The sequence below is a fragment of the Stenella coeruleoalba genome, assembly GCF_951394435.1.
Source record: "Stenella coeruleoalba genome assembly, contig: scaffold_250, whole genome shotgun sequence".
In the NCBI taxonomy this organism is placed as follows: domain Eukaryota; kingdom Metazoa; phylum Chordata; class Mammalia; order Artiodactyla; family Delphinidae; genus Stenella; species Stenella coeruleoalba.
In genome coordinates this window covers 44832-333189 of record NW_027645997.1, presented here as the reverse complement: position 1 = coordinate 333189, position 288358 = coordinate 44832, and the positions used below count along the sequence as shown (strand labels likewise).

General features: G+C 44.0%; 1 long non-coding RNA gene across 4 annotated transcripts; it reads left to right on the top strand.

Annotated features, from left to right (window-relative positions):
- The first annotated feature begins 72617 nt into the window (after positions 1–72617).
- LOC307181405 lies at positions 72618–278443 on the top strand. Of its 4 annotated transcripts, none has more exons than XR_013826684.1 (3): positions 72618–72668; positions 97854–97939; positions 278278–278443. It is a non-coding gene; the product is annotated as an uncharacterized lncRNA (long non-coding RNA). The 4 variants fall into 4 exon arrangements; XR_013826685.1 differs by lacking the exon at positions 278278–278443 and adding an exon at positions 184003–184633; XR_013826686.1 differs by lacking the exon at positions 278278–278443 and adding an exon at positions 172951–173032.
- Positions 278444–288358: the final 9915 nt, after the last annotated feature.

The window sequence follows — 288358 nt, the reverse complement described above, 5'->3', positions numbered from 1 at the left end:
CTGCTACGGGCCTGATGACACAGATTTCATTGCTGAGTGATATTGCTTTCTAAGTAAATACCACAACTTCTTTATCCATTTTTCACTTTCTGCGATGTTGAACTTGTACTTTAAACGAGGTTCTTGTAAACAGAGGTGTCCCAAACTTTGGGGTGGCTGTGTCTTTTTGATTTTAATTTCCCTAAGCTATAGGACCATAAGTGGAAGTGCCCTAGGTTCTGTTGCTTTGTTTTTTAGATGTTTCAGGAAACACCATACACTTCTCCCGAGTGGTTGTTGGCAATTTACATCCCGCCCATCAGCATAACAAGGCTCCCAGTTCTCCATGGCCTGTCCTGCCTTTCTGGATTTTACACTTTTTTCAGATGGCCCTTTTGACCGGGGGGAAGTGAGACTTCATTGTAGTGCAGATTTCCTTTGCAAGCTTGCTTGGTTGGCCAAAAAGGGCGTATGCGTTTTTTCCTGAATATATTCAGGAAAAAACGCATACGCCCTTTTTGGCCAAGTGCATCATTGTGGACGTTCTGCCTCTTTTCCTATGCTTTCAATGCAATTCCAGTCTACCTCCTGAAATCGGTTTCCTGCAATTCTGCCCCGCTTTCAAGTCCTCTTGGCAGCCTTACTTCAGTCTATTTTTGGACGATAGCTGTCATTTATAACTCTGCAGGTTTGTGAATTACAGTGCCCCTGAGCTCCTTTGTTCAACTCGCTTTCTTTTGAGCTGGCCGCAACACCGCAGGATGGCTTCAGGCCCTAATCTGGTTCCGGTACGGCACGCTGAGCCTTTGGTTATTTCCTCTTCCTGGTGGGAAATGAGAGTTAAATTTGCCCGTCCAGACACCTCCAGCTAGCCTCTCATTGGTTCTCGCTATTCCTGTTCATCTTCCGCAGAAATTGCAAACTGGGCCAAACAGGAGGTTAAAGGCGCTGACTCTCCAAGTGGGGAGAGTGTTAGTAAAGCGTCTGGAATGTTGCACCCGAGTACCAGGGGAGGAAAACTGAGACATATTTGAACACGTCTCCCGATCACATGGTTGATCATACTCTAGGTTCCACATGCATGTTTTATCTGAAGGAAGAATACCTTAAACCTGGGTAGTTGAAACCCGTGGAATGGGTACCATGCAATATGACTTCAAAGGGTCTTCATTTGCTCACCGAACCTCTCCAATCCTATCGCTGCTGCGTTTATGCCCCTGTACACACGCTTGATTCTCTTTTGGAGACATAGCAATCCATAGGTTTTAAGATACTTACTAGTCAGGTACATTCTTAGGCGTTTAATATGGGGTGTTGAGTCCATTTCGTTGAGCAAGCCGTAGCTCTTGTCTATTCCATATTTGGCTTAAGGAACTTTATCTGTGCTCATTTCAATCTCTGGTTTTATGCAGCACCCCAACTCACCTTTCCCCTTAAGCAAGCATAAGTTGGTTTTCTAAATTTGAGACCCTGTTCTGTTCTGTAATTCAGTTCCTGTGTAGCCAAGTTTACATTCCGTGTATTACTGATATCTTATGATGTTTCTTTTCTGTGTGACTTACTTCAGTTAGAATCATCATACCTGAATCCACTCATTGTGCTGCTAAGGGCCTGATGACACAGATTTCATTGCTGAGTGATATTGCTTTGTAGGTAAATACCACAACTTCTTTATCCATTTTTCACTTTCTGCGATGTTGAACTTGTACTGTAAACGAGGTTTTTGTAAACAGAGCCGTTCCAAACTTTGGGGTGGCTGTGTCTTTTTGATTTTAATTTCCCTAAGCTATAGGACCATAAGTGGAAGTGCCCTAGGTTCTGTTGCTTTGTTTTTTAGATGTTTCAGGAAACACCATACACTTCTCCCGAGTGGTTGTTGGCAATTTACATCCCGCCCATCAGCATAACAAGGCTCCCAGTTCTCCATGGCCTGTCCTGCCTTTCTGGATTTTACACTTTTTTCAGATGGCCCTTTTGACCGGGGGGAAGTGAGACTTCATTGTAGTGCAGATTTCCTTTGCAAGCTTGCTTGGTTGGCCAAAATGGGCGTATGCGTTTTTTCCTGAATATATTCAGGAAAAAACGCATACGCCCTTTTTGGCCAAGTGCATCATTGTGGACGTTCTGCCTATTTTCCTGTGCTTTCAATGAAATTCCAGTCTACCTCCTGAAATCGGTTTCCTGCAATTCTGCCCCGCTTTCAAGTCCTCTTGGCAGCCTTACTTCAGTCTATTTTTGGACGATAGCTGTCATTTATAACTCTGCAGGTTTGTGAATTACAGTGCCCCTGAGCTCCTTTCTTCAACTCGCTTTCTTTTGAGCTGGCCGCAACACCGCAGGGTGGCTTCAGGCCCTAATCTGGTTCCGGTACGGCACGCTGAGCCTTTGGTTATTTCCTCTTCCTGGTGGGAAATGAGAGTTAAATTTGCCCGTCCAGACACCTCCAGCTAGCCTCTCATTGGTTCTCGCTATTCCTGTTCATCTTCCGCAGAAATTGCAAACTGGGCCAAACAGGAGGTTAAAGGCGCTGACTCTCCAAGTGGGGAGAGTGTTAGTAAAGCGTCTGGAATGTTGCACCCGAGTACCAGGGGAGGAAAACTGAGACATATTTGAACACGTCTCCCGTTCACATGGTTGATCATACTTGGGTTCCACATGCATGTTTTAGCTGAAGGAAGAATACCTTAAACCTGGAGAGTTGAGACCCGTGTAATGGGTACCATGCAATATGACTTCAAAGGGTCTTCATTTGCTCACCGAACCTCTCCAATCCTATCACTGCTGCGTTTATGCCCCTGTACACATGCTTGATTCTCTTTCGGAGACATAGCAATCCATAGGTTTTAAGATACTTACTAGTCAGGTACATTCTTAGGCGTTTAATATGCGGTGTTGAGTCCATTTCGTTGAGCAAGGAGTAGCTCTTGTCTATTCCATATTTGACTTAAGGAACTTTATCTGTGCTCATTTCAATCTCTGGTTTTATGCAGCACCCCAACTCACCTTTACCCTTAAGCAAGCATAAGTTGGTTTTCTAAATTTGAGACCCTGTTCTGTTCTGTAATTCAGTTCCTGTGTAGCCAAGTTTACATTCCGTGTATTACTGATATCTTATGATGTTTCTTTTTCTGTGTGACTTATTTCAGTTAGAATCATCATACCTGAATCCACTCATTGTGATGCTAAGGGCCTGATGACATAGATTTCATTGCTGAGTGATATTGCTTTGTAAGTAAATACCACAACTTCTTTATCCATTTTTCACTTTCTTCGATGTTGAACTTGTACTGTAAACGAGGTTCTTGTAAACAGAGCCGTTCCAAACTTTGGGGTGGCTGTGTCTTTTTGATTTTAATTTCCCTAAGCTATAGGACCATAAGTGGAAGTGCCCTAAGTTCTGTTGCTTTGTTTTTTAGATGTTTCAGGAAACACCATACACTTCTCCCAAGTGGTTGTTGGCAATTTACATCCCGCCCATCAGCATAACAAGGCTCCCAGTTCTCCATGGCCTGTCCTGCCTTTCTGGATTTTACACTTTTTTCAGATGGCCCTTTTGACCGGGGGGAAGTGAGACTTCATTGTAGTGCAGATTTCCTTTGCAAGCTTGCTTGGTTGGCCAAAAAGGGCGTATGCGTTTTTTCCTGAATATATTCAGGAAAAAACGCATACGCACTTTTTGGCCAAGTGCATCATTGTGGACGTTCTGCCTCTTTTCCTATGCTTTCAATGCAATTCCAGTCTACCTCCTGAAATCGGTTTCCTGCAATTCTGCCCCGCTTTCAAGTCCTCTTGGCAGCCTTACTTCAGTCTATTTTTGGACGATAGCTGTCATTTATAACTCTGCAGGTTTGTGAATTACAGTGCCCCTGAGCTCCTTTCTTCAACTCGCTTTCTTTTGAGCTGGCCGCAACACCGCAGGGTGGCTTCAGGCCCTAATCTGGTTCCGGTACGGCACGCTGAGCCTTTGGTTATTTCCTCTTCCTGGTGGGAAATGAGAGTTAAATTTGCCCGTCCAGACACCTCCAGCTAGCCTCTCATTGGTTCTCGCTATTCCTGTTCATCTTCCGCAGAAATTGCAAACTGGGCCAAACAGGAGGTTAAAGGCGCTGACTCTCCAAGTGGGGAGAGTGTTAGTAAAGCGTCTGGAATGTTGCACCCGAGTACCAGGGGAGGAAAACTGAGACATATTTGAACACGTCTCCCGTTCACATGGTTGATCATACTTGGGTTCCACATGCATGTTTTAGCTGAAGGAAGAATACCTTAAACCTGGAGAGTTGAGACCCGTGTAATGGGTACCATGCAATATGACTTCAAAGGGTCTTCATTTGCTCACCGAACCTCTCCAATCCTATCACTGCTGCGTTTATGCCCCTGTACACATGCTTGATTCTCTTTCGGAGACATAGCAATCCATAGGTTTTAAGATACTTACTAGTCAGGTACATTCTTAGGCGTTTAATATGCGGTGTTGAGTCCATTTCGTTGAGCAAGGAGTAGCTCTTGTCTATTCCATATTTGACTTAAGGAACTTTATCTGTGCTCATTTCAATCTCTGGTTTTATGCAGCACCCCAACTCACCTTTACCCTTAAGCAAGCATAAGTTGGTTTTCTAAATTTGAGACCCTGTTCTGTTCTGTAATTCAGTTCCTGTGTAGCCAAGTTTACATTCCGTGTATTACTGATATCTTATGATGTTTCTTTTTCTGTGTGACTTATTTCAGTTAGAATCATCATACCTGAATCCACTCATTGTGATGCTAAGGGCCTGATGACATAGATTTCATTGCTGAGTGATATTGCTTTGTAAGTAAATACCACAACTTCTTTATCCATTTTTCACTTTCTTCGATGTTGAACTTGTACTGTAAACGAGGTTCTTGTAAACAGAGCCGTTCCAAACTTCGGGGTGGCTGTGTCTTTTTGATTTTAATTTCCCTAAGCTATAGGACCATAAGTGGAAGTGCCCTAGGTTCTGTTGCTTTGTTTTTTAGATGTTTCAGGAAACACCATACACTTCTCCCAAGTGGTTGTTGGCAATTTACATCCCGCCCATCAGCATAACAAGGCTCCCAGTTCTCCATGGCCTGTCCTGCCTTTCTGGATTTTACACTTTTTTCAGATGGCCCTTTTGACCGGGGGGAAGTGAGACTTCATTGTAGTGCAGATTTCCTTTGCAAGCTTGCTTGGTTGGCCAAAAAGGGCGTATGCGTTTTTTCCTGAATATATTCAGGAAAAAACGCATACGCCCTTTTTGGCCAAGTGCATCATTGTGGACGTTCTGCCTCTTTTCCTATGCTTTCAATGCAATTCCAGTCTACCTCCTGAAATCGGTTTCCTGCAATTCTGCCCCGCTTTCAAGTCCTCTTGGCAGCCTTACTTCAGTCTATTTTTGGACGATAGCTGTCATTTATAACTCTGCAGGTTTGTGAATTACGGTGCCCCTGAGCTCCTTTCTTCAACTCGCTTTCTTTTGAGCTGGCCGCAACACCGCAGGATGGCTTCAGGCCCTAATCTGGTTCCGGCACGGCATGCTGAGCCTTTGGTTAATTCCTCTTCCTGGTGGGAAATGAGAGTTAAATTTGCCCGTCCAGACACCTCCAGCTAGCCTCTCATTGGTTCTCGCTATTCCTGTTCATCTTCCGCAGAAATTGCAAACTGGGCCAAACAGTAGGTTAAAGGGACTGACTCTCCAAGTGGGGAGAGTGTTAGTAAAGCGTCTGGAATGTTGCACCCGAGTACCAGGGGAGGAAAACTGAGACATATTTGAACACGTCTCCCGATCACATGGTTGATCATACTCTAGGTTCCACATGCATGTTTTATCTGAAGGAAGAATACCTTAAACCTGGGTAGTTGAAACCCGTGGAATGGGTACCATGCAATATGACTTCAAAGGGTCTTCATTTGCTCACCGAACCTCTCCAATCCTATCGCTGCTGCGTTTATGCCCCTGTACACACGCTTGATTCTCTTTTGGAGACATAGCAATCCATAGGTTTTAAGATACTTACTAGTCAGGTACATTCTTAGGCGTTTAATATGGGGTGTTGAGTCCATTTCGTTGAGCAAGCCGTAGCTCTTGTCTATTCCATATTTGGCTTAAGGAACTTTATCTGTGCTCATTTCAATCTCTGGTTTTATGCAGCACCCCAACTCACCTTTCCCCTTAAGCAAGCATAAGTTGGTTTTCTACATTTGAGACCCTGTTCTGTTCTGTAATTCAGTTCCTGTGTAGCCAAGTTTACATTCCGTGTATTACTGATATCTTATGATGTTTCTTTTCTGTGTGACTTACTTCAGTTAGAATCATCATACCTGAATCCACTCATTGTGCTGCTAAGGGCCTGATGACACAGATTTCATTGCTGAGTGATATTGCTTTGTAGGTAAATACCACAACTTCTTTATCCATTTTTCACTTTCTGCGATGTTGAACTTGTACTGTAAACGAGGTTTTTGTAAACAGAGCCGTTCCAAACTTTGGGGTGGCTGTGTCTTTTTGATTTTAATTTCCCTAAGCTATAGGACCATAAGTGGAAGTGCCCTAGGTTCTGTTGCTTTGTTTTTTAGATGTTTCAGGAAACACCATACACTTCTCCCGAGTGGTTGTTGGCAATTTACATCCCGCCCATCAGCATAACAAGGCTCCCAGTTCTCCATGGCCTGTCCTGCCTTTCTGGATTTTACACTTTTTTCAGATGGCCCTTTTGACCGGGGGGAAGTGAGACTTCATTGTAGTGCAGATTTCCTTTGCAAGCTTGCTTGGTTGGCCAAAATGGGCGTATGCGTTTTTTCCTGAATATATTCAGGAAAAAACGCATACGCCCTTTTTGGCCAAGTGCATCATTGTGGACGTTCTGCCTCTTTTCCTGTGCTTTCAATGAAATTCCAGTCTACCTCCTGAAATCGGTTTCCTGCAATTCTGCCCCGCTTTCAAGTCCTCTTGGCAGCCTTACTTCAGTCTATTTTTGGACGATAGCTGTCATTTATAACTCTGCAGGTTTGTGAATTACAGTGCCCCTGAGCTCCTTTCTTCAACTCGCTTTCTTTTGAGCTGGCCGCAACACCGCAGGGTGGCTTCAGGCCCTAATCTGGTTCCGGTACGGCACGCTGAGCCTTTGGTTATTTCCTCTTCCTGGTGGGAAATGAGAGTTAAATTTGCCCGTCCAGACACCTCCAGCTAGCCTGTCATTGGTTCTCGCTATTCCTGTTCATCTTCCGCAGAAATTGCAAACTGGGCCAAACAGGAGGTTAAAGGCGCTGACTCTCCAAGTGGGGAGAGTGTTAGTAAAGCGTCTGGAATGTTGCACCCGAGTACCAGGGGAGGAAAACTGAGACATATTTGAACACGTCTCCCGTTCACATGGTTGATCATACTTGGGTTCCACATGCATGTTTTAGCTGAAGGAAGAATACCTTAAACCTGGAGAGTTGAGACCCGTGTAATGGGTACCATGCAATATGACTTCAAAGGGTCTTCATTTGCTCACCGAACCTCTCCAATCCTATCACTGCTGCGTTTATGCCCCTGTACACATGCTTGATTCTCTTTCGGAGACATAGCAATCCATAGGTTTTAAGATACTTACTAGTCAGGTACATTCTTAGGCGTTTAATATGCGGTGTTGAGTCCATTTCGTTGAGCAAGGAGTAGCTCTTGTCTATTCCATATTTGACTTAAGGAACTTTATCTGTGCTCATTTCAATCTCTGGTTTTATGCAGCACCCCAACTCACCTTTACCCTTAAGCAAGCATAAGTTGGTTTTCTAAATTTGAGACCCTGTTCTGTTCTGTAATTCAGTTCCTGTGTAGCCAAGTTTACATTCCGTGTATTACTGATATCTTATGATGTTTCTTTTTCTGTGTGACTTATTTCAGTTAGAATCATCATACCTGAATCCACTCATTGTGATGCTAAGGGCCTGATGACATAGATTTCATTGCTGAGTGATATTGCTTTGTAAGTAAATACCACAACTTCTTTATCCATTTTTCACTTTCTTCGATGTTGAACTTGTACTGTAAACGAGGTTCTTGTAAACAGAGCCGTTCCAAACTTTGGGGTGGCTGTGTCTTTTTGATTTTAATTTCCCTAAGCTATAGGACCATAAGTGGAAGTGCCCTAGGTTCTGTTGCTTTGTTTTTTAGATGTTTCAGGAAACACCATACACTTCTCCCAAGTGGTTGTTGGCAATTTACATCCCGCCCATCAGCATAACAAGGCTCCCAGTTCTCCATGGCCTGTCCTGCCTTTCTGGATTTTACACTTTTTTCAGATGGCCCTTTTGACCGGGGGGAAGTGAGACTTCATTGTAGTGCAGATTTCCTTTGCAAGCTTGCTTGGTTGGCCAAAAAGGGCGTATGCGTTTTTTCCTGAATATATTCAGGAAAAAACGCATACGCCCTTTTTGGCCAAGTGCATCATTGTGGACGTTCTGCCTCTTTTCCTATGCTTTCAATGCAATTCCAGTCTACCTCCTGAAATCGGTTTCCTGCAATTCTGCCCCGCTTTCAAGTCCTCTTGGCAGCCTTACTTCAGTCTATTTTTGGACGATAGCTGTCATTTATAACTCTGCAGGTTTGTGAATTACAGTGCCCCTGAGCTCCTTTCTTCAACTCGCTTTCTTTTGAGCTGGCCGCAACACCGCAGGATGGCTTCAGGCCCTAATCTGGTTCCGGCACGGCATGCTGAGCCTTTGGTTAATTCCTCTTCCTGGTGGGAAATGAGAGTTAAATTTGCCCGTCCAGACACCTCCAGCTAGCCTCTCATTGGTTCTCGCTATTCCTGTTCATCTTCCGCAGAAATTGCAAACTGGGCCAAACAGTAGGTTAAAGGGACTGACTCTCCAAGTCGGGAGAGTGTTAGTAAAGCATCTGGAATGTTGCACCTAAGTACCAGGGGAGGAAAACTGAGACATATTTGAACACGTCTCCCGATCACATGGTTCATCATACTCTAGGTTCCACATGCATGTTTTAGCTGAAGGAAGAATACCTTAAACCTGGGTAGTTGAAACCCGTGGAATGGGTACCATGCAATATGACTTCAAAGGGTCTTCATTTGCTCACCGAACCTCTCCAATCCTATCACTGCTGCGTTTATGCCCCTGTACACATGCTTGATTCTCTTTCGGAGACATAGCAATCCATAGGTTTTAAGATACTTACTAGTCAGGTACATTCTTAGGCGTTTAATATGCGGTGTTGAGTCCATTTCATTGAGCAAGGAGTAGCTCTTGTCTATTCCATATTTGGCTTAAGGAACTTTAACTGTGCTCATTTCAATCTCTGGTTTTATGCAGCACCCCAACTCACCTTTCCCCTTAAGCAAGCATAAGTTGGTTTTCTAAATTTGAGACCCTGTTCTGTTCTGGAAAGCAGTTCCTGTGTAGCCAAGTTTACATTCCGTGTATTAGTGATATCTTATGATGTTTCTTTTTCTGTGTGACTTATTTCAGTTAGAATCATCGTACCTGAATCCACTCATTATGCTGCTACGGGCCTGATGACATAGATTTCATTGCTGAGTGATACTGCATTGTACGTAAGTACCACAAGTTCTTTATCCATTTTTCACTTTCTGCGATGTTGAACTTGTACTTTAAACGAGGTTCTTGTAAACAGAGGCGTCCCAAACTTTGGGGTGGCTGTGTCTTTTTGATTTTAATTTCCCTAAGCTATAGGACCATAAGTGGCAGTGCTCTAGGCTCTGTTGCTTTGTTTTTTATATGTTTCAAGAAACACCATACACTTCTCCCGAGTGTCTGTTGGCAATTTACATCCCGCCCATCAGCATAACAAGGCTCCCAGTTCTCCATGGCCTGTCCTGCCTTTCTGGATTTTACACTGTTTTCAGATGGCCCTTTTGACCGGGGGGAAGTGAGACTTCATTGTAGTGCAGATTTCCTTTGCAAGCTTGCTTGGTTGGCCAAAAAGGGCGTATGCGTTTTTTCCTGAATATATTCAGGAAAAAACGCATACGCCCTTTTTGGCCAAGTGCATCATTGTGGACGTTCTGCCTCTTTTCCTATGCTTTCAATGCAATTCCAGTCTACCTCCTGAAATCGGTTTCCTGCAATTCTGCCCCGCTTTCAAATCCTCTTGGCAGCCTTACTTCAGTCTATTTTTGGACGATAGCTGTCATTTATAACTCCGCAGGTTTGTGAATTACAGTGCCCCTGAGCTCCTTTGTTCAACTCGCTTTATTTTGAGCTGGCCGCAACACCGCAGGATGGCTTCAGGCCCTAATCTGGTTCCGGTACGGCACGCTGAGCCTTTGGTTATTTCCTCTTCCTGGTGGGAAATGAGAGTTAAATTTGCCCGTCCAGACACCTCCAGCTAGCCTCTCATTGGTTCTCGCTATTCCTGTTCATCTTCCGCAGAAATTGCAAACTGGGCCAAACAGGAGGTTAAAGGCGCTGACTCTCCAAGTGGGGAGAGTGTTAGTAAAGCGTCTGGAATGTTGCACCCGAGTACCAGGGGAGGAAAACTGAGACATATTTGAACACGTCTCCCGTTCACATGGTTGATCATACTTGGGTTCCACATGCATGTTTTAGCTGAAGGAAGAATACCTTAAACCTGGAGAGTTGAGACCCGTGTAATGGGTACCATGCAATATGACTTCAAAGGGTCTTCATTTGCTCACCGAACCTCTCCAATCCTATCACTGCTGCGTTTATGCCCCTGTACACATGCTTGATTCTCTTTTGGAGACATAGCAATCCATAGGTTTTAAGATACTTACTAGTCAGGTACATTCTTAGGCGTTTAATATGCGGTGTTGAGTCCATTTCGTTGAGCAAGGAGTAGCTCTTGTCTATTCCATATTTGACTTAAGGAACTTTATCTGTGCTCATTTCAATCTCTGGTTTTATGCAGCACCCCAACTCACCTTTACCCTTAAGCAAGCATAAGTTGGTTTTCTAAATTTGAGACCCTGTTCTGTTCTGTAATTCAGTTCCTGTGTAGCCAAGTTTACATTCCGTGTATTACTGATATCTTATGATGTTTCTTTTTCTGTGTGACTTATTTCAGTTAGAATCATCATACCTGAATCCACTCATTGTGATGCTAAGGGCCTGATGACATAGATTTCATTGCTGAGTGATATTGCTTTGTAAGTAAATACCACAACTTCTTTATCCATTTTTCACTTTCTTCGATGTTGAACTTGTACTGTAAACGAGGTTCTTGTAAACAGAGCCGTTCCAAACTTTGGGGTGGCTGTGTCTTTTTGATTTTAATTTCCCTAAGCTATAGGACCATAAGTGGAAGTGCCCTAGGTTCTGTTGCTTTGTTTTTTAGATGTTTCAGGAAACACCATACACTTCTCCCAAGTGGTTGTTGGCAATTTACATCCCGCCCATCAGCATAACAAGGCTCCCAGTTCTCCATGGCCTGTCCTGCCTTTCTGGATTTTACACTTTTTTCAGATGGCCCTTTTGACCGGGGGGAAGTGAGACTTCATTGTAGTGCAGATTTCCTTTCCAAGCTTGCTTGGTTGGCCAAAAAGGGCGTATGCGTTTTTTCCTGAATATATTCAGGAAAAAACGCATACGCCCTTTTTGGCCAAGTGCATCATTGTGGACGTTCTGCCTCTTTTCCTATGCTTTCAATGCAATTCCAGTCTACCTCCTGAAATCGGTTTCCTGCAATTCTGCCCCGCTTTCAAGTCCTCTTGGCAGCCTTACTTCAGTCTATTTTTGGACGATAGCTGTCATTTATAACTCTGCAGGTTTGTGAATTACAGTGCCCCTGAGCTCCTTTCTTCAACTCGCTTTCTTTTGAGCTGGCCGCAACACCGCAGGATGGCTTCAGGCCCTAATCTGGTTCCGGCACGGCATGCTGAGCCTTTGGTTAATTCCTCTTCCTGGTGGGAAATGAGAGTTAAATTTGCCCGTCCAGACACCTCCAGCTAGCCTCTCATTGGTTCTCGCTATTCCTGTTCATCTTCCGCAGAAATTGCAAACTGGGCCAAACAGTAGGTTAAAGGGACTGACTCTCCAAGTCGGGAGAGTGTTAGTAAAGCATCTGGAATGTTGCACCTAAGTACCAGGGGAGGAAAACTGAGACATATTTGAACACGTCTCCCGATCACATGGTTCATCATACTCTAGGTTCCACATGCATGTTTTAGCTGAAGGAAGAATACCTTAAACCTGGGTAGTTGAAACCCGTGGAATGGGTACCATGCAATATGACTTCAAAGGGTCTTCATTTGCTCACCGAACCTCTCCAATCCTATCACTGCTGCGTTTATGCCCCTGTACACATGCTTGATTCTCTTTCGGAGACATAGCAATCCATAGGTTTTAAGATACTTACTAGTCAGGTACATTCTTAGGCGTTTAATATGCGGTGTTGAGTCCATTTCATTGAGCAAGGAGTAGCTCTTGTCTATTCCATATTTGGCTTAAGGAACTTTAACTGTGCTCATTTCAATCTCTGGTTTTATGCAGCACCCCAACTCACCTTTCCCCTTAAGCAAGCATAAGTTGGTTTTCTAAATTTGAGACCCTGTTCTGTTCTGGAAAGCAGTTCCTGTGTAGCCAAGTTTACATTCCGTGTATTAGTGATATCTTATGATGTTTCTTTTTCTGTGTGACTTATTTCAGTTAGAATCATCGTACCTGAATCCACTCATTATGCTGCTACGGGCCTGATGACATAGATTTCATTGCTGAGTGATACTGCATTGTACGTAAGTACCACAAGTTCTTTATCCATTTTTCACTTTCTGCGATGTTGAACTTGTACTTTAAACGAGGTTCTTGTAAACAGAGGCGTCCCAAACTTTGGGGTGGCTGTGTCTTTTTGATTTTAATTTCCCTAAGCTATAGGACCATAAGTGGCAGTGCTCTAGGCTCTGTTGCTTTGTTTTTTATATGTTTCAAGAAACACCATACACTTCTCCCGAGTGTCTGTTGGCAATTTACATCCCGCCCATCAGCATAACAAGGCTCCCAGTTCTCCATGGCCTGTCCTGCCTTTCTGGATTTTACACTGTTTTCAGATGGCCCTTTTGACCGGGGGGAAGTGAGACTTCATTGTAGTGCAGATTTCCTTTGCAAGCTTGCTTGGTTGGCCAAAAAGGGCGTATGCGTTTTTTCCTGAATATATTCAGGAAAAAACGCATACGCCCTTTTTGGCCAAGTGCATCATTGTGGACGTTCTGCCTCTTTTCCTATGCTTTCAATGCAATTCCAGTCTACCTCCTGAAATCGGTTTCCTGCAATTCTGCCCCGCTTTCAAGTCCTCTTGGCAGCCTTACTTCAGTCTATTTTTGGACGATAGCTGTCATTTATAACTCTGCAGGTTTGTGAATTACAGTGCCCCTGAGCTCCTTTGTTCAACTCGCTTTCTTTTGAGCTGGCCGCAACACCGCAGGATGGCTTCAGGCCCTAATCTGGTTCCGGTACGGCACGCTGAGCCTTTGGTTATTTCCTCTTCCTGGTGGGAAATGAGAGTTAAATTTGCCCGTCCAGACACCTCCAGTTAGCCTCTCATTGGTTCTCGCTATTCCTGTTCATCTTCCGCAGAAATTGCAAACTGGGCCAAACAGGAGGTTAAAGGCGCTGACTCTCCAAGTGGGGAGAGTGTTAGTAAAGCGTCTGGAATGTTGCACCCGAGTACCAGGGGAGGAAAACTGAGACATATTTGAACACGTCTCCCGTTCACATGGTTGATCATACTTGGGTTCCACATGCATGTTTTAGCTGAAGGAAGAATACCTTAAACCTGGAGAGTTGAGACCCGTGTAATGGGTACCATGCAATATGACTTCAAAGGGTCTTCATTTGCTCACCGAACCTCTCCAATCCTATCACTGCTGCGTTTATGCCCCTGTACACATGCTTGATTCTCTTTTGGAGACATAGCAATCCATAGGTTTTAAGATACTTACTAGTCAGGTACATTCTTAGGCGTTTAATATGCGGTGTTGAGTCCATTTCGTTGAGCAAGGAGTAGCTCTTGTCTATTCCATATTTGACTTAAGGAACTTTATCTGTGCTCATTTCAATCTCTGGTTTTATGCAGCACCCCAACTCACCTTTACCCTTAAGCAAGCATAAGTTGGTTTTCTAAATTTGAGACCCTGTTCTGTTCTGTAATTCAGTTCCTGTGTAGCCAAGTTTACATTCCGTGTATTACTGATATCTTATGATGTTTCTTTTTCTGTGTGACTTATTTCAGTTAGAATCATCATACCTGAATCCACTCATTGTGATGCTAAGGGCCTGATGACATAGATTTCATTGCTGAGTGATATTGCTTTGTAAGTAAATACCACAACTTCTTTATCCATTTTTCACTTTCTTCGATGTTGAACTTGTACTGTAAACGAGGTTCTTGTAAACAGAGCCGTTCCAAACTTTGGGGTGGCTGTGTCTTTTTGATTTTAATTTCCCTAAGCTATAGGACCATAAGTGGAAGTGCCCTAGGTTCTGTTGCTTTGTTTTTTAGATGTTTCAGGAAACACCATACACTTCTCCCAAGTGGTTGTTGGCAATTTACATCCCGCCCATCAGCATAACAAGGCTCCCAGTTCTCCATGGCCTGTCCTGCCTTTCTGGATTTTACACTTTTTTCAGATGGCCCTTTTTACCGGGGGGAAGTGAGACTTCATTGTAGTGCAGATTTCCTTTGCAAGCTTGCTTGGTTGGCCAAAAAGGGCGTATGCGTTTTTTCCTGAATATATTCAGGAAAAAACGCATACGCCCTTTTTGGCCAAGTGCATCATTGTGGACGTTCTGCCTCTTTTCCTATGCTTTCAATGCAATTCCAGTCTACCTCCTGAAATCGGTTTCCTGCAATTCTGCCCCGCTTTCAAGTCCTCTTGGCAGCCTTACTTCAGTCTATTTTTGGACGATAGCTGTCATTTATAACTCTGCAGGTTTGTGAATTACAGTGCCCCTGAGCTCCTTTCTTCAACTCGCTTTCTTTTGAGCTGGCCGCAACACCGCAGGATGGCTTCAGGCCCTAATCTGGTTCCGGCACGGCATGCTGAGCCTTTGGTTAATTCCTCTTCCTGGTGGGAAATGAGAGTTAAATTTGCCCGTCCAGACACCTCCAGCTAGCCTCTCATTGGTTCTCGCTATTCCTGTTCATCTTCCGCAGAAATTGCAAACTGGGCCAAACAGGAGTTTAAAGGGACTGACTCTCCAAGTCGGGAGAGTGTTAGTAAAGCGTCTGGAATGTTGCACCTAAGTACCAGGGGAGGAAAACTGAGACATATTTGAACACGTCTCCCGATCACATGGTTGATCATACTCTAGGTTCCACATGCATGTTTTAGCTGAAGGAAGAATACCTTAAACCTGGGTAGTTGAAACCCGTGGAATGGGTACCGTGCAATATGACTTCAAAGGGTCTTCATTTGCTCACCGAACCTCTCCAATCCTATCACTGCTGCGTTTATGCCCCTGTACACATGCTTGATTCTCTTTCGGAGACATAGCAATCCATAGGTTTTAAGATACTTACTAGTCAGGTACATTCTTAGGCGTTTAATATGCGGTGTTGAGTCCATTTCATTGAGCAAGGAGTAGCTCTTGTCTATTCCATATTTGGCTTAAGGAACTTTAACTGTGCTCATTTCAATCTCTGGTTTTATGCAGCACCCCAACTCACCTTTCCCCTTAAGCAAGCATAAGTTGGTTTTCTAAATTTGAGACCCTGTTCTGTTCTGGAAAGCAGTTCCTGTGTAGCCAAGTTTACATTCCGTGTATTAGTGATATATTATGATGTTTCTTTTTCTGTGTGACTTATTTCAGTTAGAATCATCGTACCTGAATCCACTCATTATGCTGCTACGGGCCTGATGACATAGATTTCATTGCTGAGTGATACTGCATTGTACGTAAGTACCACAAGTTCTTTATCCATTTTTCACTTTCTGCGATGTTGAACTTGTACTTTAAACGAGGTTCTTGTAAACAGAGGCGTCCCAAACTTTGGGGTGGCTGTATCTTTTTGATTTTAATTTCCCTAAGCTATAGGACCATAAGTGGCAGTGCCCTAGGCTCTGTTGCTTTGTTTTTTAGATGTTTCAAGAAACACTATACACTTCTCCCGAGTGTCTATTGGCAATTTACATCCCGCTCATCAGCATAACAAGGCTCCCAGTTCTCCATGGCCTGTCCTGCCTTTCTGGATTTTACACTTTTTTCAGATGGCCCTTTTGACCGGGGGGAAGTGAGACTTCATTGTAGTGCAGATTTCCTTTGCAAGCTTGCTTGGTTGGCCAAAAAGGGCGTATGCGTTTTTTCCTGAATATATTCAGGAAAAAACGCATACGCCCTTTTTGGCCAAGTGCATCATTGTGGACGTTCTGCCTCTTTTCCTATGCTTTCAATGCAATTCCAGTCTACCTCCTGAAATCGGTTTCCTGCAATTCTGCCCCGCTTTCAAGTCCTCTTGGCAGCCTTACTTCAGTCTATTTTTGGACGATAGCTGTCATTTATAACTCTGCAGGTTTGTGAATTACAGTGCCCCTGAGCTCCTTTCTTCAACTCGCTTTCTTTTGAGCTGGCCGCAACACCGCAGGATGGCTTCAGGCCCTAATCTGGTTCCGGTACGGCACGCTGAGCCTTTGGTTATTTCCTCTTCCTGGTGGGAAATGAGAGTTAAATTTGCCCGTCCAGACACCTCCAGCTAGCCTCTCATTGGTTCTCGCTATTCCTGTTCATCTTCCGCAGAAATTGCAAACTGGGCCAAACAGGAGGTTAAAGGGACTGACTCTCCAAGTCGGGAGAGTGTTAGTAAAGCGTCTGGAATGTTGCACCCGAGTACCAGGGTACGAAAACTGACATATTTGAACACGTCTCCCGATCACATGGTTGATCATACTCTAGGTTCCACATGCATGTTTTAGCTGAAGGAAGAATACCTTAAACCTGGGTAGTTGAAACCCGTGGAATGGGTACCATGCAATATGACTTCAAAGGGTCTTCATTTGCTCACCGAACCTCTCCAGTCCTATCACTGCTGCGTTTATGCCCCTGTACACATGCTTGATTCTCTTTCGGAGACATAGCAATCCATAGGTTTGAAGATACTTACTAGTCAGGTACATTCTTAGGCGTTTAATATGCGGTGTTGAGTCCATTTCGTTGAGCAAGACGTAGCTCTTGTCTATTCCATATTTGGCTTAAGGAACTTTATCTGTGCTCATTTCAATCTCTGGTTTTATGCAGCACCCCAACTCACCTTTCCCCTTAAGCAAGCATAAGTTGGTTTTCTAAATTTGAGACCCTGTTCTGTTCTGTAATTCAGTTCCTGTGTAGCCAAGATTACATTCCGTGTATTACAGATATCTTATGATGTTTCTTTTTCTGTGTGACTTACTTCAGTTAGAATCATCATACCTGAATCCACTCATTGTGCTGCTAAGGGCCTGATGACACAGATTTCATTGCTGAGTGATATTGCTTTGTAAGAAAATACCACAACTTCTTTATCCATTTTTCACTTTCTGCGATGTTGAACTTGTACTGTAAACGAGGTTCTTGTAAACAGAGCCGTTCCAAACTTTGGGGTGGCTGTGTCTTTTTGATTTTAATTTCCCTAAGCTATAGGACCATAAGTGGCAGTGCCCTAGGCTCTGTTGCTTTGTTTTTTAGATGTTTCAGGAAACACCATACACTTCTCCCGAGTGTCTGTTGGCAATTTACATCCCGCCCATCAGCATAACAAGGCTCCCAGTTCTCCATGGCCTGTCCTGCCTTTCTGGATTTTACACTTTTTTCAGATGGCCCTTTTTACCGGGGGGAAGTGAGACTTCATTGTAGTGCAGATTTCCTTTGCAAGCTTGCTTGGTTGGCCAAAAAGGGCGTATGCGTTTTTTCCTGAATATATTCAGGAAAAAACGCATACGCCCTTTTTGGCCAAGTGCATCATTGTGGACGTTCTGCCTCTTTTCCTATGCTTGCAATGCAATTCCAGTCTACCTCCTGAAATCGGTTTCCTGCAATTCTGCCCCGCTTTCAAGTCCTCTTGGCAGCCTTACTTCAGTCTATTTTTGGACGATAGCTGTCATTTATAACTCTGCAGGTTTGTGAATTACAGTGCCCCTGAGCTCCTTTCTTCAACTCGCTTTCTTGTGACCTGGCCGCAACACCGCAGGATGGCTTCAGGCCCTAATCTGGTTCCGGCCCGGCACGCTGAGCCTTTTGTTAATTCCTCTTCCTGGTGGGAAATGAGAGTTAAATTTGCCCGTCCAGACACCTCCAGCTAGCCTCTCATTGGTTCTCGCTATTCCTGTTCATCTTCCGCAGAAATTGCAAACTGGGCCAAACAGGAGGTTAAAGGGACTGACTCTCCAAGTGGGGAGAGTGTTAGTAAAGCGTCTGGAATGTTGCACCCGAGTACCAGGGGAGGAAAACTGAGACATATTTGAACACGTCTCCCGATCACATGGTTGATCATACTCTAGGTTCCATATGCATGTTTTAGCTGAAGGAAGAATACCTTAAACCTGGGTAGTTGAAACCCGTGGAAAGGGTACCATGCAATATGACTTCAAAGGGTCTTCATTTGCTCACCGAACCTCTCCAATCCTATCACTGCTGCGTTTATGCCCCTGTACACATGCTTGATTCTCTTTCGGAGACATAGCAATCCATAGGTTTTAAGATACTTACTAGTCAGGTACATTCTTAGGCGTTTAATATGCGGTGTTGAGTCCATTTCGTTAAGCAAGGAGTAGCTCTTGTCTATTCCATATTTGACTTAAGGAACTTTATCTGTGCTCATTTCAATCTCTGGTTTTATGCAGCACCCCAACTCACCTTTACCCTTAAGCAAGCATAAGTTGGTTTTCTAAATTTGAGACCCTGTTCTGTTCTGTAATTCAGTTCCTGTGTAGCCAAGTTTACATTCCGTGTATTACTGATATCTTATGATGTTTCTTTTTCTATGTGACTTACTTCAGTTAGAATCATCATACCTGAATCCACTTATTGTGCTGCTAAGGGCCTGATGACACAGATTTAATTGCTGAGTGATATTGCTTTGTAAGTAAATACCACAACTTCTTTATCCATTTTTCACTTTCTGTGATGTTGAACTTGTACTGTAAACGAGGTTCTTGTAAACAGAGGCGTCCCAAACTTTGGGGTGGCTGTGTCTTTTTGATTTTAATTTCCCTAAGCTATAGGACCATAAGTAGCAGTGCCCTAGGCTCTGTTGCTTTGTTTTTTAGATGTTTCAGGAAACACCATACACTTCTCCCGAGTGTCTGTTGGCAATTTACATCCCGCCCATCAGCATAACAAGGCTCCCAGTTCTCCATGGCCTGTCCTGCCTTTCTGGATTTTACACTTTTTTCAGATGGCCCTTTTGACCGGGGGGAAGTGAGACTTCATTGTAGTGCAGATTTCCTTTGCAAGCTTGCTTGGTTGGCCAAAAAGGGCGTATGCGTTTTTTCCTGAATATATTCAGGAAAAAACGCATACGCCCTTTTTGGCCAAGTGCATCATTGTGGACGTTCTGCCTCTTTTCCTATGCTTTCAATGCAATTCCAGTCTACCTCCTGAAATCGGTTTCCTGCAATTCTGCCCCGCTTTCAAGTCCTCTTGGCAGCCTTACTTCAGTCTATTTTTGGACGATAGCTGTCATTTATAACTCTGCAGGTTTGTGAATTACAGTGCCCCTGAGCTCCTTTGTTCAACTCGCTTTCTTTTGAGCTGGCCGCAACACCGCAGGATGGCTTCAGGCCCTAATCTGGTTCCGGTACGGCACGCTGAGCCTTTGGTTATTTCCTCTTCCTGGTGGGAAATGAGAGTTAAATTTGCCCGTCCAGACACCTCCAGCTAGCCTCTCATTGGTTCTCGCTATTCCTGTTCATCTTCCGCAGAAATTGCAAACTGGGCCAAACAGGAGGTTAAAGGCGCTGACTCTCCAAGTGGGGAGAGTGTTAGTAAAGCGTCTGGAATGTTGCACCCGAGTACCAGGGGAGGAAAACTGAGACATATTTGAACACGTCTCCCGTTCACATGGTTGATCATACTTGGGTTCCACATGCATGTCTTAGCTGAAGGAAGAATACCTTAAACCTGGAGAGTTGAGACCCGTGTAATGGGTACCATGCAATATGACTTCAAAGGGTCTTCATTTGCTCACCGAACCTCTCCAATCCTATCACTGCTGCGTTTATGCCCCTGTACACATGCTTGATTCTCTTTCGGAGACATAGCAATCCATAGGTTTCAAGATACTTACTAGTCAGGTACATTCTTAGGCGTTTAATATGGGGTGTTGAGTCCATTTCGTTGAGCAAGGAGTAGCTCTTGTCTATTCCATATTTGGCTTAAGGAACTTTATCTGTGCTCATTTCAATCTCTGGTTTTATGCAGCACCCCAACTCACCTTTACCCTTAAGCAAGAATAAGTTGTTTTTCTAAATTTGAGACCCTGTTCTGTTCTGTAATTCAGTTCCTGTGTAGCCAAGTTTACATTCCGTGTATTACTGATATGTTATGATGTTTCTTTTTCTGTGTGACTTATTTCAGTTAGAATGATCGTACCTGAATCTACTCATTATGCTGCTACGGGCCTGATGACATAGATTTCATTGCTGAGTGATACTGCATTGTACGTAAGTACCACAAGTTCTTTATCCATTTTTCACTTTCTGCGATGTTGAACTTGTACTGTAAACGAGGTTCTTGTAAACAGAGCCGTTCCAAACTTTGGGGTGGCTGTGTCTTTTTGATTTTAATTTCCCTAAGCTATAGGACCATAAGTGGAAGTGCCCTAGGCTCTGTTGGTTTGTTTTTTAGATGTTTCAGGAAACACCATACACTTCTCCCGAGGTTCTGTTGGCAATTTACATCCCGCCCATCAGCTTAACAAGGCTCCCAGTTCTCAATGGACTGTTGCCTTTCTGGATTTTACACTTTTTTCAGATGGCCCTTTTGACCGGGGGGAAGTGAGACTTCATTGTAGTGCAGATTTCCTTTGCAAGCTTGCTTGGTTGGCCAAAAAGGGCGTATGCGTTTTTTCCTGAATATATTCAGGAAAAAACGCATACGCCCTTTTTGGCCAAGTGCATCATTGTGGACGTTCTGCCTCTTTTCCTATGCTTTCAGTGAAATTCCAGTCTGCCTCCTGAAATCGGTTTCCTGCAATTCTGCCCCGCTTTCAAGTCTTCTTGGCAGCCTTACTTCAGTGTATTTTTGGACGATAGCTGTCATTTATAACTCTGCAGGTTTGTGAATTACAGTGCCCCTGAGCTCCTTTCTTCAACTCGCTTTCTTGTGACCTGGCCGCAACACCGCAGCATGGCTTCAGGCCCTAATCTGGTTCTGGCCTGGCATGCTGAGCCTTTGGTTAATTCCTCTTCCTGGTGGGAAATGAGAGTTAAATTTGCCCGTTCAGACACCTCCAGCTAGTCTCTCATTGGTTCTCGCTATTCCTGTTCATCTTCCGCAGAAATTGCAAACTGGGCCAAACAGGAGGTTAAAGGGACTGACTCTCCAAGTCGGGAGAGTGTTAGTAAAGCATCTGGAATGTTGCACCCGAGTACCAGGGGAGGAAAACTGAGACATATTTGAACACGTCTCCCGTTCACATGGTTGATCATACTCTGGGTTCCACATGCATGTTTTAGCTGAAGGAAGAATACCTTAAACCTGGAGAGTTGAGACCCGTGGAATGGGTACCATGCAATATGACTTCAAAGGGTCTTCATTTGCTCACCGAACCTCTCCAATCCTATCACTGCTGCGTTTATGCCCCTGTACACATGCTTGATTCTCTTTTGGAGACATAGCAATCCATAGGTTTTACGATACTTACTAGTCAGGTACATTCTTAGGCGTTTAATATAGGGTGTTGAGTCCATTTCGTTGAGCAAGGAGTAGCTCTTGTCTATTCCATATTTGGCTTAAGGAACTTTATCTGTGCTCATTTCAATCTCTGGTTTTTTGCAGCACCCCAACTCACCTTTCCCCTTAAGCAAGAATAAGTTGTTTTTCTAAATTTGAGACCCTGTTCTGTTCTGTAATTCAGTTCCTGTGTAGCCAAGTTTACATTCCGTGTATTACTGATATCTTATGATGTTTCTTTTTCTGTGTGACTTATTTCAGTTAGAATCATCGTACCTGAATCCACTCATTGTGATGCTAAGGGCCTGATGACATAGATTTCATTGCTGAGTGATATTGCTTTGTAAGTAAATACCACAACTTCTTTATCCATTTTTCACTTTCTGCGATGTTGAACTTGTACTGTAAACGAGGTTCTTGTAAACAGAGCCGTTCCAAACTTTGGGGTGGCTGTGTCTTTTTGATTTTAATTTCCCTAAGCTATAGGACCATAAGTGGAAGTGCCCTAGGTTCTGTTGCTTTGTTTTTTAGATGTTTCAGGAAACACCATACACTTCTCCCGAGTGGTTGTTGGCAATTTACATCCCGCCCATCAGCATAACAAGGCTCCCAGTTCTCCATGGCCTGTCCTGCCTTTCTGGATTTTACACTTTTTTCAGATGGCCCTTTTGACCGGGGGGAAGTGAGACTTCATTGTAGTGCAGATTTCCTTTGCAAGCTTGCTTGGTTGGCCAAAAAGGGCGTATGCGTTTTTTCCTGAATATATTCAGGAAAAAACGCATACGCCCTTTTTGGCCAAGTGCATCATTGTGGACGTTCTGCCTCTTTTCCTATGCTTTCAATGCAATTCCAGTCTACCTCCTGAAATCGGTTTCCTGCAATTCTGCCCCGCTTTCAAGTCCTCTTGGCAGCCTTACTTCAGTCTATTTTTGGACGATAGCTGTCATTTATAACTCTGCAGGTTTGTGAATTACAGTGCCCCTGAGCTCCTTTCTTCAACTCGCTTTCTTTTGAGCTGGCCGCAACACCGCAGGATGGCTTCAGGCCCTAATCTGGTTCAGGCCCGGCATGCTGAGCCTTTGGTTAATTCCTCTTCCTGGTGGGAAATGAGAGTTAAATTTGCCCGTCCAGACACCTCCAGCTAGCCTGTCATTGGTTCTCGCTATTCCTGTTCATCTTCCGCAGAAATTGCAAACTGGGCCAAACAGGAGGTTAAAGGGACTGACTCTCCAAGTGAGGAGAGTGTTAGTAAAGCATCTGGAATGTTTCACCCGAGTACCAGGGGAGGAAAACTGAGACATATTTGAACACGTCTCCCGATCACATGGTTGATCATACTCTAGGTTCCACATGCATGTTTTAGCTGAAGGAAGAATACCTTAAACCTGGAGAGTTGAGACCCGTGGAATGGGTACCATGCAATATGACTTCAAAGGGTCTTCATTTGCTCACCGAACCTCTCCAATCCTATCACTGCTGCGTTTATGCCCCTGTACACATGCTTGATTCTCTTTTGGAGACATAGCAATCCATAGGTTTTAAGATACTTACTAGTCAGGTACATTCTTAGGCGTTTAATATGGGGTGTTGAGTCCATTTCGTTGAGCAAGGAGTAGCTCTTGTCTATTCCATATTTGACTTAAGGAACTTTATCTGTGCTCATTTCAATCTCTGGTTTTATGCAGCACCCCAACTCACCTTTCCCCTTAAGCAAGCATAAGTTGGTTTTCTAAATTTGAGACCCTGTTCTGTTCTGTAATTCAGTTCCTGTGTAGCCACGTTTACATTCCGTGTATTACTGATACCTTATGATGTTTCTTTTTCTGTGTGACTTAGTTCAGTTAGAATCATCATACCTGAATCCACTCATTGTGATGCTAAGGGCCTGATGACATAGATTTCATTGCTGAGTGATATTGCTTTGTAAGTAAATACCACAACTTCTTTATCCATTTTTCACTTTCTGCGATGTTGAACTTGTACTGTAAACGAGGTTCTTGTAAACAGAGGCGTCCCAAACTTTGGGGTGGCTGTGTCTTTTTGATTTTAATTTCCCTAAGCTATAGGACCATAAGTAGCAGTGCCCTAGGCTCTGTTGCTTTGTTTTTTAGATGTTTCAGGAAACACCATACACTTCTCCCGAGTGTCTGTTGGCAATTTACATCCCGCCCATCAGCATAACAAGGCTCCCAGTTCTCCATGGCCTGTCCTGCCTTTCTGGATTTTACACTTTTTTCAGATGGCCCTTTTGACCGGGGGGAAGTGAGACTTCATTGTAGTGCAGATTTCCTTTGCAAGCTTGCTTGGTTGGCCAAAAAGGGCGTATGCGTTTTTTCCTGAATATATTCAGGAAAAAACGCATACGCCCTTTTTGGCCAAGTGCATCATTGTGGACGTTCTGCCTCTTTTCCTATGCTTTCAATGCAATTCCAGTCTACCTCCTGAAATCGGTTTCCTGCAATTCTGCCCCGCTTTCAAGTCCTCTTGGCAGCCTTACTTCAGTCTATTTTTGGACGATAGCTGTCATTTATAACTCTGCAGGTTTGTGAATTACAGTGCCCCTGAGCTCCTTTCTTCAACTCGCTTTCTTTTGAGCTGGCCGCAACACCGCAGGATGGCTTCAGGCCCTAATCTGGTTCCGGCCCGGCATGCTGAGCCTTTGGTTAATTCCTCTTCCTGGTGGGAAATGAGAGTTAAATTTGCCCGTCCAGACACCTCCAGCTAGCCTCTCATTGGTTCTCGCTATTCCTGTTCATCTTCCGCAGAAATTGCAAACTGGGCCAAACAGGAGGTTAAAGGGACTGACTCTCCAAGTCGGGAGAGTGTTAGTAAAGCGTCTGGAATGTTGCACCCGAGTACCAGGGGAGGAAAACTGAGACATATTTGAACACGTCTCCCGATCACATGGTTGATCATACTCTAGGTTCCACATGCATGTTTTAGCTGAAGGAAGAATACCTTAAACCTGGGTAGTTGAAACCCGTGGAATGGGTACCATGCAATATGACTTCAAAGGGTCTTCATTTGCTCACCGAACTTCTCCAATCCTATCACTGCTGCGTTTATGCCCCTGTACACAGGCTTGATTCTCTTTTGGAGACATAGCAATCCATAGGTTTTAAGATACTTACTAGTCAGTTACATTCTTAGGCGTTTAATATGGGGTGTTGAGTCCATTTCGTTGAGCAAGGAGTAGCTCTTGTCTATTCCATATTTGGCTTAAGGAACTTTATCTGTGCTCATTTCAATCTCTGGTTTTATGCAGCACCCCAACTCACCTTTCCCCTTAAGCAAGCATAAGTTGGTTTTCTAAATTTGAGACCCTGTTCTGTTATGGAATGCAGTTCCTGTGTAGCCAAGTTTACATTCCGTGTATTAGTGATATCTTATGATGTTTCTTTTTCTGTGTGACTTATTTCAGTTAGAATCATCGTACCTGAATCCACTCATTATGCTGCTACGGGCCTGATGACATAGATTTCATTGCTGAGTGATACTGCATTGTACGTAAGTACCACAAGTTCTTTATCCATTTTTCACTTTCTGTGATATTGAACTTGTACGGTAAACGAGGTTCTTGTAAATGGAGGCGTCCCAAACTTTGGGGTGTCTGTGTCTTTTTGATTTTAATTTCCCTAAGCTATAGGACCATAAGTGGAAGTGCCCTAGGCTCTGTTGCTTTGTTTTTTAGATGTTTCAGGAAACACCATACACTTCTCCCGAGTGTCTGTTGGCAATTTACATCCCGCCCATCAGCATAACAAGGCTCCCAGTTCTCAATGGCCTGTTGCCTTTCTGGATTTTACACTTTTTTCAGATGGCCCTTTTGACCGGGGGGAAGTGAGACTTCATTGTAGTGCAGATTTCCTTTGCAAGCTTGCTTGGTTGGCCAAAAAGGGCGTATGCGTTTTTTCCTGAATATATTCAGGAAAAAACGCATACGCCCTTTTTGGCCAAGTGCATCATTGTGGACGTTCTGCCTCTTTTCCTATGCTTTCAATGCAATTCCAGTCTACCTCCTGAAATCGGTTTCCTGCAATTCTGCCCCGCTTTCAAGTCCTCTTGGCAGCCTTACTTCAGTCTATTTTTGGACGATAGCTGTCATTTATAACTCTGCAGGTTTGTGAATTACAGTGCCCCTGAGCTGCTTTCTTCAACTTGCTTTCTTTTGAGCTGGCCGCAACACCGCAGGATGGCTTCAGGCCCTAATCTGGTTCCGGTACGGCACGCTGAGCCTTTGGTTATTTCCTCTTCCTGGTGGGAAATGAGAGTTAAATTTGCCCGTCCAGACACCTCCAGCTAGCCTCTCATTGGTTCTCGCTATTCCTGTTCATCTTCCGCAGAAATTGCAAACTGGGCCAAACAGGAGGTTAAAGGCGCTGACTCTCCAAGTGGGGAGAGTGTTAGGAAAGCGTCTGAAATGTTGCACCCGAGTACCAGGGGAGGAAAACTGAGACATATTTGAACACATCTCCCGTTCACATGGTTGATCATACTTGGGTTCCACATGCATGTTTTAGCTGAAGGAAGAATACTTTAAACCTGGAGAGTTGAGACCCGTGTAATGGGTACCATGCAATATGAATTCAAAGGGTCTAAATTTGCTCACCGAACCTCTCCAATCCTATCACTGCTGCGTTTATGCCCCTGTACACATGCTTGATTCTCTTTTGGAGACATAGCAATCCATAGGTTTTAGGATACTTACTAGTCAGGTACATTCTTAGGCGTTTAATATGCGGTGTTGAGTCCATTTCGTTGAGCAAGGAGTAGCTCTTGTCTATTCCATATTTGACTTAAGGAACTTTATCTATGCTCATTTCAATCTCTGGTTTTATGCAGCACCCCAACTCACCTTTACCTTTAAGCAAGCATAAGTTGGTTTTCTAAATTTGAGACCCTGTTCTGTTCTGTAATTCAGTTCCTGTGTAGCCACGTTTACATTCCGTGTATTACTGATACCTTATGATGTTTCTTTTTCTGTGTGACTTAGTTCAGTTAGAATCATCATACCTGAATCCACTCATTGTGATGCTAAGGGCCTGATGACATAGATTTCATTGCTGAGTGATATTGCTTTGTAAGTAAATACCACAACTTCTTTATCCATTTTTCACTTTCTGCGATGTTGAACTTGTACTGTAAACGAGGTTCTTGTAAACAGAGGCGTCCCAAACTTTGGGGTGGCTGTGTCTTTTTGATTTTAATTTCCCTAAGCTATAGGACCATAAGTAGCAGTGCCCTAGGCTCTGTTGCTTTGTTTTTTAGATGTTTCAGGAAACACCATACACTTCTCCCGAGTGTCTGTTGGCAATTTACATCCCGCCCATCAGCATAACAAGGCTCCCAGTTCTCCATGGCCTGTCCTGCCTTTCTGGATTTTACACTTTTTTCAGATGGCCCTTTTGACCGGGGGGAAGTGAGACTTCATTGTAGTGCAGATTTCCTTTGCAAGCTTGCTTGGTTGGCCAAAAAGGGCGTATGCGTTTTTTCCTGAATATATTCAGGAAAAAACGCATACGCCCTTTTTGGCCAAGTGCATCATTGTGGACGTTCTGCCTCTTTTCCTATGCTTTCAATGCAATTCCAGTCTACCTCCTGAAATCGGTTTCCTGCAATTCTGCCCCGCTTTCAAGTCCTCTTGGCAGCCTTACTTCAGTCTATTTTTGGACGATAGCTGTCATTTATAACTCTGCAGGTTTGTGAATTACAGTGCCCCTGAGCTCCTTTCTTCAACTCGCTTTCTTGTGACCTGGCCGCAACACCGCAGGATGGCTTCAGGCCCTAATCTGGTTCCGGCCCGGCATGCTGAGCCTTTGGTTAATTCCTCTTCCTGGTGGGAAATGAGAGTTAAATTTGCCCGTCCAGACACCTCCAGCTAGCCTCTCATTGGTTCTCGCTATTCCTGTTCATCTTCCGCAGAAATTGCAAACTGGGCCAAACAGGAGGTTAAAGGGACTGACTCTCCAAGTGGGGAGAGTGTTAGTAAAGCGTCTGGAATGTTGCACCCGAGTACCAGGGGAGGAAAACTGAGACATATTTGAACACGTCTCCCGATCACATGGTTGATCATACTCTAGGTTCCACATGCATGTTTTAGCTGAAGGAAGAATACCTTAAACCTGGGTAGTTGAAACCCGTGGAATGGGTACCATGCAATATGACTTCAAAGGGTCTTCATTTGCTCACCGAACCTCTCCAATCCTATCACTGCTGCGTTTATGCCCCTGTACACACGCTTGATTCTCTTTTGGAGACATAGCAATCCATAGGTTTTAAGATACTTACTAGTCAGGTACATTCTTAGGCGTTTAATATGGGGTGTTGAGTCCATTTCGTTGAGCAAGGAGTAGCTCTTGTCTATTCCATATTTGGCTTAAGGAACTTTATCTGTGCTCATTTCAATCTCTGGTTTTATGCAGCACCCCAAGTCACCTTTCCCCTTAAGCAAGCATAAGTTGGTTTTCTAAATTTGAGACCCTGTTCTGTTATGGAATGCAGTTCCTGTGTAGCCAAGTTTACATTCCGTGTATTAGTGATATCTTATGGTGTTTCTTTTTCTGTGTGACTTATTTCAGTTAGAATCATCGTACCTGAATCCACTCATTATGCTGCTACGGGCCTGATGACATAGATTTCATTGCTGAGTGATACTGCATTGTACGTAAGTACCACAAGTTCTTTATCCATTTTTCACTTTCTGTGATATTGAACTTGTACGGTAAACGAGGTTCTTGTAAATGGAGGCGTCCCAAACTTTGGGGTGTCTGTGTCTTTTTGATTTTAATTTCCCTAAGCTATAGGACCATAAGTGGAAGTGCCCTAGGCTCTGTTGCTTTGTTTTTTAGATGTTTCAGGAAACACCATACACTTCTCCCGAGTGTCTGTTGGCAATTTACATCCCGCCCATCAGCATAACAAGGCTCCCAGTTCTCCATGGCCTGTCCTGCCTTTCTGGATTTTACACTTTTTTCAGATGGCCCTTTTGACCGGGGGGAAGTGAGACTTCATTGTAGTGCAGATTTCCTTTGCAAGCTTGCTTGGTTGGCCAAAAAGGGCGTATGCGTTTTTTCCTAAATATATTCAGGAAAAAACGCATACGCCCTTTTTGGCCAAGTGCATCATTGTGGACGTTCTGCCTCTTTTCCTATGCTTTCAATGCAATTGCAGTCTACCTCCTGAAATCGGTTTCCTGCAATTCTGCCCCGCTTTCAAGTCCTCTTGGCAGCCTTACTTCAGTCTATTTTTGGACGATAGCTGTCATTTATAACTCTGCAGGTTTGTGAATTACAGTACCCCTGAGCTCCTTTCTTCAACTTGCTTTCTTGTGACCTGGCCGCAACACCGCAGGATGGCTTCAGGCCCTAATCTGGTTCCGGCACGGCACGCTGAGCCTTTGGTTATTTCCTCTTCCTGGTGGGAAATGAGAGTTAAATTTGCCCGTCCAGACACCTCCAGCTAGTCTCTCATTGGTTCTCGCTATTCCTGTTCATCTTCCGCAGAAATTGCAAACTGGGCCAAACAGGAGGTTAAAGGCGCTGACTCTCCAAGTGGGGATAGTGTTAGTAAAGCGTCTGGAATGTTGCACCCGAGTACCAGGGGAGGAAAACTGAGACATATTTGAACACGTCTCCCGTTCACATGGTTGATCATACTTGGGTTCCACATGCATGTTTTAGCTGAAGGAAGAATACCTTAAACCTGGAGAGTTAAGACCCGTGTAATGCATACCATGCAATATGACTTCAAAGGGTCTTCATTTGCTCACCGAACCTCCAATCCTATCACTGCTGCGTTTATGCCCCTGTACACATGCTTGATTCTCTTTCGGAGACATAGCAATCCATAGGTTTTAAGATACTTACTAGTCAGGTACATTCTTAGGCGTTTAATATGCGGTGTTGAGTCCATTTCGTTGAGCAAGGAGTAGCTCTTGTCTATTCCATATTTGACTTAAGGAACTTTATCTGTGCTCATTTCAATCTCTGGTTTTATGCAGCACCCCAACTCACCTTTCCCCTTAAGCAAGCATAAGTTGGTTTTCTAAATTTGAGACCCTGTTCTGTTCTGTAATTCAGTTCCTGTGTAGCCAAGTTTACATTCCGTGTATTACTGATATCTTATGATGTTTCTTTTTCTGTGTGACTTATTTCAGTTAGAATCATCGTACCTGAATCTACTCATTATGCTGCTACGGGCCTGATGACATAGATTTCATTGCTGAGTGATACTGCATTGTACGTAAGTACCACAAGTTCTTTATCCATTTTTCACTTTCTGCGATGTTGAACTTGTACTGTAAACGAGGTTCTTGTAAACAGAGCCGTTCCAAACTTTGGGGTGGCTGTGTCTTTTTGATTTTAATTTCCCTAAGCTATAGGACCATAAGTGGAAGTGCCCTAGGCTCAGTTGGTTTGTTTTTTAGATGTTTCAGGAAACACCATACACTTCTCCCAAGTGTCTGTTGGCAATTTACATCCCGCCCATCAGCATAACAAGGCTCCCAGTTCTCAATGGCCTGTTGCCTTTCTGGATTTTACACTTTTTTCAGATGGCCCTTTTGACCGGGGGGAAGTGAGACTTCATTGTAGTGCAGATTTCCTTTGCAAGCTTGCTTGGTTGGCCAAAAAGGGCGTATGCGTTTTTTCCTGAATATATTCAGGAAAAAACGCATACGCCCTTTTTGGCCAAGTGCATCATTGTGGACGTTCTGCCTCTTTTCCTATGCTTTCAATGAAATTCCAGTCTGCCTCCTGAAATCGGTTTCCTGCAATTCTGCCCCACTTTCAAGTCCTCTTGGCAGCCTTACTTCAGTATATTTTTGGACGATAGCTGTCATTTATAACTCTGCAGGTTTGTGAATTACAGTGGCCCTGAGCTCCTTTCTTCAACTCGCTTTCTTGTGACCTGGCCGCAACACCGCAGCATGGCTTCAGGCCCTAATCTGGTTCTGGCCCGGCATGCTGAGCCTTTGGTTAATTCCTCTTCCTGGTGGGAAATGAGAGTTAAATTTGCCCGTTCAGAAACCTCCAGCTAGTCTCTCATTGGTTCTCGCTATTCCTGTTCATCTTCCGCAGAAATTGCAAACTGGGCCAAACAGGAGGTTAAAGGGACTGACTCTCCAAGTCGGGAGAGTGTTAGTAAAGCGTCTGGAATGTTGCACCCGAGTACCAGGGGAGGAAAACTGAGACATATTTGAACACGTCTCCCGTTCACATGGTTGATCATACTCTGGGTTCCACATGCATGTTTTAGCTGAAGGAAGAATACCTTAAACCTGGAGAGTTGAGACCCGTGGAATGGGTACCATGCAATATGACTTCAAAGGGTCTTCATTTGCTCACCGAACCTCTCCAATCCTATCACTGCTGCGTTTATGCCCCTGTACACACGCTTGATTCTCTTTTGGAGACATAGCAATCCATAGGTTTTACGATACTTACTAGTCAGGTACATTCTTAGGCGTTTAATATAGGGTGTTGAGTCCATTTCGTTGAGCAAGGAGTAGCTCTTGTCTATTCCATATTTGGCTTAAGGAACTTTATCTGTGCTCATTTCAATCTCTGGTTTTATGCAGCACCCCAACTCACCTTTCCCCTTAAGCAAGAATAAGTTGTTTTTCTAAATTTGAGACCCTGTTCTGTTCTATAATTCAGTTTCTGTGTAGCCAAGTTTACATTCCGTGTATTACTGATATCTTATGATGTTTCTTTTTCTGTGTGACTTATTTCAGTTAGAATCATCGTACCTGAATCTACTCATTATGCTGCTACGGGCCTGATGACATAGATTTCATTGCTGAGTGATACTGCATTGTACGTAAGTACCACAAGTTCTTTATCCATTTTTCACTTTCTTCGATGTTGAACTCGTACTGTAAAGGAGGTTCTTGTAAACAGAGGCGTCCCAAACTTTGGGGTGGCTGTGTCTTTTTGATTTTAATTTCCCTAAGCTATAGGATCATAAGTGGCAGTGCCCTAGGCTCTGTTGCTTTGTTTTTTAGATGTTTCAGGAAACACCATACACTTCTCCCGAGTGTCTGTTGGCAATTTACATCCCGCCCATCAGCATAACAAGGCTCCCAGTTCTCCATGGCCTGTTCTGCCTTTCTGGATTTTACACTTTTTTCAGATGGCCCTTTTGACCGGGGGGAAGTGAGACTTCATTGTAGTGCAGATTTCCTTTGCAAGCTTGCTTGGTTGGCCAAAAAGGGCGTATGCGTTTTTTCCTGAATATATTCAGGAAAAAACGCATACGCCCTTTTTGGCCAAGTGCATCATTGTGGACGTTCTGCCTCTTTTCCTATGCTTTCAATGCAATTCCAGTCTACCTCCTGAAATCGGTTTCCTGCAATTCTGCCCCGCTTTCAAGTCCTCTTGGCAGCCTTACTTCAGTCTATTTTTGGACGATAGCTGTCATTTATAACTCTGCAGGTTTGTGAATTACAGTGCCCCTGAGCTCCTTTCTTCAACTCGCTTTCTTGTGACCTGGCCGCAACACCGCAGGATGGCTTCAGGCCCTAATCTAGTTCCGGCCCGGCATCCTGAGCCTTTGGTTAATTCCTCTTCCTGGTGGGAAATGAGAGTTAAATTTGCCCGTCCAGACACCTCCAGCTAGCCTCTCATTGGTTCTCGCTATTCCTGTTCATCTTCCGCAGAAATTGCAAACTGGGCCAAACAGGAGGTTAAAGGGACTGACTCTCCAAGTGGGGAGAGTGTTAGGAAAGCGTCTGGAATGTTGCACCCGAGTACCAGGGGAGGAAAACTGAGACATATTTGAACACGTCTCCCGATCACATGGTTGATCATACTTGGGTTCCACATGCATGTTTTAGCTGAAGGAAGAATACCTTAAACCTGGGTAGTTGAAACCCGTGGAATGGGTACCATGCAATATGACTTCAAAGGGTCTTCATTTGCTTACCGAACCTCTCCAATCCTATCACTGCTGCGTTTACGCCCCTGTACACATGCTTGATTCTCTTTTGGAGACATAGCAATCCATAGGTTTTAAGATACTTACTAGTCAGGTACATTCTTAGGCGTTTAATATGGGGTGTTGAGTCCATTTCGTTGAGCAAGGAGTAGCTCTTGTCTATTCCATATTTGGCTTAAGGAACTTTATCTGTGCTCATTTCAATCTCTGGTTTTATGCAGCACCCCAACACACCTTTACCTTTAAGCAAGAATAAGTTGGTTTTCTAAATTTGAGACCCTGTTCTGTTCTGTAATTCAGTTCCTGTGTAGCCAAGTTTACATTCCGTGTATTACTGATATCTTATGATGTTTCTTTTTCTGTGTGACTTATTTCAGTTAGAATCATCATACCTGAATCCACTCATTGTGCTGCTAAGGGCCTGATGACACAAATTTCATTGCTGAGTGATATTCCTTTGTAAGTAAATACCACAACTTCTTTATCCATTTTTCACTTTCTGCGATGTTGAGCTTGTACTGTAAACGAGGTTCTTGTAAACAGAGGCGTCCCAAACTTTGGGGTGGCTGTGTCTTTTTGATTTTAATTTCCCTAAGCTATAGGACCATAAGTGGCAGTGCCCTAGGCTCTGTTGCTTTGTTTTTTAGATATTTCAGGAAACACCATACACTTCTCCCGAGTGTCTGTTGGCAATTTACATCCCGCCCATCAGCATAACAAGGCTCCCAGTTCTCCATGGCCTGTCCTGCCTTTCTGGATTTTACACTTTTTTCAGATGGCCCTTTTGACCGGGGGGAAGTGAGACTTCATTGTAGTGCAGATTTCCTTTGCAAGCTTGCTTGGTTGGCCAAAAAGGGCGTATGCGTTTTTTCCTGAATATATTCAGGAAAAAACGCATACGCCCTTTTTGGCCAAGTGCATCATTGTGGACGTTCTGCCTCTTTTCCTATGCTTTCAATGCAATTCCAGTCTACCTCCTGAAATCGGTTTCCTGCAATTCTGCCCCGCTTTCAAGTCCTCTTGGCAGCCTTACTTCAGTCTATTTTTGGACGATAGCTGTCATTTATAACTCTGCAGGTTTGTGAATTACAGTGCCCCTGAGCTCCTTTCTTCAACTCGCTTTCTTGTGAGCTGGCCGCAACACCGCAGGATGGCTTCAGGCCCTAATCTGGTACCGGCACGGCACGCTGAGCCTTTGGTTAATTCCTCTTCCTGGTGGGAAATGAGAGTTAAATTTGCCCGTCCAGACACCTCCAGCTAGCCTCTCATTGGTTCTCGCTATTCCTGTTCATCTTCCGCAGAAATTGCAAACTGGGCCAAACAGGAGGTTAAAGGCGCTGACTCTCCAAGTGGGGAGAGTGTCAGTAAAGCGTCTGGAATGTTGCACCCGAGTACCAGGGGAGGAAAACTGAGACATATTTGAACACGTCTCCCGATCACATGGTTGATCATACTCTAGGTTCCACATGCATGTTTTAGCTGAAGGAAGAATACCTTAAACCTGGGTAGTTGAAACCCGTGGAATGGGTACCATGCAATATGACTTCAAAGGGTCTTCATTTGCTCACCGAACCTCTCCAATCCTATCACTGCTGCGTTTATGCCCCTGTACACACGCTTGATTCTCTTTTGGAGACATAGCAATCCATAGGTTTTAAGATACTTACTAGTCAGGTACATTCTTAGGCGTTTGATATGGGGTGTTGAGTCCATTTCGTTGAGCAAGGAGTAGCTCTTGTCTATTCCATATTTGGCTTAAGGAACTTTATCTGTGCTCATTTCAATCTCTGGTTTTATGCAGCACCCCAAGTCACCTTTCCCCTTAAGCAAGCATAAGTTGGTTTTCTAAATTTGAGACCCTGTTCTGTTATGGAATGCAGTTCCTGTGTAGCCAAGTTTACATTCCGTGTATTAGTGATATCTAATGATGTTTCTTTTTCTGTGTGACTTATTTCAGTTAGAATCATCGTACCTGAATCCACTCATTATGCTGCTACGGGCCTGATGACATAGATTTCATTGCTGAGTGATACTGCATTGTACGTAAGTACCACAAGTTCTTTATCCATTTTTCACTTTCTGTGATATTGAACTTGTACGGTAAACGAGGTTCTTGTAAACAGAGGCGTCCCAAACTTTGGGGTGGCTGTGTCTTTTTGATTTTAATTTCCCTAAGCTATAGGACCATAAGTGGAAGTGCCCTAGGCTCTGTTGCTTTGTTTTTTAGATGTTTCAGGAAACACCATACACTTCTCCCGAGTGTCTGTTGGCAATTTACATCCCGCCCATCAGCATAACAAGGCTCCCAGTTCTCCATGGCCTGTCCTGCCTTTCTGGATTTTACACTTTTTTCAGATGGCCCTTTTGACCGGGGGGAAGTGAGACTTCATTGTAGTGCAGATTTCCTTTGCAAGCTTGCTTGGTTGGCCAAAAAGGGCGTATGCGTTTTTTCCTGAATATATTCAGGAAAAAACTCATACGCCCTTTTTGGCCAAGTGCATCATTGTGGACGTTCTGCCTCTTTTCCTATGCTTTCAATGCAATTGCAGTCTACCTCCTGAAATCGGTTTCCTGCAATTCTGCCCCGCTTTCAAGTCCTCTTGGCAGCCTTACTTCAGTCTATTTTTGGACGATAGCTGTCATTTATAACTCTGCAGGTTTGTGAATTACAGTGCCCCTGAGCTCCTTTCTTCAACTTGCTTTCTTGTGACCTGCCCGCAACACCGCAGGATGGCTTCAGGCCCTAATCTGGTTCTGGCACGGCACGCTGAGCCTTTGGTTATTTCCTCTTCCTGGTGGGAAATGAGAGTTAAATTTGCACGTCCAGACACCTCCAGCTAGTCTCTCATTGGTTCTCGCTATTCCTGTTCATCTTCCGCAGAAATTGCAAACTGGGCCAAACAGGAGGTTAAAGGCGCTGACTCTCCAAGTGGGGATAGTGTTAGTAAAGCGTCTGGAATGTTGCACCCGAGTACCAGGGGAGGAAAACTGAGACATATTTGAACACGTCTCCCGTTCACATGGTTGATCATACTTGGGTTCCACATGCATGTTTTAGCTGAAGGAAGAATACCTTAAACCTGGAGAGTTAAGACCCGTGTAATGCGTACCATGCAATATGACTTCAAAGGGTCTTCATTTGCTCACCGAACCTCCAATCCTATCACTGCTGCGTTTATGCCCCTGTACACATGCTTGATTCTCTTTCGGAGACATAGCAATCAATAGGTTTTAAGATACTTACTAGTCAGGTACATTCTTAGGCGTTTAATATGCGGTGTTGAGTCCATTTCGTTGAGCAAGGAGTAGCTCTTGTCTATTCCATATTTGACTTAAGGAACTTTATCTGTGCTCATTTCAATCTCTGGTTTTATGCAGCACCCCAACTCACCTTTCCCCTTAAGCAAGCATAAGTTGGTTTTCTAAATTTGAGACCCTGTTCTGTTCTGTAATTCAGTTCCTGTGTAACCAAGTTTACATTCCGTGTATTACTGATATCTTATGATGTTTCTTTTTCTGTGTGACTTACTTCAGTTAGAGTCATCATACCTGAATCCACTCATTGTGCTGCTAAGGGCCTGATGACACAGATTTCATTGCTGAGTGATACTGCATTGTACGTAAGTACCACAAGTTCTTTATCCATTTTTCACTTTCTGCGATGTTGAACTTGTACTGTAAACGAGGTTCTTGTAAACAGAGCCGTTCCAAACTTTGGGGTGGCTGTGTCTTTTTGATTTTAATTTCCCTAAGCTATAGGACCATAAGTGGAAGTGCCCTAGGCTCAGTTGGTTTGTTTTTTAGATGTTTCAGGAAACACCATACACTTCTCCCAAGTGTCTGTTGGCAATTTACATCCCGCCCATCAGCATAACAAGGCTCCCAGTTCTCAATGGCCTGTTGCCTTTCTGGATTTTACACTTTTTTCAGATGGCCCTTTTGACCGGGGGGAAGTGAGACTTCATTGTAGTGCAGATTTCCTTTGCAAGCTTGCTTGGTTGGCCAAAAAGGGCGTATGCGTTTTTTCCTGAATATATTCAGGAAAAAACGCATACGCCCTTTTTGGCCAAGTGCATCATTGTGGACGTTCTGCCTCTTTTCCTATGCTTTCAATGAAATTCCAGTCTGCCTCCTGAAATCGGTTTCCTGCAATTCTGCCCCACTTTCAAGTCCTCTTGGCAGCCTTACTTCAGTATATTTTTGGACGATAGCTGTCATTTATAACTCTGCAGGTTTGTGAATTACAGTGGCCCTGAGCTCCTTTCTTCAACTCGCTTTCTTGTGACCTGGCCGCAACACCGCAGCATGGCTTCAGGCCCTAATCTGGTTCTGGCCCGGCATGCTGAGCCTTTGGTTAATTCCTCTTCCTGGTGGGAAATGAGAGTTAAATTTGCCCGTTCAGAAACCTCCAGCTAGTCTCTCATTGGTTCTCGCTATTCCTGTTCATCTTCCGCAGAAATTGCAAACTGGGCCAAACAGGAGGTTAAAGGGACTGACTCTCCAAGTCGGGAGAGTGTTAGTAAAGCGTCTGGAATGTTGCACCCGAGTACCAGGGGAGGAAAACTGAGACATATTTGAACACGTCTCCCGTTCACATGGTTGATCATACTCTGGGTTCCACATGCATGTTTTAGCTGAAGGAAGAATACCTTAAACCTGGAGAGTTGAGACCCGTGGAATGGGTACCATGCAATATGACTTCAAAGGGTCTTCATTTGCTCACCGAACCTCTCCAATCCTATCACTGCTGCGTTTATGCCCCTGTACACACGCTTGATTCTCTTTTGGAGACATAGCAATCCATAGGTTTTACGATACTTACTAGTCAGGTACATTCTTAGGCGTTTAATATAGGGTGTTGAGTCCATTTCGTTGAGCAAGGAGTAGCTCTTGTCTATTCCATATTTGGCTTAAGGAACTTTATCTGTGCTCATTTCAATCTCTGGTTTTATGCAGCACCCCAACTCACCTTTCCCCTTAAGCAAGAATAAGTTGTTTTTCTAAATTTGAGACCCTGTTCTGTTCTATAATTCAGTTTCTGTGTAGCCAAGTTTACATTCCGTGTATTACTGATATCTTATGATGTTTCTTTTTCTGTGTGACTTATTTCAGTTAGAATCATCGTACCTGAATCTACTCATTATGCTGCTACGGGCCTGATGACATAGATTTCATTGCTGAGTGATACTGCATTGTACGTAAGTACCACAAGTTCTTTATCCATTTTTCACTTTCTTCGATGTTGAACTCGTACTGTAAAGGAGGTTCTTGTAAACAGAGGCGTCCCAAACTTTGGGGTGGCTGTGTCTTTTTGATTTTAATTTCCCTAAGCTATAGGATCATAAGTGGCAGTGCCCTAGGCTCTGTTGCTTTGTTTTTTAGATGTTTCAGGAAACACCATACACTTCTCCCGAGTGTCTGTTGGCAATTTACATCCCGCCCATCAGCATAACAAGGCTCCCAGTTCTCCATGGCCTGTTCTGCCTTTCTGGATTTTACACTTTTTTCAGATGGCCCTTTTGACCGGGGGGAAGTGAGACTTCATTGTAGTGCAGATTTCCTTTGCAAGCTTGCTTGGTTGGCCAAAAAGGGCGTATGCGTTTTTTCCTGAATATATTCAGGAAAAAACGCATACGCCCTTTTTGGCCAAGTGCATCATTGTGGACGTTCTGCCTCTTTTCCTATGCTTTCAATGCAATTCCAGTCTACCTCCTGAAATCGGTTTCCTGCAATTCTGCCCCGCTTTCAAGTCCTCTTGGCAGCCTTACTTCAGTCTATTTTTGGACGATAGCTGTCATTTATAACTCTGCAGGTTTGTGAATTACAGTGCCCCTGAGCTCCTTTCTTCAACTCGCTTTCTTGTGACCTGGCCGCAACACCGCAGGATGGCTTCAGGCCCTAATCTAGTTCCGGCCCGGCATCCTGAGCCTTTGGTTAATTCCTCTTCCTGGTGGGAAATGAGAGTTAAATTTGCCCGTCCAGACACCTCCAGCTAGCCTCTCATTGGTTCTCGCTATTCCTGTTCATCTTCCGCAGAAATTGCAAACTGGGCCAAACAGGAGGTTAAAGGGACTGACTCTCCAAGTGGGGAGAGTGTTAGGAAAGCGTCTGGAATGTTGCACCCGAGTACCAGGGGAGGAAAACTGAGACATATTTGAACACGTCTCCCGATCACATGGTTGATCATACTTGGGTTCCACATGCATGTTTTAGCTGAAGGAAGAATACCTTAAACCTGGGTAGTTGAAACCCGTGGAATGGGTACCATGCAATATGACTTCAAAGGGTCTTCATTTGCTTACCGAACCTCTCCAATCCTATCACTGCTGCGTTTACGCCCCTGTACACATGCTTGATTCTCTTTTGGAGACATAGCAATCCATAGGTTTTAAGATACTTACTAGTCAGGTACATTCTTAGGCGTTTAATATGGGGTGTTGAGTCCATTTCGTTGAGCAAGGAGTAGCTCTTGTCTATTCCATATTTGGCTTAAGGAACTTTATCTGTGCTCATTTCAATCTCTGGTTTTATGCAGCACCCCAACACACCTTTACCTTTAAGCAAGAATAAGTTGGTTTTCTAAATTTGAGACCCTGTTCTGTTCTGTAATTCAGTTCCTGTGTAGCCAAGTTTACATTCCGTGTATTACTGATATCTTATGATGTTTCTTTTTCTGTGTGACTTATTTCAGTTAGAATCATCATACCTGAATCCACTCATTGTGCTGCTAAGGGCCTGATGACACAAATTTCATTGCTGAGTGATATTCCTTTGTAAGTAAATACCACAACTTCTTTATCCATTTTTCACTTTCTGCGATGTTGAGCTTGTACTGTAAACGAGGTTCTTGTAAACAGAGGCGTCCCAAACTTTGGGGTGGCTGTGTCTTTTTGATTTTAATTTCCCTAAGCTATAGGACCATAAGTGGCAGTGCCCTAGGCTCTGTTGCTTTGTTTTTTAGATATTTCAGGAAACACCATACACTTCTCCCGAGTGTCTGTTGGCAATTTACATCCCGCCCATCAGCATAACAAGGCTCCCAGTTCTCCATGGCCTGTCCTGCCTTTCTGGATTTTACACTTTTTTCAGATGGCCCTTTTGACCGGGGGGAAGTGAGACTTCATTGTAGTGCAGATTTCCTTTGCAAGCTTGCTTGGTTGGCCAAAAAGGGCGTATGCGTTTTTTCCTGAATATATTCAGGAAAAAACGCATACGCCCTTTTTGGCCAAGTGCATCATTGTGGACGTTCTGCCTCTTTTCCTATGCTTTCAATGCAATTCCAGTCTACCTCCTGAAATCGGTTTCCTGCAATTCTGCCCCGCTTTCAAGTCCTCTTGGCAGCCTTACTTCAGTCTATTTTTGGACGATAGCTGTCATTTATAACTCTGCAGGTTTGTGAATTACAGTGCCCCTGAGCTCCTTTCTTCAACTCGCTTTCTTGTGAGCTGGCCGCAACACCGCAGGATGGCTTCAGGCCCTAATCTGGTACCGGCACGGCACGCTGAGCCTTTGGTTAATTCCTCTTCCTGGTGGGAAATGAGAGTTAAATTTGCCCGTCCAGACACCTCCAGCTAGCCTCTCATTGGTTCTCGCTATTCCTGTTCATCTTCCGCAGAAATTGCAAACTGGGCCAAACAGGAGGTTAAAGGCGCTGACTCTCCAAGTGGGGAGAGTGTCAGTAAAGCGTCTGGAATGTTGCACCCGAGTACCAGGGGAGGAAAACTGAGACATATTTGAACACGTCTCCCGATCACATGGTTGATCATACTCTAGGTTCCACATGCATGTTTTAGCTGAAGGAAGAATACCTTAAACCTGGGTAGTTGAAACCCGTGGAATGGGTACCATGCAATATGACTTCAAAGGGTCTTCATTTGCTCACCGAACCTCTCCAATCCTATCACTGCTGCGTTTATGCCCCTGTACACACGCTTGATTCTCTTTTGGAGACATAGCAATCCATAGGTTTTAAGATACTTACTAGTCAGGTACATTCTTAGGCGTTTGATATGGGGTGTTGAGTCCATTTCGTTGAGCAAGGAGTAGCTCTTGTCTATTCCATATTTGGCTTAAGGAACTTTATCTGTGCTCATTTCAATCTCTGGTTTTATGCAGCACCCCAAGTCACCTTTCCCCTTAAGCAAGCATAAGTTGGTTTTCTAAATTTGAGACCCTGTTCTGTTATGGAATGCAGTTCCTGTGTAGCCAAGTTTACATTCCGTGTATTAGTGATATCTAATGATGTTTCTTTTTCTGTGTGACTTATTTCAGTTAGAATCATCGTACCTGAATCCACTCATTATGCTGCTACGGGCCTGATGACATAGATTTCATTGCTGAGTGATACTGCATTGTACGTAAGTACCACAAGTTCTTTATCCATTTTTCACTTTCTGTGATATTGAACTTGTACGGTAAACGAGGTTCTTGTAAACAGAGGCGTCCCAAACTTTGGGGTGGCTGTGTCTTTTTGATTTTAATTTCCCTAAGCTATAGGACCATAAGTGGAAGTGCCCTAGGCTCTGTTGCTTTGTTTTTTAGATGTTTCAGGAAACACCATACACTTCTCCCGAGTGTCTGTTGGCAATTTACATCCCGCCCATCAGCATAACAAGGCTCCCAGTTCTCCATGGCCTGTCCTGCCTTTCTGGATTTTACACTTTTTTCAGATGGCCCTTTTGACCGGGGGGAAGTGAGACTTCATTGTAGTGCAGATTTCCTTTGCAAGCTTGCTTGGTTGGCCAAAAAGGGCGTATGCGTTTTTTCCTGAATATATTCAGGAAAAAACTCATACGCCCTTTTTGGCCAAGTGCATCATTGTGGACGTTCTGCCTCTTTTCCTATGCTTTCAATGCAATTGCAGTCTACCTCCTGAAATCGGTTTCCTGCAATTCTGCCCCGCTTTCAAGTCCTCTTGGCAGCCTTACTTCAGTCTATTTTTGGACGATAGCTGTCATTTATAACTCTGCAGGTTTGTGAATTACAGTGCCCCTGAGCTCCTTTCTTCAACTTGCTTTCTTGTGACCTGCCCGCAACACCGCAGGATGGCTTCAGGCCCTAATCTGGTTCTGGCACGGCACGCTGAGCCTTTGGTTATTTCCTCTTCCTGGTGGGAAATGAGAGTTAAATTTGCACGTCCAGACACCTCCAGCTAGTCTCTCATTGGTTCTCGCTATTCCTGTTCATCTTCCGCAGAAATTGCAAACTGGGCCAAACAGGAGGTTAAAGGCGCTGACTCTCCAAGTGGGGATAGTGTTAGTAAAGCGTCTGGAATGTTGCACCCGAGTACCAGGGGAGGAAAACTGAGACATATTTGAACACGTCTCCCGTTCACATGGTTGATCATACTTGGGTTCCACATGCATGTTTTAGCTGAAGGAAGAATACCTTAAACCTGGAGAGTTAAGACCCGTGTAATGCGTACCATGCAATATGACTTCAAAGGGTCTTCATTTGCTCACCGAACCTCCAATCCTATCACTGCTGCGTTTATGCCCCTGTACACATGCTTGATTCTCTTTCGGAGACATAGCAATCAATAGGTTTTAAGATACTTACTAGTCAGGTACATTCTTAGGCGTTTAATATGCGGTGTTGAGTCCATTTCGTTGAGCAAGGAGTAGCTCTTGTCTATTCCATATTTGACTTAAGGAACTTTATCTGTGCTCATTTCAATCTCTGGTTTTATGCAGCACCCCAACTCACCTTTCCCCTTAAGCAAGCATAAGTTGGTTTTCTAAATTTGAGACCCTGTTCTGTTCTGTAATTCAGTTCCTGTGTAACCAAGTTTACATTCCGTGTATTACTGATATCTTATGATGTTTCTTTTTCTGTGTGACTTACTTCAGTTAGAGTCATCATACCTGAATCCACTCATTGTGCTGCTAAGGGCCTGATGACACAGATTTCATTGCTGAGTGATATTGCTTTGTAAGTAAATACCACAACTTCTTTATCCATTTTTCACTTTCTGCGATGTTGAACTTGTACTGTAAACGAGGTTCTTGTAAACAGAGCCGTTCCAAACTTTGGGGTGGCTGTGTCTTTTTGATTTTAATTTCCCTAAGCTATAGGACCATAAGTGGAAGTGCCCTAGGTTCTGTTGCTTTGTTTTTTAGATGTTTCAGGAAACACCATACACTTCTCCCGAGTGGTTGTTCGCAATTTACATCCCGCCCATCAGCATAACAAGGCTCCCAGTTCTCCATGGCCTTTCCTGCCTTTCTGGATTTTACACTTTTTCAGATGGCCCTTTTGACCGGGGGGAAGTGAGACTTCATTGTAGTGCAGATTTCCTTTGCAAGCTTGCTTGGTTGGCCAAAAAGGGCGTATGCGTTTTTTCCTGAATATATTCAGGAAAAAACGCATACGCCCTTTTTGGCCAAGTGCATCATTGTGGACGTTCTGCCTCTTTTCCTATGCTTTCAATGCAATTCCAGTCTACCTCCTGAAATCGGTTTCCTGCAATTCTGCCCCGCTTTCAAGTCCTCTTGGCAGCCTTACTTCAGTCTATTTTTGGACGATAGCTGTCATTTATAACTCTGCAGGTTTGTGAATTACAGTGCCCCTGAGCTCCTTTGTTCAACTCGCTTTCTTGTGACCTGGCCGCAACACCGCAGGATGGCTTCAGGCCCTAATCTGGTTCTGGCATGGCACGCTGAGCCTTTGGTTAATTCCTCTTCCTGGTAGGAAATAAGAGTTAAATTTGCCCGTCCAGACACCTCCAGCTAGTCTCCGTTGGTTCTCGCTATTCCTGTTCATCTTCCGCAGAAATTGCAAACTGGGCCAAACAGGAGGTTAAAGGCGCTGACTCTCCAAGTGGGGAGAGTGTTAGTAAAGCGTCTGGAATGTTGCACCCGAGTACCAGGGGAGGAAAACTGAGACATATTTGAACACGTCTCCCGTTCACATGGTTGATCATACTTGGGTTCCACATGCATGTCTTAGCTGAAGGAAGAATACCTTAAACCTGGAGAGTTGAGACCCGTGTAATGGGTACCATGCAATATGACTTCAAAGGGTCTTCATTTGCTCACCGAACCTCTCCAATCCTATCACTGCTGCGTTTATGCCCCTGTACACATGCTTCATTCTCTTTCGGAGACATAGCAATCCATAGGTTTCAAGATACTTACTAGTCAGGTACATTCTTAGGCGTTTAATATGGGGTGTTGAGTCCATTTCGTTGAGCAAGGAGTAGCTCTTGTCTATTCCATATTTGGCTTAAGGAACTTTATCTGTGCTCATTTCAATCTCTGCTTTTATGCAGCACCCCAACTCACCTTTACCCTTAAGCAAGAATAAGTTGTTTTTCTTAATTTGAGACCCTGTTCTGTTCTGTAATTCAGTTCCTGTGTAGCCAAGTTTACATTCCGTGTATTACTGATATCTTATGATGTTTCTTTTTCTGTGTGACTTAATTCAGTTAGAATCATCGTACCTGAATCTACTCATTATGCTGCTACGGGCCTGATGACATAGATTTCATTGCTGAGTGATACTGCATTGTACGTAAGTACCACAAGTTCTTTATCCATTTTTCACTTTCTGCGATGTTGAACTTGTACTGTAAACGAGGTTCTTGTAAACAGAGCCGTTCCAAACTTTGGGGTGGCTGTGTCTTTTTGATTTTAATTTCCCTAAGCTATAGGACCATAAGTGGAAGTGCCCTAGGCTCTGTTGCTTTGTTTTTTAGATGTTTCAGGAAACACCATACACTTCTCCCGAGTGTCTGTTGGCAATTTACATCCCGCCCATCAGCATAACAAGGCTCCCAGTTCTCAATGGCCTGTTGCCTTTCTGGATTTTACACTTTTTTCAGATGGCCCTTTTGACCGGGGGGAAGTGAGACTTCATTGTAGTGCAGATTTCCTTTGCAAGCTTGCTTGGTTGGCCAAAAAGGGCGTATGTGTTTTTTCCTGAATATATTCAGGAAAAAACGCATACGCCCTTTTTGGCCAAGTGCATCATTGTGGACGTTCTGCCTCTTTTCCTATGCTTTCAATGAAATTCCAGTCTGCCTCCTGAAATCGGTTTCCTGCAATTCTGCCCCGCTTTCAAGTCCTCTTGGCAGCCTTACTTCAGTCTATTTTTGGACGATAGCTGTCATTTATAACTCTGCAGGTTTGTGAATTACAGTGCCCCTGAGCTCCTTTCTTCAACTCGCTTTCTTGTGACCTGGCCGCAACACCGCAGCATGGCTTCAGGCCCTAATCTGGTTCTGGCCCGGCATGCTGAGCCTTTGGTTAATTCCTCTTCCTGGTGGGAAATGAGAGTTAAATTTGCCCGTTCAGACACCTCCAGCTAGTCTCTCATTGGTTCTCGCTATTCCTGTTCATCTTCCGCAGAAATTGCAAACTGGGCCAAACAGGAGGTTAAAGGGACTGACTCTCCAAGTCGGGAGAGTGTTAGTAAAGCGTCTGGAATGTTGCACCCGAGTACCAGGGGAGGAAAACTGAGACATATTTGAACACGTCTCCCGTTCACATGGTTGATCATACTCTGGGTTCCACATGCATGTTTTAGCTGAAGGAAGAATACCTTAAACCTGGAGAGTTGAGACCCGTGGAATGGGTACCATGCAATATGACTTCAAAGGGTCTTCATTTGCTCACTGAACCTCTCCAATCCTATCACTGCTGCGTTTATGCCCCTGTACACACGCTTGATTCACTTTTGGAGACATAGCAATCCATAGGTTTTACGATACTTACTAGTCAGGTACATTCTTAGGCGTTTAATATAGGGTGTTGAGTCCATTTCGTTGAGCAAGGAGTAGCTCTTGTCTATTCCATATTTGGCTTAAGGAACTTTATCTGTGCTCATTTCAATCTCTGTTTTTATGCAGCACCCCAACTCACCTTTCCCCTTAAGCAAGAATAAGTTGTTTTTCTAAATTTGAGACCCTGTTCTGTTCTATAATTCAGTTTCTGTGTATCCAAGTTTACATTCCGTGTATTACTGATATCTTATGATGTTTCTTTTTCTGTGTGACTTATTGCAGTTAGAATCATCGTACCTGAATCTACTCATTATGCTGCTACGGGCCTGATGACATAGATTTCATTGCTGAGTGATACTGCATTGTACGTAAGTACCACAAGTTCTTTATCCATTTTTCACTTTCTTCGATGTTGAACTTGTACTGTAAACGAGGTTCTTGTAAACAGAGCCGTTCCAAACTTTGGGGTGGCTGTGTCTTTTTGATTTTAATTTCCCTAAGCTATAGGATCATAAGTGGAAGTGCCCTAGGCTCTGTTGCTTTGTTTTTTAGATGTTTCAGGAAACACCATACACTTCTCCCGAGTGTCTGTTGGCAATTTACATCCCGCCCATCAGCATAACAAGGCTCCCAGTTCTCAATGGCCTGTTGCCTTTCTGGATTTTACACTTTTTTCAGATGGCCCTTTTGACCGGGGGGAAGTGAGACTTCATTGTAGTGCAGATTTCCTTTGCAAGCTTGCTTGGTTGGCCAAAAAGGGCGTATGCGTTTTTTCCTGAATATATTCAAGAAAAAACGCATACGCCCTTTTTGGCCAAGTGCATCATTGTGGACGTTCTGCCTCTTTTCCTATGCTTTCAATGCAATTCCAGTCTACCTCCTGAAATCGGTTTCCTGCAATTCTGCCCCGCTTTCAAGTCCTCTTGGCAGCCTTACTTCAGTCTATTTTTGGACGATAGCTGTCATTTATAACTCTGCAGGTTTGTGAATTACAGTGCCCCTGAGCTGCTTTCTTCAACTTGCTTTCTTTTGAGCTGGCCGCAACACCACAGGATGGCTTCAGGCCCTAATCTGGTTCCGGTACGGCACGCTGAGCCTTTGGTTATTTCCTCTTCCTGGTGGGAAATGAGAGTTAAATTTGCCCGTCCAGACACCTCCAGCTAGCCTCTCATTGGTTCTCGCTATTCCTGTTCATCTTCCGCAGAAATTGCAAACTGGGCCAAACAGGAGGTTAAAGGCGCTGACTCTCCAAGTGGGGAGAGTGTTAGGAAAGCGTCTGAAATGTTGCACCCGAGTACCAGGGGAGGAAAACTGAGACATATTTGAACACGTCTCCCGTTCACATGGTTGATCATACTTGGGTTCCACATGCATGTTTTAGCTGAAGGAAGAATACCTTAAACCTGGGTAGTTGAAACCCGTGCAATGGGTACCATGCAATATGAATTCAAAGGGTCTTCATTTGCTCACCGAACCTCTCCAATCCTATCACTGCTGCGTTTATGCCCCTGTACACATGCTTGATTCTCTTTTGGAGACATACCAATCCATAGGTTTTAGGATACTTACTAGTCAGGTACATTCTTAGGCGTTTAATATGCGGTGTTGAGTCCATTTCGTTGAGCAAGGAGTAGCTCTTGTCTATTCCATATTTGACTTAAGGAACTTTATCTATGCTCATTTCAATCTCTGGTTTTATGCAGCACCCCAACTCACCTTTACCTTTAAGCAAGCATAAGTTGGTTTTCTAAATTTGAGACCCTGTTCTGTTCTGTAATTCAGTTCCTGTGTAGCCAAGTTTACATTCCGTGTATTACTGATATCTTATGATGTTTCTTTTTCTGTGTGACTTATTTCAGTTAGAATCATCGTACCTGAATCCACTCATTGTGATGCTAAGGGCCTGATGACATAGATTTCATTGCTGAGTGATATTGCTTTGTAAGTAAATACCACAACTTCTTTATCCATTTTTCACTTTCTGCGATGTTGAACTCGTACTGTAAAGGAGGTTCTTGTAAACAGAGGCGTCCCAAACTTTGGGGTGGCTGTGTCTTTTTGATTTTAATTTCCCTAAGCTATAGGACCATAAGTGGCAGTGCCCTAGGCTCTGTTGCTTTGTTTTTTAGATGTTTCAGGAAACACCATACACTTCTCCCGAGTGTCTGTTGGCAATTTACATCCCGCCCATCAGCATAACAAGGCTCCCAGTTCTCAATGGCCTGTTGCCTTTCTGGATTTTACACTTTTTTCAGATGGCCCTTTTGGCCGGGGGGAAGTGAGACTTCATTGTAGTGCAGATTTCCTTTGCAAGCTTGCTTGGTTGGCCAAAAAGGGCGTATGCATTTTTTCCTGAATATATTCAGGAAAAAACGCATACGCCCTTTTTGGCCAAGTGCATCATTGTGGACGTTCTGCCTCTTTTCCTATGCTTTCAATGCAATTCCAGTCTACCTCCTGAAATCGGTTTCCTGCAATTCTGCCCCGCTTTCAAGTCCTCTTGGCAGCCTTACTTCAGTCTATTTTTGGACGATAGCTGTCATTTATAACTCTGCAGGTTTGTGAATTACAGTGCCCCTGAGCTCCTTTCTTCAACTCGCTTTCTTGTGACCTAGCCGCAACACCGCAGGATGGCTTCAGGCCCTAATCTGGGTCTGGCACGGCACGCTGAACCTTTGGTTATTTCCTCTTCCTGGTGGGAAATGAGAGTTAAATTTGCCAGTCCAGACACCTCCAGCTAGCCTCTCATTGGTTCTCGCTATTCCTGTTCATCTTCTGCAGAAATTGCAAACTGGGCCAAACAGGAGGTTAAAGGCGCTGACTCTCCAAGTGGGGAGAGTGTTAGTAAAGCGTCTGGAATGTTGCACCCGAGTACCAGGGGAGGAAAACTGAGACATATTTGAACACGTCTCCCGATCACATGGTTGATCATACTCTAGGTTCCACATGCAAGTTTTAGCTGAAGGAAGAATACCTTAAACCTGGGTAGTTGAAACCCGTGCAATGGGTACCATGCAATATGACTTCAAAGGGTCTTCATTTGCTCACTGAACCTCTCCAATCCTATCACTGCTGCGTTTATGCCCCTGTACACATGCTTGATTCTCTTTCGGAGACATAGCAATCCATAGGTTTTAAGATACTTACTAGTCAGGTACATTCTTAGGCGTTTAATATGGGGTGTTGAGTCCATTTCGTTGAGCAAGGAGTAGCTCTTGTCTATTCCATATTTGGCTTAAGGAACTTTATCTGTGCTCATTTCAATCTCTGGTTTTATGCAGCACCCCAACTCACCTTTACCCTTAAGCAAGAATAAGTTGGTTTTCTAAATTTGAGACCCTGTTCTGTTCTGTAATTCAGTTCCTGTGTAGCCAAGTTTACATTCCGTGTATTACTGATATCTTATGATGTTTCTTTTTCTGTGTGACTTATTTCAGTTAGAATCATCATACCTGAATCCACTCATTGTGCTGCTAAGGGCCTGATGACACAGATTTCATTGCTGAGTGATATTGCTTTGTAAGTAAATACCACAACTTCTTTATCCATTTTTCACTTTCTGCAATGTTGAACTTGTACTGTAAACGAGGTTCTTGTAAACAGAGGCGTCCCAAACTTTGGGGTGGCTGTGTCTTTTTGATTTTAATTTCCCTAAGCTATAGGACCATAAGTGGCAGTGCCCTAGGCTCTGTTGCTTTGTTTTTTAGATGTTTCAGGAAACACCATACACTTCTCCCGAGTGTCTGTTGGCAATTTACATCCCGCCCATCAGCATAACAAGGCTCCCAGTTCTCCATGGCCTGTCCTGCCTTTCTGGATTTTACACTTTTTTCAGATGGCCCTTTTGACCGGGGGGAAGTGAGACTTCATTGTAGTGCAGATTTCCTTTGCAAGCTTGCTTGGTTGGCCAAAAAGGGCGTATGCGTTTTTTCCTGAATATATTCAGGAAAAAACGCATACGCCCTTTTTGGCCAAGTGCATCATTGTGGACGTTCTGCCTCTTTTCCTATGCTTTCAATGCAATTCCAGTCTACCTCCTGAAATCGGTTTCCTGCAATTCTGCCCCGCTTTCAAGTCCTCTTGGCAGCCTTACTTCAGTCTATTTTTGGACGATAGCTGTCATTTATAACTCTGCAGGTTTGTGAATTACAGTGCCCCTGAGCTCCTTTCTTCAACTCGCTTTCTTGTGACCTGGCCGCAACACCGCAGGATGGCTTCAGGCCCTAATCTGGTTCCGGCCCGGCACGCTGAGCCTTTGGTTAATTCCTCTTCCTGGTGGGAAATGAGAGTTAAATTTGCCCATCCAGACACCTCCAGCTAGCCTCTCATTGGTTCTCGCTATTCCTGTTCATCTTCCGCAGAAATTGCAAACTGGGCCAAACAGGAGGTTAAAGGCGCTGACTCTCCAAGTGGGGAGAGTGTTAGTAAAGCGTCTGGAATGTTGCACCCGAGTACCAGGGGAAGAAAACTGAGACATATTTGAACACGTCTCCCGTTCACATGGTTGATCATACTTGGGTTCCACATGCATGTTTTAGCTGAAGGAAGAATACCTTAAACCTGGAGATTTAAGACCCGTGTAATGGGTACCATGCAATATGACTTCAAAGGGTCTTCATTTGCTCACCGAACCTCTCCAATCCTATCACTGCTGCGTTTATGCCCCTGTACACATGCTTGATTCTCTTTCGGAGACATGGCCATCCATAGGTTTTAAGATACTTACTAGTCAGGTACATTCTTAGGAGTTTAATATGCGGTGTTGAGTCCATTTCGTTGAGCAAGGAGTAGCTCTTGTCTATTCCATATTTGACTTAAGGAACTTTATCTGTGCTCATTTCAATCTCTGGTTTTATGCAGCACCCCAACTCACCTTTACCCTTAAGCAAGCATAAGTTGGTTTTCTAAATTTGAGACCCTGTTCTGTTCTGTAATTCAGTTCCTGTGTAGCCAAGTTTACATTCCGTGTATTACTGATATCTTATGATGTTTCTTTTTCTGTGTGACTTACTTCAGTTAGAATCATCATACCTGAATCCACTCATTGTGCTGCTAAGGGCCTGATGACACAGATTTCATTGCTGAGTGATATTGCTTTGTAAGTAAATACCACAACTTCTTTATCCATTTTTCACTTTCTGCGATGTTGAACTTGTACTGTAAACGAGGTTCTTGTAAACAGAGCCGTTCCAAACTTTGGGGTGGCTGTGTCTTTTTGATTTTAATTTCCCTAAGCTATAGGACCATAAGTGGAAGTGCCCTAGGTTCTGTTGCTTTGTTTTTTAGATGTTTCAGGAAACACCATACACTTCTCCCGAGTGTCTGTTGGCAATTTACATCCCGCCCATCAGCATAACAAGGCTCCCAGTTCTCCATGACCTGTCCTGCCTTTCTGGATTTTACACTTTTTTCAGATGGCCCTTTTGACCGGGGGGAAGTGAGACTTCATTGTAGTGCAGATTTCCTTTGCAAGCTTGCTTGGTTGGCCAAAAAGGGCGTATGCGTTTTTTCCTGAATATATTCAGGAAAAAACGCATACGCCCTTTTTGGCCAAGTGCATCATTGTGGACGTTCTGCCTCTTTTCCTATGCTTTCAATGCAATTCCAGTCTACCTCCTGAAATCGGTTTCCTGCAATTCTGCCCCGCTTTCAAGTCCTCTTGGCAGCCTTACTTCAGTCTATTTTTGGGCGATAGCTGTCATTTATAACTCTGCAGGTTTGTGAATTACAGTGCCCCTGAGCTCCTTTCTTCAACTCGCTTTCTTGTGACCTGGCCGCAACACCGCAGGATGGCTTCAGGCCCTAATCTGGTTCTGGCACGGCTCGCTGAGCCTTTGGTTATTTCCTCTTCCTGGTGGGAAATGAGAGTTAAATTTGCCCGTCCAGACACCTCCAGCTAGTCTCTCATTGGTTCTCGCTATTCCTGTTCATCTTCCGCAGAAATTGCAAACTGGGCCAAACAGGAGGTTAAAGGCGCTGACTCTCCAAGTGGGGAGAGTGTTAGTAAAGCGTCTGGAATGTTGCACCCGAGTACCAGGGGAAGAAAACTGAGACATATTTGAACACGTCTCCCGTTCACATGGTTGATCATACTTGGGTTCCACATGCATGTTTTAGCTGAAGGAAGAATACCTTAAACCTGGAGAGTTAAGACCCGTGTAATGGGTACCATGCAATATGACTTCAAAGGGTCTTCATTTGCTCACCGAACCTCTCCAATCCTATCACTGCTGCGTTTATGCCCCTGTACACATGCTTGATTCTCTTTCGGAGACATAGCAATCCATAGGTTTTAAGATACTTACTAGTCAGGTACATTCTTAGGCGTTTAATATGCGGTGTTGAGTCCATTTCGTTGAGCAAGGAGTAGCTCTTGTCTATTCCATATTTGACTTAAGGAACTTTATCTGTGCTCATTTCAATCTCTGGTTTTATGCAGCACCCCAACTCACCTTTACCCTTAAGCAAGCATAAGTTGGTTTTCTAAATTTGAGACCCTGTTCTGTTCTGTAATTCAGTTCCTGTGTAGCCAAGTTTACATTCCGTGTATTACTGATATCTTATGATGTTTCTTTTTCTGTGTGACTTACTTCAGTTAGAATCATCATACCTGAATCCACTCATTGTGCTGCTAAGGACCTGATGACACAGATTTCATTGCTGAGTGATATTGCTTTGTAAGTAAATACCACAACTTCTTTATCCATTTTTCACTTTCTGCGATGTTGAACTTGTACTGTAAACGAGGTTCTTGTAAACAGAGCCGTTCCAAACTTTGGGGTGGCTGTGTCTTTTTGATTTTAATTTCCCTAAGCTATAGGACCATAAGTGGAAGTGCCCTAGGTTCTGTTGCTTTGTTTTTTAGATGTTTCAGGAAACACCATACACTTCTCCCGAGTGGTTGTTGGCAATTTACATCCCGCCCATCAGCATAACAAGGCTCCCAGTTCTCCATGACCTGTCCTGCCTTTCTGGATTTTACACTTTTTTCAGATGGCCCTTTTGACCGGGGGGAAGTGAGACTTCATTGTAGTGCAGATTTCCTTTGCAAGCTTGCTTGGTTGGCCAAAAAGGGCGTATGCGTTTTTTCCTGAATATATTCAGGAAAAAACGCATACGCCCTTTTTGGCCAAGTGCATCATTGTGTACGTTCTGCCTCTTTTCCTATGCTTTCAATGCAATTCCAGTCTACCTCCTGAAATCGGTTTCCTGCAATTCTGCCCCGCTTTCAAGTCCTCTTGGCAGCCTTACTTCAGTCTATTTTTGGACGATAGCTGTCATTTATAACTCTGCAGGTTTGTGAATTACAGTGCCCCTGAGCTCCTTTCTTCAACTCGCTTTCTTGTGACCTGGCCGCAACACCGCAGGATGGCTTCAGGCCCTAATCTGGTTCTGGCACGGCACGCTGAGCCTTTGGTTATTTCCTCTTCCTGGTGGGAAATGAGAGTTAAATTTGCCCGTCCAGACACCTCCAGCTAGCCTCTCATTGGTTCTCGCTATTCCTGTTCATCTTCCGCAGAAATTGCAAACTGGGCCAAACAGGAGGTTAAAGGGACTGACTCTCCAAGTGGGGAGAGTGTTAGTAAAGCGTCTGGAATGTTGCACCCGAGTACCAGGGGAGGAAAACTGAGACATATTTGAACACGTCTCCCGATCACATGGTTGATCATACTCTAGGTTCCACATGCATGTTTTAGCTGAAGGAAGAATACCTTAAACCTGGGTAGTTGAAACCCGTGGAATGGGTACCATGCAATATGACTTCAAAGGGTCTTCATTTGCTCACCGAACCTCTCCAATCCTATCACTGCTGCGTTTATGCCCCTGTACACCTGCTTGATTCTCTTTCGGAGACATAGCAATCCATAGCTTTTAAGATACTTACTACTCAGGTACATTCTTAGGCGTTTAATATGCGGTGTTGAGTCCATTTCGTTGAGCAAGGAGTAGCTCTTGTCTATTCCATATTTGGCTTAAGGAACTTTATCTGTGCTCATTTCAATCTCTGTTTTTATGCAGCACCCCAACTCACCTTTACCCTTAAGCAAGAATAAGTTGGTTTTCTAAATTTGAGACCCTGTTCTGTTCTGTAATTCAGTTCCTGTGTAGCCAAGTTTACATTCCGTGTATTACTGATATCTTATGATGTTTCTTTTTCTGTGTGACTTATTTCAGTTAGAATCATCATACCTGAATCCACTCATTGTGCTGCTAAGGGCCTGATGACACAGATTTCATTGCTGAGAGATACTGCTTTGTAAGTAAATACCACAACTTCTTTATCCATTTTTCACTTTCTGCGATGTTGAACTTGTACTGTAAACGAGGTTCTTGTAAACAGAGGCGTCCCAAACTTTGGGGTGGCTGTGTCTTTTTGATTTTAATTTCCCTAAGCTATAGGACCATAAGTGGCAGTGCCCTAGGCTCTGTTGCTTTGTTTTTTAGATGTTTCAGGAAACACCATACACTTCTCCCGAGTGTCTGTTGGCAATTTACATCCCGCCCATCAGCATAACAAGGCTCCCAGTTCTCCATGGCCTGTCCTGCCTTTCTGGATTTTACACTTTTTTCAGATGGCCCTTTTGACCGGGGGGAAGTGAGACTTCATTGTAGTGCAGATTTCCTTTGCAAGCTTGCTTGGTTGGCCAAAAAGGGCGTATGCGTTTTTTCCTGAATATATTCAGGAAAAAACGCATACGCCCTTTTTGGCCAAGTGCATCATTGTGGACGTTCTGCCTCTTTTCCTATGCTTTCAATGCAATTCCAGTCTACCTCCTGAAATCGGTTTCCTGCAATTCTGCCCCGCTTTCAAGTCCTCTTGGCAGCCTTACTTCAGTCTATTTTTGGACGATAGCTGTCATTTATAACTCTGCAGGTTTGTGAATTACAGTGCCCCTGAGCTCCTTTCTTCTACTCGCTTTCTTGTGACCTGGCCGCAACACCGCAGGATGGCTTCAGGCCCTAATCTGGGTCCGGCCCGGCACGCTGAGCCTTTGGTTAATTCCTCTTCCTGGTGGGAAATGAGAGTTAAATTTGCCCGTCCAGACACCTCCAGCTAGCCTCTCATTGGTTCTCGCTATTCCTGTTCATCTTCCGCAGAAATTGCAAACTGGGCCAAACAGGAGGTTAAAGGCGCTGACTCTCCAAGTGGGGAGAGTGTTAGTAAAGCGTCTGGAATGTTGCACCCGAGTACCAGGGGAAGAAAACTGAGACATATTTGAACACGTCTCCCGTTCACATGGTTGATCATACTTGGGTTCCACATGCATGTTTTAGCTGAAGGAAGAATACCTTAAACCTGGAGAGTTGAGACCCGTGTAATGGGTACCATGCAATATGACTTCAAAGGGTCTTCATTTGCTCACCGAACCTCTCCAATCCTATCACTGCTGCGTTTATGCCCCTGTACACATGCTTGATTCTCTTTCGGAGACATAGCAATCCATAGGTTTTAAGATACTTACTAGTCAGGTACATTCTTAGGCGTTTAATATGCGGTGTTGAGTCCATTTCGTTGAGCAAGGAGTAGCTCTTGTCTATTCCATATTTGACTTAAGGAACTTTATCTGTGCTCATTTCAATCTCTGGTTTTATGCAGCACCCCAACTCACCTTTACCCTTAAGCAAGCATAAGTTGGTTTTCTAAATTTGAGACCCTGTTCTGTTCTGTAATTCAGTTCCTGTGTAGCCAAGTTTACATTCCGTGTATTACTGATATCTTATGATGTTTCTTTTTCTGTGTGACTTACTTCAGTTAGAATCATCATACCTGAATCCACTCATTGTGCTGCTAAGGGCCTGATGACACAGATTTCATTGCTGAGTGATATTGCTTTGTAAGTAAATACCACAACTTCTTTATCCATTTTTCACTTTCTGCGATGTTGAACTTGTACTGTAAACGAGGTTCTTGTAAACAGAGGCGTCCCAAACTTTGGGGTGGCTGTGTCTTTTTGATTTTAATTTCCCTAAGCTATAGGACCATAAGTGGCAGTGCCCTAGGTTCTGTTGCTTTGTTTTTTAGATGTTTCAGGAAACACCATACACTTCTCCCGAGTGGTTGTTGGCAATTTACATCCCGCCCATCAGCATAACAAGGCTCCCAGTTCTCCATGACCTGTCCTGCCTTTCTGGATTTTACACTTTTTTCAGATGGCCCTTTTGACCGGGGGGAAGTGAGACTTCATTGTAGTGCAGATTTCCTTTGCAAGCTTGCTTGGTTGGCCAAAAAGGGCGTATGCGTTTTTTCCTGAATATATTCAGGAAAAAACGCATACGCCCTTTTTGGCCAAGTGCATCATTGTGGACGTTCTGCCTCTTTTCCTATGCTTTCAATGCAATTCCAGTCTACCTCCTGAAATCGGTTTCCTGCAATTCTGCCCCGCTTTCAAGTCCTCTTGGCAGCCTTACTTCAGTCTATTTTTGGACGATAGCTGTCATTTATAACTCTGCAGGTTTGTGAATTACAGTGCCCCTGAGCTCCTTTCTTCAACTCGCTTTCTTGTGACCTGGCCGCAACACCACAGGATGGTTCAGGCCGTAATCTGGGTCTGGCACGGCACGCTGAACCTTTGGTTATTTCCTCTTCCTGGTGGGAAATGAGAGTTAAATTTGCCAGTCCAGACACCTCCAGCTAGTCTCTCATTGGTTCTCGCTATTCCTGTTCATCTTCCGCAGAAATTGCAAACTGGGCCAAACAGGAGGTTAAAGGCGCTGACTCTCCAAGTGGGGAGAGTGTTAGTAAAGCATCTGGAATGTTGCACCCGAGTACCAGGGGAGGAAAACTGAGACATATTTGAACACGTCTCCCGATCACATGGTTGATCATACTCTAGGTTCCACATGCATGTTTTAGCTGAAGGAAGAATACCTTAAACCTGGGTAGTTGAAACCCGTGCAATGGGTACCATGCAATATGACTTCAAAGGGTCTTCATTTGCTCACTGAACCTCTCCAATCCTATCACTGCTGCGTTTATGCCCCTGTACACATGCTTGATTCTCTTTCGGAGACATAGCAATCCATAGGTTTTAAGATACTTACTAGTCAGGTACATTCTTAGGCGTTTAATATGGGGTGTTGAGTCCATTTCGTTGAGCAAGGAGTAGCTCTTGTCTATTCCATATTTGGCTTAAGGAACTTTATCTGTGCTCATTTCAATCTCTGGTTTTATGCAGCACCCCAACTCACCTTTACCCTTAAGCAAGAATAAGTTGGTTTTCTAAATTTGAGACCCTGTTCTGTTCTGTAATTCAGTTCCTGTGTAGCCAAGTTTACATTCCGTGTATTACTGATATCTTATGATGTTTCTTTTTCTGTGTGACTTATTTCAGTTAGAATCATCATACCTGAATCCACTCATTGTGCTGCTAAGGGCCTGATGACACAGATTTCATTGCTGAGTGATATTGCTTTGTAAGTAAATACCACAACTTCTTTATCCATTTTTCACTTTCTGCGATGTTGAACTTGTACTGTAAACGAGGTTCTTGTAAACAGAGGCGTCCCAAACTTTGGGGTGGCTGTGTCTTTTTGATTTTAATTTCCCTAAGCTATAGGACCATAAGTGGCAGTGCCCTAGGCTCTGTTGCTTTGTTTTTTAGATGTTTCAGGAAACACCATACACTTCTCCCGAGTGTCTGTTGGCAATTTACATCCCGCCCATCAGCATAACAAGGCTCCCAGTTCTCCATGGCCTGTCCTGCCTTTCTGGATTTTACACTTTTTTCAGATGGCCCTTTTGGCCGGGGGGAAGTGAGACTTCATTGTAGTGCAGATTTCCTTTGCAAGCTTGCTTGGTTGGCCAAAAAGGGCGTATGCGTTTTTTCCTGAATATATTCAGGAAAAAACGCATACGCCCTTTTTGGCCAAGTGCATCATTGTGGACGTTCTGCCTCTTTTCCTATGCTTTCAATGCAATTCCAGTCTACCTCCTGAAATCGGTTTCCTGCAATTCTGCCCCGCATTCAAGTCCTCTTGGCAGCCTTACTTCAGTCTATTTTTGGACGATAGCTGTCATTTATAACTCTGCAGGTTTGTAAATTACAGTGCCCCTGAGCTCCTTTCTTCAACTCGCTTTCTTGTGACCTGGCCGCAACACCGCAGGATGGTTCAGGCCGTAATCTAGGTCTGGCACGGCACGCTGAACCTTTGGTTATTTCCTCTTCCTGGTGGGAAATGAGAGTTAAATTTGCCAGTCCAGACACCTCCAGCTAGTCTCTCATTGGTTCTCGCTATTCCTGTTCATCTTCCGCAGAAATTGCAAACTGGGCCAAACAGGAGGTTAAAGGCGCTGACTCTCCAAGTGGGGAGAGTGTTAGTAAAGCGTCTGGAATGTTGCACCCGAGTACCAGGGGAGGAAAACTGAGACATATTTGAACACGTCTCCCGATCACATGGTTGATCATACTCTAGGTTCCACATGCATGTTTTAGCTGAAGGAAGAATACCTTAAACCTGGGTAGTTGAAACCCGTGCAATGGGTACCATGCAATATGACTTCAAAGGGTCTTCATTTGCTCACTGAACCTCTCCAATCCTATCACTGCTGCGTTTATGCCCCTGTACACATGCTTGATTCTCTTTCGGAGACATAGCAATCCATAGGTTTTAAGATACTTACTAGTCAGGTACATTCTTAGGCGTTTAATATGGGGTGTTGAGTCCATTTCGTTGAGCAAGGAGTAGCTCTTGTCTATTCCATATTTGGCTTAAGGAACTTTATCTGTGCTCATTTCAATCTCTGGTTTTATGCAGCACCCCAACTCACCTTTACCCTTAAGCAAGAATAAGTTGGTTTTCTAAATTTGAGACCCTGTTCTGTTCTGTAATTCAGTTCCTGTGTAGCCAAGTTTACATTCCGTGTATTACTGATATCTTATGATGTTTCTTTTTCTGTGTGACTTATTTCAGTTAGAATCATCATACCTGAATCCACTCATTGTGCTGCTAAGGGCCTGATGACACAGATTTCATTGCTGAGTGATATTGCTTTGTAAGTAAATACCACAACTTCTTTATCCATTTTTCACTTTCTGCGATGTTGAACTTGTACTGTAAACGAGGTTCTTGTAAACAGAGGCGTCCCAAACTTTGGGGTGGCTGTGTCTTTTTGATTTTAATTTCCCTAAGCTATAGGACCATAAGTGGCAGTGCCCTAGGCTCTGTTGCTTTGTTTTTTAGATGTTTCAGGAAACACCATACACTTCTCCCGAGTGTCTGTTGGCAATTTACATCCTGCCCATCAGCATAACAAGGCTCCCAGTTCTCCATGGCCTGTCCTGCCTTTCTGGATTTTACACTTTTTTCAGATGGCCCTTTTGACCGGGGGGAAGTGAGACTTCATTGTAGTGCAGATTTCCTTTGCAAGCTTGCTTGGTTGGCCAAAAAGGGCGTATGCGTTTTTTCCTGAATATATTCAGGAAAAAACGCATACGCCCTTTTTGGCCAAGTGCATCATTGTGGACGTTCTGCCTCTTTTCCTATGCTTTCAATGCAATTCCAGTCTACCTCCTGAAATCGGTTTCCTGCAATTCTGCCCCGCTTTCAAGTCCTCTTGGCAGCCTTACTTCAGTCTATTTTTGGACGATAGCTGTCATTTATAACTCTGCAGGTTTGTGAATTACAGTGCCCCTGAGCTCCTTTCTTCAACTCGCTTTCTTGTGACCTGGCCGCAACACCGCAGGATGGCTTCAGGCCCTAATCTGGTTCCGGCCCGGCACGCTGAGCCTTTGGTTAATTCCTCTTCCTGGTGGGAAATGAGAGTTAAATTTGCCCGTCCAGACACCTCCAGCTAGCCTCTCATTGGTTCTCGCTATTCCTGTTCATCTTCCGCAGAAATTGCAAACTGGGCCAAACAGGAGGTTAAAGGGACTGACTCTCCAAGTCGGGAGAGTGTTAGTAAAGCGTCTGGAATGTTGCACCCGAGTACCAGGGGAGGAAAACTGAGACATATTTGAACACATCTCCCGATCACATGGTTGATCATACTCTAGGTTCCACATGCATGTTTTAGCTGAAGGAAGAATACCTTAAACCTGGGTAGTTGAAACCCGTGGAATGGGTACCATGCAATATGACTTCAAAGGGTCTTCATTTGCTCACCGAACCTCTCCAATCCTATCACTGCTGCGTTTATGCCCCTGTACACATGCTTGATTCTCTTTCGGAGACATAGCAATCCATAGGTTTTAAGATACTTACTAGTCAGGTACATTCTTAGGCGTTTAATATGGGGTGTTGAGTCCATTTCGTTGAGCAAGGAGTAGCTCTTGTCTATTCCATATTTGGCTTAAGGAACTTTATCTGTGCTCATTTCAATCTCTGGTTTTATGCAGCACCCCAACTCACCTTTACCCTTAAGCAAGCATAAGTTGGTTTTCTAAATTTGAGACCCTGTTCTGTTCTGTAATTCAGTTCCTGTGTAGCCAAGTTTACATTCCGTGTATTACTGATATCTTATGATGTTTCTTTTTCTGTGTGACTTATTTCAGTTAGAATCATCCTACCTGAATCCACTCATTGTGCTGCTAAGGGCCTGATGACACAGATTTCATTGCTGAGTGATATTGCTTTGTAAGTAAATACCACAACTTCTTTATCCATTTTTCACTTTCTGCGATGTTGAACTTGTACTGTAAACGAGGTTCTTGTAAACAGAGCCGTTCCAAACTTTGGGGTGGCTGTGTCTTTTTGATTTTAATTTCCCTAAGCTATAGGACCATAAGTGGAAGTGCCCTAGGCTCTGTTGCTTTGTTTTTTAGATGTTTCAGGAAACACCATACACTTCTCCCGAGTGGTTGTTGGCAATTTACATCCCGCCCATCAGCATAACAAGGCTCCCAGTTCTCCATGGCCTGTCCTGCCTTTCTGGATTTTACACTTTTTTCAGATGGCCCTTTTGACCGGGGGGAAGTGAGACTTCATTGTAGTGCAGATTTCCTTTGCAAGCTTGCTTGGTTGGCCAAAAAGGGCGTATGCGTTTTTTCCTGAATATATTCAGGAAAAAACGCATACGTCCTTTTTGGCCAAGTGCATCATTGTGGACGTTCTGCCTCTTTTCCTATGCTTTCAATGCAATTCCAGTCTACCTCCTGAAATCGGTTTCCTGCAATTCTGCCCCGCTTTCAAGTCCTCTTGGCAGCCTTACTTCAGTCTATTTTTGGACGATAGCTGTCATTTATAACTCTGCAGGTTTGTGAATTACAGTGCCCCTGAGCTCCTTTCTTCAACTCGCTTTCTTTTGAGCTGGCCGCAACACTGCAGGATGGCTTCAGGCCCTAATCTGGTTCTGGCACGGCACGCTGAGCCTTTGGTTAATTCCTCTTCCTGGTGGGAAATGAGAGTTACATTTGCCCGTCCAGACACCTCCAGCTAGTCTCTCATTGGTTCTCGCTATTCCTGTTCATCTTCCGCAGAAATTGCAAACTGGGCCAAACAGGAGGTTAAAGGCGCTGACTCTCCAAGTGGGGAGAGTGTTAGTAAAGCGTCTGGAATGTTGCACCCGGGTACCAGGGGAGGAAAACTGAGACATATTTGAACACGTCTCCCGTTCACATGGTTGATCATACTTGGGTTCCACATGCATGTTTTAGCTGAAGGAAGAATACCTTAAACCTGGAGAGTTGAGACCCGTGTAATGGGTACCATGCAATATGACTTCAAAGGGTCTTCATTTGCTCACCGAACCTCTCCAATCCTATCACTGCTGCGTTTATGCCCCTGTACACATGCTTGATTCTCTTTCGGAGACATAGCAATCCATAGGTTTTAAGATACTTACTAGTCAGGTACATTCTTAGGCGTTTAATATGCGGTGTTGAGTCCATTTCGTTGAGCAAGGAGTAGCTCTTGTCTATTCCATATTTGGCTTAAGGAACTTTATCTGTGCTCATTTCAATCTCTGGTTTTATGCAGCACCCCAACTCACCTTTCCCCTTAAGCAAGCATAAGTTGGTTTTCTAAATTTGAGACCCTGTTCTGTTCTGTAATTCAGTTCCTGTGTAGCCAAGTTTCCATTCCGTGTATTACTGATATCTTATGATGTTTCTTTTTCTGTGTGACTTATTTCAGTTAGAATCATCATACCTGAATCCACTCATTGTGCTGCTAAGGGCCTGATGACACAGATTTCATTGCTGAGTGATATTGCTTTGTAAGTAAATACCACAACTTCTTTATCCATTTTTCACTTTCTGCGATGTTGAACTTGTACTGTAAACGAGGTTCTTGTAAACAGAGCCGTTCCAAACTTTGGGGTGGCTGTGTCTTTTTGATTTTAATTTCCCTAAGCTATAGGACCATAAGTGGAAGTGCCCTAGGTTCTGTTGCTTTGTTTTTTAGATGTTTCAGGAAACACCATACACTTCTCCCGAGTGGTTGTTGGCAATTTACATCCCGCCCATCAGCATAACAAGGCTCCCAGTTCTCCATGGCCTGTCCTGCCTTTCTGGATTTTACACTTTTTTCAGATGGCCCTTTTGACCGGGGGGAAGTGAGACTTCATTGTAGTGCAGATTTCCTTTGCAAGCTTGCTTGGTTGGCCAAAAAGGGCGTATGCGTTTTTTCCTGAATATATTCAGGAAAAAACGCATACGCCCTTTTTGGCCAAGTGCATCATTGTGGACGTTCTGCCTCTTTTCCTATGCTTTCAATGCAATTCCAGTCTACCTCCTGAAATCGGTTTCCTGCAATTCTGCCCCGCTTTCAAGTCCTCTTGGCAGCCTTACTTCAGTCTATTTTTGGACGATAGCTGTCATTTATAACTCTGCAGGTTTGTGAATTACAGTGCCCCTGAGCTCCTTTCTTCAACTCGCTTTCTTGTGACCTGGCCGCAACACCGCAGGATGGCTTCAGGCCCTAATCTGGTTCCGGTACCGCACGCTGAGCCTTTGGTTATTTCCTCTTCCTGGTGGGAAATGAGAGTTAAATTTGCCCGTCCAGACACCTCCAGCTAGCCTCTCATTGGTTCTCGCTATTCCTGTTCATCTTCCGCAGAAATTGCAAACTGGGCCAAACAGGAGGTTAAAGGCGCTGACTCTCCAAGTGGGGAGAGTGTTAGTAAAGCGTCTGGAATGTTGCACCCGAGTACTAGGGGAGGAAAACTGAGACATATTTGAACACGTCTCCCGTTCACATGGTTGATCATACTTGGGTTCCACATGCATGTTTTAGCTGAAGGAAGAATACCTTAAACCTGGAGAGTTGAGACCCGTGGAATGGGTACCATGCAATATGACTTCAAACGGTCTTCATTTGCTCACCGAACCTCTCCAATCCTATCACTGCTGCATTTATGCCCCTGTACACATGCTTGATTCTCTTTCGGAGACATAGCAATCCATAGGTTTTACGATACTAGTCAGGTACATTCTTAGGCGTTTAATATGCGGTGTTGAGTCCATTTCGTTGAGCAAGGAGTAGCTCTTGTCTATTCCATATTTGACTTAAGGAACTTTATCTGTGCTCATTTCAATCTCTGGTTTTATGCAGCACCCCACCTCACCTTTACCCTTAAGCAAGCATAAGTTGGTTTTCTAAATTTGAGACCCTGTTCTGTTCTGTAATTCAGTTCCTGTGTAGCCAAGTTTACATTCCGTGTATTACTGATATCTTATGATGTTTCTTTTTCTGTGTGACTTATTTCAGTTACAATCATCATACCTGTATCCACTCATTGTGATGCTAAGGGCCTGATGACATAGATTTCATTGCTGAGTGATATTGCTTTGTAAGTAAATACCACAACTTCTTTATCCATTTTTCACTTTCTGCGATGTTGAACTTGTACTGTAAACGAGGTTCTTGTAAACAGAGGTGTCCCAAACTTTGGGGTGGCTGTGTCTTTTTGATTTTAATTTCCCTAAGCTATAGGACCATAAGTGGAAGTGCCCTAGGCTCTGTTGCTTTGTTTTTTAGATGTTTCAGGAAACACCATACACTTCTCCCGAGTGTCTGTTGGCAATTTACATCCCGCCCATCAGCATAACAAGGCTCCCAGTTCTCCATGGCCTGTCCTGCCTTTCTGGATTTTACACATTTTTCAGATGGCCCTTTTGACTGGGGGGGAAGTGAGACTTCATTGTAGTGCAGATTTCCTTTGCAAGCTTGCTTGGTTGGCCAAAAAGGGTGTATGCGTTTTTTCCTGAATATATTCAGGAAAAAACGCATACGCCCTTTTTGGCCAAGTGCATCATTGTGGACGTTCTGCCTCTTTTCTTATGCTTTCAATGCAATTTCAGTCTACCTCCTGAAATCGGTTTCCTGCAATTCTGCCCCACTTTCAAGTCCTCTTGGCAGCCTTACTTCAGTCTATTTTTGGACGATAGCTGTCATTTATAACTCTGCAGGTTTGTGAATTACAGTGCCCCTGAGCTCCTTTCTTCAACTCGCTTTCTTGTGACCTGGCCGCAACACCGCAGGATGGCTTCTGGCCCTAATCTGGTTCTGGCACGGCAGGCTGAGCCTTTGGTTATTTCCTCCTCCTGGTGGGAAATGAGAGTTAAATTTGCCCGTCCAGACACCTCCAGCTAGCCTCTCATTGGTTCTCGCTATTCCTGTTCATCTTCCGCAGAAATTGCAAACTGTGCCAAACAGGAGGTTAAAGGCGCTGACTCTCCAAGTGGGGAGAGTGTTAGTAAAGCGTCTGGAATGTTGCACCCGAGTACCAGGGGAGGAAAACTGAGACATATTTGAACACGTCTCCCGATCACATGGTTGATCATACTCTGGGTTCCACATGCATGTTTTAGCTGAAGGAAGAATACCTAAAACCTGGGTAGTTGAAACCCGTGGAATGGGTACCATGCAATATGACTTCAAAGGGTCTTCATTTGCTCACCGAACCTCTGCAATCCTATCACTGCTGCGTTTATGCCCCTGTACACATGCTTGATTCTCTTTTGGAGACATAGCAATCCATAGGTTTTAAGATACTTACTAGTCAGGTACATTCTTAGGCGTTTAATATGCGGTGTTGAGTCCATTTCGTTGAGCAAGGAGTAGCTCTTGTCTATTCCATATTTGGCTTAAGGAACTTTATCTGTGCTCATTTCAATCTCTGGTTTTATGCAGCACCCCAACTCACCTTTACCCTTAAGCAAGCATATGTTGGTTTTCTAAATTTGAGAACCTTTTCTGTTTTGGAATTCAGTTCCTGTGTAGCCAAGTTTACATTCCGTGTATTACTGATATCTTATGATGTTTCTTTTTCTGTGTGACTTATTTCAGTTAGAATCATCGTACCTGAATCTACTCATTATGCTGCTACGGGCCTGATGACATAGATTTCATTGCTGAGTGATACTGCATTGTACGTAAGTACCACAAGTTCTTTATCCATTTTTCACTTTCTGCGATGTTGAACTTGTACTGTAAACGAGGTTCTTGTAAACATAGCGGTTCCAAACTTTGGGGTGGCTGTGTCTTTTTGATTTTAATTTCCCTAAGCTATAGGACCATAAGTGGAAGTGCCCTAGGTTCTGTTGCTTTGTTTTTTAGATGTTTCAGGAAACACCATACACTTCTCCCGAGTGGTTGTTGGCAATTTACATCCCGCCAATCAGCATAACAAGGCTCCCAGTTCTCCATGGCCTGTCCTGCCTTTCTGGATTTTACACTTTTTTCAGATGGCCCTTTTGACCGGGGGGAAGTGAGACTTCATTGTAGTGCAGATTTCCTTTGCAAGCTTGCTTGGTTGGCCAAAAAGGGCGTATGCGTTTTTTCCTGAATATATTCAGGAAAAAACGCATACGCCCTTTTTGGCCAAGTGCATCATTGTGGACGTTCTGCCTCTTTTCCTATGCTTTCAATGCAATTCCAGTCTACCTCCTGAAATCGGTTTCCTGCAATTCTGCCCCGCTTTCAAGTCCTCTTGGCAGCCTTACTTCAGTCTATTTTTGGACGATAGCTGTCATTTATAACTCTGCAGGTTTGTGAATTACAGTGCCCCTGAGCTCCTTTCTTCAACTCGCTTTCTTGTGACCTGGCCGCAACACCGCAGGATGGCTTCAGGCCCTAATCTGGTTCCGGCACGGCACGCTGAGCCTTTGGTTAATGCCTCTTCCTGGTGGGAAATGAGAGTTAAATTTGCCCGTCCAGACACCTCCAGCTAGTCTCTCATTGGTTCTCGCTATTCCTGTTCATCTTCCGCAGAAATTGCAAACTGGGCCAAACAGGAGGTTAAAGGGACTGACTCTCCAAGTCGGGAGAGTGTTAGTAAAGCGTCTGGAATGTTGCACCCGAGTACTAGGGGAGGAAAACTGAGACATATTTGAACACGTCTCCCGATCACATGGTTGATCATACTCTAGGTTCCACATGCATGTTTTAGCTGAAGGAAGAATACCTTAAACCTGGGTAGTTGAAACCCGTGGAATGGGTACCATGCAATATGACTTCAAAGGGTCTTCATTTGCTCACCGAACCTCTCCAATCCTATCACTGCTGCGTTTATGCCCCTGTACACATGCTTGATTCTCTTTCGGAGACATAGCAATCCATAGGTTTTAAGATACTTACTAGTCAGGTACATTCTTAGGCGTTTAATATGCGGTGTTGAGTCCATTTCGTTGAGAAAGGAGTAGCTCTTGTCTATTCCATATTTGACTTAAGGAACTTTATCTGTGCTCATTTCAATCTCTGGTTTTATGCAGCACCCCAACTCACCTTTCCCCTTAAGCAAGCATAAGTTGTTTTTCTAAATTTGACCCCTGTTCTGTTCTGTAATTCAGTTCCTGTGTAGCCAAGTTTACATTCCGTGTATTACTGATATCTTATGATGTTTCTTTTTCTGTGTGACTTACTTCAGTTAGAATCATCATACCTGAATCCACTCATTGTGCTGCTAAGGGCCTGATGACACAGATTTCATTGCTGAGTGATATTGCTTTGTAAGTAAATACCACAACTTCTTTATCCATTTTTCACTTTCTGCGATGTTGAACTTGTACTGTAAACGAGGTTCTTGTAAACAGAGCCGTTCCAAACTTTGGGGTGGCTGTGTCTTTTTGATTTTAATTTCCCTAAGCTATAGGACCATAAGTGGTAGTGCCCTAGGTTCTGTTGCTTTGTTTTTTAGATGTTTCAGGAAACATCATACACTTCTCCCGAGTGGTTGTTGGCAATTTACATCCCGCCCATCAGCATAACAAGGCTCCCAGTTCTCCATGGCCTGTCCTGCCTTTCTGTATTTTACACTTTTTTCAGATGGCCCTTTTGACCTTGGGGAAGTGAGACTTCATTGTAGTGCAGATTTCCTTTGCAAGCTTGCTTGGTTGGCCAAAAAGGGCGTATGCGTTTTTTCCTGAATATATTCAGGAAAAAACGCATACGCCCTTTTTGGCCAAGTGCATCATTGTGGACGTTCTGCCTCTTTTCCTATGCTTTCAATGCAATTCCAGTCTACCTCCTGAAATCGGTTTCCTGCAATTCTGCCCCGCTTTCAAGTCCTCTTGGCAGCCTTACTTCAGTCTATTTTGGATGATAGCTGTCATTTATAACTCTGCAGGTTTGTGAATTACAGTGCCCCTGAGCTCCTTTCTTCAACTTGCTTTCTTGTGACCTGGCCGCAACACCGCAGGATGGCTTCAGGCCCTAATCTGGTTCCGGCACGGCACGCTGAGCCTTTGGTTATTTCCTTTTCCTGGTGGGAAATGAGAGTTAAATTTGCCCGTCCAGACACCTCCAGCTAGTCTCTCATTGGTTCTCGCTATTCCTGTTCATCTTCTGCAGAAATTGCAAACTGGGCCAAACAGGAGGTTAAAGGCGCTGACTCTCCAAGTGGGGAGAGTTTTAGTAAAGCGTCTAGAATGTTGCACCCGAGTACCAGGGGAGGAAAACTGAGACATATTTGAACACGTCTCCCGTTCACATGGTTGATCATACTTGGGTTCCACATGCATGTTTTAGCTGAAGGAAGAATACCTTAAACCTGGAGAGTTGAGACCCGTGTAATGGGTACCATGCAATATGACTTCAAAGGGTCTTCATTTGCTCACCGAACCTCTCCAATCCTATCACTGCTGCGTTTATGCCCCTGTACACATGCTTGATTCTCTTTCGGAGACATAGCAATCCATAGGTTTTAAGATACTTACTAGTCAGGTACATTCTTAGGCGTTTAATATGCGGTGTTGAGTCCATTTCGTTGAGCAAGGAGTAGCTCTTGTCTATTCCATATTTGACTTAAGGAACTTTATCTGTGCTCATTTCAATCTCTGGTTTTATGCAGCACCCCAACTCACCTTTCCCCTTAAGCAAGCATAAGTTGGTTTTCGAAATTTGAGACCCTGTTCTGTTCTGTAATTCAGTTCCTGTGTAGCCAAGTTTACATTCCGTGTATTACTGATATCTTATGATGTTTCTTTTTCTGTGTGACTTACTTCAGTTAGAATCATCATACCTGAATCCACTCATTGTGATGCTAAGGGCCTGATGACATAGATTTCATTGCTGAGTGACACTGCATTGTACGTAAGTACCACAAGTTCTTTATCCATTTTTCACTTTCTGCGATGTTGAACTTGTACTGTAAACGAGGTTCTTGTAAACAGAGCCGTTCCAAACTTTGGGGTGGCTGTGTCTTTTTGATTTTAATTTTCCTAAGCTATAGGACCATAAGTGGAAGTGCCCTAGGCTCTGTTGCTTTGTTTTTTAGATGTTTCAGGAAACACCATACACTTCTCCAAGTGTCTGTTGGCAATTTACATCCCGTCCATCAGCATAACAAGGCTCCCAGTTCTCAAAGGCCTGTTGCCTTTCTGGATTTTACACTTTTTTCAGATGGCCCTTTTGACCGGGGGGAAGTGAGACTTCATTGTAGTGCAGATTTCCTTTGCAAGCTTGCTTGGTTGGCCAAAAAGGGCGTATGCGTTTTTTCCTGAATATATTCAGGAAAAAACGCATACGCCCTTTTTGGCCAAGTGCATCATTGTGGACGTTCTGCCTCTTTTCCTATGCTTTCAATGCAATTCCAGTCTACCTCCTGAAATCGGTTTCCTGCAATTCTGCCCCGCTTTCAAGTCCTCTTGGCAGCCTTACTTCAGTCTATTTTTGGACGATAGCTGTCATTTATAACTCTGCAGGTTTGTGAATTACAGTGCCCCTGAGCTCCTTTCTTCAACTCGCTTTCTTGTGACCTGGCCGCAACACCGCAGGATGGCTTCAGGCCCTAATCTGGTTCCGGCACGGCACGCTGAGCCTTTCGTTAATTCCTCTTCCTGGTGGGAAATGAGAGTTAAATTTGCCCGTCCAGACACCTCCAGCTAGCCTCTCATTGGTTCTCACTATTCCTGTTCATCTTCCGCAGAAATTGCAAACTGTGCCAAACAGGAGGTTAAAGGCGCCGACTCTCCAAGTGGGGAGAGTGTTAGTAAAGCGTCTGGAATGTTGCACCCGAGTACCAGGGGAGGAAAACTGAGACATATTTGAACACGTCTCCCGATCACATGGTTGATCATACTCTGGGTTCCACATGCATGTTTTAGCTGAAGGAAGAATACCTAAAACCTGGGTAGTTGAAACCCGTGGAATGGGTACCATGCAATATGACTTCAAAGGGTCTTCATTTGCTCACCGAACCTCTCCAATCCTATCACTGCTGCGTTTATGCCCCTGTACACATGCTTGATTCTCTTTCGGAGACATAGCGATCCATAGGTTTTAAGATACTTACTAGTCAGGTACATTCTTAGGCGTTTAATATGCGGTGTTGAGTCCATTTCGTTGAGCAAGGAGTAGCTCTTGTCTATTCCATATTTGGCTTAAGGAACTTTATCTGTGCTCATTTCAATCTCTGGCTTTATGCAGCAACCCAACTCACCTTTCCCCTTAAGCAAGCATAAGTTGGTTTTCTAAATTTGAGAACCTTTTCTGTTTTGGAATTCAGTTCCTGTGTAGCCAAGTTTACATTCCGTGTATTACTGATATCTTATGATGTTTCTTTTTCTGTGTGACTTATTTCAGTTAGAATCATCATACCTGAATCCACTCATTGTGCTGCTAAGGGCCTGATGACATAGATTTCATTGCTGAGTGATATTGCTTTGTAAGTGAATACCACAACTTCTTTATCCATTTTTCACTTTCTGCGATGTTGAACTTGTACTGTAAACGAGGTTCTTGTAAACAGAGCCGTTCCAAACTTTGGGGTGGCTGTGTCTTTTTGATTTTAATTTCCCTAAGCTATAGGACCATAAGTGGAAGTGCCCTAGGTTCTGTTGCTTTGTTTTTTAGATGTTTCAGGAAACACCATACACTTCTCCCGAGTGGTTGTTGGCAATTTACATCCCGCCCATCAGCATAACAAGGCTCCCAGTTCTCCATGGCCTGTCCTGCCTTTCTGGATTTTACACTTTTTTCAGATGGCCCTTTTGACCGGGGGGAAGTGAGACTTCATTGTAGTGCAGATTTCCTTTGCAAGCTTGCTTGGTTGGCCAAAAAGGGCATATGCGTTTTTTCCTGAATATATTCAGGAAAAAACGCATACGCCCTTTTTGGCCAAGTGCATCATTGTGGACGTTCTGCCTCTTTTCCTATGCTTTCAATGCAATTCCAGTCTACCTCCTGAAATCGGTTTCCTGCAATTCTGCCCCGCTTTCAAGTCCTCTTGGCAGCCTTACTTCAGTCTATTTTTGGACGATAGCTGTCATTTATAACTGCAGGTTTGTGAATTACAGTGCCCCTGAGCTCCTTTCTTCAACTCGGTTTCTTTTGAGCTGGCCGCAACACCGCAGGATGGCTTCAGGCCCTAATCTTGTTTCGGTATGGAACGCTGAGCCTTTGGTTATTTCCTCTTCCTGTTGCAAAATGAGAGTTAAATTTGCCCGTCCAGACACCTCCAGCTAGCCTCTCATTGGTTCTCGCTATTCCTGTTCATCTTCCGCAGAAATTGCAAACTGTGCCAAACAGGAGGTTAAAGGCGCTGACTCTCCAAGTGGGGAGAGTGTTAGTAAAGCGTCTGCAATGTTGCACCCGAGTACCAGGGGAGGAAAACTGAGACATATTTGAACACGTCTCCCGATCACATGGTTGATCATACTCTGGGTTCCACATGCATGTTTTAGCTGAAGGAAGAATACCTAAAACCTGGGTAGTTGAAACCCGTGGAATGGGTACCATGCAATATGACTTCAAAGGGTCTTCATTTGCTCACCGAACCTCTCCAATCCTATCACTGCTGCGTTTATGCCCCTGTACACATGCTTGATTCTCTTTCGGAGACATAGCGATCCATAGGTTTTAAGATACTTACTAGTCAGGTACATTCTTAGGCGTTTAATATGCGGTGTTGAGTCCATTTCGTTGAGCAAGGAGTAGCTCTTGTCTATTCCATATTTGGCTTAAGGAACTTTATCTGTGCTCATTTCAATCTCTGGCTTTATGCAGCAACCCAACTCACCTTTCCCCTTAAGCAAGCATAAGTTGGTTTTCTAAATTTGAGAACCTTTTCTGTTTTGGAATTCAGTTCCTGTGTAGCCAAATTTACATTCCGTGTATTACTGATATCTTATGATGTTTCTTTTTCTGTGTGACTTATTTCAGTTAGAATCATCGTACCTGAATCTACTCATTATGCTGCTAAGGGCCTGATGACATAGATTTCATTGCTGAGTGATACTGCATTGTACGTAAGTACCACAAGTTCTTTATCCATTTTTCACTTTCTGCGATGTTGAACTTGTACTGTAAACGAGGTTCTTGTAAACAGAGGCGTCCCAAACTTTGGGGTGGCTGTGTCTTTTTGATTTTCATTTCCCTAAGCTATAGGACCATAAGTGGAAGTGCCCTAGGCTCTGTTGCTTTGTTTTTTAGATGTTTCAGGAAACACCATACACTTCTCCCGAGTGTCTGTTGGCAATTTACATCCCGCCCATCAGCATAACAAGGCTCCCAGTTCTCAATGGCCTGTTGCCTTTCTGTATTTTACACTTTTTTCAGATGGCCCTTTTGACCGGGGGGAAGTGAGACTTCATTGTAGTGCAGATTTCCTTTGCAAGCTTGCTTGGTTGGCCAAAAAGGGCGTATGCGTTTTTTCCTGAATATATTCAGGAAAAAACGCATACGCCCTTTTTGGCCAAGTGCATCATTGTGGACGTTCTGCCTCTTTTCCTATGCTTTCAATGCAATTCCAGTCTACCTCCTGAAATCGGTTTCCTGCAATTCTGCCCCGCTTTCAAGTCCTCTTGGCAGCCTTACTTCAGTCTATTTTTGGACGATAGCTGTCATTTATAACTCTGCAGGTTTGTGAATTACAGTGCCCCTGAGCTCCTTTCTTCAACTCGCTTTCTTGTGACCTGGCCGCAACACCGCAGGATGGCTTCAGGCCCTAATCTGGTTCCGGCACGGCACGCTGAGCCTTTCGTTATTTCCTCTTCCTGGTGGGAAATGAGAGTTAAATTTGCCCGTCCAGACACCTCCAGCTAGTCTCTCATTGGTTCTCGCTATTCCTGTTCATCTTCCGCAGAAATTGCAAACTGGGCCAAACAGGAGGTTAAAGGCGCTGACTCTCCAAGTGGGGAGAGTGTTAGTAAAGCGTCTGGAATGTTGCACCCGAGTATCAGGGGAGGAAAACTGAGACATATTTGAACACGTCTCCCGTTCACATGGTTGATCATTCTTGGGTTCCACATGCATATTTTAGCTGAAGGAAGAATACCTTAAACCTGGGTAGTTGAAACCCGTGGAATGGGTACCATGCAATATGACTTCAAAGGGTCTTCATTTGCTCACCGAACCTCTCCAATCCTATCGCTGCTGCGTTTATGCCCCTGTACACATGCTTGATTCTCTTTTGGAGACATAGCAATCCATAGGTTTTACAATACTTACTAGTCAGGTACATTCTTAGGCGTTTAATATGCGGTGTTGAGTCCATTTCGTTGAGCAAGGAGTAGCTCTTGTCTATTCCATATTTGACTTAAGGAACTTTATCTGTGCTCATTTCAATCTCTGGTTTTATGCAGCACCCCAACTCACCTTTACCCTTAAGCAAGCATAAGTTGGTTTTCTAAATTTGAGACCCTGTTCTGTTCTGTAATTCAGTTCCTGTGTAGCCAAGTTTCCATTCCGTGTATTACTGATATCTTATGATGTTTCTTTTTCTGTGTGACTTATTTCAGTTAGAATCATCATACCTGAATCCACTCACTGTGATGCTAAGGGCCTGATGACATAGATTTCATTGCTGAGTGATATTGCTTTGTAAGTAAATACCACAAATTCTTTATCCATTTTTCACTTTCTGCGATGTTGAACTTGTACTGTAAACGAGGTTCTTGTAAACAGAGGCGTCCCAAACTTTGGTGTGGCTGTGTCTTTTTGATTTTAATTTCCCTAAGCTATAGGACCATAAGTGGCAGTGCCCTAGGCTCTGTTGCTTTGTTTTTTAGATGTTTCAGGAAACACCATACACTTCTCCCGAGTGTCTGTTGGCAATTTACATCCCGCCCATCAGCATAACAAGGCTCCCAGTTCTCCATGGCCTGTCCTGCCTTTCTGGATTTTACACTTTTTTCAGATGGCCCTTTTGACCGGGGGGAATTGAGACTTCATTGTAGTGCAGATTTCCTTTGCAAGCTTGCTTGGTTGGCCAAAAAGAGCGTATGCGTTTTTTCCTGAATATATTCAGGAAAAAACGCATACGCCCTTTTTGGCCAAGTGCATCATTGTGGACGTTCTGCCTCTTTTCCTATGCTTTCAATGCAATTCCAGTCTACCTCCTGAAATCGGTTTCCTGCAATTCTGCCCCGCTTTCAAGTCCTCTTGGCAGCCTTACTTCAGTCTATTTTTGGACGATAGCTGTCATTTATAACTCTGCAGGTTTGTGAATTACAGTGCCCCTGAGCTCCTTTGTTCAACTCGCTTTCTTGTGACCTGGCCGCAACACCGCAGGATGGCTTCAGGCCCTAATCTGGTTCCGGTACGGCACGCTGAGCCTTTGGTTATTTCCTCTTCCTGGTGGGAAATGAGAGTTAAATTTGCCCGTCCAGACACCTCCAGCTAGCCTCTCATTGGTTCTCGCTATTCCTGTTCATCTTCCGCAGAAATTGCAAACTGGGCCAAACAGGAGGTTAAAGGCGCTGACTCTCCAAGTGGGGAGAGTGTTAGTAAAGCGTCTGGAATGTTGCACCCGAGTACCAGGGGAGGAAAACTGAGACATATTTGAACACGTCTCCCGATCACATGGTTGATCATACTCTAGGTTCCACATGCATGTTTTAGCTGAAGGAAGAATACCTTAAACCTGGGTAGTTGAAACCCGTGGAATGGGTACCATGCAATATGACTTGAAAGGGTCTTCATTTGCTCACCGAACCTCTCCAATCCTATCACTGCTGCGTTTATGCCCCTGTACACATGCTTGATTCTCTTTTGGAGACATAGCAATCCATAGGTTTTAAGATACTTACAAGTCAGGTACATTCTTAGGCGTTTAATATGCGGTGTTGAGTCCATTTCGTTGAGCAAGGAGTAGCTCTTGTCTATTCCATATTTGGCTTAAGGAACTTTATCTGTGCTCATTTCAATCTCTGGTTTTATGCAGCACCCCAACTCACCTTTACCCTTAAGCAAGCATAAGTTGTTTTTCTAAATTTGAGACCCTGTTCTGTTCTGTAATTCAGTTCCTGTGTAGCCAAGTTTCCATTCCGTGTATTACTGATATCTTATGATGTTTCTTTTTCTGTGTGACTTATTTCAGTTAGAATCATCATACCTGAATCCACTCATTGTGCTGCTACGGGCCTGATGACATAGATTTCATTGCTGAGTGATATTGCTTTGTAAGTGAATACCACAACTTCTTTATCCATTTTTCACTTTCTGCGATGTTGAACTTGTACTGTAAACGAGGTTCTTGTAAACAGAGCCGTTCCAAACTTTGGGGTGGCTGTGTCTTTTTGATTTTAATTTCCCTAAGCTATAGGACCATAAGTGGAAGTGCCCTAGGCTCTGTTGCTTTGTTTTTTAGATGTTTCAGGAAACACCATACACTTCTCCCAAGTGTCTGTTGGCAATTTACATCCCGCCCATCAGCATAACAAGGCTCCCAGTTCTCCATGGCCTGTTGCCTTTCTGGATTTTACACTTTTTTCAGATGGCCCTTTTGACCGGGGGGAAGTGAGACTTCATTGTAGTGCAGATTTCCTTTGCAAGCTTGCTTGGTTGGCCAAAAAGGGCGTATGCGTTTTTTCCTGAATATATTCAGGAAAAAACGCATACGCCTTTTTTGGCCAAGTGCATCATTGTGGACGTTCTGCCTGTTTTCCTATGCTTTCAATGCAATTCCAGTCTACCTCCTGAAATCGGTTTCCTGCAATTCTGCCCCGCTTTCAAGTCCTCTTGGCAGCCTTACTTCAGTCTATTTTTGGACGATAGCTGTCATTTATAACTCTGCAGGTTTGTGAATTACAGTGCCCCTGAGCTCCTTTCTTCAACTCGCTTTCTTGTGACCTGGCCGCAACACCGCAGGATGGCTTCAGGCCCTAATCTGGTTCCGGCCCGGCACGCTGAGCCTTTGGTTATTTCCTCTTCCTGGTGGGAAATGAGAGTTAAATTTGCCCGTCCAGACACCTCCAGCTAGTCTCTCATTGGTTCTCGCTATTCCTGTTCATCTTCTGCAGAAATTGCAAACTGGGCCAAACAGGAGGTTAAAGGCGCTGACTCTCCAAGTGGGGAGAGTGTTAGTAAAGCGTCTGGAATGTTGCACCCGAGTACCAGGGGAGGAAAACTGAGACATATTTGAACACGTCTCCCGATCACATGGTTGATCATACTTGGGTTCCACATGCATGTTTTAGCTGAAGGAAGAATACTTTAAACCTGGAGAGTTAAGACCCGTGTAATGGGTACCATGCAATATGACTTCAAAGGGTCTTCATTTGCTCACCGAACCTCTCCAATCCTATCACTGCTGCGTTTATGCCCCTGTACACATGCTTGATTCTCTTTCGGAGACATAGCAATCTATAGGTTTTAAGATACTTACTAGTCAGGTACATTCTTAGGCGTTTAATATGCGGTGTTGAGTCCATTTCGTTGAGCAAGGAGTAGCTCTTGTCTATTCCATATTTGGCCTAAGGAACTTTATCTGTGCTCATTTCAATCTCTGGTTTTATGCAGCACCCCAACTCACCTTTACCCTTAAGCAAGCATAAGTTGGTTTTCTAAATTTGAGACCCTGTTCTGTTCTGTAATTCAGTTCCTGTGTAGCCAAGTTTACATTCCGTGTATTACTGATATCTTATGATGTTTCTTTTTCTGTGTGACTTATTTCAGTTAGAATCATCATACCTGAATCCACTCATTGTGCTGCTAAGGGCCTGATGACACAGATTTCATTGCTGAGTGATATTGCTTTGTAAGTAAATACCACAACTTCTTTATCCATTTTTCACTTTCTGCGATGTTGAACTTGTACTGTAAACGAGGTTCTTGTAAACAGAGCCGTTCCAAACTTTGGGGTGGCTGTGTCTTTTTGATTTTAATTTCCCTAAGCTATAGGACCATAAGTGGAAGTGCCCTAGGTTCTGTTGCTTTGTTTTTTAGATGTTTCAGGAAACACCATACACTTCTCCCGAGTGGTTGTTGGCAATTTACAGCCCGCCCATCAGCATAACAAGGCTCCCAGTTGTCCATGGCCTGTCCTGCCTTTCTGGATTTTACACTTTTTTCAGATGGCCCTTTTGACCGGGGGGAAGTGAGACTTCATTGTAGTGCAGATTTCCTTTGCAAGCTTGCTTGGTTGGCCAAAAAGGGCGTATGCGTTTTTTCCTGAATATATTCAGGAAAAAACGCATACGCACTTTTTGGCCAAGTGCATCATTGTGGACGTTCTGCCTCTTTTCCTATGCTTTCAATGCAATTCCAGTCTACCTCCTGAAATCGGTTTCCTGCAATTCTGCCCCGCTTTCAAGTCGTCTTGGCAGCCTTACTTCAGTCTATTTTTGGACGATAGCTGTCATTTATAACTCTGCAGGTTTGTGAATTACAGTGCCCCTGAGCTCCTTTCTTCAACTCGCTTTCTTTTGAGCTGGCCGCAACACCGCAGCATGGCTTCAGGCCCTAATCTGGTTCCGGTACGGCACGCTGAGCCTTTGGTTATTTCCTCTTCCTGGTGGGAAATGAGAGTTAAATTTGCCCGTCCAGACACCTCCAGCTAGCCTCTCATTGGTTCTCGCTATTCCTGTTCATCTTCCGCAGAAATTGCAAACTGGGCCAAACAGGAGGTTAAAGGCGCTGACTCTCCAAGTGGGGAGAGTGTTAGTAAAGCGTCTGGAATGTTGCACCCGAGTACCAGGGGAGGAAAACTGAGACATATTTGAACACATCTCCCGTTCACATGGTTGATCATACTTGGGTTCCACATGCATGTTTTAGCTGAAGGAAGAATACCTTAAACCTGGAGAGTTGAGACCCGTGTAATGGGTACCATGCAATATGACTTCAAAGGGTCTTCATTTGCTCACCGAACCTCTCCAATCCTATCACTGCTGCGTTTATGCCCCTGTACACATGCTTGATTCTCTTTTGGAGACATAGCAATCCATAGTTTTTACGATACTTACTAGTCAGGTACATTCTTAGGCGTTTAATATGGGGTGTTGAGTCCATTTCGTTGAGCAAGGAGTAGCTCTTGTCTATTCCATATTTGGCTTAAGGAACTTTATCTGTGCTCATTTCAATCTCTGGTTTTATGCAGCACCCCAACTCACCTTTACCCTTAAGCAAGCATAAGTTGGTTTTCTAAATTTGAGTCCCTGTTCTGTTCTGTAATTCAGTTCCTGTGTAGCCAAGTTTACATTCCGTGTATTACTGATATCTTATGATGTTTCTTTTTCTGTGTGACTTACTTCTGTTAGAATCATCATACCTGAATCCACTCATTGTGCTGCTAAGGGCCTGATGACATAGAATTCATTGCTGAGTGATATTGCTTTGTAAGTAAATACCACAACTTCTTTATCCATTTTTCACTTTCTGCGATGTTGAACTTGTATGGTAAACGAGGTTCTTGTAAACAGAGGCGTCCCAAACTTTGGGGTGGCTGTGTCTTTTTTATTTTAAGTTCCCTAAGCTATAGGACCATAAGTGGCAGTGCCCTAGGCTCTGTTGCTTTGTTTTTTAGATGTTTCAGGAAACACCATACACTTCTCCCGAGTGTCTGTTGGCAATTTACATCCCGCCCATCAGCATAACAAGGCTCCCAGTTCTCCATGGCCTGTCCTGCCTTTCTGGATTTTACACTTTTTTCAGATGGCCCTTTTGACCAGGGGGAAGTGAGACTTCATTGTAGTGCAGATTTCCTTTGGAAGCTTGCTTGGTTGGCCAAAAAGGGCGTATGCGTTTTTTCCTGAATATATTCAGGAAAAAACGCATACACACTTTTTGGCCAAGTGCATCATTGTGGACGTTCTGCCTCTTTTCCTATGCTTTCAATGCAATTCCAGTCTACCTCCTGAAATCGGTTTCCTGCAATTCGGCCCCGCTTTCAAGTCCTCTTGGCAGCCTTACTTCAGTCTATTTTTGGACGATAGCTGTCATTTATAACTCTGCAGGTTTGTGAATTACAGTGCCCCTGAGCTCCTTTCTTCAACTCGCTTTCTTGTGACCTGGCCGCAACACCGCAGGATGGCTTCAGGCCCTAATCTAGTTCCGGCACGGCACGCTGAGCCTTTCGTTATTTCCTCTTCCTGGTGGGAAATGAGAGTTAAATTTGCCCGTCCATACACCTCCAGCTAGTCTCTCATTGGTTCTCGCTATTCCTGTTCATCTTCCGCAGAAATTGCAAACTGGGCCAAACAGGAGGTTAAAGGGACTGACTCTCCAAGTCGGGAGAGGTTTAGTAAAGCGTCTGGAATGTTGCACCCGAGTACCAGGGTACGAAAACTGAGACATATTTGAACACGTCTCCCGTTCACATGGTTGATCATACTTGGGTTCCACATGCATGTTTTAGCTGAAGGAAGAATACCTTAAACCTGGAGAGTTGAGACCCGTGTAATGGGTACCATGCAATATGACTTCAAAGGGTCTTCATTTGCTCACCGAACCTCTCCAATCCTATCACTGCTGCGTTATGCCCCTGTACACACGCTTGATTCTCTTTTGGAGACATAGCAATCCATAGGTTTTAAGATACTTACTAGTCAGGTACATTCTTAGGCGTTTAATATGCGGTGTTGAGTCCATTTCATTGAGCAAGGAGTAGCTCTTGTCTATTCCATATTTGGCTTAAGGAACTTTATCTGTGCTCATTTCAATCTCTGGTTTTATGCAGCACCCCAACTCACCTTTACCCTTAAGCAAGCATAAGTTGGTTTTCTAAATTTGAGACCCTGTTCTGTTCTGTAATTCAGTTCCTGTGTAGCCAAGTTTACATTCCGTGTATTACTGATATCTTATGATGTTTCTTTTCTGTGTGACTTATTTCAGTTAGAATCATCATACCTTAATCCACTCATTGTGCTGCTACGGGCCTGATGACACAGATTTCATTGCTGAGTGATATTGCTTTGTAAGTAAATACCACAACTTCTTTATCCATTTTTCACTTTCTGCGACGTTGAACTTGTACTGTAAACGAGGTTCTTATAAACAGAGCCGATCCAAACTTTGGGGTGGCTGTGTCTTTTTGATTTTAATTTCCCTAAGCTATAGGACCATAAGTGGCAGTGCCCTAGGCTCTGTTGCTTTGTTTTTTAGATGTTTCAGGAAACACCATACACTTCTCCCGAGTGTCTGTTGGCAATTTACATCCCGCCCATCAGCATAACAAGGCTCCCAGTTCTCCATGGCCTGTCCTGCCTTTCTGGATTTTACACTTTTTTCAGATGGCCCTTTTGACCGGGGGGAAGTGAGACTTCATTGTAGTGCAGATTTCCTTTGCAAGCTTGCTTGGTTGGCCAAAAAGGGCGTATGCGTTTTTTCCTGAATATATTCAGGAAAAAACGCATATGCCCTTTTTGGCCAAGTGCATCATTGTGGACGTTCTGCCTCTTTTCCTATGCTTTCAATGCAATTCCAGTCTACCTCCTGAAATCGGTTTCCTGCAATTCTGCCCCGCTTTCAAGTCCTCTTGGCAGCCTTACTTCAGTCTATTTTTGGACGATAGCTGTCATTTATAACTCTGCAGGTTTGTGAATTACAGTGCCCCTGAGCTCCTTTCTTCAACTCGCTTTCTTGTGACCTGGCCGCAACACCGCAGGATGGCTTCAGGCCCTAATCTGGTTCCGGCACGGCACGCTGAGCCTTTGGTTAATTCCTCTTCTTGGTGGGAAATGAGAGTTAAATTTGCCCGTCCAGACACCTGCAGCTAGTCTCTCATTGGTTCTCGCTATTCCTGTTCATCTTCCGCAGAAATTGCAAACTGGGCCAAACAGGAGGTTAAAGGCGCTGACTCTCCAAGTGGGGAGAGTGTTAGTAAAGCGTCTGGAATGTTGCACCCGAGTACCAGGGGAGGAAAACTGAGACATATTTGAACACGTCTCCCGATCACATGGTTGATCATACTCTAGGTTCCACATGCATGTTTTAGCTGAAGGAAGAATACCTTAAACCTGGGTAGTTGAAACCCGTGGAATGGGTACCATGCAATATGACTTCAAAGGGTCTTCATTTGCTCACCGAACCTCTCCAATCCTATCACTGCTGCGTTTATGCCCCTGTACACATGCTTGATTCTCTTTCGGAGACATAGCAATCATTGGTTTTTAAGACACTTACTAGTCAGGTACATTCTTAGGCGTTTAATATGCGGTGTTGAGTCCATTTCGTTGAGCAAGGAGTAGCTCTTGTCTATTCCATATTTGACTTAAGGAACTTTATCTGTGCTCATTTCAATCTCTGGTTTTATGCAGCACCCCAACTCACCTTTCCCCTTAAGCAAGCATAAGTTGGTTTTCTAAATTTGAGTCCCTGTTCTGTTCTGGAATGCAGTTCCTGTGTAGCCAAGTTTACATTCCGTGTATTAGTGATATCTTATGATGTTTCTTTTTCTGTGTGACTTATTTCAGTTAGAATCATCGTACCTGAATCCTCTCATTAAGCTGCTACAGGCCTGATGACATAGATTTCATTGCTGAGTGATACTGCATTGTACGTAAGTACCACAAGTTCTTTATCCATTTTTCACGTTCTGCGATGTTGAACTTGTACTGTAAACGAGGTTCTTGTAAACAGAGGCGTCCCAAACTTTGGGGTGGCTGTGTCTTTTTGATTTTAATTTCCCTAAGCTATAGGACCATAAGTGGCAGTGCCCTAGGCTCTGTTGCTTTGTTTTTTAAATGTTTCAGGAAACACCATACACTTCTCCCGAGTGTCTGTTGGCAATTTACATCCCGCCCATCAGCATAACAAGGCTCCCAGTTCTCCATGGCCTGTCCTGCCTTTCTGGATTTTACACTTTTTTCAGATGGCCCTTTTGGCTGGGGGGATGTGAGACTTCATTGTAGTGCAGATTTCCTTTGCAAGCTTGCTTGGTTGGCCAAAAAGGGCGTATGCGTTTTTTCCTGAATATATTCAGGAAAAAACGCATACGCCCTTTTTGGCCAAGTGCATCATTGTGGACGTTCTGCCTCTTTTCCTATGCTTTCAATGCAATTCCAGTCTACCTCCTGAAATCGGTTTCCTGCAATTCTGCCCCGCTTTCAAGTCCTCTTGGCAGCCTTACTTCAGTTTATTTTTGGACGATAGCTGTCATTTATAACTCTGCAGGTTTGTGAATTACAGTGCCCCTGAGCTCCTTTCTTCAACTCGCTTTCTTGTGACCTGGCCGCAACACCGCAGGATGGCTTCAGGCCCTAATCTAGTTGCGGCACGGCACGCTGAGCCTTTGGTTATTTCCTCTTCCTGGTGGGAAATGAGAGTTAAATTTGCCCGTCCAGACACCTCCAGCTAGTCTCTCATTGGTTCTCGCTATTCCTGTTCATCTTCCGCAGAAATTGCAAACTGGGCCAAACAGGAGGTTAAAGGGACTGACTCTCCAAGTCGGGAGAGTGTTAGTAAAGCGTCTGGAATGTTGCACCCGAGTACCAGGGGAGGAAAACTGAGACATATTTGAACACGTCTCCCGTTCACATGGTTGATCATACTTGGGTTCCACATGCATGTTTTAGCTGAAGGAAGAATACCTTAAACCTGGAGAGTTGAGACTCGTGTAATGGGTACCATGCAATATGACTTCAAAGGGTCTTCATTTGCTCACCGAACCTCTCCAATCCTATCACTGCTGCGTTTATGCCCCTGTACACACGCTTGATTCTCTTTTGGAGACATAGCAATCCATAGGTTTTAAGATACTTACTAGTCAGGTACATTCTTAGGCGTTTAATATGCGGTGTTGAGTCCATTTCGTTGAGCAAGGAGTAGCTCTTGTCTATTCCATATTTGGCTTAAGGAACTTTATCTGTGCTCATTTCAATCTCTGGTTTTATGCAGCACCCCAACTCACCTTTACCCTTAAGCAAGCATAAGTTGGTTTTCTAAATTTGAGACCCTGTTCTGTTCTGTAATTCATTTCCTGTGTAGCCAAGTTTACATTCCGTGTATTACTGATATCTTATGATGTTTCTTTTCTGTGTGACTTATTTCAGTTAGAATCATCATACCTGAATCCACTCATTGTGCTGCTAAGGGCCTGATGACATAGATTTCATTGCTGAGTGATATTGCTTTGTAAGTAAATACCACAACTTCTTTATCCATTTTTCACTTTCTGCGACGTTGAACTTGTACTGTAAACGAGGTTCTTATAAACAGAGCCGATCCAAACTTTGGGGTGGCTGTGTCTTTTTGATTTTAATTTCCCTAAGCTATAGGACCATAAGTGGCAGTGCCCTAGGCTCTGTTGCTTTGTTTTTTAGATGTTTCAGGAAACACCATACACTTCTCCCGAGTGTCTGTTGGCAATTTACATCCCGCCCATCAGCATAACAAGGCTCCCAGTTCTCCATGGCCTGTCCTGCCTTTCTGGATTTTACACTTTTTTCAGATGGCCCTTTTGACCGGGGGGAAGTGAGACTTCATTGTAGTGCAGATTTCCTTTGCAAGCTTGCTTGGTTGGCCAAAAAGGGCGTATGCGTTTTTTCCTGAATATATTCAGGAAAAAACGCATATGCCCTTTTTGGCCAAGTGCATCATTGTGGACGTTCTGCCTCTTTTCCTATGCTTTCAATGCAATTCCAGTCTACCTCCTGAAATCGGTTTCCTGCAATTCTGCCCCGCTTTCAAGTCCTCTTGGCAGCCTTACTTCAGTCTATTTTTGGACGATAGCTGTCATTTATAACTCTGCAGGTTTGTGAATTACAGTGCCCCTGAGCTCCTTTCTTCAACTCGCTTTCTTGTGACCTGGCCGCAACACCGCAGGATGGCTTCAGGCCCTAATCTGGTTCCGGCACGGCACGCTGAGCCTTTGGTTAATTCCTCTTCTTGGTGGGAAATGAGAGTTAAATTTGCCCGTCCAGACACCTGCAGCTAGTCTCTCATTGGTTCTCGCTATTCCTGTTCATCTTCCGCAGAAATTGCAAACTGGGCCAAACAGGAGGTTAAAGGCGCTGACTCTCCAAGTGGGGAGAGTGTTAGTAAAGCGTCTGGAATGTTGCACCCGAGTACCAGGGGAGGAAAACTGAGACATATTTGAACACGTCTCCCGATCACATGGTTGATCATACTCTAGGTTCCACATGCATGTTTTAGCTGAAGGAAGAATACCTTAAACCTGGGTAGTTGAAACCCGTGGAATGGGTACCATGCAATATGACTTCAAAGGGTCTTCATTTGCTCACCGAACCTCTCCAATCCTATCACTGCTGCGTTTATGCCCCTGTACACATGCTTGATTCTCTTTCGGAGACATAGCAATCATTGGTTTTTAAGACACTTACTAGTCAGGTACATTCTTAGGCGTTTAATATGCGGTGTTGAGTCCATTTCGTTGAGCAAGGAGTAGCTCTTGTCTATTCCATATTTGACTTAAGGAACTTTATCTGTGCTCATTTCAATCTCTGGTTTTATGCAGCACCCCAACTCACCTTTCCCCTTAAGCAAGCATAAGTTGGTTTTCTAAATTTGAGTCCCTGTTCTGTTCTGGAATGCAGTTCCTGTGTAGCCAAGTTTACATTCCGTGTATTAGTGATATCTTATGATGTTTCTTTTTCTGTGTGACTTATTTCAGTTAGAATCATCGTACCTGAATCCTCTCATTAAGCTGCTACAGGCCTGATGACATAGATTTCATTGCTGAGTGATACTGCATTGTACGTAAGTACCACAAGTTCTTTATCCATTTTTCACGTTCTGCGATGTTGAACTTGTACTGTAAACGAGGTTCTTGTAAACAGAGGCGTCCCAAACTTTGGGGTGGCTGTGTCTTTTTGATTTTAATTTCCCTAAGCTATAGGACCATAAGTGGCAGTGCCCTAGGCTCTGTTGCTTTGTTTTTTAAATGTTTCAGGAAACACCATACACTTCTCCCGAGTGTCTGTTGGCAATTTACATCCCGCCCATCAGCATAACAAGGCTCCCAGTTCTCCATGGCCTGTCCTGCCTTTCTGGATTTTACACTTTTTTCAGATGGCCCTTTTGGCTGGGGGGATGTGAGACTTCATTGTAGTGCAGATTTCCTTTGCAAGCTTGCTTGGTTGGCCAAAAAGGGCGTATGCGTTTTTTCCTGAATATATTCAGGAAAAAACGCATACGCCCTTTTTGGCCAAGTGCATCATTGTGGACGTTCTGCCTCTTTTCCTATGCTTTCAATGCAATTCCAGTCTACCTCCTGAAATCGGTTTCCTGCAATTCTGCCCCGCTTTCAAGTCCTCTTGGCAGCCTTACTTCAGTTTATTTTTGGACGATAGCTGTCATTTATAACTCTGCAGGTTTGTGAATTACAGTGCCCCTGAGCTCCTTTCTTCAACTCGCTTTCTTGTGACCTGGCCGCAACACCGCAGGATGGCTTCAGGCCCTAATCTAGTTGCGGCACGGCACGCTGAGCCTTTGGTTATTTCCTCTTCCTGGTGGGAAATGAGAGTTAAATTTGCCCGTCCAGACACCTCCAGCTAGTCTCTCATTGGTTCTCGCTATTCCTGTTCATCTTCCGCAGAAATTGCAAACTGGGCCAAACAGGAGGTTAAAGGGACTGACTCTCCAAGTCGGGAGAGTGTTAGTAAAGCGTCTGGAATGTTGCACCCGAGTACCAGGGGAGGAAAACTGAGACATATTTGAACACGTCTCCCGTTCACATGGTTGATCATACTTGGGTTCCACATGCATGTTTTAGCTGAAGGAAGAATACCTTAAACCTGGAGAGTTGAGACTCGTGTAATGGGTACCATGCAATATGACTTCAAAGGGTCTTCATTTGCTCACCGAACCTCTCCAATCCTATCACTGCTGCGTTTATGCCCCTGTACACACGCTTGATTCTCTTTTGGAGACATAGCAATCCATAGGTTTTAAGATACTTACTAGTCAGGTACATTCTTAGGCGTTTAATATGCGGTGTTGAGTCCATTTCGTTGAGCAAGGAGTAGCTCTTGTCTATTCCATATTTGGCTTAAGGAACTTTATCTGTGCTCATTTCAATCTCTGGTTTTATGCAGCACCCCAACTCACCTTTACCCTTAAGCAAGCATAAGTTGGTTTTCTAAATTTGAGACCCTGTTCTGTTCTGTAATTCATTTCCTGTGTAGCCAAGTTTACATTCCGTGTATTACTGATATCTTATGATGTTTCTTTTCTGTGTGACTTATTTCAGTTAGAATCATCATACCTGAATCCACTCATTGTGCTGCTAAGGGCCTGATGACATAGATTTCATTGCTGAGTGATATTGCTTTGTAAGTAAATACCACAACTTCTTTATCCATTTTTCACTTTCTGCGATGTTGAACTTGTACTGTAAACGAGGTTCTTGTAAACAGAGCCGTTCCAAACTTTGGGGTGGCTGTGTCTTTTTGATTTTAATTTCCCTAAGCTATAGGACCATAAGTGGAAGTGCCCTAGGTTCTGTTGCTTTGTTTTTTAGATGTTTCAGGAAACACCATATACTTCTCCCGAGTGGTTGTTGGCAATTTACATCCCACCCATCAGCATAACAAGGCTCCCAGTTCTCCATGGCCTGTCTTGTCTTTCTGGATTTTACACTTTTTTCAGATGGCCCTTTTGACCAGGGGGAAGTGAGACTTCATTGTAGTGCAGATTTCCTTTGCAAGCTTGCTTGGTTGGCCAAAAAGGGCGTATGCGTTTTTTCCTGAATATATTCAGGAAAAAACGCATACGCCCTTTTTGGCCAAGTGCATCATTGTGGACGTTCTGCCTCTTTTCCTATGCTTTCAATGCAATTCCAGTCTACCTCCTGAAATCAGTTTCCTGCAATTCTGCCCCGCTTTCAAGTCCTCTTGGCAGCCTTACTTCAGTCTATTTTTGGACGATAGCTGTCATTTATAACTCTGCAGGTTTGTGAATTACAGTGCCCCTGAGCTCCTTTCTTCAACTTGCTTTCTTGTGACCTGGCCGCAACACCGCAGGATGGCTTCAGGCCCTAATCTGGTTCCGGCATGGCACGCTGAGCCTTTGGTTATTTCCTCTTCCTGGTGGGAAATGAGAGTTAAATTTGCCCGTCCAGACACCTCCAGCTAGTCTCTCATTGGTTCTCGCTATTCCTGTTCATCTTCCGCAGAAATTGCAAACTGGGCCAAACAGGAGGTTAAAGGCGCTGACTCTCCAAGTGGGGAGAGTGTTAGTAAAGCGTCTGGAATGTTGCACCCGAGTACCAGGGGAGGAAAACTGAGACATATTTGAACACGTCTCTCGTTCACATGGTTGATCATACTTGGGTTCCACATGCATGTTTTAGCTGAAGGAAGAATACCTTAAACCTGGAGAGTTGAGACCCGTGTAATGGGTACCATGCAATATGACTTCAAAGGGTCTTCATTTGCTCACCGAACCTCTCCAATCCTATCACTGCTGCGTTTATGCCCCTGTACACATGCTTGATTCTCTTTCAGAGACATAGCAATCCATAGGTTTTAAGATACTTACTAGTCAGGTACATTCTTAGGCGTTTAATATGCGGTGTTGAGTCCATTTCGTTGAGCAAGGAGTAGCTCTTGTCTATTCCATATTTGACTTAAGGAACTTTATCTGTGCTCATTTCAATCTCTGCTTTTATGCAGCACCCCAACTCACCTTTACCCTTAAGCAAGCATAAGTTGGTTTTCTAAATTTGAGACCCTGTTCTGTTCTGTAATTCAGTTCCTGTGTAGCCAAGTTTACATTCCGTGTATTACTGATATCTTATGATGTTTCTTTTTCTGTGTGACTTACTTCAGTTAGAATCATCATACCTGAATCCACTCATTGTGCTGCTATGGGCCTGATGACACAGATTTCATTGCTGAGTGATATTGCTTTGTAAGTAAATACCACAACTTCTTTATCCATTTTTCACTTTCTGCGATGTTGAACTTGTACTGTAAATGAGGTTCTTGTAAACAGAGCCGTTCCAAACTTTGGGGTGGCTGTGTCTTTTTGATTTTAATTTCCCTAAGCTATAGGACCATAAGTGGCAGTGCCCTAGGCTCTGTTGCTTTGTTTTTTAGATGTTTCAGGAAACACCATACACTTCTCCCGAGTGTCTGTTGGCAATTTACATCCCGCCCATCAGCATAACAAGGCTCCCAGTTCTCCATGGCCTGTCCTGCCTTTCTGGATTTTACACTTTTTTCAGATGGCCCTTTTGACCGGGGGGAAGTGAGACTTCATTGTAGTGCAGATTTCCTTTGCAAGCTTGCTTGGTTGGCCAAAAAGGGCGTATGCGTGTTTTCCTGAATATATTCAGGAAAAAACGCATACGCCCTTTTTGGCCAAGTGCATCATTGTGGACGTTCTGCCTCTTTTCCTATGCTTTCAATGCAATTCCAGTCTACCTCCTGAAATCAGTTTCCTGCAATTCTGCCCCGCTTTCAAGTCCTCTTGGCAGCCTTACTTCAGTCTATTTTTGGACGATAGCTGTCATTTATAACTCTGCAGGTTTGTGAATTACAGTGCCCCTGAGCTCCTTTCTTCAACTTGCTTTCTTGTGACCTGGCCGCAACACCGCAGGATGGCTTCAGGCCCTAATCTGGTTCCGGCATGGCACGCTGAGCCTTTGGTTATTTCCTCTTCCTGGTGGGAAATGAGAGTTAAATTTGCCCGTCCAGACACCTCCAGCTAGTCTCTCATTGGTTCTCGCTATTCCTGTTCATCTTCCGCAGAAATTGCAAACTGGGCCAAACAGGAGGTTAAAGGCGCTGACTCTCCAAGTGGGGAGAGTGTTAGTAAAGCGTCTGGAATGTTGCACCCGAGTACCAGGGGAGGAAAACTGAGACATATTTGAACACGTCTCTCGTTCACATGGTTGATCATACTTGGGTTCCACATGCATGTTTTAGCTGAAGGAAGAATACCTTAAACCTGGAGAGTTGAGACCCGTGTAATGGGTACCATGCAATATGACTTCAAAGGGTCTTCATTTGCTCACCGAACCTCTCCAATCCTATCACTGCTGCGTTTATGCCCCTGTACACATGCTTGATTCTCTTTCAGAGACATAGCAATCCATAGGTTTTAAGATACTTACTAGTCAGGTACATTCTTAGGCGTTTAATATGCGGTGTTGAGTCCATTTCGTTGAGCAAGGAGTAGCTCTTGTCTATTCCATATTTGACTTAAGGAACTTTATCTGTGCTCATTTCAATCTCTGCTTTTATGCAGCACCCCAACTCACCTTTACCCTTAAGCAAGCATAAGTTGGTTTTCTAAATTTGAGACCCTGTTCTGTTCTGTAATTCAGTTCCTGTGTAGCCAAGTTTACATTCCGTGTATTACTGATATCTTATGATGTTTCTTTTTCTGTGTGACTTATTTCAGTTAGAATCATCATACCTGAATCCACTCATTGTGCTGCTAAGGGCCTGATGACACAGATTTCATTGCTGAGTGATATTGCTTTGTAAGTAAATACCACAACTTCTTTATCCATTTTTCACTTTCTGCGATGTTGAACTTGTACTGTAAACGAGGTTCTTGTAAACAGAGCCGTTCCAAACTTTGGGGTGGCTGTGTCTTTTTGATTTTAATTTCCCTAAGCTATAGGACCATAAGTGGAAGTGCCCTAGGTTCTGTTGCTTTGTTTTTTAGATGTTTCAGGAAACACCATACACTTCTCCCGAGTGGTTGTTGGCAATTTACATCCCGCCCATCAGCATAACAAGGCTCCCAGTTCTCCATGGCCTGTCCTGCCTTTCTGGATTTTACACTTTTTTCAGATGGCCCTTTTGACCGGGGGAAAGTGACACTTCATTGTAGTGCAGATTTCCTTTGCAAGCTTGCTTGGTTGGCCAAAAAGGGCGTATGCGTTTTTTCCTGAATATATTCAGGAAAAAACGCATACGCCCTTTTTGGCCAAGTGCATCATTGTGGACGTTCTGCCTCTTTTCCTATGCTTGCAATGCAATTCCAGTCTACCTCCTGAAATCGGTTTCCTGCAATTCTGCCCCGCTTTCAAGTCCTCTTGGCAGCCTTACTTCAGTCTATTTTTGGACGATAGCTGTCATTTATAACTCTGCAGGTTTGTGAATTACAGTGCCCCTGAGCTCCTTTCTTCAACTCGCTTTCTTGTGACCTGGCCGCAACACCGCAGGATGGCTTCAGGCCCTAATCTGGTTCCGGCACGGCACGCTGAGCCTTTGGTTATTTCCTCTTCCTGGTGGGAAATGAGAGTTAAATTTGCCCGTCCAGACACCTCCAGCTAGTCTCTCATTGGTTCTCGCTATTCCTGTTCATCTTCCGCAGAAATTGCAAACTGTGCCAAACAGGAGGTTAAAGGGACTGACTCTCCAAGTCGGAAGAGTGTTAGTAAAGCGTCTGGAATGTTGCACCCGAGTACCAGGGGAGGAAAACTGAGACATATTTGAACACGTCTCCCGTTCACATGGTTGATCATACTCTGGGTTCCACATGCATGTTTTAGCTGAAGGAAGAATACCTTAAACCTGGAGAGTTGAGACCCGTGGAATGGGTACCATGCAATATGACTTCAAAGGGTCTTCATTTGCTCACCGAACCTCTCCAATCCTATCACTGCTGTGTTTATGCCCCTGTACACATGCTTGATTCTCTTTCGGAGACATAGCAATCCATAGGTTTTAAGATACTTACAAGTCAGGTACATTCTTAGGCGTTTAATATGCGGTGTTGAGTCCATTTCGTTGAGCAAGGAGTAGCTCTTGTCTATTCCATATTTGGCTTAAGGAACTTTATCTGTGCTCATTTCAATCTCTGGTTTTATGCAGCACCCCAACTCACCTTTCCCCTTAAGCAAGCATAAGTTGGTTTTCTAAATTTGAGACCCTGTTCTGTTCTGTAATTCAGTTCCTGTGTAGCCAAGTTTACATTCCGTGTATTACTGATATCTTATGATGTTTCTTTTTCTGTGTGACTTATTTCAGTTAGAATCATCGTACCTGTTTCCACTCATTATGCTGCTATGGGCCTGATGACATAGATTTCATTGCTGAGTGATACTGCATTGCACGTAAGTACCACAAGTTCTTTATCCATTTTTCACTTTCTGTGATATTGAACTTGTATGGTAAACGAGGTTCTTGTAAACGGAGGCGTCCCAAACTTTGGGGTGGCTGTGTCTTTTTGATTTTAATTTCCCTAAGCTATAGGACCATAAGTGGAAGTGCCCTAGGTTCTGTTGCTTTGTTTTTTAGATGTTTCAGGAAACACCATACACTTCTCCCGAGTGGTTGTTGGCAATTTACATCCCGCCCATCAGCTTAACAAGGCTCCCAGTTCTCCATGGCCTGTCCTGCCTTTCTGGATTTTACACTTTTTTCAGATGGCCCTTTTGACCGGGGGGAAGTGAGACTTCATTGTAGTGCAGATTTCCTTTGCAAGCTTGCTTGGTTGGCCAAAAAGGGCGTATGCGTTTTTTCCTGAATATATTCAGGAAAAAACGCATACGCCCTTTTTGGCCAAGTGCATCATTGTGGACGTTCTGCCTCTTTTCCTATGCTTGCAATGCAATTCCAGTCTACCTCCTGAAATCGGTTTCCTGCAATTCTGCCCCGCTTTCAAGTCCTCTTGGCAGCCTTACTTCAGTCTATTTTTGGACGATAGCTGTCATTTATAACTCTGCAGGTTTGTGAATTACAGTGCCCCTGAGCTCCTTTCTTCAACTCGCTTTCTTGTGACCTGGCCGCAACACCGCAGGATGGCTTCAGGCCCTAATCTGGTTCCGGCACGGCATGCTGAACCTTTGGCTAATTCCTCTTCCTGGTGGGAAATGAGAGTTAAATTTGCCCGTCCAGACACCTCCAGCTAGTCTCTCATTGGTTCTCGCTATTCCTGTTCATCTTCCGCAGAAATTGCAAACTGTGCCAAACAGGAGGTTAAAGGGACTGACTCTCCAAGTCGGAAGAGTGTTAGTAAAGCATCTGGAATGTTGCACCCGAGTACCAGGGGAGGAAAACTGAGACATATTTGAACACGTCTCCCGTTCACATGGTTGATCATACTCTGGGTTCCACATGCATGTTTTAGCTGAAGGAAGAATACCTTAAACCTGGAGAGTTGAGACCCGTGTAATGGGTACCATGCAATATGACTTCAAAGGGTCTTCATTTGCTCACCGAACCTCTCCAATCCTATCACTGCTGCGTTTATGCCCCTGTACACATGCTTGATTCTCTTTCGGAGACATAGCAATCCATAGGTTTTAAGATACTTACAAGTCAGGTACATTCTTAAGCGTTTAATATGCGGTGTTGAGTCCATTTCGTTGAGCAAGGAGTAGCTCTTGTCTATTCCATATTTGACTTAAGGAACTTTATCTGTGCTCATTTCAATCTCTGGTTTTATGCAGCACCCCAACTCACCTTTCCCCTTAAGCAAGCATAAGTTGGTTTTCTAAATTTGAGACCCTGTTCTGTTCTGTAATTCAGTTCCTGTGTAGCCAAGTTTACATTCCGTGTATTACTGATATCTTATGATGTTTCTTTTTCTGTGTGACTTATTTCAGTTAGAATCATCGTACCTGAATCCACTCATTATGCTGCTATGGGCCTGATGACATAGATTTCATTGCTGAGTGATACTGCATTGTACGTAAGTACCACAAGTTCTTTATCCATTTTTCACTTTCTGTGATATTGAACTTGTATGGTAAACGAGGTTCTTGTAAACGGAGGCGTCCCAAACTTTGGGGTGGCTGTGTCTTTTTGATTTTAATTTCCCTAAGCTATAGGACCATAAGTGGAAGTGCCCTAGGTTCTGTTGCTTTGTTTTTTAGATGTTTCAGGAAACACCATACACTTCTCCCGAGTGGTTGTTGGCAATTTACATCCCGCCCATCAGCATAACAAGGCTCCCAGTTCTCCATGGCCTGTCCTGCCTTTCTGGATTTTACACTTTTTTCAGATGGCCCTTTTGACCGGGGGAAAGTGACACTTCATTGTAGTGCAGATTTCCTTTGCAAGCTTGCTTGGTTGGCCAAAAAGGGCGTATGCGTTTTTTCCTGAATATATTCAGGAAAAAACGCATACGCCCTTTTTGGCCAAGTGCATCATTGTGGACGTTCTGCCTCTTTTCCTATGCTTGCAATGCAATTCCAGTCTACCTCCTGAAATCGGTTTCCTGCAATTCTGCCCCGCTTTCAAGTCCTCTTGGCAGCCTTACTTCAGTCTATTTTTGGACGATAGCTGTCATTTATAACTCTGCAGGTTTGTGAATTACAGTGCCCCTGAGCTCCTTTCTTCAACTCGCTTTCTTGTGACCTGGCCGCAACACCGCAGGATGGCTTCAGGCCCTAATCTGGTTCCGGCACGGCACGCTGAGCCTTTGGTTATTTCCTCTTCCTGGTGGGAAATGAGAGTTAAATTTGCCCGTCCAGACACCTCCAGCTAGTCTCTCATTGGTTCTCGCTATTCCTGTTCATCTTCCGCAGAAATTGCAAACTGTGCCAAACAGGAGGTTAAAGGGACTGACTCTCCAAGTCGGAAGAGTGTTAGTAAAGCGTCTGGAATGTTGCACCCGAGTACCAGGGGAGGAAAACTGAGACATATTTGAACACGTCTCCCGTTCACATGGTTGATCATACTCTGGGTTCCACATGCATGTTTTAGCTGAAGGAAGAATACTTTAAACCTGGAGAGTTGAGACCCGTGGAATGGGTACCATGCAATATGACTTCAAAGGGTCTTCATTTGCTCACCGAACCTCTCCAATCCTATCACTGCTGCGTTTATGCCCCTGTACACACGCTTGATTCTCTTTTGGAGACATAGCAATCCATAGGTTTTATGATACTTACTAGTCAGGTACATTCTTAGGCGTTTAATATGGGGTGTTGGGTCCATTTCGTTGAGCAAGGAGTAGCTCTTGTCTATTCCATATTTGGCTTAAGGAACTTTATCTGTGCTCATTTCAATCTCTGGTTTTATGCAGCACCCCAACTCACCTTTCCCCTTAAGCAAGCATAAGTTGGTTTTCTAAATTTGAGACCCTGTTCTGTTCTGTAATTCAGTTCCTGTGTAGCCAAGTTTACATTCCGTGTATTACTGATATCTTATGATGTTTCTTTTTCTGTGTGACTTATTTCAGTTAGAATCATCGTAGCTGAATCCACTCATTATGCTGCTATGGGCCTGATGACATAGATTTCATTGCTGAGTGATACTGCATTGTACGTAAGTACCACAAGTTCTTTATCCATTTTTCACTTTCTGTGATATTGAACTTGTATGGTAAACGAGGTTCTTGTAAACGGAGGCGTCCCAAATTTTGGGGTGGCTGTGTCTTTTTGATTTTAATTTCCCTAAGCTATAGGACCATAAGTGGAAGTGCCCTAGGTTCTGTTGCTTTGTTTTTTAGATGTTTCAGGAAACACCATACACTTCTCCAGAGTGGTTGTTGGCAATTAACATCCCGCCCATCAGCATAACAAGGCTCCCAGTTCTCCATGGCCTGTCCTGCCTTTCTGGATTTTACACTTTTTTCAGATGGCCCTTTTGACCGGGGGGAAGTGAGACTTCATTGTAGTGCAGATTTCCTTTGCAAGCTTGCTTGTTTGGCCAAAAAGGGCGTATGCGTTTTTTCCTGAATATATTCAGGAAAAAACGCATACGCCCTTTTTGGCCAAGTGCATCATTGTGGACGTTCTGCCTCTTTTCCTATGCTTGCAATGCAATTCCAGTCTACCTCCTGAAATCGGTTTCCTGCAATTCTGCCCCGCTTTCAAGTCCTCTTGGCAGCCTTACTTCAGTCTATTTTTGGACGATAGCTGTCATTTATAACTCTGCAGGTTTGTGAATTACAGTGTCCCTGAGCTCCTTTCTTCAACTCGCTTTCTTGTGACCTGGCCGCAACACCGCAGGATGGCTTCAGGCCCTAATCTGGTTCCGGCACGGCATGCTGAGCCTTTGGTTAATTCCTCTTCCTGGTGGGAAATGAGAGTTAAATTTGCCCGTCCAGACACCTCCAGCTAGTCTCTCATTGGTTCTCGCTATTCCTGTTCATCTTCCGCAGAAATTGCAAACTGTGCCAAACAGGAGGTTAAAGGGACTGACTCTCCAAGTCGGAAGAGTGTTAGTAAAGCGTCTGGAATGTTGCACCCGAGTACCAGGGGAGGAAAACTGAGACATATTTGAACACGTCTCCCGTTCACATGGTTGATCATACTCTGGGTTCCACATGCATGTTTTAGCTGAAGGAAGAATACCTTAAACCTGGAGAGTTGAGACCCGTGTAATGGGTACCATGCAATGTGACTTCAAAGGGTCTTCATTTGCTCACCGAACCTCCCCAATCCTATCACTGCTGTGTTTATGCCCCTGTACACATGCTTGATTCTCTTTCGGAGACATAGCAATCCATAGGTTTTAAGATACTTACAAGTCAGGTACATTCTTAGGCGTTTAATATGCGGTGTTGAGTCCATTTCGTTGAGCAAGGAGTAGCTCTTGTCTATTCCATATTTGGCTTAAGGAACTTTATCTGTGCTCATTTCAATCTCTGGTTTTATGCAGCACACCAACTCACCTTTCCCCTTAAGCAAGCATAAGTTGGTTTTCTAAATTTGAGACCCTGTTCTGTTCTGTAATTCAGTTCCTGTGTAGCCAAGTTTACATTCCGTGTATTACTGATATCTTATGATGTTTCTTTTTCTGTGTGACTTATTTCAGTTAGAATCATAGTACCTGAATCCACTCATTATGCTGCTATGGGCCTGATGACATAGATTTCATTGCTGAGTGATACTGCATTGTACGTAAGTACCACAAGTTCTTTATCCATTTTTCACTTTCTGTGATATTGAACTTGTATGGTAAACGAGGTTCTTGTAAACGGAGGCGTCCCAAACTTTGGGGTGGCTGTGTCTTTTTGATTTTAATTTCCCTAAGCTATAGGACCATAAGTGGAAGTGCCCTAGGTTCTGTTGCTTTGTTTTTTAGATGTTTCAGGAAACACCATACACTTCTCCCGAGTGGTTGTTGGCAATTTACATCCCGCCCATCAGCATAACAAGGCTCCCAGTTCTCCATGGCCTGTCCTGCCTTTCTGGATTTTACACTTTTTTCAGATGGCCCTTTTGACCGGGGGGAAGTGAGACTTCATTGTAGTGCAGATTTCCTTTGCAAGCTTGCTTGGTTGGCCAAAAAGTGCGTATGCGTTTTTTCCTGAATATATTCAGGAAAAAACGCATACGCCCTTTTTGGCCAAGTGCATCATTGTGGACGTTCTGCCTCTTTTCCTATGCTTGCAATGCAATTCCAGTCTACCTCCTGAAATCGGTTTCCTGCAATTCTGCCCCGCTTTCAAGTCCTCTTGGCAGCCTTACTTCAGTCTATTTTTGGACGATAGCTGTCATTTATAACTCTGCAGGTTTGTGAATTACAGTGCCCCTGAGCTCCTTTCTTCAACTCGCTTTCTTGTGACCTGGCCGCAACACCGCAGGATGGCTTCAGGCCCTAATCTGGTTCCGGCACGGCATGCTGAGCCTTTGGTTAATTCCTCTTCCTGGTGGGAAATGAGAGTTAAATTTGCACGTCCAGACACCTCCAGCTAGTCTCTCATTGGTTCTCGCTATTCCTGTTCATCTTCCGCAGAAATTGCAAACTGTGCCAAACAGGAGGTTAAAGGGACTGACTCTCCAAGTCGGAAGAGTGTTAGTAAAGCGTCTGGAATGTTGCACCCGAGTACCAGGGGAGGAAAACTGAGACATATTTGAACACGTCTCCCGTTCACATGGTTGATCATACTCTGGGTTCCACATGCATGTTTTAGCTGAAGGAAGAATACCTTAAACCTGGAGAGTTGAGACCCGTGTAATGGGTACCATGCAATATGACTTCAAAGGGTCTTCATTTGCTCACCGAACCTTTCCAATCCTATCACTGCTGCGTTTATGCCCCTGTACACATGCTTGATTCTCTTTCGGAGACATAGCAATCCATAGGTTTTAAGATACTTACAAGTCAGGTACATTCTTAGGCGTTTAATATGCGGTGTTGAGTCCATTTCGTTGAGCAAGGAGTAGCTCTTGTCTATTCCATATTTGGCTTAAGGAACTTTATCTGTGCTCATTTCAATCTCTGGTTTTATGCAGCACCCCAACTCACCTTTCCCCTTAAGCAAGCATAAGTTGGTTTTCTAAATTTGAGACCCTGTTCTGTTCTGTAATTCAGTTCCTGTGTAGCCAAGTTTACATTCCGTGTATTACTGATATCTTATGATGTTTCTTTTTCTGTGTGACTTATTTCAGTTAGAATCATCGTACCTGAATCCACTCATTATGCTGCTATGGGCCTGATGACATAGATTTCATTGCTGAGTGATACTGCATTGTACGTAAGTACCACAAGTTCTTTATCCATTTTTCACTTTCTGTGATATTGAACTTGTATGGTAAACGAGGTTCTTGTAAACGGAGGCGTCCCAAACTTTGGGGTGGCTGTGTCTTTTTGATTTTAATTTCCCTAAGCTATAGGACCATAAGTGGAAGTGCCCTAGGCTCTGTTGCTTTGTTTTTTAGATGTTTCAGGAAACACCATACACTTCTCCCAAGTGGTTGTTGGCAATTTACATCCCGCCCATCAGCATAACAAGGCTCCCAGTTCTCCATGGCCTGTCCTGCCTTTCTGGATTTTACACTTTTTTCAGATGGCCCTTTTGCCCGGGGGGAAGTGAGACTTCATTGTAGTGCAGATTTCCTTTGCAAGCTTGCTTGTTTGGCCAAAAAGGGCGTATGCGTTTTTTCCTGAATATATTCAGGAAAAAACGCATACGCCCTTTTTGGCCAAGTGCATCATTGTGGACGTTCTGCCTCTTTTCCTATGCTTTCAATGCAATTCCAGTCTACCTCCTGAAATCTGTTTCCTCCAATTCTGCCCTGTTTTCAAGTCCTCTTGGCAGCCTTACTTCAGTCTATTTTTGGACGATAGCTGTCATTTATAACTCTGCAGGTTTGTGAATTACAGTGCCCCTGAGCTCCTTTCTTCAACTCGCTTTCTTTTGAGCTGGCCGCAACACCGCAGGATGGCTTCAGGCCCTAATCTGGTTCCGGCACGGCACGCTGAGCCTTTGGTTATTTCCTCTTCCTGGTGGGAAATGAGAGTTAAATTTGCCCGTCCAGACACCTCCAGCTAGCCTCTCATTGGTTCTCGCTATTTCTGTTCATCTTAAGCAGAAATTGCAAACTGTGCCAAACAGGAGGTTAAAGGGACTGACTCTCCAAGTCGGGAGAGTGTTAGTAAAGCGTCTGGAATGTTGCACCCGAGTACCAGGGTACGAAAACTGAGACATATTTGAACACGTCTCCCGATCACATGGTTGATCATACTCTAGGTTCCACATGCATGTTTTAGCTGAAGGAAGAATACCTTAAACCTGGGTAGTTGAAACCCGTGGAATGGGTACCATGCAATATGACTTCAAAGGGTCTTCATTTGCTCACCGAACCTCTCCAATCCTATCACTGCTGCGTTTATGCCCCTGTACACACGCTTGATTCTCTTTCGGAGACATAGCAATCCATAGGTTTTAAGATATTTACTAGTCAGGTACATTCTTAGGCGTTTAATATGCGGTGTTGAGTCCATTTCGTTGAGCAAGGAGTAGCTCTTGTCTATTCCATATTTGGCTTAAGGAACTTTATCTGTGCTCATTTCAATCTCTGGTTTTATGCAGCACCCCAACTCACCTTTACCCTTAAGCAAGCATAAGTTGGTTTTCTAAATTTGAGTCCCTGTTCTGTTCTGTAATTCAGTTCCTGTGTAGCCAAGTTTACATTCCGTGTATTACTGATATCTTATGATGTTTCTTTTTCTGTGTGACTTACTTCAGTTAGAATCATCATACCTGAATCCACTCATTGTGCTGCTAAGGGCCTGATGACACAGATTTCATTGCTGAGTGATATTGCTTTTTAAGTAAATACCACAACTTCTTTATCCATTTTTCACTTTCTGCGATGTTGAACTTGTACTGTAAACGAGGTTCTTGTAAACAGAGCCGTTCCAAACTTTGGGGTGGCTGTGTCTTTTTGATTTTAATTTCCCTAAGCTATAGGACCATAAGTAGAAGTGCCCTAGGTTCTGTTGCTTTGTTTTTTAGATGTTTCAGGAAACACCATACACTTCTCCCGAGTGGTTGTTGGCAATTTACATCCCACCCATCAGCATAACAAGGCTCCCAGTTCTCCATGGCCTGTCTTGTCTTTCTGGATTTTACAGTTTTTTCAGATGGCCCTTTTGACCGGGGGGAAGTGAGACTTCATTGTAGTGCAGATTTCCTTTGCAAGCTTGCTTGGTTGGCCAAAAAGGGCATATGCGTTTTTTCCTGAATATATTCAGGAAAAAACGCATATGCCCTTTTTGGCCAAGTGCATCATTGTGGACGTTCTGCCTCTTTTCCTATGCTTTCAATGCAATTCCAGTCTACCTCCTGAAATCGGTTTCCTGCAATTCTGCCCCGCTTTCAAGTCCTCTTGGCAGCCTTACTTCCGTCTATTTTTGGACGATAGCTGTCATTTATAACTCTGCAGGTTTGTGAATTACAGTGCCCCTGAGCTCCTTTCTTCAACTCGCTTTCTTGTGACCTGGCCGCAACACCGCAGGATGGCTTCAGGCCCTAATCTGGTTCCAGTACGGCACGCTGAGCCTTTGGTTATTTCCTCTTCCTAGTGGGAAATGAGAGTTAAATTTGCCCGTCCAGACACCTCCAGCTAGCCTCTCATTGGTTCTCGCTATTCCTGTTCATCTTCCGCAGAAATTGCAAACTGGGCCAAACAGGAGGTTAAAGGCGCTGACTCTCCAAGTGGGGAGAGTGTTAGTAAAGCGTCTGGAATGTTGCACCCGAGTACCAGGGGAGGAAAACTGAGACATATTTGAACACGTCTCCCGTTCACATGGTTGATCATACTTGGGTTCCACATGCATGTTTTAGCTGAAGGAAGAATACCTTAAACCTGGAGAGTTGAGACCCGTGGAATGGGTACCATGCAATATGACTTCAAAGGGTCTTCATTTGCTCACCGAACCTCTCCAATCCTATCACTGCTGCGTTTATGCCCCTGTACACACGCTTGATTCTCTTTTGGAGACATAACAATCCATAGGTTTTAAGCTACTTACTAGTCAGGTACATTCTTAGGCGTTTAATATGGGGTGTTGAGTCCATTTCGTTGAGCAAGGAGTAGCTCTTGTCTATTCCATATTTGGCTTAAGGAACTTTATCTGTGCTCATTTCAATCTCTGGTTTTATGCAGCACCCCAACTCACCTTTCCCCTTAAGCAAGCATAAGTTGGTTTTCTCAATTTGAGACCCTGTTCTGTTCTGTAATTCAGTTCCTGTGTAGCCAAGTTTACATTCCGTGTATTACTGATATCTTATGATGTTTCTTTTTCTGTGTGACTTATTTCAGTTAGAATCATCGTACCTGAATCCACTCATTATGCTGCTATGGGCCTGATGTCATAGATTTCATTGCTGAGTGATACTGCATTGTACGTAAGTACCACAAGTTCTTTATCCTTTTTTCAGTTTCTGTGATATTGAACTTGTATAGTAAACGAGGTTCTTGTAAACGGAGGCGTCCCAAACTTTGGGGTGGCTGTGTCTTTTTGATTTTAATTTCCCTAAGCTATAGGACTATAAGTGGAAGTGCCCTAGGCTCTGTTGCTTTGTTTTTTAGATGTTTCAGGAAACACCATACACTTCTCCCGAGTGGTTGTTGGCAATTTACATCCCGCCCATCAGCATAACAAGGCTCCCAGTTCTCCATGGCCTGTCCTGCCTTTCTGGATTTTACACTTTTTTCAGATGGCCCTTTTGACCGGGGGGAAGTGAGACTTCATTGTAGTGCAGATTTCCTTTGCAAGCTTGCTTGCTTGGCCAAAAAGAGCGTATGCGTTTTTTCATGAATATATTCAGGAAAAAACGCATACGCCCTTTTTGGCCAAGTGCATCATTGTGGACGTTCTGCCTCTTTTCCTATGCTTGCAATGCAATTCCAGTCTACCTCCTGAAATCGGTTTCCTGCAATTCTGCCCCGCTTTCAAGTCCTCTTGGCAGCCTTACTTCCGTCTATTTTTGGACGATAGCTGTCATTTATAACTCTGCAGGTTTGTGAATTACAGTGCCCCTGAGCTCCTTTCTTCAACTCGCTTTCTTGTGACCTGGCCGCAACACCGCAGGATGGCTTCAGGCCCTAATCTGGTTCCGGCACGGCATGCTGAGCCTTTGGTTAATTCCTCTTCCTGGTGGGAAATGAGAGTTAAATTTGCCCGTCCAGACACCTCCAGCTAGTCTCTCATTGGTTCTCGCTATTCCTGTTCATCTTCCGCAGAAATTGCAAACTGTGCCAAACAGCAGGTTAAAGGGACTGACTCTCCAAGTCGGAAGAGTGTTAGTAAAGCGTCTGGAATGTTGCACCCGAGTACCAGGGGAGGAAAACTGAGACATATTTGAACACGTCTCCCGTTCACATGGTTGATCATACTCTGGGTTCCACATGCATGTTTTAGCTGAAGGAAGAATACCTTAAACCTGGAGAGTTGAGACCCGTGTAATGGGTACCATGCAATATGACTTCAAAGGGTCTTCATTTGCTCACCGAACCTCTCCAATCCTATTACTGCTGCGTTTATGCCCCTGTACACACGCTTGATTCTCTTTTGGAGACATAGCAATCCATAGGTTTTAAGATACTTGCTAGTCAGGTACATTCTTAGGCGTTTAATATGGGGTGTTGAGTCCATTTCGTTGAGCAAGGAGTAGCTCTTGTCTATTCCATATTTGGCTTAAGGAACTTTATCTGTGCTCATTTCAATCTCTGGTTTTATGCAGCACCCCAACTCACCTTTCCCCTTAAGCAAGCATAAGTTGGTTTTCTAAATTTGAGACCCTGTTCTGTTCTGTAATTCAGTTCCTGTGTAGCCAAGTTTACATTCCGTGTATTACTGATATCTTATGATGTTTCTTTTTCTGTGTGACTTATTTCAGTTAGAATCATCGTACCTGAATCCACTCATTATGCTGCTATGGGCCTCTTGACATAGATTTCATTGCTGAGTGATACTGCATTGTACGTAAGTACCACAAGTTCTTTATCCATTTTTCACTTTCTGTGATATTGAACTTGTAGGGTAAACGAGGTTCTTGTAAACGGAGGCGTCCCAAACTTTGGGGTGGCTGTGTCTTTTTGATTTTAATTTCCCTAAGCTATAGGACCATAAGTGGAAGTGCCCTAGGTTCTGTTGCTTTGTTTTTTAGATGTTTCAGGAAACACCATACACTTCTCCCGAGTGGTTGTTGGCAATTTACATCCCGCCCATCAGCATAACAAGGCTCCCTGTTCTCCATGGCCTGTCCTGCCTTTCTGGATTTTACACTTTTTTCAGATGGCCCTTTTGACCGGGGAGAAGTGAGACTTCATTGTAGTGCAGATTTCCTTTGCAAGCTTGCTTGGTTGGCCAAAAAGGGCGTATGCGTTTTTTCCTGAATATATTCAGGAAAAAACGCATACGCCCTTTTTGGCCAAGTGCATCATTGTGGACGTTCTGCCTCTTTTCCTATGCTTTCAATGCAATTCCAGTCTACCTCCTGAAATCGGTTTCCTGCAATTCTGCCCCGCTTTCAAGTCCTCTTGGCAGCCTTACTTCAGTCTATTTTTGGACGATAGCTGTCATTTATAACTCTGCAGGTTTGTGAATTACAGTGCCCCTGAGCTCCTTTCTTCAACTCGCTTTCTTTTGAGCTGGCCGCAACACCGCAGGATGGCTTCAGGCCCTAATCTGGTTCCGGCACGGCACGCTGAGCCTTTGGTTATTTCCTCTTCCTGGTGGGAAATGAGAGTTAAATTTGCCCGTCCAGACACCTCCAGCTAGCCTCTCATTGGTTCTCGCTATTTCTGTTCATCTTCCGCAGAAATTGCAAACTGGGCCAAACAGGAGGTTAAAGGGACTGACTCTCCAAGTCGGGAGAGTGTTAGTAAAGCGTCTGGAATGTTGCACCCGAGTACCAGGGTACGAAAACTGAGACATATTTGAACACGTCTCCCGATCACATGGTTGATCATACTCTAGGTTCCACATGCATGTTTTAGCTGAAGGAAGAATACCTTAAACCTGGGTAGTTGAAACCCGTGGAATGGGTACCATGCAATATGACTTCAAAGGGTCTTCATTTGCTCACCGAACCTCTCCAATCCTATCACTGCTGCGTTTATGCCCCTGTACACATGCTTGATTCTCTTTCGGAGACATAGCAATCCATAGGTTTTAAGATACTTACTAGTCAGGTACATTCTTAGGCGTTTAATATGCGGTGTTGAGTCCATTTCGTTGAGCAAGGAGTAGCTCTTGTCTATTCCATATTTGGCTTAAGGAACTTTATCTGTGCTCATTTCAATCTCTGGTTTTATGCAGCAACCCAACTCACCTTTACCCTTAAGCAAGCATAAGTTGGTTTTCTAAATTTGAGTCCCTGTTCTGTTCTGTAATTCAGTTCCTGTGTAGCCAAGTTTACATTCCATGTATTACTGATATCTTATGATGTTTCTTTTTCTGTGTGACTTACTTCAGTTAGAATCATCATACCTGAATCCACTCATTGTGCTGCTAAGGGCCTGATGACACAGATTTCATTGCTGAGTGATATTGCTTTGTAAGTAAATACCACAAGTTCTTTATCCATTTTTCACTTTCTGCGATGTTGAACTTGTACTGTAAACGAGGTTCTTGTAAACAGAGCCGTTCCAAACTTTGGGGTGGCTGTGTCTTTTTGATTTTAATTTCCCTAAGCTATAGGACCATAAGTGGAAGTGCCCTAGGTTCTGTTGCTTTGTTTTTTAGATGTTTCAGGAAACACCATACACTTCTCCCGAGTGGTTGTTGGGAATTTACATCCCGCGCATCAGCATAACAAGGCTCCCAGTTCTCCATGGCCTGTCCTGCCTTTCTGGATTTTACACTTTTTTCAGATGGCCCTTTTGACCGGGGGGAAGTGAGACTTCATTGTAGTGCAGATTTCCTTTGCAAGCTTGCTTGGTTGGCCAAAAAGGGCGTATGCGTTTTTTCCTGAATATATTCAGGAAAAAACGCATACGCCCTTTTTGGCCAAGTGCATCATTGTGGACGTTCTGCCTCTTTTCCTATGTTTTCAATGCAATTCCAGTCTACCTCCTGAAATCGGTTTCCTGCAATTCTGCCCCGCTTTCAAGTCCTCTTGGCAGCCTTACTTCAGTCTATTTTTGGACGATAGCTGTCATTTATAACTCTGCAGGTTTGTGAATTACAGTGCCCCTGAGCTCCTTTCTTCAACTCGCTTTCTTGTGACCTGGCCGCAACACCGCAGAATGGCTTCAGGCCCTAATCTGGTTCCGGTACGGCACGCTGAGCCTTTGGTTATTTCCTCTTCCTGGTGGGAAATGAGAGTTAAATTTGCCCGTCCAGACACCTCCAGCTAGCCTCTCATTGGTTCTCGCTATTCCTGTTCATCTTCCGCAGAAATTGCAAACTGGGCCAAACAGGAGGTTAAAGGCGCTGACTCTCCAAGTGGGGAGAGTGTTAGTAAAGCGTCTGGAATGTTGCACCCGAGTACCAGGGGAGGAAAACTGAGACATATTTGAACACGTCTCCCGTTCACATGGTTGATCATACTTGGGTTCCACATGCATGTTTTAGCTGAAGGAAGAATACCTTAAACCTGGAGAGTTGAGACCCGTGTAATGGGTACCATGCAATATGACTTCAAAGGGTCTTCATTTGCTCACCGAACCTCTCCAATCCTATCACTGCTGCGTTTATGCCCCTGTACACATGCTTGATTCTCTTTTGGAGACATAGCAATCCATAGGTTTTACGATACTTACTAGTCAGGTACATTCTTAGGCGGTTAATATGCGGTGTTGAGTCCATTTCGTTGAGCAAGGAGTAGCTCTTGTCTATTCCATATTTGACTTAAGGAACTTTACTGTGCTCATTTCAATCTCTGGTTTTATGCAGCACCCCAACTCACCTTTACCCTTAAGCAAGCATAAGTTGGTTTTCTAAATTTGAGACCCTGTTCTGTTCTGTAATTCAGTTCCTGTGTAGCCAAGTTTACATTCCGTGTATTACTGATATCTTATGATGTTTCTTTTTCTGTGTGACTTATTTCAGTTAGAATCATCATACCTGAATCCACTCATTGTGATGCTAAGGGCCTGATGACATAGATTTCATTGCTGAGTAATATTGCTTTGTAAGTAAATACCACAACTTCTTTATCCATTTTACACTTTCTGCGATGTTGAACTTGTACTGTAAACGAGGTTCTTGTAAACAGAGGCGTCCCAAACTTTGGGGTGGCTGTGTCTTTTTGATTTTAATTTCCCTAAGCTATAGGACCATAAGTGGCAGTGCCCTAGGCTCTGTTGCTTTGTGTTTTAGATGTTTCAGGAAACACCATACACTTCTCCCGAGTGTCTGTTGGCAATTTACATCCCGCCCATCAGCATAACAAGGCTCCCAGTTCTCCATGGCCTGTCCTGCCTTTCTGGATTTTACACTTTTTTCAGATGGCCCTTTTGACGGGGGGGAGTGAGACTTCATTGTAGTGCAGATTTCCTTTGCAAGCTTGCTTGGTTGGCCAAAAAGGGCGTATGCGTTTTTTCCTGAATATATTCAGGAAAAAACGCATACGCCCTTTTTGGCCAAGTGCATCATTGTGGACGTTCTGCCTCTTTTCCTATGCTTTCAATGCAATTCCAGTCTACCTCCTGAAATCGGTTTCCTGCAATTCTGCCCCGCTTTCAAGTCCTCTTGGCAGCCTTACTTCAGTCTATTTTTGGACGATAGCTGTCATTTATAACTCTGCAGGTTTGTGAATTACAGTGCCCCTGAGCTCCTTTCTTCAACTCGCTTTCTTGTGACCTGGCCGCAACACCGCAGGATGGCTTCAGGCCCTAATCTGGTTCCGGCATGGCACGCTGAGCCTTTGGTTATTTCCTCTTCCTGGTGGGAAATGAGAGTTAAATTTGCCCGTCCAGACACCTCCAGCTAGTCTCTCATTGGTTCTCGCTATTCCTGTTCATCTTCCGCAGAAATTGCAAACTGGGCCAAACAGGAGGTTAAAGGCGCTGACTCTCCAAGTGGGGAGAGTGTTAGTAAAGCGTCTGGAATGTTGCACCCGAGTACCAGGGGAGGAAAACTGAGACATATTTGAACACGTCTCCCGTTCACATGGTTGATCATACTTGGGTTCCACATGCATGTTTTAGCTGAAGGAAGAATACCTTAAACCTGGAGAGTTAAGACCCGTGTAATGGGTACCATGCAATATGACTTCAACGGGTCTTCATTTGCTCACCGAACCTCTCCAATCCTATCACTGCTGCGTTTATGCCCCTGTACACATGCTTGATTCTCTTTCGGAGACATAGCAATCCATAGGTTTTAAGATACTTACTAGTCAGGTACATTCTTAGGCGTTTAATATGCAGTGTTGAGTCCATTTCGTTGAGCAATGAGTAGCTCTTGTCTATTCCATATTTGACTTAAGGAACTTTATCTGTGCTCATTTCAATCTCTGGTTTTATGCAGCACCCCAACTCACCTTTCCCCTTAAGCAAGCATAAGTTGGTTTTCTAAATTTGAGACCCTGTTCTGTTCTGTAATTCAGTTCCTGTGTAGCCAAGTTTACATTCCGTGTATTACTGATATCTTATGATGTTTCCTTTTCTGTGTGACTTATTTCAGTTAGAATCATCATACCTGAATCCACTCATTGTGCTGCTAAGGGCCTGATGACACAGATTTCATTGCTGAGTGATATTGCTTTGTAAGTAAATACCACAACTTCTTTATCCATTTTTCACTTTCTGCGATGTTGAACTTGTACTGTAAACCATGTTCTTGTAAACAGAGCCGTTCCAAACTTTGGGGTGGCTGTGTCTTTTTGATTTTAATTTCCCTAAGCTATAGGACCATAAGTGGCAGTGCCCTAGGCTCTGTTGCTTTGTGTTTTAGATGTTTCAGGAAACACCATACACTTCTCCCAAGTGTCTGTTGGCAATTTACATCCCGCCCATCAGCATAACAAGGCTCCCAGTTCTCCATGGCCTGTCCTGCCTTTCTGGATTTTACACTTTTTTCAGATGGCCCTTTTGACCGGGGGGAAGTGAGACTTCATTGTAGTGCAAATTTCCTTTGCAAGCTTGCTTGGTTGGCCAAAAAGGGCGTATGCGTTTTTTCCTGAATATATTCAGGAAAAAACGCATACGCCCTTTTTGGCCAAGTGCATCATTGTGGACGTTCTGCCTCTTTTCCTATGCTTGCAATGCAATTCCAGTCTACCTCCTGAAATCGGTTTCCTGCAATTCTGCCCCGCTTTCAAGTCCTCTTGGCAGCCTTACTTCAGTCTATTTTTGGACGATAGCTGTCATTTATAACTCTGCAGGTTTGTGAATTACAGTGCCCCTGAGCTCCTTTCTTCAACTCGCTTTCTTTTGAGCTGGCCGCAACACCGCAGGATGGCTTCAGGCCCTAATCTGGTTCCGGCACGGCACGCTGAGCCTTTGGTTATTTCCTCTTCCTGGTGGGAAATGAGAGTTAAATTTGCCCGTCCAGACACCTCCAGCTAGCCTCTCATTGGTTCTCGCTATTCCTGTTCATCTTCCGCAGAAATTGCAAACTGGGCCAAACAGGAGGTTAAAGGCGCTGACTCTCCAAGTGGGGAGAGTGTTAGTAAAGCGTCTGGAATGTTGCACCCGAGTACCAGGGGAGGAAAACTGAGACATATTTGAACACGTCTCCCGTTCACATGGTTGATCATACTTGGGTTCCACATGCATGTTTTAGCTGAAGGAAGAATACCTTAAACATGGAGAGTTGAGACCCGTGTAATGGGTACCATGCAATATGACTTCAAAGGGTCTTCATTTGCTCACCGAACCTCTCCAATCCTATCACTGCTGCGTTTATGCCCCTGTACACATGCTTGATTCTCTTTTGGAGACATAGCAATCCATAGGTTTTACGATACTTACTAGTCAGGTACATTCTTAGGCGGTTAATATGCGGTGTTGAGTCCATTTCGTTGAGCAAGGAGTAGCTCTTGTCTATTCCATATTTGACTTAAGGAACTTTATCTGTGCTCATTTCAATCTCTGGTTTTATGCAGCACCCCAACTCACCTTTACCCTTAAGCAAGCATAAGTTGGTTTTCTAAATTTGAGACCCTGTTCTGTTCTGTAATTCAGTTCCTGTGTAGCCAAGTTTACATTCCGTGTATTACTGATATCTTATGATGTTTCTTTTTCTGTGTGACTTATTTCAGTTAGAATCATCATACCTGAATCCACTCATTGTGATGCTAAGGGCCTGATGACATAGATTTCATTGCTGAGTGATATTGCTTTGTAAGTAAATACCACAACTTCTTTATCCATTTTACACTTTCTGCGATGTTGAACTTGTACTGTAAACGAGGTTCTTGTAAACAGAGGCGTCCCAAACTTTGGGGTGGCTGTGTCTTTTTGATTTTAATTTCCCTAAGCTATAGGACCATAAGTGGCAGTGCCCTAGGCTCTGTTGCTTTGTGTTTTAGATGTTTCAGGAAACACCATACACTTCTCCCGAGTGTCTGTTGGCAATTTACATCCCGCCCATCAGCATAACAAGGCTCCCAGTTCTCCATGGCCTGTCCTGCCTTTCTGGATTTTACACTTTTTTCAGATGGCCCTTTTGACGGGGGGAGTGAGACTTCATTGTAGTGCAGATTTCCTTTGCAAGCTTGCTTGGTTGGCCAAAAAGGGCGTATGCGTTTTTTCCTGAATATATTCAGGAAAAAACGCATACGCCCTTTTTGGCCAAGTGCATCATTGTGGACGTTCTGCCTCTTTTCCTATGCTTTCAATGCAATTCCAGTCTACCTCCTGAAATCGGTTTCCTGCAATTCTGCCCCGCTTTCAAGTCCTCTTGGCAGCCTTACTTCAGTCTATTTTTGGACGATAGCTGTCATTTATAACTCTGCAGGTTTGTGAATTACAGTGCCCCTGAGCTCCTTTCTTCAACTCGCTTTCTTGTGACCTGGCCGCAACACCGCAGGATGGCTTCAGGCCCTAATCTGGTTCCGGCATGGCACGCTGAGCCTTTGGTTATTTCCTCTTCCTGGTGGGAAATGAGAGTTAAATTTGCCCGTCCAGACACCTCCAGCTAGTCTCTCATTGGTTCTCGCTATTCCTGTTCATCTTCCGCAGAAATTGCAAACTGGGCCAAACAGGAGGTTAAAGGCGCTGACTCTCCAAGTGGGGAGAGTGTTAGTAAAGCGTCTGGAATGTTGCACCCGAGTACCAGGGGAGGAAAACTGAGACATATTTGAACACGTCTCCCGTTCACATGGTTGATCATACTTGGGTTCCACATGCATGTTTTAGCTGAAGGAAGAATACCTTAAACCTGGAGAGTTAAGACCCGTGTAATGGGTACCATGCAATATGACTTCAACGGGTCTTCATTTGCTCACCGAACCTCTCCAATCCTATCACTGCTGCGTTTATGCCCCTGTACACATGCTTGATTCTCTTTCGGAGACATAGCAATCCATAGGTTTTAAGATACTTACTAGTCAGGTACATTCTTAGGCGTTTAATATGCAGTGTTGAGTCCATTTCGTTGAGCAATGAGTAGCTCTTGTCTATTCCATATTTGACTTAAGGAACTTTATCTGTGCTCATTTCAATCTCTGGTTTTATGCAGCACCCCAACTCACCTTTCCCCTTAAGCAAGCATAAGTTGGTTTTCTAAATTTGAGACCCTGTTCTGTTCTGTAATTCAGTTCCTGTGTAGCCAAGTTTACATTCCGTGTATTACTGATATCTTATGATGTTTCTTTTTCTGTGTGACTTATTTCAGTTAGAATCATCATACCTGAATCCACTCATTGTGCTGCTAAGGGCCTGATGACACAGATTTCATTGCTGAGTGATATTGCTTTGTAAGTAAATACCACAACTTCTTTATCCATTTTTCACTTTCTGCGATGTTGAACTTGTACTGTAAACGAGGTTCTTGTAAACAGAGGCGTCCCAAACTTTGGGGTGGCTGTGTCTTTTTGATTTTAATTTCCCTAAGCTATAGGACCATAAGTGGCAGTGCCCTAGGCTCTGTTGTTTTGTTTTTTAGATGTTTCAGGAAACACCATACACTTCTCCCGAGTGTCTGTTGGCAATTTACATCCCGCCCATCAGCATAACAAGGCTCCCAGTTCTCCATGGCCTGTCCTGCCTTTCTGGATTTTACACTTTTTTCAGATGGCCCTTTTGACCGGGGGGAAGTGAGACTTCATTGTAGTGCAGATTTCCTTTGCAAGCTTGCTTGGTTTGCCAAAAAGGGCGTATGCGTTTTTTCCTGAATATATTCAGGAAAAAACGCATACGCCCTTTTTGGCCAAGTGCATCATTGTGGACGTTCTGCCTCTTTTCCTATGCTTTCAATGCAATTCCAGTCTACCTCCTGAAATCGGTTTCCTGCAATTCTGCCCCGCTTTCAAGTCCTCTTGGCAGCCTTACTTCAGTCTATTTTTGGACGATAGCTGTCATTTATAACTCTGCAGGTTTGTGAGTTACAGTGCCCCTGAGCTCCTTACTTCAACTCGCTTTCTTGTGACCTGGCCGCAACACCGCAGGATGGCTTCAGGCCCTAATCTGGTTCCGGCCCGGCACGCTGAGCCTTTGGTTAATTCCTCTTCCTGGTGGGAAATGAGAGTTAAATTTGCCCGTCCAGACACCTCCAGCTAGCCTCTCATTGGTTCTCGCTATTCCTGTTCATCTTCCGCAGAAATTGCAAACTGGGCCAAACAGGAGGTTAAAGGGACTGACTCTCCAAGTGGGGAGAGTGTTAGTAAAGCGTCTGGAATGTTGCACCCGAGTACCAGGGGAGGAAAACTGAGACATATTTGAGCACGTCTCCCGATCAAATGGTTGATCATACTCTAGGTTCCATATGCATGTTTTAGCTGAAGGAAGAATACCTTAAACCTGGGTAGTTGAAACCCGTGGAATGGGTACCATGCAATATGACTTCAAAGGGTCTTCATTTGCTCACCGAACCTCTCCAATCCTATCACTGCTGCGTTTATGCCCCTGTACACATGCTTGATTCTCTTTCGGAGACATAGCAATCCATAGGTTTTAAGATACTTACAAGTCAGATACATTCTTAGGCGTTTAATATGCGGTGTTGAGTCCATTTCGTTGAGCAAGGAGTAGCTCTTGTCTATTCCATATTTGGCTTAAGGAACTTTATCTGTGCTCATTTCAATCTCTGGTTTTATGCAGCACCCCAACTCACCTTTACCCTTAAGCAAGCATAAGTTGGTTTTCTAAATTTGAGACCCTGTTCTGTTCTGTAATTCAGTTCCTGTGTAGCCAAGTTTCCATTCCGTGTATTACTGATATCTTATGATGTTTCTTTTTCTGTGTGACTTATTTCAGTTAGAATCATCATACCTGAATCCACTCATTGTGCTGCTAAGGGCCTGATGACATAGATTTCATTGCTGAGTGATATTGCTTTGTAAGTGAATACCACAACTTCTTTATCCATTTTTCACTTTCTGCGATGTTGAACTTGTACTGTAAACGAGGTTCTTGTAAACAGAGGCGTCCCAAACTTTGGGGTGGCTGTGTCTTTTTGATTTTAATTTCCCTAAGCTATAGGACCATAAGTGGAAGTGCCCTAGGCTCTGTTGCTTTGTTTTTTAGATGTTTCAGGAAACACCATACACTTCTCCCAAGTGTCTGTTGGCAATTTACATCCCGCCCATCAGCATAACAAGGCTCCCAGTTCTCAATTGCCTGTTGCCTTTCTGGATTTTACACTTTTTTCAGATGGCCCTTTTGACCGGGGGGAAGTGAGACTTCATTGTAGTGCAGATTTCCTTTGCAAGCTTGCTTGGTTGGCCAAAAAGGGCGTATGCGTTTTTTCCTGAATATATTCAGGAAAAAACGCATACGCCCTTTTTGGCCAAGTGCATCATTGTGGACGTTCTGCCTCTTTTCCTATGCTTTCAATGCAATTCCAGTCTACCTCCTGAAATCGGTTTCCTGCAATTCTGCCCCGCTTTCAAGTCCTCTTGGCAGCCTTACTTCAGTCTATTTTTGGACGATAGCTGTCATTTATAACTCTGCAGGTTTGTGAATTACAGTGCCCCTGAGCTCCTTTCTTCAACTCGCTTTCTTGTGACCTGGCCGCAACACCGCAGGATGGCTTCAGGCCCTAATCTGGTTCCGGCACGGCACGCTGAGCCTTTGGTTATTTCCTCTTCCTGGTGGGAAATGAGAGTTAAATTTGCCCGTCCAGACACCTCCAGCTAGTCTCTCATTGGTTCTCGCTATTCCTGTTCATCTTCCGCAGAAATTGCAAACTGGGCCAAACAGGAGGTTAAAGGCGCTGACTCTCCAAGTGGGGAGAGTGTTAGTAAAGCATCTGGAATGTTGCACCCGAGTACCAGGGGAGGAAAACTGAGACATATTTGAACACGTCTCCCGTTCACATGGTTGATCATACTTGGGTTCCACATGCATGTTTTAGCTGAAGGAAGAATACCTTAAACCTGGAGAGTTAAGACCCGTGTAATGGGTACCATGCAATATGACTTCAAAGGGTCTTCATTTGCTCACCGAACCTCTCCAATCCTATCACTGCTGCGTTTATGCCCCTGTACACATGCTTGATTCTCTTTCGGAGACATAGCAATCCATAGGTTTTAAGATACTTACTAGTCAGGTACATTCTTAGGCGTTTAATATGCGGTGTTGAGTCCATTTCGTTGAGCAAGGAGTAGCTCTTGTCTATTCCATATTTGACTTAAGGAACTTTATCTGTGCTCATTTCAATCTCTGGTTTTATGCAGCACCCCAACTCACCTTTACCCTTAAGCAAGCATAAGTTGGTTTTCTAAATTTGAGACCCTGTTCTGTTCTGTAATTCAGTTCCTGTGTAGCCAAGTTTACATTCCGTGTATTACTGATATCTTATGATGTTTCTTTTTCTGTGTGACTTACTTCAGTTAGAATCATCATACCTGAATCCACTCATTGTGCTGCTAAGGGCCTGATGACACAGATTTCATTGCTGAGTGATATTGCTTTGTAAGTAAATACCACAACTTCTTTATCCATTTTTCACTTTCTGCGATGTTGAACTTGTACTGTAAACGAGGTTCTTGTAAACAGAGCCGTTCTAAACTTTGGGGTGGCTGTGTCTTTTTGATTTTAATTTCCCTAAGCTATAGGACCATAAATGGAAGTGCCGTAGGTTCTGTTGCTTTGTTTTTTACATGTTTCACGAAACACCATACACTTCTCCCGAGTGGTTGTTGGCAATTTACATCCCGCGCATCAGCATAACAAGGCTCCCAGTTCTCAATTGCCTGTTGCCTTTCTGGATTTTACACTTTTTTCAGATGGCCCTTTTGACCGGGGGGAAGTGAGACTTCATTGTAGTGCAGATTTCCTTTGCAAGCTTGCTTGGTTGGCCAAAAAGGGCGTATGCGTTTTTTCCTGAATATATTCAGGAAAAAACGCATACGCCCTTTTTGGCCAAGTGCATCATTGTGGACGTTCTGCCTCTTTTCCTATGCTTGCAATGCAATTCCAGTCTACCTCCTGAAATCGGTTTCCTGCAATTCTGCCCCGCTTTCAAGTCCTCTTGGCAGCCTTACTTCAGTCTATTTTTGGACGATAGCTGTCATTTATAACTCTGTAGGTTTGTGAATTACAGTGCCCCTGAGCTCCTTTCTTCAACTCGCTTTCTTGTGACCTGGCCGCAACACCGCAGGATGGCTTCAGGCCCTAATCTGGTTCCGGTACGGTACGCTCAGCCTTTGGTTATTTCCTCTTCCTGGTGGGAAATGAGAGTTAAATTTGCCCGTCCAGACACCTCCAGCTAGCCTCTCATTGGTTCTCGCTATTCCTGTTCATCTTCCGCAGAAATTGCAAACTGGGCCAAACAGGAGGTTAAAGGCGCTGACTCTCCAAGTGGGGAGAGTGTTAGTAAAGCGTCTGGAATGTTGCACCCGAGTACCAGGGGAGGAAAACTGAGACATATTTGAACACGTCTCCCGTTCACATGGTTGATCATACTTGGGTTCCACATGCATGTTTTAGCTGAAGGAAGAATACCTTAAACCTGGAGAGTTGAGACCCGTGGAATGGGTACCATGCAATATGACTTCAAAGGGTCTTCATTTGCTCACCGAACCTCTCCAATCCTATCACTGCTGCGTTTATGCCCCTGTACACATGCTTGATTCTCTTTCGGAGACATAGCAATCCATAGGTTTTTAAGATACTTACTAGTCAGGTACATTCTTAGGCGTTTAATATGCGGTGTTGAGTCCATTTCGTTGAGCAAGGAGTAGCTCTTGTCTATTCCATATTTGACTTAAGGAACTTTATCTGTGCTCATTTCAATCTCTGGTTTTATGCAGCACCCCAACTCACCTTTACCCTTAAGCAAGCATAAGTTGGTTTTCTCAATTTGAGACCCTGTTCTGTTCTGTAATTCAGTTCCTGTGTAGCCAAGTTTACATTCCGTGTATTACTGATATCTTATGATGTTTCTTTTTCTGTGTGACTTATTTCAGTTAGAATCATCATACCTGAATCCACTCATTGTGCTGCTAAGGGCCTGATGACATAGATTTCATTGCTGAGTGATATTGCTTTGTAAGTAAATACCACAACTTCTTTATCCATTTTTCACTTTCTGCGATGTTGAACTTGTACTGTAAACGAGGTTCTTGTAAACAAAGGCGTCCCAAACTTTGGGGTGGCTGTGTCTTTTTGATTTTAATTTCCCTAAGCTATAGGACCATAAGTGGCAGTGCCCTAGGCTCTGTTGCTTTGTTTTTTAGATGTTTCAGGAAACACCATACACTTCTCCCGAGTGTCTGTTGGCAATTTACATCCCGCCCATCAGCATAACAAGGCTCCCAGTTCTCCATGGCCTGTCCTGCCTTTCTGGATTTTACACTTTTTTCAGATGGCCCTTTTGACCGGGGGGAAGTGAGACTTCATTGTAGTGCAGATTTCCTTTGCAAGCTTGCTTGGTTGGCCAAAAAGGGCGTATGCGTTTTTTCCTGAATATATTCAGGAAAAAACGCATACGCCCTTTTTGGCCAAGTGCATCATTGTGGACGTTCTGCCTCTTTTCCTATGCTTTCAATGCAATTCCAGTCTACCTCCTGAAATCGGTTTCCTGCAATTCTGCCCCGCTTTCAAGTCCTCTTGGCAGCCTTACTTCAGTCTATTTTTGGACGATAGCTGTCATTTATAACTCTGCAGGTTTGTGAATTACAGTGCCCCTGAGCTCCTTTCTTCAACTCGCTTTCTTGTGACCTGGCCACAACACCGCAGGATGGCTTCAGGCCCTAATCTGGTTCCGGCATGGCACGCTGAGCCTTTGGTTATTTCCTCTTCCTGGTGGGAAATGAGAGTTAAATTTGCCCGTCCAGACACCTCCAGCTAGTCTCTCATTGGTTCTCGCTATTCCTGTTCATCTTCCGCAGAAATTGCAAACTGGGCCAAACAGGAGGTTAAAGGCGCTGACTCTCCAAGTGGGGAGAGTGTTAGTAAAGCGTCTGGAATGTTGCACCCGAGTACCAGGGGAGGAAAACTGAGACATATTTGAACACGTCTCCCGTTCGCATGGTTGATCATACTTGGGTTCCACATGCATGTTTTAGCTGAAGGAAGAATACCTTAAACCTGGAGAGTTAAGACCCGTGTAATGGGTACCATGCAATATGACTTCAAAGGGTCTTCATTTGCTCACCGAACCTCTCCAATCCTATCACTGCTGCGTTTATGCCCCTGTACACATGCTTGATTCTCTTTCGGAGACATAGCAATCCATAGGTTTTAAGATACTTACTAGTCAGGTATATTCTTAGGCGTTTAATATGCGGTGTTGAGTCCATTTCGTTGAGCAAGGAGTAGCTCTTGTCTATTCCATATTTGACTTAAGGAACTTTATCTGTGCTCATTTCAATCTCTGGTTTTATGCAGCACCCCAACTCACCTTTACCCTTAAGCAAGCATAAGTTGGTTTTCTAAATTTGAGACCCTGTTCTGTTCTGTAATTCAGTTCCTGTGTAGCCAAGTTTACATTCCGTGTATTACTGATATCTTATGATGTTTCTTTTTCTGTGTGACTTACTTCAGTTAGAATCATCATACCTGAATCCACTCATTGTGCTGCTAAGGGCCTGATGACACAGATTTCATTGCTGAGTGATATTGCTTTGTAAGTAAATACCACAACTTCTTTATCCATTTTTCACTTTCTGCGATGTTGAACTTGTACTGTAAACGAGGTTCTTGTAAACAGAGCCGTTCCAAACTTTGGGGTGGCTGTGTCTTTTTGATTTTAATTTCCCTAAGCTATAGGACCATAAGTGGAAGTGCCCTAGGCTCTGTTGCTTTGTTTTTTAGATGTTTCAGGAAACACCATACACTTCTCCCAAGTGTCTGTTGGCAATTTACATCCCGCCCATCAGCATAACAAGGCTCCCAGTTCTCAATGGCCTGTTGCCTTTCTGGATTTTACACTTTTTTCAGATGGCCCTTTTGACCGGGGGGAAGTGAGACTTCATTGTAGTGCAGATTTCCTTTGCAAGCTTGCTTGGTTGGCCAAAAAGGGCGTATGCGTTTTTTCCTGAATATATTCAGGAAAAAACGCATACGCCCTTTTTGGCCAAGTGCATCATTGTGGACGTTCTGCCTCTTTTCCTATGCTTTCAATGCAATTCCAGTCTACCTCCTGAAATCGGTTTCCTGCAATTCTGCCCCGCTTTCAAGTCGTCTTGGCAGCCTTACTTCAGTCTATTTTTGGACGATAGCTGTCACTTATAACTCTGCAGGTTTGTGAATTACAGTGCCCCTGAGCTCCTTTCTTCAACTCGCTTTCTTGTGACCTGGCCGCAACACGGCAGGATGGCTTCAGGCCCTAATCTGGTTCCGGCCCGGCACGCTGAGCCTTTGGTTAATTCCTCTTCCTGGTGGGAAATGAGAGTTAAATTTGCCCGTCCAGACACCTCCAGCTAGCCTCTCATTGGTTCTCGCTATTCCTGTTCATCTTCCGCAGAAATTGCAAACTGGGCCAAACAGGAGGTTAAAGGCGCTGACTCTCCAAGTGGGGAGAGTGTTAGTAAAGCGTCTGGAATGTTGCACCCGAGTACCAGGGGAGGAAAACTGAGACATATTTGAACACGTCTCCCGTTCACATGGTTGATCATACTTGGGTTCCACATGCATGTTTTAGCTGAAGGAAGAATACCTTAAACCTGGAGAGTTGAGACCCGTGGAATGGGTACCATGCAATATGACTTCAAAGGGTCTTCATTTGCTCACCGAACCTCTCCAATCCTATCACTGCTGCGTTTATGCCCCTGTACACATGCTTGATTCTCTTTCGGAGACATAGCAATCCATAGGTTTTTAAGATACTTACTAGTCAGGTACATTCTTAGGCGTTTAATATGCGGTGTTGAGTCCATTTCGTTGAGCAAGGAGTAGCTCTTGTCTATTCCATATTTGACTTAAGGAACTTTATCTGTGCTCATTTCAATCTCTGGTTTTATGCAGCACCCCAACTCACCTTTACCCTTAAGCAAGCATAAGTTGGTTTTCTAAATTTGAGACCCTGTTCTGTTCTGTAATTCAGTTCCTGTGTAGCCAAGTTTACATTCCGTGTATTACTGATATCTTATGATGTTTCTTTTTCTGTGTGACTTATTTCAGTTAGAATCATCATACCTGAATCCACTCATTGTGCTGCTAAGGGCCTGATGACATAGATTTCATTGCTGAGTGATATTGCTTTGTAAGTGAATACCACAACTTCTTTATCCATTTTTCACTTTCTGCGTTGTTGAACTTGTACTGTAAACGAGGTTCTTGTAAACAGAGGCGTCCCAAACTTTGGGGTGGCTGTGTCTTTTTGATTTTAATTTCCCTAAGCTATAGGACCATAAGTGGAAGTGCCCTAGGCTCTGTTGCTTTGTTTTTTAGATGTTTCAGGAAACACCATACACTTCTCCCAAGTGTCTGTTGGCAATTTACATCCCGCCCATCAGCATAACAAGGCTCCCAGTTCTCAATTGCCTGTTGCCTTTCTGGATTTTACACTTTTTTCAGATGGCCCTTTTGACCGGGGGGAAGTGAGACTTCATTGTAGTGCAGATTTCCTTTGCAAGCTTGCTTGGTTGGCCAAAAAGGGCGTATGCGTTTTTTCCTGAATATATTCAGGAAAAAACGCATACGCCCTTTTTGGCCAAGTGCATCATTGTGGACGTTCTGCCTCTTTTCCTATGCTTTCAATGCAATTCCAGTCTACCTCCTGAAATCGGTTTCCTGCAATTCTGCCCCGCTTTCAAGTCCTCTTGGCAGCCTTACTTCAGTCTATTTTTGGACGATAGCTGTCATTTATAACTCTGCAGGTTTGTGAATTACAGTGCCCCTGAGCTCCTTTCTTCAACTCGCTTTCTTGTGACCTGGCCGCAACACCGCAGGATGGCTTCAGGCCCTAATCTGGTTCCGGCACGGCACGCTGAGCCTTTGGTTATTTCCTCTTCCTGGTGGGAAATGAGAGTTAAATTTGCCCGTCCAGACACCTCCAGCTAGTCTCTCATTGGTTCTCGCTATTCCTGTTCATCTTCCGCAGAAATTGCAAACTGGGCCAAACAGGAGGTTAAAGGCGCTGACTCTCCAAGTGGGGAGAGTGTTAGTAAAGCGTCTGGAATGTTGCACCCGAGTACCAGGGGAGGAAAACTGAGACATATTTGAACACGTCTCCCGTTCACATGGTTGATCATACTTGGGTTCCACATGCATGTTTTAGCTGAAGGAAGAATACCTTAAACCTGGAGAGTTAAGACCCGTGTAATGGGTACCATGCAATATGACTTCAAAGGGTCTTCATTTGCTCACCGAACCTCTCCAATCCTATCACTGCTGCGTTTATGCCCCTGTACACATGCTTGATTCTCTTTCAGAGACATAGCAATCCATAGGTTTTAAGATACTTACTAGTCAGGTACATTCTTAGGCGTTTAATATGCGGTGTTGAGTCCATTTCGTTGAGCAAGGAGTAGCTCTTGTCTATTCCATATTTGACTTAAGGAACTTTATCTGTGCTCATTTCAATCTCTGGTTTTATGCAGCACCCCAACTCACCTTTACCCTTAAGCAAGCATAAGTTGGTTTTCTAAATTTGAGACCCTGTTCTGTTCTGTAATTCAGTTCCTGTGTAGCCAAGTTTACATTCCGTGTATTACTGATATCTTATGATGTTTCTTTTTCTGTGTGACTTACTTCAGTTAGAATCATCATACCTGAATCCACTCATTGTGCTGCTAAGGGCCTGATGACACAGATTTCATTGCTGAGTGATATTGCTTTGTAAGTAAATACCACAACTTCTTTATCCATTTTTCACTTTCTGCGATGTTGAACTTGTACTGTAAACGAGGTTCTTGTAAACAGAGCCTTTCCAAACTTTGGGGTGGCTGTGTCTTTTTGATTTTAATTTCCCTAAGCTATAGGACCATAAATGGAAGTGCCGTAGGTTCTGTTGCTTTGTTTTTTACATGTTTCACAAAACACCATACACTTCTCCCGAGTGGTTGTTGGCAATTTACATCCCGCGCATCAGCATAACAAGGCTCCCAGTTCTCAATTGCCTGTTGCCTTTCTGGATTTTACACTTTTTTCAGATGGCCCTTTTGACCGGGGGGAAGTGAGACTTCATTGTAGTGCAGATTTCCTTTGCAAGCTTGCTTGGTTGGCCAAAAAGGGCGTATGCGTTTTTTCCTGAATATATTCAGGAAAAAACGCATACGCCCTTTTTGGTCAAGTGCATCATTGTGGACGTTCTGCCTCTTTTCCTATGCTTGCAATGCAATTCCAGTCTACCTCCTGAAATCGGTTTCCTGCAATTCTGCCCCGCTTTCAAGTCCTCTTGGCAGCCTTACTTCAGTCTATTTTTGGACGATAGCTGTCATTTATAACTCTGTAGGTTTGTGAATTACAGTGCCCCTGAGCTCCTTTCTTCAACTCGCTTTCTTGTGACCTGGCCGCAACACCGCAGGATGGCTTCAGGCACTAATCTGGTTCCGGTACGGTACGCTCAGCCTTTGGTTATTTCCTCTTCCTGGTGGGAAATGAGAGTTAAATTTGCCCGTCCAGACACCTCCAGCTAGCCTCTCATTGGTTCTCGCTATTCCTGTTCATCTTCCGCAGAAATTGCAAACTGGGCCAAACAGGAGGTTAAAGGCGCTGACTCTCCAAGTGGGGAGAGTGTTAGTAAAGCGTCTGGAATGTTGCACCCGAGTACCAGGGGAGGAAACCTGAGACATATTTGAACACGTCTCCCGTTCACATGGTTGATCATACTTGGGTTCCACATGCATGTTTTAGCTGAAGGAAGAATACCTTAAACCTGGAGAGTTGAGACCCGTGTAATGGGTACCATGCAATATGACTTCAAAGGGTCTTCATTTGCTCACCGAACCTCTCCAATCCTATCACTGCTGCGTTTATGCCCCTGTACACATGCTTGATTCTCTTTCGGAGACATAGCAATCCATAGGTTTTTAAGATACTTACTAGTCAGGTACATTCTTAGGCGTTTAATATGCGGTGTTGAGTCCATTTCGTTGAGCAAGGAGTAGCTCTTGTCTATTCCATATTTGACTTAAGGAACTTTATCTGTGCTCATTTCAATCTCTGGTTTTATGCAGCACCCCAACTCACCTTTACCCTTAAGCAAGCATAAGTTGGTTTTCTAAATTTGAGACCCTGTTCTGTTCTGTAATTCAGTTCCTGTGTAGCCAAGTTTACATTCCGTGTATTACTGATATCTTATGATGTTTCTTTTTCTGTGTGACTTATTTCAGTTAGAATCATCATACCTGAATCCACTCATTGTGCTGCTAAGGGCCTGATGACACAGATTTCATTGCTGAGTGATATTGCTTTGTAAGTAAATACCACAACTTCTTTATCCATTTTTCACTTTCTGCGATGTTGAACTTGTACTGTAAATGAGGTTCTTGTAAACAGAGCCGTTCCAAACTTTGGGGTGGCTGTGTCTTTTTGATTTTAATTTCCCTAAGCTATAGGACCATAAGTGGCAGTGCCCTAGGCTCTGTTGCTTTGTTTTTTAGATGTTTCAGGAAACACCATACACTTCTCCCGAGTGTCTGTTGGCAATTTACATCCCGCCCATCAGCATAACAAGGCTCCCAGTTGTCCATGGCCTGTCCTGCCTTTCTGGATTTTACACTTTTTTCAGATGGCTCTTTTGACCGGGGGGAAGTGAGACTTCATTGTAGTGCAGATTTCCTTTGCAAGCTTGCTTGGTTGGCCAAAAAGGGCGTATGCGTTTTTTCCTGAATATATTCAGGAAAAAACGCATACGCCCTTTTTTGGCCAAGTGCATCATTGTGGACGTTCTGCCTCTTTTCCTATGCTTGCAATGCAATTCCAGTCTACCTCCTGAAATCGGTTTCCTGCAATTCTGCCCCGCTTTCAAGTCCTCTTGGCAGCCTTACTTCAGTCTATTTTTGGACGATAGCTGTCATTTATAACTCTGCAGGTTTGTGAATTACAGTGCCCCTGAGCTCCTTTCTTCAACTCGCTTTCTTGTGACCTGGCCGCAACACCGCAGGATGGCTTCAGGCCCTAATCTGGTTCCGGCCCGGCACGCTGAGCCTTTGGTTAATTCCTCTTCCTGGTGGGAAATGAGAGTTAAATTTGCCGGTCCAGACACCTCCAGCTAGCCTCTCATTGGTTCTCGCTATTCCTGTTCATCTTCCGCAGAAATTGCAAACTGGGCCAAACAGGAGGTTAAAGGCGCTGACTCTCCAAGTGGGGAGAGTGTTAGTAAAGCGTCTGGAATGTTGCACCCGAGTGCCAGGGGAGGAAAACTGAGACATATTTGAACACGTCTCCCGTTCACATGGTTGATCATACTTGGGTTCCACATGCATGTGTTAGCTGAAGGAAGAATACCTTAAACCTGGAGAGTTAAGACCCGTGTAATGGGTACCATGCAATATGACTTCAAAGGGTCTGCATTTGCTCACCGAACCTCTCCAATCCTATCACTGCTGCGTTTATGCCCCTGTACACATGCTTGATTCTCTTTCGGAGACATAGCAATCCATAGGTTTTAAGATACTTACAAGTCAGGTACATTCTTAGGCGTTTAATATGCGGTGTTGAGTCCATTTCGTTGAGCAAGGAGTAGCTCTTGTCTATTCCATATTTGGCTTAAGGAAATTTATCTGTGCTCATTTCAATCTCTGGTTTTATGCAGCACCCCAACTCACCTTTACCCTTAAGCAAGCATAAGTTGGTTTTCTAAATTTGAGACCCTGTTCTGTTCTGTAATTCAGTTCCTGTGTAGCCAAGTTTACATTCCGTGTATTACTGATATCTTATGATGTTTCTTTTTCTGTGTGACTTACTTCAGTTAGAATCATCATACCTGAATCCACTCATTGTGCTGCTAAGTGCCTGATGACACAGATTTCATTGCTGAGTGATATTGCTTTGTAAGTAAATACCACAAGTTCTTTATCCATTTTTCACTTTCTGCGATGTTGAACTTGTACTGTAAACGAGGTTCTTGTAAACAGAGCCGTTCCAAACTTTGGGGTGGCTGTGTCTTTTTGATTTTAATTTCCCTAAGCTATAGGACCATAAGTGGAAGTGCCCTAGGTTCTGTTGCTTTGTTTTTTAGATGTTTCAGGAAACACCATACACTTCTCCCGAGTGTCTGTTGGCAATTTACATCCCGCCCATCAGCATAACAAGGCTCCCAGTTGTCCATGGCCTGTCCTGCCTTTCTGGATTTTACACTTTTTTCTGATGGCCCTTTTGACCGGGGGGAAGTGAGACTTCATTGTAGTGCAGATTTCCTTTGCAAGCTTGCTTGGTTGGCCAAAAAGGGCGTATGCGTTTTTTCCTGAATATATTCAGGAAAAAACGCATACGCCCTTTTTGGCCAAGTGCATCATTGTGGACGTTCTGCCTCTTTTCCTATGCTTGCAATGCAATTCCAGTCTACCTCCTGAAATCGGTTTCCTGCAATTCTGCCCCGCTTTCAAGTCCTCTTGGCAGCCTTACTTCAGTCTATTTTTGGACGATAGCTGTCATTTATAACTCTGCAGGTTTGTGAATTACAGTGCCCCTGAGCTCCTTTCTTCAACTCGCTTTCTTGTGACCTGGCCGCAACACCGCAGGATGGCTTCAGGCCCTAATCTGGTTCCGGCCCGGCACGCTGAGCCTTTGGTTAATTCCTCTTCCTGGTGGGAAATGAGAGTTAAATTTGCCGGTCCAGACACCTCCAGCTAGCCTCTCATTGGTTCTCGCTATTCCTGTTCATCTTCCGCAGAAATTGCAAACTGGGCCAAACAGGAGGTTAAAGGCGCTGACTCTCCAAGTGGGGAGAGTGTTAGTAAAGCGTCTGGAATGTTGCACCCGAGTGCCAGGGGAGGAAAACTGAGACATATTTGAACACGTCTCCCGTTCACATGGTTGATCATACTTGGGTTCCACATGCATGTGTTAGCTGAAGGAAGAATACCTTAAACCTGGAGAGTTAAGACCCGTGTAATGGGTACCATGCAATATGACTTCAAAGGGTCTGCATTTGCTCACCGAACCTCTCCAATCCTATCACTGCTGCGTTTATGCCCCTGTACACATGCTTGATTCTCTTTCGGAGACATAGCAATCCATAGGTTTTAAGATACTTACAAGTCAGGTACATTCTTAGGCGTTTAATATGCGGTGTTGAGTCCATTTCGTTGAGCAAGGAGTAGCTCTTGTCTATTCCATATTTGGCTTAAGGAAATTTATCTGTGCTCATTTCAATCTCTGGTTTTATGCAGCACCCCAACTCACCTTTACCCTTAAGCAAGCATAAGTTGGTTTTCTAAATTTGAGACCCTGTTCTGTTCTGTAATTCAGTTCCTGTGTAGCCAAGTTTACATTCCGTGTATTACTGATATCTTATGATGTTTCTTTTTCTGTGTGACTTACTTCAGTTAGAATCATCATACCTGAATCCACTCATTGTGCTGCTAAGGGCCTGATGACACAGATTTCATTGCTGAGTGATATTGCTTTGTAAGTAAATACCACAAGTTCTTTATCCATTTTTCACTTTCTGCGATGTTGAACTTGTACTGTAAACGAGGTTCTTGTAAACAGAGCCGTTCCAAACTTTGGGGTGGCTGTGTCTTTTTGATTTTAATTTCCCTAAGCTATAGGACCATAAGTGGAAGTGCCCTAGGTTCTGTTGCTTTGTTTTTTAGATGTTTCAGGAAACACCATACACTTCTCCCGAGTGTCTGTTGGCAATTTACATCCCGCCCATCAGCATAACAAGGCTCCCAGTTCTCCATGGCCTGTCCTGCCTTTCTGGATTTTACACTTTTTTCTGATGGCCCTTTTGACCGGGGGGAAGTGAGACTTCATTGTAGTGCAGATTTCCTTTGCAAGCTTGCTTGGTTGGCCAAAAAGGGCGTATGCGTTTTTTCCTGAATATATTCAGGAAAAAACGCATACGCCCTTTTTGGCCAAGTGCATCATTGTGGACGTTCTGCCTCTTTTCCTATGCTTTCAATGCAATTCCAGTCTACCTCCTGAAATCGGTTTCCTGCAATTCTGCCCCGCTTTCAAGTCCTCTTGGCAGCCTTACTTCAGTCTATTTTTGGACGATAGCTGTCATTTATAACTCTGCAGGTTTGTGAATTACAGTGCCCCTGAGCTCCTTTCTTCAACTCGCTTTCTTTTCAGCTGGCCGCAACACCGCAGGATGGCTTCAGGCCCTAATCTGGTTCCGGTACGGCACGCTGAGCCTTTGGTTATTTCCTCTTCCTGGTGGGAAATGAGAGTTAAATTTGCCCGTCCAGACACCTCCAGCTAGCCTCTCATTGGTTCTCGCTATTCCTGTTCATCTTCCGCAGAAATTGCAAACTGGGCCAAACAGGAGGTTAAAGGCGCTGACTCTCCAAGTGGGGAGAGTGTTAGTAAAGCGTCTGGAATGTTGCACCCGAGTACCAGGGGAGGAAAACTGAGACATATTTGAACACGTCTCCCGTTCACATAGTTGATCATACTTGGGTTCCACATGCATGTTTTAGCTGAAGGAAGAATACCTTAAACCTGGAGAGTTGAGACCCGTGTAATGGGTACCATGCAATATGACTTCAAAGGGTCTTCATTTGCTCACCGAACCTCTCCAATCCTATCACTGCTGCGTTTATGCCCCTGTACACATGCTTGATTCTCTTTCAGAGACATAGCAATCCATAGGTTTTACGATAATTACTAGTCAGGTACATTCTTAGGCGTTTAATATGCGGTGTTGAGTCCATTTCGTTGAGCAAGGAGTAGCTCTTGTCTATTCCATATTTGACTTAAGGAACTTTATCTGTGCTCATTTCAATCTCTGGTTTTATGCAGCACCCCAACTCACCTTTACCCTTAAGCAAGCATAAGTTGGTTTTCTAAATTTGAGACCCTGTTCTGTTCTGTAATTCAGTTCCTGTGTAGCCAAGTTTACATTCCGTGTATTACTGATATCTTATGATGTTTCTTTTTCTGTGTGACTTACTTCAGTTAGAATCATCATACCTGAATCCACTCATTGTGCTGCTAAGGGTCTGATGACACAGATTTTTTTTTTTTTATCATCTTTATTGGGGTATAATTACTTTACAATGGTGTGTTAGTTTCTGCTTTATAACAAAGTGAATCAGTTATACATATACATATGTTCCCATATCTCTTCCCTCTTGCGTCTCCCTCCCTCCCACCCTCCCTATCCCACCCCTCCAGGCTGTCACAGAGCACCGAGCCAATATCCCCGTGCCATGCGGCTGCTTCCCACTAGCTATCTACCTTACTACGTTTGTTAGTGTGTATATGTCCATGACTCTCTCTCGCCCCGTCACAGCTCACCCTTCCCCCTCCCCATAACCTCAAGTCCGTTCTCTAGGAGGTCTGCGTCTTTATTCCTGCCTTACCCCTAGGTTCTTCATGACATTTTTTTTTTCTTAAATTCCATATATATGTGTTAGCATACTGTATTTGTCTTTTTCTTTCTGACTTACTTCACTGTGTATGACAGACTCTAGGTCTATCCACCTCATTACAAATAGCTCAATTTTGTTTCTTTTTATGGCTGAGTAATATTCCATTGTATATATGTGCCACATCTTCTTTATCCATTCATCCGATGATGGGCACTTAGGTTGTTTCCATCTCCGGGCTATTGTAAATAGAGCTGCGATGAACATTTTGGTACATGACTCTTTTTGAATTTCGGTTTTCTCAGGGTATATGCCCAGTAGTGGGATTGCTGGGTCATATGGTAGTTCTATTTGTAGTTTTTTAAGGAACCTCCATACTGTTCTCCATAGTGGCTGAACCAATTCACATTCCCACCAGCAGTGCAAGAGGGTTCCCTTTTCTCCACACCCTCTCCAGCATTTATTGTTTCTAGATTTATTGATGATGGCCATTCTGACTGGTGTGAGATGATATCTCATTGTAGTTTTGATTTGCATTTCTCTAATGATTAATGATGTTGAGCATTCTTTCATGTGTTTGTTGGCAGTCTGTATATCTTCTTTGGAGAAATGTCTATTTAGGTCTTCTGCCCATTTTTGGATTGGGTTGTTTGTTTTTTTGTTGTTGAGCTGCATGAGCTGCTTGTAAATTTTGGAGATTAATCCTTTGTCAGTTGCTTCATTTGCAAATATTTTCTCCCATTCTGAGGGTTGTCTTTTGGTCTTGTTTATGGTTTCCTTTGCTGTGCAAAAGCTTTGAAGTTTCATTAGGTCCCATTTGTTTATTTTTGTTTTTATTTCCATTACTCTAGGGGGTGGGTCAGAAAGAATCTTGCTGTGATTTATGTCATAGAGTGTTCTGCCTATGTTTTCCTCTAATAGTTTGATAGTTTCAGGCCTTATATTTAGGTCTTTAATCCATTTTGAGCTTATTTTTGTGTATGGTGTTAGGGAGTGTTCTATTTTCATTCTTTTACATGTACCTGTCCAGTTTTCCCAGCACCATTTATTGAAGAGGCTGTCCTTTTTCCACTGTACATTCCTGCCACCTTTATCAAAGATAAGGTGTCCATATGTGCATGGGTTTATCTCTGGGCTTTCTATCCTGTTCCATTGATCTATCTTTCTGTTTTTGTGCCAGCACCATACTGTCTTGATAACTGTAGCTTTGTAGTATAGTCTGAAGTCAGGGAGCCTGATTCCTCCAGTTCCTTTTTTTGTTCTCAAGATTGCTTTGGCTATTCGGGGTCTTTTGTGTTTCCATACAAATTGCGAAATTTTTTGTTCTAGTTCTGTGAAAAATGCCAGTGGTAGTTTGATAGGGATTGCATTGAATCTATAGATTGCTTTGGGTAGTAGAGTCATTTTCACAATGTTGATTCTTCCAATCCAAGAACATGGTATATGTCTCCATCTATTTGTATCATCTTTAATTTCTTTCATCAGTGTCTTATAGTTTTCTGCATACAGGTCTTTTGTCTCCTTAGGTAGGTTTATTCCTAGATATTTTATTCTTTTTGTTGCAATGGTAAATGGGAGTGTTTTCTTGATTTCACTTTCAGATTTTTCATCATTAGTATATAGGAATGCCAGAGATTTCTGTGCATTAATTTTGTATCCTGCTACTTTACCAAATTCATTGATTAGCTCTAGTAGTTTTCTGGTAGCATCTTTAGGATTCTCTATGTATAGGATCATGTCATCTGCAAACAGTGACAGCTTTACTTCTTCTTTTCCGATTTGGATTCCTTTTATTTCCTTCTCTTCTCTGATTGCTGTGGCTAAAACTTCCAAAACTATGTTGAATAAGAGTGGTGAGAGTGGGCACCCTTGTATTGTTCCTGATCTTAGTGGAAATGTTTTCAGTTTTTCACCATTGAGGATGATGTTTGCTGTGGGCTTGTCGTATATGGCCTTTATTATGTTGAGGAAAGTTCCCTCTATGCCTACTTTCTGCAGGGTTTTTATGATAAATGGGTGTTGAATTTTGTCAAAAGCTTTCTCTGCATCTATTGAGATGATCATATGGTTTTTCTCCTTCAGTTTGTTAATATGGTTTATCACATTGATAGATTTGCGTATATTGAAGAATCCTTGCATTCCTGGAACAAACCCCACCTGATCATGGTGTATGATCCTTTTAATGTGCTGTTGGATTCTGTTTGCTAGTATTTTGTTGAGGATTTTTGCATCTATGTTCATCAGTGATATTGGTCTGTAGTTTTCTTTCTTTGTGACATCCTTGCCTGGTTTTGGTATCAAGGTGATGGTGGCCTCGTAGAATGAGTTTGGGAGTGTTCCTCCCTCTGCTATATTTTGGAAGAGTTTGAGAAGGATAGGTGTTAGCTCTTCTCTAAATGTTTGATAGAATTCGCCTGTGAAGCCATCTGGTCCTGGGCTTTTCTTTGTTGGAAGATTTTTAATCACAGTTTCAATTTCAGTGCTTGTGATTGGTCTGTTCATATTTTCTATTTCTTCCTGATTCAGTCTTGGCAGGTTGTGCATTTCTAAGAATTTGTCCATTTCTTCCAGATTGTCCATTTTATTGGCATAGAGTTGCTTGTAGTAATCTCTCATGATCTCTTTTATTTCTGCAGTGTCAGTTGTTACCTCTCCTTTTTCATTTCTAATTCTATTGATTTGAGTCTTCTCCCTTTTTTTCTTGATAAGTCTGGCTAGTGGTTTATCTATTTTGTTTATCTTCTCAAAGAACCAGCTTTTAGTTTCATTGATCTTTGCTATTGTTTCCTTCATTTCTTTTTCATTTATTTCTGATCTGATTTTTATGATTTCTTTCCTTCTGCTAGCTTTGGGGTTTTTTTGTTCTTCTTTCTCTAATTGCTTGAGGTGCAAGGTTAGGTTGTTTATTCTAGATGTTTCCTGCTTCTTAAGGTGGGCTTGTATTGCTATAAACTTCCCCCTTAGAACTGCTTTTGCTGCATCCCACAGGTTTTGGGTCGTTGTGTCTCCATTGTCATTTGTTTCTAGGTATTTTTTGATTTCCTCTTTGATTTCTTCAGTGATCACTTCATTATTAAGTAGTGTATTGTTTAGCCTCCATGTGTTTGTATTTTTTACAGATCTTTTCCTGTAATTGATATCTAGTCTCATGGCGTTGTGGTCAGAAAAGATACTTGATACAATTTCAATTTTCTTAAATTTGCCAAGGCTTGATTTGTGACCCAAGATATGATCTATCCTGGAGAATGTTCCGTGAGCACTTGAGAAAAATGTGTATTCTGTTGTTTTTGGATGGAGTGTCCTATAAATATCAATTAAGTCCATCTTGTTTAATGTATCATTTAAAGCTTGTGTTTCCTTATTTATTTTCATTTTGGATGATCTGTCCATGGGTGAAAGTGGGGTGTTTAAGTCCCCTACTATGAATGTGTTACTGTCGATTTCCCCTTTTATGGCTGTTAGTATTTGCCTTATGTATTGAGGTGCTCCTATGTTGGGTGCATAAATATTTACAATTGTTATATCTTCTTCTTGGATCGATCCCTTGATCATTATGTAGTGTCCTTCTTTGTCTCTTTTAATAGTCCTTATTTTAAAGTCTATTTTGTCTGATATGAGAATTGCTACTCCAGCTTTCTTTTGGTTTCCATTTGCATGGAATATCTTTTTCCATCCCCTTACTTTTAGTCTGTATGTGTCTCTAGGTCTGAAGTGGGTCTCTTGTAGACAGCATATGTAAGGGTCTTGTTTTTGTATCCATTCAGCTAATCTGTGTCTTTTGGTGGGAGCATTTAGTCCATTTACATTTAAGGTAATTATCGATATGTATGTTCCTATTCCCATTTTCTATATTGTTTTGGGTTCGTTATTATAGGTCTTTTCCTTCTCTTGTGTTTCTTGCCTAGAGAAGATCCTTTAGCATTTGTTGTAAAGCTGGTTTGGTGGTGCTGAACTCTCTCAGCTTTTGCTTGTCTGTAAAGGTTTTTATTTCTCCATCAAATCTGAATGAGATCCTTGCTGGGTAGAGTAGTCTTGGTTGCAGGTTTTTCTCCTTCATCACTTTCAGTATGTCCTGCCACTCCCTTCTGGCTTGTAGGGTTTCTGCTGAAAGATCAGCTGTTAACCTTATGGGGATTCCCTTATGTGTTATTTGTTGTTTTTCCCTTGCTGCTTTTAATATGCTTTCTTTGTATTTAATTTTTGACAGTTTGATTAATATGTGTCTTGGCGTATTTCTCCTTGTATTTATCCTGTATGGGACTCTCTGTGCTTCCTGGACTTGATTAACTATTTCCTTTCCCATATTAGGGAAGTTTTCAACTATAATCTCTTCAAATATTTTCTCAGTCCCTTTCTTTTTCTCTTCTTCTTCTGGAACCCCTATAATTCGAATGTTGGTGCGTTAATGTTGTCCCAGAGGTCTCTGAGACTGTCCTCAGTTCTTTTCATTCTTTTTTCTTTATTCTGCTCTGCAGTAGTTATTTCCACTATTTTATCTTCCAGGTCACTTATCCGTTCTTCTGCCTCAGTTATTCTGCTATTGATCCCATCTAGAGTATTTTTAATTTCATTTATTGTGTTGTTCATCGTTGCTTGTTTCATCTTTAGTTCTTCTAGGTCCTTGTTAACTGATTCTTGCATTTTGTCCATTCTATTGTCCATTCTATCTCCAAGATTTCGGATCAACCTTACTATCATTATTCTGAATTCTTTTTCAGATAGACTGCCTATTTCCTCTTCATTTGTTAGGTCTGGTGCATTTTTATCTTGCTCCTTTATCTGCTGTGTGTTTTTCTGTTTTCTCATTTTGCTTATCTTACTGTGTTTGGGGTCTCCTTTTTGCAGGCTGCAGGTTCGTAGTTCCTCCTGTTTTTGATGTCTGTCTACAGTGGCTAAGGTTGGTTCAGTGGGTTGTGTAGGCTTCCTGGTGGAGGGGACTAGTGCCTGTGTTGTGGTGGAAGAGGCTGGATCTTGTCTCTCTAGTGGGCAGGTTCACGTCTGGTGGTGTGTTTTGGGGTGTCTGTGGCCTTATTATGATTTTAGGCAGCCTCTCTGCTAATGGGTGGGGTTGTGTTCCTGTTTTGCTAGTTGTTTGGCACAGGTTGTCCAGCACTGTGGCTTGCTGGTCGTTGAGTGAAGCTGGGTGCTGGTGTTAAGATGGAGGTCTCTGGCAGATTTTTGCCGTTTGATATTATCTGGAGCTGGGAGGTCTCTTGTGAACCAGTGTCTTGAAGTTGGCTCTCCTACCTCAGAGGGAGAGCCCTGCCTCCTGGCTGGAGCACCAAGAGCCTTTCATCCACACGGGTCAGAATAAAAGGGAGAAAAAGTAGAGGGAATTAGTAGACGTATGAGGAAAGAAAGAAGGAAAGGAGGGAAGGAAGGAGGGAAGGAAGGAAGGAAGGAAGGAAGAAAGAAAGAAAGAAGCAAAGAAGGAAAGAAGGCAAGAAGGAACGAAAGGAGGGAGGGAGGGAAGGAGGAAGGAAGGAGGGAAAGAAGGAAAAACAAAAAGAAAGAAGATACAGTAAAAATAAAATAAAGTATAATAAAGTTATTGAATTAAAAAATTCTTAATTAGAAAAAAAAAAAAAAAAAAAAAAAAGGACGGATAGAACCTTAGGACAAATGTTGGAAGCAAAGCTGTACAGACAAAGTCTTACACAGAAGCGTACACATACACCCTCACAAAAAGAGGTAAAGGGGGAAAAATCATAAATCTTGCTGTCAGAGACCACCTCCTCAATTTGGGATGATTCGTTGTCTAAAGGAGGGAAGGAAGGAGGGAAGGAAGGAAGGAAGGAAGGAAGAAAGAAAGAAGCAAGGAAGGAAAGAAGGCAAGAAGGAACGAAAGGAGGGAGGGAGGAAGGAAGGAAGGAGGGAAAGAAGGGAAAACAGAAAGAAGTTACAGTAAAAATAAAATAGAGTATAATAAAGTTATTGAATTAAAAAATTCTTAATTAGAAAAAAAAAAAGGGACGGATAGAACCTTAGGACAAATGTTGGAAGCAAAGCTATACAGACAAAGTCTTACACAGAAGCGTATACATACACCCTCACAAAAAGAGGTAAAGGGGGAAAAATCATAAATCTTGCTGTCAGAGACCACCTCCTCAATTTGGGATGATTCGTTGTCTAAAGGAGGGAAGGAAGGAAGGAAAGAAAGAAAGAAAGAAAGGACGAAGGTAAAGTATAATAACGTTCTTAAAATTAAAATTGATTATTAAGAAAAAAAAATTTTAAGAAAAAACCATGGACGGATAGAACCTAGGACAAATGGTGGAAGCAAGACTATACAGACAAGATCTCATACCGAAGCATACACATACACATTCACAAAAAGAGGAATAGGGAGAAAAATCATAGATCTTGCTCCCAAAGTCCACCTCCTTAATTTGGAATGATTGGCTGTCTATTCAGGTATTCCACAGATGCAGGGTACATCAAGTTGATTGTGGAGCTTTAATCCGCTGCTTCTGAGGCTGCTGGGAGAGATTTCCCTTTCTCTTCTTTGTTCTCACAGCTCCCAGGGGCTCAGCTTTGGATTTGGCCCTGCCACTGCGTGTAGGTCGCTGGAGGGCATCTGTTTTTTGCTCAGACAGGACGGGGTTAAAGGAGCCGCTGATTCGGGGGTTCTGGCATACGGAGGCCGGCGGCGGGGAGGGAGGGGCACGGAATGCGGGGCGGGCCTGCGGCGGCAAAGTCCGGTGTGACTCTGCACCAGCCCGAGGCCCGCCGTGCGCTTTCCCGGGGAAGTCGTCTCCGGATCCCGGGAACCCGGCAGTGGCGGGCTGCACAGGCTCCGCGGAAGAGGGGAGTGGAGAGCGACCTGCGCTCGCACACAGGCCCCTTGGTGGCGGCAGCAGCAGCCCCAACGTCTCCCGCCCGCCTTGGGGTCCGCGCCTCCAGCCGCGGCTTGCGCCCGTCTCTGGAGTCAGCGCCCTCAGCCGCGGCTCGCGCCCGTCTCTGGGGTCCGCGCCCTCAGCCGCGGCTCGCGCCCATCTCTGGGGTCCGCGCCCTCAGCCGCGGCTCACGCCCGTCTCTGGGGTCCGCGCTTTCAGCCGCGGCTCGCGCCCGTCTCTGGGGTCCGCGCTTTCAGCCGCGGCTCGCGCCCGTCTCTGGGGTCTGCGCTTTCAGCCGCGGCTCGCGCCCGTCACTGGGTTTCGCGCTTTTAGCCGCGGCTCGCGCCCGTCTCTGGAGTTCCTTTAAGCAGCGTTCTTAAACCCCTCTCCTCACGCACCAGGAAACAAAGAGGGAAGAAAAAGTCTCTTGCCTCTTCGGCAGATGCAGGCTTTTCCCCGGACTCCCTCCCGGCTAGCTGTGGTGTACTAATCCCTTTAGGCTATGTTCAAGCCGCCAACCCCAGTCCTCTCCCTGCGCTCCGTCCGAAACCGAAACCCTAGCCTCAGAGCCTCAGCTCGCAGCCCCGCCCGTCCCGGCGGGTGAGCAGACAAGCCTCTCGGGCTGGTGAGTGCCGGTCGGCACCGATCCTCTGTGCGGGAATCTCCCCGCTTTGCCCTCTGCACCCGTTGATGTGCACTCCTCCGCGGCTTCGAAGCTCCCCCCTCCGCCTCCCGCAGTCTCCGCCCGCGAAGGGGCTTCCTAGTGTGTGGAAACTTTTCCTCCTTCACAGCTCCCTCCCACTGGTGCAGGTGCCGTCCCTATTCTTTTGTCTCTGTTTATTCTTTTTTCCTTTTGCCCTACCCAGGTACGTGGGGAGTTTCTTGCCTTTTGGGAGGTCTGAGGTCTTCTGCCAGCCTTCAGTAGGTGTTCTGCAGGAGTTGTTCCACGTGTAGATGTATTTCTGGTGTATCTGTGGAGAGGAAGGTGATCTCCGCGTCTTACTCTTCCGCCATCTTCCCTTCGAGCCCTGATGACACAGATTTCATTGCTGAGTGATATTGCTTTGTAAGTAAATACCACAACTTCTTTATCCATTTTTCACTTTCTGCGATGTTGAACTTGTACTGTAAACGAGGTTCTTGTAAACGGAGCCGTTCCAAACTATGGGGTGGCTGTGTCTTTTTGATTTTAATTTCCCTAAGCTATAGGACCATAAGTGGAAGTGCCCTAGGTTCTGTTGCTTTGTTTTTTAGATGTTTCAGGAAACACCATACACTTCTCCCAAGTGTCTGTTGGCAATTTACATCCCGCCCATCAGCATAACAAGGCTCCCAGTTCTCCATGGCCTGTCCTGCCTTTCTGGATTTTACACTTTTTTCAGATGGCCCTTTTGACCGGGGGGAAGTGAGACTTCATTGTAGTGCAGATTTCCTTTGCAAGCTTGCTTGGTTGGCCAAAAAGGGCGTATGCGTTTTTTCCTGAATATATTCAGGAAAAAACGCATATGCCCTTTTTGGCCAAGTGCATCATTGTGGACGTTCTGCCTCTTTTCCTATACTTTCAATGCAATTCCAGTCTACCTCCTGAAATCGGTTTCCTGCAATTCTGCCCCGCTTTCAAGTCCTCTTGGCAGCCTTACTTCAGTCTATTTTTGGACGATAGCTGTCATTTATAACTCTGCAGGTTTGTGAATTACAGTGCCCCTGAGCTCCTTTCTTCAACTCGCTTTCTTGTGACCTGGCCGCAACACCGCAGGATGGCTTCAGGCCCTAATCTGGTTCCGGTACGGCACGCTGAGCCTTTGGTTATTTCCTCTTCCTGGTGGGAAATGAGAGTTAAATTTGCCCGTCCAGACACCTCCAGCTAGCCTCTCATTGGTTCTCGCTATTCCTGTTCATCTTCCGCAGAAATTGCAAACTGGGCCAAACAGGAGGTTAAAGGCGCTGACTCTCCAAGTGGGGAGAGTGTTAGTAAAGCGTCTGGAATGTTGCACCCGAGTACCAGGGGAGGAAAACTGAGACATATTTGAACACATCTCCCGTTCACATGGTTGATCATACTTGGGTTCCACATGCATGTTTTAGCTGAAGGAAGAATACCTTAAACCTGGAGAGTTGAGACCCGTGTAATGGGTACCATGCAATATGACTTCAAAGGGTCTTCATTTGCTCACCGAACCTCTCCAATCCTATCACTGCTGCGTTTATGCCCCTGTACACATGCTTGATTCTCTTTTGGAGACATAGCAATCCATAGGTTTTCCGATACTTACTAGTCAGGTACATTCTTAGGCGTTTAATATGCGGTGTTGAGTCCATTTCGTTGAGCAAGGAGTAGCTCTTGTCTATTCCATATTTGACTTAAGGAACTTTATCTGTGCTCATTTCAATCTCTGGTTTTATGCAGCACCCCAACTCACCTTTACCCTTAAGCAAGCATAAGTTGGTTTTCTAAATTTGAGACCCTGTTCTGTTCTGTAATTCAGTTCCTGGGTAGCCAAGTTTCCATTCCGTGTATTACTGATATCTTATGATGTTTCTTTTTCTGTGTGACTTATTTCAGTTAGAATCATCATACCTGAATCCACTCATTGTGCTGCTAAGGGCCTGATGACATAGATTTCATTGCTGAGTGATATTGCTTTGTAAGTGAATACCACAACTTCTTTATCCATTTTTCACTTTCTGCGATGTTGAACTTGTACTGTAAACGAGGTTCTTGTAAACAGAGCCGTTCCAAACTTTGGGGTGGCTGTGTCTTTTTGATTTTAATTTCCCTAAGCTATAGGACCATAAGTGGCAGTGCCCTAGGCTCTGTTGCTTTGTTTTTTAGATGTTTCAGGAAACACCATACACTTCTCCCAAGTGTCTGTTGGCAATTTACATCCCGCCCATCAGCATAACAAGGCTCCCAGTTCTCCATGGCCTGTTGCCTTTCTGGATTTTACACTTTTTTCAGATGGCCCTTTTGACCGGGGGGAAGTGAGACTTCATTGTAGTGCAGATTTCCTTTGCAAGCTTGCTTGGTTGGCCAAACAGGGTGTATGCGTTTTTTCCTGAATATATTCAGGAAAAAATGCATACGCCCTTTTTGGCCAAGTGCATCATTGTGGACGTTCTGCCTCTTTTCCTATGCTTTCAATGCAATTCCAGTCTACCTCCTGAAATCGGTTTCCTGCAATTCTGCCCCGCTTTCAAGTCCTCTTGGCAGCCTTACTTCAGTCTATTTTTGGACGATAGCTGTCATTTATAACTCTGCAGGTTTGTGAATTACAGTGCCCCTGAGCTCCTTTCTTCAACTCGCTTTCTTGTGAGCTGGCCGCAACACCGCAGGATGGCTTCAGGCCCTAATCTGTTTCCGGCCCGGCATGCTGAGCCTTTGGTTAATTCCTCTTCCTGGTGGGAAATGAGAGTTAAATTTGCCCGTCCAGACACCTCCAGTTAGCCTCTCATTGGTTTTCGCTATTCCTGTTCATCTTCCGCAGAAATTGCAAACTGGGCCAAACAGGAGGTTAAAGGCACTGACTCTCCAAGTGGGGAGAGTGTTAGTAAAGCGTCTGGAATGTTGCACCCGAGTACCAGGGGAGGAAAACTGAGACATATTTGAACACGTCTCCCGATCACATGGTTGATCATACTCTAGGTTCCACATGCATGTTTTAGCTGAAGGAAGAATACCTTAAACCTGGGTAGTTGAAACCCGTGGAATGGGTACCATGCAATATGACTTCAAAGGGTCTTCATTTGCTCACCACACCTCTCCAATCCTATCACTGCTGCGTTTATGCCCCTGTACACATGCTTGATTCTCTTTCGGAGACATAGTAATCCATAGGTTTTAATATACTTACAAGTCAGGTACATTCTTAGGCGTTTAATATGCGGTGTTGAGTCCATTTCGTTGAGCAAGGAGTAGCTCTTGTCTATTCCATATTTGGCTTAAGGAACTTTATCTGTGCTCATTTCAATCTCTGGTTTTATGCAGCACCCCAACTCACCTTTACCCTTAAGCAAGCATAAGTTGGTTTTCTAAATTTGAGACCCTGTTCTGTTCTGTAATTCAGTTCCTGTGTAGCCAAGTTTCCATTCCGTGTATTACTGATATCTTATGATGTTTCTATTTCTGTGTGACTTATTTCAGTTAGAATCATCATACCTGAATCCACTCATTATGCTGCTACGGGCCTGATGACATAGATTTCATTGCTAAGTGATATTGCTTTGTAAGTGAATACCACAACTTCTTTATCCATTTTTCACTTTCTGCGATGTTGAACTTGTACTGTAAACGAGGTTCTTGTAAACAGAGCCGTTCCAAACTTTGGGGTGGCTGTGTCTTTTTGATTTTCATTTCCCTAAGCTATAGGACCATAAGTGGAAGTGCCCTAGGCTCTGTTGCTTTGTTTTTTAGATGTTTCAGGAAACACCATACACTTCTCCCAAGTGTCTGTTGGCAATTTACATCCCGCCCATCAGCATAACAAGGCTCCCAGTTCTTAATGGCCTGTTGCCTTTCTGGATTTTACACTTTTTTCAGATGGCCCTTTTGACCAGGGGGAAGTGAGACTTCATTGTAGTGCAGATTTCCTTTGCAAGCTTGCTTGGTTGGCCAAAAAGTGCGTATGCGTCTTTTCCTGAATATATTCAGGAAAAGACGCATACGCCCTTTTTGGCCAAGTGCATCATTGTGGACGTTCTGCCTCTTTTCCTATGCTTTCAATGCAATTCCAGTCTACCTCCTGAAATCGGTTTCCTGCAATTCTGCCCCGCTTTCAAGTCCTCTTGGCAGCCTTACTTCAGTCTATTTTTGGACGATAGCTGTCATTTATAACTCTGCAGGTTTGTGAATTACAGTGCCCCTGAGCTCCTTTCTTCAACTCGCTTTCTTGTGAGCTGGCCGCAACACCGCAGGATGGCTTCAGGCCCTAATCTGTTTCCGGCCCGGCATGCTGAGCCTTTGGTTAATTCCTCTTCCTGGTGGGAAATGAGAGTTAAATTTGCCCGTCCAGACACCTCCAGTTAGCCTCTCATTGGTTTTCGCTATTCCTGTTCATCTTCCGCAGAAATTGCAAACTGGGCCAAACAGGAGGTTAAAGGGACTGACTCTCCAAGTGGGGAGAGTGTTAGTAAAGCGTCTGGAATGTTGCACCCGAGTACCAGGGGAGGAAAACTGAGACATATTTGAACACGTCTCCCGATCACATGGTTGATCATACTCTAGGTTCCACATGCATGTTTTAGCTGAAGGAAGAATACCTTAAACCTGGGTAGTTGAAACCCGTGGAATGGGTACCATGCAATATGACTTCAAAGGGTCTTCATTTGCTCACCACACCTCTCCAATCCTATCACTGCTGCGTTTATGCCCCTGTACACATGCTTGATTCTCTTTCGGAGACATAGTAATCCATAGGTTTTAATATACTTACAAGTCAGGTACATTCTTAGGCGTTTAATATGCGGTGTTGAGTCCATTTCGTTGAGCAAGGAGTAGCTCTTGTCTATTCCATATTTGGCTTAAGGAACTTTATCTGTGCTCATTTCAATCTCTGGTTTTATGCAGCACCCCAACTCACCTTTACCCTTAAGCAAGCATAAGTTGGTTTTCTAAATTTGAGACCCTGTTCTGTTCTGTAATTCAGTTCCTGTGTAGCCAAGTTTCCATTCCGTGTATTACTGATATCTTATGATGTTTCTATTTCTGTGTGACTTATTTCAGTTAGAATCATCATACCTGAATCCACTCATTATGCTGCTACGGGCCTGATGACATAGATTTCATTGCTAAGTGATATTGCTTTGTAAGTGAATACCACAACTTCTTTATCCATTTTTCACTTTCTGCGATGTTGAACTTGTACTGTAAACGAGGTTCTTGTAAACAGAGCCGTTCCAAACTTTGGGGTGGCTGTGTCTTTTTGATTTTCATTTCCCTAAGCTATAGGACCATAAGTGGAAGTGCCCTAGGCTCTGTTGCTTTGTTTTTTAGATGTTTCAGGAAACACCATACACTTCTCCCAAGTGTCTGTTGGCAATTTACATCCCGCCCATCAGCATAACAAGGCTCCCAGTTCTTAATGGCCTGTTGCCTTTCTGGATTTTACACTTTTTTCAGATGGCCCTTTTGACCAGGGGGAAGTGAGACTTCATTGTAGTGCAGATTTCCTTTGCAAGCTTGCTTGGTTGGCCAAAAAGTGCGTATGCGTCTTTTCCTGAATATATTCAGGAAAAGACGCATACGCCCTTTTTGGCCAAGTGCATCATTGTGGACGTTCTGCCTCTTTTCCTATGCTTTCAATGCAATTGCAGTCTACCTCCTGAAATCGGTTTCCTGCAATTCTGCCCCGCTTTCAAGTCCTCTTGGCAGCCTTACTTCAGTCTATTTTTGGACGATAGCTGTCATTTATAACTCTGCAGGTTTGTGAAGTACAGTGCCCCTGAGCTCCTTTCTTCAACTCGCTTTCTTGTGACCTCGCCGCAACACCACAGGATGGCTTCAGGCCCAAATCTGGTTCCGGCCCGGCATGCTGAGCCTTTGGTTAATTCCTCTTCCTGGTGGGAAATGAGAGTTAAATTTGCCCGTCCAGACACCTCCAGCTAGCCTCTCATTGGTTCTCGCTATTCCTGTTCATCTTCCGCAGAAATTGCAAACTGGGCCAAACAGGAGGTTAAAGGGACTGACTCTCCAAGTGGGGAGAGTGTTAGTAAAGCGTCTGGAATGTTGCACCCGAGTACCAGGGGAGGAAAACTGAGACATATTTGAACACGTCTCCCGTTCACATGGTTGATCATACTTGGGTTCCACATGCATGTTTTAGCTGAAGGAAGAATACCTTAAACCTGGAGAGTTAAGACCCGTGTAATGGGTACCATGCAATATGACTTCAAAGGGTCTTCATTTGCTCACCGAACCTCTCCAATCCTATCACTGCTGCGTTTATGCCCCTGTACACATGCTTGATTCTCTTTTGGAGACATAGCAATCCATAGGTTTTAAGATACTTACTAGTCAGGTACATTCTTAGGCGTTTAATATGCGGTGTTGAGTCCATTTCGTTGAGCAAGGAGTAGCTCTTGTCTATTTCATATTTGACTTAAGGAACTTTATCTGTGCTCATTTCAATCTCTGGTTTTATGCAGCACCCCAACTCACCTTTACCCTTAAGCAAGCATAAGTTGGTTTTCTAAATTTGAGACCCTGTTCTGTTCTGTAATTCAGTTCCTGTGTAGTCAAGTTTACATTCCGTGTATTACTGATATCTTATGATGTTTCTTTTTCTGTGTGACTTATTTCAGTTAGAATCATCATACCTGAATCCACTCATTGTGCTGCTAAGGGCCTGATGACACAGATTTCATTGCTGAGTGATATTGCTTTGTAAGTAAATACCACAACTTCTTTATCCATTTTTCACTTTCTGCGATGTTGAACTTGTACTGTAAACGAGGTTCTTGTAAACAGAGCCGTTCCAAACTTTGGGGTGGCTGTGTCTTTTTGATTTTAATTTCCCTAAGCTATAGGACCATAAGTGGAAGTGCCCTAGGTTCTGTTGCTTTGTTTTTTAGATGTTTCAGGAAACACCATACACTTCTCCCGAGTGGTTGTTGGCAATTTACATCCCGCCCATCAGCATAACAAGGCTCCCAGTTCTCCATGGCCTGTCCTGCCTTTCTGGATTTTACACTTTTTTCAGATGGCCCTTTTGACCGGGGGGAAGTGAGACTTCATTGTAGTGCAGATTTCCTTTGCAAGCTTGCTTGGTTGGCCAAAAAGGGCGTATGCGTTTTTTCCTGAATATATTCAGGAAAAAACGCATACGCCCTTTTTGGCCAAGTGCATCATTGTGGACGTTCTGCCTCTTTTCCTATGCTTTCAATGCAATTCCAGTCTACCTCCTGAAATCGGTTTCCTGCAATTCTGCCCCGCTTTCAAGTCCTCTTGGCAGCCTTACTTCAGTCTATTTTTGGACGATAGCTGTCATTTATAACTCTGCAGGTTTGTGAATTACAGTGCCCCTGAGCTCCTTTCTTCAACTCGCTTTCTTTTGAGCTGGCCGCAACACCGCAGGATGGCTTCAGGCCCTAATCTGGTTCCGGTACGGCACGCTGAGCCTTTGGTTATTTCCTCTTCCTGGTGGGAAATGAGAGTTAAATTTGCCCGTCCAGACACCTCCAGCTAGCCTCTCATTGGTTCTCGCTATTCCTGTTCATCTTCCGCAGAAATTGCAAACTGGGCCAAACAGGAGGTTAAAGGCGCTGACTCTCCAAGTGGGGAGAGTGTTAGTAAAGCGTCTGGAATGTTGCACCCGAGTACCAGGGGAGGAAAACTGAGACATATTTGAACACATCTCCCGTTCACATGGTTGATCATACTTGGGTTCCACATGCATGTTTTAGCTGAAGGAAGAATACCTTAAACCTGGAGAGTTGAGACCCGTGTAATGGGTACCATGCAATATGACTTCAAAGGGTCTTCATTTGCTCACCGAACCTCTCCAATCCTATCACTGCTGCGTTTATGCCCCTGTACACATGCTTGATTCTCTTTTGGAGACATAGCAATCCATAGGTTTTACGATACTTACTAGTCAGGTACATTCTTAGGCGTTTAATATGGGGTGTTGAGTCCATTTCGTTCAGCAAGGAGTAGCTCTTGTCTATTCCATATTTGGCTTAAGGAACTTTATCTGTGCTCATTTCAATCTCTGGTTTTATGCAGCACCCCAACTTTCCTTTACCCTTAAGCAAGCATAAGTTGGTTTTCTAAATTTGAGACCCTGTTCTGTTCTGTAATTCAGTTCCTGTGTAGCCAAGTTTACATTCCGTGTATTACTGATATCTTATGATGTTTCTTTTTCTGTGTGACTTATTTCAGTTAGAATCATCATACCTGAATCCACTCATTGTGCTGCTAAGGGCCTGATGACACAGATTTCATTGCTGAGTGATATTGCTTTGTAAGTAAATACCACAAGTTCTTTATCCATTTTTCACTTTCTGCGATGTTGAACTTGTACTGTAAACGAGGTTCTTGTAAACAGAGGCGTCCCAAACTTTGGGGTGGCTGTGTCTTTTTGATTTTAATTTCCCTAAGCTATAGGACCATAAGTGGAAGTGCCCTAGGCTCTGTTGCTTTGTTTTTTAGATGTTTCAGGAAACACCATACACTTCTCCCAAGTGTCTGTTGGCAATTTACATCCCGCCCATCAGCATAACAAGGCTCCCAGTTCTCAATGGCCTGTTGCCTTTCTGGATTTTACACTTTTTTCAGATGGCCCTTTTGGCCGGGGGGAAGTGAGACTTCATTGTAGTGCAGATTTCCTTTGCAAGCTTGCTTGGTTGGCCAAAAAGGGCGTATGCGTTTTTTCCTGAATATATTCAGGAAAAAACGCATACGCCCTTTTTGGCCAAGTGCATCATTGTGGACGTTCTGCCTCTTTTCCTATGCTTTCAATGCAATTCCAGTCTACCTCCTGAAATCGGTTTCCTGCAATTCTGCCCCGCTTTCAAGTCCTCTTGGCAGCCTTACTTCAGTCTATTTTTGGACGATAGCTGTCATTTATAACTCTGCAGGTTTGTGAATTACAGTGCCCCTGAGCTCCTTTCTTCAACTCGCTTTCTTTTGAGCTGGCCGCAACACCGCAGGATGGCTTCAGGCCCTAATCTGGTTCCGGCCCGGCATGCTGAGCCTTTGGTTAATTCCTCTTCCTGGTGGGAAATGAGAGTTAAATGTGCCCGTCCAGACACATCCAGCTAGCCTCTCATTGGTTCTCGCTATTCCTGTTCATCTTCCGCAGAAATTGCAAACTGGGCCAAACAGGAGGTTAAAGGCGCTGACTCTCCAAGTGGGGAGAGTGTTAGTAAAGCGTCTGGAATGTTGCACCCGAGTACCGGGGGAGGAAAACTGAGACATATTTGAACACGTCTCCCATTCACATGGTTGATCATACTTGGGTTCCACATGCATGTTTTAGCTGAAGGAAGAATACCTTAAACCTGGAGAGTTAAGACCCGTGTAATGGGTACCATGCAATATGACTTCAAAGGGTCTTCATTTGCTCACCGAACCTCTCCAATCCTATCACTGCTGCGTTTATGCCCCTGTACACATGCTTGATTCTCTTTCGGAGACATAGCAATCCATAGGTTTTAAGATACTTACTAGTCAGGTACATTCTTAGGCGTTTAATATGCGGTGTTGAGTCCATTTCGTTGAGCAAGGAGTAGCTCTTGTCTATTCCATATTTGACTTAAGGAACTTTATCTGTGCTCATTTCAATCTCTGGTTTTATGCAGCACCCCAACTCACCTTTACCCTTAAGCAAGCATAAGTTGGTTTTCTAAATTTGAGACCCTGTTCTGTTCTGTAATTCAGTTCTTGTGTAGCCAAGTTTACATTCCGTGTATTACTGATATCTTATGATGTTTCTTTTTCTGTGTGACTTATTTCAGTTAGAATCATCATACCTGAATCCACTCATTGTGCTGCTAAGGGCGTGATGACACAGATTTCATTGCTGAGTGATATTGCTTTGTAAGTAAATACCACAACTTCTTTATCCATTTTTCACTTTCTGCGATGTTGAACTTGTACTGTAAATGAGGTTCTTGTAAACAGAGCCGTTCCAAACTTTGGGGTGGCTGTGTCTTTTTGATTTTAATTTCCCTAAGCTATAGGACCATAAGTGGAAGTGCCCTAGGCTCTGTTGCTTTGTTTTTTAGATGTTTCAGGAAACACCATACACTTCTCCCAAGTGTCTGTTGGCAATTTACATCCCGCCCATCAGCGTAACAAGGCTCCCAGTTCTCAATGGCCTGTTGACTTTCTGGATTTTACACTTTTTTCAGATGGCCCTTTTGGCCAGGGGCAAGTGAGACTTCATTGTAGTGCAGATTTCCTTTGCAAGCTTGCTTGGTTGGCCAAAAAGTGCGTATGCGTTTTTTCCTGAATATATTCAGGAAAAAACGCATACGCCCTTTTTGGCCAAGTGCATCATTGTGGACGTTCTGCCTCTTTTCCTATGCTTTCAATGCAATTCCAGTCTACCTCCTGAAATCGGTTTCCTGCAATTCTGCCCCGCTTTCAAGTCCTCTTGGCAGCCTTACTTCAGTCTATTTTTGGACGATAGCTGTCATTTATAACTCTGCAGGTTTGTGAATTACAGTGCCCCTGAGCTCCTTTCTTCAACTCGCTTTCTTGTGACCTGGCTGCAACACCGCAGGATGGCTTCAGGCCCTAATCTGGTTCCGGCCCGGCATGCTGAGCCTTTGATTAATTCCTCTTCCTGGTGGGAAATGAGAGTTAAATTTGCCCGTCCAGACACCTCCAGCTAGCCTCTCATTGGTTCTCGCTATTCCTGTTCATCTTCCGCAGAAATTGCAAACTGGGCCAAACAGGAGGTTAAAGGCACTGACTCTCCAAGTGGGGAGAGTGTTAGTAAAGCGTCTGGAATGTTGCACCCGAGTACCAGGGGAGGAAAACTGAGACATATTTGAACATGTCTCCCGTTCACATGGTTGATCATACTTGGGTTCCACATGCATGTTTTAGCTGAAGGAAGAATACCTTAAACCTGGAGAGTTAAGACCCGTGTAATGGGTACCATGCAATATGACTTCAAAGGGTCTTCATTTGCTCACCGAACCTCTCCAATCCTATCACTGCTGCGTTTATGCCCCTGTACACATGCTTGATTCTCTTTCGGAGACATAGCAATCCATAGGTTTTAAGATACTTACTAGTCAGGTACATTCTTAGGCGTTTAATATGCGGTGTTGAGTCCATTTCGTTGAGCAAGGAGTAGCTCTTGTCTATTCCATATTTGACTTAAGGAACTTTATCTCTGCTCATTTCAGTCTCTGGTTTTATGCAGCACCCCAACTCACCTTTACACTTAAGCAAGCATAAGTTGGTTTTCTAAATTTGAGACCCTGTTCTGTTCTGTAATTCAGTTCCTGTGTAGCCAAGTTTACATTCCGTGTATTACTGATATCTTATGATGTTTCTTTTTCTGTGTGACTTATTTCAGTTAGAATCATCATACCTGAATCCACTCATTGTGCTGCTAAGGGCCTGATGACACAGATTTCATTGCTGAGTGATATTGCTTTGTAAGTAAATACCACAACTTCTTTATCCATTTTTCACTTTCTGCGATGTTGAACTTGTACTGTAAACGAGGTTCTTGTAAACAGAGCCGTTCCAAACTTTGGGGTGGCTGTGTCTTTTTGATTTTAATTTCCCTAAGCTATAGGACCATAAGTGGAAGTGCCCTAGGCTCTGTTGTTTTGTTTTTTAGATGTTTCAGGAAACACCATACACTTCTCCCGAGTGTCTGTTGGCAATTTACATCCCGCCCATCAGCATAACAAGGCTCCCAGTTCTCCATGGCCTGTCCTGCCTTTCTGGATTTTACACTTTTTTCAGATGGCCCTTTTGGCCGGGGGGAAGTGAGACTTCATTGTAGTGCAGATTTCCTTTGCAAGCTTGCTTGGTTGGCCAAAAAGGGCGTATGCGTTTTTTCCTGAATATATTCAGGAGAAAACGCATACGCCCTTTTTGGCCAAGTGCATCATTGTGGACGTTCTGCCTCTTTTCCTATGCTTTCAATGCAATTCCAGTCTACCTCCTGAAATCGGTTTCCTGCAATTCTGCCCCGCTTTCAAGTCCTCTTGGCAGCCTTACTTCAGTCTATTTTTGGACGATAGCTGTCATTTATAACTCTGCAGGTTTGTGAATTACAGTGCCCCTGAGCTCCTTTCTTCAACTCGCTTTCTTGTGAGCTGGCCGCAACACCGCAGGATGGCTTCAGGCCCTAATCTGGTTCCGGCCCGGCATGCTGAGCCTTTGGTTAATTCCTCTTCCTGGTGGGAAATGAGAGTTAAATTTGCCCGTCCAGACACCTCCAGCTAGCCTCTCATTGGTTCTCGCTATTCCTGTTCATCTTCCGCAGAAATTGCAAACTGGGCCAAACAGGAGGTTAAAGGCGCTGACTCTCCAAGTGGGGAGAGTGTTAGTAAAGCATCTGGAATGTTGCACCCGAGTACCAGGGGAGGAAAACTGAGACATATTTGAACACGTCTCCCGATCACATGGTTGATCATACTCTAGGTTCCACATGCATGTTTTAGCTGAAGGAAGAATACCTTAAACCTGAATAGTTGAAACCCTTGGAATGGGTACCATGCAATATGACTTCAAAGGGTCTTCATAGGCTCACCGAACCTCTCCAATCCTATCACTGCTGCGTTTATGCCCCTGTACACATGCTTGATTCTCTTTCGGAGACATAGCAATCCATAGGTTTTAAGATACTTACTAGTCAGGTACATTCTTAGGCGTTTAATATGGGGTGTTGAGTCCATTTCGTTGAGCAAGGAGTAGCTCTTGTCTATTCCATATTTGGCTTAAGGAACTTTATCTGTGCTCATTTCAATCTCTGTTTTTATGCAGCACCCCAACTCACCTTTACCCTTAAGCAAGAATAAGTTGGTTTTCTAAATTTGAGACCCTGTTCTGTTCTGTAATTCAGTTCCTGTGTAGCCAAGTTTCCATTCCGTGTATTACTGATATCTTATGATGTTTCTTTTTCTGTGTGACTTATTTCAGTTAGAATCATCATACCTGAATCCACTCATTGTGCTGCTAAGGGCCTGATGACACAGATTTCATTGCTGAGTGATATTGCTTTGTAAGTAAATACCACAACTTCTTTATCCATTTTTCACTTTCTGCGATGTTGAACTTGTACTGTAAACGAGGTCCTTGTAAACAGAGGCGTCCCAAACTTTGGGGTGGCTGTGTCATTTTGATTTTAATTTCCCTAAGCTATAGGACCATAAGTGGAAGTGCCCTAGGCTCTGTTGCTTTGTTTTTTAGATGTTTCAGGAAACACCATACACTTCTCCCAAGTGTCTGTTGGCAATTTACATCCCGCCCATCAGCATAACAAGGCTCCCAGTTCTCCATGGCCTGTCCTGCCTTTCTGGATTTTACACTTATTTCAGATGGCCCTTTTGACCAGGGGGAAGTGAGACTTCATTGTAGTGCAGATTTCCTTTGCAAGTTTGCTTGGTTGGCCAAAAAGGGCGTATGCGTTTTTTCCTGAATATATTCAGGAAAAAACGCATACGCCCTTTTTGGCCAAGTGCATCATTGTGGACGTTCTGCCTCTTTTCCTATGCTTTCAATGCAATTCCAGTCTACCTCCTGAAATCAGTTTCCTGCAATGCTGCCCCGCTTTCAAGTCCTCTTGGCAGCCTTACTTCAGTCTATTTTTGGACGATAGCTGTCATTTATAACTCTGCTGGTTTGTGAATTACAGTGCCCCTGAGCTCCTTTCTTCAACTCGCTTTCTTGTGAGCTGGCCGCAACACCGCAGGATGGCTTCAGGCCCTAATCTGGTTCCGGCACGGCACGCTGAGCCTTTGGTTATTTCCTCTTCCTGGTGGGAAATGAGAGTTAAATTTGCCCGTCCAGACACCTCCAGCTAGTCTCTCATTGGTTCTCGCTATTCCTGTTCATCTTCCGCAGAAATTGCAAACTGGGCCAAACAGGAGGTTAAAGGCGTTGACTCTCCAAGTCGGGAGAGTGTTAGTAAAGCGTCTGGAATGTTGCACCCGAGTACCAGGGGAGGAAAACTGAGACATATTTGAACACGTCTCCCGTTCACATGGATGATCATACTCTTGGTTCCACATGCATGTTTTAGCTGAAGGAAGAATACCTTAAACCTGGAGAGTTGAGACCCGTGTAATGGGTACCATGCAATATGACTTCAAAGGGTCTTCATTTGCTCACGAACCTCTCCAATCGTATCACTGCTGCGTTTATGCCCCTGTACACATGCTTGATTCTCTTTCGGAGACATAGCAATCCATAGGTTTTAAGATACTTACTAGACAGGTACATTCTTAGGCGTTTAATATGCGGTGTTGAGTCCATTTCGTTGAGCAAGGAGTAGCTCTTGTCTATTCCATATTTGGCTTAAGGAACTTTATCTGTGCTCATTTCAATCTCTGGTTTTATGGAGCACCCCAACTCACCTTTACCCTTAAGCAAGAATAAGTTGGTTTTCTAAATTTGAGACCCTGTTCTGTTCTGTAATTCAGTTCCTGTGTAGCCAAGTTTACATTCCGTGTATTACTGATATCTTATGATGTTTCTTTTTCTGTGTGACTTATTTCAGTTAGAATCATCATACCTGAATCCACTCATTGTGCTGCTAAGGGCCTGATGACACAGATTTCATTGCTGAGTGATATTGCTTTGTAAGTAAATACCACAACTTCTTTATCCATTTTTCAATTTCTGCGATGTTGAACTTGTACTGTAAACGAGGTTCTTGTAAACAGAGGCGTCCCAAACTTTGGGGTGGCTGTGTCTTTTTGATTTTAATTTCCCTAAGCTATAGGACCATAAGTGGAAGTGCCCTAGGCTCTGTTGCTTTGTTTTTTAGATGTTTCAGGAAACACCATACACTTCTCCGGAGTGGTTGTTGGCAATTTACATCCCGCCCATCAGCATAACAAGGCTCCCAGTTCTCCATGGCCTGTCCTGCCTTTCTGGATTTTACACTTTTTTCAGATGGCCCTTTTGACCGGGGGGAAGTGAGACTTCATTGTAGTGCAGATTTCCTTTGCAAGCTTGCTTGGTTGGCCAAAAAGGGCGTATGCGTTTTTTCCTGAATATATTCAGGAAAAAACGCATACGCCCTTTTTGGCCAAGTGCATCATTGTGGACGTTCTGCCTCTTTTCCTATGCTTTCAATGCAATTCCAGTCTACCTCCTGAAATCGGTTTCCTGCAATGCTGCCCCGCTTTCAAGTCCTCTTGGCAGCCTTACTTCAGTATATTTTTGGACGATAGCTGTCATTTATAACTCTGCAGGTTTGTGAATTACAGTGCCCCTGAGCTCCTTTCTTCAACTCGTTTTCTTGTGAGCTGGCTGCAACACCGCTGGATGGCTTCAGGCCCTAATCTGGTTACGGCACGGCATGCTGAGCCTTTGGTTATTTCCTCTTTCTGGTGGGCAATGAGAGTTAAATTTGCCCGTCCAGACACCTCCAGCTAGTCTCTCATTGGTTCTCCCTATTCCTGTTCATCTTCCGCAGAAATTGCAAACTGGGCCAAACAGGAGGTTAAAGGTGCTGACTCTCCAAGTGGGGAGAGTGTTAGTAAAGCGTCTGGAATGTTGCACCCGAGTACCAAGGGAGGAAAACTGAGACATATTTGAACACGTCTCCCGTTCACACGGTTGATCATACTCTGGGTTCCACATGCATGTTTTAGCTGAAGGAAGAATACCTTAAACCTGGAGAGTTGAGACCCGTGTAATGGGTACCATGCAATATGACTTCAAAGGGTCTTCATTTGCTCACCGAACCTCTCCAATCCTATCACTGCTGCGTTTATGCCCCTGTACACACGCTTGATTCTCTTTTGGAGACATAGCAATCCATAGGTTTTAAGATACTTACTAGTCAGGTACATTCTTAGGCGTTTAATATGGGGTGTTGAGTCCATTTCGTTGAGCAAGGAGTAGCTCTTGTCTATTCCATATTTGGCTTAAGGAACTTTATCTGTGCTCATTTCAATCTCTGGTTTTATGCAGCACCCCAACTCCCCTTCCCCCTTAAGCAAGCATAAGTTGGTTTTCTAAACTTGAGACACTGTTCTGTTTTGTAATTCAGTTCATGTGTAGCCAAGTTCACATTCTGTGTATTAATGATACCTTATGATGTTTCTTTTCTGTGTGACTTATTTCAGTTCGAATCATCATACCTGAATCCACTCATTATGCTGCTATGGGCCTGATGACATAGATTTCATTGCTGAGTGATATTGCATTGTACGTAAGTACCACAAGTTCTTTATCCATTTTTCACTTTCTGCGATATTGAACTTGTACTGTATACGAGGTTCTTGTAAACAGAGCCGTCCCAAACTTTGGGGTGGCTGTGTCTTTTTGATTTTAATTTCCCTAAGCTATAGGACCATAAGTGGAAGTGCCCTAGGTTCTGTTGCTTTCTTTTTTAGATGTTTCAGGAAACACCATACACTTCTCCAGAGTGGCTGTTGGCAATTTACATCCCGCCCATCAGCATAAGAAGGCTCCCAGTTCTCCATGGCCTGTCGTGCCTTTATGGATTTTACACTTTTTTCAGATGGCCCTTTTCACCAGGTGGAAGTGAGACTTCATTGTAGTGCAGATTTCCTTTGCCAGCTTGCTTGGTTGGCCAAAAAGTGCGTATGCGTTTTTTCCTGAATATATTCAGGAAAAAACACATACGCCCTTTTTGGCCAAGTGCATCATTGTCGAGTTTCTGACTCTCTTCATATGCTTTCAATGCAATTCCAGTCTACCTCCTGAAATCGGTTTCCTGCAATTCTGCCTTGCTTTCAATGCCTCTTCATAGCCTTACCTCAATATATTTTTTAAAAATAGTTGGCCTTTATAACTCTGCAGGTTTTTGAATTGCAGTGGCTCTTAGCTCCATTTTTTAGCTCTTATTTTTGTGGTATTGCCCCATAACCACAGGATTCCTTGAAGCCCTATTTTTCTTCTGGGGCACCTGCTGTGCCTTTGGTTAATTCTTCTTACTGATGTGATATTAGAGTGACATGTGCCCATTGAAACCGCTACAGCTAGTTCCTCACTGGTTCCCCCTATTCCCATTCATCCTCTGCACTAACTGCAGACTGTGCGATACCAGAACTTAAAGGCATTGACTCCATGTGGGGATGTTGTTAGTAAAGCGGCTGGAATGTCGATCCGGAGCCCCAGGAGAGGAAAAATGAGGTGCGTTTTAGAAACCTTTCCCGATCATATGGTATACCAGTCGCTGGGTTTCCCAAGCATGGTTTAGCTGTAGGAAGATTCCCTTCAACCTGGAGTGTTGGGACCCTTGGAATGAGTAGCATGAAGTATTGCATTAAACTTTCGGCAGTTGCTCACCAAAGCTCACCAATCCTGTCAGCCCCAAGTGTCCAGCCTTATGTCTTATCCAGCTGTGGGTTTATATGTGGTCAATCCAGGTTGTATCACAGCCCCTGAGCGAATTTTGTAAGAATTTTTCTCTCTTTCATTGTTTCAGCGTTTTGTTTTTAAAATTTATTTCTATAATGGGGTTTAGCTCCTTTTCACTGCTGTGTTTGTGCCGCTCTGCACACACTTGATTCCCTTATGGAGATATATCAATACATGGGTTTTAAGATTCTTATTCATCAGATATATTTCTCTGCGGTGTATAGGGTGTGTTGAGGCCTGTTCATTGAGCAAGGTGTAGATCTTGTCTAATACCTATTTGGTTTATTGAACGGTATCTGTGCTAATTTCAAACTCTGGTTTTATGCATCACCCCACCTCTCCTTTCCCCTTAAGCTGACATAAGTGTGTTTTCTAAATGTGAGACACTGTTCTGTTCTGTAATTCATTTCTTGTGCAGCCATATTTACCCTCCCTCTATAAGTGATATCTTATGATATGTTTCTTTTTCTGTTTGACTTATTTCAAGTAGTATTATCGGACCTAAATCCACTCTTTATCCTTCTACTAGCCTTATTACATTGATTTCATGGTGAAGAGATATTCCATTGTACATAAGTACCACATCTTCTTTATCCATTGTTCTCTTTCCTGGGATATTTAAGGTGTACTGAAGTTGAGGTTCTTGTAAACAGAGTAGCCCTAAACTGTGGTGTGCTTGTGTCTTGTTGATTTTTAGACTTCCCTAGATATACTCCCATGATTGGAAGTGTCCTATGCTCTGTAGCTCTGTTTTTTAGATGATTTAGGAACCACCATACACTTCTCCAGAGTGGCTCTCGGCAGTTCACACACTGCCCATCAGCGTATAAAGGCTCCCTGTTCTCCATGGCCTGTCCTGCATTTCTGGTTTTTACAATTTTTTAGGATGGCCCTTTTGACCGGTGGGAAGTGAGACTTCTTTGTTGTGCACATTTGCATTGCTTGCTTGCTTCGTTGCCCATAAAGTGCGTATGCGTTTTTTCCTGGATATAATCAGGAAAAAACGCATACGCCCTTTTGGGCCAACTGCATCATTGTCGAAATTCTGCCGCTTTTCATGTGCGTTAAAGACGAGTCCAATCTATCTCTTGAAATCTGTTTCTTGCAATCTGTCTTGCATTCAGATCCTCTTCTTTGCCTTACCTCAACATATTTTTGGACGTTAGTTTTCATTTATAACTCTGCAGGTTTGTGAATTGCAGTGACCCTGAGCTCCATTTTTTAAGTTGCTCTTTTGTGAGCTGGCCTCAAACCCGCAGGATTGCTTCAGGCCCTATTTTGGCTCCGGCGAGGCAGGCTGAGCCTTTCTTTAATTCTTATTCTTAATGGGAAATTAGAGTGATATGTGCCCGTCCAAACCCCTACAACTCTTCTCTCATTGGTTCCCCCTCTTCCCGTTCATCCTCCTCACAATTTGCAAAATGTGTGAAACAGAAGTTTAAATGTGCTGATTCTCCAAGTGGGGAGATTCTAAGTAGCGTGGCTGGAATGGTGAACAGGAGCACCAGGAGAGGATAAATGAGGTGCATTTTAGACACATCTCCCGATCACATGGTGTACAGTCCTCTGGGTTTTCCATGCATGTTTTAGCTGTAGGAAGATCCCTTGAACCTGCAGATTTGGGACCCATTGAATGGGTACCAGGTAGTATTACTTTAAAGGGTGTGCATTTCCTCACCCAACCTCACATTTCTCTTAGCGCAAACAGTTTCCAGCCTTATGTCTCATCCTGCTGTGGGTCTAGATGTGTTCAATCCATGTTGCATCACCGTCCCTGAGGAAAAGTTGTAAGAGGTTTTCTCTGTCTCTCTGTCATTTATTTTTTTCAATTTATTACTATATTGGTTACAGCTGATTTTCAAAGCTCTGTTTCTTGCTGCTGTACATCCACTTGATTCACGTACAGAGAGACATCAATAAATTCTTTTTCAGATTCTTACCAGTCGTATATATTCTTTTCCGGTGACTTGAGTGTGCTGAGTGCAGTTCTTTTAGCTACCGTGTAGGCCTTGTTGATTATCAGTTTGGTATTTGGAATGGTATCTTTGCTAATTTCAACCTCCTGGATGATGCCTCACCCCTCCCCACCTTTCCCGTTTAGCAGCCTTATGCGTGTTTTCTACATATTTGACTATATTTTTGTTTTGTAATTTATTTCATGTGTAGCCATTTTGGATTCCACCTTTAAGTGATATCTTATGATATGTGTCTTTTTCTTTTTGAATTCTGTCACTTAGAATGATCATACGTAACTCCTCCGGAGTTGTTACAACTGGCCATATTTCATTGATTTCCAGGCTGAATAATATTCCACTCTACCTAAGTACCACATCTCTATCCATTTTTTCCCTCCAGAGACATTTAAGTTATATCCTAGTCGAGGATCTTTTAAACAGAGAGGGGGTAAACATTGGGGTGCCTGTGTCCTCTCGATTTTTGTTTTTCCCAAGATATACGCCCATGAGTGCAAGTGCCCTATGCTCTGTAGCTCATTTTTTAGATGCTTTAGTAAACACAATACACTTCTCCAGAATGGCCGTTGGCAATATACATTTCCACTATAAGTCTCACAGGGCTCCCTCTTCTCGTTGCCCTGTCCTGCATTTCTGTTGTTTACGCTTTATGAGGATGGCTCTTCTGACTGATGCGAAGTGATATCTTTTGTAGTATTGACTTCCAGTGCCCACCTGTTTGGTTGGCTAAAAAAGCGTATGCCCTTTTCTTGAATATATACAGAAAAGAACGCATACACCCTTTTTGGCCAACTGCAATGTTGGCAATGTTCAGCTCCTTTTCTTGTGCTTAATGGCGAGTCCTTTCTACCTCCTCAAATCCCTTTCCTGCCATTCTCCCTTGCTTACAAGTCCTTTTCTCTGACTTTCCTCAAGACATTTTTCAGTGATGGATATTTTCAACTCTGCAGTTTTGTGAATTTTACTGCCCCTGAGTTCCATTGTTCAACTCGTGTTTATGGGAACTGGCCACAAAGCAGCGGGATTTCCTCAAGCCCTATACTGTTTCCATGGGCAACCCTAGCCTTTGGTCAATTCGTCTTCCTGATTGGAAATTAGAGTGACATGTGCCTGTCTGAACACCTAGGACTTGTCTCTCATTGTTCCTCATCCTTCCGCTTCATCCTCTGGACAAATTCCAAACTGTACGCAACAGGATGTTGACAGTGCTGACATCTCCAAGTGGGGAGACTGTTAGTAAAGACGCTGGAGGGGTGAACCCGAGCACCAGGAGATGAGGAGATGAGATGCCTTTTCCAAACTCTTCCCGATCAGACGGTATACCATCCTCTGGGTGTGACAGACATGTTTTAGCAGTAGGAAGAGTCCCATTCATGTAAGGAGAACACCAGGGCTTTTTCAAAATCAGTGTCTCCCCGAAACCCAAACTGGGGAAGTTTTTAAGCTACGGCTACACATATGTTCATTAAGGGCCTTGGGAAGTAGGCAGAGTCCAAACTTTAGATGATTGAAGTCTTCAGGGTCAGAAGCACTCACCACCAGCTTCCCTTAGGCTACACTTTAACTGTCATTGATAGATGATGTCAATAAAAATATCTATTCTTTTTCAGATTATTTCCCCTTATAGGTTATTGCAAAATGTTGAGTGTAGTTCCCTGTGCTATACAGTAGTTCCTTGTTGATGATCTATTTTATACATAGCAGTGTGTATGTGTTCATTCCAAACTGTTAATTTATCCCTCCTCCCACCTTTCCCCTTTGGTAATAATAAATTATAAGATTTTATACTTCTCAGAAATGGGGGAGCTGAAAGAGAGGTATCATTTTCAATGGAAAAGCATTTAAAACAAGATTGAAGGTTTAACCAAGATTATTAGCTGTACATCCTTGGAAAGAAATCACTTCGTTTCTCTAATATTGACCTGACAAATAAGACAAACCTTTTCACTGAACTTGCTTATAAAAAGTGATGGAAATATCAAATGGAAGTGTTAAAAACATCTTATTTTACCCGAGCCTTATACACTGTTCTATGTTAACTACAGTTTGGCTCACACATCTGTTCATTGAGGTTACAATAGTCTCAATTTCTGTTACTGATCCTCCAGAGTGGACCCCAACAAGTGTCCCCCTGCCCAGTGTCATTGGGGCCAACAGATCGAGACTGAGTTTGGTTCACAAGCAAAGGAAACTTTATATTTTGATCAGAGAATGGAGAGGTGAGAGCATGCACTACCCCGTGGGCTGTGGGCTGGGCTGCTGTGTAGAGATCCTGTCAGAGTCAGTGGGAGGGAGGGAGGCGGCGGAGCTCTCGAGGGCCGGGTTGGCTGTAGCTCAGGCTCTATATCATGGAGTCTGCACTGGGCCCCAGGAGCTGAGGTGTCGACCCAGCCATTCTGCACTAGGAAATCTGGTCTGAAGTGCCGGGTGTGGAACCTCTGCATGCGGGACCCTAGGAGCACGTGAAATTAGACAAAGCACAAAGGATAAAAAAGGTTAGACTTGACTTTATTGCCCAGATTCTATTTTTATCTCCCAGGGATTTTTAATGGGCTTTGCTGGGGACAAACCCCTCCTCTGCCTTTTGTCCCGTTCCTCATTCTTGGAGTGCTGAGGGTGCAGACCCTTCTTCTGTAACTGCTGAGTGCTGAGTTGGGAGCCCTCATACCCTGGGGCGAGGGTCAGAGCTTCTCCCCAGCAGCCTCCCGGTGACGTTGATTGTCCCCAGGACCCCTGCCTCCCTGCTCGTCCACCTGAGCACCAGCATTGGAAGTGTTATAGATTCTAATGACCTTTAAGTGTCCAGGAAAGAGATGTGCAGAGACGCTGTGGGGGCCGGTTTCACCCCGCCCCACATTTGTTCGGCCACCTTAGGCTGACCGTCTCTGCCAGCCTAGATGCTCTGACCAGTAGTCTGCGCTTTCTTCAATTAGGCCCCTGAATTAATGTACAAACAGCACCAGGTGTCAGAGCCCTGCCCGCTCAACTCCCAGACAGTCCAGGGTCAGTGGTGACCAAGGACCATGATGGCTACTGAGTCAACAGCCTTTTGAAGTAAACAGGAGTCCAGCCGGTCTTATTGGCCACCATCATCACGGTGTCTGTAGGCTTTTCTATGGTGACAGTGTGGTATACTGTTCCCCCACCAAGATTATTAGCTCCCCTCTGGGTGCAGTAAGTCCTGCAAGCAGTAGTCTACTCTTTTGGGACACACTCTTGTTGTTTTATGAGAGAAACTCCAGGTCAAGTGATGTTCACACGAGTCGTCATGGTGCCCTGTTGCCCCCGGTTATCTCTCTGGATGTTGGAGTTGGAGGGTCTCCTCACTCGAGGTCGGTGTGCCCACGGAGCGAACCCTGCAACTTCAGGGCATGGTTGGTGGTTAGGATCACCACGTGGGGTCCTTTTCCCTTAGGAGGGAGGTGGCCTTTTGGGCTGCTGATTTCCAGGTTTTTAGATACCGCCAGTATCTTGGCCAGATGTGGCAGTGGGCCAAGCCCCTTAGTGACCGTAGTTTATCCTACCTGGATGGCATTCTTGCATTGTTCCATTTCAAGTGGTCCCAGTTTTTGCACTAATTCTCCAATGGCGATTCACCTTTCACCGGGAATGTAAAGGTCAAAGGGTTTAGCTAAATTAGGGAGTTCCAGGGCAAGGGTCTGAATTGACTGCTCTTTCCATTCTTGAAAGGCCACTTCTGGATTCTATTCAAAAGGATCATCATCTTTTCCTTTCAGTGTTTCATATAGAGGCCCAGCTAGTAGACTGTAGCTAGGGATCCAGAAGCAGCAAACCCTGGCCTCCCCAGGAACCCCTAAGCTGTCTTCTAGTTTTAGAAAGGGGTAAGGCTGAAAATGGTTTCTTCCCTTTCCTGGGATGGGCTTCTCTGACCTTCTGTGAGAATGAAGCCCAGGCAGGTCACCGCAGTCTGTGATATTTGAGCTTTTTCTTGGACAACTTCTATCCTTTATTGGCTTGGTAGTTCAGAGGCCTCCTTAGTAGGGCTGGTGATCAGAATGTCGTCTGCATATTGAAGGAGGGTTTCCTTTTCCAGAGGTAGAACTTTTAGGTCTTTAGCTAAGCTTTCCCCAAAGATGGTGTGGGAATTTTTGCACCCTTGGGGCCAGACGGCCCGGAAGTATTGTTTTAGTTGTATGTTGAGTCCTGCCACTCACAAGCCAAAATTTCTTGTGACTCTGGGACTAATGGAATACAAAAGAAGGCATCATTGAAGACTAATACAGAATACCATGTCCTGGTGGTTGGTAGAATGACCAGCAGGGTGTAGGAATTAGGAGCAACTGGAGGTATATCCTCGGTGGCTTCACTGACTGTCCTGACATCCTTTACCAGGTCCCCAGCAGCCCATGGGGCTCTCGTGGTCAGACCAATCCCAGAATATGGAGCTCACCTGGGCAGGTACCCCACCCCCACCCCAGCCCACGGGGCTCTCGTGGTCAGGCCCCTCCCAGGATACAGAGCTACCCTTGCAGGTACCGTGGCAGGGCTGGGCACACAGGAACCGTGCACATAGCCCTCATTGCAGAGCACCCCCAGCTCACCTGTCGCTCAGAGCTGACACAGAGCACCTCAGAGCAGGACTTGAACTAACAAACAGCAGCTGCGACAGGTCTGTGACCCTGGGCATCACTCCGTGAGGCCTCCCTCCACCTGGTCTTCCAGAGACTTCCACTGCACCCGGGGCACCAGGCCTCTGTCTCCAACCACCACCCACCCCTCCTCTGCCTGACTCCTGGGTTCCTCTCATTAGGAGAGGGTTTTCTTGAAGTTGTCTCCCACTCATGGGCCAGATAAAATGATTAGAAAACAAGCCAAAGCTGCAGCCCCTTGTCTATCCTGACTCTCAGGAGCCCACACCTGTTCCTTGGACCTGGCCGGTTCAGCAAGTTCCATTTTCTGCAACTGTGAGCCCCTGAGGGGTGATGATTGGCTGACCTGGGCAGCCTTACCGTGCCGGCCAGCCCTCCCCAGGTGTGCCTGGGTTGAGATCAATATAAATACCACTCCAGGCAGCAAGAGCCCCTGCAGCCGTGCCTGACGCCATTTTCTCTGCCCTGTCAGCAGTCTCGGGGCTGGGCTGGTGGGAGGGAGTGAGAGGCCACGGCTTTGTGGGTGGCCCAGTGTGAGTGGGGCTCTGCTGGACTTTCTGCAGCAGTTGCCAGGCTGCCACCTGCTAAAGAAGAGGATGTGTCACCCATACCTGCTGCTGGAATTTCTCCCTGGGCAGAGGTGAGGAAGGAAAAAAGCAGTGGGGGCAGGGACAGGACGGGTATCTCAGGCAGGGAAATGGAAATCTTCCAGAAGAGCACCCAGGGCCAGGACCATCCTGGCTGGCCTGCAGGCACCAAGTCGGCCGGCATGCTGTCACTCGTGTGGCTCTATGGCCCTTCCTCTAGGCTTTCAAGTCCTTGTATATATTCAGGTGTTTTACCTGGGACGGGTGGGAATAGTTCAGCAGCAACTGGCCTGGGGCTCAGCTCACGTTTACTCACAGATGCCTCGGCACGGTGCCCCAGCTTTGCAATGAGGACGCTTGTTGCATGGGGGCTGCTGGCTGAATGGGAGACGATTCCCCACCACTGACCAACTTCAGAATTGTTTACAACTGGAGCAAGTGCCCTGATACGGTTTTCCTCTGTGTAACTGGTGGGTTCTGTGTTTTTTTTCTCTTTTTCGTTTTTGGTTCAAGGTAGATTTTATTCCTCTTTTTTGTATTTACAGATATAAGCATGGAAATAATTTATTCATATAAATACATGTATGTGCAGGGAATAATTGTTTTTTCTGTTTTATTTTTTAAATTTTACTTCTTTTTAATTTTGAATTTTATTTTATATTTTTATACAGCAGGTTCTTATTGGTTATCTATTTTATACATATAAATGTATACATGCCAATCCCAGTCTCTCAACTCCTCCCACCACCACCCCCCCAACAGCTTTCCCCCCTTGTTGTCCATACGTTTGTTGTCTACATCTGTTGCTCTATTTATGCCTTGCAAAATGGTTAATCTGTACAGTTTTTCTAGGTTCCACATATATGCATGAATATACAAGATTTGTTTTTCTCTTTCTGACTTACTTCACTCTGTATGACAGTCTCTAGATCCATCGACGTCTCTACAAATGACCCAATTTCATTCCTTTTCATGGCTTAGTAATATTCCATTTTATATATGTACCACAGCTTTATGCATTCGTCTGTCTGTGGGCATTTAGGTTGCTTCCATTACCTCGATATTGTAAATAGTGATGCAATGAACATTGCGGTGAATGACTCTTTTTGATTTATGGTTTTGTCTGGGTATATGTCCAGTACTGGGATTGCTGTATCATATGGTAATTCTATTGTTAGTTTCTTAAGAAATTCCATATTGTTCTCCATAATGACTGTATCAATTTATATTCCCAACAATAGTGGAAGAGGGTTCCTTTTCTCCACACCCTTTCCAGCATTTTTTGTTTGTAGATTTTCAATGATGCCTATTCTACCAGGTGTGAGGTGATACCTCATTGTTGAATCCATTTCGTTGAGCAAGGGGTAGCTCTTGTCTATTACATATTTGGCTTATGGAACGGTATCTGTGCTAATTTCAAACTCTGCTTTTATGCAGTACCCCAACTCACCTTCCCCCTTAAGCAGGCATAAGATGGTTTTCTAAACTTGAGACCCTGTTCTGTTTTGTAATTCAGTTCATGTGTAGCCAAGATCACATTCTGTGTATTAGTGATACCTTATGATGTTTCTTTTTCTGTGTGACTTATTTCACTTAGAATCATCGTGCCTCAATCCACTCATTATGCTGGTACGGGCCTGGTGACATAGATTTCATTGCTGAGTGGTATTCTGTTGTACATAAGTACCGCAACTTCTTTATCCATTATTTGCTCTCTGGGATATTTAACTTGTGCCGTAGAAGAGATTTCTGTAAAAAGACCCATCCCAAATTTTGGGGTTGCTGTGTCTTTTTGATATTAATTTCCCTAAGCTATAGGACCATAAGTGGAAGTGCCCTAGGCTCTGTTGCTTTGTTTTTTAGATGTTTCAGGAAACACCATACACATCTCCCGAGTGTCTGTTGGCAATTTACATCCCGCCCATCAGCATAACAAGGCTCCCAGTTCTCCATGGCCTGTCCTGCCTTTCTGGGTTTTACACTTTTTTCAGATGGCCCTTTTGACCGGGGGGAAGTGAGACTTCATTGTAGTGCAGATTTCCTTTGCAAGCTTGCTTGGTTGGCCAAAAAGGGCGTATGCGTTTTTTCCTGAATATATTCAGGAAAAAACGCATACGCCCTTTTGGCAAAGTGCATCATTGTGGACGTTCTGCCTCTTTTCCTATGCTTTCAATGCAATTCCAGTCTACCTCCTGAAATCGGTATCCTGCAATTCTGCCCCGCTTTCAAGTCCTCTTGGCAGCCTTACTTCAGTATATTTTTGGACGATAGCTGTCATTTATAACTCTGCAGGTTTGTGAATTACAGAGACCCTGAGCTCCTTTCTTCAACTCGCTTTCTTTTGAGCTGGCCGCAACACCGCAGGATGGCTTCAGGCCCTAATCTGTTTCCGGCACGGCACGCTGAGCCTTTGGTTATTTCCTCTTCCTGGTGGGAAATGAGAGTTAAATTTGCCCGTCCAGACACCTCCAGCTAGTCTCTCATTGGTTCTCCCTATTCCTGTTCATCTTCCGCAGAAATTGCAAACTGGGCCAAACAGGAGGTTAAAGGCGCTGACTCTCCAAGTCAGGAGAGTGTTAGTAAAGGGTCTGGAATGTTGCACCCGAGTACCAGGGGAGGAAAACTGAGACATATTTGAACACGTCTCCCGTTCACATGGTTGATCATACTCGGGGTTCCACATGCATGTTTTAGCTGAAGGAAGAATACCTTAAACCTGGAGAGTTGAGACCCGTGTAATGGGTACCATGCAATATGACTTCAAAGGGTCTTCATTTGCTCACCGAACCTCTGCAATCCTATCACTGCTGCGTTCATGCCCCTGTACACATGCTTGATTCTCTTTCGGAGACATAGCAATCCATAGGTTTTAAGATACTTACTAGTCAGGTACATTCTTAGGCGTTTAATATGGGGTGTTGAGTCCATTTCATTGAGCAAGGAGTAGCTCTTGTCTATTCCATATTTGGCTTAAGGAACTTTATCTGTGCTCATTTCAATCTCTGGTTTTATGCAGCACCCCAACTCACCTTTCCCCTTAAGCAAGCATAAGTTGGTTTTCTAAATTTGAGACCCTGTTCTGTTCTGTAATTCAGTTCCTGTGTAGCCAAGTTTCCATTCCGTGTATTAGTGATATCTTATGATGTTTCTTTTTCTGTGTGACTTATTTCAGTTAGAATCATCATACCTGAATCCACTCATTGTGCTGCTAAGGGCCTGATGACATAGATTTCATTGCTGAGTGATATTGCTTTGTAAGTGAATACCACAACTTCTTTATCCATTTTTCACTTTCTGCGATGTTGAACTTGTACTGTAAACGAGGTTCTTGTAAACAGAGGCGTCCCAAACTTTGGGGTGGCTGTGTCTTTTTTATTTTAATCTCCCTAAGCTATAGGACCATAAGTGGAAGTGCCCTAGGCTCTGTTGCTTTGTTTTTTAGATGTTTCAGGAAACACCATACACTTCTCCCAAGTGTCTGTTGACAATTTACATCCCGCCCATCAGCATAACAAGGCTCCCAGTTCTCCATGGCCTGTTCTGCCTTTCTGGATTTTACACTTTTTTCAGATGGCCCTTTTGACCGGGGGGAAGTGAGACTTCATTGTAGTGCAGATTTCCTTTGCAAGCTTGCTTGGTTGGCCAAAAAGGGCGTATGCGTTTTTTCCTGAATATATTCAGGAAAAAACGCATACGCCCTTTTTGGCCAAGTGCATCATTGTGGACGTTCTGCCTCTTTTCCTATGCTTTCAATGCAATTCCAGTCTACCTCCTGAAATCGGTTTCCTGCAATTCTGCCCCGCTTTGAAGTCCTCCTGGCAGCCTTACTTCAGTATATTTTTGGACGATAGCTGTCATTTATAACTCTGCAGGTTTGTGAATTACAGTGCCCCTGAGCTCCTTTCTTCAACTCGCTTTCTTGTGACCTGGCCGCAACACCGCAGGATGGCTTCAGGCCCTAATCTGGTTCCGGCCCCGCACGCTGAGCCGTTGGTTAATTCCTCTTCCTGGTCGGAAATGAGAGTTAAATTTGCCCGTTCAGACACCTCCAGCTAGCCTCTCATTGGTTCTCGCTATTCCTGTTCATCTTCTGCAGAAATTGCAAACTGGGCCAAACAGGAGGTTAAAGGCACTGACTCTCCAAGTCGGGAGAGTGTTAGTAAAGCGTCTGGAATGTTGCACCCGAGTACCAGGGTACGAAAACTGAGACATATTTGAACACGTCTCCCGTTCACATGGTTGATCATACTCTGGGTTCCACATGCATGTTTTAGCTGAAGGAAGAATACCTAAAACCTGGAGAGTTGAGACCCGTGGAATGGGTACCATGCAATATGACTTCAAAGGGTCTTCATTTGCTCACCGAACCTCTCCAATCCTATCACTGCTGCGTTTATGCCCCTGTACACACGCTTGATTCTCTTTTGGAGACATAGCAATCCATAGGTTTTAAGATACTTACTAGTCAGGTACATTCTTAGGCGTTTAATATGGGGTGTTGAGTCCATTTCGTTGAGCAAGGAGTAGCTCTTGTCTATTCCATATTTGGCTTAAGGAACTTTATCTGTGCTCATTTCAATCTCTGGTTTTATGCAGCACCCCAACTCACCTTTACCCTTAAGCAAGCATAGGTTGGTTTTCTAAATTTGAGACACTGTTCTGTTCTGTAATTCAGTTCCTGTGTAGCCAAGTTTACATTCCGTGTATTAGTGATATCTTATGATGTTTCTTTTTCTGTGTGACTTATTTCAGTTAGAATCATCATACCTGAATCCACTCATTGTGCTGCTAAGGGCCTGAGAACACAGATTTCATTGCTCAGTGATATTGCTTTGTAAGTAAATACCACAACTTCTTTATCCATTTTTCACTTTCTGCGATGTTGAACTTGTACTGTAAACGAGGTTCTTGTAAACAGAGGCGTCCCAAACTTTGGGGTGGCTGTGTCATTTTGATTTTAATTTCCCTAAGCTATAGGACCATAAGTGGCAGTGCCCTAGGCTCTGTTGCTTTGTTTTTTAGATGTTTCAGGAAACACCATACACTTCTCCCGAGTGTCTGTTGGCAATTTACATCCCGCCCATCAGCATAACAAGGCTCCCAGTTCTCCATGGCCTGTCCTGCCTTTCTGGATTTTACACTTTTTTCAGATGGCCCTTTTGACCAGGGGGAAGTGAGACTTCATTGTAGTGCAGATTTCCTTTGCAAGTTTGCTTGGTTGGCCAAAAAGGGCGTATGCGTTTTTTCCTGAATATATTCAGGAAAAAACGCATACGCCCTTTTTGGTCAAGTGCATCATTGTGGACGTTCTGCCTCTTTTCCTATGCTTTCAATGCAATTCCAGTCTACCTCCTGAGATCGGTTTCCTGCAATTCTGCCCCGCTTTCAAGTCCTCTTGGCAGCCTTACTTCAGTCTATTTTTGGACGATAGCTGTCATTTATAACTCTGCTGGTTTGTGAATTACAGTGCCCCTGAGCTCCTTTCTTCAACTCGCTTTCTTGTGAGCTGGCCGCAACACCGCAGGATGGCTTCAGGCCCTAATCTGGTTCCGGCACGGCACGCTGAGCCTTTGGTTATTTCCTCTTCCTGGTGGGAAATGAGAGTTAAATTTGCCCGTCCAGACACCTCCAGCTAGTCTCTCATTGGTTCTCGCTATTCCTGTTCATCTTCCGCAGAAATTGCAAACTGTGCCAAACAGGAGGTTAAAGGCGCTGACTCTCCAAGTCGGGAGAGTGTTAGTAAAGCGTCTGGAATGTTACACCCGAGTACAAGGGTACAAAAACTGAGACATATTTGAACACGTCTCCCGTTCACATGGATGATCATACTCTTGGTTCCACATGCATGTTTTAGCTGAAGGAAGAATACCTTAAACCTGGAGAGTTGAGACCCGTGTAATGGGTACCATGCAATATGACTTCAAAGGGTCTTCATTTGCTCACCGAACCTCTGCAATCCTATCACTGCTGCGTTCATGCCCCTGTACACATGCTTGATTCTCTTTCGGAGACATAGCAATCCATAGGTTTTAAGATACTTACTAGTCAGGTACATTCTTAGGCGTTTAATATGGGGTGTTGAGTCCATTTCGTTGAGCAAGGAGTAGCTCTTGTCTATTCCATATTTGGCTTAAGGAACTTTATCTGTGCTCATTTCAATCTCTGGTTTTATGCAGCACCCCAACTCACCTTTCCCCTTAAGCAAGCATAAGTTGGTTTTCTAAATTTGAGACCCTGTTCTGTTCTGTAATTCAGTTCCTGTGTAGTCAAGTTTCCATTCCGTGTATTAGTGATATCTTATGATGTTTCTTTTTCTGTGTGACTTATTTCAGTTAGAATCATCATACCTGAATCCACTCATTGTGCTGCTAAGGGCCTGATGACATAGATTTCATTGCTGAGTGATATTGCTTTGTAAGTGAATACCACAACTTCTTTATCCATTTTTCACTTTCTGCGATGTTGAACTTGTACTGTAAACGAGGTTCTTGTAAACAGAGGCGTCCCAAACTTTGGGGTGGCTGTGTCTTTTTTATTTTAATCTCCCTAAGCTATAGGACCATAAGTGGAAGTGCCCTAGGCTCTGTTGCTTTGTTTTTTAGATGTTTCAGGAAACACCATACACTTCTCCCAAGTGTCTGTTGGCAATTTACATCCCGCCCATCAGCATAACAAGGCTCCCAGTTCTCCATGGCCTGTCCTGCCTTTCTGGATTTTACACTTTTTTCAGATGGCCCTTTTGACCGGGGGGAAGTGAGACTTCATTGTAGTGCAGATTTCCTTTGCAAGCTTGCTTGGTTGGCCAAAAAGGGCGTATGCGTTTTTTCCTGAATATATTCAGGAAAAAACGCATACGCCCTTTTTGGCCAAGTGCATCATTGTGGACGTTCTGCCTCTTTTCCTATGCTTTCAATGCAATTCCAGTCTACCTCCTGAAATCGGTTTCCTGCAATGCTGCCCCGCTTTCAAGTCCTCTTGGCAGCCTTACTTCAGTCTATTTTTGGACGATAGCTGTCATTTATAACTCTGCAGGTTTGTGAATTACAGTGCCCCTGAGCTCCTTTCTTCAACTCGCTTTCTTGTGACCTGGCCGCAACACCGCAGGATGGCTTCAGGCCCTAATCTGGTTCTGGCACGGCACGCTGAGCCTTTGGTTAATTCCTCTTCCTGGTGGGAAATGAGAGTTAAATTTGCCCGTCCAGACACCTCCAGCTAGGCTCTCATTGGTTCTCGCTATTCCTGTTCATCTTCCGCAGAAATTGCAAACTGGGCCAAACAGGAGGTTAAAGGGACTGACTCTCCAAGTCGGGAGAGTGTTAGTAAAGCGTCTGGAATGTTGCACCCGAGTACCAGGGTACGAAAACTGAGACATATTTGAACACGTCTCCCGATCACATGGTTGATCATACTCTGGGTTCCACACGCATGTTTTAGCTGAAGGAAGAATACCTTAAACCTGGGTAGTTGAAACCCGTGGAATGGGTACCATGCAATATGACTTCAAAGGGTCTTCATTTGCTCACCGAACCTCTCCAATCCTATCACTGCTGCGTTTATGCCCCTGTACACATGCTTGATTCTCTTTCGGAGACATAGCAATCCATAGGTTTTAAGATACTTACTAGTCAGGTACATTCTTAGGCGTTTAATATGGGGTGCTGAGTCCATTTCGTTGAGCAAGGAGTAGCTCTTGTCTATTCCATATTTGGCTTAAGGAACTTTATCTGTGCTCATTTCAATCTCTGGTTTTATGCAGCACCCCAACTCACCTTTCCCCTTAAGCAAGCATAAGTTGGTTTTCTAAATTTGAGACCCTGTTCTGTTCTGTAATTCAGTTCCTGTGTAGCCAAGTTTACATTCCGTGTATTACTGATATCTTATGATGTTTCTTTTTCTGTGTGACTTATTTCAGTTAGAATCATCATACCTGAATCCACTCATTGTGCTGCTAAGGGCCTGATGACATAGAATTCATTGCTGAGTGATATTGCTTTGTAAGTGAATACCACAACTTCTTTATCCATTTTTCACTTTCTGCGATGTTGAACTTGTACTGTAAACGAGGTTCTTGTAAACAGAGGCGTCCCAAACTTTGGGGTGGCTGTGTCTTTTTGATTTTAATCTCCCTAAGCTATAGGACCATAAGTGGAAGTGCCCTAGGCTCTGTTGCTTTGTTTTTTAGATGTTTCAGGAAACACCATACACTTCTCCCAAGTGTCTGTTGGCAATTTACATCCCGCCCATCAGCATAACAAGGCTCCCAGTTCTCAATGGCCTGTCCTGCCTTTCTGGATTTTACACTTTTTTCAGATGGCCCTTTTGACCGGGGGGAAGTGAGACTTCATTGTAGTGCAGATTTCCTTTGCAAGCTTGCTTGGTTGGCCAAAAAGGGCGTATGCGTTTTTTCCTGAATATATTCAGGAAAAAACGCATACGCCCTTTTTGGCCAAGTGCATCATTGTGGACGTTCTGCCTCTTTTCCTATGCTTTCAATGCAATTCCAGTCTACCTCCTGAAATCGGTTTCCTGCAATTCTGCCCCGCTTTCAAGTCCTCTTGGCAGCCTTACTTCAGTCTATTTTTGGACGATAGCTGTCATTTATAACTCTGCAGGTTTGTGAATTACAGTGCCCCTGAGCTCCTTTCTTCAACTCGCTTTCTTGTGAGCTGGCCGCAACACCGCAGGATGGCTTCAGGCCCTAATCTGGTTCTGGCCCGGCACGCTGAGCCTTTGGTTAATTCCTCTTCCTGGTGGGAAATGAGAGTTAAATTTGCCCGTTCAGACACCTCCAGCTAGCCTCTCATTTGTTCTCGCTATTTCTGTTTATCTTCCGCAGAAATTGCAAACTGGGCCAAACAGGAGGTTAAAGGCACTGACTCTCCAAGTCGGGAGAGTGTTAGTAAAGCATCTGGAATGTTGCACCCGAGTACCAGGGGAGGAAACCTGAGACATATTTGAACACGTCTCCCGTTCACATGGTTGATCATACTCTGGGTTCCACATGCATGTTTTAGCTGAAGGAAGAATACCTAAAACCTGGAGAGTTGAGACCCGTGTAATGGGTACGATGCAATATGACTTCAAAGGGTCTTCATTTGCTCACCGAACCTCTCCAATCCTATCACTGCTGCGTTTATGCCCCTGTACACACGCTTGATTCTCTTTTGGAGACATAGCAATCCATAGGTTTTAAGATACTTACTAGTCAGGTACATTCTTAGGCGTTTAATATGGGGTGTTGAGTCCATTTCGTTGAGCAAGGAGTAGCTCTTGTCTATTCCATATTTGGCTTAAGGAACTTTATCTGTGCTCATTTCAGTCTCTGGTTTTATGCAGCACCCGAACTCACCTTTCCCCTTAAGCAAGCATAAGTTGGTTTTCTAAATTTGAGACCCTGTTCTGTTTTGGAATGCAGTTCCTGTGTAGCCAAGTTTACATTCCGTGTATTAGTGATATCTTATGATGTTTCTTTTTCTGTGTGACTTATTTCAGTTAGAATCATCGTACCTGAATCCACTCATTATGCTGCTAAGGGCCTGATGACATAGATTTCATTGCTGAGTGATAATGCATTGTACTTAAGTACCTCAAGTTCTTTATCCATTTTTCACTTTCTGTGATATTGAACTTGTACGGTAAACGAGGTTCTTGTAAACGGAGGTGTCCGAAACTTTGGGGTGGCTGTGTCTTTTTGATTTTAATTTCCCTAAGCTATAGGACCATAAGTGGAAGTGCCCTAGGCTCTGTTGCTTTGTTTTTTAGATGTTTCAGGAAACACCATACACTTCTCCCGAGTGGTTGTTGGCAATTTACATCCCGCCCATCAGCATAACAAGGCTCCCAGTTCTCCATGGCCTGTCCTGCCTTTCTGGATTTTACACTTTTTTCAGATGGCCCTTTTAACCGGGGAGAAGTGAGACTTCATTGTAGTGCAGATTTCCTTTGCAAGTATGCTTGGTTGGCCAAAAAGGGCGTATGCGTTTTTTCCTGAATATATTCAGGAAAAAACGCATACGCCCTTTTAGGCCAAGTGCATCATTGTGGACGTTCTGCCTCTTTTCCTATGCTTTCAATGCAATTCCAGTCTACCTCCTGAAATCGGTTTCCTGCAATGCTGCCCCGCTTTCAAGTCCTCTTGGCAGCCTTACTTCAGTCTATTTTTGGACGATAGCTGTCATTTATAACTCTGCAGGTTTGTGAATTACAGTGCCCCTGAGCTCCTTTCTTCAACTTGCTTTCTTGTGACCTGGCCGCAACACCGCAGGATGTCTTCAGGCCCTAATCTGGTTCTGGCACGGCACGCTGAGCCTTTGGTTAATTCCTCTTCCTGGTGGGAAATGAGAGTTAAATTTGCCCATCCAGACACCTCCAGCTAGTCTCTCATTGATTCTCGCTATTCCTGTTCATCTTCCGCAGAAATTGCAAACTGGGCCAAACAGGAGGTTAAAGGCGCTGACTCTCCAAGTCGGGAGAGTGTTAGTAAAGCGTCTGGAATGTTGCACCCGAGTACCAGGGTACAAAAACTGAGACATAGTTGAACACGTCTCCCGTTCACACGGATGATCATACTCTTGGTTCCACATGCATGTTTTAGCTGAAGGAAGAATACCTTAAACCTGGAGAGTTGAGACCCGTGTAATGGGTACCATGCAATATGACTTCAAAGGGTCTTCATTTGCTCACGAACCTCTCCAATCCTATCACTGCTGCGTTTATGCCCCTGTACACATGCTTGATTCTCTTTCGGAGACATAGCAATCCATAGGTTTTAAGATACTTACTAGTCAGGTACATTCTTAGGCGTTTAATATGGGGTGCTGAGTCCATTTCGTTGAGCAAGGAGTAGCTCTTGTCTATTCCATATTTGGCTTAAGGAACTTTATCTGTGCTCATTTCAATCTCTGGTTTTATGCAGCACCCCAACTCACCTTTCCCCTTAAGCAAGCATAAGTTGGTTTTCTAAATTTGAGACCCTGTTCTGTTCTGTAATTCAGTTCCTGTGTAGCCAAGTTTCCATTCCGTGTATTACTGATATCTTATGATGTTTCTTTTTCTGTGTGACTTATTTCAGTTAGAATCATCATACCTGAATCCACTCATTGTGCTGCTAAGGGCCTGATGACATAGAATTCATTGCTGAGTGATATTGCTTTGTAAGTGAATACCACAACTTCTTTATCCATTTTTCACTTTCTGCGATGTTGAACTTGTACTGTAAACGAGGTTCTTGTAAACAGAGGCGTCCCAAACTTTGGGGTGGCTGTGTCTTTTTGATTTTAATCTCCCTAAGCTATAGGACCATAAGTGGAAGTGCCCTAGGCTCTGTTGCTTTGTTTTTTAGATGTTTCAGGAAACACCATACACTTCTCCCAAGTGTCTGTTGGCAATTTACATCCCGCCCATCAGCATAACAAGGCTCCCAGTTCTCCATGGCCTGTCCTGCCTTTCTGGATTTTACACTTTTTTCAGATGGCCCTTTTAACCGGGGAGAAGTGAGACTTCATTGTAGTGCAGATTTCCTTTGCAAGTATGCTTGGTTGGCCAAAAAGGGCGTATGCGTTTTTTCCTGAATATATTCAGGAAAAAACGCATACGCCCTTTTTGGCCAAGTGCATCATTGTGGACGTTCTGCCTCTTTTCCTATGCTTTCAATGCAATTCCAGTCTACCTCCTGAAATCGGTTTCCTGCAATGCTGCCCCGCTTTCAAGTCCTCTTGGCAGCCTTACTTCAGTCTATTTTTGGACGATAGCTGTCATTTATAACTCTGCAGGTTTGTGAATTACAGTGCCCCTGAGCTCCTTTCTTCAACTTGCTTTCTTGTGACCTGGCCGCAACACCGCAGGATGTCTTCAGGCCCTAATCTGGTTCTGGCACGGCACGCTGAGCCTTTGGTTAATTCCTCTTCCTGGTGGGAAATGAGAGTTAAATTTGCCCATCCAGACACCTCCAGCTAGTCTCTCATTGATTCTCGCTATTCCTGTTCATCTTCCGCAGAAATTGCAAACTGGGCCAAACAGGAGGTTAAAGGCACTGACTCTCCAAGTCGGGAGAGTGTTAGTAAAGCATCTGGAATGTTGCACCCGAGTACCAGGGGAGGAAACCTGAGACATATTTGAAGACGTCTCCCGTTCACATGGTTGATCATACTCTGGGTTCCACATGCATGTTTTAGCTGAAGGAAGAATACCTAAAACCTGGAGAGTTGAGACCCGTGTAATGGGTACGATGCAATATGACTTCAAAGGGTCTTCATTTGCTCACCGAACCTCTCCAATCCTATCACTGCTGCGTTTATGCCCCTGTACACACGCTTGATTCTCTTTTGGAGACATAGCAATCCATAGGTTTTAAGATACTTACTAGTCAGGTACATTCTTAGGCGTTTAATATGGGGTGTTGAGTCCATTTCGTTGAGCAAGGAGTAGCTCTTGTCTATTCCATATTTGGCTTAAGGAACTTTATCTGTGCTCATTTCAGTCTCTGGTTTTATGCAGCACCCGAACTCACCTTTCCCCTTAAGCAAGCATAAGTTGGTTTTCTAAATTTGAGACCCTGTTCTGTTTTGGAATGCAGTTCCTGTGTAGCCAAGTTTACATTCCATGTATTAGTGATATCTTATGATGTTTCTTTTTCTGTGTGACTTATTTCAGTTAGAATCATCGTACCTGAATCCACTCATTATGCTGCTAAGGGCCTGATGACATAGATTTCATTGCTGAGTGATAATGCATTGTACTTAAGTACCTCAAGTTCTTTATCCATTTTTCACTTTCTGTGATATTGAACTTGTACGGTAAACGAGGTTCTTGTAAACGGAGGTGTCCGAAACTTTGGGGTGGCTGTGTCATTTTGATTTTAATTTCCCTAAGCTATAGGACCATAAGTGGAAGTGCCCTAGGCTCTGTTGCTTTGTTTTTTAGATGTTTCAGGAAACACCATACACTTCTCCCGAGTGGTTGTTGGCAATTTACATCCCGCCCATCAGCATAACAAGGCTCCCAGTTCTCCATGGCCTGTCCTGCCTTTCTGGATTTTACACTTTTTTCAGATGGCCCTTTTAACCGGGGAGAAGTGAGACTTCATTGTAGTGCAGATTTCCTTTGCAAGTATGCTTGGTTGGCCAAAAAGGGCGTATGCGTTTTTTCCTGAATATATTCAGGAAAAAACGCATACGCCCTTTTTGGCCAAGTGCATCATTGTGGACGTTCTGCCTCTTTTCCTATGCTTTCAATGCAATTCCAGTCTACCTCCTGAAATCGGTTTCCTGCAATGCTGCCCCGCTTTCAAGTCCTCTTGGCAGCCTTACTTCAGTCTATTTTTGGACGATAGCTGTCATTTATAACTCTGCAGGTTTGTGAATTACAGTGCCCCTGAGCTCCTTTCTTCAACTTGCTTTCTTGTGACCTGGCCGCAACACCGCAGGATGTCTTCAGGCCCTAATCTGGTTCTGGCACGGCACGCTGAGCCTTTGGTTAATTCCTCTTCCTGGTGGGAAATGAGAGTTAAATTTGCCCATCCAGACACCTCCAGCTAGTCTCTCATTGATTCTCGCTATTCCTGTTCATCTTCCGCAGAAATTGCAAACTGTGCCAAACAGGAGGTTAAAGGCGCTGACTCTCCAAGTCGGGAGAGTGTTAGTAAAGCGTCTGGAATGTTGCACCCGAGTACCAGGGTACAAAAACTGAGACATAGTTGAACACGTCTCCCGTTCACACGGATGATCATACTCTTGGTTCCACATGCATGTTTTAGCTGAAGGAAGAATACCTTAAACCTGGAGAGTTGAGACCCGTGTAATGGGTACCATGCAATATGACTTCAAAGGGTCTTCATTTGCTCACGAACCTCTCCAATCCTATCACTGCTGCGTTTATGCCCCTGTACACATGCTGGATTCTCTTTTGGAGACATAGCAATCCATAGGTTTTAAGATACTTACTAGACAGGTACATTCTTAGGCGTTTAATATGCGGTGTTGAGTCCATTTCGTTGAGCAAGGAGTAGCTCTTGTCTATTCCATATTTGGCTTAAGGAACTTTATCTGTGCTCATTTCAATCTCTGGTTTTATGCAGCACCCCAACTCACCTTCCCCCTTAAGCAAGCATAAGTTGGTTTTCTAAATTTGAGACCCTGTTCTGTTCTGTAATTCAGTTCCTGTGTAGCCAAGTTTACATTCCGTGTATTACTGATATCTTATGATGTTTCTTTTTCTGTGTGACTTATTTCAGTTAGAATCATCATACCTGAATCCACTCATTGTGCTGCTAAGGGCCTGATGACACAGATTTCATTGCTGAGTGATATTGCTTTGTAAGTAAATACCACAACTTCTTTATCCATTTTTCACTTTCTGCGATGTTGAACTTGTACTGTAAACGAGGTTCTTGTAAACAGAGCCGTTCCAAACTTTGGGGTGGCTGTGTCTTTTTGATTTTAATTTCCCTAAGATATAGGACCATAAGTGGAAGTGCCCTAGGTTCTGTTGCTTTGTTTTTTAGATGTTTCAGGAAACACCATACACTTCTCCCCAGTGGTTGTTGGCAATTTACATCCCGCCCATCAGCATAACAAGGCTCCCAGTTCTCCATGGCCTGTCCTGCCTTTCTGGATTTTACACTTTTTTCAGATGGCCCTTTTGACCGGGGGGAAGTGAGACTTCATTGTAGTGCAGATTTCCTTTGCAAGCTTGCTTGGTTGGCCAAAAAGGGCGTATGCGTTTTTTCCTGAATATATTCAGGAAAAAACGCATACACCCTTTTTGGCCAAGTGCATCATTGTGGACGTTCTGCCTCTTTTCCTATGCTTTCAATGCAATTCCAGTCTACCTCCTGAAATCGGTTTCCTGCAATGCTGCCCCGCTTTCAAGTCCTCTTGGCAGCCTTACTTCAGTATATTTTTGGACGATAGCTGTCATTTATAACTCTGCAGGTTTGTGAATTACAGTGCCCCTGAGCTCCTTTCTTCAACTCGCTTTCTTGTGACCTGGCCGCAACACCGCAGGATGGCTTCAGGCCCTAATCTTGTTCCGGCCCGGCATGCTGAGCCTTTGGTTAATTCCTCTTCCTGGTGGGAAAGAAGAGTTAAATTTGCCCATCCAGACACCTCCAGCTAGCCTCTCATTGGTTCTCACTATTCCTGTTCATCTTCCGCAGAAATTGCAAACTGGGCCAAACAGGAGGTTAAAGGGACTGACTCTCCAAGTCGGGAGAGTGTTAGTAAAGCGTCTGGAAGGTTGCACCCGAGTACCAGGGGAGGAAAACTGAGACATATTTGAACACGTCTCCCGTTCACATGGTTGATCATACTCTGGGTTCCACATGCATGTTTTAGCTGAAGGAAGAATACCTTAAACCTGGAGAGTTGAGACCCGTGTAATGGGTACCATGCAATATGACTTCAAAGGGTCTTCATTTGCTCACCGAACCTCTCCAATCCTATCACTGCTGCGTTTATGCCCCTCTACACACGCTTGATTCTCTTTTGGAGACATAGCAATCCATAGGTTTTAAAAAACTTACTAGTCAGGTACATTCTTAGGCGTTTAATATGGGGTTTTGAGTCCATTTCATTGAGCAAGGAGTAGCTCTTGTCTATTCTATATTTGGCTTAAGGAACTTTATCTGTGCTCATTTCAATCTCTGGTTTTATGCAGCACCCCAACTCACCTTTCCCCTTAAGCAAGCATAAGTTGGTTTTCTAAATTTGAGACCCTGTTCTGTTTTAGAATGCAGTTACTGTGTAGCCAAGTTTACATTCCGTGTATTAGTGATATCGTATGATGTTTCTTTTTCTGTGTGACTTATTTCAGTTAGAATCATCGTACCTGAATCCACTCATGCTGCTACGGGCCTGATGACATAGATTTCATTGCTGAGTGATACTGCATTGTACGTAAGTACCACAAGTTCTTTATCCATTTTTCACTTTCTGTGATATTGAACTTGTACGGTAAAGGAGGTTCTTGTAAACGGAGGCGTCCCAAAGTTTGGGGTGGCTGTGTCTTTTTGATTTTAATTTCCCTAAGCTATAGGACCATAAGTGGAAGTGCCCTAGGCTCTGTTGCTTTGTTTTTTAGATGTTTCAGGAAACACCATACACTTCTCGCGAGTGGTTGTTGGCAATTTACATCCCGCCCATCAGCATAACAAGGCTCCCAGTTCTCCATGGCCTGTCCTGCCTTTCTGGATTTTACACTTTTTTCAGATGGCCCTTTTGACCGGGGGGAAGTGAGACTTCATTGTAGTGCAGATTTCCTTTGCAAGCTTGCTTGGTTGGCCAAAAAGGGCGTATGCGTTTTTTCCTGAATATATTCAGGAAAAAACGCATACGCCCTTTTTGGCCAAGTGCATCATTGTGGACGTTCTGCCTCTTTTCCTATGCTTTCAATGCAATTCCAGTCTACCTCCTGAAATCGGTTTCCTGCAATTCTGCCCCGCTTTCAAGTCCTCTTGGCAGCCTTACTTCAGTCTATTTTTGGACGATAGCTGTCATTTATAACTCTGCAGGTTTGTGAATTACAGTGCCCCTGAGCTCCTTTCTTCAACTCGCTTTCTTGTGAGCTGGCCGCAACACCGCAGGATGGCTTCAGGCCCTAATCTGGTTCCGGCACGGCACGCTGAGCCTTTGGTTAATTCCTCTTCCTGGTGGGAAATGAGAGTTAAATTTGCCCATCCAGACACCTCCAGCTAGTCTCTCATTGATTCTCGCTATTCCTGTTCATCTTCCGCAGAAATTGCAAACTGGGCCAAACAGGAGGTTAAAGGCGCTGACTCTCCAAGTCAGGAGAGTGTTAGTAAAGCGTCTGGAATGTTGCACCCGAGTACCAGGGTACAAAAACTGAGACATAGTTGAACACGTCTCCCGTTCACATGGATGATCATACTCTTGGTTCCACATGCATGTTTTAGCTGAAGGAAGAATACCTTAAACCTGGAGAGTTGAGACCCGTGTAATGGGTACCATGCAATATGACTTCAAAGGGTCTTCATTTGCTCACGAACCTCTCCAATCCTATCACTGCTGCGTTTATGCCCCTGTACACATGCTGGATTCTCTTTTGGAGACATAGCAATCCATAGGTTTTAAGATACTTACTAGACAGGTACATTCTTAGGCGTTTAATATGCGGTGTTGAGTCCATTTCGTTGAGCAAGGAGTAGCTCTTGTCTATTCCATATTTGGCTTAAGGAACTTTGTCTGTGCTCATTTCAATCTCTGGTTTTATGCAGCACCCCAACTCACCTTCCCCCTTAAGCAAGCATAAGTTGGTTTTCTAAATTTGAGACCCTGTTCTGTTCTGTAATTCAGTTCCTGTGTAGCCAAGTTTCCATTCCGTGTATTACTGATATCTTATGATGTTTCTTTTTCTGTGTGACTTATTTCAGTTAGAATCATCATACCTGAATCCACTCATTGTGCTGCTAAGGGCCTGATGACACAGATTTCATTGCTGAGTGATATTGCTTTGTAAGTAAATACCACAACTTCTTTATCCATTTTTCACTTTCTGCGATGTTGAACTTGTACTGTAAACGAGGTTCTTGTAAACAGAGCCGTTCCAAACTTTGGGGTGGCTGTGTCTTTTTGATTTTAATTTCCCTAAGATATAGGACCATAAGTGGAAGTGCCCTAGGTTCTGTTGCTTTCTTTTTTAGATGTTTCAGGAAACACCATACACTTCTCCGGAGTGGTTGTTGGCAATTTACATCCCGCCCATCAGCATAACAAGGCTCCCAGTTCTCCATGGCCTGTCCTGCCTTTCTGGATTTTACACTTTTTTCAGATGGCCCTTTTGACCGGGGGGAAGTGAGACTTCATTGTAGTGCAGATTTCCTTTGCAAGCTTGCTTGGTTGGCCAAAAAGGGCGTATGCGTTTTTTCCTGAATATATTCAGGAAAAAACGCATACGCCCTTTTTGGCCAAGTGCATCATTGTGGACGTTCTGCCTCTTTTCCTATGCTTTCAATGCAATTCCAGTCTACCTCCTGAAATCGGTTTCCTGCAATTCTGCCCCGCTTTCAAGTCCTCTTGGCAGGCTTAGTTCAGACTATTTTTGGACGATAGCTGTCATTTATAACTCTGCAGGTTTGTGAATTACAGTGCCCCTGAGCTCCTTTCTTCAACTCACTTTCTTGTGACCTGGCCGCAACACCGAAGGATAGCTTCAGGCCCTAATCTGGTTCCGGCACGGCATGCTGAGCCTTTGGTTATTTCCTCTTCCTGGTGGGAAATGAGAGTTAAATTTGCCCGTCCAGACACCTCCAGCTAGTCTCTCATTGGTTCTCGCTATTCCTGTTCATCTTCCGCAGAAATTGCAAACTGGGCCAAACAGGAGGTTAAAGGTGCTGACTCTCCAAGTCGGGAGAGTGTTAGTAAAGCGTCTGGAATGTTGCACCCGAGTACCAGGGTACAAAAACTGAGACATAGTTGAACACGTCTCCCGTTCACACGGATGATCATACTCTTGGTTCCACATGCATGTTTTAGCTGAAGGAAGAATACCTTAAACCTGGAGAGTTGAGACCCGTGTAATGGGTACCATGCAATATGACTTCAAAGGGTCTTCATTTGCTCACGAACCTCTCCAATCCTATCACTGCTGCATTTATGCCCCTGTACACATGCTTGATTTTCTTTCGGAGACATAGCAATCCATAGGTTTTAAGATACTTACTAGACAGGTACATTCTTAGGCGTTTAATATGCGATGTTGAGTCCATTTCGTTGAGCAAGGAGTAGCTCTTGTCTATTCCATATTTGGCTTAAGGAACTTTATCTGTGCTCATTTCAATCTCTGGTTTTATGCAGCACCCCAACTCACCTTCCCCCTTAAGCAAGCATAAGTTGGTTTTCTAAATTTGAGACCCTGTTCTGTTCTGTAATTCAGTTCCTGTGTAGCCAAGTTTACATTCCGTGTATTACTGATATCTTATGATGTTTCTTTTTCTGTGTGACTTATTTCAGTTAGAATCATCATACCTGAATCCACTCATTGTGCTGCTAAGGGCCTGATGACACAGATTTCATTGCTGAGTGATATTGCTTTGTAAGTAAATACCACAACTTCTTCATCCATTTTTCACTTTCTGCGATGTTGAACTTGTACTGTAAACGAGGTTCTTGTAAACAGAGCCGTTCCAAATTTTGGGGTGGCTGTGTCTTTTTGATTTTAATTTCCCTAAGCTATAGGACCATAAGTGGAAGTGCCCTAGGTTCTGTTGCTTTGTTTTTTAGATGTTTCAGGAAACACCATACACTTCTCCCGAGTGATTGTTGGCAATTTACATCCCGCCCATCAGCATAACAAGGCTCCCAGTTCTCCATGGCCTGTCCTGCCTTTCTGGATTTTACACTTTTTTCAGATGGCCCTTTTGACCGGGGGGAAGTGAGACTTCATTGTAGTGCAGATTTCCTTTGCAAGCTTGCTTGGTTGGCCAAAAAGGGCGTATGCGTTTTTTCCTGAATATATTCAGGAAAAAACGCATACGCCCTTTTTGGCCAAGTGCATCATTGTGGACGTTCTGCCTCTTTTCCTATGCTTTCAATGTAATTCCAGTCTACCTCCTGAAATCGGTTTCCTGCAATTCTGCCCCGCTTTCAAGTCCTCTTGGCAGCCTTACTTCAGTCTATTTTTGGACGATAGCTGTCATTTATAACTCTGCAGGTTTGTGAATTACAGTGCCCCTGAGCTCCTTTCTTCAACTCGCTTTCTTGTGACCTGGCCGCAACACCGCAGGATGGCTTCAGGCCCTAATCTGGTTCCGGCACGGCACGCTGAGCCTTTGGTTAATTCCTCTTCCTGGTGGTAAATGAGAGTTAAATGTGCCCGTCCAGACACCTCCAGCTAGTCTCTCATTGGTTCTCGCTATTCCTGTTCATCTTCCGCAGAAATTGCAAACTGGGCCAAACAGGAGGTTAAAGGGACTGACTCTCCAAGTCGGGAGAGTGTTAGTAAAGCGTCTGGAATGTTGCACCCGAGTACCAGGGTACGAAAACTGAGACATAGTTGAACACGTCTCCCGATCACATGGTTGATCATACTCTAGGTTCCACATGCATGTTTTAGCTGAAGGAAGAATACCTAAAATCTGGGTAGTTGAAACCCGTGGAATGGGTACCATGCAATATGACTTCAAAGGGTCTTCATTTGCTCACCGAACCTCTCCAGTCCTATCACTGCTTCGATTATGCCCCTGTACACATGCTTGATTCTCTTTCGGAGACATAGCAATCCATAGGTTTTACGATACTTACTAGTCAGGTACATTCTTAGGCGTTTAATATGCGGTGTTGAGTCCATTTCGTTGAGCAAGGAGTAGCTCTTGGCTATTCCATATTTGGCTTAAGGAACTTTATCTGTGCTCATTTCAATCTCTGGTTTTATGCAGCACCCCAACTCACCTTTCCCCTTAAGCAAGCATAAGTTGGTTTTCTAAATTTGAGACCCTGTTCTGTTCTGTAATTCAGTTCCTGTGTAGCCAAGTTTACATTCCGTGTATTAGTGATATCTTATGATGTTTCTTTTTCTGTGTGACTTATTTCAGTTAGAATCATCATACCTGAATCCACTCATTGTGCTGCTAAGGGCCTGATGACACAGATTTCATTGCTGAGTGATATTGCTTTGTAAGTAAATACCACAACTTCTTTATCCATTTTTCACTTTCTGCGATGTTGAACTTGTACTGTAAACGAGGTTCTTGTAAACAGAGCCGTTCCAAACTTTGGGGTGGCTGTGTCTTTTTGATTTTAAATTCCCTAAGCTATAGGACCATACATGGAAGTGCCCTAGGCTCTGTTGCTTTGTTTTTTAGATGTTTCAGGAAACACCATACACTTCTCGCGAGTGGTTGTTGGCAATTTACATCCCGCCCATCAGCATAACAAGGCTCCCAGTTCTCCATGGCCTGTCCTGCCTTTCTGGATTTTACACTTTTTTCAGATGGCCCTTTTAACCGGGGAGAAGTGAGACTTCATTGTAGTGCAGATTTCCTTTGCAAGTTTGCTTGGTTGGCCAAAAAGGGCGTATGCGTTTTTTCCTGAATATATTCAGGAAAAAACGCATACGCCCTTTTTGGCCAAGTGCATCATTGTGGACGTTCTGCCTCTTTTCCTATGCTTTCAATGCAATTCCAGTCTACCTCCTGAAATCGGTTTCCTGCAATGCTGCCCCGCTTTCAAGTCCTCTTGGCAGCCTTACTTCAGTCTATTTTTGGACGATAGCTGTCATTTATAACTCTGCAGGTTTGTGAATTACAGTGCCCCTGAGCTCCTTTCTTCAACTCGCTTTCTTGTGACCTGGCCGCAACACCGCAGGATGGCTTCAGGCCCTAATCTGGTTCCGGCACGGCACGCTGAGCCTTTGGTTAATTCCTCTTCCTGGTGGGAAATGAGAGTTAAATTTGCCCGTCCAGACACCTCCAGCTAGTCTCTCATTGGTTCTCGCTATTCCTGTTCATCTTCCGCAGAAATTGCAAACTGGGCCAAACAGGAGGTTAAAGGGACTGACTCTCCAAGTCGGGAGAGTGTTAGTAAAGCGTCTGGAATGTTGCACCCGAGTACCAGGGTACGAAAACTGAGACATATTTGAACACGTCTCTCGTTCACATGGTTGATCATACTTGGGTTCCACATGCATGTTTTAGCTGAAGGAAGAATACCTTAAACCGGGAGAGTTAATACCCGTGTAATGGGTACCATGCAATATGACTTCAAAGGGTCTTCATTTGCTCACGAACCTCTCCAATCCTATCACTGCTGCATTTATGCCCCTGTACACATGCTTGATTTTCTTTCGGAGACATAGCAATCCATAGGTTTTAAGATACTTACTAGACAGGTACATTCTTAGGCGTTTAATATGCGATGTTGAGTCCATTTCGTTGAGCAAGGAGTAGCTCTTGTCTATTCCATATTTGGCTTAAGGAACTTTATCTGTGCTCATTTCAATCTCTGGTTTTATGCAGCACCCCAACTCACCTTCCCCCTTAAGCAAGCATAAGTTGGTTTTCTAAATTTGAGACCCTGTTCTGTTCTGTAATTCAGTTCCTGTGTAGCCAAGTTTACATTCCGTGTATTACTGATATCTTATGATGTTTCTTTTTCTGTGTGACTTATTTCAGTTAGAATCATCATACCTGAATCCACTCATTGTGCTGCTAAGGGCCTGATGACACAGATTTCATTGCTGAGTGATATTGCTTTGTAAGTAAATACCACAACTTCTTCATCCATTTTTCACTTTCTGCGATGTTGAACTTGTACTGTAAACGAGGTTCTTGTAAACAGAGCCGTTCCAAATTTTGGGGTGGCTGTGTCTTTTTGATTTTAATTTCCCTAAGCTATAGGACCATAAGTGGAAGTGCCCTAGGTTCTGTTGCTTTGTTTTTTAGATGTTTCAGGAAACACCATACACTTCTCCCGAGTGATTGTTGGCAATTTACATCCCGCCCATCAGCATAACAAGGCTCCCAGTTCTCCATGGCCTGTCCTGCCTTTCTGGATTTTACACTTTTTTCAGATGGCCCTTTTGACCGGGGGGAAGTGAGACTTCATTGTAGTGCAGATTTCCTTTGCAAGCTTGCTTGGTTGGCCAAAAAGGGCGTATGCGTTTTTTCCTGAATATATTCAGGAAAAAACGCATACGCCCTTTTTGGCCAAGTGCATCATTGTGGACGTTCTGCCTCTTTTCCTATGCTTTCAATGTAATTCCAGTCTACCTCCTGAAATCGGTTTCCTGCAATTCTGCCCCGCTTTCAAGTCCTCTTGGCAGCCTTACTTCAGTCTATTTTTGGACGATAGCTGTCATTTATAACTCTGCAGGTTTGTGAATTACAGTGCCCCTGAGCTCCTTTCTTCAACTCGCTTTCTTGTGACCTGGCCGCAACACCGCAGGATGGCTTCAGGCCCTAATCTGGTTCCGGCACGGCACGCTGAGCCTTTGGTTAATTCCTCTTCCTGGTGGTAAATGAGAGTTAAATGTGCCCGTCCAGACACCTCCAGCTAGTCTCTCATTGGTTCTCGCTATTCCTGTTCATCTTCCGCAGAAATTGCAAACTGGGCCAAACAGGAGGTTAAAGGGACTGACTCTCCAAGTCGGGAGAGTGTTAGTAAAGCGTCTGGAATGTTGCACCCGAGTACCAGGGTACGAAAACTGAGACATAGTTGAACACGTCTCCCGATCACATGGTTGATCATACTCTAGGTTCCACATGCATGTTTTAGCTGAAGGAAGAATACCTAAAATCTGGGTAGTTGAAACCCGTGGAATGGGTACCATGCAATATGACTTCAAAGGGTCTTCATTTGCTCACCGAACCTCTCCAGTCCTATCACTGCTTCGATTATGCCCCTGTACACATGCTTGATTCTCTTTCGGAGACATAGCAATCCATAGGTTTTACGATACTTACTAGTCAGGTACATTCTTAGGCGTTTAATATGCGGTGTTGAGTCCATTTCGTTGAGCAAGGAGTAGCTCTTGGCTATTCCATATTTGGCTTAAGGAACTTTATCTGTGCTCATTTCAATCTCTGGTTTTATGCAGCACCCCAACTCACCTTTCCCCTTAAGCAAGCATAAGTTGGTTTTCTAAATTTGAGACCCTGTTCTGTTCTGTAATTCAGTTCCTGTGTAGCCAAGTTTACATTCCGTGTATTAGTGATATCTTATGATGTTTCTTTTTCTGTGTGACTTATTTCAGTTAGAATCATCATACCTGAATCCACTCATTGTGCTGCTAAGGGCCTGATGACACAGATTTCATTGCTGAGTGATATTGCTTTGTAAGTAAATACCACAACTTCTTTATCCATTTTTCACTTTCTGCGATGTTGAACTTGTACTGTAAACGAGGTTCTTGTAAACAGAGCCGTTCCAAACTTTGGGGTGGCTGTGTCTTTTTGATTTTAAATTCCCTAAGCTATAGGACCATACATGGAAGTGCCCTAGGCTCTGTTGCTTTGTTTTTTAGATGTTTCAGGAAACACCATACACTTCTCGCGAGTGGTTGTTGGCAATTTACATCCCGCCCATCAGCATAACAAGGCTCCCAGTTCTCCATGGCCTGTCCTGCCTTTCTGGATTTTACACTTTTTTCAGATGGCCCTTTTAACCGGGGAGAAGTGAGACTTCATTGTAGTGCAGATTTCCTTTGCAAGTTTGCTTGGTTGGCCAAAAAGGGCGTATGCGTTTTTTCCTGAATATATTCAGGAAAAAACGCATACGCCCTTTTTGGCCAAGTGCATCATTGTGGACGTTCTGCCTCTTTTCCTATGCTTTCAATGCAATTCCAGTCTACCTCCTGAAATCGGTTTCCTGCAATGCTGCCCCGCTTTCAAGTCCTCTTGGCAGCCTTACTTCAGTCTATTTTTGGACGATAGCTGTCATTTATAACTCTGCAGGTTTGTGAATTACAGTGCCCCTGAGCTCCTTTCTTCAACTCGCTTTCTTGTGAGCTGGCCGCAACACCGCAGGATGGCTTCAGGCCCTAATCTGGTTCCGGCACGGCACGCTGAGCCTTTGGTTAATTCCTCTTCCTGGTGGGAAATGAGAGTTAAATTTGCCCGTCCAGACACCTCCAGCTAGTCTCTCATTGGTTCTCGCTATTCCTGTTCATCTTCCGCAGAAATTGCAAACTGGGCCAAACAGGAGGTTAAAGGGACTGACTCTCCAAGTCGGGAGAGTGTTAGTAAAGCGTCTGGAATGTTGCACCCGAGTACCAGGGTACGAAAACTGAGACATATTTGAACACGTCTCTCGTTCACATGGTTGATCATACTTGGGTTCCACATGCATGTTTTAGCTGAAGGAAGAATACCTTAAACCGGGAGAGTTAATACCCGTGTAATGGGTACCATGCAATATGACTTCAAAGGGTCTTCATTTGCTCACCGAACCTCTCCAATCCTATCACTGCTGCGTTTATGCCCCTGTACACATGCTTTATTCTCTTTTGGAGACATAGCAATCCATAGGTTTTACGATACTTACTAGTCAGGTACATTCTTAGGCGTTTAATATGCGGTGTTGAGTCCATTTCGTTGAGCAAGGAGTAGCTCTTGTCTATTCCATATTTGACTTAAGGAACTTTATCTGTGCTCATTTCAATCTCTGGTTTTATGCAGCACCCCAACTCACCTTTCCCCTTAAGCAAGCATAAGTTGGTTTTCTAAATTTGAGACCCTGTTCTGTTCTGTAATTCAGTTCCTGTGTAGCCAAGTTTACATTCCGTGTACTACTGATATCTTATGATGTTTCTTTTTCTGTGTGACTTACTTCAGTTAGAATCAACATACCTGAATCCACTCATTGTGCTGCTAAGGGCCTTGTGACACAGATTTCATTGCTGAGTGATATTGCTTTGTAAGTAAATACCACAACTTCTTTATCCATTTTTCACTTTCTGCGATGCTGAACTTGTACTGTAAACGAGGTTCTTGTAAACAGAGCCGTTCCAAACTTTGGGGTGGCTGTGTCTTTTTCATTTTAATTTCCCTAAGCTATAGGACCATAAGTGGAAGTGCCCTAGGTTCTGTTGCTTTGTTTTTTAGATGTTTCAGGAAACACCATACACTTCTCCGGAGTGGTTGTTGGCAATTTACATCCCGCCCATCAGCATAACAAGGCTCCCAGTTCTCCATGGCCTGTCCTGCCTTTCTGGATTTTACACTTTTTTCAGATGGCCCTTTTGACCGGGGGGAAGTGAGACTTCATTGTAGTGCAGATTTCCTTTGCAAGCTTGCTTGGTTGGCCAAAAAGGGCGTATGCGTTTTTTCCTGAATATATTCAGGAAAAAACGCATACGCCCTTTTTGGCCAAGTGCATCATTGTGGACGTTCTGCCTCTTTTCCTATGCTTTCAATGCAATTCCAGTCTACCTCCTGAAATCTGTTTCCTGCAATTCTGCCCCGCTTTCAAGTCCTCTTGGCAGCCTTACTTCAGTCTATTTTTGGACAATAGCTGTCATTTATAACTCTGCAGGTTTGTGAATTACAGTGCCCCTGAGCTCCTTTCTTCAACTCGCTTTCTTGTGACCTGGCCGCAACACCGCAGGATGGCTTCAGGCCCTAATCTGGTTCCGGCCCGGCATGCTGAGCCTTTGGTTAATTCCTCTTCCTGGTGGTAAATGAGAGTTAAATTTGCCCGTTCAGACACCTCCAGCTAGTCTCTCATTGGTTCTCGCTATTCCTGTTCATCTTCCGCAGAAATTGCAAACTGGGCCAAACAGGAGGTTAAAGGGACTGACTCTCCAAGTCGGGAGAGTGTTAGTAAAGCGTCTGGAATGTTGCACCCGAGTACCAGGGGAGGAAAACTGAGACATATTTGAACACGTTTCCCGTTCACATGGTTGATCATACTCTGGGTTCCACATGCATGTTTTAGCTGAAGAAAGAATACCTTAAACCTGGAGAGTTGAGACCCGTGTAATGGGTACCATGCAATATGACTTCAAAGGGTCTTCATTTGCTCACCGAACCTCTCCAATCCTATCACTGCTGCGTTTATGCCCCTGTACACACGCTTGATTCTCTTTTGGAGACATAGCAATCCATAGGTTTTAAGATACTTACTAGTCAGGTACATTCTTAGGCGTTTAATATGGGGTGTTGAGTCCATTGCGTTGAGCAAGGAGTAGCTCTTGTCTATTCCATATTTGGCTTAAGGACCTTTATCTGTGCTCATTTCAATCTCTGGATTTATGCAGCACCCCAACTCACCTTTCCCCTTAAGCAAGCATAAGTTGGTTTTCTAAATTTGAGACCCTGTTCTGTTTTGGAATTCAGTTCCTGTGTAGCCAAGTTTACATTCCGTGTATTAGTGATATCTTATGATGTTTCTTTTTCTGTGTGACTTATTTCAGTTAGAATCATCGTACTTGAATCCACTCATTATGCTGCTACGGGCCTGATGACATAGATTTCATTGCTGAGTGATACTGCATTGTACGTAAGTACCACAATTCTTTATCCATTTTTCACTTTCTGTGATATTGAACTTGTACGGTAAACGAGGTTGTTGTAAACAGAGGCGTCCCAAACTTTGGGGTGGCTGTGTCTTTTTGATTTTAATTTCCCTAAGCTATAGGACCATAAGTGGAAGTGCCCTAGGCTCTGTTGCTTTGTTTTTTAGATGTTTCAGGAGACACCATACAGTTCTCCCGAGTGTCTGTCGGCAATTTACATCCCGCCCATCAGCATAACAAGGCTCCCAGTTCTCCATGGCCTGTCCTGCCTTTCTGGATTTTACACTTTTTTCAGATGGCCCTTTTGACCAGGGGGGAAGTGAGACTTCATTGTAGTGCAGATTTCCTTTGCAAGTTTGCTTGGTTGGCCAAAAAGGGCGTATGCGTTTTTTCCTGAATATATTCAGGAAAAAACGCATACGCCCTATTTGGCCAAGTGCATCATTGTGGACGTTCTGCCTCTTTTCCTATGCTTTCAATGCAATTCCAGTCTACCTCCTGAAATCGGTTTCCTGCAATTCTGCCCCGATTTCAAGTCCTCTTGGCCGCCTTACTTCAGTATATTTTTGGACGATAGCTGTCATTTATAACTCTGCAGGTTTGTGAATTACAGTGCCCCTGAGCTCCTTTCTTCAACTCGCTTTCTTTTGAGCTGGCCGCAACACCGCAGGATGGCTTCAGGCCCTAATCTGGTTCCGGCACGGCACGCTGAGCCTTTGGTTAATTCCTCTTCCTGGTGGGAAATGAGAGTTAAATTTGCCCATTCAGACACCTCCAGCTAGTCTCTCATTGGTTCTCGCTATTCCTGTTCATCTTCCGCAGAAATTGCAAACTGGGCCAAACAGGAGGTTAAAGGGACTGACTCTCCAAGTCGGGAGAGTGTTAGTAAAGCATCTGGAATGTTGCACCCGAGTACCAGGGTATGAAAACTGAGACATATTTGAACACGTCTCCCGATCACATGGTTGATCATACTCTAGGTTCCACATGCATGTTTTAGCTGAAGGAAGAATACCTTAAACCTTGGTATTTGAAACCCGTGGAATGGGTACCATGCAATATGACTTCAAAGGGTCTTCATTTGCTCACCGAACCTCTCCAATCCTATCACTGCTGCGTTTATGCCCCTGTACACTTGCTTGATTCTCTTTCGGAGACATAGCAATCCATAGGTTTTAAGATACTTACTAGTCAGGTACATTCTTAGGCGTTTAATATGCGGTGTTGAGTTCATTTCATTGAGCAAGGAGTAGCTCTTGTCTATTCCATATTTGGCTTAAGGAACTTTATCTGTGCTCATTTCAATCTCTGGTTTTATGCAGCACCCCAACTCACCTTTACCCTTAAGCAAGCATAAGTTGGTTTTCTAAATTTGAGACCCTGTTCTGTTCTGTAATTCAGTTCCTGTGTAGCCAAGTTTACATTCCGGGTATTACTGATATCTTATGATGTTTCTTTTTCTGTGTGACTTATTTCAGTTAGAATCATCATACCTGAATCCACTCATTGTGCTGCTAAGGGCCTGATGACACAGATTTCATTGCTGAGTGATATTGCTTTGTAAGTAAATACCACAACTTCTTTCTCCATTTTTCACTTTCTGCGATGTTGAACTTGTACTGTAAACGAGGTTCTTGTAAACAGAGCCGTTCCAAACTTTGGGGTGGCTGTGTCTTTTTGATTTTAATTTCCCTAAGCTATAGGACCATAAGTGGAAGTGCCCTAGGTTCTGTTGCTTTGTTTTTTAGATGTTTCAGGAAACACCATACACTTCTCCCCAGTGGTTGTTGGCAATTTACATCCCGCCCATCAGCATAACAAGGCTCCCAGTTCTCCATGGCCTGTCCTGCCTTTCTGGATTTTACACTTTTTTCAGATGGCCCTTTTGACCGGGGGGAAGTGAGACTTCATTGTAGTGCAGATTTCCTTTGCAAGCTTGCTTGGTTGGCCAAAAAGGGCGTATGCGTTTTTTCCTGAATATATTCAGGAAAAAACGCATACGCCCTTTTTGGCCAAGTGCATCATTGTGGACGTTCTGCCTCTTTTCCTATGCTTTCAATGCAATTCCAGTCTACCTCCTGAAATCGGTTTCCTGCAATTCTGCCCCGCTTTCAAGTCCTCTTGGCAGCCTTACTTCAGTCTATTTTTGGACGATAGCTGTCATTTATAACTCTGCAGGTTTGTGAATTACAGTGCCCCTGAGCTCCTTTCTTCAACTCGCTTTCTTGTGACCTGGCCGCAACACCGCAGGATGGCTTCAGGCCCTAATCTTGTTCCGGCCCGGCATGCTGAGCTTTGGTTAATTCCTCTTCCTGGTGGGAAAGAAGAGTTAAATTTGCCCATCCACACACCTCCAGCTAGCCTCTCATTGGTTCTCACTATTCCTGTTCATCTTCCGCAGAAATTGCAAACTGGGCCAAACAGGAGGTTAAAGGGACTGACTCTCCAAGTCGGGAGAGTGTTAGTAAAGCGTCTGGAAGGTTGCACCCGAGTACCAGGGGAGGAAAACTGAGACATATTTGAACACGTCTCCCGTTCACATGGTTGATCATACTCTGGGTTCCACATGCATGTTTTAGCTGAAGGAAGAATACCTTAAACCTGGAGAGTTGAGACCCGTGTAATGGGTACCATGCAATATGACTTCAAAGGGTCTTCATTTGCTCACCGAACCTCTCCAATCCTATCACTGCTGCGTTTATAACCCTGTACACATGCTTGATTCTCTTTTGGAGACATAGCAATCCATAGGTTTTAAAATACTTACTAGTCAGGTACATTCTTAGGCGTTTAATATGGGGTTTTGAGTCCATTTCGTTGAGCAAGGAGTAGCTCTTGTCTATTCCATATTTGGCTTAAGGAACTTTATCTGTGCTCATTTCAATCTCTGGTTTTATGCAGCACCCCAACTCACCTTTCCCCTTAAGCAAGCATAAGTTGGTTTTCTAAATTTGAGACCCTGTTCTGTTTTAGAATGCAGTTCCTGTGTAGCCAAGTTTACATTCTGTGTATTAGTGATATCTTATGATGTTTCTTTTTCTGTGTGACTTATTTCAGTTAGAATCATCGTACCTGAATCCACTCATTATGCTGCTACGGGCCTGATGACATAGATTTCATTGCTGAGTGATACTGCATTGTACGTAAGTACCACAAGTTCTTTATCCATTTTTCACTTTCTGTGATATTGAACTTGTACGGTAAAGGAGGTTCTTGTAAACGGAGGCGTCCCAAACTTTGGGGTGGCTGTGTCTTTTTGATTTTAATTTCCCTAAGCTATAGGACCATAAGTGGAAGTGCCCTAGGCTCTGTTGCTTTGTTTTTTAGATGTTTCAGGAAACACCATACACTTCTCCCAAGTGTCTGTTGGCAATTTACATCCCGCCCATCAGCATAACAAGGCTCCCAGTTCTCCATGGCCTGTCTTCCCTTTCTGGATTTTACACTTTTTTCAGATGGCCCTTTTGACCGGGGGGAAGTGAGACTTCATTGTAGTGCAGATTTCCTTTGCAAGCTTGCTTGGTTGGCCAAAAAGGGCGTATGCGTTTTTTCCTGAATATATTCAGGAAAAAACGCATACGCCCTATTTGGCCAAGTGCATCATTGTGGACGTTCTGCCTCTTTTCCTATGCTTTCAATGCAATTCCAGTCTACCTCCTGAAATCGGTTTCCTGCAATTCTGCCCCGATTTCAAGTCCTCTTGGCCGCCTTACTTCAGTATATTTTTGGACGATAGCTGTCATTTATAACTCTGCAGGTTTGTGAATTACAGTGCCCCTGAGCTCCTTTCTTCAACTCGCTTTCTTTTGAGCTGGCCGCAACACCGCAGGATGGCTTCAGGCCCTAATCTGGTTCCGGCACGGCACGCTGAGCCTTTGGTTAATTCCTCTTCCTGGTGGGAAATGAGAGTTAAATTTGCCCATTCAGACACCTCCAGCTAGTCTCTCATTGGTTCTCGCTATTCCTGTTCATCTTCCGCAGAAATTGCAAACTGGGCCAAACAGGAGGTTAAAGGGACTGACTCTCCAAGTCGGGAGAGTGTTAGTAAAGCATCTGGAATGTTGCACCCGAGTACCAGGGTATGAAAACTGAGACATATTTGAACACGTCTCCCGATCACATGGTTGATCATACTCTAGGTTCCACATGCATGTTTTAGCTGAAGGAAGAATACCTTAAACCTTGGTATTTGAAACCCGTGGAATGGGTACCATGCAATATGACTTCAAAGGGTCTTCATTTGCTCACCGAACCTCTCCAATCCTATCACTGCTGCGTTTATGCCCCTGTACACTTGCTTGATCCTCTTTCGGAGACATAGCAATCCATAGGTTTTAAGATACTTACTAGTCAGGTACATTCTTAGGCGTTTAATATGCGGTGTTGAGTTCATTTCGTTGAGCAAGGAGTAGCTCTTGTCTATTCCATATTTGGCTTAAGGAACTTTATCTGTGCTCATTTCAATCTCTGGTTTTATGCAGCACCCCAACTCACCTTTACCCTTAAGCAAGCATAAGTTGGTTTTCTAAATTTGAGACCCTGTTCTGTTCTGTAATTCAGTTCCTGTGTAGCCAAGTTTACATTCCGGGTATTACTGATATCTTATGATGTTTCTTTTTCTGTGTGACTTATTTCAGTTAGAATCATCATACCTGAATCCACTCATTGTGCTGCTAAGGGCCTGATGACACAGATTTCATTGCTGAGTGATATTGCTTTGTAAGTAAATACCACAACTTCTTTCTCCATTTTTCACTTTCTGCGATGTTGAACTTGTACTGTAAACGAGGTTCTTGTAAACAGAGCCGTTCCAAACTTTGGGGTGGCTGTGTCTTTTTGATTTTAATTTCCCTAAGCTATAGGACCATAAGTGGAAGTGCCCTAGGTTCTGTTGCTTTGTTTTTTAGATGTTTCAGGAAACACCATACACTTCTCCCCAGTGGTTGTTGGCAATTTACATCCCGCCCATCAGCATAACAAGGCTCCCAGTTCTCCATGGCCTGTCCTGCCTTTCTGGATTTTACACTTTTTTCAGATGGCCCTTTTGACCGGGGGGAAGTGAGACTTCATTGTAGTGCAGATTTCCTTTGCAAGCTTGCTTGGTTGGCCAAAAAGGGCGTATGCGTTTTTTCCTGAATATATTCAGGAAAAAACGCATACGCCCTTTTTGGCCAAGTGCATCATTGTGGACGTTCTGCCTCTTTTCCTATGCTTTCAATGCAATTCCAGTCTACCTCCTGAAATCGGTTTCCTGCAATTCTGCCCCGCTTTCAAGTCCTCTTGGCAGCCTTACTTCAGTCTATTTTTGGACGATAGCTGTCATTTATAACTCTGCAGGTTTGTGAATTACAGTGCCCCTGAGCTCCTTTCTTCAACTCGCTTTCTTGTGACCTGGCCGCAACACCGCAGGATGGCTTCAGGCCCTAATCTTGTTCCGGCCCGGCATGCTGAGCTTTGGTTAATTCCTCTTCCTGGTGGGAAAGAAGAGTTAAATTTGCCCATCCACACACCTCCAGCTAGCCTCTCATTGGTTCTCACTATTCCTGTTCATCTTCCGCAGAAATTGCAAACTGGGCCAAACAGGAGGTTAAAGGGACTGACTCTCCAAGTCGGGAGAGTGTTAGTAAAGCGTCTGGAAGGTTGCACCCGAGTACCAGGGGAGGAAAACTGAGACATATTTGAACACGTCTCCCGTTCACATGGTTGATCATACTCTGGGTTCCACATGCATGTTTTAGCTGAAGGAAGAATACCTTAAACCTGGAGAGTTGAGACCCGTGTAATGGGTACCATGCAATATGACTTCAAAGGGTCTTCATTTGCTCACCGAACCTCTCCAATCCTATCACTGCTGCGTTTATACCCCTGTACACACGCTTGATTCTCTTTTGGAGACATAGCAATCCATAGGTTTTAAAATACTTACTAGTCAGGTACATTCTTAGGCGTTTAATATGGGGTTTTGAGTCCATTTCGTTGAGCAAGGAGTAGCTCTTGTCTATTCCATATTTGGCTTAAGGAACTTTATCTGTGCTCATTTCAATCTCTGGTTTTATGCAGCACCCCAACTCACCTTTCCCCTTAAGCAAGCATAAGTTGGTTTTCTAAATTTGAGACCCTGTTCTGTTTTAGAATGCAGTTCCTGTGTAGCCAAGTTTACATTCTGTGTATTAGTGATATCTTATGATGTTTCTTTTTCTGTGTGACTTATTTCAGTTAGAATCATCGTACCTGAATCCACTCATTATGCTGCTACGGGCCTGATGACATAGATTTCATTGCTGAGTGATACTGCATTGTACGTAAGTACCACAAGTTCTTTATCCATTTTTCACTTTCTGTGATATTGAACTTGTACGGTAAAGGAGGTTCTTGTAAACGGAGGCGTCCCAAACTTTGGGGTGGCTGTGTCTTTTTGATTTTAATTTCCCTAAGCTATAGGACCATAAGTGGAAGTGCCCTAGGCTCTGTTGCTTTGTTTTTTAGATGTTTCAGGAAACACCATACACTTCTCCCAAGTGTCTGTTGGCAATTTACATCCCGCCCATCAGCATAACAAGGCTCCCAGTTCTCCATGGCCTGTCTTCCCTTTCTGGATTTTACACTTTTTTCAGATGGCCCTTTTGACCGGGGGGAAGTGAGACTTCATTGTAGTGCAGATTTCCTTTGCAAGCTTGCTTGGTTGGCCAAAAAGGGCGTATGCGTTTTTTCCTGAATATATTCAGGAAAAAACGCATACGCCCTTTTTGGCCAAGTGCATCATTGTGGACGTTCTGCCTCTTTTCCTATGCTTTCAATGCAATTCCAGTCTACCTCCTGAAATCGGTTTCCTGCAATTCTGCCCCGCTTTCAAGTCCTCTTGGCAGCCTTACTTCAGTCTATTTTTGGACGATAGCTGTCATTTATAACTCTGCAGGTTGGTGAATTACAGTGCCCCTGAGCTCCTTTCTTCAACTCGCTTTCTTGTGAGCTGGCCGCAACACCGCAGGATGGCTTCAGGCCCTAATCTTGTTCCGGCCCGGCACGCTGAGCCTTTGGTTAATTCCTCTTCCTGGTGGGAAATGATAGTTAAATTTGCCCGTCCAGACACCTCCAGCTAGTCTCTCATTGGTTCTCGCTATTCCTGTTCATCTTCCGCAGAAAGTGCAAACGGGGCCAAACAGGAGTTTAAAGGCGCTGACTCTCCAAGTGGGGAGAGTGTTAGTAAAGCGTCTGGAATGTTGCACCCGAGTACCAGGGTACGAAAACTGAGACATATTTGAACACGTCTCCCGATCACATGGTTGATCATACTCTGGGTTCCACATGCATGTTTTAGCTGAAGGAAGAATACCTAAAACCTGAGTAGTTGAAACCCGTGGAATGGGTACCATGCAATAAGACTTCAAAGGGTCTTCATTTGCTCACCGAACCTCTCCAATCCTATCACTGCTGCGTTTATGCCCCTGTACACATGCTTGATTCTCTTTCGGAGACATAGCAATCCATAGGTTTTACGATACTTACTAGTTAGGTACATTCTTAGGCGTTTAATATGCGGTGTTGAGTCCATTTCGTTGAGCAAGGAGTAGCTCTTGTCTATTCCATATTTGGCTTAAGGAACTTTATCTGTGCTCATTTCAATCTCTGGTTTTATGCAGCACCCCAACTCACCTTTCCCCTTAAGCAAGCATAAGTTGGTTTTCTAAATTTGAGACCCTGTTCTGTTCTGTAATTCATTTCCTGTGTAGCCAAGTTTACATTCCGTGTATTACTGATATCTTATGATGTTTCTTTTTCTGTGTGACTTATTTCAGTTAGAATCATCATACCTGAATCCACTCATTGTGCTGCTAAGGGCCTGATGACACAGATTTCATTGCTGAGTGATATTGCTTTGTAAGTAAATACCACAACTTCTTTATCCATTTTTCACTTTCTGCGATGTTGAACTTGTACTGTAAACGAGGTTCTTGTAAACAGAGCCGTTCCAAACTTTGGGGTGGCTGTGTCTTTTTGATTTTAATTTCCCTAAGCTATAGGACCATAAGTGGAAGTGCCCAAGGTTCTGTTGCTTTGTTTTTTAGATGTTTCAGGAAACACCATACACTTCTCCCGAGTGTCTGTTGGCAATTTACATCCCGCACATCAGCATAACAAGGCTCCCAGTTCTCAATGGCCTGTTGCCTTTCTGGATTTTACACTTTTTTCAGATGGCCCTTTTGACCGGGGGGAAGTGAGACTTCATTGTAGTGCAGATTTCCTTTGCAAGCTTGCTTGGTTGGCCAAAAAGGGCGTATGCGTTTTTTCCTGAATATATTCAGGAAAAAACGCATACGCCCTTTTTGGCCAAGTGCATCATTGTGGACGTTCTGCCTCTTTTCCTATGCTTTCAATGCAATTCCAGTCTACCTCCTGAAATCGGTTTCCTGCAATTTTGCCCCGCTTTCAAGTCCTCTTGGCAGCCTTACTTCAGTCTATTTTTGGACGATAGCTGTCATTTATAACTCTGCAGGTTTGTGAATTACAGTGCCCCTGAGCTCCTTTCTTCAACTCGCTTTCTTGTGAGCTGGCCGCAACACCGCAGGATGGCTTCAGGCCCTAATCTGGTTCCGGCACGGCACGCTGAGCCTTTGGTTAATTCCTCTTCCTGGTGGGAAATGAGAGTTAAATTTGCCCGTCCAGACACCTCCAGCTAGTCTCTCATTGGTTCTCCCTATTCCTGTTCATCTTCCGCAGAAATTGCAAACTGGGCCAAACAGGAGGTTAAAGGTGCTGACTCTCCAAGTGGGGAGAGTGTTAGTAAAGCGTCTGGAATGTTGCACCCGAGTACCAGGGGAGGAAAACTGAGACATACTTGAACACGTTTCCCGTTCACACGGTTGATCATACTCTGGGTTCCACATGCATGTTTTAGCTGAAGGAAGAATACCTTAAACCTGGAGAGTTGAGACCCGTGTAATGGGTACCATGCAATATGACTTCAAAGGATCTTCATTTGCTCACCGAACCTCTCCAATCCTATCACTGCTGCGTTTATGCCCCTGTACACACCCTTGATTCTCTTTTGGAGACATAGCAATCCATAGGTTTTAAGATACTTACTAGTCAGGTACATTCTTAGGCGTTTAATATGGGGTGTTGAGTCCATTTCGTTGAGCAAGGAGTAGCTCTTGTCTATTCCATATTTGGCTTAAGGAACTTTATCTGTGCTCATTTCAATCTCTGGTTTTATGCAGCACCCCAACTCACCTTCCCCCTTAAGCAAGCATAAGTTGGTTTTCTAAACTTGAGACACTGTTCTGTTTTGTAATTCAGTTCATGTGTAGCCAAGTTCACATTCTGTGTATTAGTGATACCTTATGATGTTTCTTTTCTGTGTGACTTATTTCAGTTCGAATCATCATACCTGAATCCACTCATTATGCTGCTATGGGCCTGATGACATAGATTTCATTGCTGAGTGATATTGCATTGTACGTAAGTACCACAAGTTCTTTATCCATTTTTCACTTTCTGCGATATTGAACTTGTACTGTAAACGAGGTTCTTGTAAACAGAGCCGTCCCAAACTTTGCGGTGGCTGTGTCTTTTTGATTTTAATTTCCCTAAGCTATAGGACCATAAGTGGCAGTGCCCTAGGCTCTGTTGCTTTGTTTTTTAGATGTTTCAGGAAACACCATACACTTCTCCAGAGTGTCTGTTGGCAATTTACATCCCGCCCATCAGCATAAGAATGCTCCCAGTTCTCCATGGCCTGTCGTGCCTTTATGGATTTTACACTTTTTTCTGATTGCCCTTTTGACCAGGTGGAAGTGAGACTTCATTGTAGTGCAGATTTCCTTTGCAAGCTTGCTTGGTTGGCCAAAAAGTGCGTATGCGTTTTTTCCTGAATATATTCAGGAAAAAACGCATACGCCCTTTTTGGCCAAGTGCATCATTGTCGAGTTTCTGACTCTCTTCATATGCTTTCAATGCAATTCCAGTCTACCTCCTGAAATCGGTTTCCTACAATTCTGCCTTGCTTTCAATGCCTCTTCATAGCCTTACCTCAATATATTTTTTAAAAATAGTTGGCCTTTATAACTCTGCAGGTTTTTGAATTGCAGTGGCCCTTAGCTCCATTTTTTAGCTCTTATTTTTGTGGTATTGCCCCATAACCACAGGATTCCTTGAAGCCCTATTTTTCTTCTGGGGCACCTGCTGTGCCTTTGGTTAATTCTTCTTACTGATGTGATATTAGAGTGACATGTGCCCATCGAAACCGCTACAGCTAGTTCCTCACTGGTTCCCCCTATTCCCATTCATCCTCTGCACTAACTGCAGACTGTGCGATACCAGAACTTAAAGGCATTGACTCCATGTGGGGATGTTGTTAGTAAAGCGGCTGGAATGTCGATCCGGAGCCCCAGGAGAGGAAAAATGAGGTGCGTTTTAGAAACCTTTCCCGATCATATGGTATACCAGTCGCTGGGTTTCCCAAGCATGGTTTAGCTGTAGGAAGATTCCCTTCAACCTGGAGTGTTGGGACCCTTGGAATGAGTAGCATGAAGTATTGCATTAAACTTTCGGCAGTTGCTCACCAAAGCTCACCAATCCTGTCAGCCCCAAGTGTCCAGCCTTATGTCTTATCCAGCTGTGGGTTTATATGTGGTCAATCCAGGTTGTATCACAGCCCCTGAGCGAATTTTGTAAGAATTTTTCTCTCTTTCATTGTTTCAGCGTTTTGTTTTTAAAATTTATTTCTATAATGGGGTTTAGCTCCTTTTCACTGCTGTGTTTGTGCCGCTCTGCACACACTTGATTCCCTTATGGAGATATATCAATACATGGGTTTTAAGATTCTTATTCCTCAGATATATTTCTCTGCGGTGTATAGGGAGTGTTGAGGCCAGTTCATTGAGGAAGGTGTAGATCTTGTCTAATACCTATTTGGTTTATTGAACGGTATCTGTGCTAATTTCAAACTCTGGTTTTATGCATCACCCCACCTCTCCTTTCCCCTTAAGCTGACATAAGTGTGTTTTCTAAATGTGAGACACTGTTCTGTTCTGTAATTCATTTCTTGTGCAGCCATATTTACCCTCCCTCTATAAGTGATATCTTATGATATGTTTCTTTTTCTGTTTGACTTATTTCAAGTAGTATTATCGGACCTAAATCCACTCTTTATCCTTCTACTAGCCTTATTACATTGATTTCATGGTGAAGAGATATTCCATTGTACATAAGTACCACATCTTCTTTATCCATTGTTCTCTTTCCTGGGATATTTAAGGTGTACTGAAGTTGAGGTTCTTGTAAACAGAGTAGCCCTAAACTGTGGTGTGCTTGTGTCTTGTTGATTTTTAGACTTCCCTAGATATACTCCCATGATTGGAAGTGTCCTATGCTCTGTAGCTCTGTTTTTTAGATGATTTAGGAACCACCATACACTTCTCCAGAGTGGCTCTCGGCAGTTCACACACTGCCCATCAGCGTATAAAGGCTCCCTGTTCTCCATGGCCTGTCCTGCATTTCTGGTTTTTACAATTTTTTAGGATGGCCCTTTTGACCGGTGGGAAGTGAGACTTCTTTGTTGTGCACATTTGCATTGCTTGCTTGCTTCGTTGCCCATAAAGTGCGTATGCGTTTTTTCCTGGATATAATCAGGAAAAAACGCATACGCCCTTTTGGGCCAACTGCATCATTGTCGAAATTCTGCCGCTTTTCATGTGCGTTAAAGACGAGTCCAATCTATCTCTTGAAATCTGTTTCTTGCAATTCTGTCTTGCATTCAGATCCTCTTCTTTGCCTTACCTCAACATATTTTTGGACGTTAGTTTTCATTTATAACTCTGCAGGTTTGTGAATTGCAGTGACCCTGAGCTCCATTTTTTAAGTTGCTCTTTTGTGAGCTGGCCTCAAACCCGCAGGATTGCTTCAGGCCCTATTTTGGCTCCGGCGAGGCAGGCTGAGCCTTTCTTTAATTCTTATTCTTAATGGGAAATTAGAGTGATATGTGCCCATCCAAACCCCTACAACTCTTCTCTCATTGGTTCCCCCTCTTCCCGTTCATCCTCCTCACAATTTGCAAAATGTGTGAAACAGAAGTTTAAATGTGCTGATTCTCCAAGTGGGGAGATTCTAAGTAGCGTGGCTGGAATGGTGAACAGGAGCACCAGGAGAGGATAAATGAGGTGCATTTTAGACACATCTCCCGATCACATGGTGTACAGTCCTCTGGGTTTTCCATGCATGTTTTAGCTGTAGGAAGATCCCTTGAACCTGCAGATTTGGGACCCATTGAATGGGTACCAGGTAGTATTACTTTAAAGGGTGTGCATTTCCTCACCCAACCTCACATTTCTCTTAGCGCAAACAGTTTCCAGCCTTATGTCTCATCCTGCTGTGGGTCTAGATGTGTTCAATCCATGTTGCATCACCGTCCCTGAGGAAAAGTTGTAAGAGGTTTTCTCTGTCTCTCTGTCGTTTATTTTTTTCAATTTATTACTATATTGGTTACAGCTGATTTTCAAAGCTCTGTTTCTTGCTGCTGTACATCCACTTGATTCGCGTACAGAGAGACATCAATAAATTCTTTTTCAGATTCTTACCAGTCGTATATATTCTTTTCCGGTGACTTGAGTGTGCGGAGTGCAGTTCTTTTAGCTACCGTGTAGGCCTTGTTGATTATCAGTTTGGTATTTGGAATGGTATCTTTGCTAATTTCAACCTTCTGGATGATGCCTCACCCCTCCCCACCTTTCCCGTTTAGCAGCCTTATGCGTGTTTTCTACATATTTGACTATGTTTTTGTTTTGTAATTTATTTCATGTGTAGCCATTTTGGATTCCACCTTTAAGTGATATCTTATGATATGTGTCTTTTTCTTTTTGAATTCTGTCACTTAGAATGATCATACGTAACTCCTCCGGAGTTGTTACAACTGGCCATATTTCATTGATTTCCAGGCTGAATAATATTCCACTCTACCTAAGTACCACATCTCTATCCATTTTTTCCCTCCAGAGACATTTAAGTTATATCCTAGTCGAGGATCTTTTAAACAGAGAGGGGGTAAACATTGGGGTGCCTGTGTCCTCTCGATTTTTGTTTTTCCCAAGATATACGCCCATGAGTGCAAGTGCCCTATGCTCTGTAGCTCATTTTTTAGATGCTTTAGTAAACACAATACACTTCTCCAGAATGGCCGTTGGCAATATACATTTCCACTATAAGTCTCACAGGGCTCCCTCTTCTCGTTGCCCTGTCCTGCATTTCTGTTGTTTACGCTTTATGAGGATGGCTCTTCTGACTGATGCGAAGTGATATCTTTTGTAGTATTGACTTCCAGTGCCCACCTGTTTGGTTGGCTAAAAAAGTGTATGCCCTTTTCTTGAATATATACAGAAAAGAACGCATACACCCTTTTTGGCCAACTGCAATGTTGGCAATGTTCAGCTCCTTTTCTTGTGCTTAATGGCGAGTCCTTTCTACCTCCTCAAATCCCTTTCCTGCCATTCTCCCTTGCTTACAAGTCCTTTTCTCTGACTTTCCTCAAGACATTTTTCAGTGATGGATATTTTCAACTCTGCAGTTTTGTGAATTTTACTGCCCCTGAGTTCCATTGTTCAACTCGTGTTTATGGGAACTGGCCACAAAGCAGCGGGATTTCCTCAAGCCCTATACTGTTTCCATGGGCAACCCTAGCCTTTGGTCAATTCGTCTTCCTGATTGGAAATTAGAGTGACATGTGCCTGTCTGAACACCTAGGACTTGTCTCTCATTGTTCCTCATCCTTCCGCTTCATCCTCTGGACAAATTCCAAACTGTACGCAACAGGATGTTGACAGTGCTGACATCTCCAAGTGGGGAGACTGTTAGTAAAGACGCTGGAGGGGTGAACCCGAGCACCAGGAGATGAGGAGATGAGATGCCTTTTCCAAACTCTTCCCGATCAGACGGTATACCATCCTCTGGGTGTGACAGACATGTTTTAGCAGTAGGAAGAGTCCCATTCATGTAAGGAGAACACCAGGGCTTTTTCAAAATCAGTGTCTCCCCGAAACCCAAACTGGGGAAGTTTTTAAGCTACGGCTACACATATGTTCATTAAGGGCCTTGGGAAGTAGGCAGAGTCCAAACTTTAGGTGATTGAAGTCTTCAGGGTCAGAAGCACTCACCACCAGCTTCCCTTAGGCTACACTTTAACTGTCATTGATAGATGATGTCAATAAAAATATCTATTCTTTTTCAGATTATTTCCCCTTATAGGTTATTGCAAAATGTTGAGTGTAGTTCCCTGTGCTATACAGTAGTTCCTTGTTGATGATCTATTTTATACATAGCAGTGTGTATGTGTTAATTCCAAACTGTTAATTTATCCCTCCTCCCACCTTTCCCCTTTGGTAATAATAAATTATAAGATTTTATACTTCTCAGAAATGGGGGAGCTGAAAGAGAGGTATCATTTTCAATGGAAAAGCATTTAAAACAAGATTGAAGGTTTAACCAAGATTATTAGCTGTACATCCTTGGAAAGAAATCACTTCGTTTCTCTAATATTGACCTGACAAATAAGACAAACCTTTTCACTGAACTTGCTTATAAAAAGTGATGGAAATATCAAATGGAAGTGTTAAAAACATCTTATTTTACCCGAGCCTTATACACTGTTCTATGTTAACTACAGTTTGGCTCACACATCTGTTCATTGAGGTTACAATAGTCTCAATTTCTGTTACTGATCCTCCAGAGTGGACCCCAACAAGTGTCCCCCTGCCCAGTGTCATTGGGGCCAACAGGTCGAGACTGAGTTTGGTTCACAAGCAAAGGAAACTTTATATTTTGATCAGAGAATGGAGAGGTGAGAGCATGCACTACCCCGTGGGCTGTGGGCTGGGCTGCTGTGTAGAGATCCTGTCAGAGTCAGTGGGAGGGAGGGAGGCGGCGGAGCTCTCGAGGGCCGGGTTGGCTGTAGCTCAGCCTCTATATCGTGGAGTCTGCACTGGGCCCCAGGAGCTGAGGTGTCGACCCAGCCATTCTGCACTAGGAAATCTGGTCTAAAGTGCCGGGTGTGGAACCTCTGCATGCGGGACCCTAGGAGCACGTGAAATTAGACAAAGCACAAAGGATAAAAAAGGTTAGACTTGACTTTATTGCCCAGATTCTATTTTTATCTCCCAGGGATTTTTAATGGGCTTTGCTGGGGACAAACCCCTCCTCTGCCTTTTGTCCCGTTCCTCATTCTTGGAGTGCTGAGGGTGCAGACCCTTCTTCTGTAACTGCTGAGTGCTGAGTTGGGAGCCCTCATACCCTGGGGCGAGGGTCAGAGCTTCTCCCCAGCAGCCTCCCGGTGACGTTGATTGTCCCCAGGACCCCTGCCTCCCTGCTCGTCCACCTGAGCACCAGCATTGGAAGTGTTATAGATTCTAATGACCTTTAAGGGTCCAGGAAAGAGATGTGCAGAGACGCTGTGGGGGCCGGTTTCACCCCGCCCCACATTTGTTCGGCCACCTTAGGCTGACCGTCTCTGCCAGCCTAGATGCTCTGACCAGTAGTCTGCGCTTTCTTCAATTAGGCCCCTGAATTAACGTACAAACAGCACCAGGTGTCAGAGCCCTGCCCGCTCAACTCCCAGACAGTCCAGGGTCAGTGGTGACCAAGGACCATGATGGCTACTGAGTCAACAGCCTTTTGAAGTAAACAGGAGTCCAGCCGGTCTTATTGGCCACCATCATCACGGTGTCTGTAGGCTTTTCTATGGTGACAGTGTGGTATACTGTTCCCCCACCAAGATTATTAGCTCCCCTCTGGGTGCAGTAAGTCCTGCAAGCAGTAGTCTACTCTTTTGGGACACACTCTTGTTGTTTTATGAGAGAAACTCCAGGTCAAGTGATGTTCACACGAGTCGTCATGGTGCCCTGTTGCCCCCGGTTATCTCTCTGGATGTTGGAGTTGGAGGGCCTCCTCACTCGAGGTCGGTGTGCCCACGGAGCGAACCCTGCAACTTCAGGGCATGGTTGGTGGTTAGGATCACCACGTGGGGTCCTTTTCCCTTAGGAGGGAGGTGGCCTTTTGGGCTGCTGATTTCCAGGTTTTTAGATACCGCCAGTATCTTGGCCAGATGTGGCAGTGGGCCAAGCCCCTTAGTGACCGTAGTTTATCCTACCTGGATGGCATTCTTGCATTGTTCCATTTCAAGTGGTCCCAGTTTTTGCACTAATTCTCCAATGGCGATTCACCTTTCACCGGGAATGTAAAGGTCAAAGGGTTTAGCTAAATTAGGGAGTTCCAGGGCAAGGGTCTGAATTGACTGCTCTTTCCATTCTTGAAAGGCCACTTCTGGATTCTATTCAAAAGGATCATCATCTTTTCCTTTCAGTGTTTCATATAGAGGCCCAGCTAGTAGACTGTAGCTAGGGATCCAGAAGCAGCAAACCCTGGCCTCCCCAGGAACCCCTAAGCTGTCTTCTAGTTTTAGAAAGGGGTAAGGCTGAAAATGGTTTCTTCCCTTTCCTGGGATGGGCTTCTCTGACCTTCTGTGAGAATGAAGCCCAGGCAGGTCACCGCAGTCTGTGATATTTGAGCTTTTTCTTGGACAACTTCTATCCTTTATTGGCTTGGTAGTTCAGAGGCCTCCTTAGTAGGGCTGGTGATCAGAATGTCGTCTGCATATTGAAGGAGGGTTTCCTTTTCCAGAGGTAGAACTTTTAGGTCTTTAGCTAAGCTTTCCCCAAAGATGGTGTGGGAATTTTTGCACCCTTGGGGCCAGACGGCCCGGAAGTATTGTTTTAGTTGTATGTTGAGTCCTGCCACTCACAAGCCAAAATTTCTTGTGACTCTGGGACTAATGGAATACAAAAGAAGGCATCATTGAAGACTAATACAGAATACCATGTCCTGGTGGTTGGTAGAATGACCAGCAGGGTGTAGGAATTAGGAGCAACTGGAGGTATATCCTCGGTGGCTTCACTGACTGTCCTGACATCCTTTACCAGGTCCCCAGCAGCCCATGGGGCTCTCGTGGTCAGACCAATCCCAGAATATGGAGCTCACCTGGGCAGGTACCCCACCCCCACCCCAGCCCACGGGGCTCTCGTGGTCAGGCCCCTCCCAGGATACAGAGCTACCCTTGCAGGTACCGTGGCAGGGCTGGGCACACAGGAACCGTGCACATAGCCCTCATTGCAGAGCACCCCCAGCTCACCTGTCGCTCAGAGCTGACACAGAGCACCTCAGAGCAGGACTTGAACTAACAAACAGCAGCTGCGACAGGTCTGTGACCCTGGGCATCACTCCGTGAGGCCTCCCTCCACCTGGTCTTCCAGAGACTTCCACTGCACCCGGGGCACCAGGCCTCTGTCTCCAACCACCACCCACCCCTCCTCTGCCTGACTCCTGGGTTCCTCTCATTAGGAGAGGGTTTTCTTGAAGTTGTCTCCCACTCATGGGCCAGATAAAATGATTAGAAAACAAGCCAAAGCTGCAGCCCCTTGTCTATCCTGACTCTCAGGAGCCCACACCTGTTCCTTGGACCTGGCCGGTTCAGCAAGTTCCATTTTCTGCAACTGTGAGCCCCTGAGGGGTGATGATTGGCTGACCTGGGCAGCCTTACCGTGCCGGCCAGCCCTCCCCAGGTGTGCCTGGGTTGAGATCAATATAAATACCACTCCAGGCAGCAAGAGCCCCTGCAGCCGTGCCTGACGCCATTTTCTCTGCCCTGTCAGCAGTCTCGGGGCTGGGCTGGTGGGAGGGAGTGAGAGGCCACGGCTTTGTGGGTGGCCCAGTGTGAGTGGGGCTCTGCTGGACTTTCTGCAGCAGTTGCCAGGCTGCCACCTGCTAAAGAAGAGGATGTGTCACCCATACCTGCTGCTGGAATTTCTCCCTGGGCAGAGGTGAGGAAGGAAAAAAGCAGTGGGGGCAGGGACAGGACGGGTATCTCAGGCAGGGAAATGGAAATCTTCCAGAAGAGCACCCAGGGCCAGGACCATCCTGGCTGGCCTGCAGGCACCAAGTCGGCCGGCATGCTGTCACTCGTGTGGCTCTATGGCCCTTCCTCTAGGCTTTCAAGTCCTTGTATATATTCAGGTGTTTTACCTGGGACGGGTGGGAATAGTTCAGCAGCAACTGGCCTGGGGCTCAGCTCACGTTTACTCACAGATGCCTCGGCACGGTGCCCCAGCTTTGCAATGAGGACGCTTGTTGCATGGGGGCTGCTGGCTGAATGGGAGACGATTCCCCACCACTGACCAACTTCAGAATTGTTTACAACTGGAGCAAGTGCCCTGATACGGTTTTCCTCTGTGTAACTGGTGGGTTCTGTGTTTTTTTTCTCTTTTTCGTTTTTGGTTCAAGGTAGATTTTATTCCTCTTTTTTGTATTTACAGATATAAGCATGGAAATAATTTATTCATATAAATACATGTATGTGCAGGGAATAATTGTTTTTTCTGTTTTATTTTTTAAATTTTACTTCTTTTTAATTTTGAATTTTATTTTATATTTTTATACAGCAGGTTCTTATTGGTTATCTATTTTATACATATAAATGTATACATGCCAATCCCAGTCTCTCAACTCCTCCCACCACCACCCCCCCAACAGCTTTCCCCCCTTGTTGTCCATACGTTTGTTGTCTACATCTGTTGCTCTATTTATGCCTTGCAAAATGGTTAATCTGTACAGTTTTTCTAGGTTCCACATATATGCATGAATATACAAGATTTGTTTTTCTCTTTCTGACTTACTTCACTCTGTATGACAGTCTCTAGATCCATCGACGTCTCTACAAATGACCCAATTTCATTCCTTTTCATGGCTTAGTAATATTCCATTTTATATATGTACCACAGCTTTATGCATTCGTCTGTCTGTGGGCATTTAGGTTGCTTCCATTACCTCGATATTGTAAATAGTGATGCAATGAACATTGCGGTGAATGACTCTTTTTGATTTATGGTTTTGTCTGGGTATATGTCCAGTACTGGGATTGCTGTATCATATGGTAATTCTATTGTTAGTTTCTTAAGAAATTCCATATTGTTCTCCATAATGACTGTATCAATTTATATTCCCAACAATAGTGGAAGAGGGTTCCTTTTCTCCACACCCTTTCCAGCATTTTTTGTTTGTAGATTTTCAATGATGCCTATTCTACCAGGTGTGAGGTGATACCTCATTGTTGAATCCATTTCGTTGAGCAAGGGGTAGCTCTTGTCTATTACATATTTGGCTTATGGAACGGTATCTGTGCTAATTTCAAACTCTGCTTTTATGCAGTACCCCAACTCACCTTCCCCCTTAAGCAGGCATAAGTTGGTTTTCTAAACTTGAGACCCTGTTCTGTTTTGTAATTCAGTTCATGTGTAGCCAAGATCACATTCTGTGTATTAGAGATACCTTATGATGTTTCTTTTTCTGTGTGACTTATTTCACTTAGAATCATCGTGCCTCAATCCACTCATTATGCTGGTACGGGCCTGGTGACATAGATTTCATTGCTGAGTGGTATTCTGTTGTACATAAGTACCGCAACTTCTTTATCCATTATTTGCTCTCTGGGATATTTAACTTGTGCCGTAGAAGAAGATTTCTGTAAAAAGACCCATCCCAAATTTTGGGGTTGCTGTGTCTTTTTGATATTAATTTCCCTAAGCTATAGGACCATAAGTGGAAGTGCCCTAGGCTCTGTTGCTTTGTTTTTTAGATGTTTCAGGAAACACCATACACATCTCCCGAGTGTCTGTTGGCAATTTACATCCCGCCCATCAGCATAACAAGGCTCCCAGTTCTCCATGGCCTGTCCTGCCTTTCTGGGTTTTACACTTTTTTCAGATGGCCCTTTTGACCGGGGGGAAGTGAGACTTCATTGTAGTGCAGATTTCCTTTGCAAGCTTGCTTGGTTGGCCAAAAAGGGCGTATGCGTTTTTTCCTGAATATATTCAGGAAAAAACGCATACGCCCTTTTGGCAAAGTGCATCATTGTGGACGTTCTGCCTCTTTTCCTATGCTTTCAATGCAATTCCAGTCTACCTCCTGAAATCGGTATCCTGCAATGCTGCCCCGCTTTCAAGTCCTCTTGGCAGCCTTACTTCAGTATATTTTTGGACGATAGCTGTCATTTATAACTCTGCAGGTTTGTGAATTACAGAGACCCTGAGCTCCTTTCTTCAACTCGCTTTCTTTTGAGCTGGCCGCAACACCGCAGGATGGCTTCAGGCCCTAATCTGGTTCCGGCACGGCACGCTGAGCCTTTGGTTATTTCCTCTTCCTGGTGGGAAATGAGAGTTAAATTTGCCCGTCCAGACACCTCCAGCTAGTCTCTCATTGGTTCTCCCTATTCCTGTTCATCTTCCGCAGAAATTGCAAACTGGGCCAAACAGGAGGTTAAAGGCGCTGACTCTCCAAGTCAGGAGAGTGTTAGTAAAGGGTCTGGAATGTTGCACCCGAGTACCAGGGGAGGAAAACTGAGACATATTTGAACACGTCTCCCGTTCACATGGTTGATCATACTCGGGGTTCCACATGCATGTTTTAGCTGAAGGAAGAATACCTTAAACCTGGAGAGTTGAGACCCGTGTAATGGGTACCATGCAATATGACTTCAAAGGGTCTTCATTTGCTCACCGAACCTCTGCAATCCTATCACTGCTGCGTTCATGCCCCTGTACACATGCTTGATTCTCTTTCGGAGACATAGCAATCCATAGGTTTTAAGATACTTACTAGTCAGGTACATTCTTAGGCGTTTAATATGGGGTGTTGAGTCCATTTCGTTGAGCAAGGAGTAGCTCTTGTATATTCCATATTTGGCTTAAGGAACTTTATCTGTGCTCATTTCAATCTCTGGTTTTATGCAGCACCCCAACTCACCTTTCCCCTTAAGCAAGCATAAGTTGGTTTTCTAAATTTGAGACCCTGTTCTGTTCTGTAATTCAGTTCCTGTGTAGCCAAGTTTCCATTCCGTGTATTACTGATATCTTATGATGTTTCTTTTTCTGTGTGACTTATTTCAGTTAGAATCATCATACCTGAATCCACTCATTGTGCTGCTAAGGGCCTGATGACATAGATTTCATTGCTGAGTGATATTGCTTTGTAAGTGAATACCACAACTTCTTTATCCATTTTTCACTTTCTGCGATGTTGAACTTGTACTGTAAACGAGGTTCTTGTAAACAGAGGCGTCCCAAACTTTGGGGTGGCTGTGTCTTTTTGATTTTAATCTCCCTATGCTATAGGACCATAAGTGGAAGTGCCCTAGGCTCTGTTGCTTTGTTTTTTAGATGTTTCAGGAAACACCATACACTTCTCCCGAGTGTCTGTTGACAATTTACATCCCGCCCATCAGCATAACAAGGCTCCCAGTTCTCCATGGCCTGTCCTGCCTTTCTGGATTTTACACTTTTTTCAGATGGCCCTTTTGACCGGGGGGAAGTGAGACTTCATTGTAGTGCAGATTTCCTTTGCAAGCTTGCTTGGTTGGCCAAAAAGTGCGTATGCGTTTTTTCCTGAATATATTCAGGAAGAAACGCATACGCCCTTTTTGGCCAAGTGCATCATTGTGGACGTTCTGCCTCTTTTCCTATGCTTTCAATGCAATTCCAGTCTACCTCCTGAAATCGGTTTCCTGCAATTCTGCCCCGCTTTGAAGTCCTCTTGGCAGCCTTACTTCAGTATATTTTTGGACGATAGCTGTCATTTATAACTCTGCAGGTTTGTGAATTACAGTGCCCCTGAGCTCCTTTCTTCAACTCGCTTTCTTGTGACCTGGCCGCAACACCGCAGGATGGCTTCAGGCCCTAATCTGGTTCCGGCCCCGCACGCTGAGCCTTTGGTTAATTCCTCTTCCTGGTGGGAAATGAGAGTTAAATTTGCCCGTTCAGACACCTCCAGCTAGCCTCTCATTGGTTCTCGCTATTCCTGTTCATCTTCCGCAGAAATTGCAAACTGGGCAAAACAGGAGGTTAAAGGCACTGACTCTCCAAGTCGGGAGAGTGTTAGTAAAGCGTCTGGAATGTTGCACCCGAGTACCAGGGGAGGAAAACTGAGACATATTTGAACACGTCTCCCGTTCACATGGTTGATCATACTCTGGGTTCCACATGCGTGTTTTAGCTGAAGGAAGAATACCTAAAACCTGGAGAGTTGAGACCCGTGGAATGGGTACCATGCAATATGACTTCAAAGGGTCTTCATTTGCTCACCGAACCTCTCCAATCCTATCACTGCTGCGTTTATGCCCCTGTACACACGCTTGATTCTCTTTTGGAGACATAGCAATCCATAGGTTTTAAGATACTTACTAGTCAGGTACATTCTTAGGCGTTTAATATGGGGTGTTGAGTCCATTTCGTTGAGCAAGGAGTAGCTCTTGTCTATTCCATATTTGGCTTAAGGAACTTTATCTGTGCTCATTTCAATCTCTGGTTTTATGCAGCACCCCAACTCACCTTTACCCTTAAGCAAGCATAAGTTGGTTTTCTAAATTTGAGACCCTGTTCTGTTCTGTAATTCAGTTCCTGTGTAGCCAAGTTTACATTCCGTGTATTACTGATATCTTATGATGTTTCTTTTTCTGTGTGACTTATTTCAGTTAGAATCATCATACCTGAATCCACTCATTGTGCTGCTAAGGGCCTGATGACACAGATTTCATTGCTGAGTGATATTGCTTTGTAAGTAAATACCACAACTTCTTTATCCATTTTTCACTTTCTGCGATGTTGAACTTGTACTGTAAACGAGGTTCTTGTAAAGAGAGGCGTCCCAAACTTTGGGGTGGCTGTGTCATTTTGATTTTAATTTCCCTAAGCTATAGGACCATAAGTGGCAGTGCCCTAGGCTCTGTTGCTTTGTTTTTTAGATGTTTCAGGAAACACCATACACTTCTCCCAAGTGTCTGTTGGCAATTTACATCCCGCCCATCAGCATAACAAGGCTCCCAGTTCTCCATGGCCTGTCCTGCCTTTCTGGATTTTACACTTTTTTCAGATGGCCCTTTTGACCAGGGGGAAGTGAGACTTCATTGTAGTGCAGATTTCCTTTGCAAGTTTGCTTGGTTGGCCAAAAAGGGCGTATGCGTTTTTTCCTGAATATATTCAGGAAAAAACGCATACGCCCTTTTTGCCCAAGTGCATCATTGTGGACGTTCTGCCTCTTTTCCTATGCTTTCAATGCAATTCCAGTCTACCTCCTGAAATCAGTTTCCTGCAATGCTGCCCCGCTTTCAAGTCCTCTTGGCAGCCTTACTTCAGTCTATTTTTGGACGATAGCTGTCATTTATAACTCTGCTGGTTTGTGAATTACAGTGCCCCTGAGCTCCTTTCTTCAACTCGCTTTCTTGTGAGCTGGCCGCAACACCGCAGGATGGCTTCAGGCCCTAATCTGGTTCCGGCACGGCACGCTGAGCCTTTGGTTATTTCCTCTTCCTGGTGGGAAATGAGAGTTAAATTTGCCCGTCCAGACACCTCCAGCTAGTCTCTCATTGGTTCTCGCTATTCCTGTTCATCTTCCGCAGAAATTGCAAACTGGGCCAAACAGGAGGTTAAAGGCGTTGACTCTCCAAGTCGGGAGAGTGTTAGTAAAGCGTCTGGAATGTTGCACCCGAGTACCAGGGTACAAAAACTGAGACATATTTGAACACGTCTCCCGTTCAAATGGATGATCATACTCTTGGTTCCACATGCATGTTTTAGCTGAAGGAAGAATACCTTAAACCTGGAGAGTTGAGACCCGTGTAATGGGTACCATGCAATATGACTTCAAAGGGTCTTCATTTGCTCACGAACCTCTCCAATCGTATCACTGCTGCGTTTATGCCCCTGTACACATGCTTGATTCTCTTTCGGAGACATAGCAATCCATAGGTTTTAAGATACTTACTAGACAGGTACATTCTTAGGCGTTTAATATGCGGTGTTGAGTCCATTTCGTTGAGCAAGGAGTAGCTCTTGTCTATTCCATATTTGGCTTAAGGAACTTTATCTGTGCTCATTTCAATCTCTGGTTTTATGGAGCACCCCAACTCACCTTTACCCTTAAGCAAGAATAAGTTGGTTTTCTAAATTTGAGACCCTGTTCTGTTCTGTAATTCAGTTCCTGTGTAGCCAAGTTTACATTCCGTGTATTACTGATATCTTATGATGTTTCTTTTTCTGTGTGACTTATTTCAGTTAGAATCATCATACCTGAATCCACTCATTGTGCTGCTAAGGGCCTGATGACACAGATTTCATTGCTGAGTGATATTGCTTTGTAAGTAAATACCACAACTTCTTTATCCATTTTTCAATTTCTGCGATGTTGAACTTGTACTGTAAACGAGGTTCTTGTAAACAGAGGCGTCCCAAACTTTGGGGTGGTTGTGTCTTTTTGATTTTAATTTCCCTAAGCTATAGGACCATAAGTGGAAGTGCCCTAGGCTCTGTTGCTTTGTTTTTTAGATGTTTCAGGAAACACCATACACTTCTCCGGAGTGGTTGTTGGCAATTTACATCCCGCCCATCAGCATAACAAGGCTCCCAGTTCTCCATGGCCTGTCCTGCCTTTCTGGATTTTACACTTTTTTCAGATGGCCCTTTTGACCGGGGGGAAGTGAGACTTCATTGTAGTGCAGATTTCCTTTGCAAGCTTGCTTGGTTGGCCAAAAAGGGCGTATGCGTTTTTTCCTGAATATATTCAAGAAAAAACGCATACGCCCTTTTTGGCCAAGTGCATCATTGTGGACGTTCTGCCTCTTTTCCTATGCTTTCAATGCAATTCCAGTCTACCTCCTGAAATCGGTTTCCTGCAATGCTGCCCCGCTTTCAAGTCCTCTTGGCAGCCTTACTTCAGTATATTTTTGGACGATAGCTGTCATTTATAACTCTGCAGGTTTGTGAATTACAGAGACCCTGAGCTCCTTTCTTCAACTCGCTTTCTTTTGAGCTGGCCGCAACACCGCAGGATGGCTTCAGGCCCTAATCTGGTTCCGGCACGGCACGCTGAGCCTTTGGTTATTTCCTCTTCCTGGTGGGAAATGAGAGTTAAATTTGCCCGTCCAGACACCTCCAGCTAGTCTCTCATTGGTTCTCCCTATTCCTGTTCATCTTCCGCAGAAATTGCAAACTGGGCCAAACAGGAGGTTAAAGGCGCTGACTCTCCAAGTCAGGAGAGTGTTAGTAAAGGGTCTGGAATGTTGCACCCGAGTACCAGGGGAGGAAAACTGAGACATATTTGAACACGTCTCCCGTTCACATGGTTGATCATACTCGGGGTTCCACATGCATGTTTTAGCTGAAGGAAGAATACCTTAAACCTGGAGAGTTGAGACCCGTGTAATGGGTACCATGCAATATGACTTCAAAGGGTCTTCATTTGCTCACCGAACCTCTGCAATCCTATCACTGCTGCGTTCATGCCCCTGTACACATGCTTGATTCTCTTTCGGAGACATAGCAATCCATAGGTTTTAAGATACTTACTAGTCAGGTACATTCTTAGGCGTTTAATATGGGGTGTTGAGTCCATTTCGTTGAGCAAGGAGTAGCTCTTGTCTATTCCATATTTGGCTTAAGGAACTTTATCTGTGCTCATTTCAATCTCTGGTTTTATGCAGCACCCCAACTCACCTTTCCCCTTAAGCAAGCATAAGTTGGTTTTCTAAATTTGAGACCCTGTTCTGTTCTGTAATTCAGTTCCTGTGTAGCCAAGTTTCCATTCCGTGTATTAGTGATATCTTATGATGTTTCTTTTTCTGTGTGACTTATTTCAGTTAGAATCATCATACCTGAATCCACTCATTGTGCTGCTAAGGGCCTGATGACATAGATTTCATTGCTGAGTGATATTGCTTTGTAAGTGAATACCACAACTTCTTTATCCATTTTTCACTTTCTGCGATGTTGAACTTGTACTGTAAACGAGGTTCTTGTAAACAGAGGCGTCCCAAACTTTGGGGTGGTTGTGTCTTTTTGATTTTAATCTCCCTATGCTATAGGACCATAAGTGGAAGTGCCCTAGGCTCTGTTGCTTTGTTTTTTAGATGTTTCAGGAAACACCATACACTTCTCCCGAGTGTCTGTTGACAATTTACATCCCGCCCATCAGCATAACAAGGCTCCCAGTTCTCCATGGCCTGTCCTGCCTTTCTGGATTTTACACTTTTTTCAGATGGCCCTTTTGACCGGGGGGAAGTGAGACTTCATTGTAGTGCAGATTTCCTTTGCAAGCTTGCTTGGTTGGCCAAAAAGGGCGTATGCGTTTTTTCCTGAATATATTCAGGAAAAAACGCATACGCCCTTTTTGGCCAAGTGCATCATTGTGGACGTTCTGCCTCTTTTCCTATGCTTTCAATGCAATTCCAGTCTACCTCCTGAAATCGGTTTCCTGCAATTCTGCCCCGCTTTGAAGTCCTCTTGGCAGCCTTACTTCAGTATATTTTTGGACGATAGCTGTCATTTATAACTCTGCAGGTTTGTGAATTACAGTGCCCCTGAGCTCCTTTCTTCAACTCGCTTTCTTGTGACCTGGCCGCAACACCGCAGGATGGCTTCAGGCCCTAATCTGGTTCCGGCCCCGCACGCTGAGCCGTTGGTTAACTCCTCTTCCTGGTGGGAAATGAGAGTTAAATTTGCCCGTTCAGACACCTCCAGCTAGCCTCTCATTGGTTCTCGCTATTCCTGTTCATCTTCCGCAGAAATTGCAAACTGGGCCAAACAGGAGGTTAAAGGCACTGACTCTCCAAGTCGGGAGAGTGTTAGTAAAGCGTCTGGAATGTTGCACCCGAGTACCAGGGGAGGAAAACTGAGACATATTTGAACACGTCTCCCGTTCACATGGTTGATCATACTCTGGGTTCCACATGCGTGTTTTATCTGAAGGAAGAATACCTAAAACCTGGAGAGTTGAGACCCGTGGAATGGGTACCATGCAATATGACTTCAAAGGGTCTTCATTTGCTCACCGAACCTCTCCAATCCTATCACTGCTGCGTTTATGCCCCTGTACACACGCTTGATTCTCTTTTGGAGACATAGCAATCCATAGGTTTTAAGATACTTACTAGTCAGGTACATTCTTAGGCGTTTAATATGGGGTGTTGAGTCCATTTCGTTGAGCAAGGAGTAGCTCTTGTCTATTCCATATTTGGCTTAAGGAACTTTATCTGTGCTCATTTCAATCTCTGGTTTTATGCAGCACCCCAACTCACCTTTACCCTTAAGCAAGCATAAGTTGGTTTTCTAAATTTGAGACCCTGTTCTGTTCTGTAATTCAGTTCCTGTGTAGCCAAGTTTACATTCCGTGTATTACTGATATCTTATGATGTTTCTTTTTCTGTGTGACTTATTTCAGTTAGAATCATCATACCTGAATCCACTCATTGTGCTGCTAAGGGCCTGATGACACAGATTTCATTGCTGAGTGATATTGCTTTGTAAGTAAATACCACAAGTTCTTTATCCATTTTTCACTTTCTGCGATGTTGAACTTGTACTGTAAACGAGGTTCTTGTAAACAGAGGCGTCCCAAACTTTGGGGTGGCTGTGTCATTTTGATTTTAATTTCCCTAAGCTATAGGACCATAAGTGGCAGTGCCCTAGGCTCTGTTGCTTTGTTTTTTAGATGTTTCAGGAAACACCATACACTTCTCTCCAGTGTCTGTTGGCAATTTACATCCCGCCCATCAGCATAACAAGGCTCCCAGTTCTCCATGGCCTGTCCTGCCTTTCTGGATTTTACACTTTTTTCAGATGGCTCTTTTGACCAGGGGGAAGTGAGACTTCATTGTAGTGCAGATTTCCTTTGCAAGTTTGCTTGGTTGGCCAAAAAGGGCGTATGCGTTTTTTCCTGAATATATTCAGGAAAAAACGCATACGCCCTTTTTGGCCAAGTGCATCATTGTGGACGTTCTGCCTCTTTTCCTATGCTTTCAATGCAATTCCAGTCTACCTCCTGAAATCAGTTTCCTGCAATGCTGCCCCGCTTTCAAGTCCTCTTGGCAGCCTTACTTCAGTCTATTTTTGGACGATAGCTGTCATTTATAACTCTGCTGGTTTGTGAATTACAGTGCCCCTGAGCTCCTTTCTTCAACTCGCTTTCTTGTGAGCTGGCCGCAACACCGCAGGATGGCTTCAGGCCCTAATCTGGTTCCGGCACGGCACGCTGAGCCTTTGGTTATTTCCTCTTCCTGGTGGGAAATGAGAGTTAAATTTGCCCGTCCAGACACCTCCAGCTAGTCTCTCATTGGTTCTCGCTATTCCTGTTCATCTTCCGCAGAAATTGCAAACTGGGCCAAACAGGAGGTTAAAGGCGTTGACTCTCCAAGTCGGGAGAGTGTTAGTAAAGCGTCTGGAATGTTGCACCCGAGTACCAGGGTACAAAAACTGAGACATATTTGAACACGTCTCCCGTTCACATGGATGATCATACTCTTGGTTCCACATGCATGTTTTAGCTGAAGGAAGAATACCTTAAACCTGGAGAGTTGAGACCCGTGTAATGGGTACCATGCAATATGACTTCAAAGGGTCTTCATTTGCTCACGAACCTCTCCAATCGTATCACTGCTGCGTTTATGCCCCTGTACACATGCTTGATTCTCTTTCGGAGACATAGCAATCCATAGGTTTTAAGATACTTACTAGACAGGTACATTCTTAGGCGTTTAATATGCGGTGTTGAGTCCATTTCGTTGAGCAAGGAGTAGCTCTTGTCTATTCCATATTTGGCTTAAGGAACTTTATCTGTGCTCATTTCAATCTCTGGTTTTATGGAGCACCCCAACTCACCTTTACCCTTAAGCAAGAATAAGTTGGCTTTCTAAATTTGAGACCCTGTTCTGTTCTGTAATTCAGTTCCTGTGTAGCCAAGTTTACATTCCGTGTATTACTGATATCTTATGATGTTTCTTTTTCTGTGTGACTTATTTCAGTTAGAATCATCATACCTGAATCCACTCATTGTGCTGCTAAGGGCCTGATGACACAGATTTCATTGCTGAGTGATATTGCTTTGTAAGTAAATACCACAACTTCTTTATCCATTTTTCACTTTCTGCGATGTTGAACTTGTACTGTAAACGAGGTTCTTGTAAACAGAGGCGTCCCAAACTTTGGGGTGGTTGTGTCTTTTTGATTTTAATTTCCCTAAGCTATAGGACCATAAGTGGAAGTGCCCTAGGCTCTGTTGCTTTGTTTTTTAGATGTTTCAGGAAACACCATACACTTCTCCCAAGTGTCTGTTGGCAATTTACATCCCGCCCATCAGCATAACAAGGCTCCCAGTTCTCCATGGCCTGTCCTGCCTTTCTGGATTTTACACATTTTTCAGATGGCCCTTTTGACCGGGGGGAAGTGAGACTTCATTGTAGTGCAGATTTCCTTTGCAAGCTTGCTTGGTTGGCCAAAAAGGGCGTATGCGTTTTTTCCTGAATATATTCAAGAAAAAACGCATACGCCCTTTTTGGCCAAGTGCATCATTGTGGACGTTCTGCCTCTTTTCCTATGCTTTCAATGCAATTCCAGTCTACCTCCTGAAATCGGTTTCCTGCAATGCTGCCCCGCTTTCAAGTCCTCTTGGCAGCCTTACTTCAGTATATTTTTGGACAATAGCTGTCATTTATAACTCTGCAGGTTTGTGAATTACAGTGCCCCTGAGCTCCTTTCTTCAACTCGTTTTCTTGTGAGCTGGCTGCAACACCGCTGGATGGCTTCAGGCCCTAATCTGGTTACGGCACGGCATGCTGAGCCTTTGGTTATATCCTCTTTCTGGTGGGCAATGAGAGTTAAATTTGCCCGTCCAGACACCTCCAGCTAGTCTCTCATTGGTTCTCCCTATTCCTGTTCATCTTCCACAGAAATTGCAAACTGGGCCAAACAGGAGGTTAAAGGTGCTGACTCTCCAAGTGGGGAGAGTGTTAGTAAAGCGTCTGGAATGTTGCACCCGAGTACCAGGGGAGGAAAACTGAGACATATTTGAACACGTCTCCCGTTCACACGGTTGATCATACTCTGGGTTCCACATGCATGTTTTAGCTGAAGGAAGAATACCTTAAACCTGGAGAGTTGAGACCCGTGTAATGGGTACCATGCAATATGACTTCAAAGGGTCTTCATTTGCTCACCAAACCTCTCCAATCCTATCACTGCTGCGTTTATGCCCCTGTACACATGCTTGATTCTCTTTTGGAGACATAGCAATCCATAGGTTTTAAGATACTTAATAGTCAGGTACATTCTTAGGCATTTAATATGGGGTGTTGAGTCCATTTCGTTGAGCAAGGAGTAGCTCTTGTCTATTCCATATTTGGCTTAAGGAACTTTATCTGTGCTCATTTCAATCTCTGGTTTTATGCAGCACCCCAACTCACCTTTACCCTTAAGCAAGCATAAGTTGGTTTTCTAAATTTGAGACCCTGTTCTGTTCTGTAATTCAGTTCCTGTGTAGCCAAGTTTCCATTCCGTGTATTACTGATATCTTATGATGTTTCTTTTTCTGTGTGACTTATTTCAGTTAGAATCATCATACCTGAATCCACTCATTGTGCTGCTAAGGGCCTGATGACACAGATTTCATTGCTGAGTGATATTGCTTTGTAAGTAAATACCACAAGTTCTTTATCCATTTTTCACTTTCTGCGATGTTGAACTTGTACTGTAAACGAGGTTTTTGTAAACAGAGGCGTCCCAAACTTTGGGGTGGCTGTGTCATTTTGATTTTAATTTCCCTAAGCTATAGGACCATAAGTGGCAGTGCCCTAGGCTCTGTTGCTTTGTTTTTTAGATGTTTCAGGAAACACCATACACTTCTCCTGAGTGTCTGTTGGCAATTTACATCCCGCCCATCAGCATAACAAGGCTCCCAGTTCTCCATGGCCTGTCCTGCCTTTCTGGATTTTACACTTTTTTCAGATGGCCCTTTTGACCGGGGGGAAGTGAGACTTCATTGTAGTGCAGATTTCCTTTGCAAGTTTGCTTGGTTGGCCAAAAAGGGCGTATGCGTTTTTTCCTGAATATATTCAGGAAAAAACGCATACACCCTTTTTGGCCAAGTGCATCATTGTGGACGTTCTGCCTCTTTTCCTATGCTTTCAATGCAATTCCAGTCTACCTCCTGAAATCAGTTTCCTGCAATGCTGCCCCGCTTTCAAGTCCTCTTGGCAGCCTTACTTCAGTCTATTTTTGGACGAAAGCTGTCATTTGTAACTCTGCTGGTTTGTGAATTACAGTGCCCCTGAGCTCCTTTCTTCAACTCGCTTTCTTGTGAGCTGGCCGCAACACCGCAGGATGGCTTCAGGCCCTAATCTGGTTCCGGCACGGCACGCTGAGCCTTTGGTTATTTCCTCTTCCTGGTGGGAAATGAGAGTTAAATTTGCCCGTCCAGACACCTCCAGCTAGTCTCTCATTGGTTCTCGCTATTCCTGTTCATCTTCCGCAGAAATTGCAAACTGGGCCAAACAGGAGGTTAAAGGCGTTGACTCTCCAAGTCGGGAGAGTGTTAGTAAAGCGTCTGGAATGTTGCACCCGAGTACCAGGGTACAAAAACTGAGACATATTTGAACACGTCTCCCGTTCACATGGATGATCATACTCTTGGTTCCACATGCATGTTTTAGCTGAAGGAAGAATACCTTAAACCTGGAGAGTTGAGACCCGTGTAATGGGTACCATGCAATATGACTTCAAAGGGTCTTCATTTGCTCACCGAACCTCTCCAATCCTATCACTGCTGCGTTTATGCCCCTGTACACACGCTTGATTCTCTTTTGGAGACATAGCAATCCATAGGTTTTAAGATACTTACTAGTCAGGTACATTCTTAGGCGTTTAATATGGGGTGTTGAGTCCATTTCGTTGAGCAAGGAGTAGCTCTTGTCTATTCCATATTTGGCTTAAGGAACTTTATCTGTGCTCATTTCAATCTCTGGTTTTATGCAGCACCCCAACTCCCCTTCCCCCTTAAGCAAGCATAAGTTGGTTTTCTAAACTTGAGACACTGTTCTGTTTTGTAATTCAGTTCATGTGTAGCCAAGTTCACATTCTGTGTATTAATGATACCTTATGATGTTTCTTTTCTGTGTGACTTATTTCAGTTCGAATCATCATACCTGAATCCACTCATTATGCTGCTATGGGCCTGATGACATAGATTTCATTGCTGAGTGATATTGCATTGTTCGTAAGTACCACAAGTTCTTTATCCATTTTTCACTTTCTGCGATATTGAACTTGTACTGTATACGAGGTTCTTGTAAACAGAGCCGTCCCAAACTTTGGGGTGGCTGTGTCTTTTTGATTTTAATTTCCCTAAGCTATAGGACCATAAGTGGAAGTGCCCTAGGTTCTGTTGCTTTCTTTTTTAGATGTTTCAGGAAACACCATACACTTCTCCAGAGTGGCTGTTGGCAATTTACATCCCGCCCATCAGCATAAGAAGGCTCCCAGTTCTCCATGGCCTGTCGTGCCTTTATGGATTTTACACTTTTTTCAGATGGCCCTTTTCACCAGGTGGAAGTGAGACTTCATTGTAGTGCAGATTTCCTTTGCAAGCTTGCTTGGTTGGCCAAAAAGTGCGTATGCGTTTTTTCCTGAATATATTCAGGAAAAAACACATACGCCCTTTTTGGCCAAGTGCATCATTGTCGAGTTTCTGACTCTCTTCATATGCTTTCAATGCAATTCCAGTCTACCTCCTGAAATCGGTTTCCTGCAATTCTGCCTTGCTTTCAATGCCTCTTCATAGCCTTACCTCAATATATTTTTTAAAAATAGTTGGCCTTTATAACTCTGCAGGTTTTTGAATTGCAGTGGCCCTTAGCTCCATTTTTTAGCTCTTATTTTTGTGGTATTGCCCCATAACCACAGGATTCCTTGAAGCCCTATTTTTCTTCTGGGGCACCTGCTGTGCCTTTGGTTAATTCTTCTTACTGATGTGATATTAGAGTGACATGTGCCCATTGAAACCGCTACAGCTAGTTCCTCACTGGTTCCCCCTATTCCCATTCATCCTCTGCACTAACTGCAGACTGTGCGATACCAGAACTTAAAGGCATTGACTCCATGTGGGGATGTTGTTAGTAAAGTGGCTGGAATGTCGATCCGGAGCCCCAGGAGAGGAAAAATGAGGTGCGTTTTAGAAACCTTTCCCGATCATATGGTATACCAGTCGCTGGGTTTCCCAAGCATGGTTTAGCTGTAGGAAGATTCCCTTCAACCTGGAGTGTTGGGACCCTTGGAATGAGTAGCATGAAGTATTGCATTAAACTTTCGGCAGTTGCTCACCAAAGCTCACCAATCCTGTCAGCCCCAAGTGTCCAGCCTTATGTCTTATCCAGCTGTGGGTTTATATGTGGTCAATCCAGGTTGTATCACAGCCCCTGAGCGAATTTTGTAAGAATTTTTCTCTCTTTCATTGTTTCAGCGTTTTGTTTTTAAAATTTATTTCTATAATGGGGTTTAGCTCCTTTTCACTGCTGTGTTTGTGCCGCTCTGCACACACTTGATTCCCTTATGGAGATATATCAATACATGGGTTTTAAGATTCTTATTCCTCAGATATATTTCTCTGCGGTGTATAGGGTGTGTTGAGGCCTGTTCATTGAGCAAGGTGTAGATCTTGTCTAATACCTATTTGGTTTATTGAACGGTATCTGTGCTAATTTCAAACTCTGGTTTTATGCATCACCCCACCTCTCCTTTCCCCTTAAGCTGACATAAGTGTGTTTTCTAAATGTGAGACACTGTTCTGTTCTGTAATTCATTTCTTGTGCAGCCATATTTACCCTCCCTCTATAAGTGATATCTTATGATATGTTTCTTTTTCTGTTTGACTTATTTCAAGTAGTATTATCGGACCTAAATCCACTCTTTATCCTTCTACTAGCCTTATTACATTGATTTCATGGTGAAGAGATATTCCATTGTACATAAGTACCACATCTTCTTTATCCATTGTTCTCTTTCCTGGGATATTTAAGGTGTACTGAAGTTGAGGTTCTTGTAAACAGAGTAGCCCTAAACTGTGGTGTGCTTGTGTCTTGTTGATTTTTAGACTTCCCTAGATATACTCCCATGATTGGAAGTGTCCTATGCTCTGTAGCTCTGTTTTTTAGATGATTTAGGAACCACCATACACTTCTCCAGAGTGGCTCTCGGCAGTTCACACACTGCCCATCAGCGTATAAAGGCTCCCTGTTCTCCATGGCCTGTCCTGCATTTCTGGTTTTTACAATTTTTTAGGATGGCCCTTTTGACCGGTGGGAAGTGAGACTTCTTTGTTGTGCACATTTGCATTGCTTGCTTGCTTCGTTGCCCATAAAGTGCGTATGCGTTTTTTCCTGGATATAATCAGGAAAAAACGCATACGCCCTTTTGGGCCAACTGCATCATTGTCGAAATTCTGCCGCTTTTCATGTGCGTTAAAGACGAGTCCAATCTATCTCTTGAAATCTGTTTCTTGCAATCTGTCTTGCATTCAGATCCTCTTCTTTGCCTTACCTCAACATATTTTTGGACGTTAGTTTTCATTTATAACTCTGCAGGTTTGTGAATTGCAGTGACCCTGAGCTCCATTTTTTAAGTTGCTCTTTTGTGAGCTGGCCTCAAACCCGCAGGATTGCTTCAGGCCCTATTTTGGCTCCGGCGAGGCAGGCTGAGCCTTTCTTTAATTCTTATTCTTAATGGGAAATTAGAGTGATATGTGCCCGTCCAAACCCCTACAACTCTTCTCTCATTGGTTCCCCCTCTTCCCGTTCATCCTCCTCACAATTTGCAAAATGTGTGAAACAGAAGTTTAAATGTGCTGATTCTCCAAGTGGGGAGATTCTAAGTAGCGTGGCTGGAATGGTGAACAGGAGCACCAGGAGAGGATAAATGAGGTGCATTTTAGACACATCTCCCGATCACATGGTGTACAGTCCTCTGGGTTTTCCATGCATGTTTTAGCTGTAGGAAGATCCCTTGAACCTGCAGATTTGGGACCCATTGAATGGGTACCAGGTAGTATTACTTTAAAGGGTGTGCATTTCCTCACCCAACCTCACATTTCTCTTAGCGCAAACAGTTTCCAGCCTTATGTCTCATCCTGCTGTGGGTCTAGATGTGTTCAATCCATGTTGCATCACCGTCCCTGAGGAAAAGTTGTAAGAGGTTTTCTCTGTCTCTCTGTCATTTATTTTTTTCAATTTATTACTATATTGGTTACAGCTGATTTTCAAAGCTCTGTTTCTTGCTGCTGTACATCCACTTGATTCACGTACAGAGAGACATCAATAAATTCTTTTTCAGATTCTTACCAGTCGTATATATTCTTTTCCGGTGACTTGAGTGTGCTGAGTGCAGTTCTTTTAGCTACCGTGTAGGCCTTGTTGATTATCAGTTTGGTATTTGGAATGGTATCTTTGCTAATTTCAACCTCCTGGATGATGCCTCACCCCTCCCCACCTTTCCCGTTTAGCAGCCTTATGCGTGTTTTCTACATATTTGACTATATTTTTGTTTTGTAATTTATTTCATGTGTAGCCATTTTGGATTCCACCTTTAAGTGATATCTTATGATATGTGTCTTTTTCTTTTTGAATTCTGTCACTTAGAATGATCATACGTAACTCCTCCGGAGTTGTTACAACTGGCCATATTTCATTGATTTCCAGGCTGAATAATATTCCACTCTACCTAAGTACCACATCTCTATCCATTTTTTCCCTCCAGAGACATTTAAGTTATATCCTAGTCGAGGATCTTTTAAACAGAGAGGGGGTAAACATTGGGGTGCCTGTGTCCTCTCGATTTTTGTTTTTCCCAAGATATACGCCCATGAGTGCAAGTGCCCTATGCTCTGTAGCTCATTTTTTAGATGCTTTAGTAAACACAATACACTTCTCCAGAATGGCCGTTGGCAATATACATTTCCACTATAAGTCTCACAGGGCTCCCTCTTCTCGTTGCCCTGTCCTGCATTTCTGTTGTTTACGCTTTATGAGGATGGCTCTTCTGACTGATGCGAAGTGATATCTTTTGTAGTATTGACTTCCAGTGCCCACCTGTTTGGTTGGCTAAAAAAGTGTATGCCCTTTTCTTGAATATATACAGAAAAGAACGCATACACCCTTTTTGGCCAACTGCAATGTTGGCAATGTTCAGCTCCTTTTCTTGTGCTTAATGGCGAGTCCTTTCTACCTCCTCAAATCCCTTTCCTGCCATTCTCCCTTGCTTACAAGTCCTTTTCTCTGACTTTCCTCAAGACATTTTTCAGTGATGGATATTTTCAACTCTGCAGTTTTGTGAATTTTACTGCCCCTGAGTTCCATTGTTCAACTCGTGTTTATGGGAACTGGCCACAAAGCAGCGGGATTTCCTCAAGCCCTATACTGTTTCCATGGGCAACCCTAGCCTTTGGTCAATTCGTCTTCCTGATTGGAAATTAGAGTGACATGTGCCTGTCTGAACACCTAGGACTTGTCTCTCATTGTTCCTCATCCTTCCGCTTCATCCTCTGGACAAATTCCAAACTGTACGCAACAGGATGTTGACAGTGCTGACATCTCCAAGTGGGGAGACTGTTAGTAAAGACGCTGGAGGGGTGAACCCGAGCACCAGGAGATGAGGAGATGAGATGCCTTTTCCAAACTCTTCCCGATCAGACGGTATACCATCCTCTGGGTGTGACAGACATGTTTTAGCAGTAGGAAGAGTCCCATTCATGTAAGGAGAACACCAGGGCTTTTTCAAAATCAGTGTCTCCCCGAAACCCAAACTGGGGAAGTTTTTAAGCTACGGCTACACATATGTTCATTAAGGGCCTTGGGAAGTAGGCAGAGTCCAAACTTTAGATGATTGAAGTCTTCAGGGTCAGAAGCACTCACCACCAGCTTCCCTTAGGCTACACTTTAACTGTCATTGATAGATGATGTCAATAAAAATATCTATTCTTTTTCAGATTATTTCCCCTTATAGGTTATTGCAAAATGTTGAGTGTAGTTCCCTGTGCTATACAGTAGTTCCTTGTTGATGATCTATTTTATACATAGCAGTGTGTATGTGTTCATTCCAAACTGTTAATTTATCCCTCCTCCCACCTTTCCCCTTTGGTAATAATAAATTATAAGATTTTATACTTCTCAGAAATGGGGGAGCTGAAAGAGAGGTATCATTTTCAATGGAAAAGCATTTAAAACAAGATTGAAGGTTTAACCAAGATTATTAGCTGTACATCCTTGGAAAGAAATCACTTCGTTTCTCTAATATTGACCTGACAAATAAGACAAACCTTTTCACTGAACTTGCTTATAAAAAGTGATGGAAATATCAAATGGAAGTGTTAAAAACATCTTATTTTACCCGAGCCTTATACACTGTTCTATGTTAACTACAGTTTGGCTCACACATCTGTTCATTGAGGTTACAATAGTCTCAATTTCTGTTACTGATCCTCCAGAGTGGACCCCAACAAGTGTCCCCCTGCCCAGTGTCATTGGGGCCAACAGATCGAGACTGAGTTTGGTTCACAAGCAAAGGAAACTTTATATTTTGATCAGAGAATGGAGAGGTGAGAGCATGCACTACCCCGTGGGCTGTGGGCTGGGCTGCTGTGTAGAGATCCTGTCAGAGTCAGTGGGAGGGAGGGAGGCGGCGGAGCTCTCGAGGGCCGGGTTGGCTGTAGCTCAGCCTCTATATCGTGGAGTCTGCACTGGGCCCCAGGAGCTGAGGTGTCGACCCAGCCATTCTGCACTAGGAAATCTGGTCTAAAGTGCCGGGTGTGGAACCTCTGCATGCGGGACCCTAGGAGCACGTGAAATTAGACAAAGCACAAAGGATAAAAAAGGTTAGACTTGACTTTATTGCCCAGATTCTATTTTTATCTCCCAGGGATTTTTAATGGGCTTTGCTGGGGACAAACCCCTCCTCTGCCTTTTGTCCCGTTCCTCATTCTTGGAGTGCTGAGGGTGCAGACCCTTCTTCTGTAACTGCTGAGTGCTGAGTTGGGAGCCCTCATACCCTGGGGCGAGGGTCAGAGCTTCTCCCCAGCAGCCTCCCGGTGACGTTGATTGTCCCCAGGACCCCTGCCTCCCTGCTCGTCCACCTGAGCACCAGCATTGGAAGTGTTATAGATTCTAATGACCTTTAAGGGTCCAGGAAAGAGATGTGCAGAGACGCTGTGGGGGCCGGTTTCACCCCGCCCCACATTTGTTCGGCCACCTTAGGCTGACCGTCTCTGCCAGCCTAGATGCTCTGACCAGTAGTCTGCGCTTTCTTCAATTAGGCCCCTGAATTAACGTACAAACAGCACCAGGTGTCAGAGCCCTGCCCGCTCAACTCCCAGACAGTCCAGGGTCAGTGGTGACCAAGGACCATGATGGCTACTGAGTCAACAGCCTTTTGAAGTAAACAGGAGTCCAGCCGGTCTTATTGGCCACCATCATCACGGTGTCTGTAGGCTTTTCTATGGTGACAGTGTGGTATACTGTTCCCCCACCAAGATTATTAGCTCCCCTCTGGGTGCAGTAAGTCCTGCAAGCAGTAGTCTACTCTTTTGGGACACACTCTTGTTGTTTTATGAGAGAAACTCCAGGTCAAGTGATGTTCACACGAGTCGTCATGGTGCCCTGTTGCCCCCGGTTATCTCTCTGGATGTTGGAGTTGGAGGGCCTCCTCACTCGAGGTCGGTGTGCCCACGGAGCGAACCCTGCAACTTCAGGGCATGGTTGGTGGTTAGGATCACCACGTGGGGTCCTTTTCCCTTAGGAGGGAGGTGGCCTTTTGGGCTGCTGATTTCCAGGTTTTTAGATACCGCCAGTATCTTGGCCAGATGTGGCAGTGGGCCAAGCCCCTTAGTGACCGTAGTTTATCCTACCTGGATGGCATTCTTGCATTGTTCCATTTCAAGTGGTCCCAGTTTTTGCACTAATTCTCCAATGGCGATTCACCTTTCACCGGGAATGTAAAGGTCAAAGGGTTTAGCTAAATTAGGGAGTTCCAGGGCAAGGGTCTGAATTGACTGCTCTTTCCATTCTTGAAAGGCCACTTCTGGATTCTATTCAAAAGGATCATCATCTTTTCCTTTCAGTGTTTCATATAGAGGCCCAGGTAGTAGACTGTGGTTAGGGATCCAGAAGCAGCAAACCCTGGCCTCCCCAGGAACCCCTAAGCTGTCTTCTAGTTTTAGAAAGGGGTAAGGCTGAAAATGGTTTCTTCCCTTTCCTGGGATGGGCTTCTCTGACCTTCTGTGAGAATGAAGCCCAGGCAGGTCACCGCAGTCTGTGATATTTGAGCTTTTTCTTGGACAACTTCTATCCTTTATTGGCTTGGTAGTTCAGAGGCCTCCTTAGTAGGGCTGGTGATCAGAATGTCGTCTGCATATTGAAGGAGGGTTTCCTTTTCCAGAGGTAGAACTTTTAGGTCTTTAGCTAAGCTTTCCCCAAAGATGGTGTGGGAATTTTTGCACCCTTGGGGCCAGACGGCCCGGAAGTATTGTTTTAGTTGTATGTTGAGTCCTGCCACTCACAAGCCAAAATTTCTTGTGACTCTGGGACTAATGGAATACAAAAGAAGGCATCATTGAAGACTAATACAGAATACCATGTCCTGGTGGTTGGTAGAATGACCAGCAGGGTGTAGGAATTAGGAGCAACTGGAGGTGTATCCTCGGTGGCTTCACTGACTGTCCTGACATCCTTTACCAGGTCCCCAGCAGCCCATGGGGCTCTCGTGGTCAGACCAATCCCAGAATATGGAGCTCACCTGGGCAGGTACCCCACCCCCACCCCAGCCCACGGGGCTCTCGTGGTCAGGCCCCTCCCAGGATACAGAGCTACCCTTGCAGGTACCGTGGCAGGGCTGGGCACACAGGAACCGTGCACATAGCCCTCATTGCAGAGCACCCCCAGCTCACCTGTCGCTCAGAGCTGACACAGAGCACCTCAGAGCAGGACTTGAACTAACAAACAGCAGCTGTGACAGGTCTGTGACCCTGGGCATCACTCCGTGAGGCCTCCCTCCACCTGGTCTTCCAGAGACTTCCACTGCACCCGGGGCACCAGGCCTCTGTCTCCAACCACCACCCACCCCTCCTCTGCCTGACTCCTGGGTTCCTCTCATTAGGAGAGGGTTTTCTTGAAGTTGTCTCCCACTCATGGGCCAGATAAAATGATTAGAAAACAAGCCAAAGCTGCAGCCCCTTGTCTATCCTGACTCTCAGGAGCCCACACCTGTTCCTTGGACCTGGCCGGTTCAGCAAGTTCCATTTTCTGCAACTGTGAGCCCCTGAGGGGTGATGATTGGCTGACCTGGGCGGCCTTACCGTGCCGGCCAGCCCTCCCCAGGTGTGCCTGGGTTGAGATCAATATAAATACCACTCCAGGCAGCAAGAGCCCCTGCAGCCGTGCCTGACGCCATTTTCTCTGCCCTGTCAGCAGTCTCGGGGCTGGGCTGGTGGGAGGGAGTGAGAGGCCACGGCTTTGTGGGTGGCCCAGTGTGAGTGGGGCTCTGCTGGACTTTCTGCAGCAGTTGCCAGGCTGCCACCTGCTAAAGAAGAGGATGTGTCACCCATACCTGCTGCTGGAATTTCTCCCTGGGCAGAGGTGAGGAAGGAAAAAAGCAGTGGGGGCAGGGACAGGACGGGTATCTCAGGCAGGGAAATGGAAATCTTCCAGAAGAGCACCCAGGGCCAGGACCATCCTGGCTGGCCTGCAGGCACCAAGTCGGCCGGCATGCTGTCACTCGTGTGGCTCTATGGCCCTTCCTCTAGGCTTTCAAGTCCTTGTATATATTCAGGTGTTTTACCTGGGACGGGTGGGAATAGTTCAGCAGCAACTGGCCTGGGGCTCAGCTCACGTTTACTCACAGATGCCTCGGCACGGTGCCCCAGCTTTGCAATGAGGACGCTTGTTGCGTGGGGGCTGCTGGCTGAATGGGAGACGATTCCCCACCACTGACCAACTTCAGAATTGTTTACAACTGGAGCAAGTGCCCTGATACGGTTTTCCTCTGTGTAACTGGTGGGTTCTGTGTTTTTTTTCTCTTTTTCGTTTTTGGTTCAAGGTAGATTTTATTCCTCTTTTTTGTATTTACAGATATAAGCATGGAAATAATTTATTCATATAAATACATGTATGTGCAGGGAATAATTGTTTTTTCTGTTTTATTTTTTAAATTTTACTTCTTTTTAATTTTGAATTTTATTTTATATTTTTATACAGCAGGTTCTTATTGGTTATCTATTTTATACATATAAATGTATACATGCCAATCCCAGTCTCTCAACTCCTCCCACCACCACCCCCCCAACAGCTTTCCCCCCTTGTTGTCCATACGTTTGTTGTCTACATCTGTTGCTCTATTTATGCCTTGCAAAATGGTTAATCTGTACAGTTTTTCTAGGTTCCACATATATGCATGAATATACAAGATTTGTTTTTCTCTTTCTGACTTACTTCACTCTGTATGACAGTCTCTAGATCCATCGACGTCTCTACAAATGACCCAATTTCATTCCTTTTCATGGCTTAGTAATATTCCATTTTATATATGTACCACAGCTTTATGCATTCGTCTGTCTGTGGGCATTTAGGTTGCTTCCATTACCTCGATATTGTAAATAGTGATGCAATGAACATTGCGGTGAATGACTCTTTTTGATTTATGGTTTTGTCTGGGTATATGTCCAGTACTGGGATTGCTGTATCATATGGTAATTCTATTGTTAGTTTCTTAAGAAATTCCATATTGTTCTCCATAATGACTGTATCAATTTATATTCCCAACAATAGTGGAAGAGGGTTCCTTTTCTCCACACCCTTTCCAGCATTTTTTGTTTGTAGATTTTCAATGATGCCTATTCTACCAGGTGTGAGGTGATACCTCATTGTTGAATCCATTTCGTTGAGCAAGGGGTAGCTCTTGTCTATTACATATTTGGCTTATGGAACGGTATCTGTGCTAATTTCAAACTCTGCTTTTATGCAGTACCCCAACTCACCTTCCCCCTTAAGCAGGCATAAGTTGGTTTTCTAAACTTGAGACCCTGTTCTGTTTTGTAATTCAGTTCATGTGTAGCCAAGATCACATTCTGTGTATTAGTGATACCTTATGATGTTTCTTTTTCTGTGTGACTTATTTCACTTAGAATCATCGTGCCTCAATCCACTCATTATGCTGGTACGGGCCTGGTGACATAGATTTCATTGCTGAGTGGTATTCTGTTGTACATAAGTACCGCAACTTCTTTATCCATTATTTGCTCTCTGGGATATTTAACTTGTGCCGTAGAAGAGATTTCTGTAAAAAGACCCATCCCAAATTTTGGGGTTGCTGTGTCTTTTTGATATTAATTTCCCTAAGCTATAGGACCATAAGTGGAAGTGCCCTAGGCTCTGTTGCTTTGTTTTTTAGATGTTTCAGGAAACACCATACACATCTCCCGAGTGTCTGTTGGCAATTTACATCCCGCCCATCAGCATAACAAGGCTCCCAGTTCTCCATGGCCTGTCCTGCCTTTCTGGGTTTTACACTTTTTTCAGATGGCCCTTTTGACCGGGGGGAAGTGAGACTTCATTGTAGTGCAGATTTCCTTTGCAAGCTTGCTTGGTTGGCCAAAAAGGGCGTATGCGTTTTTTCCTGAATATATTCAGGAAAAAACGCATACGCCCTTTTGGCAAAGTGCATCATTGTGGACGTTCTGCCTCTTTTCCTATGCTTTCAATGCAATTCCAGTCTACCTCCTGAAATCGGTTTCCTGCAATTCTGCCCCGCTTTCAAGTCCTCTTGGCAGCCTTACTTCAGTATATTTTTGGACGATAGCTGTCATTTATAACTCTGCAGGTTTGTGAATTACAGAGACCCTGAGCTCCTTTCTTCAACTCGCTTTCTTTTGAGCTGGCCGCAACACCGCAGGATGGCTTCAGGCCCTAATCTGGTTCCGGCACGGCACGCTGAGCCTTTGGTTATTTCCTCTTCCTGGTGGGAAATGAGAGTTAAATTTGCCCGTCCAGACACCTCCAGCTAGTCTCTCATTGGTTCTCGCTATTCCTGTTCATCTTCCGCAGAAATTGCAAACTGTGCCAAACAGGAGGTTAAAGGCGCTGACTCTCCAAGTCGGGAGAGTGTTAGTAAAGCGTCTGGAATGTTACACCCGAATACCAGGGTACAAAAACTGAGACATATTTGAACACGTCTCCCGTTCACATGGATGATCATACTCTTGGTTCCACATGCATGTTTTAGCTGAAGGAAGAATACCTTAAACCTGGAGAGTTGAGACCCGTGTAATGGTTACCATGCAATATGACTTCAAAGGGTCTTCATTTGCTCACCGAACCTCTGCAATCCTATCACTGCTGCGTTCATGCCCCTGTACACATGCTTGATTCTCTTTCGGAGACATAGCAATCCATAGGTTTTAAGATACTTACTAGTCAGGTACATTCTTAGGCGTTTAATATGGGGTGTTGAGTCCATTTCGTTGAGCAAGGAGTAGCTCTTGTCTATTCCATATTTGGCTTAAGGAACTTTATCTGTGCTCATTTCAATCTCTGGTTTTATGCAGCACCCCAAGTCACCTTTCCCCTTAAGCAAGCATAAGTTGGTTTTCTAAATTTGAGACCCTGTTCTGTTCTGTAATTCAGTTCCTGTGTAGTCAAGTTTCCATTCCGTGTATTAGTGATATCTTATGATGTTTCTTTTTCTGTGTGACTTATTTCAGTTAGAATCATCATACCTGAATCCACTCATTGTGCTGCTAAGGGCCTGATGACAGAGATTTCATTGCTGAGTGATATTGCTTTGTAAGTGAATACCACAACTTCTTTATCCATTTTTCACTTTCTGCGATGTTGAACTTGTACGGTAAACGAGGTTCTTGTAAACAGAGGCGTCCCAAACTTTGGGGTGGCTGTGTCATTTTGATTTTAATTTCCCTAAGCTATAGGACCATAAGTGGCAGTGCCCTAGGCTCTGTTGCTTTGTTTTTTAGATGTTTCAGGAAACACCATACACTTCTCCGGAGTGTCTGTTGGCAATTTACATCCCGCCCATCAGCATAACAAGGCTCCCAGTTCTCCATGGCCTGTCCTGCCTTTCTGGATTTTACACTTTTTTCAGATGGCCCTTTTGACCAGGGGGAAGTGAGACTTCATTGTAGTGCAGATTTCCTTTGCAAGTTTGCTTGCTTGGCCAAAAAGGGCGTATGCGTTTTTTCCTGAATATATTCAGGAAAAAACGCATACGCCCTTTTTGGCCAAGTGCATCATTGTGGACGTTCTGCCTCTTTTCCTATGCTTTCAATGCAATTCCAGTCTACCTCCTGAGATCGGTTTCCTGCAATTCTGCCCCGCTTTCAAGTCCTCTTGGCAGCCTTACTTCAGTCTATTTTTGGACGATAGCTGTCATTTATAACTCTGCTGGTTTGTGAATTACAGTGCCCCTGAGCTCCTTTCTTCAACTCGATTTCTTGTGAGCTGGCCGCAACACCGCAGGATGGCTTCAGGCCCTAATCTGGTTCCGGCACGGCACGCTGAGCCTTTGGTTATTTCCTCTTCCTGGTGGGAAATGAGAGTTAAATTTGCCCGTCCAGACACCTCCAGCTAGTCTCTCATTGGTTCTCGCTATTCCTGTTCATCTTCCGCAGAAATTGCAAACTGTGCCAAACAGGAGGTTAAAGGCGCTGACTCTCCAAGTCGGGAGAGTGTTAGTAAAGCGTCTGGAATGTTACACCCGAGTACCAGGGTACAAAAACTGAGACATATTTGAACACGTCTCCCGTTCACATGGATGATCATACTCTTGGTTCCACATGCATGTTTTAGCTGAAGGAAGAATACCTTAAACCTGGAGAGTTGAGACCCGTGTAATGGGTACCATGCAATATGACTTCAAAGGGTCTTCATTTGCTCACCGAACCTCTGCAATCCTATCACTGCTGCGTTCATGCCCCTGTACACATGCTTGATTCTCTTTCGGAGACATAGCAATCCATAGGTTTTAAGATACTTTCTAGTCAGGTACATTCTTAGGCGTTTAATATGGGGTGTTGAGTCCATTTCGTTGAGCAAGGAGTAGCTCTTGTCTATTCCATATTTGGCTTAAGGAACTTTATCTGTGCTCATTTCAATCTCTGGTTTTATGCAGCACCCCAAGTCACCTTTCCCCTTAAGCAAGCATAAGTTGGTTTTCTAAATTTGAGACCCTGTTCTGTTCTGTAATTCAGTTCCTGTGTAGTCAAGTTTCCATTCCGTGTATTAGTGATATCTTATGATGTTTCTTTTTCTGTGTGACTTATTTCAGTTAGAATCATCATACCTGAATCCACTCATTGTGCTGCTAAGGGCCTGATGACAGAGATTTCATTGCTGAGTGATATTGCTTTGTAAGTGAATACCACAACTTCTTTATCCATTTTTCACTTTCTGCGATGTTGAACTTGTACTGTAAACGAGGTTCTTGTAAACAGAGGCGTCCCAAACTTTGGGGTGGCTGTGTCTTTTTTATTTTAATCTCCCTAAGCTATAGGACCATAAGTGGAAGTGCCCTAGGCTCTGTTGCTTTGTTTTTTAGATGTTTCAGGAAACACCATACACTTCTCCCAAGTGTCTGTTGACAATTTACATCCCGCCCATCAGCATAACAAGGCTCCCAGTTCTCCATGGCCTGTTCTGCCTTTCTGGATTTTACACTTTTTTCAGATGGCCCTTTTGACCGGGGGGAAGTGAGACTTCATTGTAGTGCAGATTTCCTTTGCAAGCTTGCTTGGTTGGCCAAAAAGGGCGTATGCGTTTTTTCCTGAATATATTCAGGAAAAAATGCATACGCCCTTTTTGGCCAAGTGCATCATTGTGGACGTTCTGCCTCTTTTCCTATGCTTTCAATGCAATTCCAGTCTACCTCCTGAAATCGGTTTCCTGCAATGCTGCCCCGCTTTCAAGTCCTCTTGGCAGCCTTACTTCAGTATATTTTTGGACGATAGCTGTCATTTATAACTCTGCAGGTTTGTGAATTACAGTGCCCCTGAGCTCCTTTCTTCAACTCGCTTTCTTGTGAGCTGGCCGCAACACCGCAGGATGGCTTCAGGCCCTAATCTGGTTCCGGCACGGCACGCTGAGCCTTTGGTTATTTCCTCTTCCTGGTGGGAAATGAGAGTTAAATTTGCCCGTCCAGACACCTCCAGCTAGTCTCTCATTGGTTCTCGCTATTCCTGTTCATCTTCCGCAGAAATTGCAAACTGTGGCAAACAGGAGGTTAAAGGCGCTGACTCTCCAAGTCGGGAGAGTGTTAGTAAAGCGTCTGGAATGTTACACCCGAGTACCAGGGTACAAAAACTGAGACATATTTGAACACGTCTCCCGTTCACATGGATGATCATACTCTTGGTTCCACATGCATGTTTTAGCTGAAGGAAGAATACCTTAAACCTGGAGAGTTGAGACCCGTGTAATGGGTACCATGCAATATGACTTCAAAGGGTCTTCATTTGCTCACGAACCTCTCCAATCGTATCACTGCTGCGTTTATGCCCCTGTACACATGCTTGATTCTCTTTCGGAGACATAGCAATCCATAGGTTTTAAGATACTTACTAGACAGGTACATTCTTAGGCGTTTAATATGCGGTGTTGAGTCCATTTCGTTGAGCAAGGAGTAGCTCTTGTCTATTCCATATTTGGCTTAAGGAACTTTATCTGTGCTCATTTCAATCTCTGGTTTTATGCAGCACCCCAACTCACCTTCCCCCTTAAGCAAGCATAAGTTGGTTTTCTAAATTTGAGACCCTGTTCTGTTCTGTAATTCAGTTCCTGTGTAGCCAAGTTTACATTCCGTGTATTAGTGATATCTTATGATGTTTCTTTTTCTGTGTGACTTATTTCAGTTAGAATCATCATACCTGAATCCACTCATTGTGCTGCTAAGGGCCTGATGACAGAGATTTCATTGCTGAGTGATATTGCTTTGTAAGTGAATACCACAACTTCTTTATCCATTTTTCACTTTCTGCGATGTTGAACTTGTACAGTAAACGAGGTTCTTGTAAACAGAGGCGTCCCAAACTTTGGGGTGGCTGTGTCATTTTGATTTTAATTTCCCTAAGCTATAGGACCATAAGTGGCAGTGCCCTAGGCTCTGTTGCTTTGTTTTTTAGATGTTTCAGGAAACACCATACACTTCTCCCGAGTGTCTGTTGGCAATTTACATCCCGCCCATCAGCATAACAAGGCTCCCAGTTCTCCATGGCCTGTCCTGCCTTTCTGGATTTTACACTTTTTTCAGATGGCCCTTTTGACCAGGGGGAAGTGAGACTTCATTGTAGTGCAGATTTCCTTTGCAAGTTTGCTTGGTTGGCCAAAAAGGGCGTATGCGTTTTTTCCTGAATATATTCAGGAAAAAACGCATACGCCCTTTTTGGCCAAGTGCATCATTGTGGACGTTCTGCCTCTTTTCCTATGCTTTCAATGCAATTCCAGTCTACCTCCTGAGATCGGTTTCCTGCAATTCTGCCCCGCTTTCAAGTCCTCTTGGCAGCCTTACTTCAGTCTATTTTTGGACGATAGCTGTCATTTATAACTCTGCTGGTTTGTGAATTACAGTGCCCCTGAGCTCCTTTCTTCAACTCGATTTCTTGTGAGCTGGCCGCAACACCGCAGGATGGCTTCAGGCCCTAATCTGGTTCCGGCACGGCACGCTGAGCCTTTGGTTATTTCCTCTTCCTGGTGGGAAATGAGAGTTAAATTTGCCCGTCCAGACACCTCCAGCTAGTCTCTCATTGGTTCTCGCTATTCCTGTTCATCTTCCGCAGAAATTGCAAACTGTGCCAAACAGGAGGTTAAAGGCGCTGACTCTCCAAGTCGGGAGAGTGTTAGTAAAGCGTCTGGAATGTTACACCCGAGTACCAGGGTACAAAAACTGAGACATATTTGAACACGTCTCCCGTTCACATGGATGATCATACTCTTGGTTCCACATGCATGTTTTAGCTGAAGGAAGAATACCTTAAACCTGGAGAGTTGAGACCCGTGTAATGGGTACCATGCAATATGACTTCAAAGGGTCTTCATTTGCTCACCGAACCTCTGCAATCCTATCACTGCTGCGTTTATGCCCCTGTACACATGCTTGATTCTCTTTCGGAGACATAGCAATCCATAGGTTTTAAGATACTTACTAGTCAGGTACATTCTTAGGCGTTTAATATGGGGTGTTGAGTCCATTTCGTTGAGCAAGGAGTAGCTCTTGTCTATTCCATATTTGGCTTAAGGAACTTTATCTGTGCTCATTTCAGTCTCTGGTTTTATGCAGCACCCCAAGTCACCTTTCCCCTTAAGCAAGCATAAGTTGGTTTTCTAAATTTGAGACCCTGTTCTGTTCTGTAATTCAGTTCCTGTGTAGTCAAGTTTCCATTCCGTGTATTAGTGATATCTTATGATGTTTCTTTTTCTGTGTGACTTATTTCAGTTATAATCATCATACCTGAATCCACTCATTGTGCTGCTAAGGGCCTGATGACAGAGATTTCATTGCTGAGTGATATTGCTTTGTAAGTGAATACCACAACTTCTTTATCCATTTTTCACTTTCTGCGATGTTGAACTTGTACTGTAAACGAGGTTCTTGTAAACAGAGGCGTCCCAAACTTTGGGGTGGCTGTGTCTTTTTTATTTTAATCTCCCTAAGCTATAGGACCATAAGTGGAAGTGCCCTAGGCTCTGTTGCTTTGTTTTTTAGATGTTTCAGGAAACACCATACACTTCTCCCAAGTGTCTGTTGACAATTTACATCCCGCCCATCAGCATAACAAGGCTCCCAGTTCTCCATGGCCTGTTCTGCCTTTCTGGATTTTACACTTTTTTCAGATGGCCCTTTTGACCGGGGGGAAGTGAGACTTCATTGTAGTGCAGATTTCCTTTGCAAGCTTGCTTGGTTGGCCAAAAAGGGCGTATGCGTTTTTTCCTGAATATATTCAGGAAAAAACGCATACGCCCTTTTTGGCCAAGTGCATCATTGTGGACGTTCTGCCTCTTTTCCTATGCTTTCAATGCAATTCCAGTCTACCTCCTGAAATCGGTTTCCTGCAATGCTGCCCCGCTTTCAAGTCCTCTTGGCAGCCTTACTTCAGTCTATTTTTGGACGATAGCTGTCATTTATAACTCTGCTGGTTTGTGAATTACAGTGCCCCTGAGCTCCTTTCTTCAACTCGATTTCTTGTGAGCTGGCCGCAACACCGCAGGATGGCTTCAGGCCCTAATCTGGTTCCGGCACGGCACGCTGAGCCTTTGGTTATTTCCTCTTCCTGGTGGGAAATGAGAGTTAAATTTGCCCGTCCAGACACCTCCAGCTAGTCTCTCATTGGTTCTCGCTATTCCTGTTCATCTTCCGCAGAAATTGCAAACTGTGCCAAACAGGAGGTTAAAGGCGCTGACTCTCCAAGTCGGCAGAGTGTTAGTAAAGCGTCTGGAATGTTACACCCGAGTACCAGGGTACAAAAACTGAGACATATTTGAACACGTCTCCCGTTCACATGGATGATCATACTCTTGGTTCCACATGCATGTTTTAGCTGAAGGAAGAATACCTTAAACCTGGAGAGTTGAGACCCGTGTAATGGGTACCATGCAATATGACTTCAAAGGGTCTTCATTTGCTCACCGAACCTCTGCAATCCTATCACTGCTGCGTTCATGCCCCTGTACACATGCTTGATTCTCTTTCGGAGACATAGCAATCCATAGGTTTTAAGATACTTACTAGTCAGGTACATTCTTAGGCGTTTAATATGGGGTGTTGAGTCCATTTCGTTGAGCAAGGAGTAGCTCTTGTCTATTCCATATTTGGCTTAAGGAACTTTATCTGTGCTCATTTCAATCTCTGGTTTTATGCAGCACCCCAAGTCACCTTTCCCCTTAAGCAAGCATAAGTTGGTTTTCTAAATTTGAGACCCTGTTCTGTTCTGTAATTCAGTTCCTGTGTAGTCAAGTTTCCATTCCGTGTATTAGTGATATCTTATGATGTTTCTTTTTCTGTGTGACTTATTTCAGTTAGAATCATCATACCTGAATCCACTCATTGTGCTGCTAAGGGCCTGATGACAGAGATTTCATTGCTGAGTGATATTGATTTGTAAGTGAATACCACAACTTCTTTATCCATTTTTCACTTTCTGCGATGTTGAACTTGTACTGTAAACGAGGTTCTTGTAAACAGAGGCGTCCCAAACTTTGGGGTGGCTGTGTCTTTTTTATTTTAATCTCCCTAAGCTATAGGACCATAAGTGGAAGTGCCCTAGGCTCTGTTGCTTTGTTTTTTAGATGTTTCAGGAAACACCATACACTTCTCCCAAGTGTCTGTTGACAATTTACATCCCGCCCATCAGCATAACAAGGCTCCCAGTTCTCCATGGCCTGTTCTGCCTTTCTGGATTTTACACTTTTTTCAGATGGCCCTTTTGACCGGGGGGAAGTGAGACTTCATTGTAGTGCAGATTTCCTTTGCAAGCTTGCTTGGTTGGCCAAAAAGGGCGTATGCGTTTTTTCCTGAATATATTCAGGAAAAAACGCATACGCCCTTTTTGGCCAAGTGCATCATTGTGGACGTTCTGCCTCTTTTCCTATGCTTTCAATGCAATTCCAGTCTACCTCCTGAAATCGGTTTCCTGCAATGCTGCCCCGCTTTGAAGTCCTCTTGGCAGCCTTACTTCAGTATATTTTTGGACGATAGCTGTCATTTATAACTCTGCAGGTTTGTGAATTACAGTGCCCCTGAGCTCCTTTCTTCAACTCGCTTTCTTGTGAGCTGGCCGCAACACCGCAGGATGGCTTCAGGCCCTAATCTGGTTCCGGCACGGCACGCTGAGCCTTTGGTTAATTCCTCTTCCTGGTGGGAAATGAGAGTTAAATTTGACCGTTCAGACACCTCCAGCTAGTCTCTCATTGGTTCTCGCTATTCCTGTTCATCTTCCGCAGAAATTGCAAACTGTGGCAAACAGGAGGTTAAAGGCGCTGACTCTCCAAGTCGGGAGAGTGTTAGTAAAGCGTCTGGAATGTTACACCCGAGTACCAGGGTACAAAAACTGAGACATATTTGAACACGTCTCCCGTTCACATGGATGATCATACTCTTGGTTCCACATGCATGTTTTAGCTGAAGGAAGAATACCTTAAACCTGGAGAGTTGAGACCCGTGTAATGGGTACCATGCAATATGACTTCAAAGGGTCTTCATTTGCTCACGAACCTCTCCAATCGTATCACTGCTGCGTTTATGCCCCTGTACACATGCTTGATTCTCTTTCGGAGACATAGCAATCCATAGGTTTTAAGATACTTACTAGACAGGTACATTCTTAGGCGTTTAATATGCGGTGTTGAGTCCATTTCGTTGAGCAAGGAGTAGCTCTTGTCTATTCCATATTTGGCTTAAGGAACTTTATCTGTGCTCATTTCAATCTCTGGTTTTATGCAGCACCCCAACTCACCTTCCCCCTTAAGCAAGCATAAGTTGGTTTTCTAAATTTGAGACCCTGTTCTGTTCTGTAATTCAGTTCCTGTGTAGCCAAGTTTACATTCCGTGTATTAGTGATATCTTATGATGTTTCTTTTTCTGTGTGACTTATTTCAGTTAGAATCATCATACCTGAATCCACTCATTGTGCTGCTAAGGGCCTGATGACAGAGATTTCATTGCTGAGTGATATTGCTTTGTAAGTGAATACCACAACTTCTTTATCCATTTTTCACTTTCTGCGATGTTGAACTTGTACGGTAAACGAGGTTCTTGTAAACAGAGGCGTCCCAAACTTTGGGGTGGCTGAGTCATTTTGATTTTAATTTCCCTAAGCTATAGGACCATAAGTGGCAGTGCCCTAGGCTCTGTTGCTTTGTTTTTTAGATGTTTCAGGAAACACCATACACTTCTCCCGAGTGTCTGTTGGCAATTTACATCCCGCCCATCAGCATAACAAGGCTCCCAGTTCTCCATGGCCTGTCCTGCCTTTCTGGATTTTACACTTTTTTCAGATGGCCCTTTTGACCAGGGGGAAGTGAGACTTCATTGTAGTGCAGATTTCCTTTGCAAGTTTGCTTGGTTGGCCAAAAAGGGCGTATGCGTTTTTTCCTGAATATATTCAGGAAAAAACGCATACGCCCTTTTTGGCCAAGTGCATCATTGTGGACGTTCTGCCTCTTTTCCTATGCTTTCAATGCAATTCCAGTCTACCTCCTGAGATCGGTTTCCTGCAATTCTGCCCCGCTTTCAAGTCCTCTTGGCAGCCTTACTTCAGTCTATTTTTGGACGATAGCTGTCATTTATAACTCTGCTGGTTTGTGAATTACAGTGCCCCTGAGCTCCTTTCTTCAACTCGATTTCTTGTGAGCTGGCCGCAACACCGCAGGATGGCTTCAGGCCCTAATCTGGTTCCGGCACGGCACGCTGAGCCTTTGGTTATTTCCTCTTCCTGGTGGGAAATGAGAGTTAAATTTGCCCGTCCAGACACCTCCAGCTAGTCTCTCATTGGTTCTCGCTATTCCTGTTCATCTTCCGCAGAAATTGCAAACTGTGCCAAACAGGAGGTTAAAGGCGCTGACTCTCCAAGTCGGGAGAGTGTTAGTAAAGCGTCTGGAATGTTACACCCGAGTACCAGGGTACAAAAACTGAGACATATTTGAACACGTCTCCCGTTCACATGGATGATCATACTCTTGGTTCCACATGCATGTTTTAGCTGAAGGAAGAATACTTTAAACCTGGAGAGTTGAGACCCGTGTAATGGGTACCATGCAATATGACTTCAAAGGGTCTTCATTTGCTCACCGAACCTCTGCAATCCTATCACTGCTGCGTTCATGCCCCTGTACACATGCTTGATTCTCTTTTGGAGACATAGCAATCCATAGGTTTTAAGATACTTACTAGTCAGGTACATTCTTAGGCGTTTAATATGGGGTGTTGAGTCCATTTCGTTGAGCAAGGAGTAGCTCTTGTCTATTCCATATTTGGCTTAAGGAACTTTATCTGTGCTCATTTCAATCTCTGGTTTTATGCAGCACCCCAAGTCACCTTTCCCCTTAAGCAAGCATAAGTTGGTTTTCTAAATTTGAGACCCTGTTCTGTTCTGTAATTCAGTTCCTGTGTAGTCAAGTTTCCATTCCGTGTATTAGTGATATCTTATGATGTTTCTTTTTCTGTGTGACTTATTTCAGTTAGAATCATCATACCTGAATCCACTCATTGTGCTGCTAAGGGCCTGATGACAGAGATTTCATTGCTGAGTGATATTGCTTTGTAAGTAAATACCACAACTTCTTTATCCATTTTTCACTTTCTGCGATGTTGAACTTGTACTGTAAACGAGGTTCTTGTAAACAGAGGCGTCCCAAACTTTGGGGTGGCTGTGTCTTTTTTATTTTAATCTCCCTAAGCTATAGGACCATAAGTGGAAGTGCCCTAGGCTCTGTTGCTTTGTTTTTTAGATGTTTCAGGAAACACCATACACTTCTCCCAAGTGTCTGTTGACAATTTACATCCCGCCCATCAGCATAACAAGGCTCCCAGTTCTCCATGGCCTGTTCTGCCTTTCTGGATTTTACACTTTTTTCAGATGGCCCTTTTGACCGGGGGGAAGTGAGACTTCATTGTAGTGCAGATTTCCTTTGCAAGCTTGCTTGGTTGGCCAAAAAGGGCGTATGCGTTTTTTCCTGAATATATTCAGGAAAAAACGCATACGCCCTTTTTGGCCAAGTGCATCATTGTGGACGTTCTGCCTCTTTTCCTATGCTTTCAATGCAATTCCAGTCTACCTCCTGAAATCGGTTTCCTGCAATGCTGCCCCGCTTTCAAGTCCTCTTGGCAGCCTTACTTCAGTATATTTTTGGACGATAGCTGTCATTTATAACTCTGCAGGTTTGTGAATTACAGTGCCCCTGAGCTCCTTTCTTCAACTCGCTTTCTTGTGAGCTGGCCGCAACACCGCAGGATGGCTTCAGGCCCTAATCTGGTTCCGGCACGGCACGCTGAGCCTTTGGTTATTTCCTCTTCCTGGTGGGAAATGAGAGTTAAATTTGCCCGTCCAGACACCTCCAGCTAGTCTCTCATTGGTTCTCGCTATTCCTGTTCATCTTCCGCAGAAATTGCAAACTGTGGCAAACAGGAGGTTAAAGGCGCTGACTCTCCAAGTCGGGAGAGTGTTAGTAAAGCGTCTGGAATGTTACACCCGAGTACCAGGGTACAAAAACTGAGACATATTTGAACACGTCTCCCGTTCACATGGATGATCATACTCTTGGTTCCACATGCATGTTTTAGCTGAAGGAAGAATACCTTAAACCTGGAGAGTTGAGACCCGTGTAATGGGTACCATGCAATATGACTTCAAAGGGTCTTCATTTGCTCACGAACCTCTCCAATCGTATCACTGCTGCGTTTATGCCCCTGTACACATGCTTGATTCTCTTTCGGAGACATAGCAATCCATAGGTTTTAAGATACTTACTAGACAGGTACATTCTTAGGCGTTTAATATGCGGTGTTGAGTCCATTTCGTTGAGCAAGGAGTAGCTCTTGTCTATTCCATATTTGGCTTAAGGAACTTTATCTGTGCTCATTTCAATCTCTGGTTTTATGCAGCACCCCAACTCACCTTCCCCCTTAAGCAAGCATAAGTTGGTTTTCTAAATTTGAGACCCTGTTCTGTTCTGTAATTCAGTTCCTGTGTAGCCAAGTTTACATTCCGTGTATTACTGATATCTTATGATGTTTCTTTTTCTGTGTGACTTATTTCAGTTAGAATCATCATACCTGAATCCACTCATTGTGCTGCTAAGGGCCTGATGACACAGATTTCATGGCTGAGTGATATTGCTTTGTAAGTAAATACCACAACTTCTTTATCCATTTTTCACTTTCTGCGATGTTGAACTTGTACTGTAAACAAGGTTCTTGTAAACAGAGGCGTCCCAAACTTTGGGGTGGCTGTGTCTTTTTGATTTTAATTTCCCTAAGCTATAGGACCATAAGTGGAAGTGCCCTAGGCTCTGTTGCTTTGTTTTTTAGATGTTTCAGGAAACACCATACACTTCTCCCAAGTGTCTGTTGGCAATTTACATCCCGCCCATCAGCATAACAAGGCTCCCAGTTCTCCATGGCCTGTCCTGCCTTTCTGGATTTTACACTTTTTTCAGATGGCCCTTTTGACCGGGGGGAAGTGAGACTTCATTGTAGTGCAGATTTCCTTTGCAAGCTTGCTTGGTTGGCCGAAAAGGGCGTATGCGTTTTTTCCTGAATATATTCAGGAAAAAACTCATACGCCCTTTTTGGCCAAGTGCATCATTGTGGACGTTCTGCCTCTTTTCCTATGCTTTCAATGCAATTCCAGTCTACCTCCTGAAATCGGTTTCCTGCAATGCTGCCCCGCTTTCAAGTCCTCTTGGCAGCCTTACTTCAGTCTATTTTTGGACGATAGCTGTCATTTATAACTCTGCAGGTTTGTGAATTACAGTGCCCCTGAGCTCCTTTCTTCAACTCGCTTTCTTGTGACCTGGCCGCAACACCGCAGGATGGCTTCAGGCCCTAATCTGGTTCTGGCACGGCACGCTGAGCCTTTGGTTAATTCCTCTTCCTGGTGGGAAATGAGAGTTAAATTTGCCCGTCCAGACACCTCCAGCTAGGCTCTCATTGGTTCTCGCTATTCCTGTTCATCTTCCGCAGAAATTGCAAACTGGGCCAAACAGGAGGTTAAAGGGACTGACTCTCCAAGTCGGGAGAGTGTTAGTAAAGTGTCTGGAATGTTGCACCCGAGTACCAGGGTACGAAAACTGAGACATATTTGAACACGTCTCCCGATCAAATGGTTGATCATACTCTGGGTTCCACATGCATGTTTTAGCTGAAGGAAGAATACCTTAAACCTGGGTAGTTGAAACCCGTGGAATGGGTACCATGCAATATGACTTCAAAGGGTCTTCATTTGCTCACCGAACCTCTCCAATCCTATCACTGGTGCGTTTATGCCCCTGTACACATGCTTGATTCTCTTTCGGAGACATAGCAATCCATAGGTTTTAAGATACTTACTAGTCAGGTACATTCTTAGGCGTTTAATATGGGGTGCTGAGTCCATTTCGTTGAGCAAGGAGTAGCTCTTGTCTATTCCATATTTGGCTTAAGGAACTTTATCTGTGCTCATTTCAATCTCTGGTTTTATGCAGCACCCCAACTCACCTTTCCCCTTAAGCAAGCATAAGTTGGTTTTCTAAATTTGAGACCCTGTTCTGTTCTGTAATTCAGTTCCTGTGTAGCCAAGTTTCCATTCCGTGTATTACTGATATCTTATGATGTTTCTTTTTCTGTGTGACTTATTTCAGTTAGAATCATCATACCTGAATCCACTCATTGTGCTGCTAAGGGCCTGATGACATAGAATTCATTGCTGAGTGATATTGCTTTGTAAGTGAATACCACAACTTCTTTATCCATTTTTCACTTTCTGCGATGTTGAACTTGTACTGTAAACGAGGTTCTTGTAAACAGAGGCGTCCCAAACTTTGGGGTGGCTGTGTCTTTTTGATTTTAATCTCCCTAAGCTATAGGACCATAAGTGGAAGTGCCCTAGGCTCTGTTGCTTTGTTTTTTAGATGTTTCAGGAAACACCATACACTTCTCCCAAGTGTCTGTTGGCAATTTACATCCCGCCCATCAGCATAACAAGGCTCCCAGTTCTCAATGGCCTGTCCTGCCTTTCTGGATTTTCCACTTTTTTCAGATGGCCCTTTTGACCAGGGGGAAGTGAGACTTCATTGTAGTGCAGATTTCCTTTGCAAGCTTGCTTGGTTGGCCAAAAAGGGCGTATGCGTTTTTTCCTGAATATATTCAGGAAAAAACGCATACGCCCTTTTTGGCCAAGTGCATCATTGTGGACGTTCTGCCTCTTTTCCTATGCTTTCAATGCAATTCCAGTCTACCTCCTGAAATCGGTTTCCTGCAATTCTGCCCCGCTTTCAAGTCCTCTTGGCAGCCTTACTTCAGTCTATTTTTGGACGATAGCTGTCATTTATAACTCTGCAGGTTTGTGAATTACAGTGCCCCTGAGCTCCTTTCTTCAACTCGCTTTCTTGTGAGCTGGCCGCAACACCGCAGGATGGCTTCAGGCCCTAATCTGGTTCTGGCCCGGCACGCTGAGCCTTTGGTTAATTCCTCTTCCTGGTGGGAAATGAGAGTTAAATTTGCCCGTTCAGACACCTCCAGCTAGCCTCTCATTGGTTCTCGCTATTTCTGTTTATCTTCTGCAGAAATTGCAAACTGGGCCAAACAGGAGGTTAAAGGCACTGACTCTCCAAGTCGGGAGAGTGTTAGTAAAGCATCTGGAATGTTGCACCCGAGTACCAGGGGAGGAAACCTGAGACATATTTGAACACGTCTCCCGTTCACATGGTTGATCATACTCTGGGTTCCACATGCATGTTTTAGCTGAAGGAAGAATACCTAAAACCTGGAGAGTTGAGACCCGTGTAATGGGTACGATGCAATATGACTTCAAAGGGTCTTCATTTGCTCACCGAACCTCTCCAATCCTATCACTGCTGCGTTTATGCCCCTGTACACATGCTTGATTCTCTTTTGGAGACATAGCAATCCATAGGTTTTAAGATACTTACTAGTCAGGTACATTCTTAGGCGTTTAATATGGGGTGTTGAGTCCATTTCGTTGAGCAAGGAGTAGCTCTTGTCTATTCCATATTTGGCTTAAGGAACTTTATCTGTGCTCATTTCAGTCTCTGGTTTTATGCAGCACCCGAACTCACCTTTCCCCTTAAGCAAGCATAAGTTGGTTTTCTAAATTTGAGACCCTGTTCTGTTTTGGAATGCAGTTCCTGTGTAGCCAAGTTTACATTCCGTGTATTAGTGATATCTTATGATGTTTCTTTTTCTGTGTGACTTATTTCAGTTAGAATCATCGTACCTGAATCCACTCATTATGCTGCTAAGGGCCTGATGACATAGATTTCATTGCTGAGTGATAATGCATTGTACTTAAGTACCTCAAGTTCTTTATCCATTTTTCACTTTCTGTGATATTGAACTTGTACGGTAAACGAGGTTCTTGTAAACGGAGGTGTCCGAACCTTTGGGGTGGCTGTGTCATTTTGATTTTAATTTCCCTAAGCTATAGGACCATAAGTGGAAGTGCCCTAGGCTCTGTTGCTTTGTTTTTTAGATGTTTCAGGAAACACCATACACTTCTCCCGAGTGGTTGTTGGCAATTTACATCCCGCCCATCAGCATAACAAGGCTCCCAGTTCTCCATGGCCTGTCCTGCCTTTCTGGATTTTACACTTTTTTCAGATGGCCCTTTTAACCGGGGAGAAGTGAGACTTCATTGTAGTGCAGATTTCCTTTGCAAGTATGCTTGGTTGGCCAAAAAGGGCGTATGCGTTTTTTCCTGAATATATTCAGGAAAAAACGCATACGCCCTTTTTGGCCAAGTGCATCATTGTGGACGTTCTGCCTCTTTTCCTATGCTTTCAATGCAATTCCAGTCTACCTCCTGAAATCGGTTTCCTGCAATGCTGCCCCGCTTTCAAGTCCTCTTGGCAGCCTTACTTCAGTCTATTTTTGGACGATAGCTGTCATTTATAACTCTGCAGGTTTGTGAATTACAGTGTCCCTGAGCTCCTTTCTTCAACTCGCTTTCTTGTGACCTGGCCGCAACACCGCAGGATGGCTTCAGGCCCTAATCTGGTTCTGGCACGGCACGCTGAGCCTTTGGTTAATTCCTCTTCCTGGTGGGAAATGAGAGTTAAATTTGCCCGTCCAGACACCTCCAGCTAGGCTCTCATTGGTTCTCGCTATTCCTGTTCATCTTCCGCAGAAATTGCAAAGTGGGCCAAACAGGAGGTTAAAGGGACTGACTCTCCAAGTCGGGAGAGTGTTAGTAAAGCGTCTGGAATGTTGCACCCGAGTACCAGGGTACGAAAACTGAGACATATTTGAACACGTCTCCCGATCACATGGTTGATCATACTCTGGGTTCCACATGCATGTTTTAGCAGAAGGAAGAATACCTTAAACCTGGGTAGTTGAAACCCGTGGAATGGGTACCATGCAATATGACTTCAAAGGGTCTTCATTTGCTCACCGAACCTCTCCAATCCTATCACTGCTGCGTTTATGCCCCTGTACACATGCTTGATTCTCTTTCGGAGACATAGCAATCCATAGGTTTTAAGATACTTACTAGTCAGGTACATTCTTAGGCGTTTAATATGGGGTGCTGAGTCCATTTCGTTGAGCAAGGAGTAGCTCTTGTCTATTCCATATTTGGCTTAAGGAACTTTATCTGTGCTCATTTCAATCTCTGGTTTTATGCAGCACCCCAACTCACCTTTCCCCTTAAGCAAGCATAAGTTGGTTTTCTAAATTTGAGACCCTGTTCTGTTCTGTAATTCAGTTCCTGTGTAGCCAAGTTTCCATTCCGTGTATTACTGATATCTTATGATGTTTCTTTTTCTGTGTGACTTATTTCAGTTAGAATCATCATACCTGAATCCACTCATTGTGCTGCTAAGGGCCTGATGACATAGAATTCATTGCTGAGTGATATTGCTTTGTAAGTGAATACCACAACTTCTTTATCCATTTTTCACTTTCTGCGATGTTGAACTTGTACTGTAAACGAGGTTCTTGTAAACAGAGGCGTCCCAAACTTTGGGGTGGCTGTGTCTTTTTGATTTTAATCTCCCTAAGCTATAGGACCATAAGTGGAAGTGCCCTAGGCTCTGTTGCTTTGTTTTTTAGATGTTTCAGGAAACACCATACACTTCTCCCAAGTGTCTGTTGGCAATTTACATCCCGCCCATCAGCATAACAAGGCTCCCAGTTCTCAATGGCCTGTCCTGCCTTTCTGGATTTTACACTTTTTTCAGATGGCCCTTTTGACCGGGGGGAAGTGAGACTTCATTGTAGTGCAGATTTCCTTTGCAAGCTTGCTTGGTTGGCCAAAAAGGGCGTATGCGTTTTTTCCTGAATATATTCAGGAAAAAACGCATACGCCCTTTTTGGCCAAGTGCATCATTGTGGACGTTCTGCCTCTTTTCCTATGCTTTCAATGCAATTCCAGTCTACCTCCTGAAATCGGTTTCCTGCAATTCTGCCCCGCTTTCAAGTCCTCTTGGCAGCCTTACTTCAGTCTATTTTTGGACGATAGCTGTCATTTATAACTCTGCAGGTTTGTGAATTACAGTGCCCCTGAGCTCCTTTCTTCAACTCGCTTTCTTGTGAGCTGGCCGCAACACCGCAGGATGGCTTCAGGCCCTAATCTGGTTCTGGCCCGGCACGCTGAGCCTTTGGTTAATTCCTCTTCCTGGTGGGAAATGAGAGTTAAATTTGCCCGTTCAGACACCTCCAGCTAGCCTCTCATTGGTTCTCGCTATTTCTGTTTATCTTCCGCAGAAATTGCAAACTGGGCCAAACAAGAGGTTAAAGGCACTGACTCTCCAAGTCGGGAGAGTGTTAGTAAAGCATCTGGAATGTTGCACCCGAGTACCAGGGGAGGAAACCTGAGACATATTTGAACACGTCTCCCGTTCACATGGTTGATCATACTCTGGGTTCCACATGCATGTTTTAGCTGAAGGAAGAATACCTAAAACCTGGAGAGTTGAGACCCGTGTAATGGGTACGATGCAATATGACTTCAAAGGGTCTTCATTTGCTCACCGAACCTCTCCAATCCTATCACTGCTGCGTTTATGCCCCTGTACACACGCTTGATTCTCTTTTGGAGACATAGCAATCCATAGGTTTTAAGATACTTACTAGTCAGGTACATTCTTAGGCGTTTAATATGGGGTGCTGAGTCCATTTCGTTGAGCAAGGAGTAGCTCTTGTCTATTCCATATTTGGCTTAAGGAACTTTATCTGTGCTCATTTCAGTCTCTGGTTTTATGCAGCACCCGAACTCACCTTTCCCCTTAAGCAAGCATAAGTTGGTTTTCTAAATTTGAGACCCTGTTCTGTTTTGGAATGCAGTTCCTGTGTAGCCAAGTTTACATTCCGTGTATTAGTGATATCTTATGATGTTTCTTTTTCTGTGTGACTTATTTCAGTTAGAATCATCGTACCTGAATCCACTCATTATGCTGCTAAGGGCCTGATGACATAGATTTCATTGCTGAGTGATAATGCATTGTACTTAAGTACCTCAAGTTCTTTATCCATTTTTCACTTTCTGTGATATTGAACTTGTACGGTAAACGAGGTTCTTGTAAACGGAGGTGTCCGAACCTTTGGGGTGGCTGTGTCATTTTGATTTTAATTTCCCTAAGCTATAGGACCATAAGTGGAAGTGCCCTAGGCTCTGTTGCTTTGTTTTTTAGATGTTTCAGGAAACACCATACACTTCTCCCGAGTGGTTGTTGGCAATTTACATCCCGCCCATCAGCATAACAAGGCTCCCAGTTCTCCATGGCCTGTCCTGCCTTTCTGGATTTTACACTTTTTTCAGATGGCCCTTTTAACCGGGGAGAAGTGAGACTTCATTGTAGTGCAGATTTCCTTTGCAAGTATGCTTGGTTGGCCAAAAAGGGCGTATGCGTTTTTTCCTGAATATATTCAGGAAAAAACGCATACGCCCTTTTTGGCCAAGTGCATCATTGTGGACGTTCTGCCTCTTTTCCTATGCTTTCAATGCAATTCCAGTCTACCTCCTGAAATCGGTTTCCTGCAATGCTGCCCCGCTTTCAAGTCCTCTTGGCAGCCTTACTTCAGTCTATTTTTGGACGATAGCTGTCATTTATAACTCTGCAGGTTTGTGAATTACAGTGCCCCTGAGCTCCTTTCTTCAACTTGCTTTCTTGTGACCTGGCCGCAACACCGCAGGATGTCTTCAGGCCCTAATCTGGTTCTGGCACGGCACGCTGAGCCTTTGGTTAATTCCTCTTCCTGGTGGGAAATGAGAGTTAAATTTGCCCATCCAGACACCTCCAGCTAGTCTCTCATTGATTCTCGCTATTCCTGTTCATCTTCCGCAGAAATTGCAAACTGGGCCAAACAGGAGGTTAAAGGCGCTGACTCTCCAAGTCGGGAGAGTGTTAGTAAAGCGTCTGGAATGTTGCACCCGAGTACCAGGGTACAAAAACTGAGACATAGTTGAACACGTCTCCCGTTCACACGGATGATCATACTCTTGGTTCCACATGCATGTTTTAGCTGAAGGAAGAATACCTTAAACCTGGAGAGTTGAGACCCGTGTAATGGGTACCATGCAATATGACTTCAAAGGGTCTTCATTTGCTCACGAACCTCTCCAATCCTATCACTGCTGCGTTTATGCCCCTGTACACATGCTGGATTCTCTTTTGGAGACATAGCAATCCATAGGTTTTAAGATACTTACTAGACAGGTACATTCTTAGGCGTTTAATATGCGGTGTTGAGTCCATTTCGTTGAGCAAGGAGTAGCTCTTGTCTATTCCATATTTGGCTTAAGGAACTTTATCTGTGCTCATTTCAATCTCTGGTTTTATGCAGCACCCCAACTCACCTTCCCCCTTAAGCAAGCATAAGTTGGTTTTCTAAATTTGAGACCCTGTTCTGTTCTGTAATTCAGTTCCTGTGTAGCCAAGTTTACATTCCGTGTATTACTGATATCTTATGATGTTTCTTTTTCTGTGTGACTTATTTCAGTTAGAATCATCATACCTGAATCCACTCATTGTGCTGCTAAGGGCCTGATGACACAGATTTCATTGCTGAGTGATATTGCTTTGTAAGTAAATACCACAACTTCTTTATCCATTTTTCACTTTCTGTGATGTTGAACTTGTACTGTAAACGAGGTTCTTGTAAACAGAGCCGTTCCAAACTTTGGGGTGGCTGTGTCTTTTTGATTTTAATTTCCCTAAGATATAGGACCATAAGTGGAAGTGCCCTAGGTTCTGTTGCTTTGTTTTTTAGATGTTTCAGGAAACACCATACACTTCTCCCCAGTGGTTGTTGGCAATTTACATCCCGCCCATCAGCATAACAAGGCTCCCAGTTCTCCATGGCCTGTCCTGCCTTTCTGGATTTTACACTTTTTTCAGATGGCCCTTTTGACCGGGGGGAAGTGAGACTTCATTGTAGTGCAGATTTCCTTTGCAAGCTTGCTTGGTTGGCCAAAAAGGGCGTATGCGTTTTTTCCTGAATATATTCAGGAAAAAACGCATACGCCCTTTTTGGCCAAGTGCATCATTGTGGACGTTCTGCCTCTTTTCCTATGCTTTCAATGCAATTCCAGTCTACCTCCTGAAATCGGTTTCCTGCAATTCTGCCCCGCTTTCAAGTCCTCTTGGCAGGCTTAGTTCAGTCTATTTTTGGACGATAGCTGTCATTTATAACTCTGCAGGTTTGTGAATTACAGTGCCCCTGAGCTCCTTTCTTCAACTCACTTTCTTGTGACCTGGCCGCAACACCGAAGGAGAGCTTTAGGCCCTAATCTGGTTCCGGCACGGCACGCTGAGCCTTTGGTTATTTCCTCTTCCTGGTGGGAAATGAGAGTTAAATTTGCCCGTCCAGACACCTCCAGCTAGTCTCTCATTGGTTCTCGCTATTCCTGTTCATCTTCCGCAGAAATTGCAAACTGGGTCAAACAGGAGGTTAAAGGCGCTGACTCTCCAAGTCGGGAGAGTGTTAGTAAAGCGTCTGGAATGTTGCACCCGAGTACCAGGGTACAAAAACTGAGACATAGTTGAACACGTCTCCCGTTCACACGGATGATCATACTCTTGGTTCCACATGCATGTTTTAGCTGAAGGAAGAATACCTTAAACCTGGAGAGTTGAGACCCGTGTAATGGGTACCATGCAATATGACTTCAAAGGGTCTTCATTTGCTCACGAACCTCTCCAATCCTATCACTGCTGCATTTATGCCCCTGTACACATGCTTGATTCTCTTTCGGAGACATAGCAATCCATAGGTTTTAAGATACTTACTACACAGGTACATTCTTAGGCGTTTAATATGCGGTGTTGAGTCCATTTCGTTGAGCAAGGAGTAGCTCTTGTCTATTCCATATTTGGCTTAAGGAACTTTATCTGTGCTCATTTCAATCTCTGGTTTTATGCAGCACCCCAACTCACCTTTCCCCTTAAGCAAGCATAAGTTGGTTTTCTAAATTTGAGACCCTGTTCTGTTCTGTAATTCAGTTCCTGTGTAGCCAAGTTTCCATTCCGTGTATTACTGATATCTTATGATGTTTCTTTTTCTGTGTGACTTATTTCAGTTAGAATCATCATACCTGAATCCACTCATTGTGCTGCTAAGGGCCTGATGACATAGAATTCATTGCTGAGTGATATTGCTTTGTAAGTGAATACCACAACTTCTTTATCCATTTTTCACTTTCTGCGATGTTGAACTTGTACTGTAAACGAGGTTCTTGTAAACAGAGGCGTCCCAAACTTTGGGGTGGCTGTGTCTTTTTGATTTTAATCTCCCTAAGCTATAGGACCATAAGTGGAAGTGCCCTAGGCTCTGTTGCTTTGTTTTTTAGATGTTTCAGGAAACACCATACACTTCTCCCGAGTGGTTGTTGGCAATTTACATCCCGCCCATCAGCATAACAAGGCTCCCAGTTCTCCATGGCCTGTCCTGCCTTTCTGGATTTTACACTTTTTTCAGATGGCCCTTTTAACCGGGGAGAAGTGAGACTTCATTGTAGTGCAGATTTCCTTTGCAAGTATGCTTGGTTGGCCAAAAAGGGCGTATGCGTTTTTTCCTGAATATATTCAGGAAAAAACGCATACGCCCTTTTTGGCCAAGTGCATCATTGTGGACGTTCTGCCTCTTTTCCTATGCTTTCAATGCAATTCCAGTCTACCTCCTGAAATCGGTTTCCTGCAATGCTGCCCCGCTTTCAAGTCCTCTTGGCAGCCTTACTTCAGTCTATTTTTGGACGATAGCTGTCATTTATAACTCTGCAGGTTTGTGAATTACAGTGCCCCTGAGCTCCTTTCTTCAACTTGCTTTCTTGTGACCTGGCCGCAACACCGCAGGATGTCTTCAGGCCCTAATCTGGTTCTGGCACGGCACGCTGAGCCTTTGGTTAATTCCTCTTCCTGGTGGGAAATGAGAGTTAAATTTGCCCATCCAGACACCTCCAGCTAGTCTCTCATTGATTCTCGCTATTCCTGTTCATCTTCCGCAGAAATTGCAAACTGGGCCAAACAGGAGGTTAAAGGCGCTGACTCTCCAAGTCGGGAGAGTGTTAGTAAAGCGTCTGGAATGTTGCACCCGAGTACCAGGGTACAAAAACTGAGACATAGTTGAACACGTCTCCCGTTCACACGGATGATCATACTCTTGGTTCCACATGCATGTTTTAGCTGAAGGAAGAATACCTTAAACCTGGAGAGTTGAGACCCGTGTAATGGGTACCATGCAATATGACTTCAAAGGGTCTTCATTTGCTCACGAACCTCTCCAATCCTATCACTGCTGCGTTTATGCCCCTGTACACATGCTGGATTCTCTTTTGGAGACATAGCAATCCATAGGTTTTAAGATACTTACTAGACAGGTACATTCTTAGGCGTTTAATATGCGGTGTTGAGTCCATTTCGTTGAGCAAGGAGTAGCTCTTGTCTATTCCATATTTGGCTTAAGGAACTTTATCTGTGCTCATTTCAATCTCTGGTTTTATGCAGCACCCCAACTCACCTTCCCCCTTAAGCAAGCATAAGTTGGTTTTCTAAATTTGAGACCCTGTTCTGTTCTGTAATTCAGTTCCTGTGTAGCCAAGTTTACATTCCGTGTATTACTGATATCTTATGATGTTTCTTTTTCTGTGTGACTTATTTCAGTTAGAATCATCATACCTGAATCCACTCATTGTGCTGCTAAGGGCCTGATGACACAGATTTCATTGCTGAGTGATATTGCTTTGTAAGTAAATACCACAACTTCTTTATCCATTTTTCACTTTCTGCGATGTTGAACATGTACTGTAAACGAGGTTCTTGTAAACAGAGCCGTTCCAAACTTTGGGGTGGCTGTGTCTTTTTGATTTTAATTTCCCTAAGATATAGGACCATAAGTGGAAGTGCCCTAGGTTCTGTTGCTTTGTTTTTTAGATGTTTCAGGAAACACCATACACTTCTCCCCAGTGGTTGTTGGCAATTTACATCCCGCCCATCAGCATAACAAGGCTCCCAGTTCTCCATGGCCTGTCCTGCCTTTCTGGATTTTACACTTTTTTCAGATGGCCCTTTTGACCGGGGGGAAGTGAGACTTCATTGTAGTGCAGATTTCCTTTGCAAGCTTGCTTGGTTGGCCAAAAAGGGCGTATGCGTTTTTTCCTGAATATATTCAGGAAAAAACGCATACGCCCTTTTTGGCCAAGTGCATCATTGTGGACGTTCTGCCTCTTTTCCTATGCTTTCAATGCAATTCCAGTCTACCTCCTGAAATCGGTTTCCTGCAATTCTGCCCCGCTTTCAAGTCCTCTTGGCAGGCTTAGTTCAGTCTATTTTTGGACGATAGCTGTCATTTATAACTCTGCAGGTTTGTGAATTACAGTGCCCCTGAGCTCCTTTCTTCAACTCACTTTCTTGTGACCTGGCCGCAACACCGAAGGAGAGCTTCAGGCCCTAATCTGGTTCTGGCACGGCACGCTGAGCCTTTGGTTATTTCCTCTTCCTGGTGGGAAATGAGAGTTAAATTTGCCCGTCCAGACACCTCCAGCTAGTCTCTCATTGGTTCTCGCTATTCCTGTTCATCTTCCGCAGAAATTGCAAACTGGGCCAAACAGGAGGTTAAAGGCGCTGACTCTCCAAGTCGGGAGAGTGTTAGTAAAGCGTCTGGAAGGTTGCACCCGAGTACCAGGGTACAAAAACTGAGACATAGTTGAACACGTCTCCCGTTCACACGGATGATCATACTCTTGGTTCCACATGCATGTTTTAGCTGAAGGAAGAATACCTTAAACCTGGAGAGTTGAGACCCGTGTAATGGGTACCATTCATTATGACTTCAAAGGGTCTTCATTTGCTCACGAACCTCTCCAATCCTATCACTGCTGCATTTATGCCCCTGTACACATGCTTGATTCTCTTTCGGAGACATAGCAATCCATAGGTTTTAAGATACTTACTACACAGGTACATTCTTAGGCGTTTAATATGCGGTGTTGAGTCCATTTCGTTGAGCAAGGAGTAGCTCTTGTCTATTCCATATTTGGCTTAAGGAACTTTATCTGTGCTCATTTCAATCTCTGGTTTTATGCAGCACCCCAACTCACCTTTCCCCTTAAGCAAGCATAAGTTGGTTTTCTACATTTGAGACCCTGTTCTGTTCTGTAATTCAGTTCCTGTGTAGCCAACTTTACATTCCGTGTATTACTGATATCTTATGATGTTTCTTTTTCTGTGTGACTTATTTCAGTTAGAATCATCATACCTGAATCCACTCATTGTGCTGCTAAGGGCCTGATGACACAGATTTCATTGTGAGTGATATTGCTTTGTAAGTAAATACCACAACTTCTTTATCCATTTTTCACTTTCTGCGATGTTGAACTTGTACTGTAAACGAGGTTCTTGTAAACAGAGCCGTTCCAAACTTTGGGGTGGCTGTGTCTTTTTGATTTTAAATTCCCTAAGCTATAGGACCATAAGTGGAAGTGCCCTAGGCTCTGTTGCTTTGTTTTTTAGATGTTTCAGGAAACACCATACACTTCTCCCGAGTGGTTGTTGGCAATTTACATCCCGCCCATCAGCAGAACAAGGCTCCCAGTTCTCCATGGCCTGTCCTGCCTTTCTGGATTTTACACTTTTTTCAGATGGCCCTTTTAACCGGGGAGAAGAGAGACTTCATTGTAGTGCAGATTTCCTTTGCAAGTTTGCTTGGTTGGCCAAAAAGGGCGTATGCGTTTTTTCCTGAATATATTCAGGAAAAAACGCATACGCCCTTTTTGGCCAAGTGCATCATTGTGGACGTTCTGCCTCTTTTCCTATGCTTTCAATGCAATTCCAGTCTACCTCCTGAAATCGGTTTCCTGCAATGCTGCCCCGCTTTCAAGTCCTCTTGGCAGCCTTACTTCAGTCTATTTTTGGACAATAGCTGTCATTTATAACTCTGCAGGTTTGTGAATTACACTGCCCCTGAGCTCCTTTCTTCAACTTGCTTTCTTGTGACCTGGCCGCAACACAGCAGGATGGCTTCAGGCCCTAATCTGGTTCCGGCCCGGCATGCTGAGCCTTTGGTTAATTCCTCTTCCTGGTGGTAAATGAGAGTTAAATTTGCCCGTTCAGACACCTCCAGCTAGTCTCTCATTGGTTCTCGCTATTCCTGTTCATCTTCCGCAGAAATTGCAAACTGGGCCAAACAGGAGGTTAAAGGGACTGACTCTCCAAGTCGGGAGAGTGTTAGTAAAGCGTCTGGAAGGTTGCACCCGAGTACCAGGGGAGGAAAACTGAGACATATTTGAACACGTTTCCCATTCACATGGTTGATCATACTCTGGGTTCCACATGCATGTTTTAGCTGAAGAAAGAATACCTTAAACCTGGAGAGTTGAGACCCGTGTAATGGGTACCATGCAATATGACTTCAAAGGGTCTTCATTTGCTCACGAACCTCTCCAATCCTATCACTGCTGCGTTTATGCCCCTGTACACACGCTTGATTCTCTTTTGGAGACATAGCAATCCATAGGTTTTAAGATACTTACTAGTCAGGTACATTCTTAGGCGTTTAATATGGGGTGTTGAGTCCATTGCGTTGAGCAAGGAGTAGCTCTTGTCTATTCCATATTTGGCTTAAGGACCTTTATCTGTGCTCATTTCAATCTCTGGATTTATGCAGCACCCCAACTCACCTTTCCCCTTAAGCAAGCATAAGTTGGTTTTCTAAATTTGAGACCCTGTTCTGTTTTGGAATTCAGTTCCTGTGTAGCCAAGTTTACATTCCGTGTATTAGTGATATCTTATGATGTTTCTTTTTCTGTGTGACTTATTTCTGTTAGAATCATCATACCTGAATCCACTCATTATGCTGCTACGGGCCTCATGACATAGATTTCATTGCTGAGTGATACTGCATTGTACGTAAGTACCACAATTCTTTATCCATTTTTCACTTTCTGTGATATTGAACTTGTACGGTAAACGAGGTTGTTGTAAACAGAGGCGTCCCAAACTTTCGGGTGGCTGTGTCTTTTTGATTTTAATTTCCCTAAGCTATAGGACCATAAGTGGAAGTGCCCTAGGCTCTGTTGCTTTGTTTTTTAGATGTTTCAGGAGACACCATACAGTTCTCCCGAGTGTCTGTTGGCAATTTACATCCCGCCCATCAGCATAACAAGGCTCCCAGTTCTCCATGGCCTGTCCTGCCTTTCTGGATTTTACACTTTTTTCAGATGGCCCTTTTGACCAGGGGGGAAGTGAGACTTCATTGTAGTGCAGATTTCCTTTGCAAGTTTGCTTGGTTGGCCAAAAAGGGCGTATGCGTTTTTTCCTGAATATATTCAGGAAAAAACGCATACGCCCTATTTGGCCAAGTGCATCATTGTGGACGTTCTGCCTCTTTTCCTATGCTTTCAATGCAATTCCAGTCTACCTCCTGAAATCGGTTTCCTGCAATTCTGCCCCGATTTCAAGTCCTCTTGGCCGCCTTACTTCAGTCTATTTTTGGACGATAGCTGTCATTTATAACTCTGCAGGTTTGTGAATTACAGTGCCCCTGAGCTCCTTTCTTCAACTCGCTTTCTTTTGAGCTGGCCGCAACACCGCAGGATGGCTTCAGGCCCTAATCTGGTTCCGGCACGGCACGCTGAGCCTTTGGTTAATTCCTCTTCCTGGTGGGAAATGAGAGTTAAATGTGCCCGTCCAGACACCTCCAGCTAGTCTCTCATTGGTTCTCGCTATTCCTGTTCATCTTCCGCAGAAATTGCAAACTGGGCCAAACAGGAGGTTAAAGGGACTGACTCTCCAAGTCGGGAGAGTGTTAGTAAAGCGTCTGGAATGTTGCACCCGAGTACCAGGGGAGGAAAACTGAGACATATTTGAACACGTTTCCCGTTCACATGGTTGATCATACTCTGGGTTCCACATGCATGTTTTAGCTGAAGAAAGAATACCTTAAACCTGGAGAGTTGAGACCCGTGTAATGGGTACCATGCAATATGACTTCAAAGGGTCTTCATTTGCTCACCGAACCTCTCCAATCCTATCACTTCTGCGTTTATGCCCCTGTACACATGCTTGATTCTCTTTTGGAGACATAGCAATCCATAGGTTTTAAGATACTTACTAGTCAGGTACATTCTTAGGCGTTTAATATGGGGTGTTGAGTCCATTGCGTTGAGCAAGGAGTAGCTCTTGTCTATTCCATATTTGGCTTAAGGACCTTTATCTGTGCTCATTTCAATCTCTGGATTTATGCAGCACCCCAACTCACCTTTCCCCTTAAGCAAGCATAAGTTGGTTTTCTAAATTTGAGACCCTGTTCTGTTTTGGAATTCAGTTCCTGTGTAGCCAAGTTTACATTCCGTGTATTAGTGATATCTTATGATGTTTCTTTTTCTGTGTGACTTATTTCAGTTAGAATCATCGTACCTGAATCCACTCATTATGCTGCTACGGGCCTGATGACATAGATTTCATTGCTGAGTGATACTGCATTGTACGTAAGTACCACAATTCTTTATCCATTTTTCACTTTCTGTGATATTGAACTTGTACAGTAAACGAGGTTGTTGTAAACAGAGGCGTCCCAAACTTTGGGGTGGCTGTGTCTTTTTGATTTTAATTTCCCTAAGCTATAGGACCATAAGTGGAAGTGCCCTAGGCTCTGTTGCTTTGTTTTTTAGATGTTTCAGGAGACACCATACAGTTCTCCCGAGTGTCTGTTGGCAATTTACATCCCGCCCATCAGCATAACAAGGCTCCCAGTTCTCCATGGCCTGTCCTGCCTTTCTGGATTTTACACTTTTTTCAGATGGCCCTTTTGACCAGGGGGGAAGTGAGACTTCATTGTAGTGCAGATTTCCTTTGCAAGTTTGCTTGGTTGGCCAAAAAGGGCGTATGCGTTTTTTCCTGAATATATTCAGGAAAAAACGCATACGCCCTATTTGGCCAAGTGCATCATTGTGGACGTTCTGCCTCTTTTCCTATGCTTTCAATGCAATTCCAGTCTACCTCCTGAAATCGGTTTCCTGCAATTCTGCCCCGATTTCAAGTCCTCTTGGCCGCCTTACTTCAGTATATTTTTGGACGATAGCTGTCATTTATAACTCTGCAGGTTTGTGAATTACAGTGCCCCTGAGCTCCTTTCTTCAACTCGCTTTCTTTTGAGCTGGCCGCAACACCGCAGGATGGCTTCAGGCCCTAATCTGGTTCCGGCACGGCACGCTGAGCCTTTGGTTAATTCCTTTTCCTGGTGGGAAATGAGAGTTAAATTTGCCCGTTCAGACACCTCCAGCTAGTCTCTCATTGGTTCTCGCTATTCCTGTTCATCTTCCGCAGAAATTGCAAACTGGGCCAAACAGGAGGTTAAAGGGACTGACTCTCCAAGTCGGGAGAGTGTTAGTAAAGCATCTGGAATGTTGCACCCGAGTACCAGGGTATGAAAACTGAGGCATATTTGAACACATCTCCCGATCACATGGGTGATCATACTCTAGGTTCCACATGCATGTTTTAGCTGAAGGAAGAATACCTTAAACCTTGGTAGTTGAAACCCGTGGAATGGGTACCATGCAATATGACTTCAAAGGGTCTTCATTTGCTCACCGAACCTCTCCAATCCTATCACTGCTGCGTTTATACCCCTGTACACTTGCTTGATTCTCTTTCGGAGACATAGCAATCCATAGGTTTTAAGATACTTACTAGTCAGGTACATTCTTAGGCGTTTAATATGCGGTGTTGAGTCCATTTCGTTGAGCAAGGAGTAGCTCTTGTCTATTCCATATTTGGCTTAAGGAACTTTATCTGTGCTCATTTCAATCTCTGGTTTTATGCAGCACCCCAACTCACCTTTACCCTTAAGCAAGCATAAGTTGGTTTTCTAAATTTGAGACCCTGTTCTGTTCTGTAATTCAGTTCCTGTGTAGCCAAGTTTACATTCCGTGTATTACTGATATCTTATGATGTTTCTTTTTCTGTGTGACTTATTTCAGTTAGAATCATCATACCTGAATCCACTCATTGTGCTGCTAAGGGCCTGATGACACAGATTTCATTGCTGAGTGATATTGCTTTGTAAGTAAATACCACAACTTCTTTCTCCATTTTTCACTTTCTGCGATGTTGAACTTGTACTGTAAACGAGGTTCTTGTAACCAGAGCCGTTCCAAACTTTGGGGTGGCTGTGTCTTTTTGATTTTAATTTCCCTAAGCTATAGGACCATAAGTGGAAGTGCCCTAGGTTCTGTTGCTTTGTTTTTTAGATGTTTCAGGAAACACCATACACTTCTCCCCAGTGGTTGTTGGCAATTTACATCCCGCCCATCAGCATAACAAGGCTCCCAGTTCTCCATGGCCTGTCCTGCCTTTCTGGATTTTACACTTTTTTCAGATGGCCCTTTTGACCGGGGGGAAGTGAGACTTCATTGTAGTGCAGATTTCCTTTGCAAGCTTGCTTGGTTGGCCAAAAAGGGCGTATGCGTTTTTTCCTGAATATATTCAGGAAAAAACGCATACGCCCTTTTTGGCCAAGTGCATCATTGTGGACGTTCTGCCTCTTTTCCTATGCTTTCAATGCAATTCCAGTCTACCTCCTGAAATCGGTTTCCTGCAATTCTGCCCCGCTTTCAAGTCCTCTTGGCAGCCTTACTTCAGTCTATTTTTGGACGATAGCTGTCATTTATAACTCTGCAGGTTTGTGAATTACAGTGCCCCTGAGCTCCTTTCTTCAACTCGCTTTCTTGTGAGCTGGCCGCAACACCGCAGGATGGCTTCAGGCCCTAATCTGGTTCCGGCACGGCACGCTGAGCCTTTGGTTAATTCCTCTTCCTGGTGGGAAATGAGAGTTAAATTTGCCCATCCAGACACCTCCAGCTAGTCTCTCATTGATTCTCGCTATTCCTGTTCATCTTCCGCAGAAATTGCAAACTGGGCCAAACAGGAGGTTAAAGGGACTGACTCTCCAAGTCGGGAGAGTGTTAGTAAAGCATCTGGAATGTTGCACCCGAGTACCAGGGTATGAAAACTGAGGCATATTTGAACACGTCTCCCGATCACATGGGTGATCATACTCTAGGTTCCACATGCATGTTTTAGCTGAAGGAAGAATACCTTAAACCTTGGTAGTTGAAACCCGTGGAATGGGTACCATGCAATATGACTTCAAAGGGTCTTCATTTGCTCACCGAACCTCTCCAATCCTATCACTGCTGCGTTTATACCCCTGTACACTTGCTTGATTCTCTTTCGGAGACATAGCAATCCATAGGTTTTAAGATACTTACTAGTCAGGTACATTCTTAGGCGTTTAATATGCGGTGTTGAGTCCATTTCGTTGAGCAAGGAGTAGCTCTTGTCTATTCCATATTTGGCTTAAGGAACTTTATCTGTGCTCATTTCAATCTCTGGTTTTATGCAGCACCCCAACTCACCTTTACCCTTAAGCAAGCATAAGTTGGTTTTCTAAATTTGAGACCCTGTTCTGTTCTGTAATTCAGTTCCTGTGTAGCCAAGTTTACATTCCGTGTATTACTGATATCTTATGATGTTTCTTTTTCTGTGTGACTTATTTCAGTTAGAATCATCATACCTGAATCCACTCATTGTGCTGCTAAGGGCCTGATGACACAGATTTCATTGCTGAGTGATATTGCTTTGTAAGTAAATACCACAACTTCTTTCTCCATTTTTCACTTTCTGCGATGTTGAACTTGTACTGTAAACGAGGTTCTTGTAACCAGAGCCGTTCCAAACTTTGGGGTGGCTGTGTCTTTTTGATTTTAATTTCCCTAAGCTATAGGACCATAAGTGGAAGTGCCCTAGGTTCTGTTGCTTTGTTTTTTAGATGTTTCAGGAAACACCATACACTTCTCCCCAGTGGTTGTTGGCAATTTACATCCCGCCCATCAGCATAACAAGGCTCCCAGTTCTCCATGGCCTGTCCTGCCTTTCTGGATTTTACACTTTTTTCAGATGGCCCTTTTGACCGGGGGGAAGTGAGACTTCATTGTAGTGCAGATTTCCTTTGCAAGCTTGCTTGGTTGGCCAAAAAGGGCGTATGCGTTTTTTCCTGAATATATTCAGGAAAAAACGCATACGCCCTTTTTGGCCAAGTGCATCATTGTGGACGTTCTGCCTCTTTTCCTATGCTTTCAATGCAATTCCAGTCTACCTCCTGAAATCGGTTTCCTGCAATTCTGCCCCGCTTTCAAGTCCTCTTGGCAGCCTTACTTCAGTCTATTTTTGGACGATAGCTGTCATTTATAACTCTGCAGGTTTGTGAATTACAGTGCCCCTGAGCTCCTTTCTTCAACTCGCTTTCTTGTGACCTGGCCGCAACACCGCAGGATGTCTTCAGGCCCTAATCTTGTTCCGGCCCGGCATGCTGAGCCTTTGGTTAATTCCTCTTCCTGGTGGGAAAGAAGAGTTAAATTTCCCATCCAGACACCTCCAGCTAGCCTCTCATTGGTTCTCACTATTCCTGTTCATCTTCCGCAGAAATTGCAAACTGGGCCAAACAGGAGGTTAAAGGGACTGACTCTCCAAGTCGGGAGAGTGTTAGTAAAGCGTCTGGAAGGTTGCACCCGAGTACCAGGGGAGGAAAACTGAGACATATTTGAACACGTCTCCCGTTCACATGGTTGATCATACTCTGGGTTCCACATGCATGTTTTAGCTGAAGGAAGAATACCTTAAACCTGGAGAGTTGAGACCCGTGTAATGGGTACCATGCAATATGACTTCAAAGGGTCTTCATTTGCTCACCGAACCTCTCCAATCCTATCACTGCTGCGTTTATGCCCCTGTACACACGCTTGATTCTCTTTTGGAGACATAGCAATCCATAGGTTTTAAAATACTTACTAGTCAGGTACATTCTTAGGCGTTTAATATGGGGTTTTGAGTCCATTTCGTTGAGCAAGGAGTAGCTCTTGTCTATTCCATATTTGGCTTAAGGAACTTTATCTGTGCTCATTTCAATCTCTGGTTTTATGCAGCACCCCAACTCACCTTTCCCCTTAAGCAAGCATAAGTTGGTTTTCTAAATTTGAGACCCTGTTCTGTTTTAGAATGCAGTTCCTGTGTAGCCAAGTTTACATTCCGTGTATTAGTGATATCTTATGATGTTTCTATTTCTGTGTGACTTATTTCAGTTAGAATCATCGTACCTGAATCCACTCATTATGCTGCTACGGGCCTGATGACATAGATTTCATTGCTGAGTGATACTGCATTGTACGTAAGTACCACAAGTTCTTTATCCATTTTTCACTTTCTGTGATATTGAACTTGTACGGTAAAGGAGGTTCTTGTAAACGGAGGCGTCCCAAACTTTGGGGTGGCTGTGTCTTTTTGATTTTAATTTCCCTAAGCTATAGGACCATAAGTGGAAGTGCCCTAGGCTCTGTTGCTTTGTTTTTTAGATGTTTCAGGAAACACCATACACTTCTCGCGAGTGGTTGTTGGCAATTTACATCCCGCCCATCAGCATAACAAGGCTCCCAGTTCTCCATGGCCTGTCCTGCCTTTCTGGATTTTACACTTTTTTCAGATGGCCCTTTTGACCGGGGGGAAGTGAGACTTCATTGTAGTGCAGATTTCCTTTGCAAGCTTGCTTGGTTGGCCAAAAAGGGCGTATGCGTTTTTTCCTGAATATATTCAGGAAAAAACGCATACGCCCTTTTTGGCCAAGTGCATCATTGTGGACGTTCTGCCTCTTTTCCTATGCTTTCAATGCAATTCCAGTCTACCTCCTGAAATCGGTTTCCTGCAATTCTGCCCCGCTTTCAAGTCCTCTTGGCAGCCTTACTTCAGTCTATTTTTGGACGATAGCTGTCATTTATAACTCTGCAGGTTGGTGAATTACAGTGCCCCTGAGCTCCTTTCTTCAACTCGCTTTCTTGTGAGCTGGCCGCAACACCGCAGGATGGCTTCAGGCCCTAATCTGGTTCCGGCACGGCACGCTGAGCCTTTGGTTAATTCCTCTTCCTGGTGGGAAATGAGAGTTAAATTTGCCCATCCAGACACCTCCAGCTAGTCTCTCATTGATTCTCGCTATTCCTGTTCATCTTCCGCAGAAATTGCAAACTGGGCCAAACAGGAGGTTAAAGGCGCTGACTCTCCAAGTCGGGAGAGTGTTAGTAAAGCGTCTGGAATGTTGCACCCGAGTACCAGGGTACAAAAACTGAGACATAGTTGAACACGTCTCCCGTTCACACGGATGATCATACTCTTGGTTCCACATGCATGTTTTAGCTGAAGGAAGAATACCTTAAACCTGGAGAGTTGAGACCCGTGTAATGGGTACCATGCAATATGACTTCAAAGGGTCTTCATTTGCTCACGAACCTCTCCAATCCTATCACTGCTGCGTTTATTCCCCTGTACACATGCTGGATTCTCTTTTGGAGACATAGCAATCCATAGGTTTTAAGATACTTACTAGACAGGTACATTCTTAGGCGTTTAATATGCGGTGTTGAGTCCATTTCGTTGAGCAAGGAGTAGCTCTTGTCTATTCCATATTTGGCTTAAGGAACTTTGTCTGTGCTCATTTCAATCTCTGGTTTTATGCAGCACCCCAACTCACCTTCCCCCTTAAGCAAGCATAAGTTGGTTTTCTAAATTTGAGACCCTGTTCTGTTCTGTAATTCAGTTCCTGTGTAGCCAAGTTTCCATTCCGTGTATTACTGATATCTTATGATGTTTCTTTTTCTGTGTGACTTATTTCAGTTAGAATCATCATACCTGAATCCACTCATTGTGCTGCTAAGGGCCTGATGACACAGATTTCATTGCTGAGTGATATTGCTTTGTAAGTAAATACCACAACTTCTTTATCCATTTTTCACTTTCTGCGATGTTGAACTTGTACTGTAAACGAGGTTCTTGTAAACAGAGCCGTTCCAAACTTTGGGGTGGCTGTGTCTTTTTGATTTTAATTTCCCTAAGCTATAGGACCATAAGTGGAAGTGCCCTAGGTTCTGTTGCTTTGTTTTTTAGATGTTTCAGGAAACACCATACACTTCTCCGGAGTGGTTGTTGGCAATTTACATCCCGCCCATCAGCATAACAAGGCTCCCAGTTCTCCATGGCCTGTCCTGCCTTTCTGGATTTTACACTTTTTTCAGATGGCCCTTTTGACCGGGGGGAAGTGAGACTTCATTGTAGTGCAGATTTCCTTTGCAAGTTTGCTTGGTTGGCCAAAAAGGGCGTATGCGTTTTTTCCTGAATATATTCAGGAAAAAACGCATACGCCCTTTTTGGCCAAGTGCATCATTGTGGACGTTCTGCCTCTTTTCCTATGCTTTCAATGCAATTCCAGTCTACCTCCTGAAATCGGTTTCCTGCAATTCTGCCCCGCTTTCAAGTCCTCTTGGCAGCCTTACTTCAGTCTATTTTTGGACGATAGCTGTCATTTATAACTCTGCAGGTTTGTGAATTACAGTGCCCCTGAGCTCCTTTCTTCAACTCGCTTTCTTGTGACCTGGCCGCAACACCGCAGGATGGCTTCAGGCCCTAATCTGGTTCTGGCATGGCACGCTGAGCCTTTGGTTATTTCCTCTTCCTGGTGGGAAATGAGAGTTAAATTTGCCCGTCCAGACACCTCCAGCTAGGCTCTCATTGGTTCTCGCTATTCCTGTTCATCTTCCGCAGAAATTGCAAACTGGGCCAAACAGGAGGTTAAAGGCGCTGACTCTCCAAGTGGGGAGAGTGTTAGTAAAGTGTCTGGAATGTTGCACCCGAGTACCAGGGGAGGAAAACTGAGACATATTTGAACACGTCTCTCGTTCACATGGTTGATCATACTTGGGTTCCACATGCATGTTTTAGCTGAAGGAAGAATACCTTAAACCTGGAGAGTTAAGACCCGTGTAATGGGTACCATGCAATATGACTTCAAAGGGTCTTCATTTGCTCACCGAACCTCTCCAATCCTATCACTGCTGCGTTTATGCCCCTGTACACATGCTTTATTCTCTTTTGGAGACATAGCAATCCATAGGTTTTACGATACTTACTAGTCAGGTACATTCTTAGGCGTTTAATATGCGGTGTTGAGTCCATTTCGTTGAGCAAGGAGTAGCTCTTGTCTATTCCATATTTGACTTAAGGAACTTTATCTGTGCTCATTTCAATCTCTGGTTTTATGCAGCACCCCAACTCACCTTTCCCCTTAAGCAAGCATAAGTTGGTTTTCTAAATTTGAGACCCTGTTCTGTTCTGTAATTCAGTTCCTGTGTAGCCAAGTTTACATTCCGTGTACTACTGATATCTTATGATGTTTCTTTTTCTGTGTGACTTACTTCAGTTAGAATCATCATACCTGAATCCACTCATTGTGCTGCTAAGGGCCTTGTGACACAGATTTCATTGCTGAGTGATATTGCTTTGTAAGTAAATACCACAACTTCTTTATCCATTTTTCACTTTCTGCGATGTTGAACTTGTACTGTAAACGAGGTTCTTGTAAACAGAGCCGTTCCAAACTTTGGGGTGGCTGTTTCTTTTTGATTTTAATTTCCCTAAGCTATAGGACGATAAGTGGAAGTGCCCTAGGTTCTGTTGCTTAGTTTTTTAGATGTTTCAGGAAACACCATACACTTCTCCCGAGTGATTGTTGGCAATTTACATCCCGCCCATCAGCATAACAAGGCTCCCAGTTCTCCATGGCCTGTCCTGCCTTTCTGGATTTTACACTTTTTTCAGATGGCCCTTTTAACCGGGGAGAAGTTAGACTTCATTGTAGTGCAGATTTCCTTTGCAAGTTTGCTTGGTTGGCCAAAAAGGGCGTATGCGTTTTTTCCTGAATATATTCAGGAAAAAACGCATACGCCCTTTTTGGCCAAGTGCATCATTGTGGACGTTCTGCCTCTTTTCCTATGCTTTCAATGCAATTCCAGTCTACCTCCTGAAATCGGTTTCCTGCAATGCTGCCCCGCTTTCAAGTCCTCTTGGCAGCCTTACTTCAGTCTATTTTTGGACGATAGCTGTCATTTATAACTCTGCAGGTTTGTGAATTACAGTGCCCCTGAGCTCCTTTCTTCAACTCGCTTTCTTGTGACCTGGCCGCAACACCGCAGGATGGCTTCAGGCCCTAATCTGGTTCCGGCACGGCACGCTGAGCCTTTGGTTAATTCCTCTTCCTGGTGGGAAATGAGAGTTAAATTTGCCCGTCCAGACACCTCCAGCTAGTCTCTCATTGGTTCTCGCTATTCCTGTTCATCTTCCGCAGAAATTGCAAACTGGGCCAAACAGGAGGTTAAAGGCACTGACTCTCCAAGTCGGGAGAGTGTTAGTAAAGCGTCTGGAATGTTGCACCCGAGTACCAGGGTACGAAAACTGAGACATATTTGAACACGTCTCCCGATCACATGGTTGATCATACTCTAGGTCCCACATGCATGTTTTAGCTGAAGGAAGAATACCTAAAACCTGGGTAGTTGAAACCCGTGGAATGGGTACCATGCAATATGACTTCAAAGGGTCTTCATTTGCTCACCGAACCTCTCCAATCCTATCACTGGTGCGTTTATGCCCCTGTACACATGCTTGATTCTCCTTCGGAGACATAGCAATCCATAGGTTTTAAGATACTTACTAGTCAGGTACATTCTTAGGCGTTTAATATGGGGTTTTGAGTCCATTTCGTTGAGCAAGGAGTAGCTCTTGTCTATTCCATATTTGGCTTAAGGAACTTTATCTGTGCTCATTTCAATCTCTGGTTTTATGCAGCACCCCAACTCACCTTTCCCCTTAAGCAAGCATAAGTTGGTTTTCTAAATTTGAGACCCTGTTCTGTTTTGAAATGCAGTTCCTGTGTAGCCAAGTTTACATTCCGTGTATTACTGATATCTTATGATGTTTCTTTTTCTGTGTGACTTATTTCAGTTAGAATCATCATACCTGAATCCACTCATTGTGCTGCTAAGGGCCTGATGACACAGATTTCATTGCTGAGTGATATTGCTTTGTAAGTAAATACCACAACTTCTTTATCCATTTTTCACTTTCTGCGATGTTGAACTTGTACTGTAAACGAGGTTCTTGTAAACAGAGCCGTTCCAAACTTTGGGGTGGCTGTGTCTTTTTGATTTTAATTTCCCTAAGCTATAGGACCATAAGTGGAAGTGCCCTAGGTTCTGTTGCTTTGTTTTTTAGATGTTTCAGGAAACACCATACACTTCTCCCGAGTGTCTGCTGGCAATTTACATCCCGCCCATCAGCATAACAAGGCTCCCAGTTCTCCATGGCCTGTCCTGCCTTTCTGGATTTTACACTTTTTTCAGATGGCCCTTTTGACCGGGGGGAAGTGAGACTTCATTGTAGTGCAGATTTCCTTTGCAAGCTTGCTTGGTTGGCCAAAAAGGGCGTATGCGTTTTTTCCTGAATATATTCAGGAAAAAACGCATACGCCCTTTTTGGCCAAGTGCATCATTGTGGACGTTCTGCCTCTTTTCCTATGCTTTCAATGCAATTCCAGTCTACCTCCTGAAATCGGTTTCCTGCAATTCTGCCCAGGCTTTCAAGTCCTCTTGGCAGCCTTACTTCAGTCTATTTTTGGACGATAGCTGTCATTTATAACTCTGCAGGTTTGTGAATTACAGTGCCCCTGAGCTCCTTTCTTCAACTCGCTTTCTTGTGACCTGGCCGCAACACCGCAGGATGGCTTCAGGCCCTAATCTGGTTCCGGCACGGCACGCTGAGCCTTTGGTTATTTCCTCTTCCTGGTGGGAAATGAGAGTTAAATTTGCCCGTCCAGACACCTCCAGCTAGCCTCTCATTGGTTCTCGCTATTCCTGTTCATCTTCCGCAGAAATTGCAAACTGGGCCAAACAGGAGGTTAAAGGCGCTGACTTTCCAAGTGGGGAGAGTGTTAGTAAAGCGTCTGGAATGTTGCACCAGAGTACCAGGGGAGGAAAACTGAGACATATTTGAACACATCTCCCATTAACATGGTTGATCATACTTGGGTTCCACATGCATGTTTTAGCTGAGGAAGAATACCTAAAACCTGGGTAGTTGAAACCCGTGGAATGGGTACCATGCAATATGACTTCAAAGGGTCTTCATTTGCTCACCGAACCTCTCCAATCCTATCACTGCTGCGTTTATGCCCCTGTACACATGCTTGATTCTCTTTCGGAGACATAGCAATCCATAGGTTTTAAGATACTTATTAGTCAGGTACATTCTTAGGCGTTTAATATGCGGTGTTGAGTCCATTTCGTTGAGCAAGGAGTAGCTCTTGTCTATTCCATATTTGGCTTAAGGAACTTTATCTGTGCTCATTTCAGTCTCTGGTTTTATGCAGCACCCCAACTCACCTTTCCCCTTAAGCAAGCATAAGTTGGTTTTCTAAATTTGAGACCCTGTTCTGTTCTGTAATTCAGTTCCTGTGTAGCCAAGTTTCCATTCCGTGTATTACTGATATCTTATGATGTTTCTTTTTCTGTGTGACTTATTTCAGTTAGAATCATCATACCTGAATCCACTCATTGTGCTGCTAAGGGCCTGATGACACAGATTTCATTGCTGAGTGATATTGCTTTGTAAGTAAATACCACAACTTCTTTATCCATTTTTCAATTTCTGCGATGTTGAACTTGTACTGTAAACGAGGTTCTTGTAAACAGAGGCGTCCCAAACTTTGGGGTGGCTGTGTCTTTTTGATTTTAATTTCCCTAAGCTATAGGACCATAAGTGGCAGTGCCCTAGGCTCTGTTGCTTTGTTTTTTAGATGTTTCAGGAAACACCATACACTTCTCCTGAGTGTCTGTTGGTAATTTACATCCCGCCCATCAGCATAAGAAGGCTCCCAGTTCTCCATGGCCTGTCCTGCCTTTCTGGATTTTACACTTTTTTCAGATGGCCCTTTTGACCGGGGGGAAGTGAGACTTCATTGTAGTGCAGATTTCCTTTGCAAGCTTGCTTGGTTGGCCAAAAAGGGCGTATGCGTTTTTTCCTGAATATATTCAGGAAAAAACGCATACGCCCTTTTTGGCCAAGTGCATCATTGTGGACGTTCTGCCTCTTTTCCTATGCTTTCAATGCAATTCCAGTCTACCTCCTGAAATCGGTTTCCTGCAATTCTGCCCCGCTTTCAAGTCCTCTTGGCAGCCTTACTTCAGTCTATTTTTGGACGATAGCTGTCATTTATAACTCTGCAGGTTTGTGAATTACTGTGCTCCTGAGCTCCTTTCTTTAACTCGCTTTCTTGTGACCTGGCCGCAACACCGCAGGATGTCTTCAGGCCCTAATCTGGTTCTGGCACGGCACGCTGAGCCTTTGGTTAATTCCTCTTCCTGGTGGGAAATGAGAGTTAAATTTGCCCATCCAGACACCTCCAGCGAGTCTCTCATTGGTTCTCGCTATTCCTGTTCATCTTCCACAGAAATTGCAAACTGGGCCAAAAAGGAGGTTAAAGGGACTGACTCTCCAAGTGGGGAGAGTGTTAGTAAAGTGTCTGGAATGTTGCACCCAAGTACCAGGGTACGAAAACTGAGACATATTTGAACACGTCTCCCGATCACATGGTTGATCATACTCTAGGTTCCACATGAATGTTTTAGCTGAAGGAAGAATACCTTAAACCTGGGTAGTTGAAACCCGTGGAATGGGTACCATGCAATATGACTTCAAAGGGTCTTCATTTGCTCACAGAACCTCTCCAATCCTATCACTGCTGCGTTTATGCCCCTGTACACATGCTTGATTCTCTTTCGGAGACATAGCAATCCATAGGTTTTAAGATACTTACTAGTCAGGTACATTCTTAGGCGTTTAATATGCGGTGTTGAGTCCATTTCGTTGAGCAAGGAGTAGCTCTTGTCTATTCCATATTTGGCTTAAGGAACTTTATCTGTGCTCATTTCAATCTCTGGTTTTATGCAGCACCCCAACTCACCTTTACCCTTAAGCAAGCATAAGTTGGTTTTCTAAATTTGAGACCCTGTTCTGTTCTGTAATTCAGTTCCTGTGTAGCCAAGTTTACATTCCGTGTATTAGTGATATCTTATGATGTTTCTTTTTCTGTGTGACTTATTTCAGTTAGAATCATCATACCTGAATCCACTCATTGTGCTGCTAAGGGCCTGATGACATAGATTTCATTGCTGAGTGATATTGCTTTGTAAGTAAATACCACAACTTTTTTATCCATTTTTCACTTTCTGCGATGTTGAACTTGTACTGTAAACGAGGTTCTTGTAAACAGAGCCATTCGAAATTTTGGGGTGGCTGTGTCTTTTTGATTTTAAATTCCCTAAGCTATAGGACCATAAGTGGAAGTGCCCTAGGCTCTGTTGCTTTGTTTTTTAGATGTTTCAGGAAACACCATACACTTCTCCGGAGTGTTTGTTGGCAATTTACATCCCGCCCTTCAGCATAACAAGGCTCCCAGTTCTCCATGGCCTGTCCTGCCTTTTTGGATTTTACACTTTTTTCAGATGGCCCTTTTGACCGGGGGGAAGTGAGACTTCATTGTAGTGCAGATTTCCTTTGCAAGCTTGCTTGGTTGGCCAAAAAGGGCGTATGCTTTTTTCCTGAATATATTCAAGAAAAAACGCATACGCCCTTTTTGGCCAAGTGCATCATTGTGTACGTTCTGCCTCTTTTCCTATGCTTTCAATGCAATTCCAGTCTACCTCCTGAAATCGGTTTCCTGTAATTCTGCCCCGCTTTCAAGTCCTCTTGGCAGCCTTACTTCAGTCTATTTTTGGACGATAGCTGTCATTTATAACTCTGCAGGTTTGTGAATTACAGTGCCCCTGAGCTCCTTTCTTCAACTCGCTTTCTTTTGAGCTGGCCGCAACACTGCAGGATGGCTTCAGGCCCTTATCTGGTTCCGGCACGGCACACTGAATCTTTGGTTATTTCCTCTTCCTGGTGGGAAATGAGATTTAAATTTGCCCGTCCAGACACCACCAGCTAGCCTCTCATTGGTTCTCACTATTCCTGTTCATCTTCCGCAGAAATTGCAAACTTGGCCAAACAGGAGGTTAAAGGCGCTGACTTTCCAAGTGGGGAGAGTGTTAGTAAAGCGTCTGGAATGTTGCACCCGAGTACCAGGGGAGGAAAACTGAGACATATTTGAACACGTCTCCCATTCACATGGTTGATCATACTTGGGTTCCACATGCATGTTTTAGCTGAAGGAAGAATACCTAAAACCTGGGTAGTTGAAACCCGTGGAATGGGTACCATGCAATATGACTTCAAAGGGTCTTCATTTGCTCACCGAACCTCTCCAATCCTATCACTGCTGCGTTTATGCCCCTGTACACATGCTTGATTCTCTTTCGGAGACATAGCAATCCATAGGTTTTAAGATACTTACTAGTCAGGTACATTCTTAGGCGTTTAATATGGGGTGTTGAGTCCATTTCGTTGAGCAAGGAGTAGCTCTTGTCTATTCCATATTTGGCTTAAGGAACTTTATCTGTGCTCATTTCAATCTCTGGTTTTATGCAGCACCCCAACTCACCTTTCCCCTTAAGCAAGCATAAGTTGGTTTTCTAAATTTGAGACCCTGTTCTGTTCTGTAATTCAGTTCCTGTGTAGCCAAGTTTACATTCCGTGTATTAGTGATATCTTATGATGTTTCTTTTTCTGTGTGACTTATTTCAGTTAGAATCATCATACCTGAATCCACTCATTGTGCTGCTAAGGGCCTGATGACACAGATTTCATTGCTGAGTGATATTGCTTTGTAAGTAAATACCACAACTTCTTTATCCATTTTGCAATTTCTGCGATGTTGAACTTGTACTGTAAACGAGGTTCTTGTAAACAGAGGCGTCCCAAACTTTGGGGTGGCTGTGTCTTTTTGATTTTAATTTCCCTAAGCTATAGGACCATAAGTGGCAGTGCCCTAGGCTCTGTTGCTTTGTTTTTTAGATGTTTCAGGAAACACCATACACTTCTCCTGAGTGTCTGTTGGTAATTAACATCCCGCCCATCAGCATAACAAGGCTCCCAGTTCTCCATGGCCTGCCCTGCCTTTCTGGATTTTACACTTTTTTCAGATGGCCCTTTTGACCGGGGGGAAGTGAGACTTCATTGTAGTGCAGATTTCCTTTGCAAGCTTGCTTGGTTGGCCAAAAAGGGCGTATGCGTTTTTTCCTGAATATATTCAGGAAAAAACGCATACGCCCTTTTTGGCCAAGTGCATCATTGTGGACGTTCTGCCTCTTTTCCTATGCTTTCAATGCAATTCCAGTCTACCTCCTGAAATCGGTTTCCTGCAATTCTGCCCCGCTTTCAAGTCCTCTTGGCAGCCTTACTTCAGTCTATTTTTGGACAATAGCTGTCATTTATAACTCTGCAGGTTTGTGAATTACAGTGCCCCTGAGCTCCTTTCTTCAACTCGCTTTCTTGTGAGCTGGCCGCAACACCGCAGGATGTCTTCAGGCCCTAATGTGGTTCCGGCATGGCACGCTGAGCCTTTGGTTAATTCCTCTTCCTGGTGGGAAATGAGAGTTAAATTTGCCCATCCAGACACCTCCAGCTAGTCTTTCATTGGTTCTCGCTATTCCTGTTCATCTTCCACAGAAATTGCAAACTGGGCCAAACAGGTGGTTAAAGGGACTGACTCTCCAAGTGGGGAGAGTGTTAGTAAAGCGTCTGGAATGTTGCACCCGAGTACCAGGGTACGAAACCTGAGACATATTTGAACACGTTTCCCGATCACATGGTTGATCATACTCTAGGTTCCACATGCATGTTTTAGATGAAGGAAGAATACCTTAAACCTGGGTAGTTGAAACCTGTGGAATGGGTACCATGCAATATGACTTCAAAGGGTCTTCATTCGCTCACGAACCTCTCCAATCCTATCACTGCTGTGTTTATGCCCCTGTACACATGCTTGATTCTCTTTTGGAGACATAGCAATCCATAGGTTTTAAGATACTTACTAGTCAGGTACATTCTTAGGCGTTTAATATGGGGTGTTGAGTCCATTTCGTTGAGCAAGGAGTAGCTCTTGTCTATTCCATATTTGGCTTAAGGAACTTTATCTGTGCTCATTTCAATCTCTGGTTTTATGCAGCACCCCAACTCACCTTTCCCCTTAAGCAAGCATAAGTTGGTTTTCTAAATTTGAGACCCTGTTCTGTTCTGTAATTCAGTTCCTGTGTAGCCAAGTTTCCATTCTGTGTATTACTGATATCTTATGATGTTTCTTTTTCTGTGTGACTTATTTCAGTTAGAATCATCATACCTGAATCCACTCATTGTGCTGCTAAGGGCCTGATGACACAGATTTCATTGCTGAGTGATATTGCTTTGTAAGTAAATACCACAACTTCTTTATCCATTTTTCACTTTCTGCGATGTTGAACTTGTACTGTAAACGAGGTTCTTGTAAACGGAGCCGTTCCAAACATTGGGGTGGCTGTGTCTTTTTGATTTTAATTTCCCTAAGCTATAGGACCATAAGTGGAAGTGCCCTAGGTTTTGTTGCTTTGTTTTTTAGATGTTTCAGGAAACACCATACACTTTTCCGAGTGGTTGTTGGCAATTTACATCCCGCCCATCAGCATAACAAGGCTCCCAGTTCTCCATGGCCTGTCCTGCCTTTTTGGATTTTACACTTTTTTCAGATGGCCCTTTTGACCAGGGGGAAGTGAGACTTCATTGTAGTGCAGATTTCCTTTGCAAGCTTGCTTGGTTGGCCAAAAAGGGCGTATGCGTTTTTTCCTGAATATATTCAGGAAAAAACGCATACGCCCTTTTTGGCCAAGTGCATCATTGTGGACGTTCTGCCTCTTTTCCTATGCTTTCAATGCAATTCCAGTCTACCTCCTGAAATCGGTTTCCTGCAATTCTGCTCCGCTTTCAAGTCCTCTTGGCAGCCTTACTTCAGTCTATTTTTGGACGATAGCTGTCATTTACAACTCTGCAGGTTTGTGAATTACAGTGCCCCTGAGCTCCTTTCTTCAACTCGCTTTCTTTTGAGCTGGCCGCAACACCGCAGGATGGCTTCAGGCCCTAATCTGGTTTCGGTACGGCACGCTGAGCCTTTGGTTATTTCCTCTTCCTGGTGGGAAATGAGAGTTAAATTTGCCCGTCCAGACACCTCCAGCTAGCCTCTCATTGGTTCTCGCTATTCCTGTTCATCTTCCGCAGAAATTGCAAACTGGGCCAAACAGGAGGTTAAAGGTGCTGACTCTCCAAGTGGGGAGAGTGTTAGTAAAGCATCTGGAATGTTGCACCCGAGTACCAGGGGAGGAAAACTGAGACATATTTGAACACGTCTCCCGATCACATGGTTGATCATACTCTAGGTTCCACATGCATGTTTTAGCTGAAAGAAGAATACCTTAAACCTGGAGAGTTGAGACCCGTGTAATGGGTACCATGCAATATGACTTCAAAGGGTCTTCATTTGCTCACCGAACCTCTCCAATTCTATCACTGCTGCGTTTATGCCCCTGTACACATGCTTGATTCTCTTTTGGAGACATAGCAATCCATAGGTTTTAAGATACTTACTAGTCAGGTACATTCTTAGGCGTTTAATATGGGGTTTTGAGTCCATTTCGTTGAGCAAGGAGTAGCTCTTGTCTATTCCATATTTGGCTTAAGGAACTTTATCTGTGCTCATTTCAATCTCTGGTTTTATGCAGCACCCCAACTCACCTTTCCCCTTAAGCAAGCATAAGTTGGTTTTCTAAATTTGAGACCCTGTTCTGTTCTGTAATTCAGTTCCTGTGTAGCCAAGTTTACATTCCGTGTATTACTGATATCTTATGATGTTTCTTTTTCTGTGTGACTTATTTCAGTTAGAATCATCATACCTGAATCCACTCATTGTGCTGCTAAGGGCCTGATGACATAGATTTCATTGCTGAGTGATATTGCTTTGTAAGTAAATACCACAACTTCTTTATCCATTTTTCACTTTCTGCGATGTTGAACTTGTACTGTAAACGAAGTTCTTGTAAGCAGAGGCGTCCCAAACTTTGGGGTGGCTGTGTCTTTTTGATTTTAATTTCCCTAAGCTATAGGACCATAAGTGGCAGTGCCCTAGGCTCTGTTGCTTTGTTTTTTAGATGTTTCAGGAAACACCATACACTTCTCCTGAGTGTCTGTTGGCAATTTACATCCCGCCCATCAGCATAACAAGGCTCCCAGTTCTCCATGGCCTGTCCTGCCTTTCTGGATTTTACACTTTTTTCAGATGGCCCTTTTGACCGGGGGGAAGTGAGACTTCATTGTAGTACAGATTTCCTTTGCAAGTTTGCTTGGTTGGCCAAAAAGGGCGTATGCGTTTTTTCCTGAATATATTCAGGAAAAAACGCATACGCCGTTTTTGGCCAAGTGCATCATTGTGGTTCGTTCTGCCTCTTTTCCTATGCTTTCAATGCAATTCCAGTCTACCTCCTGAAATCGGTTTCCTGCAATTCTGCCCCGCTTTCAAGTCCTCTTGGCAGCCTTACTTCAGTCTATTTTTGGACGATAGCTGTCATTTATAACTCTGCAGGTTTGTGAATTACAGTGCCCCTGAGCTCCTTTCTTCAACTCGCTTTCTTGTGACCTGGCCGCAACACCGCAGGATGTCTTCAGTCCCTAATCTGGTTCTGGCACGGCACGCTGAGCCTTTGGTTAATTCCTCTTCCTGGTGGGAAATGAGAGTTAAATTTGCCCATCCAGACACCTCCAGCTAGTCTCTCATTGGTTCTCGCTATTCCTGTTCATCTTCCGCAGAAATTGCAAACTGGGCCAAACAGGAGGTTAAAGGGACTGACTCTCCAAGTGGGGAGAGTGTTAGTAAAGCGTCTGGAATGTTGCACCCGAGTACCAGGGGAGTAAAACTGAGACATATTTGAACACGTCTCCCGTTCGCATGGTTGATCATACTTGGGTTCCACATGCATGTTTTAGCTGAAGGAAGAATACCTTAAACCTGGAGAGTTAAGACCCGTGTAATGGGTACCATGCAATATGACTTCAAAGGGTCTTCATTTGCTCACCGAACCTCTCCAATCCTATCACTGCTGCGTTTATGCCCCTGTACACATGCTTGATTCTCTTTCGGAGACATAGCAATCCATAGGTTTTAAGATACTTACTAGTCAGGTACATTCTTAGGCGTTTAATATGCGGTGTTGAGTCCATTTCGTTGAGCAAGGAGTAGCTCTTGTCTATTCCATATTTGACTTAAGGAACTTTATCTGTGCTCATTTCAATCTCTGGTTTTATGCAGCAGCCCAACTCACCTTTACCCTTAAGCAAGCATAAGTTGGTTTTCTAAATTTGAGACCCTGTTCTGTTCTGTAATTCAGTTCCTGTGTAGCCAAGTTTACATTCCGTGTATTACTGATATCTTATGATGTTTCTTTTTCTGTGTGACTTATTTCAGTTAGAATCATCATACCTGAATCCACTCATTGTGCTGCTAAGGGCCTTGTGACACAGATTTCATTGCTGAGTGATATTGCTTTGTAAGTAAATACCACAACTTCTTTATCCATTTTTCACTTTCTGCGATGTTGAACTTGTACTGTAAACGAGGTTCTTGTAAACAGAGCCGTTCCAAACTTTGGGGTGGCTGTGTCTTTTTGATTTTAATTTCCCTAAGCTATAGGACCATAAGTGGAAGTGCCCTGGGTTCTGTTGCTTTGTTTTTTAGATGTTTCAGGAAACACCATACACTTCTCCTGAGTGGTTGTTGGCAATTTACATCCCGCCCATCAGCATAACAAGGCTCCCAGTTCTCCATGGCCTGTCCTGCCTTTCTGGATTTTACACTTTTTTCAGATGGCCCTTTTGACCGGGGGGAAGTGAGACTTCATTGTAGTGCAGATTTCCTTTGCAAGCTTGCTTGGTTGGCCAAAAAGGGCGTATGCGTTTTTTCCTGAATATATTCAGGAAAAAACGCATACGCCCTTTTTGGCCAAGTGCATCATTGTGTACGTTCTGCCTCTTTTCCTATGCTTTCAATGCAATTCCAGTCTACCTCCTGAAATCGGTTTCCTGCACTTCTGCCCCGATTTCAAGTCCTCTTGGCAGCCTTATTTCAGTATATTTTTGGACGATAGCTGTCATTTATAACTCTGCAGGTTTGTGAATTACAGTGCCCCTGAGCTCCTTTCTTCAACTCGCTTTCTTGTGACCTGGCCGCAACACCGCAGGATGGCTTCAGGCCCTAATCTGGTTCCGGCCCGGCATGCTGAGCCTTTGGTTAATTCCTCTTCCTGGTGGGAAATGAGAGTTAAATTTGCCCGTCCAGACACCTCCAGCTACTCTCTCATTGGTTCTCGCTATTCCTGTTCATCTTCCGCAGAAATTGCAAACTGGGCCAAACAGGAGGTTAAAGGGACTGACTCTCCAAGTCGGGAGAGTGTTAGTAAAGCGTCTGGAATGTTGCACCCGAGTACCAGGGTACGAAAACTGAGACATATTTGAACACGTCTCCCGGTCACACGGTTGATCATACTCTGGGTTCCACATGCATGTTTTAGCTGAAGGAAGAATACCTTAAACCTGGAGAGTTGAGACCCGTGTAATGGGTACCATGCAATATGACTTCAAAGGGTCTTCGTTTGCTCACCGAACCTCTCCAATCCTATCACTGCTGCCTTTATGCCCCTGTACACACGCTTGATTCTCTTTTGGAGACATAGCAATCCATAGGTTTTAAGATACTTACTAGTCAGGTACATTCTTAGGCGTTTAATATGCGGTGTTGAGTCCATTTCGTTGAGCAAGGAGTAGCTCTTGTCTATTCCATATTTGGCTTAAGGAACTTTATCTGTGCTCATTTCAATCTCTGGTTTTATGCAGCACCCCTACTCACCTTTACCCTTAAGCAAGCATAAGTTGGTTTTCTAAATTTGAGTCCCTGTTCTGTTCTGTAATTCAGTTCCTGGGTAGCCAAGTTTACATTCCGTGTATTACTGATATCTTATGATGTTTCTTTTTCTGTGTGACTTATTTCAGTTAGAATCATCATACCTGAATCCACTCATTGTGCTGCTAAGGGCCTGATGACATAGATTTCATTGCTGAGTGATATTGCTTTGTAAGTAAATACCACATCTTCTTTATCCATTTTTCACTTTCTGAGATGTTGAATTGTACTGTAAACGAGGTTCTTGTAAACAGAGCCGTTCCAAACTTTGGGGTGGCTGTGTCTTTTTGATTTTAATTTCCCTAAGCTATAGGACCATAAGTGGAAGTGCCCTAGGCTCTGTTGCTTTGTTTTTTAGATGTTTCAGGAAACACCATACACTTCTCCCGAGTGTCTGTTGGCAATTTACATCCCGCCCATCAGCATAAAAAGGCTCCCAGTTCTCCATGTCCTGTCCTGCCTTTCTGGATTTTACACTTTTTTCAGATGGCCCTTTTGACCGGGGGGAAGTGAGACTTCATTGTAGTGCAGATTTCCTTTGCAAGCTTGCTTGGTTGGCCAAAAAGGGCATATGCGTTTTTTCCTGAATATATTCAGGAAAAAACGCATACGCCCTTTTTGGCCAAGTGCATCATTGTGGACGTTCTGCCTCTTTTCCTATGCTTTCAATGCAATTCCAGTCTACCTCCTGAAATCGGATTCCTGCAATTCTGCCCCGCTTTCAAGTCCTCTTGGCAGCCTTACTTCAGTATATTTTTGGAAGATAGCTGTCATTTATAACTGCAGGTTTGTGAATTACAGTGCCCCTGAACTCCTTTCTTCAACTCGCTTTGTTTTGAGCTGGCCGCAACACCGCAGGATGGCTTCAGGCCCTAATATGGTTCCGGCCCGGCATGCTGAGCCTTTGGTTATTTCCTCTTCCTGGTGGGAAATGAGAGTTAAATTTTCCCGTCCAGACACCTCCAGCTACTCTCTCATTGGTTCTCCCTATTCCTGTTCATTTACTGCAGAAATTGCAAACTGGGCCAAACAGGAGGTTAAAGGCGCTGACTCTCCAAGTGGGGAGAGTGTTAGTAAAGCGTCTGGAATGTTGCACCCGAGTACCAGGGTACAAAAACTGAGACATATTTGAACACGTCTCCCGATCACATGGTTGATCATACTCTGGGTTCCACATGCATGTTTTAGCTGAAGGAAGAATACCTTAAACCTGGAGAGTTGAGACCCGTGGAATGGGTACCATGCAATATGACTTCAAAGGGTCTTCATTTGCTCACCGAACCTCTCCAGTCCTATCACTGGTGCGTTTATGCCCCTGTACACATGCTTGATTCTCTTTCGGAGACATAGCAATCCATAGGTTTTAAGATACTTACTAGTCAGGTACATCCTTAGGCATTTAATATGCGGTGTTGAGTCCATTTCATTGAGCAAGGAGTAGCACTTGTCTATTCCATATTTGGCTTAAGGAACTTTGTGCTCATTTCGATCTCTGGTTTTATGCAGCACCCCAACTCACCTTTCCCCTTAAGCAAGCATAAGTTGGTTTTCTAAATTTGATACCCTGTTCTGTTCTGTAATTCAGTTCCTGTGTAGCCAAGTTTACATTCCGTGTATTACTGATATCTTATGATGTTTCTTTTTCTGTGTGACTTATTTCAGTTAGAATCATCGTACCTGAATCCACTCATTATGCTGCTATGGGCCTGATGACATAGATTTCATTGCTGAGTGATACTGCATTGTACGTAAGTACCACAAGTTCTTTATCCATTTTTCACTTTCTGTGATATTGAACTTGTACGGTAAACGAGGTTCTTGTAAACAGAGGCGTCCCAAACTTTGGGGTGGCTGTGTCTTTTTGATTTTAATTTCCCTAAGCTATAGGACCATAAGTGGAAGTGCCCTAGGCTCTGTTGCTTTGTTTTTTAGATGTTTCAGGAAACACCATACACTTCTCCCGAGTGTCTGTTGGCCATTTACATCCCGCCCATCAGCATAACAAGGCTCCCAGTTCTCCATGGCCTGTCCTGCCTTTCTGGATTTTACGCTTTCTTCAGATGGCCCTTTTGACCAGGGGGAAGTGAGACTTCATTGTAGTGCAGATTTCCTTTGCAAGCTTGCTTGGTTGGCCAAAAAGGGCGTATGCGTTTTTTCCTGAATATATTCAGGAAAAAACGCATACGCCCTTTTTGGCCAAGTGCATCATTGTGGACGTTCTGCCTCTTTTCCTATGCTTTCAATGCAATTCCAGTCTACCTCCTGAAATCGGTTTCCTGCAATTCTGCCCCGCTTTCAAGTCCTCTTGGCAGCCTTACTTCAGTATATTTTTGGACGATAGCTGTCATTTATAACTCTGCAGGTTTGTGAATTACAATGCCCCTGAGCTCCTTTCTTCAACTCGCTTTCTTGTGAGCTGGCCGCAACACCGCAGGATGGCTTCAGGCCCTAATCTGGTTCCGGCACGGGACACTGAGCCTTTGGTTAATTCCTCTTCCTGGTGGGAAATGAGAGTTAAATTTGCCGTCCAGACACCTCCAGCTAGTCTCTCATTGGTTCTCGCTATTCCTGTTCATCTTCCGCAGAAATTGCAAACTGGGACAAACAGGAGGTTAAAGGCGCTGACTCTCCAAGTGGGGAGAGTGTTAGTAAAGCGTCTGGAATGTTGCACCCGAGTACCAGGGGAAGAAAACTGAGACATATTTGAACACGTCTCTCGTTCACACGGTTGATCATACTCTGGGTTCCACATGCATGTTTTAGCTGAAGGAAGAATACCTTAAACCTGGAGAGTTGAGACCCGTGTAATGGGTACCATGCAATATGTCTTCAAAGGGTCTTCATTTGCTCACCGAACCTCTCCAATCCTATCACTGCTGCGTTTATGCCCCTGTACACACGCTTGATTCTCTTTTGGAGACATAGCAATCCATAGGTTTTAAGATACTTACTAGTCAGGTACATTCTTAGGCGTTTAATATGGGGTGTTGAGTCCATTTCGTTGAGCAAGGAGTAGCTCTTGTCTATTCCATATTTGGCTTAAGGAACTTTATCTGTGCTCATTTCAATCTCTGGTTTTATGCAGCACCCCAACTCACCTTTCCCCTTAAGCAAGCATAAGTTGGTTTTCTAAATTTGAGACCCTGTTCTGTTTTGGAATGCAGTTCCTGTGTAGCCAAGTTTACATTCCGTGTATTAGTGATATCTTATGATGTTTCTTTTTCTGTGTGACTTATTTCATTTAGAATCATCGTATCTGAATCCACTCATTATGCTGCTACGGGCCTGATGACATAGATTTCATTGCTGAGTGATACTGCATTGTACGTAAGTACCAAAAGTTCTTTATCCATTTTTCACTTTCTGTGATATTGAACTTGTACTGTAAATGAGGTTCTTGTAAAGAGAGGCGTCCCAAACTTTGGGGTGGCTGTGTCTTTTTGATTTTAATTTCCCTAAGCTATAGGACCATAAGTGGAAGTGCCCTAGGCTCTGTTGCTTTGTTGTTTAGATGTTTCAGGAAACACCATACACTTCTCCCAAGTGTCTGTTGGCAATTTACATCCCGCCCATCAGCATAACAAGGCTCCCACTTCTCCATGGCCTGTCCTGCCTTTCTGGATTTTACACTTTTTTCAGATGGCCCTTTTGACCAGGGGGAAGTGAGACTTCATTGTAGTGCAGATTTCCTTTGCAAGCTTGCTTGGTTGGCCAAAAAGGGCGTATGCGTTTTTTCCTGAATATATTCAGGAAAAAACGCATATGCCCTTTTTGGCCAAGTGCATCATTGTGGACGTTCTGCCTCTTTTCCTATGCTTTCAATGCAATTCCAGTCTACCTCCTGAAATCGGTTTCCTGCAATTCTGCCCCGCTTTCAAGTCCTCTTGGCAGCCTTACTTCAGTATATTTTTGGACGATAGCTGTCATTTATAACTCTGCAGGTTTGTGAATTACAGTGCCCCTGAGCTCCTTTCTTCAACTCGATTTCTTGTGACCTGGCCGCAACACCGCAGGGTGGCTTCAGGCCCTAATCTGGTTCCGGCACGGCACACTGAGCCTGTGGTTAATTCCTCTTCCTGGTGGGAAATGAGAGTTAAATTTGCCCGTCCAGACACCTCCAGCTAGTCTCTCATTGGTTCTCGCTATTCCTGTTCATCTTCCGCAGAAATTGCAAACTGGGACAAACAGGAGGTTAAAGGCGCTGACTCTCCAAGTGGGGAGAGTGTTAGTAAAGCGTCTGGAATGTTGCACCCGAGTACCAGGGGAAGAAAACTGAGACATATTTGAACACGTCTCTCGTTCACACGGTTGATCATACTCTGGGTTCCACATGCATGTTTTAGCTGAAGGAAGAATACCTTAAACCTGGAGAGTTGAGACCCGTGTAATGGGTACCATGCAATATGTCTTCAAAGGGTCTTCATTTGCTCACCGAACCTCTCCAATCCTATCACTGCTGCGTTTATGCCCCTGTACACACGCTTGATTCTCTTTTGGAGACATAGCAATCCATAGGTTTTAAGATACTTACTAGTCAGGTACATTCTTAGGCGTTTAATATGGGGTGTTGAGTCCATTTCGTTGAGCAAGGAGTAGCTCTTGTCTATTCCATATTTGGCTTAAGGAACTTTATCTGTGCTCATTTCAATCTCTGGTTTTATGCAGCACCCCAACTCACCTTTCCCCTTAAGCAAGCATAAGTTGGTTTTCTAAATTTGAGACCCTGTTCTGTTTTGGAATGCAGTTCCTGTGTAGCCAAGTTTACATTCCGTGTATTAGTGATATCTTATGATGTTTCTTTTTCTGTGTGACTTATTTCATTTAGAATCATCGTATCTGAATCCACTCATTATGCTGCTACGGGCCTGATGACATAGATTTCATTGCTGAGTGATACTGCATTGTACGTAAGTACCAAAAGTTCTTTATCCATTTTTCACTTTCTGTGATATTGAACTTGTACTGTAAATGAGGTTCTTGTAAAGAGAGGCGTCCCAAACTTTGGGGTGGCTGTGTCTTTTTGATTTTAATTTCCCTAAGCTATAGGACCATAAGTGGAAGTGCCCTAGGCTCTGTTGCTTTGTTGTTTAGATGTTTCAGGAAACACCATACACTTCTCCCAAGTGTCTGTTGGCAATTTACATCCCGCCCATCAGCATAACAAGGCTCCCACTTCTCCATGGCCTGTCCTGCCTTTCTGGATTTTACACTTTTTTCAGATGGCCCTTTTGACCAGGGGGAAGTGAGACTTCATTGTAGTGCAGATTTCTTTGCAAGCTTGCTTGGTTGGCCAAAAAGGGCGTATGCGTTTTTTCCTGAATATATTCAGGAAAAAACGCATATGCCCTTTTTGGCCAAGTGCATCATTGTGGACGTTCTGCCTCTTTTCCTATGCTTTCAATGCAATTCCAGTCTACCTCCTGAAATCGGTTTCCTGCAATTCTGCCCCGCTTTCAAGTCCTCTTGGCAGCCTTACTTCAGTATATTTTTGGACGATAGCTGTCATTTATAACTCTGCAGGTTTGTGAATTACAGTGCCCCTGAGCTCCTTTCTTCAACTCGATTTCTTGTGACCTGGCCGCAACACCGCAGGGTGGCTTCAGGCCCTAATCTGGTTCCGGCACGGCACACTGAGCCTGTGGTTAATTCCTCTTCCTGGTGGGAAATGAGAGTTAAATTTGCCCGTCCAGACACCTCCAGCTAGTCTCTCATTGGTTCTCGCTATTCCTGTTCATCTTCCGCAGAAATTGCAAACTGGGCCAAACAGGAGGTTAAAGGCGCTGACTCTCCAAGTGGGGAGAGTGTTAGTAAAGCATCTGGAATGTTGCACCCGAGTACCAGGGGAGGAAAACTGAGACATATTTGAACACGTCTCCCATTCACACGGTTGATCATACTCTGGGTTCCACATGCATGTTTTAGCTGAAGGAAGAATACCTTAAACCTGGAGAGTTGAGACCCGTGGAATGGGTACCATGCAATATGACTTCAAAGGGTCTTCATTTGCTCACCGAACCTCTCCAATCCTATCACTGCTGCGTTTATGCCCCTGTACACACGCTTGATTCTCTTTCGGAGACATAGCAATCCATAGGTTTTAAGATACTTACTAGTCAGGTACATTCTTAGGCGTTTAATATGCGGTGTTGAGTCCATTTCGTTGAGCAAGGAGTATCTCTTCTCTATTCCATATTTGGCTTAAGGAACTTTATCTGTGCTCATTTCAATCTCTGGTTTTATGCAGCACCCCAACTCACCTTTCCCCTTAAGCAAGCATAAGTTGGTTTTCTAAATTTGAGACCCTGTTCTGTTTTGGAATTCAGTTCCTGTGTAGCCAAGTTTACATTCCGTGTATTAGTGATATCTTATGATGTTTCTTTTTCTGTGTGACTTATTTCAGTTAGAATCATCGTAGCTGAATCCACTCATTATGCTGCTATGGGCCTGATGACATAGATTTCATTGCTGAGTGATACTGCATTGTACGTAAGTACCACAAGTTCTTTATCCATTTTTCACTTTCTGTGATATTGAACTTGTACGGTAAACGAGGTTCTTGTAAACAGAGGCGTCCCAAACTTTGGGGTGGCTGTGTCTTTTTGTTTTTAATTTCCCTAAGCTATAGGATCATAAGGGGAAGTGCCCGAGGCTCTGTTGCTTTGTTTTTTAGATGTTTCAGGAAACACCATACACTTCTCCCGAGTGTCTGTTGGCAATTTACATCCCGCCCATCAGCATAACAAGGCTCCCAGTTCTCCATGGCCAGTCCTGCCTTTCTGGATTTTACACTTTTTTCAGATGGCCCTTTTGACCGGGGGGAAGTGAGACTTCATTGTAGTGCAGATTTCCTTTGCAAGTTTGCTTTGTTGGCCAAAAAGGGCGTATGCGTTTTTTCCTGAATATATTCAGGAAAAAATGCATACGCCCTTTTTGGCCAAGTGCATCATTGTGGACGTTCTGCCTCTTTTCCTATGCTTTCAATGCAATTCCAGTCTACCTCCTGAAATCGGTTTCCTGCAATTCTGCCCCGCTTTCAAGTCCTCTTGACAGCTTTACTTCAGTATATTTTTGGACGATAGCTGTCATTTATAACTCTGCAGGTTTGTGAATTACAGTGCCCCTGAGATCCTTTCTTCACCTTGCTTTCTTTTGAGCTGGCCGCAACACCGCAGGATGTCTTCAGGCCCTAATCTGGTTCCGGCACGGCACGCTGAGCCTTTGGTTAATTCCTCTTCTTGATGGGAAATGAGAGTTAAATTTGCCCGTCCGGACACCTCCAGCTAGTCTCTCATTGGTTCTCGCTATTCCTGTTCATCTTCCGCAGAAATTGCAAACTGGGCCAAACAGGAGGTTAAAGGGACTGACTCCCCAAGTCGGGAGAGTGTTAGTAAAGCATCTGGAATGTTGCACCCGAGTACCAGGGTACGAAAACTGAGACATATTTGAACACGTCTCCCGATCACATGGTTGATCATACTCTGGGTTCCACATGCATGTTGTAGCTGAAGGAAGAATACCTTAAACCTGGAGAGTTGAGACCCGTGTAATGGGTACCATGCAATATGACTTCAAAGGGTCTTCATTTGCTCACCGAAACTCTCCAATCCTATCACTGGTGCGTTTATGCCCCTGTACACATGCTTGATTCTCTTTCGGAGACATAGCAATCCATAGGTTTTAAGATACTTACTAGTCAGGTACATTCTTAGGCGTTTAATATGTGGTGTTGAGTCCATTTCGTTGAGCAAGGAGTAGCTCTTGTCTATTCCATATTTGGCTTAAGGAACTTTATCTGTGCTCATTTCAATCTCTGGTTTTATGCAGCACCCCAACTCACCTTTCCCCTTAAGCAAGCATAAGTTGGTTTTCTAAATTTGAGACCCTGTTCTGTTTTGGAATTCAGTTCCTGTGTAGCCAAGTTTACATTCCGTGTATTAGTGATATCTTATGATGTTTCTTTTTCTGTGTGACTTATTTCAGTTAGAATCATCGTACCTGAATCCACTCATTATGCGGCTACGGGCCTGATGACATAGATTTCATTGCTGAGTGATACTGCATTGTACATAAGTACCACAAGTTCTTTATCCATTTTTCACTTTCTGTGATATTGAACTTGTACGGTAAATGAGGTTCTTGTAAACAGAGGCGTCCCTAACTTTGGGGTGGCTGTGTCTTTTTGATTTTAATTTCCCTAAGCTATAGGACCATAAGTGGAAGTGCCCTTGGCTCTGTTGCTTTGTTTCTTAGATGTTTCAGGAAACACCATACACTTCTCCCGATTGTCTGTTGGCAATTTACATCCCGCCCATCAGCATAACAAGGCTCCCAGTTCTCCTCGGCCTGTCCTGCCTTTCTGGATTTTACACTTTTTTCAGATGGCCCTTTTGACCGGGGGGAAGTGAGACTTCATTGTAGTGCAGATTTCCTTTGCAAGCTTGCTTGGTTGGCCAAAAAGGGCGTATGCGTTTTTTCCTGAATATATTCAGGAAAAAACGCATACGCCCTTTTTGGCCAAGTGCATCATTGTGGACGTTCTGCCTCTTTTCCTATGCTTTCAATGCAATTCCAGTCTACCTCCTGAAATCGGTTTCCTGCAATTCTGCCCCGCTTTCAAGTCCTCTTGACAGCTTTACTTCAGTATATTTTTGGACGATAGCTGTCATTTATAACTCTGCAGGTTTGTGAATTACAGTGCCCCTGAGATCCTTTCTTCACCTTGCTTTCTTTTGAGCTGGCCGCAACACCGCAGGATGTCTTCAGGCCCTAATCTGGTTCCGGCACGGCACGCTGAACCTTTGGTTAATTCCTGTTCCTGGTGGGAAATGAGAGTTAAATTTGCCCGTCCAGACACGTCCAGCTAGTCTCTCATTGTTTCTCGCTATTCCTGTTCATCTTCCGCAGAAATTGCAAACTGCGCCAAACAGGAGGTTAAAGGCGCTGACTCTCCAAGTGGGGAGAGTGTTAGTAAAGGGTCTGGAATGTTGCACCCAAGTACCAGGGTACGAAAACTGAGATATATTTGAACACGTCCCGTTCACACGGTTGATCATACTCTGGGCGCTACATGCATGTTTTAGCTGAAGGAAGAATACCTTAAACCTGGGTAGTTGAGACCCGTGGAATGGGTACCATGCAATATGACTTCAAAGGGTCTTCATTTGCTCACCGAACCTCTCCAATCCTATCACTGCTGCGTTTATGCCCCTGTACTCATGCTTGATTCTCTTTCGGAGACATAGCAGTCCATAGGTTTTAAGATACTTACTAGTCAGGTACATTCTTAGGCGTTTAATATGCGGTGTTGAGTCCATTTCGTTGAGCAAGGAGTAGCTCTTGTCTCTTCCATATTTGGCTTAAGGAACTTTATCTGTGCTCATTTCAATCTCTGGTTTTATGCAGCACCCCAACTCACCTTTCCCCTTAAGCAAGCATAAGTTGGTTTTCTAAATTTGAGACCCTGTTCTGTTCTGTAATTCAGTTCCTGTGTAGCCAAGTTTACATTCCATGTATTACTGATATCTTATGATGTTTCTTTTTCTGTGTGACTTATTTCAGTTAGAATCATCATACCTGAATCCACTCATTGTGCTGCTAAGGGCCTGATGACATAGATTTCATTGCTGAGTGATATTGCTTTGTAAGGAAATACCACAACTTCTTTATCCATTTTTCACTTTCTGCGATGTTGAACTTGTACTGTAAACGAGGTTCTTGTAAACAGAGGCATCCCAAACTTTGGGGTGGCTGTGTCTTTTTGATTTTAATTTCCCTAAGCTATAGTACCATAAGTGGAAGTGCCCTAGGCTCTGTTGCTTTGTTTTTTAGATGTTTCAGGAAACACCATACACTTCTCCCAAGTGTCTGTTGGCAATTTACATCCCGCCCATCAGCATAACAAGGCTCCCTGTTCTCCATGGCCTGTCCTGCCTTTCTGGATTTTACACTTTTTTCAGATGGCCCTTTTGACCGGGGGGAAGTGAGACTTCATTGTAGTGCAGATTTCCTTTGCAAGCTTGCTTGGTTGGCCAAAAAGGGCGTATGCGTTTTTTCCTGAATATATTCAGGAAAAAACGCATACGCCCTTTTTGGCCAAGTGCATCATTGTGGACGTTCTGCCTCTTTTCCTATGCTTTCAATGCAATTCCAGTCTACCTCCTGAAATCGGGTTCCTGCAATTCTGCTCCGCTTTCAAGTCCTCTTCGCAGCCTTACTTCAGTCTATTTTTGGACGATAGCTGTCATTTATAACTCTGCAGGTTTGTGAATTACAGTGTCCCTGAGCTCCTTTCTTCATCTCGCTTTCTTTTGAGCTGGCAGCAACAACGCAGGATGGCTTCAGGCCCTAATCTGGTTCCGGCATGGCACGCTGAGCCTTTGGTTAATTCCTCTTCCTGGTGGGAAATGAGAGTTAAATTTGCCCGTCCAGACACCTCCAGCTAGCCTCTCATTGGTTCTCGCTATTCCTGTTCATCTTCCGCAGAAATTGCAAACTGGGCCAAACAGGAGGTTAAAGGGACTGACTCTCCAAGTCGGGAGAGTGTTAGTAAAGCGTCTGGAATGTTGCACCCGAGTACCAGGGGAGGAAAACTGAGACATATTTGAACACGTCTCCCGTTCACATGGTTGATCATACTCTGGGTTCCACATGCATGTTTTAGCTGAAGGAAGAATACCTTAAACCTGGAGAGTTAAGACCCGTGTAATGGGTACCATGCAATATGACTTCAAAGGGTCTTCATTTGCTCACCGAACCTCTCCAATCCTATCACTGCTGCGTTTATGCCCCTGTACACACGCTTGATTCTCTTTTGGAGACATAGCAATCCATAGGTTTTAAGATACTTACTAGTCAGGTACATTCTTAGGCGTTTAATATGGGGTGTTGAGTCCATTTCGTTGAGCAAGGAGTAGCTCTTGTCTATTCCATATTTGGCTTAAGGAACTTTATCTGTGCTCATTTCAATCTCTGGTTTTATGCAGCACCCCAACTCACCTTTCCCCTTAAGCAAGCATAAGTTGGTTTTCTAAATTTGAGACCCTGTTCTGTTTTGGAATGCAGTTCCTGTGTAGCCAAGTTTACATTCCGTGTATTAGTGATATCTTATGATGTTTCTTTTTCTGTGTGACTTATTTCAGTTAGAATCATCGTACCTGAATCCACTCATTATGCTGCTAAGGGCCTGATGACATAGATTTCATTGCTGAGTATTACTGCATTGTACGTAAGTACCACAAGTTCTTTATCCATTTTTCACTTTCTGTGATATTGAACTTGTACGGTAAACGAGGTTCTTGTAAACGGAGGCGTCCCAAACTTTGGGGTGGCTGTGTCTTTTTGATTTTAATTTCCCTAAGCTATAGGACCATAAGTGGAAGTGCCCTAGGTTCTGTTGCTTTGTTTTTTAGATGTTTCAGGAAACACCATACACTTCTCCCGAGTGGTTGTTGGCAATTTACATCCCGCCCATCAGCATAACAAGGCTCCCAGTTCTCCATGGCCTGTCCTGCCTTTCTGGATTTTACACTTTTTTCAGATGGCCCTTTTGACCGGGGGGAAGTGAGACTTCATTGTAGTGCAGATTTCATTTGCAAGCTTGCTTGGTTGGCCAAAAAGTGCGTATGCGTTTTTTCCTGAATATATTCAGGAAAAAACGCATACGCCCTTTTTGGCCAAGTGCATCATTGTGGACGTTCTGCCTCTTTTCCTATGCTTTCAATGCAATTCCAGTCTACCTCCTGAAATCGGGTTCCTGCAATTCTGCCCCGCTTTCAAGTCCTCTTGGCAGCCTTACTTCAGTCTATTTTTGGACGATAGCTGTCATTTATAACTCTGCAGATTTGTGAATTACAGTGCCCCTGAGCTCCTTTCTGCAACTCGCTTTCTTGTGACCTGGCCGCAACACCGCAGGATGGCTTCAGGCCCTAATCTGGTTCCGGCACGGCATGCTGAGCCTTTGGTTATTTCCTCTTCCTGGTGGGAAATGAGAGTTAAATTTGCCCGTCCAGACACCTCCAGCTAGTCTCTCATTGGTTCTCGCTATTCCTGTTCATCTTCCACAGAAATTGCAAACTGGGCCAAACAGGAGGTTAAAGGGACTGACTCTCCAAGTCGGGAGAGTGTTAGTAAAGCGTCTGGAATGTTGCACCCGAGTACCAGGGGAGGAAAACTGAGACATATTTGAACACGTCTCCCGTTCACATGGTTGATCATACTTGGGTTCCACATGCATGTTTTAGCTGAAGGAAGAATACCTTAAACCTGGGTAGTTGAAACCCGTGTAATGGGTACCATGCAATATGACTTCAAAGGGTCTTCATTTGCTCACCGAACCTCTCCAATCCTATCACTGCTGCGTTTATGCCCCTGTACACACGCTTGATTCTCTTTTGGAGACATAGCAATCCATAGGTTTTAAGATACTTACTAGTCAGGTACATTCTTAGGCGTTTAATATGGGGTTTTGAGTCCATTTCGTTGAGCAAGGAGTAGCTCTTGTCTATTCCATATTTGGCTTAATGAACTTTATCTGTGCTCGTTTCAATCTCTGGTTTTATGCAGCACCCCAACTCACCTTTCCTCTTAAGCAAGCATAAGTTGGTTTTCTAAATTTGAGACCCTGTTCTGTTTTGGAATGCAGTTCCTGTGTAGCCAAGTTTACATTCCGTGTATTAGTGATATCTTATGATGTTTCTTTTTCTGTGTGACTTATTTCAGTTAGAATCATCGTACCTGAATCCACTCATTATGCTGCTACGGGCCTGATGACATAGATTTCATTGCTCAGTGATACTGCATTGTACGTAAGTACCACAAGTTCTTTATCCATTTTTCACTTTCTGTGATATTGAACTTGTACGGTAAACAAGGTTCTTGTAAACGGAGGCGTCCCAAACTTTGGGGTGGCTGTGTCTTTTTGATTTTAATTTCCCTAAGCTATAGGACCATAAGTGGAAGTGCCCTAGGCTCTGTTGCTTTGTTTCTTAGATGTTTCAGGAAACACCATACACTTCTCCTGAGTGTCTGTTGGCAATTTACATCCCGCCCATCAGCATAACAAGGCTCCCAGTTCTCCATGGCCTGTCCTGCCTTTCTGGATTTTACACTTTTTTCAGATGGCCCTTTTGACCGGGGGGAAGTGAGACTTCATTGTAGTGCAGATTTCCTTTGCAAGTTTGCTTGGTTGGCCAAAAAGGGCATATGCGTTTTTTCCTGAATATATTCAGGAAAAAACGCATACGCCCTTTTTGGCCAAGTGCATCATTGTGGACGTTCTGCCTCTTTTCCTATGCTTTCAATGCAATTCCAGTCTACCTCCTGAAATCG